This window comes from Eschrichtius robustus, chromosome 20, assembly GCF_028021215.1.
Source record: "Eschrichtius robustus isolate mEscRob2 chromosome 20, mEscRob2.pri, whole genome shotgun sequence".
Classification (NCBI taxonomy): domain Eukaryota; kingdom Metazoa; phylum Chordata; class Mammalia; order Artiodactyla; family Eschrichtiidae; genus Eschrichtius; species Eschrichtius robustus.
Genome location: NC_090843.1, coordinates 6703251 through 6980614, shown reverse-complemented (window position 1 = coordinate 6980614; position 277364 = coordinate 6703251). Strand labels below are relative to the sequence as shown.

Sequence of the window (277364 nt, the reverse complement as noted above, 5' to 3'; positions counted from 1 at the left end):
ACTGTGGGCAAGTCACTTTACCTCTCTGGGCCCCAGTTTTCTTCTTTGTAAAATCGTAGTTGGATTAGGTGAGTCCTTCCTAATCTTTCATGTGTCATGGAATACATTAAAAAATGTATATGTCACTTGAGGATAAAGCGAAGAGGAAGGTGGCAGCCTGGGTACTCCGCCCAGCCCCTCCCAGCCACCCAGGTACGAGTCTGTAACTAGTCTGTGACTCAGACTTGGCTCACCCACAGAAAAGCCTGAGACCTGAATATCTCCCGGGGCCCTTGCAGCTCCGACCCCAAGACCCCCTCCTGTGATCATCTTAGATGTGGCTGCTGGACACAAAGTGGTCACAGGGTGGGGCAGGGAGAACATCAGGTTTATTGGTTTCCAGCTCCAGGCGGCAGCACTGGCCAGGACACGGGGCTGGGGTAGGGGTGGAGCTAGAGTCTAGGACACTTCCAGATCTTGCCTGATCCTAGAAAGGGTGCAGGGAGAGGTCCTCCTCCCCCGCTTGCCCCACGCCCCAGGGATATGCATGTCCTGATTGTGATTTAAAAACTATCCTGGAAAAATAACTTTTGTGAAAATTCCACTCTGGGGCCGGCGGGGGAATGGGTAGTTACGTGGCATAGTGACTGCCAGCCTGGGGTTCATTCCCCGGGGGTCTCTGGGTGGGTGCACGAGCTGAGCCCCTCCTCCCCATGTCTCTAGCGGGGCTTCAGGACAGTATGTAGACCTCCAGCAGGCTGGAGACAGCATGCATGCGGTAGAAGATGCCGAAGGGCAGGCAGATGTTGACGATGGCTGCCCAGAGGGAGTAGCCATAGAAGTCCACCTCCACGGTGTTGCTGAAGTGAGGGCGGGCCCCGAAGGCAGGCATGATCCACAGCTGTGGGGACAAAGGGGTGTCAGGACCTGGCCCGGACTCGTGCCAGTGGGTCGTTCCGTGGGCTTTGCTGGGTGGGGTGGGGGCAGGATGGGGGTCCCAGCCCTCTGGTTTTGTGGACAGCGAGGGCTGGGTGTTGCTGAGTGGGGACCTCGAGCATCTTGGGCAGGGCCTGGCACTCACTAAGGCGCTCAATAAATGTGCCCAACTGAACTTGCCTACCCCCCAGCCTAGGGCTCCGCCCGTGATCATATCTCCCACCCTCAATATGGCCCACTTGTGGGACTGGGGAAGGGGAGGAGAAGTCTCAATAGATGCTGTGAGAATTTGGAATAAATGGCTAAATCAGTAGCTCTCTCCTGGAGAGATGTGTGCAGGGTGGTGATGGTAGAATCACACAGGCCCAGGGCAGGGGTTCCGGATCCTGCCAGAAGGCTCCCCCAGCCCGGCCCTCTATGAGGTCTGCTCTCCAGCTCTGGCCCCGCACCCCACCCCCTTCCCGGGTCTGGGAGGAGGTTGAAGCTGAAATCCTGCTTCATCCCTGGCTATGAGCTCAGATAGTTCACATATGGGGTGTGAGGCAAAGAATAAAGGCTTCTAGGCGAACGCCCCTCCCCCCACCGCAAATGTATCACATCCTTGGGCACAGCACAGCCCGAATCTGAGCCTGCTTCTGTCCTATAAAATGAAGGAGTTGGAGATGATGCCTTCAGAGTTGATGCAGGCTCAGACACCTGGAGCAAAAGCGGCCTCCCAGGTGACTCCCGGCCTGTAGGCTCGGCCTTGGGAGAAGGTGAGGGGGTGCCGAGGCTGGGGGCCGCACCAAAAGTGGCCCAAGACAGGAGGAGGATTTGAGCTTTATTGCTTCTACTGGTAGGTCAGAGATGGGTGACGACTCTTTTTTTTTTTTAAATAAGTTACCTGTAGGAGGGGCAATATTGGCAGTGGGGACTTCACCAAGGATGCACCTCAATTAGGGCGTGTATTTCATGTAGACCCCACGGGGGTGGAACCCCTCTGGAGATGTGTTCTATATTGGGATATGCCCACATTAAGGCTGTTTTCTATATTAGGGGTATTTTTCTACCAGAGGTTATAGCTAAAAGGACTGTCTTTACATTGAGCAAAACTTCACTGAGGTGTGCTCTCTCTCTGGGATGTACTCACAGGGCTCCATGTTTCTCTGTTAGAGATTTCCCTCCTGGGGATTATATCTACACTGGGGCCTTTCTCTATTAGGTTGGAGCTACACTAGGAGTATTTCTCTGTTGGGATGCACCTTCACAAAGAGTGTTCTCGTACAGGGTGTATATTTGTATTGGGTGAAGTCTGCTGCCATACAGAGGAGTTTCTCTTGGAAAGGGGCTTTGCTGAGTCGCCGGGGAGGGGGCGACTGTTGTGGATGCCTCCCTCCCGGCCAGCCCGCCACTGCACTCTGCTGACAGACCCCTCACGCTTATGCTGGTCTCTGCCACTTCCTGTCGCTGCTCCGATTATTCTAAGAAGCAGGCTGGTCACAAGGTCCCGGGAAGAGTCACACCTCCCACCCGGGAGCAAGGGCCCCCACTCAGCTCCGTCTCACCTCCTCCCAGCCTGCACGTCAGCATTCCCTAAGACCCCTCCAGCTCTGCCTAGATGCCAGAATGCCGGGATCTCATTCTCCCTGTGCTCCCTGAGATGCTGTTCGCCCCCGGGGCTGCACCTGACTCTCCCTGAACCTGCTCCTTTCCTAGAGAGCCAGACAATGCTCGAGTGGGTTGGGGGGCAAGACAGAGAGGGCCAAGTGAACAAACCTGAAAGAGCATCTTTCCTCGGCCTTCTCTTCCCCCCAGCCCACCCCCGTGTCTGCCCAGTTACTCACGATGATGTTGCAGAGCAGGAGAAACAGAGAAATGTCCTTCAAGCACCGGCATCTCCAGTGGCCCCTGGGGGCCGAGGTGACGCTCACTGCTCCCTGAGGTCCTGCTGGGCTGGGGCCAACCAGCCTGGGAGCGGGTGGGCAGGCAGGCAAGGTGTGGAGGGTGTCCGGGCTGGCAAAGGTGAGGCCGTGGCAGGGCTCCTTGGGGGGAGTACCATGAGGCTCAGCCCCAGGGGGAGTCCGGTGGAGGCTCTCAACGATGAAAATGTTCTGGAAGGTGTGCTGGGCGATCACGAGCAGAGCGTGGGCCAGGCTGAGCCCCTCCAGCAGCTCCCTGGGTGTGCCCGCCACTGCAGCCACGATAGAGTAGTAGGAGATGGCGTACTGGCCCAGGGCGGCACCCACCAGCAGAGCCACGTCCAGGCTGCGCGTGGGGTTCTTATGGTGGTCCATGGCCCGGCGGTCAAAACGGTAGATGACTGAGCCACTCAGGCTGACCAGGGTCATGAGCCCCAGACAGACGATGTTGAAGCTGTAGTAGATGACCAGGGCCTGCTGGGCGCGGCCCCTCTCCCCATTCACTTGGACCTCGTAGATGATGAAGACGGCCAGACCCACCACAAAGAGCATCAGGCCCAGGATCGGGCCGGCAAAAAAGGTCTCCCGGAAGAGGCTGAGCAGGGACGGGGTGTGGCTGTGGCCATGGGCAGAGGAGGTCAGCAGCCTGCCCACGTTCTTCCACATGACGTAGAGCATGGTGGAAGCAAAGAGGCTGTACTCGATGTTGAAGGGGTACAGGTAGAAGTAGCCCTGCTGGAAGATCTGGCAGACGGCCGTGTTGCAGGAGCAGACTTCTCCGACTGGGCTGCCCGCACGCTCCACTGTGGAGAGGGGGACGCGGAGCTGCACTGCCCTCCCACCTTCCTGGAGGCCCCCACCTGAAGAACCTCACCCCTAGACTGTGACCTTTGGAAGGGCAGGGCTGCTATCCGTCACCACCGTATTCCAAATGCCTACACAGGGCCTGGCACGTTCGTTCATGCCACAGATATTTATTGAGCACCTACTATGTGCCAGAAACTGTGGGACACACCAGTAAACCCTAGCCAGGGCTCGATTAAGAAAAATAAAATCTGAACTACGGAGCTGCCCGCTTCATCCTGTCCCATTCCTGCAGAAAAACACTCCCAACCCTTCCCCACCAGTAATGACCCCTGGCTGCCCAAGATAGGCAAGGCTCTGGTCCTAATAGAAGGTGGCCTGCTTGACAAACCTTAAAATTCAAGCTGCCTCTTAGCTCTCCCCAACATCTGCTTCAGCCAGAAAGCAGCTGCTGTGCCCAGATCTCAACCGTGACCTCCTGTCACTTCGGTTTGTACCGTACTGATAGGAATCTCATCCTGCATCCAGAGTGTGCTCTGCTCTGTAAGATTCCTCGGGCCTTGGCAGACAGCTCTTTTGATCCCCAGAACTATCTCAGCTGGTTTTGCAGAAGAAGGAACTGAGCCTCACTCAGAGAAAGTGGCTTGTGATAGCAGAGCTGACACAAATGACGTGACTCTCACGCCTGAGGCAGGTACCTCTCTGCATGTAGGGTCGTGCAGCCCTAGCACATAAGGTCGCCCACCTCCCTGGGCTGGGTTTAACCATCCTCAGGAACCCTCTGTATGTGAAGAATGGCCCTTTTCAGTCCTGCTGGGCTGGGATCTCCTGTAGGCCTGGATCCATGCTTTCCATTCCTGGACCCTCCCATACTGGGTGTGCGTGTGTATTCAGGCAAGGTCCAGGTGGACTTGGTCATCTAGTCTGATCCTGGCTGGTGGCAGGGGGGAGAGGGGGCTAGAGAAGTCCAGAGCACCAGGACCAGGGGGACTGTGGGCTCATTCTTCTTCAGCATAGCATATTGGTTCAAAGCAAAGATGGGTCTCAACCCTAGTTCTCCAATTTCCAGCTCTGTGACCTCAGGTAAGCTACTTAACCTCTCTATGCCTTAGTTTCTGCATCCATAACATGGGAATACTAATAGTACCCATCTCATAGGGAGGTTGCAAGGGTTAAGTAAGATGGTGCTTAAGACACTTGGCACAGTGCCTGACATATAGAGCTCAGTGAATTGTCACCGTCGTTATCGCGATTATTACTTCTACTTTCTCCTCCTTGTCAGGCACTCCCTTCTGATCCCACGCTTCCACCATTGAGCCACGCTGCCTCCCTTCCCCTCTTTCTACCTTGATCACTCTTGCCCTTTCTTCCTGGAGTATGAATCCCTTCTTTGGTGGGATGGAGACCTGGACAGTGGGACCAAGGCTGTACTGTCCAGGATGAAAAAATGCTCCCCTACGCTCTTCCTCCTGGGCCACCCACATCTAAACTTCTCCAGAGGCATAGCCTGGAGCAGGAGGAGGTCCCTGGCCTCCACCTTTGCCTCCGTGCCCTCTACAAGCCCACAAAGCACCCAGCCCGAGGCCTGGCTGCCACGGGACCAGCGTTAGTCCGAAGTGAGCACTCACCGTCCAGAACGCGGCGGGTATGGCTGGTGTTGCCGTGAGAGCTGCTGAGGGAATGGGCCTGGTGCACCGATTCGTCCACCACGGCCGCCATCCAGATGGCCAGGTTGGTGGTGAGTGTGAACATGAGACCACATCTGTTTGGGGAGGGAGAGCAAAGAGGCCAGTGAGAGTCTTTGGCTCATGTTGGGTCCCCAGCGTGGTGGAGAGCTGGGGATGCTCTCCTGGGAGATGGTGCTGAGAAGCGAGAAAGCAGGCAGACCCCTGTGTGAACAGGGAAGCTGAGTTTGGAAGGAACACTTAGCCTGGCTGAGACGCCTCCCAAAAGAGGGCTGGGGGTGTCATGGGGTTCAGCACGCCATCTCACCAAGCACATCCCCCATACCCCCAGCAGAGGGTGGTGGAAATCAGGCCGACAAAGCCAGGGGGCCTTGGCTGAAACCCCACCTGGGGGCAGAAAGAGGACCCATGCCCCAGGTTGGGAAGCGCTCATCTCATGCCAGGTGAGCCCAGCCCCTGGGCACGGACGTTGAGCCACGGACGTGGAGCAGGCACTCACCGAGTCAGGTCCAGGTGGGTGTGAACACAGTCTTTAGCGGAGACGCAGAGAAAGTAAGTCTGTGTTGAGAGAGAGTGGTGGGGTCATCTACTCTGCAGACGGGCTCAACCCGGAGCGCCCGGGTCCATGCCCAGCACTATGTTCTTACCACCTCAAGAGCCCTCCTGCTATGTGATCGAGTTTATTTCAGCTTTACAAAGTGAGACGTGAGCTTTTCTCTCTTTCTATTCTCTGGAGCAATTTGTACAAAATAGTTCTCTGTTCTTTAAAAGTTTGCAAAATGCCACCTGTAAACTCTCTGGGCTTGGTGTTTGTTTTCTGTTTCTTTGTAGGGTGGAGTTTTGACTGCCTAGTTATTTATTCCTGGGAGCGAGGCCAGCCTCAGAAGGAATCTAAGGGGCTTCTCAGCTCTCTCTGGCAGTACCCCTGCCTCACCCTCATCCTTTGTTGCCCTGCAAGTCCGCGCTCTCACCTGGCTGCCCACAAATCCTTGCTGTGGTGTTTATTGATGTTGGGGTGTCTGTATTTCCATTTTGCCTGAGTATTCTTTAAAGTCATAAAATGTAAAATTAAAACTATATAAATGCCAATGTCATAAATGTGTTAAATTGTGGAAACCTGGGCAGTAGGGGTGATGTTTCAAGAGAGGGAACCATACACGTGGTCATTCTGGGTTGGGGAGGGTTCGGGTCCCACGTAAGACCAGTCCTGCCTCAGCTCAATCAGAAGATCTTTCCAAGTGTTATTCATGCAACAAATACAAACGTGAACTTGTTTGAAAAATCCCATATACAGGATACCCTATTTCCTGAAAAAATACAGAATATAGGGAACATGGCTGGGGCCAAACTGGCCATGCCCACAGCAGGACGCTGAGCTGAGACTGATGCCCTCTATGGGCACCCAAGGAGGGCAGGTCAGGTTCCAGGAGACAGAGCAGCTGCCACAACTGACACCTCCTAGGTGTTAACTACTGGCACTGCTTAAGTTGAAATGAAATCGCAGGGCCCGTAAGTAGGCACTCACATTTGGATATTACTTCATTACCAAGTGCTTCCAGATTTATGGACTCATGTGATCTGCACTACAGTCCCATCCCCACCCTAATCGATTGCTCAGCGTAGACGTGGAGTGGAGCTCAGATCGCCTGACTCCAAGCCCCGTGTTGGCTCTTTTCCACCACACTCAGGGACACTCCTCCCACCCACCTGGACAATGACAAACACGGCCTGGGTCAGAGGGTACAGGATTTTGATGGCTGACTGGCACTCAAAGGAACTGGAGTAGTAGCCGGTCTTGAAGACATCCATGATGAGAGTGCAGATCCCAAACAGCACCAGCCCACCTGGGAATGAGGGGTGGAGGGTGGATCAGAGAGGCAGGAGAAAACGATTACAGATTTGAGGATGGATGGCCAAAGAGTTGGATGATTGGGTGGATGGATGGATGAATGGGGTAAGTGAGAAGATGGATGGAAGGACGGATGGAAGGATAGGTGGGTGATGAATGGGTGGATGGAAGGATGGATGGAAGGACAGGTGGATGGTGAATGGGTGGATGGAAGGATGAGTGTGTGATTGAGTGGGTGGATGGATGGATGTCCTATTGAGCCCCCATCCCTTTGGGGCTGCATAGATAAAGGGAAGGGCCCTAGAGAGGCTCTTTCAACTGCAGCTGTCATCTGTTTTCTGCTCTCCATCAGTCTCTCCCATGGCCATCCTCTTTCAATCTTTAGAAAGGGCAGAGAAGTTCCACTCCATCCCTCTCTTCATCCCTCTTCCAGGACTCTTTCCCTTCCTCTTCTCCCTCAGTCACAGCCCACCTCACTCTCAGACACATCTAGCCTTGGGGGGTGGGGACTTCTCACCGGTCTACCTCGAAGGGCACCCAGCAATTCCTGCGGGAGCCCCAGCCTCCAGCTCCCCGCCTGGGCCGCCCCACCTCCGCCCGCACCTCCCCTGGTACCTCGGAGCCAGATGGGGCCCGCGTGCGCGTCCCGGTGGGGGACGGCGTCGGCGTCGGTGTCGGGGCAGCGCACGGTGCGAAGGAGGTAGAAGAGGATCCAGAGCACAGCCAGCAGCATCATGGTGGTGAGCAGGGCGAACACGTCGGTGTCGTACACCGCCACCTTGCTGAAGGCGCCGCCGCTGATGAGCGTGCCGGCGAGAAGCAGCACGTTCGCGGCCAGCAGCGCGGACAGCAGGCGGCCGCCCTTCTTCCACACCTCGCGGCGGGCTGCCCGCGGTGCCGGCGGGCTCTCCTTGGGGCCCGTGCGCGGCTCCTCGGACATGGCAGAGGCGACTGGAGGAGGCTGGAGGGGTCACTGTCGGGGAGGAGCGGACAGGACCCCAGGTCAGCCTCCGGGGCTCTCCTTCCTCCATCTTATCCCTAGATTTGGGGACCCGAGGGGCGGGGGCTGCGGGTGGTGAAGGAAGCGCTGGGAAGGGGAAGAGAAAAGCCCACTGTGCCGGTCTCGCGCTCGACGGGAGGAAAAGAGAAGCGGCTGCAGCCCCGTCGGACCCCGTCCAAGGTTCCCACTCCCCAAATCCGTCGGCCGGCTAGCCAGGGGCACCCACCTGGCTGGGCCGGGAGCCCGCGCTGAGCTGGGGGTCAGGGGGCGGCGAGTGCGTCCTCTCTCTAACGCCGGGATGGACGGGCGCTTTATACCGGGGAGGGCAGGGTGATTTACAGCCGCGGGAGCTCAGCTCCATAAACCTCTCAGTCTCACTCACATGATCCATCTTTTTCCCGGGCTGAATTTAGGGAAGAGCGTGCGGAGGCAGACAAGGTGAGATTTATATTTACCCGTTAAGAGGCGCCCCCTCCCCGGCCGCCCTGTCACCTCGGCGCAGCCAGCCTCGGGCGCGGCCCGGCACTGCGGCACCCAGCGGGCACCCCGCCCCCGGCGCCCAGCGCGCCCTGGCGCCCCGCTCTCCTGACGCCCAGAGCCCTGAGAGCTGACGCTCAACAGACGCCCCCCCAAGGGCCCGCAGGCACCCCGACGCCCTCCCAGCCCCCGCGGCCCTGTACCTTTGTGCTCCTCTCTTGCTGCCCCAAGATCGGGACCCTAATGCCCCTTCCCCGACACCCTCACAGTGATCGAAGTTCCCTCTTCCGCTATCCCTTCCCCTGGTTCCTGCTGCGCTGGATGCTGCCGAGTCGGACTTGCGTACGAAGTTCTCGGCCAGTCTTCTAGCGCCTCCTGCTGGAGCGCGGCTGGCCCGCCTCGCGCGAGACTGTGGCAGCCGGGACAGCCGTGTCCCGATCGCTGACGGTCTGGCTGTCGGTCCGCATAACCCCCTTAGGCCCATTGTCCAAGGGGTCAGGACTGCCCTCAGACGTCCCTCCCCAGCCCTTGGCCCGTTCCCTTGACGCTTAGGGACATCGGGGGCCGCAGCGCCGCGGCTCTAGTGAAGACAGACCTCGGACTGTCCCCAGACTGGGCCTCACGGGGCGGGACGCCGGCGTGGGCACTTTTGGAGAGAGGCCGGGCCCGCTGTGCTCGGGAGCAGGGAGTTTAGGACCCAGGGGCAGCCCGGGGCGGCCCTCTGGGCAGCGGGAGATCCTCCCCCCACCTTCCCCGCCGGCTGAGCGGCTCAGATGTCCGAGTAGCCGCGGCTCTGGCGCTCCGCATCCTCTGTCTGCGGCGGCGGGGGCTGGCGGTCCCGGCCCCTGCCCGGCCCCCTCCCCCAACCCCATGCCTCAGCTCTAACCCCGCCGCCCTCCCCCGCGGGGGGCATTTCCCCGGGTCCCCTGCCCGCCCCGTCCAAGTCAGGCGCCATGAACGACCAGTACCACCGGGCGGCTCGGGACGGCTACCTGGAACTCCTCAAGGAGGCCACCAGGAAGGAGCTGAACGCCCCCGACGAGGATGGCATGACCCCCACCCTCTGGGCTGCTTACCACGGCAACCTGGAGTCACTGCGCCTCATCGTGAGTCGAGGGTGAGTACCCCCATGTCCCCGTCCAGGCCCCGCCGGGGAGGACTGAGAGTCTCAGGGCCGCTCTAGGCCCCTGAGACGCCACCCCCCAACTCCACGGCATCTCCCCCCCCCCCCCCCCCCCGCTGAGCCACCCTCTTCCCTAGGACAGACCCTAAGGTGGAACCTTGGAGATTGGCAGTCGTGGGAGGAGGAAACAAACTGAGGCCTGTGACATTTGTGACCTGGATGTGGGGCTAGGAGGAGAGGGACTGGGACATGGGGGTCCCTGATTGTGGGAGGGGCTTCAGAGTGAGGAGAAGGTGGGAGGGATCTCCTGGGTGGGTAGCACCAGGAAGCAAGAGTAAAGGGCATAGTGAGACTGGGAGAGAAAGAGCAGACGCCTCAGAGGGGCCGGAAGGGGGGCTGGGAAAGGAGAAGCTCTTCACTGCCCACCCCCAGCCTGTGGTCCAAGGGGTCCAGCCGGCACCCACACCTCCCCACACACTGGATTTCACACAGCTCTCTCCCTGCTCATTCCTGGGATTTGCGGGCACTGTCCACAGTACCAAACGTCACTCGGTTCAGCCACCCCATTAACTCCCTCTGTGCCCCTCCCCCACCACGGGCTCCATCACCCTCCCTTTGGAGTTGTCCGGGGGGAGGAGTGGGCATTGAATCCAGGTGCCAGGGAAGGGGTTCGGAAGTAGCAGCTGAGGAACGTGGCGTCCAGGGCCACTGACATGGGCTCCCTACGGCTGAATGACCCTGTGGACAGCTTGCCAGCCCCAGCGGTTTAATAAAGAGAAGTCAGGTTGACCTGGGGACCAGGGCGGCCTGGACAAGGAAAAGCGATGTATGAGATGCCCCAGGAGGGTTAACGTGAACATCTCAGGCCCTGGGAAATCATGGTGGAGGGAAAGGGGCCCAGCTGGTCTGGTGCCAGGAGCTGGCCTGTGGTTTGAGCATGGGGTAGGTGGGGAACCCCCCTTTGCCCTCCCTCCACAGCTGCTCCCCGGGCCCAGCAACAGGTGGAAGCAGCCCCTCAGATCAGGCAGCTGAACCGTGTTCCAAGACGCCGAGACTGGCCCCTGTCCACGCGAAGAGGGCACACAGTGATCTGCCATCCTGCTCCCCCCTTGGAGAGATTCGTGGGAGGAGGGGACTAGGGGGCCCCCCTTGGTGCACCAAACCCCCCAGCTCCTACAGAGGGTGAGGGTTGGAGCTTGATGGGGTGTGGGCCAGATGCCCAGTAGCTCCTTTCTCGAAGGACTTGAAGACCAGTAATGGAAGTGGGGAGGGGAATGCGGGGGTGGGGGGCTGGGGAGTGTGGGCAGGAGCTGTTTAGACAATGAAGTGATTCTTCCTTCAGCCCCGCCGGGTGGCCTCCTCATTAGTGTGGGGCAGAGGGCCTGAGCTAGGTCCCTGAGGGCGGGGCAAGCTTGGAGGAGCCAGGGCGAGGGTGCCCAAGGGGGGCACAGTCTGGCGCGGAGGGTGTTGGAGGGGGCTGCGTGGGTCCCTCGGACCTGCCCGAGCCAGCCGCCTCACAGGGCTCCCGAAGATGGGGCCGCCCCGGGAGGGGAGGGCAGCTGGGCCCAGGCTGCAGGCTGCCCTTCCCCTCCCCTCCAGTCCTGGCTGCCCCCATGCTCCCCTCCTGGCCCAGGCCAAGACCCGACACCGGCTCTCACACGCGGCCTTGCCAGGCCTGGCCCTGCTCCCCGCAGACGTGGCCGTGCCCGGCGACACGCGGGCGCGCACCCTCACACACCCCCCAGGGCTCAGGCCCAGCACACACAACCCTCTCGTCCTCTTTTTCGGTCACTCCTGCACAGGCAGCCACACTCGCCGCCGTACCCGCCTAGAGACCCAGACTCGGCCCTGGCCCACCACCTCTCTGGGCCAGCTCCCCGCCGGGCCCCATGAATAATTCACCCCTTTCTCTCTGGGCATTAAATATTTATCCCCTGAGATTCCCAGCCCGCAGTTCTCTTGCGGAAGGCCCCGCCCCGGCCCCGCCTTCTCTGTCGCCCCACCCACTGCGAGCCCGGAGCCATCTTTAACCCTGGGCTCGCTCGAGCTGCGTCCGGCGGCTCCGGGCTGCGTGTCTCGCGGAGTCGGAGGAGAGAGCCCAGGCCGTCGATCCCTCTGGTGTGCCCGTGCGGAAGCTCATCCAGGCTGGGCGCTCCCCGCCACCGGCAGCCGCTGCCGACTGCCTGCCTGAGCTTGCGGTGGCTCATCGCCCCTCCCCGCGTGTCCTCCCTGCAGGGGTGACCCGGACAAGTGTGACATCTGGGGCAACACGCCCCTGCACCTGGCAGCTTCCAATGGCCACCTGCACTGCCTCTCCTTCCTGGTGTCCTTCGGGGCCAACATCTGGTGCCTGGATAACGACCTCCACACGCCGCTGGACATGGCGGCCATGAAGGGCCACCTGGAGTGCGTGCGCTACCTGGACTCCATCGCGGCCAAGCAGAGCAGCCTCAGCCCCAAGCTGGTGGGCAAGCTGAAGGACAAGGCCTTCCGCGAGGCGGAGCGGCGCGTCCGCGAGTGCGCCAAGATGCAGCGCAAGCACCGCGAGCGCATGGAACGGCGCTACCGGCGCGAGCTGGCCGAGCGCTCGGACGCGCTCGGCTTCTCCAGCCTCACGTCCAGCACCCTGAGCCGCCGGCTGCAGCATCTGGCGCTCGGCAGCCACCTGCCCTACTCGCAGGCCACGCTGCACGGCACCGCCAAGGGCAAGACCAAGATCCAGAAGAAGCTGGAGCGGCGCAAGCAGGGCGGCGAAGGCTCCTTCAAGATCTCCGAGGACGGCCGCAAGAGCGTGCGCTCGCTCTCGGGCCTGCAGCTGGGCAGTGACGTGATGTTTGTGCGCCAGGGCACCTACGCCAACCCCAAGGAGGGGGGCCGCGCCCCGCTCCGGGACATGTTCCTCTCCGACGAGGACAGCGTCTCCCGTGCCACACTGGCGGCCGAGCCTGCGCGCTCGGAGGCCAGCACCGACTCAGGCCACGACTCCCTGTTCACCCGCCCGGGCCTGGGCACCATGGTGTTCCGCAGGAACTACCTGAGCAGCGGACTGCACGGCCTGGGCCGCGAGGACGCGGCCCTGGATGGCGCGGGCACGCCGCGGGGTCGGCTTCAGAGCTCCCCCAGCCTCGACGACGACAGCCTGGGCAGCGCCAACAGCCTGCAGGACCGCAGCTGCGGGGAGGAGCTGCCCTGGGACGAGCTGGACTTGGGCCTGGATGAGGACCTGGAGCCCGAGACGAGCCCGCTGGAGACGTTCCTGGCCTCCCTGCACATGGAGGACTTCACCTCCATCCTGCGGCAGGAGAAGATCGACCTCGAGGCGCTCATGCTGTGCTCGGACCTCGACCTCCGCAGCATCAGCGTCCCCCTGGGACCCCGCAAGAAGATCATGGGGGCCGTGCGGAGGCGGAGGCAGGCGCTGGAGCGCCCGCTGGCCCTGGAGGACACAGAGTTGTGAGTGCCCAGAGCCTCGGCGGGGATGGGAAGATAGGGCTTGTAAGGCCCTGGGGTGGGCGTGGATCTGTCTGCCTTTTCGGGTGGGGGATAATTAGGTCGCCGTCAGTTCCAAGAGGCCCCACGTATTTACCCCCAATTCGGAAAAAGAAGCTGCCAATTTACATTGCTGATGTCAAATGCACCTCGATTTTGAAGAAGTCAAAATGCAGGAAAATGGGTGTTTTTGTATGGATGAGACCCAGTAGTCAGAGTAATCACAGCCGGGACGTTTTGAGCCCTCCCATCTCCTGGGTACTGGAGTCGCCCTTGCACAAGTCCTCTCATGTGCAGGGGCTATATCATCCCCATTTTACAGGTGAGCAAGTGGAGGTTCAGAGGCCTAGAGTAGCTCACCCAAGGTCCTGCTGCTGCTCAGTGCAGAGCTGGGCCTGATCCCTGGTCTGTGTGGCTCTAGAGCCTAGGGAGGACAAGGCGACTCCCGTGGGATGGAGGGTGTGGCAGCCAGTCATCTCACCAAATGCCCAAGCCCTCAAGGCAGGTATTTTACCTACTGGTCCCTGAACCTTGTAACCAGAAACATGAGCAGATGCTCTCAACAGGGCCAACAGTGGCCTTGAGGGCAGAGTTGTCATGTTCAAAAAGCCATCATGGGGAGCCCAAGGCTGCTGTCAAACTGGCAATGCTGTTGGCCCATCCCTGCCCTGACTCTCCATCCTGGCATCCCACAAGCCCAGCAAACACCGCCGCCCCCTTTTGGTATCTATGGCCTTTACCCTGCATGGCTGGGCAGGGCTGGGTTTGGGAGGAAGTCTGGTTTAGAGTTTGGGGCCAGCGTCCCCATCCCTGATCATCAGTCTGCCTAGAGAGGGTAAGTGGTCAGAATATTTGGTCCCGGCTTAAAATGCTGTCTCCAAAGGCCCTTATCTGAGGTCCATTTCTGTCTCTCTCTCCACAGATAACAGGGGCTCCTATCCCCATACCAAAAAGAGTTGCAAGTTGCCACAACCCACGGTGGGACCGCGAGGTCCTCACAGTTGCCAGCCCTGCGGCTCCCCAGCCACTTCCCGGGAGCAAGGACCATGCGGGACATCTCCCTTGAAAGCCTGTCCCCACTCTGCCACAGAGGGTATGGCCTGGAGGCACTTGGAAGGCCAAGAGAGTGACTCAGAACATCAATACTGAGGGGTCCTGGGGCCCCTAAGCCACCTCTCTCTGAGTGGCTCTAAAGCACGCGTGCATTCGTGGAAGGCCAGCCCCAGTGCCAGGGCAGGGGCCCCTAGATGACCAGCCCATCAGAGCTGGATGGGAGCGTGTGGTGCGAGTGGGCATGGCTTGTCCTGGGGCCGTTGTCTGTCCCCACCCCTCCTCTAAGGGTCCTCCTGTGGTCTGCTCAGTCTGGAGACTCCCCTCCTACATTTTTGTGCAGGAAGAGTTTGGGCTGCCTCCCCTCCCCCTGTACACCCCAGAGGGGAGGTTCCCAGCTAGACTCTTCAGCCAAATGCCCCAGCTTTAGTCCCCACCCCGCCCCAAGCATGGCCGGGCCCCTTCTCCTTCTCCCACTGGCCATGCTGGGGAGGTGGAGTGCCAGGCTGGGCTGGGGTGGGGGTGACCGGTGCCCTTCCAGCCTACCCCGGGGTGGGGCCCAGCCTGACTCCGCCCTCCCCGCCCTGTCCTTCTCCACTCACTCTCTCCTTGGTTGTGCAGCCCGGTGCCCCCAACCCCGGGGACCCCAGAGGGTCAGGGCAATAGATCCAAGGTGCTAGAGCGACTGGCTACAGTATTATGGCCTCGAGGCTCGGCGGGCATCTCTGGGCTGGGGAAAGGCATCTGCCAACTGGCTCAGAGTCTCCCAGGCCCAAACCAGGCAGAGACTGGTTGTGGCTGGGTGTCCAGCCTCGTGTGGGCAAGTCCTGCCATGTGGACACGGGAGCCTGAGGATGTGGACAGTCTAAACTGCTGATTGTCCCCAGGTCCCCAGGGCTCTGGGCAAGGTCTGGAAGCAGCTGGGTGCCTGCCTGATTCTGTGTGGGTAGCGGGTAGGGGAGAGTTCTGCACGGGTCCCTGCTCTGTGATGCTGGTGAGACCAGGGGAAAGGCCAGCCTCAGAGGGTCCTCAGACCAAGGTCACGGATGTGGGAGGGTCACTCAGGAGCCCACACGGTGCGCACATATACACCGCATGCAGATGTGCCCTTCCTCCTCTGTCAACAATGGTGCCCCCGTCCCTGACCTTCAGCTTGGGAAGCCGCTCCTACCGGGAGCGTTGCCACAGCCCCCAGCTCCTAACTGGGCCCCCCTTGGCTGGTGCAGGGGAGAGAGAACCCCCCCAAAATGCCACAGGCCTCCCTCTGGTGTGTCTGTCTGAGCGTGGGTGCCCGGGCACACACCTGCTCAGAGCTGGGGGCGTGATGGAGGTGGTCCCTGTCCCCACACTGAAGGCTTGGTCGCCTGCCACTGCCACCCTGAGCCCACCGCAGTCCTTCCCGCCGTCCTCTGGGCCTGGGGCCACCCCCAAGTGCCGACTTGACTTTCCCGGAGCCCCAGGTGCTGCCTTTTCTCTCCTGTTCCCTGTCCGTATACGGCCTCAGCCCCCTCCCTGTTCTCTCAGTGCTGGGGTGGGGCGGGCTCCCCGATTCCCACCACTGTACAAAGTACCCCTCCCTCAGGCTCATTATAATTTTTGTAGAGAACGTTCTCCATCCTTGTCATGCCTGTGTCTTGTTTTAATCATTTGGGGTTGGGAGACGGGTAGGGTGAAGAAAGCAAGAGGGTGGAGGCGGGAGAGGGAGAGGGTCTTTTTGTGCCTATGAGGACTTGACCCTCTTCCTTGGAGGGGGTCCTGGGATAGATGGTAGGGCCCTCCCCCACCCCATGCATCTCTGCAGGGCCCTCCCTCATCCCCGAGTCTTCACCTTGCTCTCTCTCTGGACCCAGAATTTAGAGCTGAGGGAGAGGGAGGGTTCAGAAGAACTGGGACAGGAGACCCCCCAGCAGCTGAGTGAGGAGGATGGCCCAGGCCTGTCCGCTGCAGCTGCTGAGGGCAGGTCAACACTTCCTGCCTTCCCACCAGGTCTGCCTGAGCTTCTCCAGACATGGGCAGACGCTGTACACTAGGAGTCTGTCACCTATCACCAAGGTCCCATGAGCCCTGATCTCAAGGCCCCAGCCCACCCCTGGGAGGCCTCCAGTGGGGTCACCATTTCCCTCATCACCCCAGGCAGCTCATGTGGCAGCCCTATTTAGAGCCCTCCTTTCTCCCAGGGGTAAGGCTTCCCCTTAAGCTGCAGGACAATGGGCTCTGTTTTCTTAGTCAAGTCTGGAAAAGAGCCCTGGAGTCATTTTGTTTCATTCCCTAAGGCTGCTGGGCCAAGTGCTTCTGCCAAGGGCACTTCAAGACAGCCTCTTCCCTCCACCATCATCAGAAAGGTCCACAGGACGTTAGCGCAGCAAGATCGCCTAGCAACCATCTCGTGATTCTAGGCCACCTCCCTCCACTTTACGGATGGAAAACCTGAGCCCTATGGAGGGGAAAGTCCAGACCCAGAACACAGGCCTCCTGACTGCTGCCATGCTCTCCTCACCCCCAGGCTGCCAAGGGGGCCAATAAAGACGCGAGATTCTGCCCTCGGATGCTCCTCGTGGTTCCTCTGCCCTGCGACCCCTACTGGCCGTCCTGGTCACTGCGCCTACCTCACGAAAGACCAGCCTCCTGGCGCCGGTGGTCCAGGGAAGGACATGGGGGTGAGGACTCGCAAAGACAAGATAGAGGAGGTCGGAGCTTCAGCGTGGAGGCAGAGACTAACTGGAAGCAGTGGGGGCTGGAGCTTCCATGGGTCAGCGTAGCTGGAGGGTAGAAGACTGGGGTGCAGGAGCAGGTGTGGCTCCAGGAAGCCTGAGGGTACTTTAAACACAGTGAAGGGAAGAACTTTACTCGGTAGGGACTCAGCTTTCTCTACTCGTCCCCCTAAAAATTTAGATGGCGGTTAGGGAAATTCTAAAAAGGTAGAATAATCAATGATTCTTCGCTTTTGGGGATTAGAATCTGGTGCCAATATGGACACTTGCCCTGGGAAAATGCACGTTGAAATACGTATACACTCATATACAACTTTCCTCGTAATTCCAGACAGCTCCTGAAGTGCGGAGAGGTCCGGGGACCCCAGGTCAAGAAGCATTAGTTAGACTGCTGTGAAGTTACATCATAAATGAGATTACCGATTTGTTGGAGGTGGGAGTGGTGGAATGAATCAGAGGCAGGAAGGACCTCCGGGTATGTGGCACGGACTTCTCTCTCTCTCTTTTTTTTGGCTGCTCCGGGCAGCATGCGGGATCTTAGTTCCCCGGCCAGGGATCGAACTCCTGCCCCCTGCAGTGGAAGCGCGGAGTCTTAACCACTGGACTGCCAGGGAAGTCCCACAGACTTCTCATTTTACAGATGAAGTAACCGGGGCCGCATGGCAAGGGGCTGGCCAAAGATCACAGAGCAGTCAAGTGGGCAAAGTGACACTAGGTCTCGTGATGCTTCCCATGGTGCCAGCTGCCTCCTGTGCCCAAGTTAGACCAGTCCTGGGCAGCACCATACCCCTGTCCTCCCAGCATGTGCCTGTGTCACCTTCTCTGAGACAAGCCTGGGTTGTACGGGAGGTGGCCATACTCAGGAGACAGCCTGATCTGGGCAGCAAAACTGGCTCTGCCCCTTTTTAGTTGTGTTGCCTTGGGCAAGTTACCCAGCCTCTCGGAGTCTGTTTCCTCATCTGCAAAATAGCTATTACAATTTATTATAATATATCAATAAGTGTTAACCCCATAGGTCATTAGGAGGGTGAAATGGTGATGCGCGGAAAGCACTTAACATGCTGCCCGCTATTTACTGCACATCAGTTACTAATGATCACAGTTATTGGTGGTCTGAAACAGGCCCATGGGACACTCCTTGCATCTGTGGTCCCAGCCGCCCAGTAGGTGAGTCCTAGGCAGTTCCAGGGAGCAGTCCTGCTTTTCTGACCCCTGTATAAGAGTGAACCCCAGCCGCACCAATCACACTAGCTTCTGGAGACGGCTCTGCGGGCATCCTCGTCTGACCAGCAGGGGGCGTTGACAATCCAGCCAGCGGTTAAGAAGTAGCTAGCCCCCATCTAGTGGAAGGACCCAGCGAGAAGCCAGAGCTGCTCCTGAGGTGCCCAAGGAGCTGGGTATCTTTTATGGCGGGGGAGTCGCATACCCACTGGCCTGGGCCCACATCACGCTACTGTCTGAACTTCACCAAGGCAGGTGAGGGGCTTTAGCCTTCATAGGAGAAGATATTGAGTATCCGAAAGGTTTTCTGATGTGCCCAAGGTCCCAGTGAATTAAGAAAAGTTCAGGATCCCTGACCTTTGTCCCTTCTGCCACCCCTATGCCCAGAGGTAAGCTTTCAAGTTTTTACTATCAATTGTTGAGAGCTTGTAAGGTGTCAGGTGCTTATGTTAAGCACTTTATATACATTCACCCCTCACAATAAAATCACAACCCTATAAAACAAGGACCATATTATGATTATTATCCCCTTTTACAGGTGGGAAAACAGAGGGTCAGAGCAGTGATATGACTTGCCCAAAGTCACAGAGCTATTAGGTGGTGAACTAGGCCTCAAGGACAAATGTCCGTGATACTGAAACCTGCGGGCCTAAGCCTGCGGACCTGACCACGGTGCTGTAGGCCCCCATGCGCTTGTACTGTACCCTTTGGTGGGGGTTGTCCTTGATCTTGGGTCCCCTTGACCTGGGCATGCCTGGGCCTGAGCAGGTGCCAGACTCAGCCTGAGGTGGGGTGGGGACATGCTGGCAGCTTCAGCAGCCCAAGCACATGGTCTGAGACAGCGCTCACCTGCCCTGGGGGGAGCTGGGCTGAGAGAGGGCAGGTCGGGTCACGGGGCCACCAGACAGGATACTGGGGGACAGTTTGGGAGGGTAAAAGCTTTGTGTCTCAAGCATGCTGAGATGGGGGAGCAGGCCTGTAGAAGTACTTCCTCCCAAACAGAGAGTCTGCCTGCTTTCTTTTTGTCTTCTTGTCTCTTGGTCCCATTTCCCCCTGTGACGCTGGGACTCCTGGTGTCATCCTCTCTCCCCCTTTCTATTATCTCATATCTCCAGGCCTCAGTCTCTCTTGGTGTCTGTGACATAATCAGAAATAGATAACTGGTCTCTGCTCCTGGCTCCTGACACAGAGCTCCTAAATCCCTTGGAATTTCCTGGGATGACAGGAGCATCTTTTGTTCTAATGGGGTGACTCTGGGTGGGCTCTTTGACGGCTTCAGGATGGGGGCTGGTCACCAGAAAGACCAGGCCACGATTAGAAGCTTGAAACTTTCAGCGCCACCCCCCATCCTTTGTGGGGAGGGGAGAGGGGCTGGAGGTTGAGTTAATAATTGATCATGGTGAAACCTCCATAAAAATCCCTGAACGACAGGGTTCGGAGAGCTTCTGAGTTGGTGAACGCATCCACGTGCCGACTCCACGTGGAGTTGGGTACAGAGGCTCCTGAACTTGGGACCCTCCTGTACTCTATGTATCTCTTCATCTGGCTGTTCACGCATATAGCCTTTATAATAAACCAGTAAATGTAAGTAAAGTGCTTTTCTGAGCTCTGTGAGCTGTTCTAGAAAATTATCGAAGCTGAGGTGGTGGGTTGTGGGAACCCCCGAATTTGTAACCAAGCTGTCTCAAGCCGAGTCAGGCTGGCTCCCGCTGTGCCGTGTCTCATCACGATGGAGGGCATTTACTGAGCGGCTGCTGTATGTCAGCACTTGACATCTGTGATTTCGGTGAATCCTCATGACAGCCTCATTTAATAATGACAGGGGATTATTAAACCCATTTGACAGAGGAGAAAACCGAGACTCCAAGACACCAAGTCGTTGCTCAGGTCACATAGCCAGTTAGAGCACAAACAGGGCCTGACTCGTCTGTGTGACCCTGGACTGGCTACCTCTCATCACCCCATTTCCTCCAGGAAGGCTGAGGGCAGTGAGCCCTCCCTGGGTTTCTATCGCTGAATGACTAAGTCCTATGGGATTTGGAGCCCGAGGTGGGGAAACTTCTGGCAAGTCCATTCAGAGCCCCGAATGCTTGGTCTTTCGAGAAAGCTCTTGGGGCATGCAGCGTGGTGAGCCCTGGAAAGCTGCAAATCCCGCGGGCACTATTTCTGCCTTCATCTACTCTGACTTCTTTATTCCACAGGCCCGGGAAGGTCTGCATGGGCAAGTGTTCTGAGGGCTGCGGGACCCTCTCCCTGCTCTGGATGTACACACATCTGGGAGGTTGCCCCACTGGACCCTGAACGGTAACAGGTGGGCAGGGGAGGGGGCTTTCTCCGGGGCAACAGCAGCTACCAGTGGAGGCTGGCCCCTGACCTCACTGCCCCACGGGGGCTCTCTTTATCCCACAGAATCAAACTGCCCCTCACAGCACTGTCTCTTCAAGTCTCACCGCAGCCATCTGAGCAGGGCAAGGGCAGGAAGGCATTATTTACAAGCCCCATTTTCTAGATGTGGCAACTGAGGTTCAGGGGGGCAATGACCGGCTAGGAACTGCGTGAGCCAGGATGGCTAGTCTGGGCCATTCGCACTGCCGCACGCGGCCAGCTGCCTTCTCAGAACACGTATCTAGGGGCTTCCCTGGTGGCGCAGTGGTTGAGAATCTGCCTGCCAATGCAGGGCACACGGGTTCCAGCCCTGGTCTGGGAAGATCCCACATGCCGCGGAGCAACTGGGCCCGTGAGCCACAACTACTGAGCCTGCGCGTCTGGAGCCTGTGCTCCGCAACAAGAGAGGCCGCGACAGTGAGAGGCCCGTGCACCGCGATGAAGAGGGGCCCCCACTTGCCGCAACTAGAGAAAGCCCCCAAAAAAAGAACCCGTATCTAGCACTTTCTACATACCGGGCACAGCAAACCCATGAGAATGGTACCACTGCCCTGCCTCACGGGTAAGGAAACCGGGGCTCAGGCAGGTTAAGTCATTTCTCCCAGCCTCTGAGTGCAGAAGTGTCAGGGATGTGGGATTCACACCCCAAACCCTGGCTCTTTCCGTGGCGGCCCCAGCCTCCCCCATTCACTGTGCCGCCTCCCCCGGCGCTCACTCTGCACGAGGGCGGCTCAGGGGCTCCCCAGGTCAGAACAGGGGCTCAGCTGGCCGGGTCTGGGGAGGTGGGATGGGGGACAGGTGGCCCTCACTGCCTCTTCTTCCTCCGTTCCTGTTGTCTCCTCCTGCTCAGCCTCTCAGCTGTACCACGGATTGCTCTGTGCCTGTGTGTGTGTGTGTGTGTGTGTGTGTGTGTGTGTGTGTGTGTGATGTGGCGAGGACCCTGATGTGGACCCGTGCATGCATGGGGTGGGTGTAGTGGACCCAAAGCTTCCCCTGAAGCTTGTATGTATTTGTGAGCCTGAGTGTGCCTGTGTGTCTCTGTAGTTTTGCTCATTTATCTTTACTTCGGGGTTTCCAAGATTCCCAGAGGAGAGGTGTGTGCACGTGTGTGTGCATGTGAGTGTGTGAGCACACACTCACAGAGGCTCCATGACTTTGTCTAGAGTCTGTTTTAGACTCCTCCTCCCACCTATTATCTGCTTTTAGGGCCCCAGCTCCTTTAGACTGGAAGTTTGAAGCTCTGGCCGCCCGCCTCCCCGGCCCCATCCCTCACCTTGAACTGAGGGTTCCCACAAAGCTCCCTCCAGGCTCCCTCTCGGTGACAGGCTTGTTGGGGTCAGAGCCCCAGGGGAGGGGGTGGGCGGGAGGGGGAGAAGGGCCAGTGGTCCAGAAGGCAGGGAATGGGGTAGAGACAAATCTACCTTTTGGGGCAGTCAAGGTACCAAGGGGCCTGGTGGGCCCTTCCCCTGGGTTGCGGTTCCCAGATTGGGCTCACAGCTCTGATACTTGCTGGGAAGACCAATTTGTTATTCCAAGCCTCGATGTTTTTCGTCTGTAAGTGGGGATAATTATACCCCACATCATAGGCCAGTTGTGTGGATAAACTACATAGAGCACTTATCGGAGCCTTGACACCCAGTAGGTAGACGACCAGCCCGGGGACCTGGTGGAAGGGAATCTGGAGATGGGGGAGGGCTCAGTGGGCACCAGCCAGGCCTGGGCATCCCTGAGCTGGTGGCAGAGAGAACTGTCATGCTGGGTTGTCCCCCAAATGCCCCTTTTCATGCTCATCACACCTGCACAGTATTGCACAGCAGAAGTGGGAGGAGTCATCACACTCCTGAAGCCCAGCCCTCTACGTGCACACACACACACACACACACACACACAAAATGTGGGCAAGGAGGAGAATAGAGGGAGTGAGCATGTTCAAGCCCTTTTCTCACTGGAAATGGAAACCATTTATGAGTGTCATTACTGATACCAATATATGTTAGATTTAAACCATAACAATAGCTAACGTAACAATAATGTTATAATTACAATAGCCCAAGAAATGCCATTACCTTGGTGATAATGCATCTACCTTGAGCATTTGCCATGTTATTACCTACCAGGTAAAGTACATAGTATCACTTTCATCCACTCCGAATCACCCTCTCGGAAAATTGAGGCCCAGAGAAGCCAAGTGATTTACCTAAGGTCACACAGCAAGGACGGGAACCTGGGGGTGTCTGTGTCCAGAGCCCCCCCTCCAGACACTGTCCTCAGCTGCCTCCACACTATGCAAGAGTCTCGGCCCTTACTCCCCCCTCCAGCCCTGGCACTCACCCCACCAGGACCCCAGACCCCCTTCAGGCTGCTGCATACCCCAGAGTCACTCACACACACCGGACTGTGGTGTTGCCCTGATGCAGGGGGAGGGGCCAGATGACCCTTGGAAAACCTCATGAGGCGGCAGTCTGTGTGGCTGAGCTCCAGCCTTGGGTTTTCTATTACCTAAGTTGCTGAGGAAGCCTGGGCCTCAGTTCCTGTAAGGTGGGGACAGACGGATGGCCCCAGAGCCTCAGCAGCACCCCCGCCAGCTCAAGGTCGGGCCCTTTTCCCTCACCCCTCTCGCTCCCTGACCTGCCTCTGGGCCATCACCAACCTGGCTGTGTCCCAGCAGAATGGCGAGATAGAGGCCGCAGGTAACTACGGAAGCCTGGGGGAGGGTCCTTGAAGGTGAGGCTGTTGCTGAGATGCCCCGTCCATGTGGCCCGGCCCTGCTGGAGCCAGAAGCACTTGGGGGGCTAGTCCCACTCTCAGCTGACCAAGATCTGAGCCAGAGGCCAGGCCACTTCTCCCCTAGCTCACTCAGCCCCACCCCTGTGAATAATGCCACTTGCCCCACGGAGCTGGGCCTCCCTGGGCTTTGATGATTTGGGGGGTGGCATCCATGGGTGGAAGAAAAGAAAGGGTTAAAGACCCATTCACCTAGACTTAGAGCACAGAAATGGCTATATTGCTGGCAGGAGGTGCCTTTCTAATCCACCATGTGCCCCCCAGCCTCCCAGTCCTGACCCTCCAAGTCTCCAAATCCATCCCTGACTCTCAGGATCCCCCCCCACCCAGGCCTTGGGGCCAGGGCTGGTCTCCCTCCCACCCTACACCAACCACAACAATAATTAATGCCAATGAACCCCAGCAAATAGAGATCTGGATCGCAGAAGGGAGGACTCCTCACTGCCCCGGGGTGGGGAACTCTGGAGGTCCCAGCAAGGCCAAACCCAGCATCATCTAACACCACAGCCCCCATGCTGTTGATGCCTGGGTAGGTCCATGAGCACCCAGCCTCTTGGGGTCAGAGAGGAGGGCTCACTTGTCTCAGGCTTGGACTGGAATCTTCTCCACCATCTATTTTTTTTTTTTTTTTAAGATTTATTTATTTATTTAGGCTGCGCTGGGTCTTAGTTGTGGCATACGGGAATCTTGTTTTTTTTTTTTTTTTTTTTTAGTTGCAGCATGAGGACTTCTTAGTTGCGGCATGCATGTGGGATCTAGTTCCCCGACTAGGGATCGAACCTGGGCCCCCTGCATTGGGAGCATGGAGTCTTACCCACTGGACCACCAGGGAAGTCCCTACCATCCATTCTTTTTAAAAAACTTTTTTATCTCTTCCTTCCATTCTCTCGAGTCAGGTTTCCTAATCTTTCCACGCAACCATCTAATCATTTATTCAACAAATGTTTACTGAGCACCTCCTATGTGCCACTCACCATGTGAGGCCCCAGGGAAGCAGTGCCGTCCAAAGAACAGGAAGGACCTGTCTCTCCACCAAGCCCCATCCCCTTCTCCTTCAGGCAGCCTGTTTTGACTCACACGAGCCTGTCCATCAGCTAGTAAATATTGAGCTCTGGTACAAGACACTGTGCTGGGCCCGATGGGTGTGTGAGTATGTGTTGGGGGGCAGGCAGGTTAGAAGTTATAGAGGAGTTTCAGGGAAACATAAGGAAGATGCGTGCAGGGTTGGTGCCCTTGGGAAGCTCCCAGTGCAGTTGGCGATGGGACCAAGACTGGCTGTGTGGCTGTTAATACCACTTGCTCTTCCCGGGCACATAGGAAGGCTACAGTCCCAAGTCTATCTGTAGTTATACAGTAAATCCTTGTTGCCTATCTATTTTATGTATAGTAATTTGTATCTGTTAATCCCATAACACAGGGAACTATGTTCAGTATTTTGTAATAACCTATAATGGAAAATAATCTGAAATGTATATATGTATATATATATACATATATATATATATATATATATATATATAACTGAATCACTTTGTTGTACACCTGAAACTAACACAATATTGTAAGTCAACTAGTACTTCAAGCTTTTTTTTGATTTTTAATTTGCATTTTCCTGGAGACTAATGACATGGAGCACCTTTTCATGTGCTTATTGGCCATTCGTACATTTTCTTTGGTGAACTGTCTATTCAAGTCTTTCGGATGTTTGTTTTTCCCCCCATCTCCCAACCCACAGCCCCTCCCCCTGCCATCTACACCCAAAGTACCCTCTTGTTCTAACTTTGTTCTAAATTAAGTCTGCTTCCCCCCAAGGAGGCTACCAGTCAGCCCCAGTCCACGGGGGTTCTTTGCTCCTCTGAGCTCCTCTAATACTTGTCCGCCTCTGCGACACAGCATTTGCCTCCTTCCAGCACCACTTAGATGTCCAGAGGGCAGCCCAGGCCTGGAGAGGGGCTTCCTGGTACCAGGAAGTTCCCCAGTCTATAGAATAAAAGCAGAAGGATTCCGCCCTTATAGAATTACAATGTTGCATGTTACTATCGAATATCCTTTTAAAAATTGTAGGTATCGGGCTTCCCTGCTGGCGCAGTGGTTAAGAATCCGCCTGCCAATGCAGGGAACACGGGTTCTAGCCTTGGTCTGGGAAGATTCCACATGCCGCGGAGCAACTAAGCCCGTGTGCCACAACTACTGAGCCTGCACACTGCAACTACTGAAGCCCGTGCTCCTAGAGTCCGTGCTCCGCAACAAGAGAAGCCACCACAATGAGAAGCCCGCGCACCGCAATGAAGAGTAGCCCCCGCTCGCCACAACTAGAGAAAGCCCGCGCACAGCAACAAAGACCCAATGCCGCCAAAAATAAATAAATAAAATTAATTAATTAAAAAAAAATTGTAGGTATCCCCTCCCTGAAAATGCTAGTATGTTTGAGAAGGAAGAATCTCTGATACAAACAAAAGATGGTTGGATTTAGAGGAGACTTCCTGGATTTGAGTTCTAGTTTTGCCATTTAGTAACTGTGGGGTGACTGTGGGCAGATCTGGGCCCCCATCAATTACATGGGGATGATGTCATCCTCACAGGGTTGTGGGGAATACACCAAACCTAAGAAGTACCCGGAAGTCAGTGGTAAACTGTAAGGAGCCAGACGTGTGTGTGGTGAGAATTGGCCTATTAAATTGTTAGCCCTTTTGAATACCGACCTGGTAAAGAAATCTTGTCCTTTCATAAAAAATTGGAGGGATAAACTCATACGAAATCGTGAAGGAAAACGCCAAGGAAGACAGAGGAATCAAAGTCTTCAGTGTTCCTGACCCTCTTTCACAGACTTCTCCTCCATCTCTTCCCTCCCGCCACCTTCCCCCTCTTCCTCCCCCTCCCCTCCCCCTCTCCAAAGGTCTCCTGGGGCCAGCGCTGCTGCCCTCACCATCCCAGACCTCATTTTTAAAAGGACTTCAATATAAAACCAGGGGGAAAGTTAAACAAAAAAGAAAAAGGAGAAAGGACCCTCAGAAGCCGAGAAGGGTGTTTGTGGGAACACAGTGGCTTGTGCTCCTGGGGCCAAGGCCAGCCTCCAGCAGCGCTGGGTCAGGGCCTGGGCTGATGGGAAGGGCTAGGACGCGTGCTGCTCCCAAGTCTTGGGGGCTGTTTGCCTTGGCCTTCAGACCCGGGCACCGCCCCCCAGTGAGCGGCACTGCAGAGGGACCCCACCTGGAATGGTGAGCTCTGAACGTGTTTTCTCTGTAGCTATCCCTTCTCACCCCCGAAGCCACTGGGCTGGGGAGCCAACGCTCCACGGGTCACCGCTGCTAAAGCCGGATTTAAAGGGGTGCCCCCACTACCCCACTGGTCTGGGTAGAGCGAGGCCTCGAATTTTCTGTCCCACGAATTCAAAAATATTTTCGTGCACTGTTTAAGGTACTGAAGATACAGCTTGAGCAAAATCGGCACAGTGCGGCCTGTCGGCACCAGCGTCCAGTCTGTCGGTGGAGACAGGGAACAAATGTCCGTGTCTTGTGTGGGAGAGGCCGCTAAGTGCTACTGAGAAAAATACTTAAGCTATGGGATAAAAATGGTACCACAAACCCGAGCGGGGTGCGGGGTCCGGGAGAACGCGAGGGAGTTATTTGAGATAGGCAATCAGGGAAGGCCCTCGGGGGTCTCCCCTGGGGTCTCTGTGCCCCCGCCCCGCCCCCGCCGGGGCCCCTGGATCGTGAGCTGCTTCTGGCTCCGGCTGGCCTCCCCACCCCCGCGCATCTGCGCGCTCCTCCTGCGGCGATTCTGGTCCTGCCCGCCAGGAGGGTGGCCCCGGGCCGGGTCGCCGCCGCCGCGCGCGCGGCAGGAGGAGCCCGGGCGCCCGGCACGCGCCCAGACACCGGGGGGCGGGTGATTCCAGCCGCGCGCGTGACTCCGCCCCGGCCCGCCCCAGCTCGCGCTCTGCGTCTAGCCCGCCCGGCGCCGCAGACGCTCCGGGTCCTCCGAGTCCTCCGCGGGCGCCGAGCCCGGCGCGCGGAGCCCATGGAACCGGCGCGGGGCGCGCTCCGCGCGAGCGGCGGGGCCGAGGCGCTGCTGGGCGAGCTGGAGGTGCGGGTCCAGGACGTGGTGAGGGTGAGCTCGTGGTGGGAGCGCCACGGCGTGGACTGCGCCATCCTTGCGCTCAACCTCCTCGCCTTGCCAGCCGGTGAGGGACACGGGGCCAGGGCGATCAGGGGCCCGGCTGGGATGGGGGCGGTGGGAGGCGGGGGAGGGAGACGGAGAGGGCTGGGGGGCGGCGGGGTGGGGGTAGACGGCGCGTGCCCGCGACTCCAGGACAGAGGGTCAACCCCGAAAGTCTAGTTGGGGTGTCCTGCCTGTGTCCCCAGAGGAGCCCTGATGGCACAAAGGGCAGTGGAGGAGAAAGTTGAGTCGAGTCAAGGAGAGGCAGGGAGGGATGAGGTGGCCTGGGGAAGGAGAGGATGCTCTAAGGGGACACCAGGGATGGGGTGAGGGGAGCGAGAGGGAGGATGGGAGCGTTCCCTGGACTTCTCCTGGCCTGGACCCCCCCACCATGCCCTCCACAGCATCGCTCCTCTGGCTGGGGTGCAGAATCAAGACTCCCAGCGTCTCCTTGGTGAGTTGGTGGGGCTGTTTTGTCCCAAATCCGGTAGAGAGAGCCAACCCGTGCCCCTCAGGCGATCATGGGACCTGCCTCACCGCTGTCTGTGGCGGCGGTCCTCAGGACTGGGCCTGCTTTGGCCTGGGCTCCCAGGGGTGCGGGCTGGGTTGTTTGGGCCCAGATCTCCAAGAGCCAGAGAAAGGCCCTGCCCTTACCGCTCCCCCTACACTAACTCTCCCTTCTCCATGCAGGGTTCCTGTGCCTGCGCTCTGAGAATCTTCTGGTCTTTGCCCTGGGCATCGCCATCCTGGGTGTGTGCCACTACACGCTCACTGTCAAGGGCAGCCACCTTGCCACTCATGGTGCCCTCACCGAGTCCAAACGCTGGAGCAAGATCTGGGTGCTTTTCTTTGTGGAGGTGAGCCTGGGACTGGGTGGGAGCAGCTGCTGGTACTGTGTGTGAGAATCCAGGTGTGTGCAGCTGTGTGTGCCCTCGAGGGCCGGCGGCTGCAGCTGTGGTCTGTGGGCCCAAGTGTGCAGCCTTCACTACGGTGGGTGTGTGTCTGTGTGTGTGCACGTCCCCAGGCCCTTGAGAGGGTAGAGGGCTGCATGAGGAATGATGAGTATTTAACTGCGGCAGCCGATGTGGTCTGAGCACCCGTTTCTCCTGGGGGCACCGGCTCGCCTCTCTGCAGCCCTGGGCCAAGGGTGGTGGAGCTTCCTCCTCCCACCAGGACACCTGTGGTGGGCAGGTCCTGGCTACACCTTCGGGGCCTCCTGGTTTTGCAATCAGGGTTTAGGATGTGAACCACGGACCAAAGGGCAGGCAAGCAGGGGCCTGGTGTCACAGCACCCCAGCTCTGCCATCTCCCGACACCTGGCAATGGCCAAGCCATCCTAGAAGCCCCCTGCTTCCCCAGGGCTGTACCAGGAAGGCGCCTCCTCTCTCCTGACCCCTGGCCCCCCTGCTTCCACCCCCTCCCCATGCTGCCTCAGCCTATGGGCACGGTCAGGAAGGCAAAGGTTTCTGGCCACGTTGCCCTTCTCTCTGGACTGGTCTCAGGTCTCCCAGTTCTTCTGAGAGCCCCTTCCCTCCTTTCCAGGCAGCCTCTCCCGTGGCCACCCAGGTCCCTTATGAACTAATATGAAAGCTGGTACCAAAAACAGCCCTTTTTTGCCAGGAACTGGTTACCATGACCAATTAACTCAATTATTAACTTTTTTAAAGAGCTTTTATTTATTTATTGGCCGTGCCTCGTGGTATGCGGGATCTTAGTTCCCTGACTAGGGATCGAACCCGTGCCCCCTGCAGTGGAAGTGCGGAGTCTTAACCACTGCCAGGGAAGTCCCTCAGTTATTAACTTTTAATGAAGTTATATAACTTTATAAAAGTCTACGTAACTGTACATACACACACACACGATGTTTTATAAAATTATACTGCATCGGTTGGGTGAGAGGAAGCATTTCCTGCCCAGAACTCTCCATTGCCCTCATTTTCCCCAAACCCATCTCTCCCACCTGCACACATTTCTTTTTCTTTTCTTTTCTTTTTTTTTTTTTTTAGTATTTATTTATTTACTTGGCTGCAAGGTTACCTGCGGTGTGTGGGATCTAGTTCCCTGACCAGGGATCGAACCCAGGCCCCCTGCATTGGGAGCGTGGAGCCTTAGCCACTGAAACACCAGGGAAGTCCCTTGCACACATTTCTAAAGCGCCAAGGACATGGGGGAACCAATGGGTCCTCAAGGTCCATTTCAAGACACTCTCCTTCCCAGGGACCCCTGGGCACTGGTCCCAACCAGACTCTAAGGTGCAGGCCCAACCCTGGAGCCAGGGTCAGATGCCCCCTAGGTTTGTCATCACAGGCAGGGGAGGAACCGGGCATGTTAGGCAGTCACATGGGACACGAGAGGGAGGGTTGGTTAGCTCTCTGTGGATTTGACAAAGCCATACTGAGTCCCAGGGGCCTGGGGGCAGCTGAGAAGGAGGAGTCTTCCCAGGTTCCCCAGCTGGAGGGCTCCAGGCGAACAGAGCGCGTGGCCCACCCTGAAGGACCCAGGCAGCCTGGTGGTTGCACCTCCTCTTGTTCCCTGGGACCCAGGGCAGTGGCCTCATCTTTGCCTCTTTGTCCCTTGAGCTCCTGGCACAGGGCTGAACTCAAAATTTGTTGACCATGACCCTGCAGGTGATGGGGGGACAAGGTCCAGGGAAGAGCCAGCTGCTGGAGGGTCACAGCCTAGAGGTGGCTGAGCCCCCCCATAGTGGTGGTGGGGGGGCTTGGCTGCCACGCCCGTGTTGTGACAGAGGCTGCTATGCTGCAATCAGCTGCGGGCAGGTCACAGATTTCTCAGAAGGCCAACCTGAGTGGGAGGCCTCCACTCTTCCATGCCCCCATCAAGGCATGGCTCTGGGCACCCTCTGGGGAAGATCCAGCTCCCAGTGAGAAGGAGGGGTGGCTCCACCTCCTCAGCCCATGGCATGGGTGGGGCGAGTGGAGTCCTTGGTCTTGTCTGCCAGGCAGGGGACAGTGTCAGGGACACTTTGGACACAACGGCTGCCTTTGGACCAGCATCTAAGTGTTAGTTTCCTCACCTAATAAATGAGAATAATAACGTTACCTCCTGTGTGAAGCCAGCATGAGGATTAAACGAGACATCCTAGATCTTCATTTGGGGTTTGGGCCTGACTCTTCAATGTTTGCTTCGAAGTAACAAGTTTCTTTTTTTTTTTCCTCTGGAGGGAACACAGTCAACTGCAAGGAAAGGGTCAGTAATTTAAAAAAAAATTTTTATTTATTTATTTTGGCTGCGCGGGGTCTTAGTTGTGGCACTCGGGATCTTAGCTGAAGCATGCGGACTCTTAGTTGCGGCATGCAGGATCTAGTTCCCCAACCAGGGATCGAAGCCAGGCCCCCTGCATTGGGAGCGTCTTACCCAGAGGACCACCAGGCTAGTCCCAGGATTAGTGATTTTTGTTGTTATTTGTTTTGTTTTGTTTGTTAGCGGTTTATTTTTAACTGAAAGGTTGACCAACTTATGCAAAGCTCAGTGGAGCTGTGTGTGTGTGTGTGTGTGTGTGTGTGTGTGTGTTGACGGGGCTGTTTGTTGAGGCCCTGGACCACCACCTGTCCTTTGCATCACGCAAAGGACCAGCTCTCGACGTGCAGGATCTCAGTGGACGACCTGGGACCCTCGTGGATCCCTGGCTCTCCCCGTGTGCCACGTCCTGTTGTCTCTCTGTAATCCTCCTCTTGTTGGCTGCCTGTGCTCTTCCCAAACCGTGACCCTCAGGAGGCAGCATCACTACAGAAGAATCTAGTCCGCTAGTTGCAGCCTCAGGTGTCAGCTGAATGTCACTGGCTTTCCTGGGGCACCCAGCTTTTGCCTGGTTTGTCTGAAGGTCTGCTGTCAAGAGCTGGGGGTGAGACAGGTCACTCTGACCCATCAGATCTGAGGGGAGGAGCGGGCAGGATGGAGGGGGTGGTTGACATCCAGGTGGCCGTTGTTTCTCTGCAGAAGTATCCAAAATCATACGCCAGGGAGTTCACCCACACCAGGATGGACTTCCCTCTGAAGACCCATTTCCAGGCTACCCCAGAATGTTCCATTTCCCCTACCAGTGTACTTCTGACCCTCTACCTTGCCCACTGATTACCCTGGCCTGGGCTATGTCATAGGGACTACTAGTTATATTCTTGGGGACTGCCAGTCAAAGGCCACAGGAATGTGGGGGGCAGGCTGGGGCGGGCAGGCCCCCATGGTTTAAGTACTGAAGCTTGGGAAAGATTTTTTTTTAATTTATCTTATTGAAGTATAGTTGATTTACAATGTTGTGTTAATTTCTACTATACAGCAAAGTGATTCAGTTTTCCATATATATATATATATATATATGTATACACACACACATTCTTTTTCATATTCTTTTCCATTATGGTTTATCACAGGATATTGAATATAGTTCCCAGTGCTATACAGTAGGACCTTGTTGTTTATCCATGCTATGTATAATAGTTTGCATCTGTTAATCCCTAACTAACTCCCAATCTATCCTTCCCTCATTCCCCCCCACCCTTGGCAACCACAAGTCTGTTCTCTACGCCTGTGAGTCTGTTTCTGTTTCGTAGATAAGTTCATTTGTGTCACATTTTAGATTCCACATATAAGTGATATCGTATGGTATCTGTCTTTCTCGTTCTGACTTACTTCACTTAGTATGATAATCTCTAGGTCCATCCATGTGGCTGCAAATGGCATTATTTCATTCTTTTTTATGGCTGAGTAGTATTTCATAGTATATATATACCACATCTTCTTTATCCATTCACGTGTCACTGGGCATTTAGGTTGTTACCCTGTTTTGACTATTGTAAATAGTGCTGCAATGAACATTGGAGTGCATGTATCTTTTCGAATTATAGTTTTCTCCAGACACATGCCCAGGAATGGGATTGCAGGATCATATGACAACTCTATTTTTAGTTGGGAAAGATTAACTCCTGCAGTCAAGAGGGCTTTAGGGACTCCCTTGCAAGTCACTCACTATCAAGATGTTCCCCTGAGTAGGAGCGAACAGGCTGTACCAGTTACTAGGTTCCACTGTGTCTCAACTTCAAACCGTCCTTCTGAAGTCGGCTTTGTGCTACGGGGGTGGAGTCACAGATGGTCCACAGAGACACAGGCCAGCTCTGCCCAGGGGGAGCGGTGTCACGCAGGGAAATGCCGTCACCTTCGTTCCAGTCCCGTGTGGTGGTGGTGGAAACAGAGCCGAGAACCCCCAGCCTGGTCATGATGCTCGAATGCTCTCTTGCCACGAGGTCACGGTGGCCGTTATCCTCTGGGCCGCCTCTGATCTTCTTTCTGTTCGGCCCCTCCCGCCCCCGAGGGGTGGTAATCTGAGTTTGCACCGCTGTGATTTTTAAGTTTTTTAATTAAAAGGTTTAGCAGGCAAACTCAGATCTGTAGTACAAAATATACTTTAAAAAAAAAAAAAAACCTTTTTATTTTTGAAAAAATTATAGATTCATAGGACATTGCAAAAATAGATCAGAGAGGACAGAGGTCCAGTGGATCCTTCACCAGTTTTCCCCCAATAGTTACATTTATGTAAATGTCATTCAACAGCAAACCCAGGACGTTGACCTTGGTGTGTGTGTGTGTGCGTGTGTGTGTTTGTGCCATTTTATCACATGTGCAGATTTGCAAAATGTACTTTTAAGGGTTCTCGTGGTGATTCCAACTCCTGAGGGTCTCTAAAAGCCTGCCTCTGGGTGGGCTTGCCCACTGGCCCCCAGAGGCCGAGGACCCGGGAGCAGGATCAGGTGGTCGTCTGTGGGTGGCAGCACTTAGTCTGAGGAGTGTCCCTAGGGGGAGGGGCTTGGAGGGAAAAGGGTGGGGCTGCTCCCAGGGGCCCAGTGGCTGCCCAGTTGGGAGGGGAGTTTGGAGGGAGGCTGGGTTTGCTGCGGAGCTTTTGGGGGCTGAGACAGTGTTGGTCCCAAATGTCAATAGTGCCGAGAACCCCTGGTGAGAGTGTCCAGAGGAGACACTGACAGGACAGGGCTCCTGCTTCCAGGCCCAGAAGCGGGAAGGTGGCTGCAGGCTGAGCAGAGGTACAGATAAAGGCACGGATCTGGGAAGAGCATAGTGCATGAGGGACCCACAGAAACCTGGAGTCACTAGAATCTCATGGGGACTCTGGAGTAAAGGGGACAAGGAGGCCCATGGGCCAAGCAGAGGAGCTGGGAGTTTCTAGGGACGAGGCCTGAAAAGGGAAAGAATTTCATGAGAGCCGCTTGATAGGATCAGCCCGACCACATCCAGGCCGCTCCCAGCAGGACGAGGCACTCCAGGCTCCTCTGGCTTCCGCCCTCACCGCGGCCCCTCTGTTATCCAAAGGTGCTAACACATCACTGTTAGCGGGAGAGCCTGCATGGTACCCGAGGACTCGCGCTCAGGGACTTGTGTTCTCACTGAGTAGGGCTGCCAGAAGTAGCAAATAAAAATCCAGGATGCGGGACTTCCCTGGTGGCGCAGTGGTTAAGAATCTGCCTGCCAATGCAGGGGACCATGGGTTAGAGCCCTGGTCCGGGAAGATCCCACATGCCGTGGAGCAACTAAGCCCGTGTGCCACAACTACTGAGCCTGCACTCTAGAGCACGCAAGACACAACTACTGAGCCTGCGAGCCACAACTACTGAGCCCGCGTGCCACAACTACTGAAGCCTGCGCACCTAGAGCCCATGCCATGCAACAAAGAGAAGCCGCCACAATGAGAAGCCCGTGCACCTCAACAAAGAGTAGCCCCCGTTCGCCACAACTACAGAAAGCCCGTGCACAGCAATGAAGACCCAACACAGCCAAAAAAAAAAAAAATCCAGGATGCCCAGTGAACTTTGGTCTTCAGATAAACAAGAAATGAAGGCAGTGTTTGGGATATATGTCTATAAAAAATGATTGGTTCTTTATCTGAGATTCTGATTTATGTGGGTGCCCTATACTTTATCTGACAAACCAATTGCTGAGGCCTGTGGAGCCCCCCGCAAACTCTGAAGCCAGTGTGAAGGGGTTGCTCAGCCCGGGGGTCAGTGAGAGAGGGTCTGGAGGGAGGAATGGACGCTGGGCAGACTCCAGCCTGGAGTCCCTCCTGCCTGAGGGATGCGGCCGCTGCGACGACCCCCAGCCCCTCCTTCTCACCTGGTCCGTGCCTGTGGCCCTCTTCTCCTGCCCCGTCTCTGGAGCGGCCCCACCATGCCCCAGGCCTTGAGCTGGAAACTTGGCCCTTGTCTTGATGCCTCCTCCTCCCCCGACTCCTCACCCTTCCCCCAGATCCCACCCTCCATCCCTGCTCTTCCACTCCTCACCTCTCTCAGTGGCCACACCTACAGCCTCCGGCCCATCACCTGCCTCGTCCTGCCCCTCCCCTTCCAATCCAGTAAAGTGACCAATTCGAAACCCAACTTTGTGTCATAATCTTATAGTGAAACCCAACTTTGTGTCATAATCTTATAATGATGGTTTTTAATCCTGCAAAGTATTGTTTGTTTAAAAAAAAGAAGAGGAGAATATTAGGTAACCACCTTTGGCTGCTGGCAGGGGTCTGAGCATGCCTAAGTGAAAAAACAACTAAATGAATGAATGAGAGGTCTGGGGCCTCTGATTTTAGCTGAGAGGGGATGTCCAGAGGAATTATACTGACATCCGCCCCACACACACTCTGGCCACTTGCAGAGCCTGAGTGCGGCTAAGGGGTCTAGGCTCTTTAGTCTTCCTGAGGGTACAGAGGGTAGTGATGTCAAGAAGCTTCTGGAACTTTCTCTGGGTCTGGATGGGAGAGCCTCTTGGGTGAGACCTGTAAGTAATCCTGTACGGCAGGATCGTCTGTAGCACGTGGCTACATCCTCCCGCCCCCTGATGGGTGCAAGTGAGACACACCGCAGTCCACGTCCAATCTCTCCTTCTCCCAAACCCACCGCGTTCCTTCTGGTTCTGGAAAGAACATCTAGATGGGAGGGAGAATTCCAGTCATAGAAACAGCCTCAAATCTCTTCTTAGTTATATAAAAAGGCAAAGCGCACAGACTCTGGAAGCCTGTGCTGAGTCACAAATCGTGTGTTACGTCGGACCACACAGGTGGCTCATCCCCGCCCCCGCCCCCCATTCCCGCGTCTGGGCACGTGGCTGAGCACCTGGCCCTACCAGGCCCCTGAGGGTCAAGTTCTTACCAGGCTTAGTAGGGTTCAGGCCCCAGGTTGTTTCTGGCCTTGCTACTCAAAGTGTGGTCAGCGAGGAGATGTGGAGCTTGGGCCAGAAGGAAGAGCAGATCGCTGCATTCAGCTGATGTTTCTTCAAGAAAGAAGCAATGCAGACAAGATTGGCCCTCAGAGCAGAAGTACGAGGAAGGAGCAGTTAAAAACAGTCGCTTCGGGCTTCCCTGGTGGCACAGTGGTTAAGAATCCGCCTGCCAATGCAGGAGACACAGGTTCGAGCCCTGGCCCGGGAAGATCCCACATGCCGTGGAGCAACTAAGCCCGTGCGCCACAACTACTGAGTCTGTGCTCTAGAGCCCGCGAGCCACAACTACTGAAGCCCGCGTGCCTAGAGCCCATGCTGTGCAACAAGAGAAGCCACTACAATGAGAAGCCCACGCACTGCGAGGAAGAGTAGCCCCTGCTCGCCGCAACTAGAGAAAGCCTGCATGCAGCAACGAAGACCCAACACAGCCAAAAATAAATAAATAAATAAATTTATTAAAAAAAAAAAAAAAGTCGCTTCTTCTGGTTACAGAACCGTGAGATTCAAAACACACTTGCAGGCCTTGGACAGAGGCAGCCTGGCCTCTGAGGAGGTCCTGGCAGACCCCGGCGGAGGCCCCTTTGTTAAACCAACTGCCTGGCCCTCTTGAGCAGCAGGTCCTTCCAGACCAGCAGGCCTGGAAGAGACATCACTTTAATTGACAGGTTACCTGCCCACCTTCTGCAGCCTCCCCCAGGTTCTGTCCCTTTGCAAGGTTACGAAACCAGAGAGCAAACCCACCCCTCTGTGGGTTACATCATCTGAGAGCAAAGCACCTCTCCTGTTTTTGTGAACTCCACAGGCACACTGTCGCTGAATCAGCATTTACCTTCACATCCTCTGCCTTGAGAGGGGCCCATACAGTGTTGGTTTGACTATCTTCCCCTGTCTGTTGTGAAACGGCCGTTGTGACATCATATCCTACTTTTTGGCTTCATTTCGTTCCAAGGGAGAGAGTCTCTGCAGACAGTGGGAAGACAGTGTCGTTCCTTATCTGTCTTCTCGTGGTTTTGTCTCTGCTGCCCGGACTCCAAGCCTGGGTTCATGCTCTGTTGCAGTAAGTGACTCATCCCAGGGGTTTTATGCCTTATCTTGGATGGAACCAGGGTTCAAATCCCACTTCTGTCACCTACTTAGCTGAGTAAGCTGGGGTGGGCATGTGGCCTCTATCTCAGTTTCTGCTTCTGTCAGCTGTGAATAATAAGAGCACTGATGATAATAATAATAATAATAATAACCCTCCCCCACCCCGCCAGGCTTAAGATTAATGAGTTACATGTGTAATGTGCAGAACGCTGAACACTCAGCTGAGTGTGTTCTGCTGTCTGTATGGGGCTCACAGTGACTGGCACTGGGAAACCCTTCACGTCCTCCTGGAAACAGGCGGGCAGCATCTTCAATAAAATTAGCAACATCTTCTGGCTTGGATAAAATATTAGAAGAGGCTGATGGCTGCATGTTCATTTGCATATATTTGCATAAGAAACACCTTAGCGCCTCTTTTACATTCAGAATGACTGCTCTTGGAGTCAGAGCTGCTGCTGCTCACTGCCAGCTTCAGAGAATCCCACAGGGGGTCACGCCAGAGAAGAGTCACCCCCTAGGAAGAAGTGGACTCTTGGCCCCCACCAGGGAACCCTCATGGACTGTTCAGAAGATGGCCTTTCTTCGCCCCCAGACCACTCCTGCACCCCTCCCCCCACTGCTGTGGGCCCAGAATGCAAAGCAGTGTTATGAAGGTACAGATGTTTCAAAGATAAACACTCACAAAATAATTGGCAACACATGCCAGGAGCTTTACCTGCAGTGTGTCCAATCCTCAGGCTTGCAGGCTGCAATCACGGGGGGCTGTGCACGCCAACTGCTTTGCACGCCAAGTGGACGCAGTTGCTTTGACTGGCTGCCACTCTGTGGTCGTGGATCCCTGAGAGTTGATGGTCAAGGCTGATGAGCTGTGGGTGGAAGGCAGGAAGGCCCTGGAAATGCGTGGTCTGGGGAGGGAGGGTGTTTTCAAGGCTCCGAAGAGCCTGCTTTGCTCGCCTGTGCCTGATACGGACCCCAGCGCCCTTTCTGGCTCCCTCCTCTAGGTATGCACGTCCTTCACTGCAGAGCACGCCAAGTACGGACATGTCAAGATGCACCATGGCTACACCAATGTGCTGGGCCTGGGGGACTCGAGCACGTGGAGGCTGCCCTGCCTCAACCGCTACGTCTACATGTTCCTTGCTCCTCTCTTGATCCCCATCATAACCCCGCTGGTGGCTGTCGGTGAGTATGCCAGGCCTGGGCCCTGCAAAGATCTCGTTCCCCCTTTCCTTCCTTCCTCTCCTGGCTTCATGGAGGAAGTGAGAAGCCCTGAGTTAAGACCAGACAGAAACTTTCTGAGACAGCCAGGCAGGGTGGAAAGAACCTTGGTCCTGGGGCCAAGTCTGGCTCTGCCACTTACTGGCTGGTGACCACAGGCAGGTAACTTAACCTCTCTGAACCTCAGGTTCTTACCTGCTCGTCAAAGATGGTGTGAAACAATTCCACTTATTATATGAGGTATCTAAAGTAGTCAAACTCATTGAAGCAAAGAATAGAATGGTGGTACCAGGGGCTGAGAGGAGGGGAACATGGAAAGTCCCTGTTCAATGAGCATGAAGTTTCAGTTATGCAAAATGAATAAATTCTAGAGGTTTGCTATATAACACTGCGCCCATAGACAACAGTACTGTATCACACACTTTAAAACCTATGTGGATAAATCTCATGTTAAGTGTTCTTACCACAGTAAAATAAAATAAAAGTTTAAAAAACTCTGTGGCTACCTGAGAAGACTAGAAAGTTGCATGGGAAGGCATCAAATGCCTAAATAAATAAATGAATAACCTTTACTCTTTATATTTGATTTACAAACCTCATTTACCATCATCTTGTTGTCTATTTAATAACCACTGATCATGTTATAAACATTCACTTGTGTTGTTTATTAAATACTTTTTTTCTAAAAAAAAAAAAAAAGGATGGTGTGAAAGCATAATGAGGTCATAGATGTAAAAATGCTTTCTAAATGCCTCACACTCTATTGCATGTTATAATTTTTAGTATCATAGGAGCAATATCATATGGTGGAAAGAGCAGGGGCTAGGGGACAGCCAGACCTGGGCTCAAGTCCCAGGCCACCACTTACTATCATACTGACCTGGGTCACGTTGCTTAATGCTCTGTTTTTTCATCCATTAAATGGGTGAACCAAAAAAAAAAAAAAAAAAAAAAGGGAATTCCCTGAAGGCCCAGTGGTTAGGACTCAGTGCTTTCACTGCTGGGGCCTGAGTTTGATCCCTGGTCAGGGAACTAAGATCCTGCAAGCCGCGCGGCCAAACAAAAAAAAAGAAAATGGGCGAACCTACTTTTCAGGTCTGTGTATGGATGAACTGAACACCTCGGTCACCCTAGTTTGCACTATTGAGCCACCAGGGAGCCAACTCATGTTGGATCGGAAACTTGCCGACCCCTCCCTCTATTTCTCGCCCCTTCTGGCAGAACGGCTGAGAGAGGTGGAGCTCAGGACGGCCCTGCGGACGCTTGGCCTGATTTCCCTGGGCCTTTATTCTCACTACTGGCTGCTCCTGAATGTATCTGGCTTCCAGAGCCCCAGCTCAGCCCTGGCCTGCATGCTCATCACCAGATCCCTGCTGGCCCACCCTTACCTTCACGTCAACATCTTCCAGGTGAGGCCTCCCCCACCCTGAGTGCTGGGGGGCTACAGGGATCGCTCTCCAGGGTGCCAGGCTGGGCTCTAGGTTCTGGGAGGAGAGAGAGGCCACCTGAGGAAGCATCCCTCCACCTCCCCCGCCCACCCTCTCTCTTCCTTTCTCTCTGTGGGTCATCACAGAGTTTTGGTCCCAGGTAAGGAGCTTCTCTTCAACACTGGCTGCCATTCACACACAGATCAGAGATTTATTAAGAAGCTTCTATGTGTAGGTTACTTGATTAAGCTCTGTGGGGACACAAGTGAATAGGACCCCAGCGCCTACCTCCAGGGCTCTTACTGTGATAAGCCCAAGGGCCATCGCAGAGGTCCCGGCACACACGTGTCGAGGCAGGCAGATGGAGGAGCTGGAGACGAAGGTCTTCATGGGAGGCCAGCAGCTCAGCACTCAGTTCTGGGCCATGTCCAGGGATGGTCACCTCCCTGCTCCCGGGACCAGTGAAGACCCCGGGTTAGAGCATCCTGCATATGACCATCCCAGCACTTACCACACTGCCATTAATGACTGAATCCCATGACATAATCCCATAGTTGTGTCCCATCTGCTTGTCCCGCTAGAGCAGAAGCTCCCGTTCAACTTCTGCATCCTCTAGACCGAGGACAGTGCCTGGCAGAGCAGGCGTTTATACATCTTTTTTTTTAATAATACATTTATTTATTTATTTATTTTTGGCTGCATTGGGTCCTCGTTGTTGCACGTGGGCTTTCTCTAGTTGCGGTGAGCGGGGGCTACTCTTTGTTGTGGTGCGCGGGCTTCTCATTGTGGTGGCTTCTCTTGTTACGGAGCACGGGCTCTAGGCACGCGGGCTCAGTAATTGTGGCGCACGGGCTTAGTTGCTCCACGGCATGTGGGAGCTTCCCAGACCAGGGCTCGAACCCGTGTCCCCTGCATTGGCAGGCGGATTCTTAACCACTGCGCCCCCAGGGAAGCCCTATACATCCTTGTTGAATGAAAAAATACACAAGGATGTGCAAACTTGATCTTGAACCACGAGCAGGATTTTGACTGGTGAAAAAAAGCAGAGAAGGGTCTCTTTGGGATGCAGGCACAGGGACATGAGGGACAGCGGTGGGCAGTCGTGGGCTTAGAGGACCACGAGATCAGAGAGGCACCCAGGCCAAGCCCTTCACTGCACAGATAGGGAGAGGGACCCAGAGACGGGCGAGACTCAGTGAGGGGCACAGACAGGGTCGCATCGGAGCTGGGTGGAGAACCTCAGCTTCCTCACGCCTCTACTGGGTCCTGCTGGAGTGGGAGGTGAGGAAGGCAGAAGAACCCACGGGTCCCCGGGTGCTAGCTGAGGATGCCTGAGGTGGGGTGGGGAGGCACAGGGCTGCCCGGCCCAGCCCCAGGGCGTGACCCTTGTGTCTGTCACAGCACATCGGGCTGCCCATGTTCTCCCGGGACAAGAAGCCCCAACGGATTCACATGATGAGCCTGGGGGTGCTTAACCTGCCCCGGCTGCCCGTGCTGGACTGGGCGTTCGGCCACTCCCTCATCAGCTGCCACGTGGAGCACCACCTCTTCCCCAGGCTCTCCGACAACATGTGCCTGAAGGTAGATGAGGGTCGGGTTGCGGGGGGCTTGGATGAAGAAACTGTCTCAGGGTGGAGGGGGAGTCACCTTCGGGGTTCTCTAACCAACTGGCCTGGTCAGAGGTTCCCAGGAAGGTCAGTCCAGTGTACAGGCAGCAGTGTGGGTTTCTGATCAGAGACACCTGGTTTTCTTACTAGCCGTGTGGCTCTGGGCAAGTTAACTGAATGTCTCTGAGCCTCAGCTTCCTCATCTGTAAAATGGGACTAAGTAGTGCTTACGTTGACAGGCTTTGAGGATGAGATGAAGAAATGGATCTGAAATGTTGGGCCCACCGTAGGTGCTTGGTGAAAAGGAGCTGTGGTTTATCCCCCTGTGCAAAGGAGGACGGTCACAGATTCGGGAGCTCCAGAGAAGGGTGCTGGGGAGAAGCCCTCCCTTTCCCTTGCCTGCTGGAAATGGGAGGCGGGAACTCTCCAAGCCCCTCAGCTCCTCCGGAGCGTGACGGGACAGAGCAGACAGGAGCGGGGTGGGGCTGGGCAGAGGAAGGGTCCCAGTGGGGATGGGCCTGCCCACAGTCCCGGCTCAGCGGCCCCTCCTCCCGCCCACCTTCTGGCAGGTGAAGCCCGTGGTGTCCCAGTTCCTCCGTGAGAAGCAGCTGCCGTACAACGAGGACTCCTACCTGGCTCGCTTCCGGCTGTTTCTCCACCACTACGAGGAGCTCATGGTGCAGACCCCTCCCATCACAGAGCTGGTGGGGCTGCAGTGAGGGGCGGCTGGCACAGCCACCCCGCTCTCCCTTCCGGGCCCACCCCCGCCTCTCCTGCCTCTGCCGGCCATCCCTGGGGCTGGGAGGGCGCAGGCCCTTGCCCAGTGGGTGTGGCTCGGTTGCCTGGAGTGTGGAGGCGCGGGGTGGGCAGCGAGGCGGGGAGCTCATGCTGGGGGGCCTGGGGGGTCACCTGCCCTGCTTGCTTTCCCGGGTTTTGAGGAATATCTGGAGGAAAGGAATAAAGGTGGCTGGGCATTCTGGTCAATCTGGACCTCAGCCAACTTCATCTCAGGACTAAACAGCTGGATTCCTCCCCTGCTCGCTCTGAGCCTTGGTAGGGCTATAGGACCGGGGTAAGGAGGGGCCCTATGTAGGGGGCAGGCTAGGAGAGGACACCGAGAGAGAAGGGTCCGCTCCCTGGTGCCAGGGAGCCCCACACTTGGTTGGCCACTGCTTCTTCCTGTGCCCTTGAGGTTCTGGCCCCTAAGGAGCCCTCTCCCCAGGGACCACAGGGAGAGGTTACCTTTGGCAGACCTTCCTAATCTTTCAGCCCGGAAGCCTGTGCAAGACACTGGCTCAGCAGCTCCCAAGACCCACAGCATCTGTGAGATCAAAGTGTGTGTTTTGTGGGGAGGGCACTCCAGGCGAAATAAGGGGAGAAAGGGTATAAATCGCTTTGAGCGTGACCTTGGCTAGCTCTAGAAGTCTGCTTTGTTCCATGATGTTTACAAGGGGTGGAAGAATTCTCAATTGGGAGAGAGAGAAAATTACTGGGAGGGTCGCTGAGGCTGGAGAGCGGTTACGGGAACAGGGTCTGGAGGTCAGATGGCCTTAGAGCGGAGAGGAAGGAGGGGAAGGAGTGTGTGTGTGGGGGCTGCGGATACAAGAGCTGGGAGTCCAGGGCTAGGCCTGGCTGTGAAAGGATGGTCTGCAGCCTGGGAACGAGGTGGGAATATAAGAGAACTACCGGTGCCAGCCGCAGGAAGAGGTCCAGGTACTGGGGACACCACTGAGATTCAGCCCAAAGCGGGCAGCCTTGAGACAGGGCTGGGAGCTGCCCTGGCTGGAGGCTGGAATAGAGGGTGGGAGGAAGGGCCGGGCTGGAGGCTGATGGAGGAACAGAGGGGGAGGCCCAGCCTGTGACAGGAGGCCAGAGCAGTTAGTTTAAGCACGGTTTCTCACCTCAGCACTGTGACATTTTGGCCAGGTAGTGCTTTGTCGCTGGGGGCCTCTCCTGAAGCAGCGTCCCCAGCTTCTATCCACTAGGTTCCAGGAACCCAAGTTGTGACCATCAAAAATGTCTGCAGACACTGCCAAATGTCCCCTGGGGGGCAAAAATCATCTCTGGTCGAGGACATGCAAGTCTATTCTGAGCACACAATTGCCTTGTTTTTCAGTGAAGTCCTTGGACGAGGTGAAGGGGGTGGTGACCCTGAAGATGGGGAGGCTAAATGCCTGCAAATGGGATGGGCTGAGGGGTCAGAGGGCAGGTGAAGGCATTCTCTAAGCCGGGTCCTGTTAGGGAACCCATCTCTGGTGTGGCCTTAGGTGGCTCTGCTGGGGAGCTGCCACTGGCCCGTCCAGAGCCATTACCTTCTCCACCCTGCGCTCCTGTCCCGAAGCCCACACCCCCTGTCCGGCGCCCTCTCCTACAGCTACAGCTCTCACTACTTCTGAAACAGTCCCTCCTTTTGCTCCTTCTGGGCCTGGGGTGGTAGTGGCTTCCAGCTATTGCTAGCCCTGGAGGGGCTACACCACAACCTGCGTCCTGCTACACCTCTGCACAGAGTTCCTTCATTAAACTCTCTTCAGTCAGCCCCTCTGAGCACGCCATCTGTTTCCTGCTGGGAGGCTGACTGATAGAGCAGAGGTTTGGATCCAAGCAGCCCTCTTGGAACGAGGCAGGCTTGGCAGCCTCCCCCGCCTACTTTATATATATATATATATACTATAACATATCGCTGCTCTTTTGAAATGCATTAGCGACTCAGACATGGCCTTAAGGACTGGGAATGTGATTAATCAAACTGCTTATTCTCCACATGAAAAATGCAACATCAGAAAAGGCCCCATTGCACAGTCCCGGCTAATGATTAAAACCATCCTAGGGCTTCCCTGGTGGTGCAGTGGTTAAGAATCCACCTGCCAACGCAGGGGACACGGGTTCGAGCCCTGGTCTGGGAAGATCCCACATGCCGCGGAGCGACTAAGCCCGTGCGCCACAACTACTGAGCCTGTGCTCTAGAGCCCGCGAGCCACAACTACTGAAGCCCGTGCGCCTAGAGCCCGTGCTCCACAACAAGAGAAGCGACCGTAATGAGAAGCCCGTGCACCGCAACAAAGAGTAGCCCCAGCTCTCAGCAACTACAGAAAACCTGTGTGCAGCAGCAAAGACCCAATGCAGCCAAAAACTAAATAAGTGAATAAATAAATAAATTTTATAAAAAAAATAAAAATAAAACCATCCTAATACAGTCAGTGACTCATTGTTATTGATCTGGGCCTGAGTGGGGAATGGGCTGTACCTGGAGGCCCTGGTACCAGACCTGGCTGTACAATAAGCACCCAAGAACACTCCATCACTTTGAAGCTTGATTTTCTGTTACGCTGGGATTGTGCCTGGGATTGCGTGGGGCTGGAGAAATGAGGGGAGATGGCAGGAGTGAATGAAGCCCTTCTAGGGCTCTGCAGAGACCTAAGGTCTAATTAACAGAGGTGTATCGGAGGTGATAATGTTGACAATGATGATGATGATAGCTAACGTCAATTCAGAGCTTACAGCACATTTTTACCTATGCTATCTAACTCTCATCTTTACAAGAAATGGGTACTATTTTCCCGTCACGTTACATATTGTGAAGATAAGCCTTAAAGAGATTAAACTTATCAATGTCATATAGCTAGCAAGTGGAGGAAGAAAGATTCAAAGCTGGTGTGTCCAACTCCAGAATTGCTGCTCTTAACCACCAGACATACTACCTCTGCGTGGGGCGCCCTTTAGGGCTTTCTGGGGTGTCAGAGCCTGAATCTCCTTCTCTTCCTCCCGTCTTAATAAATGGGTCATCAAGACAAACTCTTTATGAACATCCATTATGTGCCAGGCACTGTGCAAAGCTCTGGGGATAAAAGAGTGAATGCGATTGGGCCCCAGTCTCCTGGAGCTTACCGTCTAGTGCGGGAATTGACAAACTTTTTCAGTAAAAGGCAAGATGGTAAATATTTTGGGCTTTGTGGATGATACGGTCTCTGTCACAACTACTCAACTGTGCCATCAAAGTGCAAAAGCGGCCAGAGACAATATGTAAAGAAATGAGCATCGCTGTGTTCTACAAAAAAACAAATTATTATTTTTTTGGCCATGCCGCGTGGCTTGCAGGATCTTAGTTCCCCAACCAAGGATCGAACCCGGGCCCCGGCAGTGAAAGCGCCGAGTCCTAACCACTGGACCACCAGGGAGGTCCCTAAAAGAATTTTTTTTAACTTTATGTAGTTTTGCCATGTCGCAGAATATTCTTCTCTACAGTTTTAGAAAAACTATTTAAGAATGTAATAGCCATGAACTTGTGCGTTATACAAAAACAGGTGGTGGGCAGGATTTGGGCTGCAAACAGTAGTTTGCCTACTCCTGGTCTAGTGGGATGAGCACAAAACACAATGACTTGTTAGAAATCAGAGCAGTATTTACCTCTGAGTACGAGGGAGGGAAAGTAACTAGAAGGGGCACAAGGCGCTCCTGGGGGTGCTGGCCATGTTCTACTTGATCTGAGTGGTGGTTACATGGTTATATTTCGTGGTGACTCATCAAATAGTACACTTATGGTTTGTGCACTTTTCTGTTCATTGTACTTTGTAAAGAAAAAAAATGTTGCCTGCCATTCCAGTTCTGCAAGAATCAAGCCATTAGCTACTGCAGTCACCCACTGACAATGATCCCTAAGGGGAATTCAGGATGGGGAAAAACAGGAAGCATTCTGTGCTTTGGATATACTGGCCCCTAGGTAGTTAATTTATATATCTAAGGAAAAATTTCAGTGACCCCATATTCTTGCATCTTACATGGAAAAGCACTAAAAGCATTAACTCGAGATGTCTGTTCTTTGTGATTAGCAATAATCTTTTTTTGCTTGACTACATGTTTTTCCCAGCAAAAAAAGTTCATATATATCCTGGCTCCTCCCTTACCTCTTTGGAGCAGTTTCTCAGAGTAATCTGAGAGGCTGTCTCCTGGGCTACAGTCCTCAGTAAGGTCCTGGAATAAAACTGAACTCACGATGTGCACATTGTGCATTTTTCTTTCAGTCGACAACTTCAATAAAAAAAATAATTTAAGAATGATACGGACTTCCCTGGTGGCGCAGTGGTTAAGAATCTGCCTGCCAATGAAGGGGACACGGGTTCGAGCCCTGGTCCAGGAAGATCCCACATGCCGCGGAGCAACTAAGCCCGTGCGCCACAACTACTGAGTCTGAGCTCTAGAGCCCGCGAGCCACAACTACTGAGCCCGCGAGCCACAACTACTGAAGCCCGCGTGCCTAGAGCCCGTGCGCCGCAACAAGAGAAGCCACTGCAATGGGAAGCCCGTGCACCGCAACGAATAGTAGGCCTCGCTCACCACAACTAGAGAAAGCCCGCGTGCAGCAACGAAGACCCAACCAGCCAAAAATAAATAAATAAATTAATAAAATTTTAAAAATTTATTAAAAAAAAAGAATGATAAAGCAGTGTAATAGGTAATGATGGGCTGGTTGCAGGGACAAAAAGGGCCCTAACCCAGCTTGGGAGAGGATGGGTCAGGAAAGGCTTCTCCAAGGATGTGCTTCACAAGAAGGCCCTTGGGGGAAGGGTGGGGGAGGCAGCATCAGGATCACTGGGTCAGATGTGACTACGGACCCGTCATTTAAAAATACATTTTGTATTACCATATGATCCAGCAATCCCACTACTGGGCATATATCCAGAGAAAACCATAATTCAAAAAGACACATGCACCCCAACGTTCACTGCAGCACTATTTACAATAGCCAGGTCACGGAAGCAACCTAAATGCCCATTGACAGACGAACGAATAAAGAAGACGTGGTACATATATACAATGGAATATTACTCAGCCATAAAAAGGAACGAAATTGCGTCATCTGTAGAGTCGTGGATGGACCTAGACACCGTCATACAGAGTGAAGTAGGTCAGAAAAAGAAAAACAAATATTGTATATTAACGCATGTATGTGGGATCTAGAAAAATGGTACAGATGAACCAGTTTGCAAGGCAGAAATAGAGACACAGATGTGGAGAACAAACGTATGGACACCAAGGTGGGGGAAGTCGGTGGGGGGGATGGTGGTGGTGGTGGGATGAATTGGGAGATTGGGATTGACATATATACACTGATATGTATAAAATATATAACTAATAAGAACCTGCTGTATAAAAAATAAATAAAATTTAAAAAACCCATCTTGTTCATTGTGGATTTTTTTGCCTTAATTTTGATCTTCTGAAACATTGCATTACAAGATAATTACTTTGATTACTGAGGTTTTTGGCGCTCCATTAAATTTTGCACTCCAGGCCATTGCCTCATTCGCCTCACCCTATTCCAGCCCGCTGGACAAGGGTGGGAGATCTGGCTCTGCCCTTGGTACAGAGGGCAAGACGCTCCTCTCTGTTCCCTTACCTATGTAAAGAGGAGGACGATTAAGCAACAAGATCTCCAAGGTTTAAAATTCTCCCTGGCCCGACGTGGACAGCATCTTATCGGGGTCAAACCTGTGTAACGTCCGGCGTCGGAGAACGGAATGGCCAAAGTCCTGCCTGCAGACCCTTTTTCCAGACTTCCGGACTCTGTGGTTATTACCCAATGGGCGGGGAGGCTCGCTTGAACCTGGCTTGTGATTGGCTGAGACGGAAACGACCCGGGGTACGCTATCAAATGGGAAAGGCGTTGCGTCATCAGCGAGCGACGACAGCTTCCGGGGGTGGGGTAAGTAAAGTAAGCTCCTTTCTAATTGGCTCCTTCTTTCAGGCGGGATTGAAACAGCAATGGGGATTTGCTCTCCTCCAACTCTAGGCTCCAGATAATTGGAGGGAGGGTAAAGATTACGGAGCAATTTATTGAGTCACGTACGGCCCGGAAGTCCTGGGGGGCGGGCCCTCAGCGGAAGCGGGTGGACCGGGGGGGGCGGGCTTTTCATTAGGGCGGCGGGATTCTTTCGGTTGTGGAGGTGGAGCCGCTGCGCTGTGCTTTCCTGGAGCGTGGGAGGCGGGATTTGGGGCGGGGCCGCGATTGTGGGTGGGGTCACAGGAAGGAGGAGGGCGGGGCCGGAGCCGGCGCGGGAGATCAGGGCAGTCAGCGGGGTCGGGTCCGCTGGCTAGTTGCTCTTTCCAGGCATGGCTCCGCGCTGTTGGCGCTGGTGGCCCTGGTTGGCATGGCCTCGGACCCGGCCGCCTCCTTCCGAGAGCACCCAGAGTAGGAGCAGGGCACCTCTAGGGCTGAATGGGAGCGCGGGGAGGCCTGCGAGCGCTAAGTATAGGAGTAGGAGCCGAGCTGGTTGCAGGGCTGGAGAGGGGAGAGAGAGGGGACCAGGGGCGAGACTGGAGGGGTCCACTCATGCAGATGAGATGGGGGTGGTGTACAGGGGCAGATGGCGGCCTGTGCGGTAATATGTGAGGCTCCTGGGGTGAGACAGGGATCAACAAAAGTGAGAAGGGGAGACCATGATGTCCACAGAAGTGAGAAGGAGTGAATGGGGGTGATAAGGAGGTCTGTGGGGCAAGAGGGAAGTCTGAGGCGAAACAGGGGCCTATATGGGCAATAGAGGGCTCTGTGGAGAGAGAGGTAAGAAGAGGTAAAATGGGGCCTTGTGGGCAGATCCACAGGGGCGATATGGGGTCTGTTGGAAGGATGTGGTATTCTAGCTGGGTGGGTTGGGAACCCGGTGAGAAAAATTAAGAAGTGCTGAGCAGGGAAGCTTCAGGGGTGATGGGGATTGTCGAGTAGGCCATCTTCAGCGGCGTGGTAAGTTCATGGGTGAGATGAGGGCTCTGGATGGAGACACAGCCTTTGGGAATTCAGATGAAGTAAGGGACCCTGCAAACGCCAAAGCTTTGAGGAAAAAGAGAAGGAGGGCACAGATGAGGGTGAAGCCTGGGAAACTCCGTTTTCTGTTGGACACTGAAGTTGGGGTTTGGGATGGGGAGGGAGTCTTGAACTGACCTTCCTCCCCGGTCCCCCCTGCCCTAGGCTTCCGCCAGCAGTTCTCCACACAGGAGCAGACCCCCCAGATCTGTGTGGTGGGCAGTGGCCCAGCTGGCTTTTACACCGCCCAACACCTGCTAAAGGTAAGCCGCTTCCTCCTGGTTCCTTTTCCCATGATTCACCTGCTGCTCCAATCCTAAGGGCAAGCTCCACTCCTTTGGGTTTTAAAAGCACTCCTGGGTCCCTGAAGGGGAAGGGGCTCCCAGCCCATCTAGACGGGACATTTCCTGCATGCTTTGTCACCTTGGGCTCCCCACTCTAGGTCCTCAGCTAGAAGAGAAGTGTGTTTGTCTCATGGGTGATGGTCAGTGGTCTGTGGCAGACGGTCGGCTATGCCTTCTTGGCCAAGTACTCCAGGGAGCTTATGCAGACCTGCATGATGACTTTGTCCTGCCCCTCATCTTCCCTTCTTTCTCCTCTGTCTCCACTCTGTCCTGAACATCCTGCATCTTGAGGCCACCCCCTCTTCTCAGGGATTTCTGTAACTTTAGGCACCTCACTGCACTCTCCTCGCCAATAGCTCCAGCCCTCCCCACGCCATGCTGGTCTTCCGGCCTGCTCTCCACCCTCCATTCCATGCCTTCCCCCCACCCCATGGCCGGGGTCTCAAGGTTTATAGTATTAGCCTTGGCGGGCAGCGCCCCAGGGTTGCTGGTTACCCTTGAAACTTCGGCAAACCTTGGTGGGAGGGAGGAGGGAGGGAGAATCATGGGTTGGCGTGAGTTGGTGGGGGTGGGGTGGGGGAGGGGTGCGGGAGACCTAGGCTGACTGAGACATAGGACAATGGCCTTGCCGTGGAGAGAGAGGAGAAAGGATGAATATATTAATTACATGCACAGACACACACACATATACAGATATTAATACTTAAAAAGTAGGGTGATCAACCTGCTCAGTTTGCCCAGGATGTAAGGCTTTCAGTGTTAAAACTGGGAGGGTCTTGGGAGGCCAGGACGCGTCGGTCACCCTGCCAAAAAGTGACCTAAGCACGGCTTCCAAGCAGCACAGGGGAAAGAGCTAATTACGATGAAGTGACCAGCATGAGCCCAGTTGGGTGGGGTCAGTCAGAAAGTGCTTCCTGGAGAAGTGAGTTGAAGGAGGCCTCAGGCTGTGGAGAGGGCATCCCGCATGGGCGCTGGCAGGGAGACCAGGGATCTCCCAGGGGCTGGGGAGATCCTGGAGGGCTCTGTGTAAGGGGCACTGTGCGAGCTGAGCCTGAAATTCGGAGAGGGAGGAGGGTAGGCCTTCCAGGCAGGATTCTCAATGTCCCCAGTGTGAACAAAGGCTCTGGCCTGCACATACTTTCCCTGGGGGAGGTGCTGGGGGATGGGCACCGAGGCCAGTTACAAGCTGGTCCTGGCCCACTGGGAGCTCCGAGCGACTGGCTGTGCTCCCGCGGCGGGAACACGCGCAGCACATTTGGGACAGTGCCACTTAGCCGAGTCAGGCACTGTCTGTACAGCATCTCATCGCATCCCCAAGACAAGTTGCGAAGCAGGTGGCATGACTTCTGCTTCACAGGTGAGAACTGAGCGAGGCTGCCCAAGGCCCCTCGTCTGAGCAGGGAAGGCCTGGGTTCTGAGCGGGGGCACTCCGATGGCAGAGCCCGCTCTTAAGCTCCGCGCTGGGCCATTCAGTAATCAACCACTGGACACTGACATGATCCAGGCACAGCTTGGCACTGGGAACATGGGTGTGAGCAGGACAGACGTGGTCCGCATGCTCAAGGACCTGACAGTCTACTGTGGGAGGTTGTGGAGTGGTGGGAAGAGGGTTTACGTGGTATTCTAGGGCTCTGATGTGGGGGGGGGGGCATTTACAGGAGGGGCACCTAACCCAGCCTGGAGGAGGTGACGTCCAGATTGCTGTCTCAAGGACAGAAGGAGCAGCCCGGTGGGGCAGGGGGATGGGTAAGAGGCCAGAGGGCCCCAGGCACAGAGAACCGTGTGACAAAGACCCAGAGGAAAGAGAATGCGGGTTTGGGGACCGTTGAGTTCAGGAAGGTGGGCGTGTGGAGTGAGGGTGGAGGGGTGAGAGCAGAGGCTGGAGGAGGTGGGTGGGCCCAGATCCTGGTGGCTGGGAAGCCAGTGACCAGCTTGGACTCAGGCAGTTTCTCTTGGTGCTGTCCACCCCCTTCCCTGCATCAGAGTCCCCTGGGGGACTTGTGAAAATACACATTTCTGGGCCTAGTTCCCACCTAATCAAACTGTGGCTGGGGCCCAGGAATCAACATTTGAAAACAAACCCCCGCCTGCTGCTATAGGTGGTTGGCTTCAGTGAAGGGTTTTAGGCAAGGGACTGAAAGCACCCTGTTTTTGATCTGGAGCTCTCTCTCTGCCTGCAGGGCAGACAGCAGAGCGAGAGGCAGGGCTGGTGGCCGAAAGAGCAGTGGGGAGGATGGGGGTCTGATTGGACAGGGTAGAGGGGAGTCAGGGAGGAGCCCCAGCTTCTGACCCCGGAGCAGAGAGGGAGAGGTTTGGGGGAGGGGAGGACTGACTTTCATCCCAATGGGTGTGAGGTGTCTGGGGTGCGCTGTTCAGGGGTCTCAGGCTTGGTGGGAGGTCTGGGCAGAAGAGAGAGAGTAGAATGTCATCAGTAAGTCCACGGGAGTTTGAGGTCACAGGAGGGAGCGGATGACAATTCCGCAGGGAATGTGTGCCGGGGCAAGGGAAGGGGGGGGTCTCAGATTGGAAGAACCTCAGAGAATATTCGTGTTAGAGGGGGGACAGAGGAAAAGGGGCCTGGAAAAGAACAGCCAGAGGGATTGGAGGGACCTGTGAGAGCTAGGGAGGAGGGGCATCCTGGAAGATGAGGCCAGTCCTGTGAGAGAACCAGTAAATAGGTCCAGTGGGTTGAGCCTTATGGAGGTGGCCTTGGAGACAGCCCTGTGAGCTGGAGGGAAGGCTCCACAGCTGGAAAGAAGGGAAGATAAGATGGAAAGGCGGATAGCGTCCGGTATTGACCTCCGGGCTCAGCAGTTTGAACTTTGTCCCACGGCAGGACAGCCAGGGAAGGTTTGTGAGCAAGGTGGTGAGATACAACTACCACAAAAACCACAGTGACGGTAATGACAGCTTTTGATTGAACACTCACAGCGGGTCACTCCCTGGGCTAAGGGTGTAAGCTTTGCTCATTTCATCCAGAACCCCACGCCAGAAGGAATGTTCTGTGCTCCAGTAAGGAACATTCCAGTGGCACAGAGTCAGATAGCAGTGGGGCTGGGTTGGCCCCGCGGGTCCAAAGCTGCAGCTCTTCAAGGGCACAGTGACGTCAGCGGGGCTTGAGGGGGATGGGGAGAGTCGGGAGGCACGGTGGGCACGTGGGGGGCCGGGGCTTGGGTGCAGGCAGTGGGATGTGGACAAAGGCGACGAGCCGAGCGTGAGGCTTTGTTGGGGTGAGGGCTGCTGGGGGGCGGGAGCTCGTTTGCCTCGAGTCCCACTGAATCGGGGGGGCGGAATCGCGCAAGAGGCTGATGGGGGCGCGAGGCAGGGTAGTGTCATCCACGGGAGCCCCAACTGCTTGACCCTGAACCTGCTTGTGGCCCAGAGTCTCACCATCCTGACCTCTGGGATGTTTCCCAGCAACCCTGAGAGGGGCGTGTCATCTGTCCCGGTTTACAGAGGAAGAGACTGAGACCCAGGTGGACGCTGGGACTTGCTGGGGCCATGCGGCTGTTTGGTGGCAGAGCTACACCACACTTGTCTGCCCGACCCCCAAACCTGAGCCTTCCCCACGGCCCCTCTGGGTGCCCTGGGGTGGGGGGCAGGCAATGTGGAACCGACATATGAGTGAGATTGTTTTTTCTAAGACTAGGAGTAGGGCCACTTCCATCCCCGTGTGCTCCCCTCATGCCCCAGCTGTGCCTCTAAGTCTCTGTCCTGCTGGTCTGCTTTCCAACAGGATGGTCTTGGAGGCTAGAGCTAAAGCAGGTATGAGTTTCCAAGGGTGGTTCTCAGGTCATCTGCGGGCTGGGCATTTCTAGAAGTGTCCGCGGGTTCTAGGCCAGGGCTGTGTGTCACGTCTGACCCAAGTAGACGAAGAAGTTCCCCTGATACAACTCCAGTGGAGGGAAAGCTGCCGTCTTCCTTGGTTGGCCAGAGTTCTCGCCATCTCAATGGGCTGGCAGTCCTTGAAGTCTGGCCTCGGCTACCCTGGCGCTGTGCTGCCCACTCCTCTAGCCCGGCTCTCTAGGCAGATGGGGAGTCGTGGGCCTTTCTCTCTCCTTGCAGAGGGTCGAGGCCACCTTGTTAGCCCACTGAGCTGGGCTCTCCTGCTTTGTCCTGGGAAGGGCAGGAGCCACAGGGGCCTCCCTCGGCCCCACCAGCCATTGCCTTCTCCCCCAGCACCACTCCCTCGCCCACGTGGACATTTACGAGAAGCAGCTGGTGCCCTTCGGCCTGGTGCGCTTTGGCGTGGCGCCCGACCACCCCGAGGTGAAGGTGGGTCTCTCTGGGCTCAGAGCAGGGCTTTGGAGACTTTGGTTGAGGTGAGGAGGGAAGGGAGGCTCCCTGACCGCATGGAATGACCCCAGGCCCTCTGGGGGGATGCCACCCCGGACACTGTGGGGTGAGGGTGGCACAGCCACGGGCCCTGGAGCTGCCCCACCCTCTAACCCCTCCCACTTCGGGCCCCGGCAGAATGTCATCAACACTTTTACCCGGACGGCCCACTCTGACCGCTGTGCCTTCCACGGCAACGTGGTGGTGGGCAGGGATGTGACCGTGCAGGAGCTGCGGGACGCCTACCACGCCGTGGTGCTGGTGAGCGCAGGCGGGGGTGGGGGGGTGGGGGGGGAGGGGGCAGGGCCGCAGCAGTGGTTGGTGGCAGCGGGTGGAAGGCCTAGGGGTGAGGGCCACGGCGGAGGCTATGGAGGAGGAGCCGGAAGGAGGCCGCTGGGAGCCTGGCGGGGGCTGCCTGGCCCCTTAGCTGCTGCTGAGGCCTCTGGGTCTTTCCTCAGAGCTACGGGGCAGAGGACCATCAGGCCCTGGAGATCCCCGGAGAGGAGCTGCCTGGCGTGTTCTCAGCCCGGGCCTTTGTGGGCTGGTACAATGGGCTTCCTGAGAACCGGGAGGTGAGTTTGGGGAGCACTCCCCCTGCCTCTTCCTCCCCACTCCTCACCGGGGCCAGGGGCAGCTCTTGGCTGCCACAGCTCGGGGAAGAGGGAGCCACAGGCCTGGGAAGCTCGCAGTGAGATGAGATGTGAAACATCAGGCTGACTGAGGGGGGAGGCCTCTGGGAAGAGGGGCCGCCGGGTCGGGGTGGAGGGACCTGAGCTGAAGCTCAGGGTGGGTGGACTTTCCGAGTGTAGGGGAGCCTGAGGGTGTGGCCGGGGACTGGGCATGAGGCTGAGATTAGCCTGACTGGGGCCAAGGTTAGGGGACCCCTATCCAGACCTCTGTCCTCCAGCTGGCGCCGGACCTGAGCTGTGACACGGCCGTGGTCCTGGGGCAGGGGAATGTGGCTCTGGATGTGGCCCGGATCCTGCTGACGCCACCTGAGCATCTGGAGGTGAGTGGGTAGGTCAAGGGCTGGAGGGGTGGAGGGGTGGAGGGGGGGTCACACCAAGGAGAGGGTGCCCCTGCCTGCAGGGTTTGGGCCTCGTCCCTCCACGCTGAGCCTCTGTCTCCCCTTGGTGCTGGGCAGAGGCCTTCTAAAAGGCAGCCTGTGAGCTTCGTCTCATACCATTTCCCCCTTCACTTTCTGCAGCTACATAGGCTTTTTGAAAAAAAGTTTTCCGTATACACCCACCATTCCTCTTGCTCAGAACCCTCTCAACTCACCTCCTGCCCGTTAACCTGTTTGCATCTTTTAGTTCTTGGTTCAGTTGTCCCTTCCTCCAGGAAGCCTCCATGGACCTGAATAGGTCCATTTCCCTGTAATACTCTCCTCCCGTAGACTTGGCTACTTCTGTTTCAAAGCATGTTGTCACCACTGCAATTTTATACTTTTTATTGAATATTCGATAAGTCTCTCTCTCCACCAGATCAGAAGCTCTGTGAAGGCCGGCACCACGTCTCTTTTGCTCACCGTTCACACCCCCCCGCCCCCCAACCCACGCCCTTTGCACAGTGCCTGGCACGTGGTAAACACTCAGTAAACACTTGTCGAATGAAGAGCGTGGGCCTGGTTTGCTACTAATTGGAGCCATTTGCAGAATTGGCAGCAGTGCTCCATCTGGCCACCAGGGGGGTGGGCAGTGGTACCATCTCAGGCTGCCAACCTTCTCACCGCCCAGCTAATGGAGAGGCCCCTTCTGCTGTCAGTGTCCAACGACTTTAAGGTCCTCCTTTTGTGCCAGAAAACGGATATCACGGAGGCTGCCCTGGGGGCACTGAGACAGAGTCAGGTGAAGACGGTGTGGATAGTGGGCCGACGTGGAGCCCTGCAAGTGGCCTTCACCATTAAGGTGCCGGGGCCTGAGGGAGAGGGGCCAGGGTCCCAAGTAGATGGTCTGCCCCTTGGGAGGTGTGGCAGGGCAGAGCTGCCTGGGGTGGAAGAGGGAGAGCCAGGCAGGCCCCCCTGGGGCCCAGTGCCTGCCTTCTGGCGGGAGCGGGTGGTGTCTCCCACCTGGGCTGGGTTCTGGGGTGGGCTCAAGAGTGGACAGCGCTCTGGGCCTGACTCCTCCCCCACTCCCCGCCCACACCTCCAAGGAGCTTCGGGAGATGATTCAGTTACCAGGAACTCGGCCCATTTTGGATCCTGCGGATTTCTTGGGCCTTCAGGACAGAATCAAGGGTGAGGGGCCCTGGCCTGGCCCCCCGGCTCACTAGGGAGGGGATGGTCTAGGTCAGAGAGGGCTCGGGGGAGGGCATTAGGGGAGAGGGCTGTAACCCGGACACCGCCCTGAGATGTTCTGTGTTGCTAACAGAGGTCCCTCGCCCGAGGAAGCGGCTGATGGAACTACTGCTCCGAGCAGCCACGGAGAAGCCAGGGGTGGCGGAGGCTGCCTGCTGGGCATCGGCCCCCCGCGCCTGGGGCCTCCGCTTTTTCCGAAGCCCGCAGCAGGTGCTGCCCTCGCCAGATGGGCGGCGAGCGGCAGGCATCCGCCTGGCAGTCACCAGACTGGAGGTGAGTCTTCTGTTACCCAAAGACACCCCCATTCTCAAATCTCCCCAGCCCCAGCCTGGTGTTTCCCACACTCTCCCCACAGGGTGTTGGTGAGGCCACCCGGGCAGTGCCCACTGGAGACGTGGAGGACCTCCCCTGTGGGCTGGTGCTGAGCAGCATTGGGTATAAGAGCCGCCCCATCGACCCCAGTGTGCCCTTTGACCCCAAACTCGGGGTCATCCCCAATATGGAGGGCCGGGTTGTGGATGTGCCAGGTGAGAGGGAGCAGTGGGGGACAGGGAGGCTGGTGTCTCCCGGGGCCATTCACATTCATTCATTCACCTGGTGACATGCATTGAGAACCTGCTCTGAGCCAGGCCCTGTCCCAAGACCCTGGCCCTGCCCCAGCCTCCTCCTGGCCCTGCCCCAGCCTCCTCCTGGCCCTGGAGGAAGCTCCCAGTCTAGCTGAGATGGCCACACATATGTCTGGTTATTAAGTCATTCAGTTTACTGAGGCCTGCTCTGGGCTAGGCCTAGTGCTGAGACTGGAGATGAAGGAGCAGCCCCTTGGCCTCAGCGAGCTTCCAGCCTGATTTAACATCCACACACCTGTCTAGTCATTAATTCATTCAGTCAGTGTTGACTGAGAGCCTGTTGAAACAAGGTGGGCAGGACCCAGCTCCTACAGGGAGCTCCTGGTCTACAGGGACACTGAGGTGTAAGGGGGGACGGCATGGTGAATACAGGTTGGGAAGCCTTGAGGGCAGTGGGCCAGCGGCCAGAGTGGGCCCGGCTGATGGATGCTGGGAGGCCGTGGGGTGTATGGAGGCGTGTGCACGTGTGTGTGTACTGAGGCCCAGGCTTGCCAGGGGTGTCCAGCCAACTCCCCATTGCTTGCCCCTTTGTTACCCCTCTCCAAGGCCTCTACTGCAGCGGCTGGGTGAAGCGGGGGCCCACAGGCGTCATCACCACTACCATGACTGACAGCTTCGTCACCGGCCAGATTCTGCTGCAGGACCTGAAAGCGGGGCTGCTGCCGTCTGGCCCCAGGCCTGGCTATGCGGCCGTCAAGGCCCTGCTCAGCAGCCGAGGTCTGGGCCCTGTGTGAGCTCCTGGGAGGCGGGGTGGGGGGGCTCCCTGGGCCTTTCACTGTCTGGAAGGGGGCTGCTCTGGGCTGGGGTAGAGGAGGAGGTGAAGGCAGTGACCCGTCTTCCCTGTGCCGCAGGGGTCTGGCCTGTGTCTTTCTCGGACTGGGAGAAGCTGGATGCTGAGGAGGTGTCCCGGGGCCAGGGTGTGGGGAAGCCCAGGGAGAAGCTGCTGGATCCTCGGGAGATGCTGCGGCTGCTGGGACGCTGAGCCCAGATCGCAGGCGGGCACGGAGGGGAGGAGTGCTGTGCGGGGGAGAGCGATCTGCACCACAGCTGCATCGCCTGGCCGTCCTGGCGTGGGGCCTTGGCTGCCCCTTTTCCAGGGGCCTCTGAGCACTTCCTCGTGCCGGAAGGTCGCTCTTGCCACTGTGGGTAACTCTCAGCAAGGAGATAACCTTAGTTAGGGATGGGTGCAGGTGCAGGCTGACCTTCCTCCCTCCTGCCTATCTCCTGCTGGACTGTGGAGGGTCACCAGGTCGGAAATATGCTGGAAATAAAACACCCGCAACCGAGGGACAGTGGTTGATGTGCGACTTCTTCTGGGGCCCGGGGTCACCTTCCAGCTGCAGCTCCCCTCCAGTCACCAGGTGGCGCTGCAGAGCCAGCTCCCTGCTCAGGGGCCTCTTGGGGGCTTGAGGGGTTTTGGCAGCCAGTCCTGGCACCCACCGTCTTTTTCTCAGCTTGGCCCTGCTGCTGCGGCCTGCCTGCCTGCCTTCTGCCCACACGGCAGGCACCCTGTGACCCCAGCCTGCCTGCCCTGCTGGCCCTACTGCTGGGTTCTCCTCCCTGGTTAGTCCCCAGTACAACCCAAACAAGAAAAGAGAACAAGAGGGAGCTGGGCAGCAGCTTGCCACATCTGCTCCCTGTGGCCCCTCTGTCTCGTGCGGGTCCCCCACTCTGTCCTTCCCGCCTTTGTTGGTTTCCAGCCAGATTGACAAGCCTTTAAAAAATAGTACCTCAGTGTCCGTAGCCTGTTCACCATCTTTTACACCAGGCCCCAAGATGCTGGCCTCACTTCATAGACTGGGGGATTCTCGGAATTAACCGGCCCAAGGTCACACACCCAGTGAGCTTCGGGCTCCAACCCAGGGTTCCGGGCAGCCTGTTTTCTCCGAGGTTGCACTTGGCCCCGAGTGTCCTGTCGGGTCTGGGGACACAGTCGTGGAGAGGGGAGAAGGGAGGCGAGGGCGGGCAACAAGAGTCCTAGAGCAGCTCGGGAGCGGGCGGCGGGGTGGGCCGGCCGAGGCGGGCCGGGGCGGGGCGGAGGCTGCGGGACCCGGTGGGGCGGGCCCGTGCGGGTGGCGGCGGCGGCAAGCGCCCCGCTACAGCCGGTGGGCGAGCCCTGGAAGCCTGGGAGCGGCGCGCAGCCCAGCCCGGGACGGAGCCGGGCGCCGAGCGGGCCACCAGAGGGGCGCGGGGGGCGGGCCCGGCCCAGCCCGCCAGGCCGCGCCACGGGCACCGGCTCCGCGGCGCCCTAGCAAAGGCGCCCGCCGGTCTAGGACAGCACACGCCAGCGCGCTGAGCCGAGGCGCGGGGACATGCAGCGCGCGGGAGGCGGCCGGCGCGGGCTCTGGGCGCGGGCGCAGCGCCCCTTCCCTCCGGTGAGTGGCGGGCGCCGAGCCGGGGGCGCCAACTTCGCCGCCAACTTGGGGCTGGGTTCAGGCGCCGCGCGGGCAAGGACGGCGGAGACAGATGGCGCGGCACCGGGGAGAGTCTGGTGGGCGCAGGGAACCCCAGGAAGGGGGCGCCGGGGGACCGGGACCCTCGGGGACCGGGCCTGGGGTTTGGACCCGGGCGGGCGGAGAGGAGGTGAGGAAGAGAGGCCGAGGTGACAGGCGCGCGGCGGGCGCGAGGGAAGGACGCGGGCGAGGCGCCCAAGACGTTCGTCTCCTGGGTCGCCGAGCCCTCCAGCTCTTTCGCCCGGCGCCGCGGCACCGCAGGGGAGGGTGCGGTGCGGGGACGTGGGAGTCTGGGCTGCGGGCCCCGAAACTGTTGCTGCTGGAAGCCGGGCGGGGGCTGGGGAGCGGGGCTGGGAGCTGGGGCCGCGGCTGGGTTCGGCCAGAGCGAAGGGGGCTGGAGAGGGCACGGAGCAGAGAGGACGAAAGGGGGCTGTCGGTGGCTCCAGGAGCCCGGCCCCCTGCTCCCGGAGGTCTGCTGAGCACCTACCGCGCGCAGCTGCCTTCACACCCCCGCCCCTTCACCGGCTGTAAGTCCCCCAGGTCCTCCCCTCCCAGCTCTTCCTTCGGTAGAGCGCTCCCTCCTCTGACCTCAGGAAATCAGCGTGGGCTTCACCGGGTGGTGGGCTCTTCCCAAATGCTGGCCCCGCGCCCGGCGGACCCAGGCTCCGAGGAGGGGAAAGGAAGGGTGGGCGAAGAGGACCTGGAAGAGCCGAGAGCCCGGGTGCGCTGGGCCCTGGCTGCCCCACCAGGGTGTTGCTCTGGTCCCCCGGGGCTTCGACCAGGATCCCCGACGGCGGGGAAGGGGAGCCACTGAGCCTCCTGCGGCAGAAGGCGGTTCGTGCCAGGCCTAGGTGGGCAGGGCCAGGGCCATAGGAAGGCAAAAGCACCCAGTGGCCAGAAAATCGCCAAGGGTGCGTCCCACGGCCCATCCCAAGGTCCTGCTGGGTGAGCGAAGGGGGAATTCCCGCGGGGCCCTGACGCTCACCCCACTTGTCCTTGTCCTGCTCACCCGTCGGAACTTCGGGCTCAGTCCCCAGCCCTCTGATAGTGGCACCGCCCTGGCTCCATCCGACCCGGGCTATGGAGAAACTGAGGAAAGGAACTTGGGCGGGGGCGAGGAGCTCGTCTGCTCAATCTCAGAGCCCGTCTAGTTTCTGGCTGCGCCAGTCCGTTTCCAACCTGCTCCTAAACCCCGTTAGGAATTCGAAGAGGAACGTGAAGGGGACTGCGTAGGTCGGGAACCGGACTCCTGGGTTCGCCCTAGGGCAGGGCTGCGCTGGTACCCGCCTACAGCCCCGCCTGCCAGGCGAACTCGGCGCCCCCCACCCGCGGGGCTTGGGGTGGCGACCCAGCTTGGGGCAGTGGGGATGGGGGCCTGGGAGCCGGGACCCCCGCAGAGGGTAGCAGCGAGGCGGGGGGCGCGGAGTGCGTGGTGCCCAGTTTGGCCGCCAGGAGGCGTGGCGCGGGTCCCCGCGCCCGGAGTTGCCGCCGCTGCTGCCGCCGCATCGCGAGTGTCCTTGAGCCGCGGGTGACGGTGGCTCTCGCCGCTCGCGCCCCCTCCTCCCGCGGGGGGAGCCCGATGCCACGTTCCCTATGAATTATTTATCGCTGGCCTAAAAATACCCCGAACTTCACAGCCCGAGTGTAAGAGATTCCCCCGGGGGTTCCGGGAGGAATCAGCTTGGGGGGGGGCGGGTTCGTCTTGGAGGAGGGACACGTCGGTGACCGCGCCAGTGGGGGCAAGGTGGAGGGGTGGTCTTCTCCCCTGGCGCCTGGGTTCAGGTCTTAGCTCGGCAAAATGGAGGGAGGGAAACCCGACGGCAAAGCCGAGGCCGCTCACTCGGAGGGCAGTGGATCCAGAGGAGCCGCGCAGCCGGGGTCCCTGGGCTCCCGGGAAACAGCGCGGCTGGTGGGTTAGGCCGACTCCTGGGACCGAGGCTCCCGGCCTAGAAGAGGGGGCGGCCATCAGATGTCTGGAGTGTGAGTGCGTGTGCACGTCCGCGTGCGGGAGCCTGCCTGGGATTGGGGGAGCAGGGGGAAGAGAAGAGCCCTAAGCTCGTGGAGGTGCTCAGGCCGTTCAAGGTGATGCTGAGTGTCCCGGAAGTGTCACCATTGCCACTCTCCGCCGGGCTTTTTGGGGGTCCGGGTGTTCATCAGATATTAACAGCACGTTTGTGAAAGGTGCGGACGGCAAGTGGGTGGGCAGAGGTCCTTAGGACAACAGGACAGCATGGGGCGGGGGCATCATGCAGTGGGCAAATTCCTGAAACAGGGGGCAAAATGACGGAGGGAGCCATCGCAGGGGCATAGCCAGGAGCTCCCCAACCCAGGAGGGGGGGGGGCTGGGGGTGGGGGAGAAGGGCAACTGGCTTAGAGCCAGACCCAGACCCTCTGTCTTCTCATCCGTGTTTCCAGAGCTGCCATGCACTAAGGCAGGTGCTCTGTGGGAGAGGGATTTAGGCGGGGCTCTGAAAATTCTGGAATTTGTCCTGTAGACAAGAGAGAGGCAGTGGGAAGAGGACATTGTAGCCTGAGGGAACAGCAGAGCAAAGGCCTGGGGGTGAGGACAGTGGGAGCTGTCTGGCCACCAGACTGGAGGGAGTGTGGGGTGCACGGAGGGGAGGACAGTTGGGGTGCCTGGGGCTCTGTCCATGGGACCCAGGTGTCTGGACTTCATTTGTGGGCACCAGGGAGCAGCTGTGCTCTTTGAGGAGGGGTGCAGTGGCCAGAGGACTGTTTCAGGCCAGTGGGGCAGGCGGGGGTGGGTGGATGGGAGGTGGAGAGGTGGGAGGCCAGGGGGAGGCAAGTGGGAGATTGGATCAGGCCAGGGCTCGGGGATGACCTCCTGCCTTGCGGGGGAGGCTGGATGCCACGTGGTGCTCAGACTCTGGAGCCTGAATCTCTTGGAATCTGCCCATTGCTATTTGAAGCTCAGAGACTGGCCTGATTGGGGCCCCTCCCTCCAGGAGCATTCCGCAGTCCCTCCTGGGGAGAGGCAAGACCTGCACCAACTTCCTCTCCTCCTCAACTCCAGTCCTGGAGGACACCTTCCCAGCAGGGAGAGTTTCTAGGGGCAGTTCCCCCTCGGAGTTGAGGGAGGACCTGGGTCCTTCATCTAGAGTCACGTGGTCCAAAAGAAACAAAATGAGAGCCACATGTAGGCACATTAGAAAAAGGAAAAAGAAAAGTGAAATGAATTCTAACACTGTATTGTTTAACTCAGTGTAGCTAAAATATTTCTTCAACATGTAATCCATATAAAAATATTAGTGAGAGATTTTCTTTTTGTAATACAAAGTCTTCACTCTCCAGCGTGCCTATTACACTTCACAGCATACCTCAGTTTGGACGAGCCACATTTAAGTGCCCAGTAGTCCTACGTGACTGGTGGCTGCTGTATTTGACGGCACGGTTCTAGAGCTCAGAGCTGGGAGGCGTAAGTGGGGGAAGCTTCGGGCTTCCCAGAGGATGGGGAACCTACAGAGGTGGGCAGAGATGAGCACAGAGAGGCCTTGCAAAGGCAGAAATGAACCCAACTGTGCTCTTTGCAGGTGTGATTTGAAATCCCTGATTGGAGGTAGTGGTGGGCACGGCACGCTTAGGTTCCCACCCTAGAATCACACACCTCCGGGCTGACGTTCTAAGTCAGTGTACTGGGAAACCATACACAGAGGGAGATTTCAAGGGCACAAAAATGAGCACTCCCCTGCCAAAAATCCTGTCTTCTCATTTTGAAATGAAACCAAGCCCAGCCTGGTCACCATTTGGCTCTCCCCTGTTCAGAAGTTTCACTGGGGATGTGATGGAGTTGGAGAGGGTGGCAAAGCTGTGGCCGATGGCCAGCTGGGAGGGAGAGCTGCATCCATGGGTACCATTCACCGGTGTGGCCGTTTGTCCAAAAGCAATGACGTTTGTTTCGCAGGGATACACGTCAGGCCCTTGGGGAAGGTTAAAAAAATCCCTCACACCAGCGACGGCCGAGGGTGGCAGGTCATGTGTGAGATACCTCGGGGTTTCAGGTGACCCCGAGCCCTGAACAAATCAGTGGTGACACACTCCTGCTGTGGAAGAGCTGCTACTAATTGAGGCCACGGAGGGTAGAGTAGGGATATCCAGTGCCCAGGAGGAGGGGGCTTTGTGCCAAGTAGGATTATGAAGGGCGGGGCCCTTGGGGATGTTAGATTCAGTTTAGGATGGAGAAGGTGTGTGTGTGTGTGCGTGCGTGTGTGTGTGTGTGTGTGTTACAAGAGCTGCCTTCCTTTACCTGGCTGTGGGGCTGTCACCTATAGGATAAGGATACTGATAACAGTGGTTAGCCCTCCCACTGCTGTGAAGTAGGTCCTGTGATTACTGCAGGCAAGAAATCATGGCTCAGAGAGGCTAAGCAACTTCCCCAAGATCACACAGTTAGTAAGTGGCAGAACTGGGACTTGAACTCAGGTCTCTCTGACTCATATCCATGCAGTTGGTACCAGGTTAGCATTTTTTTTTTTTAAATAAATTTATTTATTTATTTTTGGCTGCTTTGGGTTTTCCTTGCTGCACCCGGGCTTTCTCTAGTTGTGGCGAGCGGGGGCTACTCTTTGTTGTGGTGCGCGGGCTTCTTATTGCGGTGGCTTCTCTTGTTGTGGAGCACAGGTTCTAGGCGCACGGGCTTCAGTAGTTGTGGCACGCAGGCTCAGTAGTTGTGGCTCGCGGGCTCTAGAGCGCAGGCTCAGTAGTTGTGGCGCACGGGCTTAGTTGCTCCGCGGCATGTGGGATCTTCCCTGACCAGGGCTTGAACCTGTGTCCCCTGCATTGGCAGGTGTACTCCCAACCACTGCGCCACCAGAGAAGTCCCACCAGATTAGCATTTGCTGTGAACCTTCCTGGGTCAGAACCCAGATGGATGAGTTTCCAAAGGTCTGGCCTTTCTAGCCAAGCCTGATGTTCAACAGTAGAATGGAAGTAGTGAGCACCTATTCTGGTCACGTTCTTCCCAGGTCCTGCCCTCTGGGCTGCGCTTGGACGCTCAGCTAACCTCTCTGTCTCTTTCTCTTTGTCTGTCTGTGTCTGTCTGTCTCCCCCTCCCTCTGCCTCCCTTTGTGGAGGGAGGTTTCTCCCTCTTCTCTTTCATCCTCTGGGTGTGTGTCCCTCTGACTCTGGCCTTTGCCTCCTCTCTGTCATTCATCTTTTCTCTCCGTGCCTCTGTCCCCCTCCCTGTGCCTATCCTGGTCTCTCCGCAGGACCCTCCAGTGGACATGGGTGGGGCCCTGGGGCCGGCCCTGCTGCTCACCTCCCTCCTCGGTGCCTGGGCAGGGCTGGGCCCGGCACAGGGCGAGCAGGCTGTGACGGTGGCCGTGGTGTTTGGCAGCTCGGGGCCACCGCAGGCCCAGGCCCGTACCCGCCTCACCCCCCAGAGCTTCCTGGACCTGCCCCTGGAGATCCAGCCACTCACTGTGGGTGTCAACGACAGCAACCCCAGCAGTCTTCTCACCCAGATCTGCGGGCTCCTGGGCACTGCCCGGGTCCACGGCATCGTCTTTGAGGACAACGTGGACACCGAGGCCGTGGCCCAGATCCTCGACTTCATCTCCTTCCAGGCCCACGTGCCTATCCTCAGCATCAGTGGGGGCTCTGCTGTGGTCCTCACCCCCAAGGTGCCCATTCAAAGTCATGTCCCTACATCCCATGAGCCTGGAGCCAGGCTGGGGCTGGGGGAGAGGGGCTGAGTCTGGGCCAGGGAGACACTTAGGTCCTGGGAAACTGGGATTGGGTGGGCCCAGCAAGGGGGTGAGGGCTGAGGGAGGCATGGGTGAGGGAGGAGAAGGCTGTGGGAATGATGTTCCTATGTTCTAGAAGATAAACTTTCTGAGCTGCTTTCACATTTGTGTCTGGATGAGGGATGGGCAGGTACCAAACCCACCTCTGGTTCTGGGGCAGCCCTCGCCCACCTTCTCCCTGTTTTTCTGGCCTTCCGTGGTCAGGCTCCAGACTCAGAAGTGCAGGGCCAGGCTGGGTGTGGGATCTGATGTAGCTGGCCTGCAGGGGAGAGCATCCAAGGGCAGGTCACGCCCTTGCTGTCCTGTGGGGAGAAAGTTCTAAACACACATTCACCAGCAATCACAGCTGGGATCCTAGTCCTGAAGGAAAAACACAGGATGCCCCGAGGGAGTCCAGTGGGACCCCTTCTGGGTCTGGGGTTGGTCAGAGAAGGTCTCCTAAGAAATGACACCTAAGCCGAGACCTGGAGGATGAGGGGGGTTGACAAGGTATGCGTGTGGGGTGGACTGGGGGAGAGTGTCCCAGGCGGAGGGAGCAGGTGGTGTGAACATCCAGAGGTGAGAAGGAGCACAGAGTTTTTGAGGAACAGAGAGGAGCCTGGAGAGGGAGGTGAGGTCCCAACCACACGGGAAGACATTTGGGTTTTGCCCTAAGTAAGTGAGGAACTGAAGAAGGTGTTGAGGGGAGACTGATCTGATTTGCCTTTCTTTTATGATTATATTATTATTATGGGGAATTTCGAGCATACATAAAAGTAGAAGAGTATAATGACCCCATGTATCCCCTATCCAGCCCAGGCCAACCATGCCTCATCCTTACCCCCACCCACTTCTCCTCTTCTGTTTCATTGTGAAGCAAGGCCCAGACACAATATTTATTCCATCCATAAATACTTCAATACACATCTCTAGATGATAGGACTTTACAAAATAATAAAACCACCATACATCATCACATCTAAAAAATAATAAAAATTCCTTAACATCATAAAATATCCAGGCAGTGTTCAAATCTTCCGCATTGTCTCATAAATGTTTATTTTTATGTCTGTTGACTTGAATCAGGAGCCAAATTAGGTTCCCACGTGGCGATTGGTTGGTATGACTTAGGAGTCTTCCCTCTCAAGGCTCCTCCTCCATCTCTCTCTTTTTTCCTTGCAGATTTGTTTGTTGAAGGAACTGGGTTACTTGTCCTGTAGAGTCTTCTCGGAGTTGCTCTTTTAAAAGATTGGGACAGTCGCAGTGTGGTGAAATCTTGGAGGGGCTGCAGTGGCAGCAGGGAACCCACAGCTAGGAGAGGCTTGCGCTAGCCCAGGCTCGATCTTGCAGTGTCCTGGGCGTTTGTGGGGGCAGAGGCAGTAGAGAGGAAGAATATTCTCGTCCCCAGGGCTCCATAGAGGATGGTGCTTTCCCAGTTACCTGTGGGCCTGACATTAGCTCTCAGCACGGTGGTTCTCCACCCTCACAGTGCTTTAGAAAAATACAGACACCCAGTGTACCATTTCTAAGATTCCCATTCAGTTGGTCTGGACTAGCGGGCTCAAGAGTCACCTGAAGAGCTTGTTGAAATACAGATTCCCGGGCGCCATCCTCAGAGATTCTGATCCAGCAGGTGTGCACTGCGCCCGAGAATTTGCATTTCCTACAAGCTCCCAGCTGCCGCTGCCGCTGCTGGTTTGCGGTGCAGCCTTGGTCAGGCACGAATGTTTAAAAAAATCTCTCCAGGGCATTCTAATGGGCGGCAGGGCCTGGGAACCACGTGCGGGGCGGGCGGGCGGGAGGTTATCGCGAGACTAGGGCTCCGGGACACCCAGCACCTTCCGACGCAAGGGCGTGTGGGGGTTGGCGGAGGGAGTGGAAGTTGGGGCGGGGCGGGACTCGGCTCGCCCCACCCCCCGCTCAGGCCCCACCCCTCCCCCTAGGAGCCGGGCTCCGCCTTCCTGCAACTGGGCGTGTCGCTGGAACAGCAGCTGCAGGTGCTGTTCAAGGTGCTGGAGGAGTACGACTGGAGCGCGTTCGCCGTGATCACCAGCCTGCACCCGGGCCACGAGCTCTTCCTCGAGAGCGTGCGCGCCGTCGCCGACGCCAGCTACGTGGCCTGGCGGCTGCTGGACGTGCTCACGCTGGAGCTGGGCCCCGGCGGGACGCGCGCCCACACCCAGCGCCTGCTGCGCCAGCTCGACGCCCCGGTGCTGGTGGCCTACTGCTCGCGCGAGGAGGCCGAGGTGCTCTTCGCCGAGGCGGCCCAGGCCGGCCTGGTGGGGCCCAGGCACGTGTGGCTGGTGCCCAACCTGGCGCTGGGCAGCACCGACGCGCCCCCCGCCGCCTTCCCCGTGGGCCTCATCAGCGTCGTCACCGAGAGCTGGCGCCTCAGCCTGCGCCAGAAGGTCCGCGACGGCGTGGCCATCCTGGCCCTCGGCGCCCACGGCTACCGGCGCCAGCACGGCGCCCTGCCCGCCCCGGCTGGGGAGTGCCGCGGCCACCCTGGGCCTGTCAGCCCTGCCCGGAAGGCCTTCTACAGGTAGGTGGGCACCTGCCCAGGGCATAGGATGGCCACGAGTGGCCGTGAGTTTGGGCTCACTGGTCACACCTCCCACTAGGTGTGTGCCTGGGGCCAAGTGACCTCACCTCTCTGGGCCATTGTTTCTTCATCTGAGGAAAGAGCGGGGTGTGAGGGTGTGGTGAGGATCTCGGGGGTCAACACAGGGAAACAGAACAATAATTACACAAATGCTACCTGTTGGTGGCGGTGATGAGGCAGAAGGTGGGGGAGGGCACATCTGGTCCTGGTCAGGGCTAAGGGGACCCTGGCTTCTCCCCCCTCGCAGGCACCTACTGAATGTCACCTGGGAGGGCCGGGACTTCTCCTTCAGCCCTGGTGGGTACCTGGTCCAGCCCACCATGGTGGTGATCGCCCTCAACCGGCACCGCCTCTGGGAGATGGTGAGAAGGGGGTGAGCCCAGGGGCCCTCGGTATCCTTTCATTTTATCCCCCCCTCTTGTCCCACAGCTGACCAGAGAGTCCCTTCTGTCCCTCATCCTGCCCCTCATCCTTCAGGTCTCAGCTGAAACATTTCCATTGAGAAGCCTTCCAGGTCCCCCAGGGGGTCTGAGGCAGCCCTGCTCCGGGCTCCCACAACACCCTTCACTATAGAACTTATCAAGCACTCTTATTACACAGTCCTGCCCCTGGAGGAGTAACCCACAGCTGTGCTGGCTAGACGGACACGTAAACAAATAGAATTTGGGGAGGTCAGTGCTTAAGAAAAAATGTTTGCAAAGCATTAGGGGGATAGAGAGGAGGGGCAGAAATTAGTTCTGCCTTCAAAGGAGGAAACTGGGGAAGGCTTCACAGAAGTTGGGACATTTGGGCTGGGCATGGATGGTTGAGTAGGAGCCCATCGGGAAGGGATAGTAGCCTGGTATAGACTGAGGGGAAGGAGGGTTTAGAGTTTTGGGATCTTAGTTCCCCGACCAGGGATTGAACCAGGGCCCATGGCAGTGAAAGCGCCGAGTCTTAACCACTGGACGGCCAGGGAGTTCCCCTGGAGCATTTTTAAGTGATGCGTTTGGAGGTGTGGAGACTGGGGAAGAAGGGTAGGGTGATGGAGGTAAATTGGACCCGTGAAGGGCCTCGAGTGCTGGGCTAAGGACTTTATGTGAAGCTTGGGGGAATGAGTGCGGTGTGACAGGCTCAGGTCTGGGCTTTAGGAAGATGCCGTGAGCCAGCAGCAGTGTGGAGGCTGAACTGGGAAGTGCAGGGACCAGAAGCCGGCAGGCTGCAGGGAGCCCTCCCCTTGCCCAGCCCCTTGCCCCAACTCTCCTGTTCTCCAGATGCTCCCGCCCCAGGCCCTGCTTCGTCCTGCCCCAAGTGACCTTAGGTGTGGTGGGGGGATTCTTGGTCCTGGCAGGCCTCGCCCAGCGGCCCCACCTATAGCGTGGGCTTAGTGGGGCTGAAGGTCCCGGGCTGAGGCCGGTCACCCTCTGCAGGTGGGGCGCTGGGACCATGGTGTCCTCCACATGAAGTACCCGGTGTGGCCTCGCTACAGTGCCTCCCTGCAGCCCGTGGTGGACAGCCGGCACCTGACGGTGGCCACGCTGGAAGAGCGACCCTTTGTCATCGTGGAGAGCCCCGACCCTGGCACAGGCGGCTGCGTGCCCAACACTGTGCCCTGCCGCCGGCACGGCAACCACACCTTCAGGTCCGCGAGAACACCCGGGAGGCCCGGTGTGAGCCGTGTGCCACCGTGCGATGGCGGGCATTGTGTGTGTCTTATGCTTGGGTATAGGAGTGGGCGTCCACCCGCCAGGCTGGGAGGAGCCACTGGCTCTGACCCCTGCTGGTCTTTTGGTGGCAGCAGTGGTGACACGGCCCCCTACACCAAGCTTTGCTGTAAGGGCTTCTGCATCGACATCCTCAAGAAGCTGGCCAAGGTGGTCAAGTTCTCCTACGACCTGTACCTGGTGACCAACGGCAAGCATGGCAAGAGGGTGCGCGGCGTGTGGAACGGCATGATCGGGGAGGTAGGCCCGCCCCCAGGCCACCTGAGCCCGCCCACCTGCCCGCCTGCTGCCCTGGGCCCCATCCATCCGTCAGCCACCCCCCGATGTTCCTTAGGTGTTTCCTCCTGTTCTGGGGATCAGTCAGGGTGGGACCCAGGCCCAGCTCCTAAGGGTCTCCAAACTGGCAGGGGCACTGTGCTGGCACCAGTGATGACCCCTGGGGTCAGTACTGAAAGTGGAGCTCTGAGGACCCAAGTGGGAACAACTGACTCAGCTGGTGGGTGCTGGGTGCGGGGCTGGGAGGGGAGTGGGGGAGTGCTTCAGCCTGCGGGAGCCCCTCCTCTGATCCGGGCCTGACCCCCAGGTGTACTACAAGCGGGCAGACATGGCCATTGGCTCCCTCACCATCAATGAGGAGCGCTCCGAGATCGTGGACTTCTCTGTGCCCTTCGTGGAGACGGGCATCAGCGTGATGGTGGCTCGCAGCAACGGCACCGTCTCCCCCTCGGCCTTCCTGGGTGCGGCTCGGGGTGGGCAGGGATAGTGCAGAGGGGCCCACGAAGTGGACGTGTGGAGCATGGGTGGAGATGGGGAGCTTGGGGTGGACCCTCAGAGGGCAGCACTGCAGCCTTGGGTGCCTTGGAGGTTAGCCAGAGGCCTGAGCTATAATAGGTGAGTAGAACAGAGAGGGAAGAGGTGACGTCCAGGTTCAGTCTTGAGCCTGGGTGCTCGGTAAGGGTGGGGGATGGGGAGAGCGGGGTAAAAGGTGGCGCCATCGTGAGGGACAGGAAAACCAGGAAGGCAGGCTGCCTTCAGGAGGTGCCTGCTGGGCTGGGACATTGTTTTTGGTTTTTGGTTTCATTTTTTGGCCTTATGGCTTGTGGGACCTTAGTTCCCTGACCAGGGATTGAACCCGCACCCTCAGCAGTGAAAGCGCAGAGTCCTAACCACTGGACCACCAGGGAATTCCTGGGCTGGGACATTGGGACAAAGGGAGAAGATTCACGGGGAGTTGGAAGAGCCAACCCAGAGCGTGGGAAGCCGGGCTAGTGTCTGACTTGATTAGGAATTCAGCATTTCTTGGGCAACTCCCTTGTGCCAGGTCCCATGCTAGGTGCTGGGATCCGGCCATAGTCCTGGCCTTCCCAGAGCGCCCAGTCAGAAGTTCAGGTGGGACTTGCAGTGTGGGATGGTTCAAGGAGCCCTGAGGACAGGTGAGCCTCTCGACCAGGAACAGAAGAGGGAATCCCAGGTCTGCCTCTTCCCGCTGTGTGGCCTTGGGCAAGTCACTGAACCTCTCTGAGCAGGGTTCCTCAGCCACAGGGAAGGCAATAAACTCCACTTCGCAGAATGGGCATTGTATCAAAGGAGCAAATGCTTTGGGCAGTAATGACTTCTCACTCAGGGAGACTGAAATGATTTTGTCAGAAACCTCAGGTCGGTCTCCCCAGCCCCTCAGGCCTCAGTTTCTGTGTCAGTAGGATGAGGCGTAAGACTTGGCTTCAGAGCTCTGATTCCAAGCAGCTCACCCATGCTGGGCCTGGGGGTGGGGGTGGGGGGGTGGAGTTCCAGACCCAGCGGTGCTGGCGGCAAGGAGGGAGAGGAGGAAAGCAGAGGGAATTCCCTGAGCTTGCTCCTGTGGCTTTGAGGGGCCACCCTCAGGGGCTGAGGGGTGGAAGAGGTTGCAGGCAGAAGCAGGGGGATGGGAGGGGAAAGGGAAATAGCATGGGGTGCTGGCCCTCTTTTGTGAAAGGAAGTGGGGGGAAGAGGGAGAATGAGAGCCAGGGGAGATGCGGAATCAAAGGGAGGTTTCCTAGGGTGGGTGATGGGTGACGGGACCCTGGCCCAGGGCAGATGGAGGGGAGAGACCAGGAATGCTGGGGAGCCTGACCTCCCTGGGGGAGGGCGTCTCTCCTGGGGCTCCACTGCTCTGAGAGTCAGAGACCCCTCAGCTCAGTCCACGGGGCTGATGACCACACGGCCCCACCTGTCTGCACCCAGAACTCCTGAGCTGCTGGGGGGAGAGACCGCGCCAACGCCTCTCAGCCTCCTCCCTCTGTTCCCAGAGCCCTACAGCCCTGCCGTGTGGGTAATGATGTTTGTCATGTGCCTCACCGTGGTGGCCATCACCGTCTTCATGTTTGAGTACTTCAGCCCCGTCAGCTACAACCGGAGCCTCACCAGCGGCAAGAGTCAGCTCCCACCTGGGCCTGGGAGCAGGGGCAGGGCTGGAACTTCCAGGAGGGGTGGGTTCAGGGCCAGGGGGGCCTCTCAGAGAATGCCCTGTGGGGGAGGTCCCTGGCCTTCAGACAGTATGCAGGGGGCCAATCAGATACATGAGAGAGAGAGAGAAGCAAGGTGAGTTGACGTGCCCGGGGATGGGGATGGCCAGGGACGGGGTCTCCACCCGGGACGGAGCAGAGACAGGAGCCGTGGAGTCGGGTGGGCTGTGCCGGGCAAGAGAGGCACCAGTGTCCCCCCCTTTCACCCCCAGAGTCTGGGGGCCCGTCCTTCACCATCGGCAAGTCTGTGTGGCTGCTCTGGGCACTGGTCTTCAACAACTCGGTGCCCATCGAGAACCCCCGGGGCACCACCAGCAAGATCATGGTCCTGGTCTGGGCCTTCTTCGCCGTCATCTTCCTCGCCAGCTACACTGCCAACTTGGCCGCCTTCATGATCCAGGAGCAGTACATCGACACTGTGTCCGGCCTCAGTGACAAGAAGGTTCTGGAGCCCCAGAGGGTGCTGTTGGAGGGTGGGGGGGGATGCCGCAGCCAGGGGCAGGCCTTGGGTGGGACACAGGACAGTTGGAATCAGTGGAATTTGAAGTGGAGGCGGGAGCAGGAAGAAGCCGCGGAGCCTGGGGACGAGGGGGCTGGGGACGGGGACGGGGAGAGACGGCTCAGGTCCACGGACTAAGTGGCCTTGAGTAAGTCTCTCCCTGTCCCGGCCTCAGTTTCCCCATTTGTAAAACACAGGCGTGGGCCGGACAGTCTCTTAAGACCATGCTGCGCTCGCTATTCAAGTCCAGACCAGGGGGATGGGGTCGGGCCCGGGGGCGCCTGGAGGGTTGGTGGAGGGGTTATGAATGGCGGCTGTCCTCTGCGCGCAGTTCCAGCGGCCTCAGGATCAGTACCCGCCCTTCCGCTTCGGCACCGTGCCCAACGGCAGCACGGAGCGGAACATCCGCAGCAACTACCGCGACATGCACACCCACATGGTCAAGTTCAACCAGCGCTCAGTGGAGGACGCGCTTAGCAGCCTCAAGATGGGGTGGGTCCGCAGTCCTGCACCCACCCTCTGACTGTCTCTACCCACGTGTCTCCCCGAGAGACCCAAGGTGGGACGGTGAGACTGGGTTGCCATGTAGGACCCCCGGGGAGCGGGGGAGGAGGTCTTGGGGCAGAGTGAAGCTTGAGGACGCCCACCAGAGCCCAGAGACGCAGCTGTGGTATTGACCAAGGTTCAGCCTTGCCCTCAGGTGTTGGTTGTGACCTTCTTAGGATCTTTAGGGGCCTGGAGGGCAGAGAGGGTGTGTCCTCTGGGGGCAGAGTGTCCCCTGGCCTCTCTGAGGAGGAGGGTAGGTGGGGTTCCGAAGCTGTGGGAGGGGGCTTCTCTGCATCAGGACCCCAGAGAACTAGAGAAGGCTCTGCCCATCCATCCCTCCTGGGTGGTGGTCAGTGGGCTCACGTGGCCCAGACCCCTGTCGGGCCCCAGGTTTGGTGCCCTGAACCCCACTTGATCCCTGGCCTGAGGGCTTAGCCTGTCCCCAGGAAGCTGGATGCCTTCATCTATGACGCTGCTGTCCTCAACTACATGGCGGGCAAGGACGAGGGCTGCAAGCTGGTCACCATCGGCTCTGGCAAGGTCTTTGCCACCACCGGCTATGGCATCGCCATGCAGAAGGACTCCCACTGGAAGCGGGCCATAGACCTGGCGCTCCTGCAGTTCCTGGGGGACGGTGGGTGCAGCCGCTGATGGAGGCTGGGGCGGGTCCCAGGTGGGCCACAGAGCCCGTGGTCGGGACAGCTGCCCGATGGCTGGTCAACATCTCCATCGGTGTCCTCTGAGTGCCCAGGGCCCGCTGGCGCGGAGAGAGGTCTCTGGGGGTGAGAGGTGGGTGCAGTGGCTGGGTGGGGGGTATTAGGAGCAGCTGGATGGAGACGTGGGGAGGGATTGGTTTGCCGGGAGGGAGCAGGAAATAGCTGGGGAGTCCTTGCAGGGTGGGAAGACGGGCCACACAGTGGAGGTTGGGGGCATGTGAACTCCTTTACTTTTCCTCAAGACCCCTCCCCTCCATTGCCATCTTGAGATGACCTGGGGTAGTGCCAACAGCCTGCCTAATCCCAGAGCCAGAACCCAGGTTTGCCTTGGTACCCCGGGGGCTCACATGTGTGAGCGGTCCGGCTGGGCTGCCCCAACACCCAGAGACAGCTTTGAATTTAGAGTCCCAACCCTATTAGATAAATAACTGTCTGGTTTTCCATCAGTGCCACAGAATAATGCGAGTGATAACAATGAAAGTGCTTGCAGCCTCCTTGGGGGCCTAGGCCTTTTGTCTCTGTGTGCCCAGCTCCATGCCTGGCATGGAGGTGATCAATAAGTATTTGATGAATAAATGAATGATAAAATTTATGCAGTCAACAAGCCTTTGCTGGTCATGTGGAGTGTGGGCTTGTGGGAGGTGGGCATGCCAGAGGCTGGCATTCCCCCCCAAGCTCCCACTCTGCTCTCCTTCCTCCCTGTTCATGGACACCCCCTCCCCCCATCCTCCCCTCCCGGTCTGGATCCCTGTGTGGCCCTACAGGGGGGTGGTACCCTGGCCCCAGACCCCTCCTCACTCCAGGCTTGGGTGAGCACGGAAGAGTCCTTCCTGAGCCAGGTGTGCCTCGCCCCCACCAGGGGAGACCCAGAAGCTGGAGACGGTGTGGCTCTCGGGGATCTGCCAGAATGAGAAGAACGAGGTGATGAGCAGCAAGCTGGACATCGACAACATGGCCGGCGTCTTCTACATGCTGCTCGTGGCCATGGGGCTCGCCCTGCTGGTCTTCGCCTGGGAGCACCTGGTGTACCGGAAGCTGCGCCACTCGGTGCCCAGCGCGTCCCGGCTGGACTTCCTGCTGGCCTTCAGCAGGGTGGGTGCCCACTCCACCCTAGACAGGCCCCAGCTTTAGGGGCAGCAACCCAGCTAAGCCAGAGCTGGCCATGGCCCCATTTACAGATGTAAAAACTGAGGTCTGGAGAGGTGGCATGGCCTGCCAGCATCACACAGCAGGTGAGAAGCAGAGCCCTTTTCCAACAGGCAGGGCAGGACTTTGGAGCCAGGCTGACCGGGGTTCGAGTCCTCACTGCCATTTACAAGCTGTGTGACTTTAGGAGGAGTTAACCTCTTGGTGCCTCAGAGAGCTCCACTGTAAACTCTCCCAGCGGCACACAGTAGGCGCTTAACAAATGTTAGTTACTTCCTGGGGGTTAGAGACACCTGGGCTGATGCTTCCCACCTGGGCGTGGGGCGTGGGGCGTGGGGCGGTCCCGGAAGGGCGGGCGCCGCTCACGCCGTGTCGGTCTCCTGCTTTCCGCCCAGGGCATCTATAGCTGCTTCAGCGGGGTGCAGAGCCTGGCCAGCCCCGCGCGGCCGCCCAGCCCGGACCTCACCGCCGGCCCGGCCCAGGTCAGCGTGCTCAAGATGCTGCAGGCGGCGCGCGACATGGTGACCACGGCGGGCGTGAGCAGCTCCCTGGACCGTGCCACGCGCACCATCGAGAGCTGGGGCGGCGGCCGCCGTGAGCCCCCGCCGCCCGCCTGCTCCAGTCCGCGGCCGCCCACCCCCGGCCCGCCCCCCGAGCCGAGCCCCACGGGCTGCGGGCCGCCGGGCGGGGGCCGCACCGCGCTGGGGCGTAGGGCCCCGCAGCCCGCGGGCCGTCCCCCGACGCCCGGGTCCTCCCTACCCGACGTCTCCCGGGTGTCTGGCCGGCCGGCCTGGGAGGCGCGGTGGCCGTTGGTGGCCGGGCGCGGCGGGCGGCACCTCTCGGCCTCCGAGCGGCGCGCGCTCCCGGAGCGCCCTCTGTCGCCCGAGCGCTGTCACTACAGCTCCTTCCCTCGAGCCCACCGGTCAGGGTGCCCCTTCCTTCCCCTCTTCCCGGAGTCCCCCGAGCCCGAGGACCTGCCGCTGCTCGGGCCGGAGCAGCTGGCCCGGCGGGAGGCTCTCCTGCGCGCGGCCTGGGCCCGAGGTTCGCGCCCGCGCCACGCTTCCCTGCCCAGCTCGGTGACCGAGGCCTTCGCCTGGCCCAGCTCGGAGCCCTCCCGGTGTGCCCGCCCGGCCTGCGGGCGCTGGACGCAGGCGCAGTCGATGCGGCTGCCGTCCTACCGGGAGGCCTGCCAGGAGGGGGTGTGGGCAGGGTGCCCCCCCTGGCCGCACGGACAGCACGCCTGCCTCCACGCCCATGCCCACCTGCCGCTTTGCTGGGGGGCTGTCTGCCCTCACCTCCCACACTGTGCCAGCCACGGCCCCTGGCTTCCTGGGGCTTGGGGGCCTCCGGGGCACAGGGGCAGGACCCTGGGGCTGAGCACAGAATACAGGGACACTGGGGGGCTGGAAGAGGTCAGCAGGGTGGCCTGTGGGGTGCACGGCTTCCCCCGACCTTGCACCTGGAGGCGGATCTCCAGCTTGGAGTCGGAAGTGTGAGGTGTCAGCTATTCTGGTCCCTGCTCAGCTGGATTCTCCGCCTGGCACTGCCAGCATTAGGGGGTAGGTGGGCTCGGGCTTTTCTGGCTTCTGCCATGAAATCCTGGCCATGGGAACCCAGTGACAGATGTTGTCTTCCATGGTCAGCTCAGCGACCTCAGCAGCCTCAGGTCCTGGTGTGGGCTGGGCTTTTGCTATCTTCTTATGCAAATCACTTCCCACCTGGCCTGGAGTCACGGGGAGCAGTGAGGTCTCCCTGCCCTGCTGTGAGCCAATCCCTGGTCATGGCTTCTGGGGGCTTGGTGTGGGAGCATGGAGGCTGGAGCTCGGGGTTGGGGCAGGGCGGTCCTGCTCCTGGCTTCAGCTGGCTGGAGTTTCTTCTCCTCAGAGTGCTGGGACATTAAACAAACCTTTTACAACCCACTGGTCCTGGCTGCCTCATTCTGCATCCCTGGAGGGGGCACACCAGAGCTGGTAGGCAATAGGAGCATCATGGGAGTATCCCAGATGGGGTGTCTGCCTAGAGCAGGTGGGCAGCTCCCTTTGTGGAGTATCCGGGAGGTAAGGCTGAGAGAGGGCTCCAGGCAGCAGAAGCCACTTGGTATTCAGTGCCAGCTCCCGCCTGCCTTGGTGCCAAATGAGACAAATGTGCTCAGCACGGGGGCTCTGGTGGTGATGGATGGAGCTCATCCTTCAATTTCCTTGAAAAGAAGGGCTCATGCCAGGGGCTCTGGGGGTTCTGCCCTGCCAGGGCCCCCCATGGGAGCCTGACAATGTTATGGTGGAAACGGCGGAGGGAGGTCTGTTGTGGGGAACCTGCCGGGCTCTCCTGGGCCCTGGCCAGCTGTGTTCACCCCGTGGTGGCTGTGCAGGGCTCGGACTGCCTGCTGGCTCTGGAAACCTGGCATGGGTGGCTTCCGGGGTCAGGCACGGCTCAGCCTTGGGAGGGAAAGACCTCCAGGTCAGAGAATCTGTCCCACATCTCAGTTCTCTGTCCTCCCTCTGGGGCTCTCAGCCCCACCTCCTTCCTCTGTCACATGTCATTGGCTGTGAACCATCTAAAAAGATGGCTCTTGCTTACCATTTTCAATGCTTTCACTTCTGTGATTACATTTAGCCCCACAATGACTAAAGCAAGCCAGCACTCCTTCCATCCGTTCGGCAAACACGGTGAGCATAATTGGTGCCGTTAGAGCCTTTTCTAACTGTGAGCCTGTGAAGTCCAAGGCCTTGTTGTCCCCGGCAATTTGGGTGAAGCAGGGCAGAAACTTAACTCCATGTAGTAGGGAGGGGCCTGGGGAGGGCAGTGCTGGATGCCAGTACCACGTGCGGCCACGGCCCAGTGCCCTTACCCACACGGCTCCCTGCTGGCTCCCAGGAGGCTGGGTCCCCTCTCCAGTCTCCAAATAGTCCACTGCTGGGGCTGGAGCCATGAAAACTGGAAGTTTTTTTGTTTGGTTTTAGGGGTGAGAGCCACTGAAATGGTAGAGTGGCAGAAATTGCCAGTACCCCTCCGTTCCTGGCTGGAGGGCCTGACAACCGCAAGAATGGGTGCCCCCCCAGCCCATTATAGTCAATTTCACATTCTCTGCCCCATGGATTTTCACCGATCCAGGTCCAGGATCGGGGGGCTCAAAAACAGGTTGTGAGTGTGAGTCTAGGAGGGTGCTAGAGGCCAGTGCCGTGGAAGGGAGCTTGACCTCGGTTGCAGCCACTGGAGGTGAGAGGGTTAACCGCTGGCCACCAGCCCCTGCACCTGAGCTCCCTGGGTCAGGGTCTGAGCGCAGCGCTGGGTGGAAGGCTGCAGCAGGTGACGCCTGGAGGAGTTGCGAGGTCCAGGCTGCTCTCTGCTCGCTCTCCAAGATCATTGATAACCAAGAACTGGAAAGGTAATTAAGAGCCACGTGTGGAGCTGAGCCTGCTGCCGACTGGCTCTAAGGAGGGGCCAATCCTGCTCCTGGGGCCGGGCTCCTGGCCGCCTTGCTCCTTCTCTAAGAATGTATTCTGAGGAGAAGCGAGTCCCGTGGGGAGTGCGGGCAGGAAGGATGCCTCCTGCCCCCCTGCGGGAGGACCGAGGAAGGGTCCTGCACTATCAAGGGGAGGACAGAAAGCCTGCAGGGGAGGAGGGAGCCGGCTGTGTGGGAGAGAGAAGCCACAGATGTTCAGTCATCACACACAAGGGTGTGACGGTGTAGCACAGCCAGTGAACCCAGACACCAGACACCCAAATGCTGGGGTTTTTTTTTTTTTATTTTGGTGGGACACAGGGAGAGGCCTTTGGTCACATCTCAGCAGTAGAAATTCCTACTGTCTTCCCCCGTTCCCTCCTGCTGCTGCCATCGCTGTGTTTCTTCCTCTGTCTTTCCTGAGTGGCTCATGGTCCACACCACCTCTTTCCTGGGGCCCGTGTGTGGGGAGGGGGCCCGATGCCCTCACTTAGGATACTTGAGCTTCGGTCTTGGCTCCAGAGCTCCCCAGCCTGGCCTGAGTGTGGCTCTGTGACGGGGGAAGGCTGTCCTTCAGTTTCCTGGGGGAGTCGGGGGACCAGAGACCACGCCCTCCCCAAAGCCCTAAAGAATTCAAGTCCATTTCCCGCTTCTGAATGGCGGCAGGCGCTTGCTCACAAGAAGCCACTTGACTCATCAGGAGGCTATGAGACCGGTTAAGTGCCTGAGGACCCAAACCAGGGGTCTTCAACGAGTCTAGAGGTATGTGGTACACGTGCAGTATGGCTGGCAAGGGACAAGGGAGCTGGGCTCAGTACCTAAGAGCTTTATTGAACACTTCTGTGTCAGGTACTCAGGACTTCAGCCCCATACGGGTCAGTGATGCAGGTACTATCCTCCCCACGTTACAAAGGACAGGAGGAGAGAGCACGGGGTTTGCTGCCTGCAAGTGGCAGGTCCGACTCCTCAGTCTGCGCTCTTAATCCGCAAGTTATGCCACCAAGGTCCACGTGGAAAGTGCCCAGCACCGTGCCCGCACACACCAGGCACTAGTAGATGTCACTTCCCCCTTTCTCCAATCGACACCATGAGCCCCAGGCTCCGGGGAGAAGGGATCGTGAACCTCCCTCCTGCAGCTCTGGATCCTGGTTGTGGAAGAGCCAGGTGTCAGCCCTGATCAGGGACCCAGTCCCTAGACAGGCATGGCCTCAGCCTTCGCTGGCCCAGTGTCACACACACACCAGGCTCTTCCCCTGGGCTGGTTCCCCATGAGGTAGGGGCAGCCCCTGCCCTCCCCCCACTCTGACTTTAGCCTCTGCCCATTGCTGAGGCCGCTCCTGGCCCCCATTTGGCGGGAACAGGTGTGTGTCTGAGGGCCTGGCGAGGTGCCCGCTGCCCACCTCCCACCACTCGGCAGGGCCTCCCGGCCTGTCACCTGCCATCTGTCCCATCCATAAGCCCGCAGTCATCTCTCTGGCCTCAGGTGAGGGAACAGCCAGGAGCCGCTGGCGCGACGGCACGAGGCTCCAGTGCTTCGGCAGGGAACGAGACAGAGAAGGCTGCCTCCCACCTTGACCTGGCCTGCCCTCGGGGCCAGTCTGGGGCAGTGCGGGTGAATGGCGTCGGGTGGAGCCTGCTGAGTTTATGTTCTCCTCCACAGCGACACTTGTACCTGGGCCAGGTTGGGCTGGCATCCTCTTCTGGCTTCCCCACCACAGACCGCAGGGCCCATCGGTAGAACGGAGACCATGACCCAACTGGCCCACCTCCGCAAGCTGATGTAAAAACTCACAGGCGAATGTGCTGCATGGGCAAGGTGAACAAGCATCACCTGGGAACGTCTAGCTGTCAGGGTCCTCGTGCTCCCTCCCCCAGGCCATCAGCAGTAGAGAGGAAGCTGACCCCATATGACCTCTAGCACAACAGACAGCAGGCAAACACCAAGGAGCAAAGGAACCCAGTGACGTGGTCACCTCCGGCCAATTCCTTCCGGGACTGTGGTTGCCCAGCTCGGAGGTGGAGGGGAATGCAGCCATCCGGCTCCACTGCTGCGTGGCTCCAGACTGCCACATAAATCAAACTGGCTTTATCATGCTAGTAAATTTGTGTCCAGAATTTGGATTGGAGCCTGAGGCGGCGGGATGATTTAATTTGCCTTGTCCTTAAGCAAGAGGGAATGTAATTGGAGAAGGGTAAGTACAGATGTTTTAATTGAGTGTTCAGCAAACAGCCCGGCAGCTCCAGGCGGGGTCCGAGCCACGGGGGACAGGGCCTCGTGGAGGCCCCCGGCCCCGCCCACCCCGCCAGGCCTCCTGGGAAGCAGCCACGATGGCAAACGGGGAAGAGGCGTCCTTCTTTCACGAGGATGGAAAATAACAATACGCCGGATGAGCTGTGAGAACTGAAGATGTGCAGCAAAAGAGAGACAGCAGATCGCGGCCGATTAGGACACGGGACTCCCACAGGCCGGGGCTGCCAGGGGGCCATAGGGGAGGGCTGGGGCCGCCTGCGGACTCCCCATGTTCTTGCAAATCCCATGTCCCCCTGCCCTGAGACCACCGTGGGCCCCAGGAGACCTGGCGTCCTCGCTCTGTCCAAAGTTCGATGACGGTGAGATGCAGGGGGGAGGCTGCAAGGGGTTCCCTGGAGAGCTGAGCAAGGCACTGAAATCAACGGAGGGAGGGGGAAGGGCCGAGACCCCATCCCAGAGGCTGCTCCTGGTCGAGCTGCTCTGGGCTCCAGGACAAGTGGGATTAGGCCCAGGGCCGGGGCCACACGGGGGAGGGTCAGGAGGAGCCCCCAGGCCCTGAAGCAGGAGAAGGCACATTGAAAATGCAGAGTTCTTTAGGGTCACCTGTGTCTCGAGGAAGGCGGGCCCAGCAGGTGCATGCATGATTGTTGGGGGGGGAGGGGAGTACGTGGAGCTGGTGAGGTGCCCGGGAACCTGGCCCTCCTTCCATGGGAATGGTGGCCGGGGCCCCGTCTCACCCCACAGCGCCCGAGGGACACGGAGAGTGTGAACGCTGAGCACCCACAGCTCGGCTCCGGGGGGAGCCACCGTTAGTGATGGAGCGGGGGCAGGGCCGGGGCACCCCCACAGCTGCGCTTTATTCAGACTGAAATGTAAATGGTTAGGGTTTTGCTGGAGTCTGTGCATGGGTTTCTCAGGGTTTTTTCTGTAAGGTAAGAGCTTCTCCATGTGCTGGAGGGCAGGCCCGACCTCTCTCACAGGCTGGGGACCACGGGCTCCATGCCCGGGGCGCTCCCAGGCCACTGCGGTGACAGCTGGGGGTAGCTCCCCTCTGGTGGCCCTTGTATGCTGCACCCCCCCACCACCCCCAAGAAGCCCGAGGCTCCCTTTCAGGGGTCGCGTGCTCTGGGCTTTAAACCCCGTGCGTGGGCTGCTGTGCCCGTGCGGAAAGGCTGCTCCCACCCGCTGCTCCGGAGTCATCATGGGCTCCGGAGCCCAGGACAGGAGCTGGCGCCCACAGCAGGGCCCTCCCAGCTCTGGTCTGGGGACCCTGGTGCCAATTAGCACTTACGGTCCTTGTCGTCAGCTGGCCAGGCACTCCCCTAGGAGAGGCACTCGGCACCTCCAGGCCTGGTGGGAAGGTGAGCCCTGCCAGGCCCAGTGGAGAGGAGGGGTAGGGCCTGGGGTTGCCCTAATGGAGATTTCCCAGACAAGGATGCGGGAGGGACTGGGAGAGCAGGGTAAGGGGTGGGGGGACACGTGTCTGGTATAAATAGTGGCAGTGCCAGCACTGCGTCTCCACCCTTCCGGGGAAAGAGCCTGCCCTGGTGGTGGGGTGTGTGAAAGCAGAGGGCTCGATCCCAGTAACCAGTCCTAGAATCTGGGAGCAGCCGTGTGCCCCGGTTGTGGGACTCGGCTGGCTGGGGGCAGCCCCAGGCAGGAGGACCTGGAGGAGGGTGACCCCGGCGAGTGAGGCGAAGTGCAGACTGTGCGGAATCCTGGGTGGGGAGGAGCCCCCCAGCTGGAGGCGTGGAGGGTACCCTCCAAGAGCCCGGGCCTTGCCTGCCCCACGGAGACCTGGGAGGCAACTAGCTCTTGGCTCTGCCAGCGGGGAGGGTGGGTGGCCCACCCCTCTCGTCACCAGACTTGTCCTGACATCAGAGCTTAGTCTCGCTGAGGACGATGTTGGCGGTGACAAAGAAGAAGCAGGAGAAAGCCCAGAGCAGCACAAAGCCCACCCAGAAGGTGTGGCGGAAAGGGGACCCGTGCTTGTTGACGGTCCCGTAGCCGAAGGCCAGTTGGGTGTCCTTGCGGCAGAGGTACACCAGGAAGGCGGGGATGACGTACTGGATGCCCGTGCCTGCGTAGGCCCCCGTGATGCCCACCAGGGACTCCAGGTCGTGGGTGCAGAAGGCCACCAGCACAGGGGGCAGCAGGGTGATGGTGGGGAACACCACGCGGTCCACCACCCAGGGGTATGTGCCCCCCTCTCGGTGGAAAAGCGTCTTCCAGTTGTTGCGCAGGGTCACGGCGATGATGGGGAAGTTGGTGCTGATGGTGAAGACGGGGAAGAGGCCCAGGAAGAAGCGCACGGCCGCCAGGCCCACGACATCGCAGCGCGCAAAGTTGAGGGTGTACATGTCCAGGAGGCTGTCACCGCGGAAGCAGAAGATGGCGGTGAAGGAGAGGAGGCCGTAGAAGGCCAGGATCAGCACGTAGTCCAGGAAGACCAGGCGCGTGAGGTGGCGCTTGGAGGAGACGGGGGTGACGAGGGACGGCAGGGAGTGCTGGCACATGAAGGAGTAGACGCACACGCCGAACAGGTTCCGGACCCCGGAGAAGTCGGCCAGCGGTGGGTGCCCCTCCCCACGCCCATGCCCGATGCGGACCAGGGCCAGCACGATCATGATGGTGAAAGCTGGAAAACAGGAGGGGAGTCAGCCAGGGAAGGAGGGGCAGCCCTACCTGGGACAGCCTCTGGTCTGGGGGCACCTGCCGAGGGACCCGAGCCCCATGAGAAAGAACGATTAAATTCCTGTGGCCGTGAGGGCCACACTCTGGGGCAGGTCAGCAGTGGCTGCTGCTGCCGGGGACATGCCGTGCACGCCCCACGCCAGCAGGTGAGGGAAGGTGTCTGGGGGTGAGGGCTGGGCACGATGGGGGCTGCACGGGGGGTCAGCAGCGGAGCCACACGCTGTCTTCTCAGAGGAGTGCAGGCTCCTGGCCAGGCACTTCCCGGCTCCCTTACCGGCCCCAGGGGTCTGGGGGTTGGGGGGTTTCCTGCCAGCTTCCTGATTCTCCTTTGGCTTAAAGAACGTGTGTCTGAGGAGCAGGGGTGGAGGGGTAAGGGGCACAGAGCACTTGGGAGGAGGTGTCCTCCTGGGCCAGGCACCTGCTAGGGACAGCTAAGGGGCGACAGTGAAGAGTGCGGGCAGGCACTCAGGGGCCAACACCGGGAAGGAAGGTACCTGGGTCACTCGAGGGAAGAAATGGCACCAAAGCTCAAGGCTGGTGGGAGCTGAGTCCAAGGCTGGAGGCCAAGGGCATGTGGCTCTGTTCTCCTGGGCCTGGTGGCACAGGCAGGAGGCACAGAATGACAGGGAGTAACTCTGACCCGGGTTTGCTGCAGAAGCGGTAGGGGACCCATGATCTATCTGTTCAGAGCAAACAGAGCTCCAGGCTGGCTGCACCTCTTACAGCGGCCCTCCTGTGGGTCTCATACCCAGAGCCGGGCTTCCCAGCCGGTGCTCCCAGAAGACAGACATACTTCCAGATCGAGCAGTCTCTCTCTGAGTCTCTGGCTTCTTGCATCTGTTATCCAGATCTCCCAGAACCGCCACCCTTAGCCACTCGGCACACCCAGGGACCACCAGTGTCCCTGTCTCCAGTCTTGGAGCCCATAAACCGCTGCTGTCTCTGTTCAGACCAGACCTGACAGCCCCTCCAGCCCGGGCCCCCATCGCTCAGGTAGAGCCCATGATGACACCTGACACTTCTCAGGGAGTGACGCAGGCGAGCGTGAAGGAACAGTGGCTGAAGAGACTGCCTGCCAGCTGCGCAGCTCCTGCCAGCCGGCCCGTCGGAAGCTCAGGGCTCCTCCCGAGTGGGAGGCTGGGGGTCTCCCCACTGTCCCCTCGGGCCACGTCATACCCTCCCCGCTCCCTGGAAGGGAGAGGCCTTTCTTCCAGGATTCACGGGGAGCCAGACCAATGTTTTCCCACAATGACACTTGGAAGTGGGCTCAACGGAAATGTCATCTGTTACTTTTCATCAGAGCTGCCGACACTGCTGGGGACAGGATGGGGGGAGGGGAGCCAGGGAACAGGCCTGTGAAAATTGCCAGTAAAGACGATGATTTGTTTCTGATGCTCTCACCCGGCTCCGGCCCTGCCGCCCCTGATTCCCAGCGCCCCACGACTGAGCGGCATCCCAGATCCCGCCAGCTCTGGTCGGTCAACGGGCAAGCGGTGACCCAGTCCCTCCCTTGAGGTCTCAGTCCAGGAGCTGCCTCTGGCTGAACCCTCTCGGGGCTGGGACAGGACACCCCGTGAGGGCCTCCCTGTTTCCTCGGGGACACCCAGGACCCCGGCAGTCTGGCTCGTCACATTTCTCAGGGTGGGTGCGGGAGGGGTGTGCGGGCCAGAGATCTGTGTGGCAGAACCGCACCCAGGAAGCTGGGGCAGGATGTGAGGGGGGCCCCCAGGGGAGAGGGTGGACGGGGTGGAGGCGGAGTCTCCCATGTGCCAGGGAGTCTGTCCTGGGCCGGAAAGGGTTACGAAGCAGAGCTGAGCGGGTAGGGCGGCTACAGCTGGCCCCCGGGCCGCCTGCTGATTAGCTGTTCAGGAGGCTGCAGCTGACACTTGTGCCAGCAGAGGTGGGCCACCAGGGTCGGGGCAAAGGGGGCAGCTGCTGTAAGACAAGAGCTCAATCCTGTCGTGCCACTAGCGGAGTGTCCCCCGGTGACCCGGCGCTACTCCTGGCCCAGGCCGAGGCCAGCACGGACTGGCGAAGAGGCAAGTGGGGAAATCCTCTGTTGCTCGGCCGCGGGGCCCTGGGTCTGGTGGGCGTGGAGGAGGCAGGGAGGAGTTGGCTGTTGGGACGTGAGCTCATCACTGCTCCCTGCAGCTGGGATGCTGGCTGGTGCTTCTCTGCTCATCTTCCTCCTCAGCCCTACATCTCCAAGAGGCTGTAAGAAACGCAGGCAGAAACTGGCTCGCTGACTTCAAGGCGAGCTGTCTGGACAGCGCTGACCGGCGGCTCTGACCTTGAGGGGTCCTGGCACCAGGGCCGCTCGGCCCTGCCCTCTGGACCACACTCCTCTGCTCCTGGCCCTTCCCTCCCCTCATTGCCGGGGAAGCAGAGTTCAACAGCCATCTCCTAGATTGATCGTCCCGTCCCTGGGAGATAGCTGCTCCAAAAACTCATTAGGTCTGATAATAAATCAAGATGAAATGAGGATGACAGGTTGTGAGTGACAAACACGGCCAGGAAGTTCGGCGGAGAGCAGGGTTCTCAGTGCACACAGGATGCCCAGGGCTCGGGCGCGGCCACTGGCAGCTCGCGCCACCTGGTCGCGGCCGTGTGGGAGGCGGGGGTGGCCGCCTTTGGGAGAGGGGGGCAGGGCGCGGGCGGTCCTGCCGTCTGGGTGAGCAGGCCTCACAGTTCCCCGAGGGCAGGGCGGGCTGGGCTTCTCTCTGAGCCTCACGGGCTGTGCTCAGGGAGCCCACGTGATGGACAGGGTAGCAGTCCGCACCCACCTGCATCCACCCGCATCCCGCACAGGAGTCCTGCTCCAAGAGGTGAGGAGGTGCAGCGAGTTGCCGGGGAGGATGCTGTCGGGGGAGGAGGTGAGGGCCTGACACATGTCACCCGAGGAGTGGCTGACGGCCTCGGAAGAGGCAGCTGCCGGGTGACGAGGGGGATCAGGAGACTTCTTTTTTAATACCTGCGGTAAGAGCCCATGTAAAAACAACTGCGTGTTTTGTGTGGCTCAAGGGGCTCACCAGGACCATTCATTCATTCATTCGTTCATTCAGCAAAGATGTACTGAGGGCCCACTGTGCTGATACTATTCTGGGCATCTGGGGATGGTGCTCTGAGCCAGCAGTTATGGTCCTGGTCCTCTGGAGCCTAAGGTCCAGGGGGCCCACCGGGTGGAACTTACAGGACACAAATTACTACAAAAGGAAGAACTGGCTTAACAGCCACATGAGCTGCGGAGGGGCAGGTGGGTAGATGGGGAGATCCCTGTCTCGGGACGTCCAAGCCCAGGGAAGAAGACCATCTGGGGGTCACAGGGGAACCGGGCGCCAGAGCCGATGTGGAAGAACCTGTCGGCTGTCCCCCTCGCGGTGCAGGAGGGAAGGAGCAGCCTGGTGAGGGCGGCGACAGGGGGTCAGGGCCCCGGGATTTCACTGCTTCCGCCGCAGTGTTCTGCCCTCAGCATATTCATCCACCTGGAGCTGCTCTCCGCTCCCCCCACATGCGCTGCCTTGGGAGGGAGGGAGAGAGACAGGAGCGGGAGGCAAGTCCTAATCTCGGTACAAATCCTGAGCCCTGAGAGCACAGCTTAGAGGAGACATCTTTCCGCCTCCTTTTCTGAGGAGGTCAGGTTAAAAGTAAAATTTACACCAGGAATGGCCCTCCAGCACAGGCACGTCCGGGGTGACAGTATCAGGATGGTGGCAGGTCAGTGGGGTCACGTCAGTACTAGCTTTCTGTCCTGGGGACGTCAGCAGCCTCAAGTATGGAGGTCAAGGTAATACTTTATATCAAGATGCATTCTCACGACATTAACGAGTCATCCATGAGTTCCCTTGAGCGGGCAGAGGAGAAACGCCGCTGTCCGCGGAGGACTCCTGCTCCTCCCTTCTTCGTGAGCAAGAGTCAGATGAGGGGCCCCCGCTGGGAGCTGTCTTGCCTCACGGCTGTCTGTCTATCTGACCTCAGAGCCTCTCTCCTCTGCAGAGAGTTGGGCCGGTGAGCCGACATCCTCTGAACTCCTGCCAAAGGGTAAAGGTGGTCCAGACTTATAAGGGGATGAGAGTGAAAAAACAAACAACCCTGAATGTGGACTTCTCAGCCCCTCCTGGTTCCTCCCTTTGCTCTCCCGGACGCCCCTCCACCCTGGGGCCTTGGCTGCATAAAGAGGTGAACTGGCCCAGACCTCACAGGAGTCGGAGTTGACTCGTTCTTGGGGCCAAGTGGAGATGAGCAGGGGTCTGAGGTCTGGGTCCGGGGCTCTGGGAGTCCAACCAGTGGCCCCAGTATGCCTGTCTTGGGGCTGTGGGTCAAGGCGGAGGTCAGAGTGGTCAGAAGCCAGTTCCAGCCTTCGTGCACTGGAACCCACCCTTGGGTGGGTTGTGCTGGCGCTGGAGAGGGGAAGAGTTCCTTCCGGGGCTCTGCCTTGGCCTCTGGGCCGTGGTGGGGCTCTCCCAGGCACTTGGAGTGGCAGTGAGGCTGTGCAGAGGTCCGCCTTCCTTACAGGATTCTGGGGTCTGTGTGGGGCTGGCATGAGCCGGGCCACCTGCCTGAGCATCACCGGAGTTGGGGAGCTCGGGCCAAGACTCTCCCTGCCTGGAGGAGGGCAGGGCAGAGCTCTCCCAGGAGCCCCCTGCCCTCCCCCGTGCCCCATTAGGCTGTCACTCGGAAAGTGTGATGATGGGACAGAGGATCCCTCATGATGGTTTTACCATTCTGCTCCTTCCCCAAGACTGGCTTTGGAATTATGCATGGGCTACCTCTGGGCATGCTGAATGCTTCTGAGGGCCCTCCTAGCAGGTGGCAGTAAAACCCTCGAGCTCTGAAGGAGAAGCACATGCAGCTGTGCTGTCCACCACGGCAGCCATGAGCCACGTGAGGCTCCTGAGCGCGTGAATGTGGCCGGCCCAAAATGAGCCATGCCGAAGTCTAAAACACACAGTGGATTTCAAAGACTCAGTGTGAAAAAGGAATGTAAGCTAGCTCATTCATCATTTTCTCATATTGGTTCCATGTTGAAAAGGTATTTTTGGTATCTTAGGTTGGATAAGCATATTAAAATTAATTAAATGTTCAGATGTGACTACCACAAAATCGAAAATTCCCCAGTTGGCTTGCATTATATTTTGATGGGGCAACATGGGTTTACTGTGACCGTGTGCTCCGTGGCGGTGTGTGAGTGAAGCACCTGACCTGTTGGGAATCAGAAAGATCTCTGCCCCCTGCCCCCAACCTCAGCCCAGGTCTCCTCACTGTAACCCTCGGTCACCTGCCCTGATTTGCACGAGACACTTAAAACCTAGGCCTGAGGTGTGATACTGGGCCAGTCTTTAAAAAGCTAAAGGAAAAAGAGGCTATCAGTTCCCCGGGCTGTGCCCACCAGGGCGACCTGCCCTGCAGAGGGAAGGCACTGCTGGGTAGGGCTGGGGAGGTGGCCTGTGGTCCTGGGTCATCGGGTCAGAGGGACATTCTGGTGGAAGTTCGAGCTGGAACAGAGCTTCTCTGGAACGCAGGAGGGCTCTGCCCAGTGGCCCGTGCCCGGCCCTGACCCCTGCTGTGTCCTCTGCAGGCACTGGAAGGAACACAGCTGTCACGGAGGAGGGGGACACATGTCCACTAAGGCCAGATCCCTCATCCTTAATCCCTGAGGGCCCCGGAGCACACATATATTTGAAGCCGTGATTAAGAGCCAAGGGCGAAGCTGACGGACTCTTCCCAGTGGTGCCCCGGGGCCCGTGTCAGCAGCCCCGGGCCCTCCCCACAAGCCAGCCCTGCAGCGTGCCTCGCCCGGGTGGGCCTGCCTCCTGGGGAGCCGCCTAACCCCCTGAGCTCTGGACTGGCCCTGATGCTGCCCCCAGACACCCTGCTGTTCTCGGAGCCCTGTAAGTGGCTCTGCTCTGACACGTGCGAGGTGGAGGCCATCTGTCAAGGCGGCTGTCAGGAGGACGGTGCTCTCTTCTCCAAGAAGGGGATCAACATGCCAGGGCTGATGCTAATGAATGGCCGGGGGTGCCCATCCCAGCTCGGGCACTGGCACTCCAGGCTGGGAGCTGGGTCCAGGGGAGGATCCGGCACCAGCTTCCTTCTTCACCACCGCCCTGCCCTCAGAGGTGCTGGGGCACGCGTGTGTCTCTCCTTAGGCTGGGTCATCAGAGCTGGGCCGGGGCCTCCCGAGATTCAGGAGAGCTGGGAGGAACTGACGGTAACGTCAGCCTGAGCTGAGAACCACTGAAGACCAAGCAGTTGCTCGGCCCTAAAAGTGGGAGCAGGCGGCTGGGTAACCGTTCCTTAAAGAACAGGACCGACTGTGAACAGAGAGCCACTGGGCAGGCTCACAAGACCCACAGGCCAGGGGTGTGAGTGGCAGCTCACCTCGCGAAGCTCTAACCCCTTGGAAAGAGCAGGAGAGAGGGAGAGAGGTGGCCGCTGCCCTTCTTCTAAACAAGCTTAAGTTCTCAAGTTACGCTGGGTTCAACTCCTGAACTGTGTGATCCCGGGGCGGTCACTTAACTTCTCAGTGCCTCTGTTCCATCACCTTTAAAGAGGGGGATGCTGGGCTTCCCTGGTGGCGCAGTGGTTGAGAGTCTGCCTGCTAATGCAGGGGACACGGGTTCGAGCCCTGGTCTGGGAGGATCCCACATGCCGCGGAGCAACTGGGCCCGTGCGCCACAACTACTGAGCCTGCGCGTCTGGAGCCTGTGCTCCGCAACAAGAGAGGCCGCGATAGTGAGAGGCCCGCGCACCGCGATGAAGAGTGGCCCCCGCTTGCCACAACTAGAGAAAGCCCTCGCACAGAAACGAAGACCCAACACAGCCAAAACTAAATAAATAAACTAAAAAATAAATAAATAAAATAAAATAACAAATGTTCAAGTACAATTGGTGTCTAAAAAAAAAAGAGAGAATTCCCCCACCCTTGGTATCAAATCAAGTTCCTTTCTACCTCCCCTTGATACCTAACCAAAAAAAAAAAGAGGGAAGCTCATGGGTGCTGGGAGGATGGAATAAGATGGTACAATGAAGAACAGGGGCAGGGCCTGGCCCACAGCAGTTGCTCAAAAACGTGTCAGTTCCTTTTATTGTCGCAAAAACCTGATTTCCCATCCGGAAAGCCCAGGCAAGCAGGAAAACTTGTCAATACCGAGTTCTCCCCTAATTCTCCTTTTGCTCCAAGGAGGGTACTGGGGTCATCCTCGTGACCCCAGCCGGGTCGAGCCGCAGTCATGACCCTTCCCTGCTGAGCATCTCTGGCCCAAGGGCCAGCTGATCTTTGGGGCTCTGGGGGTCAGGAGGACCCTGGGCTGCTCATATCTGCTCTGTGAGTCAGAGACACCTCCCCTCCCTCCACTGAAGGCCACACAAGGCTAAGCTGTCCCCTCCACCTGTCATCTGGGGGGAGTCGGCACGTGCTCTCTGTAGGGGGCTGGGCGAGGCTGGAAAGGAATTCTGTTCGGGTTCTTTGGTGCTCGCGTTGGTTGGTCCATCCTTCCTGTGTCATCACCCTCCCACCTGAGCACAGGCTGTGGTCGGGGTGGGGCCTCCTTTCATGCTCCGAGAAGACAGGACACACTCTGTCTCTGGCTGGGAGGGGTTCCCTCTGGGGAGAAGGGGAAGCTCCCCGTGCAGATGCACTCGGCTCCAGAAGCATCTTGGCCCTGCGTCAGATTTCATGTCAGGTCGATGAGACATTCTGTGATTGCTGCCCTTGCAAAAAAGTCACCTGGGTTTCCACTGAAGGGAGGGAATTTAAAGCCAGTCAGACTACCTTCCCATGCAGGATCAGCCCCCGTGGTTTCTGGAGGATTCTAGCTCTGTAGTTGTCGTCGTCGTCATCATCATCATCACGGAGGCAGAAGAGAAGGATGTTTACATAATCAACTTACGGGACTGAGATTCTACTCCAGAAGGACTCAGGGCAAAGCCTCCCCGCCTCCAAGGGTGTCAGGAGGCGCAGGTCGTTGATAAAGGGCAGGTGTTTGAGTCTCTGAAGCAATCAAGTCTTAAGTACGAAATCAAGAGTTCTGGCCTTTTCATCCTTCAACTTTCCACACTCTCAAGGCATGGCAAGTGGCGCCGGGGACGGCAGGCTCTCAATTCTTCATTCTTAAGCTGTCAGAGCCAGCTCCATTTGTAATCGCTGGGAAAGTGCAGCCGAGGGGCCTCTGGCTGCTCGTGGACTAATCTCCTTCCCAGAGACTGGAAATATAAAACTTTCACACTGTCACCTTTCCTGAAGGCCGCTCAGTCCTTTCGTAACCCTTTCTTCTTGCCACTGTCCCCCGCTTCTGATTCGTATGTCGAAGCCCTAATCCTCAATGTGACTGTATTTGGGGACAGGGCCTCTAAAGAGGTATTACAGGTTAGATGAAGTCATAAGGGCGGACCCTAATCTGATGGGATACGTGCGCTTTTAAGAAGAGAAAGAGACACCAGAGTACGTGCTCTCTCTCTGCACGCACAGAGGAAAAGCCATGTGAGGACACGGTGAGAAGGTGGCCGTCTACAAGCCAGGGAGGGAGGCCTCACCAGAAACCAACCCTGACAGCACCTTGATCTTGGGCTTCTAGCCCCCAGCACTGAAAAAATAAATTTCTGCCGTTTAAGCCGCCCAGCCCGTGGTATTGTTACAGTAGCCTGAGCTAAGACAGCTGTTAAGCAGTGGCTGGATGCAGAGAGAAAACAGGAAGGCGAGGAAGAGGAGAGGCAGTACTGTGACAAGGGCGTTGGGTTGCCCTGGTCTGAATGTAAACCCCGGAGCTCCAGGGTTGCCCTGGGCCACACTAGCTCTGTAGACGGATATGGCTGCCTGACCTGGCTGCCTGCCTGGGGTTTACCCTGGCTTGTGTGCAGCCTGATTCTGAGCAGAGGCGAGCCTGTAACCATCAGCGTCTGTCAGACACCTCGCCCCGCCTGGGCCTCACTCTCTCTTCCCTTGCCAGAGTCCAGGCAGCTGGCCTGCTAACCTCCTGGTGGAACAGGAGTCCCTGCCTGATGGCCGGGTCAGCACATGTGTCAGCCACACGCAGAGTAGAGCTGCTGACAACAGAGGCCGCTCAGAGGGCGGGTGCGGCCGGGAGAGCCACGGCCTCTGCTTGGGGCCAAGCGGAGCTCTCAGGTCGTCCTGCCGCTAATGAAAGGGGTCATTTGGCGACACGTGGCTGGCCCTTCAGCAAACTTTAAGTGTCCACTCTACCCTAAAAGCCTTAAGACAGAACCCTTCAGTTCCTCTTCTTTCAACTGACCTTTGCATCTGCAGAGAGAACTTTTAGAAAACCAAGAATAAAATTAAGACTGAAATGAAATGTACATAAAAAGGGTTTCCTGGATTCCCTCCACTGGCTGTGTAACAAGGGAAAGCCGGACCCTTAATGGCCCAGGAGAGCCCTGGACAGTGGCCCAGAGAGAGGGTAGGCAGGGCAGCAGCAAAGGCTCAGGACAAAGGCTGGCTGGAAGGTCAGAGGGGGCCCATGTGCTACCTTCATTAGGGAGCGGGGGTCCTTCCTGGTCCCCCGAGAAGCAGCAGTTGAGAGTGAGGGGACAGCAGTGAGTGACCATGAAGGAATTCAAATGCTGAGCTGGCACGCTGAGCCAACAGGATGTGGGGAACAGATGGCTCAAACGCAGAAGACCCCAGGCTGCTGGTGGTGACAGGTCAGAGCAGTGCCACCAGGACACCCCCAGCTGAGATCAGTCACGGATCTGCGGGGGAGGAGGCCACGCGGCCACAGATAATTCTGGGGACAGGTAAAACCAGAGCCCTTATGTTCCCAGGTGATGGTCTCCTCCTGAGGACCTTCTGCCTCTCGGGCTAACACCACCGGTCCCACCTCTCCCTGCTGGCTCGGTCTGGAAGACAAATCTGGGGCACCAGCCAGGGGGAGGTGGGGCGAGCAGGGTCAAGAAAATTCACGAGGCAGGCTCAAGTTTATCCACCAACAGTCGGGGAGGACGGCGCCTGACCCACTTTGAGGGGAGCACAGAGATGGGAATAACGTGCGTGGTGCTCTGAATACACCATCAGAGGGAAGGCAGCCCTGTGGGTCCCTGACAACCCAGGCCGAGGAAGGCTGCCCTGAGCCAGAGCTGCCTTTATTAGAAAGAATTGTTTCTTTTAACAACGCCAGATGGGGAGCCCCGAGCCGAGCCAGCGGTTCGTGTCCCCGAGTGGGCGGCGTCTGCGGGGGCGGGGGCGGGGGGCTGGTAACGGGAGTGAAGCGGTAATGCTGCCGCAGCCCCTTCCAGCCTGAGAGCTCCCTGCGGGCGGCCCAGGGAGAACAGTCCACAGTGGTCCATTTCGCGGTTTAGGGCTCCAGGCTCTGGTGCCACAGCTGCTGGGCCTGTGGACACGAAGGACAGCACTGTCGTCGGCGTCTCCTAAGTGTCCCTGGTCGGCCTGCGGCTGACAGTGAGAGCCGGAAGCCAGGAGGAAGCCCAGCCTCCCTGTGAGGTGGGCCCGCGTCTCATTTCTCCTGGGCTCAGGCTTCCTTGAAGACGATGGGGGTGGAGGCTGGTGGGGGCAGGGAGGCTCCCCGCCCGGTGTTCCCCAGGTACACACGGCGCTGGGGTGGGGCGGAGGGGAGGCCATACGGAGGCAGCCGGTGATGCCCCAACGTCTCTCCAGGGACCATCCAGCGACACAGCTCTTTCTGGGGGTGGCTTGGGCCACGTCCCTGATCTCCGGGCCAGCCCCACGGGAGGCTCACCCTGAGGCCGCTCCCAGGACGCAGTGGCCGGAGACGCCAATGGCAGGGACGCGCACGGGGCTGACGTCTGGATGCCGGCCCGCTGCTGAGCGCTCTGCCAATGGCGCTTTCCACACAGTCCCGATTTATCTTCCGGCCTTCGCCACCGCCCGACAGGGAGCCTGGCCGTCAGTGCACACCGGCGACGGACGCCGGCCGGCCTGCGCACCCGGGCCGGAGCCGAGCATTCAGGAGCCAGTGGACGGCACGGGGGGCAGGTCAGGGAGTCTGCTGAGGCCTGAACAAGTTTCACCTGCCGGGATGGCAATCGATCGCTCTCGTCCACACAAATTCAGGGGCATTTGCAAACCTCCCAGACTCAGCAGCCTGGTCTCTCCAGAACTTATTTGATCAGCAAAAGACACGAATCGATGTTGGCGCGTGTCAGACATGCTCTGACATTTTCCCGACAAGCGGCTATTTGCAAAGGCCATCCAACCTTTAGATCCCGTCCTGGCAGCACCAGGGGCTTCTGGCAGAGGGCATGGTGAACACCCTGGAGGAACCAGCTTAAAGGCTTCTCCGCTTGTCTGGAGCTCCGCGGGCCCCTGCTCGGGGTGGGGTTCCTGCAAGTCTGCCCCAGCCTCATTTCAACAGATGGCAGAACAAATTCCTGATTACGCACAAGAACGTTTCCGGCTCAGCACGTTTATTTATGATTTTCCGGTCCCTTTGGTGCTCATTCTTCCCTTTTGTCTTCCTGGAACCCAAGCCAGCTTATTGCCACCCTGAGCTCCCCGCTCGGCTCTTTTGGACAGTCTGGGCCCTAATCTGGGTGGCGGGAAGAGGCAGGGTGCGTGGGAAGGAGGGAGGTCAGGGGGCACGGCCGCACAGCTGCCGTTCAGAAGCAAAATGAAGAGGGAGCTCATTGCAAACTGACAACTTGGCGCAAACCTGAGAGGACTAACGGGGCCTTGGTGCTCACTGCCTTTGGAGGAGTTCTAGAAAAATCACCTGGGGTCAGCTGGGGCCAGAGGAGACACCCCCCTGGGACGTCCCGTGGGCAGGGCGCGCTCCCTCCCACAGCGGGGCTGCCTGGGGGCTCCCCGGATTCCACAATCTTTGCTCCCTGCCCCCCCTCCTGCTGCCGCCCGCTGCCTGGGGTCAGGACCAGGGAAACTCCTTCCACCAGGTCTATGAAGGAAAACGCCGAGGTGTCTCCACCGCCCCAGGCTGGGAACTGAACCCCGGGTTCAACTACATGTTAGAGAGTTGACTTCACTGGCCGATTTGTCTTCCACTTGAGAGGTCTTTGTGTCAGAGACGGGTCTAATTTTCAAGCCCAGAGGCCTGAGTCCCTCACGGAGACAAAGGACTGGACTGTGCCGTCACCCACTGCAGCTGTCACGCACTGCAGCGCCTCCGGGAGAAGGTTCGCGGAGAGGCTGCTGCCGCCTGATTATCTCAAGGATCAGAGGGAGGAAAGAGGCAAGTAACTCGCAGAGACAGCCACGTCACCACCAAAACACGAGTGCGGACGACCTTCATGGGCTGGTCTCCACCGGGTGCCCTCTCTCAAGGCCACGGCCGCCTGGCTCTGTCGCACTGCAAGGGCTGCCACCGAGGGCCCAGGAAGTTGCAGGTGGGAGACCAGAGGAGTCCCCCTGCAGTCCCCTTGCTGCCCTGTGGGAGGGGGGCTCTGGCTGGGAGGAGAGGCAGGAGATGGGGTCACCGGGGGCCAGGGTGGCCTGTGCCATGGGAAAGAGCAGCTGAGTTTCTAAAGCAACTGAGCCGCAGGTGACACTCCGTGAGCCCGGTTCTGGAGGAGGAGGAAGAGAACTCCAACGGCAGAAGCAGGAGGGGCCGCTCGAGGGGCCTGAGGACCCTGTGGCCAGCTAGCAACGGGAGCTCAGTGCCACCTCTGCAGGTGGGAGCTGGGTCTGACCTGAGCCTGGGGGCACCCGGCGTCCTGTGCCCAGACAATCGCTCTCTATTTACCGTCAGCCTCCTCCTCTCCCTCTTACAACCTTCTCCCTTTTAACAAATGCATCGCTCACCAGACACGGAGAGGACCTCGTCATGCTAAACAGGCCCCAGGTGCTATGGAAGCCATTAACTGTCATTACCCAGGTGGCTCCCCCCGTGGGCTGACCAGGAATCCATCATGTCAGCTACAGCACGTCGTCCCCTCCACCTCCCGCACCCTGCTCTGTCCCCCCGACGACGGAGCCAGCGCTTAACGAGCCCCTTCCACTGCTGATGCGGCAGGTCAAGGACAGCCAACCCCAAGCCGGGCAGGGGCCAGACCTCCAGGACTTGCGGACCCGACTTCAGGGAGCGGAGGAGTTGGGGCAACAGAGTTGGGCCAGGGAAGCGAGGAGTTTTTCTCCAAATACAGCGTACCGAGAGAAAACTTTTCCTTCTGGAGGTCACCAGGGCTTTCAAATACTTCCTATAAGCGGACTTACAAGGAGAAGATTGGACGGCCAGTAATTCTGATCCCAGTTTTTGGGCACAACCCCTCCTGGTACCCACGGAGGCTCCCTTCCAGCTTCTTACCCTGGAGCTAGCGTGATCCTTACGTTCTAAGGAAGGAGTTTGCATTTTTTCCCCAGGTGGTCATGTTAGTTTAACCCCGGGCTTTGGAGCCTGTGAATGAAATTTGGGAAGAGCAGCCTATAGGGTCAGAGCAACTGGGTGGGGTCAACAAGGACTCCTGCCCCATCCAGGTGTGACGGGGTCATCCTGCTCCCTCGTCTCAGCCGGACGGTGAAGGGCAGCTCATCGAGCTACAGAGGCCCCAGAGCTCACACACCAGACGGCTCGGTCCTGCTCTCACTTCCTTGCTGGAAGGACCAAGAGTGGGAAGAAGCTACAGGCTGGCGAGTCTGGCTCAAGACGAGGCACTGGCAGACGTCCCCTCAGGGTGCAGCAGGGGCCTTCCCCCTTCGTGAGCTCCTGGGCTGGAGGCTGCCCGCCCCGTCCTCGAGCTGCAGCGCCTGCCTCTGCAGGGGAGGGGGCTGGGCTGGATGACCTGGCACCTTCCAAATGGAGATGCACCAGGACTCCTGGGACGCAGTGGCTCCTTACGCTGGGATCTTGGAATCCTGGAGTGAGGGGAGCCAGGGGCCTGAAGGTGCCAGACTTGCTGGAGACCATCTGGATCAGAAACTGTCCTGAGCTCGTCATGATCCAGCGCCGAGTGCCAGCACGGAATGAGGAGCAACGTGCACCCCGAGTCCTGATCAGGGCGGGCGCAGCAGCGACGGGAGCTGGGCCAGAGGGTCAGGAGGAAGGCCTCCCAACCTCGGGTTCCTTGGGAAGCTCCGTGCTGATGGGCAGTGGGGATCCTGGGGAGCGCCCCGCGGGGGTCCTGGAGGCTGCGCAGACCCCCCGCCAGGCCCGTCAGCCAGAACAGCAACAGCGTCTTTGTTTTTAGATCAAAACAGGCGGCAACTGATCCCAGAGCGCCTGCCGGTGGGGGGGGGGCAGCAGCGACTGCACACCCTCCGGTCACGGGTCCAGGTGGGTCAGCAGCCTGGCCCTTCCGGGTGGCGGCAGGACAGTGTCGGGGTGACCAAGCTCCTGGCCTCAGACCTGGTATGGGGGAGAAACCCCCAAGCTCCCCTGAGGATGGTGGCGCGCTTGCTCAGCAGGGCATCAGACAGTTGGAAGGTACCGCAGATGGGGTGTCTCTTCCCGCCCTGGTGGCCGGGGACGCAGAGGTGGCCGCCATGGCCCACGGGGTTCTATGGCTGTGCCTCACGGCGTGCCCGTGAGAACAAACAGCAGGCTTCTCCCCCGCCCTGAAGGGGGCTGAGCCCGACCCAGGCCCCCAGGAGCCCCGGAGCCCACCTGCGGGTTGCAGGGGGACCCAGCATGGTCGGAATCAGCAGTCCAGGGCTGAGCCCCGCCTCTGCCCACATTACGGGACCTTGAAGTGACTTCTCTTTTTTGGTACTAGATTTCCCCACCAGTAAAAAGGCACAGAGCACCTGCCGCCTCCTGGCCCGCGGGAGTCCACGGAAGCCCTTGCCACGTTGCAGCCCTGGCCGTGAGCTCATGTGGCCGTGGCCCATGTGGCTGAGGACAGGAGGAGGGGAGAAAGGGCAGACCCGAGGTGTTTCTCAGACTCACCGATCCATCTCATCAGCGACGTCAGGATCTGCAGGTACTTGGTCTTCTGGACGTCAAAGAAGGTGAAGGGTCCGAGGAGGAGAGTGAAGACAGCCTGGTGATGGAAACAAGAGTGAGAGGGCGCACAGGCTGGGTGCACACGGCACATTGTGCGTGTGGGGAGGGCACACCGTTCACGCAGCCCCCGGCCTCCCCAGGGCCGGTCCTAACCCAGGTGTGCACCTGGAACGGCAGAGGCTCCCTGGGGTCAGACAGCATCACCTGGCGAGTTCCCAGGGCCAGGGGTGCAATAGAAACTCAGAGCTGTGCTTCTCTGCTGTTCCTCACACTTACTGCCCTGAGGCTACTTTCTAGGCAAATCCGAGGTGACATCCTAGGGACATGGCCCCGCTTGCTTCTCTTCAGCAAGCACTGACTGAAGGGTTGAGGGCCCGGCACTGAGCTGGTGCAAGCACGAGTTAGGAAGGTGAGGCTCCGAAACAAACACCAGACACACCCTGGACCCGCTCGGTTTACTGGGAAGAAAGGACCAGGGGTGGGGTGGGGGACGCAGGGGCCCTGATGACATGGCACAGTGGGAAGGACACCACCCTGAAGGGTTCAGAGGAAAGGATCAATCAGGATGTCGTTCATCAGCAACGTCCTGGACTTCAAGAGAAGGGAAAGCCTGGAGAACCAGAGCCAGTGGCTCCCAGGGCAAACCCGTCAGAGAAACATCCTGGACCAGGAAGAGCAGGGCTACTCCAGGAAGCTGGGAGTGGACAGGGGTAGGGGTGGGAGCCCGGCCAGAGTGGGAGCTGCTGGCACTGGGCCCCTCACTACGCTTCCTCTCTGGAGAATAGGGGAAAGCTAGTATTTACTCAGGAGGAAAAAAGAGAATCCAAACCCGGCCTTAGGGAACTGGTCTGTGGGAAATCTGAACCTGCTCTGCAAAGGAAAACCGGGGTAAATGTGGCACTGTAGAGACTGGGGCTGGGAACCGAGGGAAGGTGAGGACCTCCATGCCAAATCGGCTGCTCCGAGAGCAGAGGAATTAGAAGCTGCTGGTTGGAGTTACGATGGTGGTACCATTTCCGATGTGCCACTCGGAAGCAGCGGAGGCATCAGACCTTATTAACATTTACTCTGTGCCATTTTATCACGGTACTGCTAATGACACTCGCCAGAGATGCGGCTGACTGCGCGAGGCCCGGAAGTGGGGAGTGGGGCCCACTCTGGGGAGTTGGGTCTGGCCCTGTGATGCGGGTGAACACCTCCCGGCTGCTCGGCCTGGCTCCCCCGAGGCGGGCTGAGCCCGTCTCTCCCCTCCCTGCCTGCAAGGAAAGCAGGATGTGGGAGAGGCTGTGACCTCTCATCCAAGTCCATTATCACCGCGAGAATGAATGACAGGAGAGACTAAAGCGCTGCTTAAGGAAAGGTTCTAATTAGCTGGGGTGGGCAAGGTCTCCTGGCAGGCGCCCGGGCTGGGAGACTTCCGGAAAGAGCTTTCTCCTGGGGGCTGACAACCAGCCCTGCTTCTGCTCTGGAAGGAGCTGCATCTTCATCGGGCGGGGACGACGGGGGAGGCAGAGGAGAGGGGCTCTCTGGGCAGCCCTCGCCAGTGCCCCTCTGGCCCGAGGACACAGAGAGGTACGGCATCAGCAGCCCTTGGCCGGGCAAGTCTGTATGCAGCACCAGCAGCAAGTCATTTAGGAAAATGACCACTTCAGGGAAACTTTCCACTGATGAACTTCTCTTTTGAAGGATGCGAGAGGGACACGTCATGTGGGAGAACACGTACAAAGCTGCTTGTCACAAACATTCCCAAACGGCCCTGGCCTGTTAGAAACTGGACTCTGGGGCACCCGGGCCAGAGGTTGGGGTGTTTCTCCTCTGACCTGCGACGCCCCCTGCTGAAAACACGGTGCTCCAGCTGCGGGTGCTGGACATCTTCTTGGCGGGTGGCTTATGCGGGAGGTCAGATCTGACCTTGGAAGCCTCAAGACTGGGTTTTAGAAGGTTCCATTGCTTAAAACCAGGGAGATCACAGAACCAGCCCCAGAGGCAGGCGGGGAATTCTGGGGCTGCTGGCTGCATGGGGCCTCCTCGCCAAGAGGGAATCCATCTTCAGCCTCCTCCTCGGCAGACGTTTATCAACATCCTATTATGCACGGGGCCCCGTTTTATGTGACCCTGTAGGATGGGACCCCGCTGAGAGCACCCCTCGTTTAAAGGGACTGAGCACACAGACACACTGCCCAGGGTAGAGTCGGAAGCGTATGCGAGGTGCCCACCGAGTGCCGGGGAGCGTGAGTCGAGCTGAGAACGAGGGTCCGCTGCCGCCGGGCTCTTTCAGGTCCAGCTCCGGGACAGCAGGTCTGTCCCCAGGGTGGGGACTGGCGGTGAAGGGCTCTTTTGGAAGATTCGGACGACAGGCTGTGACATCTGGGGCTGGACGGCGGCTGGGATGTGCTTTCTTTTTCTCTGCTCAGGAGCCCAGACTGAGCGCAGGGCTCGGGAAGGCGCAGGGCCGACAGCCCAACAGCAGCCCTCGCGCGGGGCAGAGCTCACGCAGCGCAGGGAGCCCAGACCGAGACGCGGCACAAGCTGGGGCTAGTTAAGGAACGGGTGTCCTCTGCAAATTAGTGCCTGCCAGACTCGGCATCCGGGGTGGCGAAGGACAGAGGATTCGGCGCGGCGGCATGTCTGGCCTCACCGTGGCGTGGATGCGAGGTCTGGGGGACGGAACGGCCCTGGCGGCCCGATGGTCCAGCGGGGCCACTGCTCATCTCTGAATGCCGACCAACCAAGCCTGGCACCTTCTGTTTTCCCTTTTCTTTTACAAAAAGATGAAATTAAAAGCCGAGAGACAGCCTGTCCTCCGGGGTCTTCTTTTCCAGCCTGTATGACATTATAAATCACCTGGCTCCCGAGCAATTTCCCAACGCCCACGTGCCATTGATCAGTCCAAGCTCGGTCTCTGTTCAAGGGCCCTGCGAGCCCGACTCATGACAGGAGGAAGGGACACCAACTGCCGTAGCCGAGTGTCCTTTTTTTTCTATAAATTTATTTATTTTATTTTATTTATTTATTTTTGGCTGCGTTGGGTCTTCGTTGCTGCATGCGGGCTTTCTCTAGTTGCAGCGAGCGGGGGCTACTCTTCGTTGCGGTGCGCGGGCTTCTCATCACCGTGGCTTCTCTTGTTGTGGAGCACGGGCTCTAGGTGCACGGGCTTCAGTAGTTGTGGCACATGGGCTCAGTAATTGTGGCTCGCGGGCTCTAGAGCACAGGCTCAGTAGTTGTGGTGCACGGGCTTAGTTGCTCCGTGGCATGTGGGATCTTCCCGGACAAGGGCTCAAACCCGTCCCCTGCATTGGTGGGTGGATTCTTACCCACTGCACCACCAGGGAAGTCCCGAATGTGTTTCTTTAAAAAAAAAAAAAAAAAAAAAAAAAAAGAACAATTTTTTGGTTTCTAATGAAACCTTCAAACTGGTCACTGGGAGCAAACTCTGAGACAGACCCGGGAGGGTGCAAACAGGGCCGCTCATGTGCCTCTCTCTTCTGGCTGCTGAGTTTAGATGTGCCCTGTGGCAACCCTGCTGGTCCTGACGGACAGCACGCAGCTCACGTCCTCAGGCACGGCCGGTGACGCTTGGCCACGGCTCTTACAGTGTCCCGGTGGCACTGTGAACTTGACACGGAGTCTAGAACTCAATGCTGCCTCTCCGCCCACATCCCCGGGCGGGTTAAGGGCACCACCTACCTCCAGCTGCTCCCACTCCAAACTTCCAACTACCCCTGACTCCTTCCTCACTCTCTGTGCTGATGTCCCATGACTGCTGTAACTTGGTAGCTTAAAACCACAGGAACGTGTTTTTTGTAGTCCTGGAGGGGACACAGGGAGCACGGAGCAAGGGCTCCTAACCCAGCCTGGGAGGGGCCGGGGAGCGGGGGGACACAGGGGTAACAATACATGAAGTAAGAGGAATCCGGTGGGCAGAGGGCTGGGGGCAGTTCAGGACTGGGGAGCTGTCGGGTCCCTTTGTCCCCGTCCTCTCCCTCCTGGGCCCGAGCCAGCTGGTGCCAGGGCCGCCTCCCCACAGTCAGCCCCAACCACACCTGCTCGTTTTCAACTCGCGAGGGCTCATCGTTTCAGAGGACAAAGTCCAGTGGCCCCATGATCTGGTGCCAGCTGCCTTTCTCAACCTCGTCTCTGGAGACACCACCCCGAGAGCCTACGGCCCAGCAGCCTTGGGCGGCGTGAGTCCCCGACGTGCCCGGCCCCCTCCGGCTGCTGGGCCTTTGCTCGGCAAGCTCGTCACGCCATTTCTGCGGGTCAGAGTCCCGCTCAGAAGTCTGCTCCTTCACCCTTGTCTCCCGAGTCCCCTCACTGGAGTGGGCAGGGTTTTCCTGCACGTCTGTGTCCCCCATGGGACTGAGCAGACCGGGCACATGCCTGGAGGGCGGGGTGGGCAGGGAGGAGCCCATTTCTCCAGCCTCTGCCAGAAATGAGACCCGGCGACAGGGGAATAAAGACAGTCCTAACCTAACTCCCAGCTCCCGGTCCACCAGAGGCAGGAGTCAGTGTCTGAGAGACGCGAGGAAGGCCAGGGGGGCTGCGCTCCGAGATGCCCGGGACTGGAGGTTCCCCGGACAGGACGGCGGCTTTGCTGAGACCCCGAAGTACAGACGCTCAGGCCCGCACGAGCCGGCTGGCCTCGGGGGACCCAAAGCTCGTCTCTAACTGGAGCCACCGCCTTCCTCTTGGGAAACAGCCGCAGCTACGGGACGGGAGAGAGGAACACACGCTGTGCTGCTTCAGAGAGCATCTTTCAATCAGGGTCCCTTGCTCAGAAGTGCGGAGGCTAAGCTGCGCCCACTGCCCTCGGAGAGGAGAGACCCCCAACGCAGCTCAATCTTGCTTCACACACAAAATGAGCCCGGGATTGGCCATGTTCTATGTCCTTTGCTCAATGGTGCAAAATGAGAAAGCGGGAGCGAGTCAGAATCAGGGCAAAGTAGTAAAGCAGCTTGCTGCCTGTCTCCACACCCCCAAATTTCTCTGCAAGTTTAGCTGGTCAGAGAACGAAAATGTTAATTTGGTGGGAATCCCAAATTAGACGCCAGGGGACCTGGGTGCCAAGTCTCTGGGCTCCGCCTTCTGCCTGTGGATCTGTCACGTCAGCCTCAGCCCTGTCCCCCCAGATGCCGCTCCTGTTAACCACCCATCACATCAAAGGGGTCCCGTGATGAGGTCGCTGCCCAGGGCCGCAGACCCCCCGAGCTTCACAAAGTGCTCACACATGCACGGTTTCACGTCACGCTCACTGCCATCTGTGAGGTCACCAGGCAGCTGACGACGTCTCATTTTACTGACAAGGGGGCGGAGGGACTGGAGAGGTTGGGTGCCAGGGTAAGAAAGCGGCAGAGGGGACTGGGCGTCTCCTGGCCGTCTCCCCCGCCCGCTGGGATCCACACACTGCGTCCTGTGTGAGGCTGCTTTCCCCTCTGACACCTCCTCTCCCCACATCAAGCTACTTCTCACCCTCATGCCTTTACCCTCGTGATTCCTCCTGCTGGCAAAGAATTCCTCTCTACCTTCCTTATTCCTAGCGGCTTTCAAGCCCTGCTCAAGTGCCAGTCTCCCCTGCAAGTTTCTCCAAATGTTTCATTCCTCCCTGGGGACTCCTGACTGAATCACTAAACGCACGGTCGGTACCACATCACTTAATTCTCGTAGGTTCTGTGTCGCTCCTCGTTCGTGGGTCGGTTGTGCCATCAGCAGAGGGTAAGCACCATGATGGCAAGCTCTGCATCTCTCGGCACATGTGAGACGCTCAGTAAGTAAACATTTACAGCATACACTGAATTTGGTGGAGGAAGTGCCTGATAGAGGAAGGTTTAATCCTGCAGGGTGGGAAGAGGCCACCCGAGTCTTGCTGACTCGCCTTGTACCCTCTATCACGGGCAGCATCTGAGCTGGCAGAGCAAGTGGCATGTAGGTATGCAGAAGTCACCCGCTCTGCCGGAAAGCAGTTCACTTTGTCAGGGAAAAAACTCCCTTCCCAAAACAGTTGTGAAATCAACATGCTTTGATTTAGGAAGAGTGCATGGAAATGGCATTGCTCCGAGCATGCAGCTGGTTCCAGGGGAGGGTGATATGCAGCCTTGATGAAGAGGAAAAGGCCTGTCTGAGATGAGCTCGGGTACTCGGCTGCCCGCCGTCAGTAGCACCTCCCAGGACCCCCACTAAGGAAGGGGCGATGTCTTAGAAGAAACCTAAAGTCAAGAACCTATAAGCCTTCAGAGGAGCGGCTCTTTCCACTCCTACTTCTGGGAGACAGTGGATTCACGGTTCCTAAATAGCCATACACCGGCCACCCACCAGTTCTTATAAAACAAAACGAAAGCCCCCAATCCTGTTTGCTGTCATCTTTCCTCCTGCTGGGAAGACACGGAGGGGGCCATAGCTTGCTTTTATTTATTTATTTATGGCGGTTGCTGCACGCAGGCTTTCTCTAGTCGCGGCGAGCGGGGGCTACTCTTCATTGTGGTACACGGGCTTCTCATTGTGGTGGCTTCTCTTGCTGCGGAGCACGGGCTCTAGACGTGCGGGCTTCAGTAGTTGTGGCATGCAGGCTTCAGTAGTTGTGGCTCACCGGCTCTAGAGTGCAGGCTCACTAGTCGTGGTGCACGGGCTTAGTTGCTCCGCGGCATGTGGGATCTTCCCAGACCAGGGCTAGAACCCGTGTCCCTTGCACTGGCAGGCGGATTCTTAACCACTGCGCCATCAGGGAAGCCCGGGACCATAGTTTTTAATTAGAACTTAAACTTGGATGAAATGCAACAGCACCCATAAGTCCATCTCACTCCCCTTGAAAAAGGGGTGGGGGGAGGAGAGAGAGGGCACGCTCTTCTTCGAGGAAAGGGAAGCAGGAGAGAATGATGTGCTAAAGTGATGGCCACCGTACAGGACCAGCGTCCTAAGAGCCTCTGGGCAACCCCATGGGACAAAGGGCGATACACCAATCACCGCCCCTAGCAAGTGACAGTGAGAAAACATCTTAGAAGATGTTTCCCTCCCAGGCCTGCCACCGACATTGGCGTGAGCGAAGGGATAGGATCCGGGGGGACAAAGGCCAGATGGTCAGGGAAGCCAGCAGTGGCCCTCAAAGCACCAAGGCAACGCTTCCGTGGTGTCCCATCGTTCCCGGGCCGAGAGGGGGCTTGGGACTGAAGGAGGTAACACCCTGCCCGGCTGGGTAACTGGCTGGACGGCCAGTCCTTGGAGTGCCTGCTTACCTACTTATTTCCCTCTAAAAATAAGCATCTTTTTGGTTTGTCTGTGGCTCCCATGGTGTAGTGAGATGGAGCTTCCCAGAGACAAGAATTCAGACATCAGCAGCTTTCTCTCACTTCAGCTGTCGGTTCCTGACTTTCAACATAACAGAGCGGCAGATCCACTTGGAGCATTCTTGTACTAGGGCTCTGGGAGGACTCCGACTTCTCTCGTGAACCTAGCGGGGGTGACGAAGCAAAAAGTCTTGGAAGGGCGAATGGCGCTATGCTGCCTGATCTACCTAAACACACAGGGACCCGTGGGGCTGACTACCCAGTACGCGGGGCCGCAGGGAACCAGTTCACTCAGAGGTGGCCACACGCCGAGGAGGGCACGGCTGAGCTCTGTGCACGGGCCCTGGAGGTTACTTCAAATGACAAAGGAAACGGACGCCCTGCTGACAGGGCTGTCCTTGTTGGGCGCTAAGGGTTAAGAGTTAATTGGGGTTAATGGAAACTCAGCACGAACCCGTCCCTAAATGGGAGCTGAACTTTCAACGCGTCCTTGAAGTGCACTGAAGAAATGTTCAAGGATTCTATTTTTATTTCTAAGTGGCTGTGAACGTTTTGGTTTGGGAGTTCGTGTTTTCCCAACTTGAATGACAATGTCTGGTGATCCAGCCATGAGAAGGAGGTGCGTTCTGAGGCAGTGAGGGACAGCGGAGGGACCAGAGGCTTCGGGGTCACACGCTCAGGGCGGGGGTCTGAATCCTAATGTTGTCCCAGCTAACAGCGAGACCCTGGAGCGCTCGTGAACTTCCCAGAGCACGTTACGTCTGCAGAGAAGGTACTCAATAAACATCAGCCCTGGCCGTGTGACCCCAACAAGGATCAGCACACCCTCACGTTATCACAGCCCACCTGCCCCCCCAACATCCCGGGAGGGGGAATTCGGAACAACTGAAGCCAAGTGACGACCTCCGGCCACAGAATGTTAGGTCAGTACTATTCCTATTGGACTTACAGCACCTCCACCCCAAGCGCTCCTCAGGGGGAGTTCAAGTTCTCCCCACCAAGCATGAAGGATCAGTCGTCATGCAGATGCAACGCATGACGTGAGGGAGCGAGAGCAGGGGGTGGGGCTGAAGCGGAGTCAGCAGCTTGTGCACTGGACCCGGTGAACCATCCATCGGCACAGCCTCTCTGCCAAAACCCTGAGACGAGAGGCATCGTGCCACCTAGAGGAGGTCACCTGAATCCTGCAGGAGGACCGGCACACTCACAGGAAGCTCTGAGAATGAGGTTTCAGAAATGACAACCTTCCCCGACAGGGCAGGGAGGGGCTGACCCCGAGACCGTGAGGAGCCCTGCTGTGGGAGGGGGCTCCTGCCAGGACAGACTGCTGGGCTCCAGACGACCAAGCCAGCCACGATGGGGGCGCTGCCAACCTCTTACTCACCGATCCCTCCAATATGCTTACCTGGTGGAGAAGGAGTGATGGAGACGGATGGAGGCTGGACGCCTCCCCAGCCCCCACAGCCACCTTGCAGCCGTGGCCCGTCTGACCGGCACCCTCCCCGGATGCGCCGCTTAGGGCGAGTCACCCCGTCTTAGTGTCCCTGGGTCCCTCCCCAGCTTCCCCAAACCTCACCTAGAAGGTACTTTGGAGATGCTTGCTGAATGGGTTGAAAGACTGAAAGATTCAGGTGATGCCTGAAGATGAAAGTGGAGGGCTAGGACTTCCCTGGTGGCGCAGTGGTTGGGAATCTGCCTGCCGGTGCGGGGGACAACACGGGTTCGATCCCTGGTCCGGGAAGATCCCACATGCCGCAGAGCAACTAGGTCCGTGAGCCACAACTACTGAGCCTGTGCTCTAGAGCCCGTGTGCCACAACTACTGAAGCCTGCGTGCCTAGAGCCTGTGCTCCTCAACAAGAGAAGCCACCGCAATGAGAAGCCCGCGCACCGCAACGAAGAGCAGCCCCCGCTCGCCGAAACTAGAGGAAGCCTGCGCGCAGCAACAAAGATTCAATGCAGCCAAAAATAAATACATTTAAAATAAATTTTAAAAGAAGAAAGAAAGAAAGAAAGTGGAGGGTTGACGCCCAGATATTCTAAAGCAGCGTGTGATTCTGGAACATAGACGTCAACTCTATAAACCCAGCTCTTATCTCATGACACCCTTCAGCAGAAAACAAAGTCCACTCCTGTCAAACAATTCAGCCGCATTCGGACTGAGTGAGCGCCGAGACTCGTAACATCTGTAGCGCTCATCAAAAGGTGAGCGCGTGCCTGCTGGCAGACACTAAGCCCAGGAGAGCAAGGCGCGGAGCCCCAGGCCGAGGCAATAAAGAGCCAGAAGTGAGATTCCCCAGAGAGTTCTTAAGTAGCCACTGAGCTACAGAACAGAGGCAAGAAACCAAACCCACACGGCAGGAACTCGACCGCCTGTCAGACCCGGGGATCGGGGGGCTGGCTGGGAGAAAAGACCTCTCCCCACGCACGATTCACCGAGAAGAGGATGAAACGCTGGGGCACCTTCCCGGCAGCAACACAGACTGGCCACGGTGGGGGTGCCTGAACAACCTCCGCTAAGGTACTGGTGAACACGGTCTTTGTCTCTGATACCGGGGAGCCTGGGAGAGTGATTTCGGGTAGGGACCACAGAACCCCGTGCACACGGGCAGCTCTGGCTGTCCAAGCCCGGAGCGCTGCCTCCTGCAGGGTGTGAGTTCCGTTGCTTTGTGGCTGGGGAGGGGGCGGCCTGGAAGACAACGGCGGAGGGCCCCCCGGACTGAGCCGACGCGGCAACTGCACAGGATGAGGGCTCCAGCTCTGAGAGGGGAGGGCTGGACACAGGACGGTCCAGGCCCCCAGCTCATCGCTCCCCAGCTCTCAAGGAGCCTGGGTGATGCGACCTCAGCCCTGTCAGCCCGGAGACAACCGTGCACGCAGAGGGCAGGTCTCGGGCTCGCTCTGTGACTCCCCAGACACGCTGACTAAAAGGCTGCCTGGACTGTTTGACAGTTGAAAACATCCCCAGATCTCTCCCTCAAAGTTGCCTGCTTCCCTTTCTTTCAAGGCAGCTGGAAACAGAACAGACCTAGGAAAGAACCCAAATAACTATAACTTACTTTTCCGAGCCCCCTTGTCTAAACAACCCCCCCGCCTTACTCAGATGAGATAGAAAATCCCTACTTAGGGACCTGAGGTTTGTATCCAGCTTTATGGTTTTCGCTCTGGGAGGCCAAAAAAAAAGAGCATGTCTCCTCCCTAACCCACAGATGGTGAAAAAGATAGGTTGGGAAATTCAGCCCAAACTTCTATTATCAAGCACCGCGATGTCCTACCAAGGAGCCTGGCTGCTTCATGCAGTTTTAGAGATGGTGGGAGGAGCGACCTGGGAGGGGGTGAAATGTCACAGCCTATGGGAGGCTCCTCCAGTGCAGGGTGGCCTGGCATGTGCTGTGCCCACTGCTGGAGGGAGCCCGGGTCTTTCCAGAACATACGCTGTGGCTCCCAGCCAGTGGTCTCCACCATCACATCACAATCCCCTCCCGGCCTTTGGAGTCAGGCGGCGTCCCATGCACCTGGTCCAGGTGTCATGCCCATATCATCTCCCACCTGGTCCAGGTGTCATGCCCACATCATCTCCAAGCCCCCAGTTCTGAGGGGGTGCTGTTGGCAGCGAGGGAGGGCTCTGCCCCCGACCAGGCCACTCTTACGCCCAGAGCCTTCTCCTACTTCTTGACACTCCCCAGGAGACTAAGCCACCTCTCAGAGAAGGAAGGCTCTGCGCGGGGGTGGGGAAGAAGGAGGCTCAGAGAACCAATGGGCAAGTGAACCAACATTACCGGGCACCTACTGAGTGCCCAGACACGACGGCATCTTCCATCTAAGATCGCTTTTTAATCCTGACACCCTACAAATTGGTTCTTGTCTCCATCTTAAAAAAACTGAGGTTGAGGGGGATTAATGAACTTGTCTAAGATCTCATAATAACCAAGACACAGCTGACATCAGAGCTCAGGTTGTCTGTATCCAAGGCCCAGTCCTCCTTTGGAGCACTTGACTGCCTCCCTTGATTACGTCCTAGAGAAAGAGTCTCTCCACCACCCCCTCCATGTCCCTTCCAGGCTGGCTCCCAGGGCCGGGCCAGGAGGGCTGGTCTGGTCTGATGGCATTAGCCTGGCACGGCTGCTGCCGCCCTTGCCCTCTTATTGGAGGACAAGCCTGGGTGCCTGTGTTGTCTCTTTCTCAGCTGAAAAGCCAGATGGTAACCAGTGGTGGGCAGGGTTCCAAGGATTTGATGCCAGAGCTGCAACCCTTGTGATTTGGGAAGAAAAGATAAATATTGTGGAAAACCCACACAGTCACTCACTCAATGATGATAAGCCATCAGGGTTTAAAAAGGACGGCCTGGCTCCTCACAAGTGTGAAGGAGACCGGGGCGGGGGGGGGGGGGTCCACCTCCCCCCCACATCCAGGTGAAAGACCAAGGGGCTTGATCTTGAACTAGGTGGGCTTTAAGGACATTATGACAAGGAGCTGGGGAGGGACAGGGGGTGTGTGAGGATGTGGGAAGTGGGGTGAAACAGGTGGAAGGCTGGGGGCCCTGCCTGGGGAAAAAGACTGGACTTTGGAGCTGGCGCCTGTTCTAATACTTCACTTCTCACACTCCAGGTGCCAAGAGGTGGCAGAGAGAGACGGGTGGTGAGCCATCCTCGACCTCCTGGCAACTGGACGGCTTTGGACTGCTCCCCGCTATCTGCAGCCGCCAAAGATAGGGGGCCCCTAAGCCCTCGCTGAGGGGCAGCTTCTGTCCCAGCACCAAGGAGCAGAGGACGGCCACGCCTCTGGGGAAGGAGGGGTCGGCTGGACGGGGAGGTTTTCTGGCGGGATCAGTGGCCGCCAGCTGTGGTGAGCCCTGGGCGTCAGCAGGCCCAAGGGCTGATGGAGGGTCTCGCACCCGTGCCCAGCCACAGAGCCAGTGGCGGCGGCCCGCCTGAAGGGTCTCGTCCACTCAGATGCTCATGGAGCAACCCCCCTGCGTGCAGCCCCATGCTGGCTCTGGACTGAAAGGTGGATAAGGCATGGCCCTAACCTCGAGGAGCTCACGGTGAGGCCAAGGACCTGAACACGGATAAGAGTCTGATTACCGCCACGTGCGGGTGAGGGGCGGGGGTCTCTGAGCTCAGTCTGGAATGAGTGAGTGCTTGTCGGGCTCTGAAGCGAGGGAAAGGCACGTGAAGGGCACAGAGCCGTGAAAGTACCCAGAGTCTGTGGGGGACAGTGGCCAATGAGGGTGGGCAGTGGTGAGAAAGTTCCAGGAGATTAGAGCAGACCACGTCCCGTGAAGGAGTTTAGAGCTGCCTTACAGAGAGGAGTTTCTAAAGGATTTTAAGTACAGAGATGGCAGTCAGATTTACCTAAACCCAGGCTGAAAGAATGAAATACCAGAAACAGAAAAGCCTCATGATCTTGGGGCAATCCTCATGCTGGGAGGAGGCAGCTCTCCGTGGACAAGCTGCCCAGGTGCCCGGGCTCCACGGCCCTCCTCGGAATCCCCCGGCTGGGAGTCCTCTCAGTTCTCATGGGAGGAGATCTGAAAGGGACTTGGCACGTTAGAACTGTAAGTGCTGGGGGCCGGAGGAGAGGAGGCACGGCTGGGACTCCTCGTCCAGCTGGGTGCAGAGACAGATGCATGAAAATGTTGACCTAGGCCCCGGCGGGGAGGCCGAGCAAGGAGGTGCACAAGCCCAGGGCAGGCTCCGAAGCAACCCTCCACGGCAAGAAGAAAACAGGTCTCACGGGGGAGGCAGGGCTCTTCTAATGGGCAGCAGAGTTTGAAAGCTCCAGAATATTGCGGCAACCTCTCTCCTCGGGCTCAGTGAACAGATGCACAGATGAGAACTTCTTGGGCACCGCAGGCTAGGTTTACCCCTTCCCACTTTTTAGCCACTGAAATCTGTCCGCAGAGAATCAAAACCAGCTCTGTGTCCCGGTCTATTTCTGCTGGCTGTCAAGCAAGGGGAGGGGATGGGTACCTGGCGTTCCTCCCCCCCGGGCCGGGTGAACTTACACGCTGCCTCACAGACACGAGGAAGCTGGAGCTATTGGCCACGTGATCCAGGGGCTGGGGAACAGCTGTCGGGGCCAGACTGGAGATCAACTGGGCCTTACAGGTCCTCAGAACAGGAGGACTTGAGAGGAACAGGTGGGCAGGTAACACTCTATCGTGGACTGTGTCATGAGTAACAGGGGGTGGGGAGCCTCTGGGCCATCAGCCCTGCCCCTCAGCTCCCTCGGAAAAAAGCACCCACACCCCCAACCACCGGATCCTGTCAAGACGAAGATGCTCAGATACCCCGGGTGCTGGGCGGGACGTGAGCCCCGTGGACCCTTAGGACCCGCAGGGCTGTCAGTGCCTCCAGTAACCAGCTGGCATCTGACTGCTTCTGCTGGCCCCGCCCCGGGGACACGAGGAGGCGGAGCCGTTGCCCTCTGTCACCTCGACTGCCTGATGCCTGCGTGATGCTCCAGGAGAGGTGCCAGATAATCACTGCTCATCTCTGCGCAGGGAGAGCGGGGCCAGGGCTGGAGCGGAGGGAGGGAAAGAAGTCAGGGGCCCGGGACGCGGGAGCCCTGCAGAGAGCACAGGCGGGCTGGCTCCACCCCTCCCCCGCTGACCCCCGACCTCGAAATAGATGGAAGGGAGCAGGATTCTTTGTGGGGTACCGAGTAACCCTGGAGGTGGGGAGGGAGGGGAGCCGGCAAGTCAAGGGGGCTGATGATTAACGAGCTCCGTCGAGTCGGGTGTAAGAAATCACGCTAATGATCCCCGGCTCCCTCCCTAGTGGATGGTCAGAGGCCGAGGCCTCTCTGTGGGGCTGGCACGCTGTGGGCTCCAAGAGAAAGGGACCGGGAGGGACCTGTTGGCCACAGGTAACAAAGCAGCCGCCGGCAAAGGGGTACTGCTGGAGGCCCTCTTCTCCTGGGGACACTCAGAGTCTGAAACCAGTCTGGTCAGAGCAGGAGCACAGCTGCTCCCTGTCTGCACTGACGTGCAAGAGGCATCAGCTTCAGGCTGTTACTCGTGACGCCGGGCTGGAGACCTGCGATGCCTGCCCCCCGTCTCTCCCCGGAGGAGGCTCGGCAGGGCCCTGACCGCTGCCTCTTCAGCTGCAGCCTGGGGAGCAGATCCAAGGGAGACCAGAGCAGGCCTCTCCCCGGGAGGCTGGGTGTCAGCAAGACCACTTATCGCTGCGAGAGGGCCTCGGCCAGCAGACTTTCTCAAAGGGGAGAGGACAGAGAATCACCCTCAGAACAGGTGGAAAATGCAGATTCCTGGGCCTTGCAGTCCTAGGTGCTGCTACATTAGGCCTGGGGTGCGACCCGGGGAATCTATATTTTTAATAAGTGCCAGTGGTCCTGGAACCAAGTTCTGAGACCCAGCTGAGGCTACTGTTCCTGACCGGGGTGGGGAGAGGGCTGGGCAGTGTTCCTGGAGGCCGGTGACCCATCCCCCGGGGGGAGCACAGACTCCTGAAACAGCAGTGAGCAGTTCTCCTGCCAGAACTGCTTGGGTGTCACAAACTGTGGGGGGCCTTCCAGCCCTGGTCAGCATCCAACCTGGCCCGGCAGCCTCTTCCCTCCTCCTGTCCAGGTTTCCAGAGAGCGTCGCAATCCGCGGCTAAAGGAAGTTCTTCCCGTAGCTCAACTCAACATGCCCGGCTGTGCTCTGTGACCCTTCCTTCTGGCTTCACACGGCATCTGCTCAGCAATGCCCTCTGCGGTACCTCCCTTTGCACACGAAGGCTTATTAAAATGTACCTTTGGCCTACTCTTGGCTAATCCATGAGACATCCCAAGCTCGTGCTAATTAATCGGATGTCATTATTGATATGCACCCTAATTGTTCAGCTCTGCCTAATCACGCCCGTGTCCCGGGCACCCTTCTGCTGGCTGAGAACCCTTCGGGGTTCTTTGGCTGCTGCTTTCTCCTCGGGGCCAGCCTGCAGGCTGGGGAACGTGCCCGTGGATACTTTTAGTCTCTGCACGGTTTGCTGGGCCTCCGGTTGGGACACCCGCCACACGGAGGAGCACGATTACTTTAGAATGAGTGCTTTATTTAATTAAACAATTACTGCCAGGGCCCTGGGACACTATTTAGAAAGACAGCAGATTCTGTTTATAACAGACACCCTGTAACAGACAGTAAGCATCGTTCAGGGGGTAGCACAGCCTCACAGAAGTCAGCAGGGCCGTCACGAGGACCACGGACTCAGCCATGGAACGAAAGCATCAGAGAGACCACGGAGCGAAGGAGGAACGTGGTTCAGCGTATACAGTTTTGATCCTCGTTAGCACAAGACATTTAAGAACATTCCATGTTACTCTTAAGACAACTGGAAGGCTGCTCTATTTCTTATACTTTTTGGGAAATGAAGCCAAAAAAAAAGAGTGGGGGAGAGTAAGGATCTGAAATTGACAACCGGGACATTTCCTTAAAGAATACAAAGTCATTTTTTTTAGCTCTTTGCCCAGAAATGGGAGGTTTGCAAGCAGAGGGGATGCAGAGTCTGGAGCTGGCCTCAGCTGTAGCGTTTTGGGAGTTTGCCTGGAACAGCTTCTGAGGGGACTGACTAAAAACACACAGACATGGACACACACACCTGGGTCAGTGGCCAGGACCAGCTCGGGGAGCTCATGAAGCAAGGAACAGCAGCTTTTCACCCCCGATCACGCTGCGCACAAATAAAGAAGCTTCCAGCTTAGGGCGTGCCCGGGATCAGTGTGAAGTGTGGGTAAAAATGGTCCTGAAAGAGCACAGTGCAGAAGGTCCCCAGCAGGGATGGACGCTCCCCACGGAGACTTATTTGGAAGTTTCCCAACCAGCTTGGCCTGTGCATGAGTGTGGGTCGTGGGTATATTCTTAACAAGCTCCGTGACGCTTTCCCGGCTTGGGGCCCTGTGTGTGTGCACGTGCGTGTGTGTGTGCACGTGCGTGTGTATCCGTCTGTCCGTGATGTCCACGCCAACCCCATGTCGCCCTCTTTCTCCGCGAAATGGGCTCTGGAGTCCTGCACTTTACACACAAACATGCGGATACGCTTTACCCAAGAGATGGGCCTCTAAAAGTTCTATTTATAAATGCTTAATTTCCACAGAATAACGTTTTAAGCGCACTAGGGAAAGTAAGTACTCAAGAGAAACCTACAGCGAGCCCTTCTGTAAAGTAACAAATTGTTTTGTAACAAATAATTACCCGCTGAGTTCGTTTTATACATTGGGATTTTCACATCATGGGGCTTCTTACAAGCCGAGCCTGCTGGCAGGGGTGGTCCGGTTCTGGTCCGGTTCTGGCGCACAGATAACTTTCCCCATCGCAGTGCCCTTCCCTGAGTGAACTGGGGAAGGGGGCAGGGAGAAAGGACGAGACACCAGACAAGCCAAACTGACAGTTTCCCGCGTGCCCAGGGTAAAAGTGGCTTGTGCCCTGGGCAAGTCCTACGTGTAAGGATGTACTCATTACTTTCCAGACGACGGAGACGGGGCTAGAGATCGGGGACATTCTAACAGGGTCAGAGAGACACTCAAGCTGCCACTGTGAGAAGGGGGTCTGGGCAGTTCACCTGGCTCAGGAGCTACAACCGAGTTCCCTTCATCCATTAGGACGGAAGAAAGGCCAGAGGACTCAAGCTCAGCCGGTGAGCAGCTTCCAGGGCTCGGGGAGGGGGTGGTGGGGACTGTCTTGTGATCCTGATGCCCGTCACCTGCTATCTTTACCGGGAGCTCGGAGCGGATGGCACAGGGGAGTCAGCGCCGTCCTCTAAGCTGGTGTGTCAGGCATCAGCCATCGCAGAGGCAGGACGCGGGGTGTGATGGATGGCGAGCTTAACGCTGGCGGACAGAACCCATGTCCCCGAGAGCCGCGTTAAAAATAAAAACAGTCCTCCCACTGAGCTGGAGGGAGCTCGGGCCAAACACCCCAAGGCACTGGGGGTCAGGGAGGAGGGGGTCACCGTGGTCCAGCGAGGCGCTACCCAGGTCTCCTCGGAAAGGTGAGGGCTGGTCCTGAGCAATGCTGGGCAGCAGCTGGGCTGGCACTGGGGACGGACCGGAGGCTGTGCCCAGACACCAGTAGCAGTGGGGGGGGCGGTGACGGGGGTGCCCCTGGGGTCCCTTGGCAGGAGCTGGAGAGACAAGCCATAGTGTCAGAGTGAGTGACAGCGTGATCTGAACTTCATTTAGAAAGGGCTGGGGGGGATGGAAATCACAACAAAACACAAGCAGCCATTCCCTGGATGAGCTATAGAGACCGCTTCCTAGGAAAGGAAGGAAGGAAGGGAGGAAGGAAGAAAAATGCAGGCCTGTCCCTGTATTGTTGATATCCTTGAAAAAGAAGAGAAGAGCTAATCCTTTAAAGTCAGTCATTTCAACCTGAGCGCCGGTCACTGTTTGAAGTTAGGGAATTTGCTCAGCATGAGCGCCTGTCTGCCGAGTGGGAACATGCAGTTTTAGGGTGTTGGGCAGAAATTCTTTCTTCCTTGAGACCCAGGATCGTGGGCTGAAAGCAGAGGTTCGGCACTTGGAGGGCTAGCACCCTGAGACACAAGGCCTCCCGGGGGGCCAGAGGAGCTGGCAGACGACCGCAGACCCCCACCAAGTCGGGGTGGGACGGGCCCGGGTCGGGAGAGCTACTCTGCTCGCCGCACCTGCAGGGGGTTGCCCAGCACCGGCATCTTCCCACCGGCGAGCGGCGAGGAAAGGGTGAGGCACAACAAAACTGACCTTCCGGGAGCCTCCAGAACCAAATGAGGAGCTGATATCGGGGTAGGAAGGGAGGAAAGGAAGGGAAAGAAGACGGGCTTCCCTGGTAGCCCAGGTAGGTCCCCAAACAGTCCCCATCCTATGAGGGAGGCGCCTTGATGTCCCAGACCCTGTAAGCAACCCCCTTCTTGCCCAGGTGGCCGGGAACCTCCTCTTGGCTTGTTCCGCTTTGGTGCTGGGCTAGGTCCCAACCCATAGGAGTCAGACAGGAGGGTGATGTCCCCAAAGAAGGGAAACTGCCACTGGTCCGTTTACTGTGCTTAGGGCCCTGCTCTCCATCTGCGGATGGAGCCAACCCATTAGACTCCTCCATGAAGATGGCCCATCCTGGGAGCATTGCGCTTGCCCTCCAGGACCACCCTTCCTGTCTCTCTATGGTCTCTGCTTCCTTCCGGGTTCCCCACGTTGTGCAAATCCAGGGGCAGCGCCCACACTGTCTCCTATTGGGGCTGTGCTCTAGGGGCACAGGCTGGTGCCCCTGGAGGCGTCCCCGAGAGTCCCCAGGTCCTGTGAAGTCACTGCTGCCGCTGAACCTTGTTGCTTCACACTAACTTTCCCTCCTCACTGGTCCTGAAGGCCTCTAGACCACCTCCTGCCCCAGAATCGGTAAGAATAAATATTCAAGCAATGGCAGCGGTGACCCACTTCTTAGCAGGTGCCACAGTTCCAGGGTACCGTGGTTGCTGTTGAAAGAACAGAGAGAGAGACCGTGACAGGGAAGGGAGACGTCCTTGGGCAGACGCTCTGAGTTCCAGCGCTACTCGAGCGAACGGAAGAAGCCCATCTCGCTACCTAGGAGTGAGGGGCGGCAGGAAGACAGCAGGTCAACCAGGCAGGTGGGCAGGATGCACCGACACAGGTCCCTGAGCAGATGCCATCCTGGGGCAGTGTCGCCCCAAGCTCTGCAAACGTCAGGCTCCCAGGGCTGACGAGCAGGCGCGACCTGCCCCCTCGCTTCTGGGTTCTCCTCTCCGCCTCAGCTCAGTGACCCTGGGGAAGTCACGGTCTCCAAGCCTCAGTTTTCTCTGCTGTGAAATGGGATGAGGCCACAGACCTTACTGTTTGGCTGGGAGGACCAAAGCGGAAACGAGAAAGTAATGGGTAACTTGCTACACTGACGCAAACCACACAGTAGGAAGGACCTGGCAGTGCTCGGCCTGGCGCCTCCACTTGGATACGTCACTCCGTCCTCCACCCCACAACACAAAGGATGTTTCTTCCCTTGAATGGTACCGTTCTAGAAAGAGACTGTTTGTTTGGTTTTAAAAAGGGGATCGTGTGGGACTTCCCTGGTGGTCCAGTGGTTAGGACTCTGTGCTCCCAATGCAGGGGGCCCGGGTTCGATCCCTGGTCGGGGAACTAGATCCCACATGCCAGCATCCCGCAACTAAGACCCGGAGAAGCCAAATAAGTAAATAAAAATAAAAAGGGAATCGTGTGCTGTTTTAAACGTTGCCAGTGGCAGAGGCCAGCGTTGCCGTGTAAGACTGAGACAAGATGGATTCAGAAAACAGCCTCCTGCCAGAGAAGGAGAGACCAGGACCCTGGGTAAAGGCCCAGAAGGACCCTTCACCGCTAACCTGAGCCTGAATCAGACTGACCTGCTCCTTTAGGAAGAGTTCAGCAGGCAGAACGCCCCCTGCAGCCCCCAACACATACCCTGTTTCTTCAAGGGGTGTCCGGAGGGAGAGGCCCCTCTCTCTGGCAGAGGGTGGCAGGTCACCTGCCAGGCACCTGCAGGCTGCACCTCTCTCCCAGCTCACCCAGACCCCGGAGGTGGATCTCACAGCTCCTGCGTTCAAGGCAGCATGGCAAGCCAGGGTGGCCTTGTCCTGTCTCAAATCAGCCCACGAGGGGCCCCCTGCCCAACGCTGCCAGTTTGCGGCCGGGTCTCCAGCCAGGATGAGCTCCGCTCTGCCATCTGCGGGCCCGGCTCTGCCCGGCCGGGGCCTGCTGGGCCGCCGGTGCCGCAGCGGCATCTGTCCACCTGTGAGCTGTGGAGGCCGCTCCCGCCGCCAGTGAGGAGGCTGCAGCACTCGGGGAGTCCCGCTGTCCCCCCAGGACTTCCCTCTGACACTCTCCAGGAGGCGGTACCGACGGGGCCCGGGGCGCAAATGAGGCCGGACGGCCCTGCAGGAATGAGGAAGGAGAACGAGAGCGCGGGGCAGCGCCCTTGACTCAAGGGGACAGCGACACACGTCCTGCTTCCCAGACGCTAGGGACAGTCCGATTCCTGGACGGAACTCATTTCCATATGACCCTGCCGTTCACCAGCAGCTCCTGACTCTTCCTCACCGTGTAGGAAAATGAAATGCTAAACTCTGACTTTGTTTCCTACTGAAGCCAGAGATGCTCTGCGGAGAGAATCCCAGGACGGTCCCCAGCCTGGAGGCAAGGCTGCGGGTTTGAAAGCGCTGGGGCATCAACACTGTCCCACTTGATCCTTCAAAGGAGCAGGAGGCGTGAGCGGTGGGGCTGGGAAGATCAGATCCTGATGTTAATTCTCATGGGCCCTCGTGACGGGGGGGGGGGGGGGGGGGGGGGCCCAGGTCACTGCTGGCTCCAGCTGTGGCGTCTTGCTGGGACGCCCTGGGGGCACGTGTGACTCACGGGACCACCCCCGCCTCACAGCGCCCTGCTCTGCGGCTACTCCAAGGAGGGGGAGGGAGAAACTGACTCATATCAGCTGCACGGGAATCACAGGATGTGGACGGAGGTCACAGCTACGGGAGGGGAGGAGGAATTTTCCACTCATTAAGGTCAAGGGCTTTGGGAGGCGACCGGTAGCTGGTGGTAGAGAAAGCTCCCTTCTGACAAGTAATCATGATGCTACACAGGCTGGCCTCTGGAGAGGGTTAATATCCCAAATATTCTCATTCTGTGTGTGCATCTCAGCAGCACTCCCGGAAAGACAGAAGAGACTGCTTCCAGAGGACTTTCTAAAAATTAAACCGTAAAGTTAAAGCCAGAAAATATTGTCCTGGAATAGAAAAGAAGTGGCTATTAGAGGTCCTTTTGAACATGCAGGCCAGACAGGTGTATCGTTTACCTGAGACAAAGAAGTGGCTGTGCCTGGGGTGGGAAGGGGGCTTTAAACCCGCCTGCCTCCGTGGCCAACGCTGCAGCAGCAAAACAGCTGGTAGAAAGAGGCGCGACGGGAATCTCTAGGCGGGATGGACAATCTTCCAAACATGAATGACTGGGGGGCGAGGGGAAAGAATGCCCCTCTTCCCCCATGATCTGAAGGGGCCAGTTGGTGGAACAAGGACGCAGGGATGAGCCCCACGGGCCGGACTTGGGAGGGGAAGATGCTGTTAGCACCTGTCACAGAGCGCCCACGACGGAGGAAGGAAACCCACGTCTGCCAACCCCCTCCTTCAGTCGCTAGGCCGCTTCCGACTCACTAAGAGGGGGTGGCCTGCAGAGGGACAGAGCCCCCCCGGTATTTAGGGTCAGGAGGCGCAGCTCTGCGGAAGCCACGGACCCCGGGAGCCACATGCAAAGTTGTAAAGTAACTTCTGAGACAACGCGAAGGTCCACCTGCCCCGAATTTCTCCAAACCAGGCAGAAGAGCACGTCTGAACCGAAAACCTTCTGAGCAAACTGAAGTCCCCGGCAGTGGGAGGGTGTCAACAACCTAGAGAGAACGGGCTCAGTTTCTGCTCAGCCCTGCCCCCTCCTATTTCGTGCAGCTTTTGTGGGCCTGGTGGCAATTAGCTTTATGAGTTATAAGCGCGATATCTGGGAGACGAAGGCAGTAATTAATGCCTGTCTGCTTTCCTGAAGGGTTCCTTCTGTTCGGTCAGACATTTATTGAGATCCGGGCAGGGAGGCTTCCATCATGTGGAAGGTTTATAGGAATGAGAGGAAGAACAATTTAATAAGGCAGTAACGATGCCGCTAAATAATTCATCGGGCCGATGGCGGCAGCAACGTTCCCAGCGCTCCCTGTCTCTTCTGACGATGGGCGGGGTAATGAGCCAGGCAGATCCTGCACAGCCTCCCGCAGCGCCCCCGGTAAAGACCTGCCTGAGGGGCTCCGCCGCTGACCCTCCCTCCTGGACCTGCTCCCGGGTCTGTGCTGAGCCCCTTGCACCCTTTCTTCAACCTCCTCCTTCTGCCTGACTGTGCCGGTTAGAGATCCAGATGGGTCCTTACAATTACCAACACTTTTGCTAATTGTATCAATCACGGTTTGTTGAAATGCTGAGAGGCTAACAGGCCTCCGCTCTCCCGGGTTCTCCTGGTGGCCCTGCTGAGTTCTCTGCCTGCCCCCAAGGCTGGGGAAGTGGGGAAGGGGCTGGGAAATTAACCTGCCACCGAAGTCCCATCAGACCTCGGCTGAGATACAGTTCTCCTAGAAGACACCCTCCTAGCCGTAGCTGACCACCCGACTGCTCCAGAAACGCATAGAGGAAAACAAATCTCTCCTGGGGCTGGGGCCCCAGGACTCTTGGGGTAGGTCGATAGGGTGGGACTGGGAAGGCGAAACCACCATTCGGCTGTCCTTGGGGTTAACAAATTCAGAGCCGAATAACACAGCTGGCGGGGCTGCGGGAACCTCTGCCAGGATAGGGATAATTAAGTCAAGAGGCTGACTCCCTGAGACTCCCTGAGAGGCCGGCTCTCTCACGTCCCGCGTCCCGCTCCACATCAGCTAAGTGGCCGCGTGTCAAGCTGTGTGTCACCTAATGCACCTAAATCTGTGTCAGGGCTGAGGAGGACCAGGAGGAAGCAGAGAGTATTAACAGACACCGCACAAGGGAAAGGGAACCATTTCTGAGTCGCGCCTGCAAAGCAGGCAGACAGACACCTGCCTCTGGTTTTGCGTCTTATTCCCGAGACCCGTCGGACGCGTTATTCAGCTCCAGTTCCCCCCTCCGCCCACCCCCACCCTGCCCCCAGCACAAAGCGCTCAAGACGGAGCCTGGACATTCATCTTCTTCCCTTGTCTGCGAGGAGCAGGGGAGACTGGGAGCGAGCTGGGCTGATCCCTCCTGATCTGGAGAGCTGTCTGTAACTGGGGTCGGCCGTGAGATGGCTCAGTCCCGCCTGCCTAGCCAGCAACCCCGGCACCCACTCACGCGCTCTTGGGCTGGCCGGGAGTAAGGTCAAAACAGGGGAAGTTTCCGGAAAGCCAGACCTGGCCCTCTTACAGGGCTTTGATAAGCATGCCCCTCAAACCCCGAGATGAGTTTATAAGAGTTCACGGCCCTGGAGCTGGCGCCAACCCCAATGCCAACTCCAAACCACATATGATGGAAGCCCAGTGGCCGGGACGCTCTGGGGCTGGCACTGTAGCCACATGATCCACTTTCTGCCCGGGACCAAAGCCCCAGTAATTAGCCAGGCTGTGGGGCTGTGTAGACTCTCCTCTCTGGGGAAAGTTCTAGCCGAGAGTGCAGGCGGCTCCCAGGCCCCTGGTCCCCCTGGTTCCCCTGGTCCCCCGGCCTGGCCGGCCACTCACCAGGTAGATGCGGTAGGCGTCCACGCGGTGCAGGGGCCCCCAGCACAGGTCCGTGTCGTTGTACTTGGCATCGGCCTCTACTCCGCAAGAGTCGTTGCCCAGGGCGCTGCTGATAGAGAACAATGGCTCAGTGTGGGCCTCCCTGCCTGGCCGGAAGCAGACAGAACCTGCCGTTACTAACCAGGGGCAACTGATTAGTAACACCCCTGCCCCCCAGCTGCAGCTTCAGGTCCCACGCTCTGACTCTCCACAAGCCACGTTTTTCTGTCTCTGGGGGCAGGCACCTTATTCCTGCTGCACTGGTCTCCCGGCGACTGGTGGGAATCCCGGTCACCTTCCCAGAGGGGCAGGGATGGGGTCAGTGGTGAGCAGTGTCTCCGAAGGCCAGGACGCACAGCTGGCTGTGATGCGTGCAGAAAAGGGCCTCAGACATGACGGACTCGCTTGGTGTTGGGCTTCTACCCTGAGAAAACACTGCCCCGACCGCCCAAGGAAGCCCCTCTGGCTGCAGCTGGTGTGGGGGGCAGGGGGGACACTCACCAGGTCACCTGCATGAGAGAGAAGGGCACGGCGGCAGCATAGATGGCCAGGTCCCCATACAGGTAGATGATGATGCAGAAATAGAACAGGTTGACCCCCACTGAAAGCAACAAAGCCATGGGTCAGGGAGCCACAGGGAGACGCCGGCCTGCTTTTTTGATGACTACAGCTCTACCTCATCCACGGCTTTCGTTCTCCAAGCGGAGTGGGAAAACAACCCCCAAGTCCTGTTTCTCATTCTGGCTGCCTACACTGAGATGCTGGCGGGAGACACATCTGCTCGTGACTGTCGCCCAGTGGGAGCTGAGTGGGACTGGATCAGGGAGGTTCTGCATCCAGGGCGAGTGTGGGGCGTGGACTGGCCAGGGAGGACCTGGAGGCGTCTTCGCACTCGGGACAGGCTGCCCGGAGGGGAGAAGGAGGGATGGCCTGAGTCAGGGGCCTGAACCCCCGGGCTCGCCTGGACCAGGGCCTCCTTCGCAGCCGCACACAGGGCTCTAAGACGAAAGACTGCGGGATTGAAAAGAAGAGAACAGGAAGCGGCCCAGCTCCGGAAGCTGAAATCAGGAGGATAAAAAGCCCTTGATTTCCAAAGACCAAGTGCCTCATTCTGAATGTGGCCCATCATCAAGCACCCAAGAGGAAGAAGGGTGGCCTGGTGCGCTGGGGAGGGAGAGAGCGGCAGGAGTGGGACGGCTCCATTCCCTCCTTACAAGAAGCGTCTGCAGGGGAGGATGCTGACTTCGGAAGGGCCGGGACGTGGAAGCTCCCTCTGCAGAGGCGAACCTTGGTCCCCTCTCCCTCCAGGAGGGGCCTGGACTAGGAGGCGGGAACTCAGGCTCTGGCTTCATCCCATCAGCCTCTTCTCCTGACCCTGGCAAGTCCGTGACCGTCTCTAATCCTGTGCAGTGAGAATTCAGCCAGTGCTAAATTCCATATGTGATTCCAGCTACAAAGATCAGGGGTAAAAGTGCTGAAAAAAGCATCCGGGCCCTACCACCTCAGGGTCGTGGCCCCAGACGGCCAGTCTCAAACTCCCATTCAGACTGACTGCTTGTTTTTGGTTTCACTGATCTTAAGCTGCTGGAGTCTCCGAGAACAGAAAGAAAAATGAAGTGACAGTTCCCTTCTAATCCAGGTGGCTCAGATGAGCCTCTGGGTCCCCGGGGGAAAGCCAGGGACATGTTCCTCCTGGGCTATTTGAGGTTGGCTCTGCTCCTAGGAGCCTAGGCAGAAAAGACTCAGAAGATACGGTTCTTGAAAGAACCCTGGATGTCCAAGCTCAGTGGCCCCTGGGGTAGCTGCCACTCACCCCCAGGCTCCGAGCCCAGCCCCCGCTCATCTTTCTGCTCTGAGCCCACGATCACGCAGGGAGGCACCGCCTCTCCCCACTCCCAGCCTTTTCTCCACCTGCCGTGGACTCATGTCCGCTGTTTATAAAACTGCCACTGGCCCCCCCCCTGATCAATAAATTTCATTACGAGACACAAAGTGGGAGGATCAATGAACTTCCTTGAGGGCAGCAATGACCAGGACTGGCATTTCTCATTACAAGGACTGAGTCTGGATCCCAAGGGAGCCTTGTGTGGAGTGTGGCAGCCCTCCCAAAGGCGAAGGTGACGGTCTATGAATTAGGATCGAGCCGAGCAGTGGTTTCAACTGGGGGTGATTTTGCCTCCCACCCCCTACTGAGGACATTTGGCAAAGTCTGAGGACATCTGTGATTGTCACGACTGGGTGGTGCTACCGACGACTAGTGGGTAGAAGCCAGGGATGTTACTCAACATCCTACAACACACAGGGCAGGCCCTGCTGTGAAGAAGGACCCAGCCACACAGCTATAGTGGCGAGCTTGAGAAACCCAGGAGCAGGTGGGAAGAGAGCATCCTTTAAGTCTGAGCTGCTCTTTTACGAACATGTTTATTTTCTATCAGATTTGGGTTAACTAGGAGTCTAGTCTGTGGGGCACACACACACACACACACACACACAAAGACAAAACAAAACCAGGGCTTCCCTGGTGGTGCAGGGGTTAAGAATCCGCCTGCCAATGCAGGGGACACGGGTTTGAGCCCTGGTCCGGGAAGATCCCACATGCCGCGGAGCAACTAAGCCCGTGCGCCATGACTACTGAGCCTGTGCTCCAGAGCCCGTGAGCCACAACTACTGAAGCCCATGTGCCTAGAGCCCATGCTCCGCAACAAGAGACGCCACCGCAATGAGAAGCCCGCGCACCACAACTAAGAGTAGCCCCCGCTCGCCGCAACTAGAGAAAGCCCGCACGCAGCAACAAAGACCCAATGCAGCCAAAAATAAATAAAATAAATAAATTAAAAAACAAAACAAAACCACAAGTTCCTAGAATTCTTAAAGAAATCAGGGCGGACTGTGAAACATGAAAATTAGGAAGGACGTTTAAGAGGTATATGTCCCCCCTCCAACGTGCATTTTATTTCAGAAGCTTGCATTCGGGAGGAGGCGGTGCAGCAGCCAGAAGGAAATGTTTGCCTCTCTGATCTGAGTCTAATGAGACGGGGAGAGAGAGAAATGGAACAAAGGAAAAGCACAGAAGTGGGCCAGACACAACCAATCTGTTTTTTTTTAATAAATATATTTATTTTTATTTATTTATTTTTGGCTGTGTTGGGTTTTTGTTGCTGCGCACGGGTTTTCTCTAGTTGCAGCGAGCGGGGGCTACTCTTCATTGTGGTGCATGGGCCTCTCATTGTGGTGGCTTCTCTTGTTGCGGAGCACGGGCTCTAGGCACACGGGCTTCAGTAGTTGTGGCACGTGGGCTCAGTAGTTGTGGCTCGCGGGCTCTAGAGCACAGGCTCAGTAGTTGTGGCACACGGGCTTAGTTGCTCCGTGGCATGTGGGATCTTCCCGGACCAGAGCTCAAACCCGTGTCCCCTGCATTGGCAGGCGGATTCTTAACCACTGCGCCACCAGGGAAGCCCCCAATCTGGTTTTGATAAATTCTGAGAACCCTCAGTGAGGCTGCTCTGGTGGGGAGGACGGAGGGAGGCAGACCCCGAGGCAACCTCAATCAGGATCTTCCGTCACATCACACCATGGTGATAAATGGACCGCCGGATGTCCTAAGAAGCCATTGAGAAGATTCTAGATTCTAGTTTCCACAATTCCCCTCGGCTCTAACTTAGTGCAGCCACATTCAAGACAGGAAAGAACCAAGGGAGATGCTCCCCTCTGCAAACAGGGGCTTTGATGAAGGGGCATAAAATCTCCCAAGGTAACAGCAAGGTCAAGGAGTTTTTGAGACGTGTCTGACTTTCTGTGAAGGATCGAACATTTTAAAAAACTAAACCCTAAATAGCTCATCTTCCAAAAGAACAAGATTTGGAACGGAGGTCTAAGCTATTGTTGCCGGAACCAACAAGGCAGCACCCGAGCTGGGTGCTATCCTTCCGATCCCACCAAGCCGCAGGTGGAGCACGCGGAGAGGTCACGATTAGATGCGCAGAGTCCAGTCCTGAGCGTGGGCTCCTAGCGCCCTCTGCTGGCCACCAGGAAGAGACACACACACACACACACACACACACACACACACACACACACACACACACACACACACACACACACACACACACACACACACACACACACACACACACACACACACACACACACACACACACACACACACACACACCCCCCCCCCCCCCCCCCCCCCCCCCCCACCGTCAGGACTAGATGCGCAGAGTCAAGACAGCAGTCCTGAGCGTAGGCTCGTAGCGCCTTCTGCTGGCCACCAGGAAGACACGCAGACACACACAGACACACCCACACCCCTCCTACTATCACAAGGTGGTTGCTCTGTCCTGTCCTAAACAGAACAGTCCAGAAGAAAAGAGAAGACAAGTCAGAAGTAATCAAGCAAGAGGCACAGAACCACCAGCCGCCTCCACTGGCTTCCTTCCTTGGAAAGCTGCTTGGGACTCTCAGCCTGTATGAGCTGTAGTCGCTAAGTAGCTGCTTCTTTATTCCTGATGCGCTGATGAACGGGGAGAAATCCAAGAAAACACCTTGAAGTGGTTCAGGCCTCTCAGCGAGGCGGTTTCGCAGGCTGAGGATCTGCTCCTCCCCCTCGCCTGCCCCGCCCCTAGTTGAGGCGGAACCCCCGCTCCGGTGGCCCCGGCCCCCAAGAAGGCACCACCTCTCCCCCTGCCCTTGCCCCACCTGGAGAACGCACTCCCACCTTTATTGAAGAACATGGAGGCCATCTGCCCCATCTCCACCCGGTCTGTGATCTCAAAAAGGTTCGGAGATCCGTGCCTCTCTGTGGAGCCAAGAAGAAAGAGGAAGCGTTTTTTTTTTTTTTTTTTCTCATGAGGAAAAGCTCTTAAAGGGGTGCTGAGTTCACTGAATTCTCCAGAATAATGACATCCCAAGGGGTTCAAACTCTTGAGAAAAGTTTTCCTAATGTTTCTTGCTTGAAACATTTTAAAATATCTAGAGGGACTTCCCTGGCGGTCCAGTGGTTAGGACTCCACACTTCCACTGCAGGGGGTGTGGGTTTGATCCCTGGTTGGGGAACTAAGATCCTGCAAGCCATGCGGCACGGCCATAAATAAATAGACTAAATTAAATACGTAAATAAATACATAAATAAGTAAATAAATAAAACGTCTATAGAAAGGGACCCCAGGGATGCTCACTGTGGGGTGAGAGGGAAGGCTGGGATGCTTCGCCCTGGCGCCACTGGAGTGTGTGCGTGTGGGTGTGTGGGTGAGTGTGTGTGAGTGTATGTGTGTTAGTGTCTGAGAGTGTGTGTGAGACTGTGTGTGCACGTGTGTGTGCGTGTGTGAGTGTGGGTGTGTGGGTGAGAGTGTGTGAGAGTGTATGTTAGTGAGAGTGTGTCTGTGAGAGAGTGTGAGACTGTGCACGTGTGTGTGTGTGTGCGTGGTGTGAATATATGCATGTGTATGAGAGTGTAAGTGTGTGTGCGTGTGCATGAGGGCGTGTGTGCGCATGTGTGAGCGTGTGGGTGTGTGGTTGAGTGTGTGTGAGAGTGTATGTGTGTTAGTGTGTCTGTGAGAGTGTGTGAGACTGTGTGTGCACGTGTGTGTGCGTGTGCGAGTGTGGTGTGAATATATGCATGTGTATGAGTGTAAGTGTGTGTGCGTGTGCATGAGGGCATGTGTGCGCGTGTGTGTGTGTGTGCGCACGAGTGTGGTGTGGCTATATGCATGTGTATGAGAGTGTAAGAGTGTGTGTGTGTGTGTGCATGAGGGCGTGTGCACGCGTGTGTGTGAGTGTGTGTGTGCGTTGGGATAGGAGGAAGGACAGAAGTCAGAGACCTGACGTTTCCCTGAGCTTCCAGGGGCCGAGGGGAAGGGACCTCCCCGAGCTGCAGACGCCAGTTAGCAGCGGAGCCAGCCGGGCCGGTGCTCTGCTCTACTGTTCCATGGTGCCTTCCTCGGATCAACCCTCAGGTGGTAAATGCCACAGGGTCTCTGCAGGCAGACCCCCGGGCCCTCTCCACGAGTAAGGGAAACCCTGCAGACCAGAGGGAAGCACGGGCCAGCCCAGAACCCCAAGACTTACGCACAGACAGGATGGGCCGTTTCTCCGCCCGCTCGTAGCTGTCCTGGATGAGGACGTCACTGTCAGAGGCCGTGGAGGAGTCGTCGTCCTCCTCCTCCTCCTAGGAGGGGGTGGGATGGGGAGGATGAGAACAAACAAGGAAAAAGAGGGGGTACACAACTCTACAGCAAGCCCCTGGGACAGCCAATGGAGAGCCTGTTTCCTTTGTAATTTCTTTCTAGAAGGTATCTGATTAGGAAGCTTTCAACACTTCCCTGCTGCCACATTAGAGGGTCAGACACACTGGGAGGGAGAAGCTGTGGCACAAAGGTTCAGAATGACTGAGCCAGCTCAAGGCCGGGGGTAGGAGGGACCAATCAGGGGATGTTAAAAGAGCAGAGACTGCGTTTGGTCTGTAAGCTGACGCGGCTGTGAGCTTCAGCTCCGGGCTGGGGTCCTGGAGCAGCGCCGCGGTCAGGAGCCCTCCAGGCGTCGGGAGGGAGGGGACTGGCCGCTGAGGGCCACCTCTGCGCACACGACTGCCTGGGCGCACTGCCCGGAGCCGAGAGCAGCACACACACCTGATGGGTTTCCATCCTCTTCCAGCGGAGCTGAGCGTTGGCTGCCGCCATGGCCTCCACCACAAAGGTAGTCGTCACAAAACTGCAAGGAAAGGCCACCTGTTAACTGCGAAAGGCAGGGAGGAGTTTGGAGAAGGTACAAAATAAAAGGAAAAGCCATTTAAGACCTGACCCGACCAATAAGCCCAAAGCATTCTGTCTCCTGAGGAAGGGATGACAACTTCTGAGATGGGTCTGACCTGATAAAAAAGCATGTGTGAATACGTGGTGCCTCTCGTGGTCTCCCTGACGTCTGTCTATATTTAGAATGTATTTCCAGTGCACTGCAGAGAAGGGTGTGAAATAGGCTGATGGGAAGGAGAGTGAGTGAGACTGGGGGAGAGGTGCTCCCTTGCCTGGGGGGCAAGGTGGTACTGCTCCCCAGAAGGGGCCTGTCGGGGGGCAGAGGTGGGAGAGATGGGAGGACGGACACCAGGTAATGCTCTAAGCTGGGAAGAGGAGGCTGGTCCACAAGGGGGCCCTCCCAGAGCTTCTGGGAAGGGCAGCAAGCAGCTCTCACCTCTCCTCGCTAGCCAAGCGGTAAACCCCCAGTTACACACACTAATGGACGGAGCACAGGTGTGGATAAAATTGAAAAGGGGGACTTCCCTGATGGCACAGTGGTTAAGAATCCGCCTGCCTGGGGACATGGGTTCGAGCCCTGGTCCGGGAAGATCCCACATGCCGTGGAGCAACTAAGCCCGTGCACCACAACTACTGAGCCTGTGCTCTAGAGCCCATGAGCCACAACTACTGAGCCCACGCGCCTAGAGCCCGTGCTCCACAAAAAGAGAAGCCACTGCAATGAGAAGCCCGCGCACCGCAACGAAGAGTAGCCCCCGCTCACCGCAACTAGAGAAAGCCCGCGTGCAGCAACGAAGACCCAATGCAGCCAAAAATAAAATTAATTAATTAAAAAAAAAAATTGAAAAGGACACTTGGCTCTGGAATCATTCCCTCCTTCTTTATGTGGGGGGGTACCTTTACTTTCCTAATAATTTGGTTAGTATTAAAATACCTGTTACTTCAATATTAGGTATTAAAATAAACTACAATATATTAATGCATAATGTATTTTTTAGAATGTTAATTAATTTATTTGGTTGCGCTGGGTCTTCGTTGCAGCAGGTGGGCTCCTTAGTTGCAGCTCGTGGGCTCCTTAGTTGTGGCAGGCGAACTCTTAGTTGCGGCATGCATGTGGGATCTAGTCCCCTGACCAGGGATCAAACCCGGGTTCCCTGCATTGTGAGTGCGGAGTCTTAACCACCGTGCCACCAGGGAAGTCCCAATAAACAACGTATTAATAAGTTAAAATATACCAATAAAGTAATATATTTAATAAATTAAAACTTATTAATAAATTAAAATATGTTCACATTTTAATTTCCTAATAATCTGGTCCGAATCAAAAGGGAAATTGGGAGGTGGCACCAGACGTTTGCTGAGAAGTCAGGCTAGAGTGAAAAATCGTCTTTACTTAAGGAAACGGGAGAGACACGGATGACAGCGGGAGGGCTCTCGTTAGCAGCCGGTCGTACAGGGGAGGGCCGCTTTCCTGCTGATAAAACCTGAGGAATGACTCCGTCCTTGCTGAAACGACCCAGGGTGGAACATGCACCTCCCTGTTTCTTGAAGCCACCCGGCAGGCTCTGCCGCCAGACTCGACCCCAAGCCCCTGCTTCGGGTGCTGTCACCTGCTGCAGGCTGGCTGCTTGGCCCAGCAGTCAGGTGGCTGGCGGGGGTGACGACACAGAGGCAAACCCACACCCACTCCATCTCGGTACGGGTGGGGCAGCCGTCTCTGAAACTCCCACTCCAGCCGCCACAGTACCTCCTAGAAAGGTTTCTCACTACCTTGCCTAAGTGACCGTTTTAAGGGCTTTAGATTTCCCCTTCTTTTGGGAAGTAAAACTAAAATCAATCTTAAGGCATAAAGAGGCTTCTCCAGGTTGCGCAAAGCCAGCTCACTGATCAGGTCTGAACACAGATGGGTTGAGCGGGGTTTGGGGCGTGGCGGCCCCTAGCTGGGGGCCCCCAATAATCACTTCCCGTTCAGGTGGCTGCCTGCGCTGAAGGTCCTTTGAAGGGGACTGCAGGGTCACAGAAGGACAAGGACTTCTGGGGCTCTCGGTTGCCAGGGCTCGCAGTACGTAATGAGCCAACAGTCCCTCAAGGCTGGCCACAAAACCTCCCAGAAGAAAACGTGGGAAGAAACTGAAAAACATGGGTGTTTTCCCATCCTGTGCAGCCTCCTCTAGGTCTCAACTCACTTCAGCTACTAAATTGTTTCATTCCTCCACTAGTGCCCCCTCCTTCGTCCTTCCAATCTGCTGCCCTCCATGGCCATGGACCACCTACTTCAAACCGTGGCCACCCCAGTCTCCTGAACCCCTCACCTAGCTATACGTTTCCCCTTATCACTCATCACCTAACGTACTCTACACCTGTTATCTTCACTACTAATTGTCCGTCTCCCTGGAGAAGGGAGGTAAGTCTGCGAGGGCAGGGATCTCTGCTCTGTTCACTGGAGCAGAACCCCAAGCACCGAAGAACAGGGCCCGCTGCCGCTTCTCTCAGGGATGGCACCCCTTGGGGGTGGTGCCAGGTGTTCCCTCCCCCTCTTTTTTGCAGCTTTCGGATTCCTACCAGCTTGAGGGGGCTGGCAACGCTGAGCCCTAAATCCCTTCCTAGCCTGGGGCACCTGCCTGTGAGATCCCCGAGGAGTCGTCCGTAGAAGCACCAGCTGGTGGATCCCAGGTGAATCCCACACACCTGCGCAAGGTGCGGGCGCCCCTGAAGGCTGAGGCAGGCGCTGGCCTCCTCTTTGCTGCCGAGGACAAAGCCAGGCGAGATTAACACCTAACTGCGTGCACCTGCGTGTTTATCGCTGACTCTGTGGAACTATCTTAGACAAATTCTAAATTCCAAACTGATTTCCCGTTATCTCCTGAAACATTTGCGAGATTCTCTTCTGTGGTTAGGTGGGACTTTCTCAGGGAACAAACGTCGATGGTAACATTAAGAAAGGGTACAACAGGGGAGGCAAAGCAGCTGGGTAAGAAACACATGAGCACCACGGTGAGACACCCCACAGCCTAGCTGGAGGTCTTCACTTCTCAGTGATTGGGGGAGGACAATCGCTCCATCAGAGCGAGCCCCTGAGACCTCTGGGCCTCCTCTCCTGGCTCCGGGCACCTGTGAGGACTCGCTCACCACAGACGTCTTCCCCCACACTGATGGAGAGAGCTCGGGCTTCCTGGGCAGACTCCCCCAGCTCTGGCCCCAGCCCCCCGGGGGTGGTCTCTTACCTCATGAAGCCCAGGAACACCAGCAGGACCAGGCTGACGAGCCACCCGGCCGTGGCAAAGGCCTTGGGCATGGTGAGCGCGCCAGTGCCCACGATGAGGTTAAACATATACACCAGTCCGACCTGGAAGCAAGAGAGGTGACGTTCGAGCCCAGAAATTAACGAGCCTCACCCCCGAACGGCTCCCAAGGGTGACCCTGGGCAACGGCAAAACCGTGGAGGCCAGGAGGCCAGGAGGCCAGGCCTTCGCCAGGCGAGCAGGTAAGCAGGGAGGGTTCCACCCAGGTTCCAGGGAGGCGGGATCTGCAGCCGGCTGCTGGGAGCCGAACGTGAACACCTGGAAGACTGAAGCCCCGCGTTCCACCAGTCTTTTCAAAATGTCTCTGGTGATGGGTTTGATTCTCCGCTTTGGCCGTCATCAGCCCCATCACCTCCTCCGTGCATATTATTCAGAGCTGTGTCTCAGATGATAGCTCTGTGCTCAACCGGACTGCAGGTTTCCTGAGGACAGGCCATCACGTCTGGGGTGCCCGGCACACGGATCAACCTGTAGTGCTGACCCCCCAAAAAACTCCCACTTTTCCAAGGCCACTGAGCACGTGACCCAATCCTCCTCTCCGCCCATTCTTGCCAATGCCCTTTGGGACGTCGACGTTCATGCTGCTTCCCTTTTCCTGCCCTCTTCCCCGTACTAACTTCAGGGATTAAAAAAAAAAAAAGATAATTCACGTGCCATAAAATTCACCCTTTTAAAGCACACAGCCTTTCAGTATATTCACAAGTTCTGCAACCAGCATCACCATCTAATTCCATTTCATTACCCCACAAAGAACCCCCCTACTCACCGGCAGCCCCTCCCCCTCTCCCCTGGCAACCAACCTCCCAGTGGAATTGCTGGGTCACTGACTTCAGGTTTTAAACTTAACTCACAGCAACTTGACTCTAGCTCAGCTAATTACAATTATTCCCTTCTCAGGCTCTCGATCATGAAATCCCTTTCTCTGACCAGAAGCCCCTGCCGCCTACAACCCTGTGCACTCCCACTGACCCGCCTCTGTCCTCATCATGATGTGCAGTCCCCCCAAACCCTCCCTACCCAGGCCACCACCTCCACGGTGGCCTCACTGACAATCAGCTGGTTGCTCAAAGCTCGCACTGCCCCGAGCTCCCCACACCTTCCCCGTTCTAACTTCTCTGGCTCCCAGCCTCAGAGACGACCCGGCACCCGCTTCCTCGACTCCCTAATAGGAAACTGCTAAAGGCTCCTGGAATTATTAAAAAATTCTAACCATGAGTCCCCTAACAGATGGTCTCTTCATCTGCGGTCCGGCAGCAACAGATTTTCTTTACTCCTCCCTGTGGACTTGCAAGTATTTCCCACGCACGCAAAGGCTCCAGACCTCAATCTCCAAGTCCCAGACCCACGGCTCCCATCTCTCCCAGAGGAAGGCTGCACCTCCAACGCTACGGAGGGGACGGAGACCATCTGACACGCGCTCCCCAAGCCGCGCTCCTTCCGAGCTCAAAAGCCGGTGTCGGCCTCCCCTCTGCCCCCCTCCCCATGTCTGGGGGAGCACGGGTGCTTCCTCTTCCCTGACAGGCTCAGCCCTGCACCTGAGCTGGGCTCGGCTCTTTCTGGAATCCTCTCCTCCTCCTAGCTCTCTTCCCCTCTGACTGCGAACACTCTCGACACCTTTAAAACGTTGCCCTCTCACTTTCCCTCAACCCGACTCCTTGAAGGAGCAACCTATATCCTCTGCCTTCATTTCCAGCTTCCTGTAGTTTGTGGTTTCCACCTCCAGAACTCTTTTGAAACTGCATTCTTAAAAATCACCAATGACCTCCTATTTGCCAAATTCAATGGCTTTCTTAGACTTAATCTTTCTTGCACTTCTGACGTTGGCGGTCTCTTCTTCTCTCTACGTTTCTCTTCCTCAGCAACATCATTCAACCCCAAGGCTTTAACCATCGTGGCGGACTGTATTTCTCTTAGTACAAGCCTTTCTGCAGACCTCAAATCCAACTGCCTGCTGGTCACCTCCACCTGGACACCCCAGCGTGGCCTCAGCTCCCCCCTCCATACCCCAGTGCTAGTGATTTTATTTCTGAAGAGTCTTTTGTGGGTGCCTCTGGCTCCTATTCCATTTACAACTCAAGTGAACCATTTCTGGCCTGGCCTATGACAGTAGGTTCCTAACTGGTCTCCCTGTACTGCACTAAACTGGCCAACTTACAGTCTGCTTTACCACTTGTTTCTGGTCTTTAGAAGACAAACACCAGAAACACCTATCCATCGCTCGTTTTCACCTCCCCTTTCTGAGAAATACACATTTTTCTGTATTTAAATTTTTTTCCAAGACAACCATGTGCTGCATTCTTAATCAGAAACACACAAATTAGGGCCCAATCTCAGACCAGCCTCAGTCAGATCTAAAAAACAAGACGAAACAGAGATAGGGAGCATCGGCTACCATTCTGGGGCCCTTGACAGGGAGGGACAGGATTCCGGGCAGGTGCTGACTGGCCATGTGAGTGCTGGACAAACGGGAGGGCGTCCTGTAGAGAGGAAACAGCTCTGCCCAGAGCCCATGTACACCAGACACAGGGCACCAAGCCCTTGTGCCTCCCACCCAGCCCCTCAACTCCCACCCACCATGAGGGGCCCATTCAAACGCCTGTCCCACCATAAAGCCCTTCCCAGTCTCCCAAACCCATCTTGTTCCCTCTCTCAAAGCAAAGAACACTTCTTACGCCCTAGTTTGGGTTTTTGATGTTGATGTGTTTATCTTTTCCCCACTATTAAATCTGAGGCTTGTTGTGGTCGCAACCTGCATCTCATTTCTCTCTGCATTTCTCAGGGTGCCTGGCACATGGCCTCAAGATGGGGGTCCTCAACGGCTCTGGCTCAGGTCCTCTCTGCCGTGAACCCTCTCTGCCTGAACCTTCGTCCCCTTTTAAACATCACGGTCTCACTCTGATCCCCCAGGCAGATCCCAGAAGGATTAAGACAAGTTTGAATTGTCTTCCTCTAGCTCCTGATTGGATCACAAAACCATGATGTGGTTCCCCTGCCAGGAGTCTTGGCCCAGGGTGATGTTATGAGAATAAACGTGAGGGTGACAGCTGGCCTTCTGAATTGACCTTTCACAAATGGGAACGTCTACAAACTAACTTTGACTTTTGCTGGGTTTAACTTCAATCACCGGCACTCTGAGGCGAGTACATCCAGGTGTGGGCTCGTTTGCTCACTTACTCAACAGCTACCGAGAGCCTTCCATGGTCCTGGCCCTGTGCTCAGAGCCCAGAGAATGACAGCGAGCAAGACGGACAGGAGGACACAGACAAGAAAACAAACGATGATTACCGCCTCGGAGAAGCGTTCTGAAGGAAAGAAGGGATTCCATGACAAAGAATAGTGGGTCAGCACTTCAAGTAGAGGATGGCCTCGTGGTGACATTCAAGCCGGGACCTGAAGGCCGAGCAGGAGCCACCCAGGCAAAGGGCCATGGAAGACACTGGCAGGTAGGAAGGCCTAAGGTGGGAGAGGGGGAGGGATGTCCCAGGAACTCTGAGGCCAGCGTGGCTGCAGGCAGACTCCCGGGCCCTGGTGCACGGGACAGGGAGTTCGACGTCACAGGCAGGGTTGTAAGCAGGACGCTAAGAGACCAGGCCCTGGTCAATGACCTAACGTCTGATCTCCCGGCAGCTTTGTCCGCTGCGTATCGCTTTTATAAGCTGTAACACTCTGAAGGGCAGAACCTTATTTCTTTATGGAAAACAGCCCTGGTGATGGGCTCGTGACAGAAGTTAAGAGAAAGCAAAGAGGCCTAAGAAAGTGATGGTTCTCAGCCAAAAGTTTTATGGGGATGGGACTTCCCTGGCGGTTCAGTGGTTAGGACTCTGTGCTTTCACTGCAGGGGGCATGGGTTCGATCCCTGGTCGGGGAACTAAGTTCCTGCAAGCCGCGAGGCGCGGCCAAAAAAAAAAAAAAAGTTTTATGGGAAAATTAAGTAGTACAAGAAGCATTTGTGAATTCAGGGATGCCTGAAGGTCTTGGGATGGAAAAGTCAAGGATCTATTGTCAAGCAGGGTTTCTCAGCCTGAGTGCTGCTGACATTCGGGGCCAGATCACTCTTTGCTGTGGGCCTGTTCTGTGGATTGTAGGATGTTTACCAGCATCCCTGGCCTGTACCCACTAGATTCCTGTACCCCTGACCTTGCCCTTGTGTTGTGACGGTTACAGCGTCTCCAGACATTGCCAAATGTCCCCTGGGAGGCAAGACTGCCACCAGCTGAGAACCACTGCTGATAAAGACGCAGTGAAATAAACACACTCCCAATGGAAACTTCAAATAAACCTCAGTGAAAAAGACCCTTTACGAACTTGACAAGGAAGTTAATTAGGGACCAACTATTGGCAGTTAGGAGCAGAAATGAGTGATCACATTTGTCTTGGGTTGTTGCTATTTTTTAGTTCTGAGGCAAGCACTCCAGGCCTGGTGGTGCTGCGGGGAATCCCGTAGGGAAACGTATGCCTTCTCCACCTTCCTGGCCAGAGTTAAACCCTCCTTGCTTTCAGTAACGGGGATCAGTAGGGACCACTCCCAAGGAGCAGAGCACGACGCAGGAAGCAAACCTGAGCTGAGCCGCAGGCCGGGTGGAAGGCAGCTGTGAAGCAGGAGGAAACGGGGTAGTGAATTGCTCTTCTGCTTGTTAGGTGACAGCTCTGTGGGGACAGCCTCCAGGGAGGCATGACCAAAAGCGGTGAAACAGAGCCCTGCTGTGGTCTCAATAAAGAAGGCTATGCAAACCGAGCTTCCTCCTGTTCTGGACTCTTCCTCCGTGGCTGAAGCGGAGAAGGCGCAGTGCCTGTCCCTTGGGGCGGCTGACCCGCTCCCCTGTGCTCGAGGGGGTCCAGTGCAGCGTTCCCGTGGCCTCACCCACAGGTGTGCATGAGGCAGGGGTCACGGGCATCTTTCAACAGCTTCCCCAACGACAGTTGTCAAAGGAAACAGAAGGTGGCAGAGATGCGGAAGCAACAACTAGGGTTTCAGGCCGGGAGACAAGCCCTCTTTCCTTCGAAAGCACCCGCGTCGATCTTCCACGAGACTGGCCGGTGGAAGGCAGCCTCAGAAGTTATCCTTATATAGGCAGTGACCCCCTTCTTCCTCTATTTTGATCACACGATCCCTTCAGTGCTGAGCCCCTCGTGGTCCCCATAAATGGGGAAACAGACACGCCTGTTCTGAGATCACTTATGGGGGGGATGCATGGGCCTAAACCATGCTCCTGCGTCCAGCACTACCCTTGAGAGGGTTTGTCATCTGAGTCCCCTGCGAGGCTCGTCTGCCCATTACACACAGTTTATGCAGAAGAATGCAGGCTAAGGCAAACATCCCTGACACCCAGGAGGGGCAAGAACTCACAACAGGGTACCGCAGAGGCAGGGAGAGGCTTGGTGCTGGGAATGACCGGGTTATGGGCTGATGCAATGCTCAGGGTCATGGTCTCCCAAGGCAGGCAGAGCAGCTTCCGCCCACATCGTGCTGAGCAGCAGCTGCGGTAAAGTCCATTCCGCAGCCTCTCTGGGCTCAGGGGGTGGTGCACCTCACACCCTTCTCCTGGTCTCACAGGGGATCGAGAACCATTCTCGCAGGATGGCAGAGTTAAGGAAACCTCAGGCAGAAGGTGTGTTCTCGGCTCAAACCGAGACCACTAATCCCGGTTAACGCCACCTCATCCTCAGCACCATCCACCTTCCCCCTGCCTCTCGCTTCACCAGCGGGACAAGAGAATACGAGCAGTTGTTTACGGCCAGTGCCCAGAGTCGGCCCTTGAACACATGCCTCAAACAAAACCGAACACATAGAAAACAGAGGAAAAAATTTAAAAAAAGCAGAACCCACTGAGGCTTTTAGGTCTCACTGCCCCATTTCCTGTGGGCACATGCTGACATGTGAAATGATTACTGAACAGCTGGAGGCACAAGAAAAGTGGGCACATCAAAGGTTTTCCTTCCCAACACTCAGCTACAGAAATAACTCATTTCCTCGCCTCTAAGCTTACAGATGTTGTAAGATGACGCAGGAACCGCGGTGACTTTCACAGACAGTGTGGACATGTCACTGCTGATACCAAGAGGAGGCTGTGAGCTGTTACGCAATTCCACTGATGAGAGGGGCGTGACCTGATTCATTCCAAGGCTCAGGAAAGACTTCCCCGGACTTCCCTGGTGGCGCAGTGGTTAAGAATCCGCCTGCCAATGCAGGGGACACGGGTTCGAGCCCTGATCCGGGAGGATCCCACATGCCGCGAGGCAACTAAGCCCGTGCGCCACAACTACTGAGCCTGCACTCTAGCGCCCGCGAGCCACAACTACTGAAGCCCACGCGCCTGGAGCCCGTGCACCGCAACGAGGAGTAGCCCCCACTCGCCGCAACTAGAGAAAGCCTGCGCACAGCAACGAAGACCTGTGCAGCCAAAAATAAATAAATTTATTAAAAAAAAAAAAAAAAAGAAAGACTTCCCTGATAAATTACTGAGGTGAAGGAGGCTCCCTTGGAGCCACACACAAATGGCACAGACCCAGCAGGAGGACCCTAGTGTGAGGGTTTTTGCCAGCTGTTCTCAGAGGTGCTTCCTCATGCATCACACCCCAGCTCTAGAGTCTATGAAGCTGGCAGAAACAGAGCATGGATCCCCAGGCAAGTGCAGAGCAGGGCAGCTGTTGAAGGTAGGTACTTTCTAGAAAGAGGACTCTTGCTACTTAAGGCAGTGCTGCCTTTCTCTGGGATACTTGGTAGCAACATGAATCAATCATTTGATTATTCCAATCCTCCAGCTACTCATCCAAGCAAGAGGATTCCGTGATGTAAACATGACCAATCTCATATTACACAAAGAAGATAAACCGAGTGTACATGTGAGGGGTGGGGGTAAAGCAGACCCAAGACAGTGAGAAATCAACCATTCTAGTTGTGCTAGTTACAGACTCCACCCAACGGCAACTGGAGGTCTCTGTATGCTTTCTCCACCTCTTACACCATCCAAGACTATAAAAGTTGTGCAACTTAAAATTCAGCTGAGAACCGAAGTGGTTTCAAACTGCTGAGGGGAGCAGAACCCAGAGTCAACAGCCGACAGCCTTCATCCATCTGAACTGGCCTCAGTTTGCAAGTGCTAGCAGCCCTGAGACAAAAATAACGAGCGAGCAAGTCCGTTTTCCTTTCTTGACCACTCTCTGATCAACATGTGAAGAGTGAACAAACCTGACTCTCATCATACATTCACCGTGGCTGCTGCTGAATGGGGTTCCCAGACGGCGGCTATGAAAGCCGCTGGACTCAACAAGTCCAGTCCACAGGAAGCAGTGTGCTTCTCCAGAAGCCAAGGGCACTGATGTGGGCAGAACAGCTCCAAAAGTAAAACTCACATAGGGAGAATAGAGCTCCCCGGTCTCCGTGATTTCACCCGCCATTTCCAAAAGACAGGAAGGGTCTGTCGGCTGTCAAGGTTCCTTCCGTGCCGGGGCGGCGGCGGCTGCGGCTCCCTAGGAAAAAGAACAGACTTCAGCTTTCTGATGGACCTAGACGCGGGCGGAGGGATGTCTACAGAGCCACCCCCTCCCTGCCCTTTAACCACAGACACTTATGGCCTTATCTGTCAAAAGAGAGCCCGGAGGGAAGGACCTCCCTGTATGATGACACCTGGGTGGTTTCTTCTAACTTTTTCCTGTCTGTGCAGGGCATGTATTCATTGCCGCTCAGACTCCAAGTGATTTAAGGGGCCTCAGACGCCACTAAGAGTCACCACCACAAGGGTCCCCTTTACACACTCTGGTTATCCCCCATTTAATGCCAGGAACAGCGAGCTCACTACCACACAGGGAAGCCAAGTAACTGTCTGCCTCCTCCGCCTAGAGCAAGGGGCTGGGGGCTTTCCTAGGTCGCCCCCCAACCCAACTCCTTGCCCCAGAGCCTCTCCTTTTTAACGGGGCCTCCACGTCTCCCAACCTGCCTTAGGGCTCTCCACCCTCCAGCCTCCCCCTCTTCCCAAGAGGCCCTCTCCGAGCCTCTCCCCCATTTCTTCCCCCCTCCTGGAGGAGCCCCGAGTCTGGCACCACCCCATTCCATCCCACCCTCCCGCTCCGACACCTACAGCGAAGCTTGCTCCCGCTGCCGCGGCCGCTGTCTCCGACCCGGGGTTGCTGCCGGCGCCAGCCGTCCCGCACCAGCGCCGGCAGCACGCATGCGCCCGCGCCGGGAGCCCACCTACTTTGTGCGCGCCTTGGGCGGGGCGCACGGCGCTGATTGGGCGCCTCGCGGAGGCGGGACCGGGATTGGGCCCCGGCGGCTGCCGTCTGCGTGGCGGAAGTGGGCGGGGTGCGCTCCCACGCGCATGCGGGAGGGGGGGCCGCCGGCCAGGTGGGAAAGCGGGGCTGGTTGGAAGGGGTGGATCGCACCTGCTGGGGACCCGTTCGTCGGCGAAGAGTGGGTGTGAACTTGGCCGTGCCGGGATCCCAGTGGTTGTGGGGGTTCGAGAAGAGTAGCCTGTAACTCCTCACAAAGAGGAGGGGATTGAGGCCTTAAGCCTGCCTCACCCAAGAGTGGCCAGGGAGGCCCCGATGGCTTGGGGGGCAGGAAGAGGGAGGGTCCGAGCCCAGTGGGGTGGTCGCTGGGAAAAGGGATTGGAAATAGGTTTAAGACAGGGCTGAGAAGTAACCGTGGGGCGGAGTCTCAGAACTGGGGCGAGTGATGGGAGTTCTGGTGATGAGTCTTGGTGCTTGAGTGTGGGGCATCGAGGTTCCGGGTGATGGGGCTGAAGGGACTGGCAGAAAAGGCAGCCCATATTTGGCCCCTTGAGATGCGAGCCCAGGATTGTTTAATCATCTTTCACCAGCCGGGTTCCCTTTCTTGCAAAGGGTTTAAAGTCCGTGTTCTCTGAAGTGTTTGGAAAGAAAGAAGGACAGAGGCTCTTCTGACAACTTAGCCCCGGGAGGCATTTAGGGAACTGAGAGCCGGGGCTCCCACCCTAAGTGGGAGGAAACGCAGGTGCTGAAATCTTTGCCCTCCTACCCGCAGGCTGCTACCATGAGGTTAAATCAGAACATCTTGCTGCTGGGAAAGAAGGTGGTGCTGGTACCCTACACCCCAGAGCATGTGCCTAGGTAACCATTCCCCTGACATGGGGTGCAAGCTAGCTCTCCAAGGTGCAGCGAGGAGGGTGAGCCTGTCTTAACCCAAATCTCAGAGGCTGTTTTTTCTGAGAAGGAGAAACATTGGTGTGAGAAGTAATTGCATACAGGAAAAAGTGAAAACTGAAACAGAGGGCTATGACCTCCCTGGAAGAAGTCATCCATCCCCCTGTTTCTCCCTTCCATCCCCTCAGCTTCCTTTTTGGCCTTTCAGCCAGGAATTCTTTTATGTAAACTATATGTGTGCAAGAAAAAAAAGATATTGTCTTCTATTTATAAATGAGTACCATTCCTCTGGTGCCAGTAAATAGGCTCAGTTCTTGGAAACTAAATGTTAGCTTGTCATAAAACTGAGCAGGTGGGTTGTTGTGAGGTCTACTGCTTGGAAAGGCCAGGACTGAGTCGCAGGGTGGGACTGTTGTGGGCCAGGTGACGAATGCCTGGTAGACAGGGATGCTGGTGCTGTAGGCGTGTATTCTCTACTTGTAGTTTTCCTTTTGGGGGTTCCTGGTGCCTGGCCTTTGTGGAGATCTGTCCAGCCTTCTTTGCTGAGTTTGGCTTGCCATATTTCCCCTTGGGAATTTGAGGAATGTTTAGCTTCAGACTGCTCCCCCGCACTGACCCCTGAGATAGGAGAGGAGGCTGGATGGATAGAACTGCCTCCTGCTGTTCTCTTTAGGACTAGCCTGCCTCTAGTTCTTGGGCCTGTGGCCTTCTGCCATAGGAGCCATTATAACCCTTTCTTGGGGTTCTTCTCTAGCCCTCTGTTAGCCCTGGGGCGTTCTCCTCTCAACCATCCATTTCTTCATCTCATAAAGTGTCAGACTTAGGCTTCTGAATTTGTCCTGCCTGCCAAAGGCCGACCCTCCGTCCCTGCAGGTACCACGAGTGGATGAAATCAGAGGAGCTGCGGCGTTTGACAGCCTCCGAGCCGCTGACCCTGGAGCAGGAGTATGTGATGCAACACAGCTGGCGGGAAGATGCGGACAGTGAGAAGCGGAGGCCCCGGGCTGTGCCGGTCATGGGAGGGCTGATTCCAGAGGCCTTCCCGGGTCCCCACCCTTTCCTGTTCCCAGCTGTAGCCCCGCTGGGGCCACAGAAAGTTTGCAAAAAACACTTCGTGAAAAGCTTGGGAGGTGCCTGAAGCCCTCAGGCTGTGATGCCCCCTGAAGCAAGTCCCTGTGGCTGACGCTTCTGTCCTCTTCTCCACTCACTGCACCAGGCGTGAAGGGATTTAGAGAAAGGAAAGCATTTGGGGCTCTGGCTGTAAATCGAGGCCCTGCCCTTTGTGCCCCTTGCTGCAAGCCCCGTGTGGTTCGTGCTTTCTGAGAATACAGTTGCTGTTTGCAGAAGGCCGTTGTTTCCTGCATGAGGCCGATTGAGGCTTTGTAGTCCGCTGAAGGAAGTGCTGGCTCCCTTTTTCTGCCAGACTCAGAGACAGTGGTAGTTCTTTGCAGTTCTCTGGCTCGGGTAGGAAGACTGGCCTCCCTGCACTCCTTTGGGGAGTGTAGGTGATAATCCCGTCGCCTCCTTCCTCAGAGTGTACCTTCATCGTGCTGGATGCAGAGAAGTGGCGGGCCCAGCCAAGCACCAGCGAAGAAAGCTGCATGGCGGGAGATGTGAACCTCTTCCTCACGGATCTAGGGGACCCCTCCTTGGGGGAGATTGAGGTCATGATTGCAGGTTTGTTCCACCTGGCCCTGCCCTCCATCCCTCTGGTCCTCAGATCCGCTGAACCTGAAGCCACCGAGGCTGTGTAGGGCACTCAGAGAGCTCCATGGGCAGCTCCGGCCTTGGTGAGCCTAGCACCTGGCTGGGCAGACTGTCACTTGGCACCCTGTTAGCCTTGTGGCTCACCCCTGGTAGTTCATTTTATTCCCTTCTCATGCTTAGGTGTGAACTTAACCTTTGGTTTTAGGGTCTTCAAACTGCAGTCTGCCCCATCCTTGGGGTGCACTGGGGACGCTCCAAAAATAAACGATCTTCCCTGGAGCATCTCCCCATGCCGTGGGAGGAGCCCCTCCAGTTTCTGTGTCCATCAGGGTCCTCAGCCTCTTTCTAAGGGGCCTTGGGACTGTCCTCGTGGGGCAGCACACTGAGCCGAAGGGGTCAGTTTTGGGGTCAGGTTGCTGGGTGCCTCTAAGCTGTGCGACCCCGGGTGAGTCATTTAACTTCTCTGGGCCTCTGTCTCCTCATCTGCAGAATGGTACCCATATTTGCGAACTTCCTAGGGTTGTGAGGATGACATGAGCCGGGCACGCACTGCCAGTGACTGTTGTCATTCCTCCTAGAGCCCAGCTGCAGGGGCCAGGGCTTGGGCACCGAGGCCGTCCTCATGATGATGTCTTATGGTAAGGAAGGCCGAGCAGGCCATGCTGGGGAGAAGTGGCCAGGCCCCAGGAGAAGGCGAGGGCGTGTTGGGAGGGAGCCTTCAGGCCTGAGGGTGGGAGCCGGTGACAGGCGTTTCCATCGCAGGCTGGGACAGGAGGGGCCGAGGGTGCCGGGGAGGTGGGGGAGAGCTTCGTCCTGCAGCTTACCCCTCTCTAATCTCTTCTGGGAGGAGTGACCAAGCTAGGTGTGACCAAGTTTGAGGCTAAAATTGGGCAAGGAAATGAACCGAGCATCCGGATGTTCCGAAAGCTTCACTTTGAGCAGGTGAGGATGGTGCCAGCGAGAGGGTGAGGCCTGGGTCTGGGCGGGCCAAGTGCTGCTAGGACTTGGGCCTGTAACTTAGCCGGCCCTGCTCTGTCTGGATCACGTAGGTGGCTGTGAGCAGTGTCTTCCAGGAGGTGACGCTCAGACTGACGATGAGTGAGCCGGAGCGGCAGTGGCTTCTCGAGCAGACCAGCCACGTGGAAGAGAAGCCCTACAGAGCTGGGGCGTCGGAGCCCCGCTGACAGCCGGCCTTGTGGACCAGCCACCCTGTGTGGATGGGGGTGTGAGACCAGAGCCCTGCAGCAGGCAAACAGAGGGGGCCTGTGGGGCAGAGTGCTCTGGCCTTGCTCCAGCCTGGGTCTCTCCTCTTGGGGCCCTTCAGACTCCGGGCTGGACTTGCCTTGGCCTCCCTCTGGCTGGCCTTGTGGCTGAGCCACTCCAGGGCCAGCCCCTCCTCCTGGCCAGACCCGGACTCAGACTCTTGGAGTCTGGAGCGGACGGCATGAATCCATGGGAAGAGGCAGGGTGGAGGTGCAGCTGGGGACGAGGGGGCGCCTGGTGAATGGGCAGGACCTCCCTTTCCCCTGGAGGGCCAGAGGGGCCGCCGAGGCTCTGGCCAGGAGTAAAGCGCACTGCACACAGCTTGCCCTGTTCTCTCATTGGGCCCGTGTGGAGCTGAGCTGCCAGGAGGGCCAGCCTGCGGCATCTGGTCCGCCATCGTAGGGACAGGGGAGGGGTAGCTCGGTCCTCTGTCATCCAGCAGAAGCAGGCGGGTGTGACCCCGGGAGGTCTGGAAATGATTGAGTTCGGCCCTGAAGGACAGACAGGTGGCTTGGAAAGTGGGCAAGTGTCCTTGCTCCTTTCTCTTTGGAGCCAGTTTCGAGGGTGGAGTAAGTTAGTTTTGCATGCAGCTCCATGTGGCTGGAGTACCCCCCCTGCTGATGAAGCTTTGGGCCTCCTGCTCAGTTGCAGGGTCTTCCGAAGGAAGCGGAGGCCACTGAGCGGCGTCCTCCTGAGGGCACCTGCGTCCTCGCTCTCCACGCCTCATCCCTCCGCCTCTGGGAGCAGCTGCACCTGGGAAGGCCACTGGGGGGTGCCAGAGGCACAGGTTCGGATGATTAAGCTGCTTGGCAACCGGGGCTTAACAGGCAGAGCCGGGCCAGGTCTCCCCACCTCAGAGCGAGGGGGGACACCCTTTGACTTCTAACCCCGTCTCATGCCCTGTCGTAATCTGGGGTGGCCATCAAGAAAAGTCAGGCATGTTTCAAAACACAACTGGAGAAGAGACTCTTGAGGGCACCTAGGACGTTTTCAAAGGGAGGAAATGGTCCCAGGCAAGTTGAGGCACTCGCCCAAGGCCCCAGAGCTTTTGATGGCAGAGCCAGAACTCCCAGCTCACAGGCCTCTTGATCCTGGCCTCTCACGCCAGACTACGCATGTGGAAAACTAGAATCTAAAACATGCCTGAAGCTAACACACAAACTTTGCTTGCTGGGGCCCCCAGCCCCTCTGAGCCACGTGTTCCTTCCACCTGTCCCCAGCTTAATCAGAGTCAAAAGTCCTTAGGACTTCCCCACCCAGCAGGTGAGGTAGCGAGGGGCCCCTCCTCAGGCCTGCTAACCTGCAGGGGGCCTCCATCAGGGGTCAGAGGGCGGGCTGGGGGCAGGCCAGGCCCAGCCTAACTGCTGCCAGTGGTGTTGTGATAAGGGTTTTGGAAGGTTTCTCTTAACAATGGTGGGATCCAAACCTTAACAGGTCAGATAGCGATGGCCAGATAGTGACCTGCCCTTCTCTCAACCCCAGGGGCTCCAGGGGTCCCCTCCCTGGTTCACTGTCTCCCTACTTGTTCACCTCAGTCCCAGGAACCTGGCTTCTGAGTGGCCTCCTGGTTGGGTAGAGAATAGCCTAGGGCCAGCTTCCCTTCCTTCTGAGCACCTGCCCAGGAACCTGGCCCTGGCAGGCCACCCTGGCAGATCTCCAGGATGTGGCCTCAGGGGCCAGAGGTATAAGGGACCTGGGTCTCTTATGGAGGAGCAGGGCATTTTGCTCTTGGAAAGTCCCCTCCATGCCACCTGCCACAAGCACGTCCCAGGCCTCGGTGGGCCAGGTTTGATTTCCCCCAGTCCCTCCAGTCAGGTCCACGGCCAGAGAAGATGAGAGTATCTGGGACCAGCTCAGGCCACTCCTGGGACTCCTGTACCTCGCTGGCTGTGGGTGGAAAGATTAAAGGCAAAAGCCTTCTCTTTCCAAGTCTGGCTCCATCGTGAATTCAGTTTCAACGCTCCTGGAATCCGAGGTGCCTTCTCGGCGCCCTCCGAGCACGTGGGTTTAGCTCCCACTTTCCCTGATGAACGTCCCTCTAGGGCAGCCCCAGTGAGCCAAACACATGGCGTGGGCGGGGGCACGGCGGGGCCACCCAGCAGCTACAGGCTCAAGGCCCTCAGGATAAAGCCACCCCACCTCCCGCTCACGGAACCCTGGACCATCCCCTCCCTCCAGCTGTTCCCTACCCTCTCCGCCAGAGGCCACGCCCACGCCGGGAACACCCATGGACAGAGCTCCAAAGGAAAACACAGAGGCCAAGGCGGTTTGGAGAAACCAGTTGAATTTCGTTAACAACTTTCCTTACAACTGTGCCTGGCTCAGGGCTGGGTGGCGGGTGGCCAAACCCTCCCCGTGTTGCCCAGGTCTCTGGGGGGTGGGAGCAGAAACAAAAAAGTTTTAGGCTAAGGCCGCTGCTATGTCCTGGATGCAACAACCTGGAAAATCATGTTAATCAAGGAAACGAAAGTCCCACTAAAGTGTGCGGTACCGCACTCTTTAAAAAAAAAAAAATCAAACAAAAATAAGATGCCCAAGCCACAGCTTAGGATGATGGCCCCCTGTCCACTCCGAGATGTTGCTATGATCTGAGTCCTTGATCAATCCTGGACCCAGTCATCACTGGGGGTCATGTGGGAAGGTGACCTCTCGCCCAGTCCCACGATCCTTGCTCGGTGGAGGTCCCGGTGATGTCCCAGGAGGGTGGCATCGGGACACCTGGTAGGCTGAAGCACCCAGTGGGGGACAGTCTGCTTTCTGATTGGGGCCAGGACAGAAAAACAGTCACCTTCCCTGAAGTAAGAACACAGTTCTCTAGAAAAGTCAGATTTGCCAAGAGAGGAGATGCTGGTGCTGATTGGTGTGCCGATTTGGGGGGAAGTGGGGAAGAGGGAAAAGGAGTCGGGCTGGGGTGTGTGTGGGGCTGGCCAGCCTTCCTGGTGGCTGGTGGGAGGGGCGCTCAGAGGTTGCTGAAGAGTTCGTTTTTCTTGCTCCAGTCCATCTGCGGGGCCCGCTTGCTGCTGCGCTTCTGGTGGGCCCTCTCTTTGGCCACGGCCAGGGAGATGTTGAAGTCCAGGATGGGGTCGGAGGAGGAGGAGGAGGAGGTAGGTGAGGGTGCCGTGCAGTCCTGTTTCTTGAGGCTGTCTTGGGAATTCAGCTGTAAAGAGGAGGGGGCGACAGAGAGCGGGAGTTAGTGCCTTGGCGAGGTGGCTCCCTTGGGGCAGTGTCCAGGGAAGCCAGGTCACAAGAACTGAACGTGGCTCAGCATGTGACCTCCACACAGGCTGGTGTGCCAGGAACAAGTGTGGCCTGGGAACGGACTTCCTGTCACCCAGTGCCACCCCCCGTCCGCCCAGCCGGCCAGCCTACCTCCTCACTGGTGTCACTGGAGGTGGACCTTGCCAGGGTTGGCCTGGGGCTCTCGGAGGCCGTCTCGGCCAGGGCTTCACGACTGTTCTCCTGGCACAGAGAGGAGGCGTGTGGGTGGGCAGGGCATGGGGTGGGCAGTCCTGGGCGAGGAAGGGCATTCCCAGGGAAGACAGGCGCCTTGGTCTGAGAAATTCCACTTAAGCCCTTGCTATCCACCCCAGAGCCCCACCGCCTGAGCCTGCCAGGGCCCCTCGAGGATTTACATTTTCACATTCTTCCAAGGATCAGAGGGTAGCCCGGTTCCACCACCCAGACAGGAGGAACCATCCATCGTGGGATTAGCTGAGTTACCCGCCCCAGTCCTCCCAATGCAGCCTTTGGGCCTGACTCGCCTTTTGGGACGGTGACCCAGGAGGGGCCTCCTGGAGTGTGGGGACACTGGGAGCATCTTTGCTTGGCGTGGGGAACGCCCGTGATGCTCCCTGAATCTCCTGCAGCCCATGTGACTGTTTACTTGGACTTGACCCCGGGATTCTTGAAATCTTAACCCCAAAGCAGCCATGAAGGGCTTTGAAGGAAGGAGGTGGATGAGAGTTCTAGACCCACAGGTAGAGTGACAGAAGGCTCAGGTGGTCCAGGGCCAGCCCCTTGCTGTGTCCCCCGGGGACAGGGAAGCCTTTGAGCAGACCCTGCAGAGAGCTCCCGTTCTGTGGTCCAACAGCGAGTCGGCCCATCCTAGAGCCAAGGCCTTGACCAGGGCTGTGGCTTGGTGTCAGCTCCTGCCTGGGTTCCTCTGTGGCCCCAGCTGGCACCGGGCCCCGCCATCTCTCCCCCAGCCTCCGCTGCCTTCTCTTCCCTTCTGCCCGGGCAGGAGAGGCTTTGTTCTTCCAACCCAGACTGGAAGTAGCAGGGGCCGGGAAGCGCGCGGCCAGACACTGCAGCTCTGTTCTTGGGGGGAAGAATGGCCTCCTCTGTGCGGTGGGGGAGCTAGAGGCGGAGCTTGTCACCCAGGATGGCGGACTGCAGACGGGCCCGGCCAGGCCCCTCTCCCTCCCCTCTGCCTTGGCCCCAGGCGGGGGCTGAGGGATAAATGGGCAGTTACATAGCTTGGGGCTCAGGAGGGAGCAGCCTGGAAACCCGTAGTTTCCACTTGAGCCAGATGCTGTCCACCTCCCACCTCCTCCTGCACCCCAGGACTGAGCGCCAGAGAAGCAATTAGGGGTCTGCCTTTACCTTCTGGATCTCTCCATTGGTGAAGGGCTCAGGCAAGGGACCTAGGCGAAGGAGAAAAGAGTGGAGGTGAGTCAGAGGCTCTGGGAAATGCCGATGGAGTGGGGCGTGGAAGGCAGTGGAAGTTGTGGGGTTTGGGCAGATAAGCAGATCTTGTTCCCCAAGGTCAGTGTTTAAAAGTCTCTTGACTGCCACCCGCTGTGAGTACCTTTGACATTTTGACAACCCAGCACCCACGTAGATTATGCATGCGTGTGACAAAAGTTTAACAAAACAACTTGCCCTTACTACATCGCAATGCTTTTTGATATTTTCTATTCAGTTTCATTAAAAAAAAAAAAGATGCTGGCCTCTGCCTACTCGATTAATCCCAAGAACCACTGATGAGTAAGGAGCTGTTTGAAAAAAAGCACTGTCCTAGAGGGGGCTGAAATTCCAGGCCGGCTGCCTACCAGCCACCCAGGAAGCTTGTTAGAAATACAGATTCCTGGGCTTTGGCATCAGAGTTTCTGTTTCAGTGGGTCTGGGACAGGCCAAGGAATCAATATCTTTCAAATGCTTCCTAGGTGACGGTGGCGTCACCAGAACTGGGACCACACCCTGGTTAGGATTAGTACCTGCATCAGCTGAAAGAAAAGAACCCCAACTCCTACTGGCCAGTGTGGGGATGGTGGGGGGGACGGGACCAGAGGGCTCAGGGCAGAGTCCTGGGTGTGCCCTCCCCCAGCCAATGGGAAACCTGGTGGTGGCAGAAGGGGTCAGAGGGAGAGAAACCGGGCCTGGGGTCACCCTCCCTTGGCTCACTCAGGGTAGACACCCCACCTGGCTGCAAGGGGGGCTGTTCCATCTCTGGGGACTGGTCAGCCTGGGTGGGTTTCTTCTGAACTCTTAGCTTAAGATCAGCGTGTATCTTTCTCTTCCCCTGGACCGGGGCCCCGGCACAAGGCAGGCATACCTGACTCTCACCCAGCCTTCCCACGGTGGCTGGGCAGGGGATTGCTGGGACACGGGGACACTCACTCCCACCCTGCTGCAAGCAGCCCCTCACCCATGAGCTGCAGGCTGTCTCACTGTGGTAGGGAGGCAGCCGCTGGGAGGGGGCATTCCTCTCCATGGGGAGAGTTACATCCAGCTGGGACGAGGGTCACCCGGGGAGGGTACCCACCCCCAGGTCTCCCTGTGCAGGTCCTCTGGCCAGAGGCTGCAGTCACTCAGGTTCCCAGGGCGTTCCCACCCAGCCAGAGGGGGACAGAGGAGGGAGGAATGTCTGAGGGTTGATGACTTGGGGGTGGGGGGCGGAGAAGGATGCTGGGGGAGGCCGGGGGAGGTATTTGAGCAGCTGAGGGGAATCCAGATTTCAGCTGATTTCAGTCTTCCCACACCATGTTGCCAAGAACAAGGCTGGGGGCTTCTCTTGGCTTCAGTTTCCCCCTTAGTGAGAAAGGGGATAATCTGAGTTACCTGGTTTCCATGAACTTGGGAGCCAAGGGTAAAGGGGTACCCACCTCCTATGCTCAGAGTCTGCTAGCCACTTCTAACTCACCCATCCCCGCTTCCAGGAACCCCCAGGACCCACTGGGCCCCTCCAGCTGGGGATCTAAGTTTGTGGCAGGACCTTTGTGTGGACCCATCTGCTACAAATATGACCCTCAGGGAGGCCCCACCCATCGCAAAGTCCAAAGATTTACCACCCAGCCCCCCACCCCTCCAGGAGCCGTCTTCCCAGGGAGAAAAGTCCAGACCAGGGAGAAGAGCGCTGCTCAACTCCTCCCTGCCCTGGTGCAGCAGCCCTGCCCCATTTGGCTTGGGCTAGGGCGGGGGAGGTGCCAGGCTTGGCAGGGTGATGCGGGGGATGGGGAGGGCAGGGGCCCAGGGACCCACTGCTCTCTAGAGCCAGCGAGCCTGGGTTTCCAAGACAACCTGAGAGAAGGGAAGGGGAGGTACTGGGCCCTGTCATTGGACTCTGATCTGACCAAGCTAAGGCTGGAAGCCTCTCCAGACTTAACCCTTTCCTTGCATCAGCACTGCCCTGAGAGCTTGCTGGGGGGAGAGGGGTGGGAGCCCAGGCCTCCCTCCAGCGCTGCAGCTTTGGCCTGGGAATCAGCAGCTCTCTTCCATCTCGCCATCCCTCGTGCCAGCTTCCCCCCCGTCATGTGCCATCCTCAGAAACCCACCGTCAGCGCCGGCGTCCTCTCCCTGACCCTCTCTCCCAACCTACACCGTCTGCCTCCCATCCCGTGGGACACAGTAGAGTCTAGAGCAGCGGCCCACATCCCTGACGTGGGGGCCTCGGGCCGCGCCGCCCAGCTCACCATACAGGTGCTCCTGAGACGGGATCACTTTGCATTTCCTGAAGAACTCGTCGGTCTCCTTGTCCACCACCAGCAGCTTGGTCTCGTCCCCGCCAGCCTTGATGGCGGATACCACGTCCCCGTGCTGCCTGCCCTCCACGCAGACCCCGTTCACCTGTGGGCGGGGGCAGGGGTTACTGGCACAGGCCTCAGTTCCGGGGTGGGCGGGGGCAGGTGGAAGCGGTACAAGGGGTCCTCTTTGTCCTCGGCCAGTTGGCAATTGGGGGACACTCAGCACCCCCCCTTGCCTGTGGAGTCCTGAACCAGGCCAAGTGACCCTCCCACTTGACGGTCAGATGGGGAGGCAGGACACGTGGGAAAAGCCAAAGAAAATACCCAGCCAAGACTGAACAAACACAGCTGTGAGATGGGACGGGAAAGATATGGGAGGCCTGGGTTGGGCCCCAGCTTTTCTAGGTACTTCCCTCCCTGGGCCTTGGTTTGCTCACATGTAAAATGAGAAGTCTTGGGAGAGCTGATCTTCCAGCTCTAAGGTTCTAAGACTGAGATTCTGGGACCGGCCCCAAGACACTTGGTTCACATTTCCTCTCCCAACGAGCGTAGCACAAGAGTGTAAGAGTGTGCCTGACAGCTCCACTTGGGAGAAGGATTTCATCCTCCCGCCCCCATCCTTGTGCCTGGCATGGAGGCCTCGGGCAGCGGGAAGTTCTGGCGGTGGCCCCAGACGTCTAGCTGGGTGGATGGGTGAATTGTGGACAGCTGAGTGTCTGCTCGGAGAAGAAGAGCCCAGGGGAGATCCAGGGAGGAAAGAAGTCAGTCCATCTCTCCATCCGTCCACCACCCATCTTTCCTTCCTTCCTTTTTTTTTTTTTAAATTTTATTTATTTATTTATTTATGTCTGTGTTGGGTCTTCGTTTCTGTGCGAGGGCTTTCTCTAGTTGCGGCAAGTGGGGGCCACTCTTCATCGCGGTGCGCGGGCCTCTAACTATCGCGGCCTCTCTTGTTGCGGAGCACAGGCTCCAGACGTGCAAGCTCAGTAATTGTGGCTCATGGGCCTAGTTGCTCCGCGGCATGTGGGATCTTCCCAGACCAGGGCTCGATCCGTGTCCCCTGCATTGGCAGGCAGACTCTCAAACACTGCGCCACCAGGGAAGCCCCTCCTTTTTTTTTTTTAAATCTTTTTTTTTTTTTTTTGCCACACCGCATGGCTTGTGGATCTCAGTTCCCCGACCAGGGATTGAACCCGGGCCCCAGGAGTGGAAGCGTGCAGTCCAAACCGCTGGACCGCCAGGGAAGTCCCCCATCTTTCCTTCCTTTTGTCCTTCCTTCCTTCCCTCCTGCCCACTCACCCACCATCCTCCCCCCTCCCCCATCCATCCATCGGTCTGGTATCTCTGGGCTGCCCGAGCCTCACAGGCTAATGAAGGAGCAATGATGTGACGCCTGCCGCAGGGGAGGCCTCCTGCCGTCAGGAAGGAAGAGCCTGGGAAGAGAGCAAGAAGCGTTACCTCCACGATGCGGTCCTGGGCCCGGAGCCCCGAGGCCTCAGCGGGCGAGTCTGGGTCCACTGCCCGGATGAACTGGCCTGGCTTGGACTTGTCGCTGTGCAAGTTGAAGCCGTAGCCGTTGGGGCCCTTCTTCATGGTGCAGAGCCGAGGCCGAAGCTCGTGCTGCGGGGAGAAAGGAGGGGCCACAGTCATTCCACGGCATCCCGGGTTCCGCCCTCCCTGCTCCGTGCCTGACCCCACCTCCCCACCAAGGAAGACTGGGGGAGGATGCAACCTTGCTGAGACCCTACGCAGCAACGAGGGAGAATGCTGGCCTGGGACTCAGAAGGCCTGAGACCCCGCACTGCAGCAACCCGGCCGGGTGACCCTGGGCAGGCCACCGTTCCCTCTCCTGGCAAACGAGGGGTGGGAACAGATTAGCTCAAGTCTCTCCCCTTTTGACATTCTAAGGGTAATCATGTTATTTTGATGGCTACCTCATCTCTCAGGCGGTAGCAACCCTGCCAGCCTGGCTGGTTACCTGGGACATTGACTGGGGACCCCCAGCCCTTTTGTACCCTATTGTCTGCAGCGGGGGAAGCCAGGGCAGCTGGTTACTCAAAGCTGGTCAGCATGTTTACAGTAAAGCCTTTCCTCGCCCACACGGACTCCTGTCTCGTCCCCACCAAGCAAAATGGCCCAGCCGAAAGGGAGCTGGGGGCCAGATGACCACAGACCGGAGGGAGGCACAGCCAGGGGTCCCCGGACAGGACAGGCACTTCCCGCCAGCAGAACCAAGGCTGAGGGCAAAGGCAGCAACAGAACCCCAAAGACCGTGTGGGTCCCCAAGGAGCCTGAATGGGGAGGGGAGCGGTGAGAAGCAGGGCTGGGCTGAAGGGAGCCCCGTGTGGCTGTGGCCATGGCCTTGAGAAGGGGACCCACGGAAAAGGCACAGGAAGATTGCTCTGAAACACTCAGACCCTCCGCTGAAAACAGTTTTCACCAGCCTAAGCAGCTTAGCTTAGAAGCTGCAGCCCTAGGGTACGTTTACATGATGGAGGGAATACAGTGTGAGGGGGCCAGAGGCCTGAGCCCATGACTGACTTGGGGTCCCTCTCCCCCTTTTCCCAGGCCTGCTAGCTCTGGGTTATCACCCGGCTGCCAGGCAAGGAGCAAAAGCTGAAGTCAGGGCCCTGGCCCAGGTTCCAGCTTCTCCTGCTTATGAGCTATGTGACCTGGGGCAAGTAATTTCCTTCTCAGAGCCTTGGGTTCCTTGTTTGTAGACCATTCTTAGTGCCAGGGTTGCTAGGAGGTCCAGGGGGTAATTAACATATGTGGGAACACCTGACCACGCTAAAATCCCTGTGCACGGGGAGCCTTTGCCATCGTTGTTAATATCAATACTAATGAATAGTCACAAGAAGCTGAGAAGTGAGATTCTGAGGGTGGGGTGCCGGGTAGCTCTGAGACCTCACTCCCCAGCTGGGAGAGGAGAAGGCAAGGGAGGGGCGGGGAGGGAGGGGAGGGCTTACAGGCCTCCTGCCCCAACTCGCTGGCCCCAGGAGGCAGCTGCCATCTGCAGTGAAGACTCAGTCCCCACCCCTCTGCTCTGGGAGGGGTAGGGAGGTGGCCGGCGGAGGGTGACTCTGCTTTCCTTTAGATGCCTGGGTGGGCCTTTGTGTGTTTCAGGATGTTGGTAGGGGGTGTGGAGAGGCCCCACAGGACAGGAAGGAGGGGTGAGGTGACAGTTAGGCCTGGGTTTACCCTAATCTGGGCTAGAGGCCCCGTGGGCTCTCACTTCACCCCAGACAACAGCTGAGACAGTTAAGTGAGCATAAAAAAAGTGGGGGGCGCCCACGGAGGCACCCTCTTTTCTCCAGTTCTCCTCATCCCCCTTCTGGTCCTCACTGCAGGCCCACTCCCCCGCTGATGCCCCCCTCCCGCTGCTTCCCCTGGGGTCGGGGGGAGCCCCTCCCGCAGCCTGCGGCCCCCGCCCCCCACCCCCCACCCCCCACCGGGATCTGGTTCCGGGGGTGAGGCTCTTTTCCCCTCAAGCTAATCCCTCCACGGAGCTGCCAGCCCAGCCCTCCCCCAGGCCCAGGGGAGCAGGAACAGGTCCGACCAGTTGCTACCACAGGGCAGGCTCAGCTTTCTGCCCCAGCCGGGCAGCGCTCTGCAGTCACCCTGAGAAAGCGGGGAGGGTGAATCAGGGGGAAGGCAGAGGGCAGCTCTGATGTCTCTGCTCCCCCCGCCGCCCCTCACTCCAGAGAGCCTTCCTCCCACCCTCGAGATAGGGTTAGGGGTAGGCTGAGGGTTAACCCTAACCCCTGTCCTCGAGATGGGGAAACTGAGACAGGAAGCCCACTGCCTGATGTCAGAGCTTCACGGTGGAGGAGCCAGGACGCCACCCCGGGCTCTGACTGGGGACCTGTGCTCCTGCCACCATCCCTGGAAGGACCCAAGCCCAGGCTGGGAGGAGGCCCATTTGGAGCTGAGGAGTTGCAAACACCGGTTGCAGCCTCTGCTGGGAGGGGCGAGGAGATGATGAAACCGCAGGCTTCCTTCCGAGGCTCAGGCTCGCGGCCTCTCGCGGGGCGACATGGCAGTGAGCAGGCCCGGCGGCTTCGGGTGTCCTCCTGGCTGGTGGGGCGGCACTGGCTGCCCCCGTGATGGGTCTCTGTGCCACGGGCTTCCCTGACTGATGCTCAGCACCTTTCACCCCGGGGACCCTTGCCTGGTGACCTGTCGTATGCACCTCACTCCCTTCTGCCGGTGCCAAGCCATGAGGATCTCAGGAAATGGTAGACCCACCTGCAGGGCCCAGGCCCCCGCCGCTCCCTTCCCCCTGCACTGGGACCTGTTCCGCTGCTTTCTGGGGGTGGCTGGGCCGGGGGACAAGGAAACCCCAGGCGTTTTCCGAAGCGCTCAGACAAGTATAGAGCCCCACCCAGCTCCCATCTTCCCCAGTCCCCAGAGGCTCCCTCCCTTCCCATGGGACTGGGGGGGGGGGGCTTCCCATTCTTCCCGCATTGCTCTCCACCCTTCCCCCAGCTGCCCCAGGAGGTGTCATTGCCAGCTGCTGAGTCAGCCCATCAAAGGAGCCCATCACAGCCTGGTGGAGGCTGGTGCTGTCAGGAGTCCTGGGGCAGCTCCACAAGGGTGTGTGGTCTCCAGGCCCAGTACTGAGAAGAGAAGATGGGGAGAGGGAGGGGTCAGGTGCTGGCCGGAGCTTGGCCACCATTGCTCTGGGCCCACACCCCCAGAGCTGGGGCAAGGCCTGGGTTCTGCCTCTGGGGCAAGGGGAATAAATGGAACATCTGGGACATCTTGGGGGTGGTATGTGGCTCCCAGGAGCTCAGGAGGGGACTTGTGCCATGGTGGCAGCTCCAGAGGGGAACATGGCGCCAGAGTGTTCAGAGATTCAGGTGGGTCTTCCACTGAGGATGACAGCTCGGAAGTAAAAATCAGGATCTGCGCAGCGGGGAGACGGGCAGAGAAGTGAGAGGAAAGACCATGAGGCGATGGTGGCCGACGGTCTGTGCAAATGGGCTGGGGTGGCTGGGGGCTGGATGAGTCTCTCACTTCCAGACAATGCCAGACCTGCCTTCCAGAAGAGACCCTGTCAGGAGAGCTGCCTCTAGACTCTTCCCATGGGGGCTTCTCCCACCGTCCGGGTCTCAGGCTGTCCCAAGCCTTGCACAGGCCTGTCCTGGCTGCTCACTCCGTTCCCGCCTCCTCACCCAGGGAGCCCAGCCCCACCCCAACTGGCCGCCCAGTCACCTCCAGCCACTCAGCCCAGGGAGCGGATGCTGGGCACGGAATTCAATAGGCACCACCAGCAGCCACCTGGAAAGCTGGGGAAAGTCGATACCCTAATCCTGGTGACCGTCTCTGGGGAGCAGGCCCAGGGCCGCTCCCTGCTCCTCCGGGGAGGGCGGCTGGGGGCCAACGCCCCACTGGGCCCAGCCCCTCCCTGGCCGGTGCCATGGTGACGGGCGCTATAGGAAACAGCCAGGCCGCTTCTCACAGGCCAGCCAGCTCTGGGCCCCAGAAGGGGCGGTTGGAGGGGCAGGAGGACCACCGGGGTGGCTAGGGGAACAACAGAGGTGACTTGTCACCTCCCCAGACTGCCCTTCCCCCCAGCCCAGCCCGCCCAGGGCTCTTGTTTATGCAAATAAGATAAGAATGATACCCTGCCGCCCCACGCAGGGGAATCAGCCCCAACAAGGGAGGAGGGGTGGCGAGGTGGCGAGATGGAGCCCTGGCTGCTCCGGCCGGGGAGGGGTGGGGTACGCCGGGTGCAAGGAGCCAGGGCTGCTCCGCGGGGCTCTGGAGACACAGGCCTGGGTGTGGTGCCAAGTCTTCAAGGAAACCAGGATGGAGCGAGCTGCCCCTGCCTGGGGGTGCCGTGTGACTGGGTGGCATGGGGGCGCTGTCCTCAGGGCAGGCTGGGAAGTGACCAGGAGCTCAGACTGCAGGCATCCTCTCCTCACCCAAAGGGAGGTACCAAGGGCTTGGCTGTCACTGACCCATGATCTCTGGCCCCGATGTGGCTTCATTTATTTCTCCCTAGAAGACACCCCAGCCCAAGGTCTGTGCACACTGAGGAATGCTGGACACCTCCCTCTGCAAAAAAGGAGCGACTCTAGGCCTTGATCTTGTGCTTGCTGTTTCTCAGCGGGAAGGCCCTTCTCCGGAGACCCGCAGGGTGGGATCCAGGAGGGAGCCAGATGATAAAGTGGGGGCTGCTTCTCTGACACACACCCCCCCCCCCCCACCGCCCCGCAGGGACCCTGAGCCAGGTTCTCCCTCTGGCTCTTTTCTCCCGGTGCTGGCCAAGAGACCCACCCGATGGAGAGTTTGGCTCAGTTCTCCCCAGGCCTGGGCAAGCCTGGGATGGAGCAGGCTGGTACCTGGGCTGCCGCTGCTGGCTCTCTACCATCATCCCCATGCCCGCCTGCCGCTGCTGGCTCTCTACCATCATCCCTCCTCACCCCTCACCCTCCTTCCAGAAGTTGCTGGATTTAACTCCTGTGGGCTGTCCCAAGAGGCTCTGTAAGGACCTTCTCGGAGCTTGTGAAATCGGGGCTCTATTGAAATAACAAAAAGCAGCTGCCGCCGTTTAGTGAGCACTTACTAAGTGCCAAGCACCCAAGCACCGCACCAGAGCTTTATAAGTGTATATTCTCGTTAGGACCCAATTGTAACCCTTTGGGAGGAGGGTATTATTGCCCTCACTTCACAGATGAGGAAACTCAGGTTCAAACAGGTGGCATAAACCGCTCAAGTACACACAGCTGATAGGAGAAGAGGGTCGGCTTTGAGCTCAGATCTAGAGCAGCACTGCCCCATAGAAACAGAATGCCAGTCACGTAGGTAACTTAAACGTTTCTAGTAGCCAAATTAAAACATAAAAAGAAACAAGAGAAATCAATTTTAATATCTTATTTAACACAACATATCCAAAATATTATCATTCTAACACGTAATCCACTTAAAAGTTATTAATGGGATATTTTACATCCTTTTTTCTGTACTAAGTTTTCAAAATCTGGTGTGCATTTTATTTTTCACTTACGGCACATCTCAATTTCAACCAGCACATTTCAAGCGCTAAGAGCCACATGTGGCCAGTGGCTGCCAAAAAGGCCCATACAGACCCTAGAGGGCTCACTCTCAACTATTAGGCTGTCCCCTACATCCCCATGGCCTTTGCTGTTTCAGCTGGGCATCACGACCTTATAACAAGCACAGGGAGAGGCCGGAGCCTTTGTCCCTGGAAAGTCAGAGCTCCGGCCTCAGTCCCCCCCGCCTTGAGCGGCACTAGAACCCAGGCCTCGGGGCATCCGCACTTGTCCTTTTCAGGGCGCAGGAAGCTAAACATGGTCTGGGGTCAGGGGACGTGGTGAACTGTCCTACCCTGAGGGGTGGAGGAGGAAGGCCAAGGCCAACAGTCAAGGTCAGCCTCTCAGGGGGAGTCCTTTGTGCTACAGGGGAGCCCCAGAGCCAGCAAGGACAGTTCTCAGGCCCTGGGGATGAGGGTAGAGACTTGGTCACCAGACTCCCGGCTGGGCCCATCATGTGAGAAGGGATGGGGCCTGGAGCCCGCCCCTTCTGGACCGAGGCCTTCCATCAGGGCTGACAACTTTTCCTGATGGTGTCCCCTGGGGAACAGAAGCACCTGGGAGCCCTGGATCCTTGCAGGGAGCTGGTTCCAGCAGCCTGAATTTATGCTGCTGTGATGGCCCTGGTGTGGCCCAGAATGTGATGGGCAGAGACACCCAGCTGGAGGGTCAGGCCCTTAAGCACAACCCAAGCCAGATGGACGTGCAGACACTGGAGTCAGAGTGAGCGGGGTTCGCAGACACAGCCCTGCTACAAGGCAAGGACTCCCTACTGAGAACCGCGGGGCCACCCCCTGCACTGATGGAGCCTCAGTCTCCACATACGGACAATGGGGCTAGTATCTACCCTGTAGGGTGGTCATGTGGATTAACTGAGATAAGGTCATGTTTAGTACACAGCACATTGCCAGACACATATAATAACTACCGTTTACTTATTATTTATCAACTTACAAAATGGAGAAAATAATACCCGATTTGCAGGGTTGTGGTGAGGGAAGAAAAAAAAAAAAAAAGATCAATGAAGTGTGTATCACCATCTTTAGGGCACAGGGCCGGGCAACTAGTAGGCTTAGAGTAGCTCCCATTACTGGGGTCTAGAGCTCTGGTTTCTCTCTGTAAGAGGCTCACAGCAGCCTCAAGACCTTGGCCAGGCCCCTTCTTCCCCTAATTCCTAAGCGTTCCCCCACCTCCTCAGGGATCCATGGGATGGGAAGCCTGGGGAGGAAGAGAAGGGCCCCCCCATTGAGACATGACGGGGTTCCTTGAGAAAAAAGCCCCTTTCTCTTTCCAAGAGAATCATCTCCAGGATTGAACAGGAACCAGAAGGTCAGAACCAGGGGCTATCCCAGGGGAGAAAGAAATCCCAAGTATGTGGCTTAAGAGGAGGAACCAGCACACAAGCCGTCACACCCTGTCCATTTCCAATCCAAACATCCTGCAGCTCAAGCCCTGCTCTGCCCTCGAAGACTCCAACTCGGTCCGTGTGAAATGGGAACATGGGAAAGAGGTTGGAGGCTGCCAGCTAATTGTGCCCATCCCTGACTTTGCCACCTGGGGTACCTCTGGGATCAAGGTCAGGTGTGGCGGGAACCCACCCCACGCTGGGCACTTACACACACCTTCCGCATCATCTCGTCAAATCTCTCCCACAACCCTGCAGGGTGGGGTCGGGGTCCCCATTTCACAGAGGTAGAAGCTGAGGCTCGTGGGGAACGCTGAACAATCAGGGTCCCAGAGCCAGAGGGCAACGGGGCTGGGATTCACAGACTTTTGGCTCTCTAGTTTTAAAATGGAAGCTGCTAGTAGGCAAGAAAAAGGAGCGAGTAAGCGCTATCTGGAATTCCGATCTCCGGGTGTGCTCTCGAGGCATGAACAGACCCAGGTGGGTTGGGCTGAGATGAATTAGGACAAAGGTCCCCCATGGCTGTTTCACACTCATTCATTCATGCAAAAATTATTTATTGAGCCCCTCCCTGCTCAGTGCTTGGGACAGTGCTGGGGATATAAACATAAATAAGCCACAGCTGTTGCCCTTCGGACTCAGCATGGGCTGGTGGAGGAGATATGAACAGATGATTCAGATATTACGTGTTCAGTGTGAGAAAAGGTGGAAGGACAGGGAACAGGAGGTGAGGGAAGAGTTCATGATGCCTGTGGGGTGGAGGAAAGGTTTCCTGGGAGGTGAGTGGTCTTGGGGAGCGTGCTTGGCGCGCAAGGGGACTGAGGGTTCCCACGTGCAAATATCAGGCGCGAAGGCTCAAAGCACATGGCATGCTGGGAGGGAATTCGGACCCTCGGTGTGGTTTGGTGGGCTGCTGGGGACAAGAGGGGCGGTGGCGAGAGAAGGCTGCCAGATTGTGATGGGCTGATTCTTCAGTGATGGCGACCCCAGATGGAGCACTTTTGGATGCTAGGCTTGGCCACGGCTGCACGTGCCCAATGGGAGAGGCAGATCCAGGGCTAGCTGCCCCCTGGGTGGGCGTGTAATCATCACTGTGAAATATGTATTAATTCAGATCCCAGCAACCAACGTTCACGGAGCACTTACTCAGTGGAGGCTCTGAGCTACTGGCTCAACAGGCATCCTCATGTAACCCCGCCAACCCCACGAGGCCACCGCTGCTGTCACCCCCACTTTACACAAGAGGAAATGGAAGCTTAGAGAAACTTGGCTCGAGGTGGCCCAGCGAGTACAGCTGAGCTGGCTCAGGCCTGCCCAGCCCCCGCTGTGGGACCCGGGCCGCCTGCCCCGCTCAAGGACTTAGGCCTCATCCTGTGACTGCGGGGGGGCCGTGAGCAGGGGTGCTGTTGCCCCTCCCTCCCCGTGGGTGGAGGTGGGCCGAGCTGGAAGCACCCCGCCACCTCCTCCGAGATCAGTACTACGGGCACCCCTTGCCCTCTGCCCTGTATCGTTCTCGACCCAGGCCGCTCTTCCCAGTGAGATGTCACCCGCCACCCACTCTGCATGACACTTTCCCACTAACACCTTTTTCACTTCTGAGAACTAACGGAGATGTCATTAACAGCCCCCACTTTGCAAACGAATTCAGATGCAAACTAATCAGTAACATTCAAACGCTGGGTATATCCCTTATATAGACGTCCCTTGTCTTTTCGGGGAACAATTAACTCTTATGATGTCTATTAACTTTTTTTTTTTCTTTTTTTGCAAGGACAGGGCAGGTCATCTGCAGGCCCACCGTACCAGATTTCATGGGAACCTCCTACCAGAAGGACTTAACGCTGCTCGGCGGCTATGCAGAGGCTAAGAGAGACCCCGCTCACAGCTGGGATTCAAATGCCTGGGCGTACAAGATGCTCAGTCCAGCACCCACTAGGGGCTCAAGTACTTTCCATTATTTGTAAAATTCTAGAGAAGGCAGGTGTCACTGGGAATCCAATGCCCTCATTTTATTGATGGGAGAACCAAGGCTCAGAGAAGTTCTGACTTGCTCGTTGACCTGAAACCCCAAGAGGCCTGGTGATGGTGTCCCCGGGACTGGCTGGAGGGTTCTATTCCCTTCCACTGGCCCAACAAAGCATACACACAAATGCAGGTGTCACACCACTACATGGGGCAACCCCATTCTGTGCTCGCCCAGGGGGCAGAAGCCAACCTCTGCGGCTTCTCAGATGGCCTGGCGGGGAGCACGTGTGCTAGGTCAAGCCTCCGTTCTGGCCTCTGCGCCCCCCAGCTCCCCGCAGGCTCTCCTGCACCCAGCAGCAAAACCAAAAGGGCACCGGGAGGAGCTGAACATGACTGCAACCTGGGGGGCCGGGTGAGGTGGCAGGTTACTTGTGCCAGTGCCAAAGTCCAAAAAAAAAAAAAAGGAATGGTAAATCGATGCCCTCGGCACAAAGTTCAAATTGGATTTCTCCCTGGGACCACACAGGTCATGGGTTCCAACTCCTCAGTGTCAAACCCCTGCCAGGGGTGCTCCGACCCCACCCCCACCCTTGCCAATGCCAGCTTGGCAGTGGCAGGAAGCAGGAGCCTGGTGGCCCTGGCGTTCGTGGCACCCAGCTCTGGCTGAACAGGGCTCCTGGTGACTTCACCTCCACCAAACCAGTTGGCCCGCTCCGGCTCCACCTTCTACCCTTAAATGCTGAACTGTGCCCTTTCTCTGTCAAGGGAGGCTCCTACTGGCACCACGGACACCCCTGCCAGCAGGTGGAGAGCTGGTGAAGCCAAACGGGCCCAGGGGAGGCCCTGGCCCTGCTCCCCACAACCTCACCCTGAGGCCTCCCCCTTCACTCTCCGGGAAACAGAAGGCTCAGTACAACTTCCCTTTTGCCTCCGCCCCTCCTACGGCCGATCCGAACTGGGGTCATGAGAGGAAACCCAAACGTGGGCAGAAAGCAACCAGCCTGCTTGCTGTCCAGGGACTGGAGTGAGACAGCTGATGCCAGGGCAAGGCCACCTGCCCGTGGTGACCTGCTGTCTGCTGCACAGCCCAGGAACGCTGCTGGACCACTCCGGCCGCCGTTCCTCCTCCTCCAAGGTCTTCCCTCCCGCTCCCAGATACCAGCCAGCGCTTACTCCTCACATTCCTGAGAATCATAAATACCCCTGGGTGGCAGAGCTGCCACCATCCCCCAGGCCAGACGCCTCTGCGCCTCGTCCCAGAGCCCCACCCCCATTCATCGCCTTGGGACGGTGGAGCTTCTTTCTTAGAAGTCACACCGGACTTCAGGAGGATGAAGTCCAGCCAGGCTGAAGTTAATGATACACACGCCAGCCAGCGGGCTGTGGGGAAGGGGGGAAGTGCCTGAGAACCCAGCGTGCGCCCCCCTCCCCTCCCCTCCCCTCCCAGCGCTGCAGCTCCACACAGACAGAGCGTAGTTATTCCTCTAGCTTTCTGAAGTCGGGGCCGCTCTAGCTTCACCCCAGCTTCATTTACCACCCCCAGGGGCCGTGGAGGAAGCTGGTCACTTGCACCAGGAGGGGCGGGATTGGGAGTCCCAAGGGACCGGAGCAGACACCACCAGCAGAGTCGAGGAAAAGGCGACTGGGCTCCCTGGAGCCGCCCGCCCTCACCCTCACTCCCAAAGGCGCTCAGGGTCCCAGCCCAGTCTGGCGAGAGGGAGTAGGGGTCGCGGGACGCAGCCTCAAGGCTGTAACTGCCAGTTCGCCCGGTCGGCGGGCGGAAGCAGTCTCCCCCGTGAGGATCCAGTTTCAGAAAGACAAGGCGGCAGCAGGGCCGGGCGTCCGGGGCGCCTGGGTCTCTTGACTATTCTCCCTCCCACCCGGTTCCAGCCTCGCCGTCCGGCCCGGGCCCGCACTTACCCGCTCCTGATGGCTCTTCTCGGCCTCGTGCGGCTCCGGCGCGGCGGCGGGCGGCTCATTTTCGCCGCCAGCCCCCTGCTCCTCGGCGGCGGCCGGCGGCTCGGCCGGCCCGGACCCTTCCTGGGGGCGCAGCATCTCCTCCCGGACCTGGACGCCCAACTTCTGCAGCCGCTCGTCGGTCTCGGGGTCGACCACCAGCAGGCGCACGGAGTTGAGTGCGGCACGGATGCGGCTCACCACCTGCTGGTGGGTCTCTTTCTCCACGTTCTCGCCATTCACCTCCACTAGCCGGTCTCCGGCCAGCAGTCCCGACTTCTCGGCCGGCGAGCCGGGCTCCACCAGCCGGATGAACTGGCCTACCTTGCCCTTTTCCCCGTGCAGGTGGAAGCCGTAGCCGTTCGGACCCTTCTCCAGGCAGCAGAGCCGGGGCAGAGGCGCCCCGGCCGCCGCGTCCGTGCTCATCTCGCCCTGCAACGGCTCAGCGGCGCGAAGCGGCGTCCGGTCGGGGTCCGGAGACGGGACGGCCCACTCCTTCTTCTCAACCTGCGGGCCGGGAGACGAGAGCGAGAGCGGCAGGGAAACCCCGCGCCGCCGGACTGGCCGAGCGAGCAGGTGTCCTGGGAGCGGCGGAGGCGAACTGCGAGGAGCCGAAGCAGAAGCTCACGGGCCAATCCCCGCCGTGCGCGGCGTCTGAGCGTTCCAGAGCCCGCCCAGGCTGCTTATTCCGGGGGGCGGGGCCGCGCGGAGGGTGTGGACCACCGCGGGGCCAATCAGACACCACGGAGAGGGGGCGCTCTGGCAGGGTGAACGACACCGGCCAATGGGAGCGCGCAAGGGTGAGTTTCTGCTCTCAGAGCGCGGCGCCCCGCGGCGGGAGAAGAAAGAGGGCTCAGGAAGTGGAAGTGTCTGTTACCAAGTGGCTGGAGTTGAGCCCCGGGGGCGGGGGCGAGTTCCTGGTACTGGGCAGAGCGGCCCGCAGGATCTGTTCCGATTTCCCTCCGCCTGCGTCGGGGATTGAGAGCCAACGCTCGGGTAAAGGACCCTAACATTTCAACAGCCTTCAGCCAAAGTGTGCAACTCCAGTTGGGGATGGGGCTTGGGCGACTGTTGCCAGGAAAATCAATCCCGCTCCGGTGCTGCGAGCGGTTTTAGGAATAAGAACGAGGTCCACCGCGGACCCAACAGAGTAGTTTGAATAACGAGATTTTCCCATTTGTGGGGCCACTTTGCTTTCTCCCAGGAACTGCTAATAGGGGTGCGGGCTCTGATCCTCGCTGGGACAGTGTGAGGGTCCAGCAGAGAGCCCAAGGCTTCACGGGGCTGCCCATCCAAGACAGGCCACCTAGGGGCAATGGCGTGAGAATTGGCGTCAGCCTTTGGCTAGGGAGGTGGGGTTGGGGAGCGGCAGATCAGAGTCAGGTAACCAATCTCTGGGTACAGCCCATAGGAAAAGGAGCCCTGGCTTTTTTCAATAGAGAAGGAAAAATGATTAGGACCGTAAGATAAACCTGCTTTCAGCTCCCACTTTCAGATGAGAGGCGGGTCACAGAGGCTGGGGGCAGTCTGTTAGGGGTGAGGTGACCAGTTGGGGACATTGAAGGATGAGGATCAAATGATTTTGGCAATCAGTGACAAGCAACAACAATCCTTTCAACGTGATCCGCCCCCGCACCCCCCCCCCCCACCCCCGCATCATGTGCACCTCAAAGAAGCAATGGACAGGGTGTACTTTCCAAAATACTGCCATTTACTTCTGAAAAACACAAATGCTAGAGGCCCAGAGCAGCCCATGTGATTGGATTGCCTGCGACCTGCCTTGGGCCCCAGAAGAACCCGGCAAGGTCAGGCTCCTCCCTGCTCTGCCTGGGAGAAGCCTGGAGACCTTCCTTATCGGCCTGAGTTGAAGCTGCTGACTCTGCTCTGGCAACAAGATTTCTGCCTTGAAAGCAAATGCAGCAGCCTCAGAAATGTACAGTGCATACCTTTCTCACCCATCTCCCCACCCCTGGTGAACAGAGCTGGAGTAAAGGTGCCTCTAGGTCATAATCTTCGCGTCTCCTGCCCTCTTCCCATTGTTGGGGTCAGGGCTTTGGGAGACATGTGACCTTGGCCCCATGTAAACTCCTTGCTGCCCGTCTCCCCACCCACATGACCTTGTTTTGCATACAATGCGTTGATTTTCCCAGAAATGGATAACCTCTCACTCCCTAACCAGGCTCAGTACAGAGGGAGATAAAGCAGTTTGGGCCCTAATGTCCGTCTGAGAAGAAAAGGATGTGGCTGATCAGGGAGGAGATGGCACCTGGGTTTAGGGGTTACACAATGGGGTGAGGTTTGCTCACTTCTACCTCCCACCTACTCCAGGAGTCAGGGCTTTCTTTTTATCTGGCTCTTTATCCAGTGGAAGCACTACAGCTGCTTGAAGAAGTAGCCCGTGGGCTGCATACCTGCCAAAGGATTGGGACAGAAGAATAACCTTTCCCTATCAGTAACTGTAGGTGTCTGGGGACACAGGCAGAAAGGTAGAAAGATAAGGCCAGGGATTCAGGGAGGAGGGGGTCCCCTGGGATCTGAGGTCCAGCGAATAGGAACCAGATGTTTCCAGGTGCCCTAATGTGCTTGTGGGCTGGGGGAAATGGGGTACACCTCCCAGAGAGGGGCTAGTAAGGCCAGAGGTAGCCAAACAGACAGACCTAATCTCTGTTACTCCTCTCCCCACCTCGCCCCAGGGAACTGGGTCCCTGCCCAATCTCCACATCTCTTATCTTCCCGAGGCTTTGGTCTAGCTCCCGGCACAAGGGCCCTGTCTTATTGGGGAAGATTGTTCTCTGGGGAGCCGGAGGAAATGAAGGGCTGGGTCTGCTCAGCCTCTTGCCAGCTGAAGGGTGGGAATGGGGTCACTACCTGCCTCATACCCCAGAAGTGCATCAGTGCCCCCTGGTGCTGAGCTGAAGCAATGTCACCCTCGTCGTGGTTAGGAGGGAGGCCCAGGCCCCTGAGTCCTAGCAGTAGAAGGCAAAAGGGGCGCCAGCTCCCTTCCTCCGCTTTCTGGTGCCCTTTTGATTAGATTAGGTATCATTAAAATGAAATATAAAGTATTTTACCCTCCTCCGGGGGTGCAGGGAAGCTACAGGAGCTAGAATAGGGGCAGGAGTACGGAGGGGCTGTGCACTGGGTCCCCCAACTCTCTCCTCGTTGGCTCAGCCACTTAGAATAAACCAGGTCTGAGGGAGAAGGCTGTGTCCTTGTGCGTCTCTGGAACGTCCTCGCAGCCCCTTGGGATTCACAAGAAAGAGCAGCAGCTGGGCCGCTTCTTCTGGGATTCCACATAGTCTCGGATCTGGAAGCTGGGTTCATCAGCCTGCCGGCCGGCTCTGTATTTCAGCTCCCTTGAAGAGGAAGAAGAAATGGGCTGGGCAGGCAGTGAGGAGCTGAGCCTTCTCCCACTCCCACGGCCCGGGGCCAGAGGGCCTCCAAATGCAGAATATAGTTAGGCCCGGGGACTGGGCCAAGGACCAGGCCCTACTGAATTCCCAGATGGTGCCACCCTGCCCTGCACGTTCCCTTCCCGGCCCAGCGCTCACTTGGCAATGGCCAGAAAGGCTAGCTCCACGTTCATGCCCGTCTTGGCGCTGGTCTCCATGAAGGGAACTCCGTACTCCTGCCAGGGTGACATTATCCTCCCTCAGTGGCCGGTCTCCGGCTGCCCCCACCCCTCCCCCCTCCCCCCAGGCAGTCACTTACCCTGGCCAGCATCTCTCCGTCCTCTGAACGGATCACCCTTTCACTGCTCACATCCGCCTGTCAAGCCCAGGTGGGTCACTCTGGGGAAGGAAGCCTTAGACCCCAGCTGGCCCCTCTCCTGCCCCGCTGGCCCAGCTTTCTGCCCTGGGAGCAGGCACTGCCCGCCCTCTGCTGGTAGCCTGCGGGACTGCGGGTGGTATGATCCACCTGGGGCCAGGGCTTCTGCCTTCTTCAAGTTCTTACCCAGCTCCCAGCAGGGGGAATCTCACCCCAACTCAGGCAGGTGGGTAACTCTGCTTGGCAAGGGGGTGGTGACCAGCCTCGAAGGGCTGACAGTATTTGAGGTGAACCCTTTCCACACTTAGCTCTTAGTCCGTGTATCTAGTGCCTAGGATCTAACAGGGGCTGAGCAGCTGGTCATCCCTGGATCTCTCAGGAAGCAGCTTGACCTCTCCCTGCAGGGGGCCGTTTCCAAAGCTTTAGGAGGGCAGATATGATGGGCTGAAGCCTCCAGATAGGTCTGACTCCTGAACTGGAGGCTGTAAAGAGTGCTTTGCTGGAAGGACGTCCGGCTAATACTCTTGTGGCAGTGGGAGGAGGGTGGGCTGACCCTGCCCTGGAGCCACTCACCTTGTTGCCTAGGAGCATGATCAACACACCTCTCTGGGCGTACTCGTGAATCTCAGTGAGCCAGGCCTGTGGGAGAGGGTGCGCTGAGCCCCAGCCACTCCCCTCCTCCCTCTTGCCTTTCCTTCTTCTGCCCTGTGGATTATCCTGGATTACTCACTGCCCCTGAACACCGATCATAATGCCCTGTGCGTTCTCTCATCTACATCTTTGTTTGGGCCTCTCTAGTCCTGAGTATCTCTAAACCCCTTGCAGCGTAGCTCTCAGTTCTGTGAAAGACAGAGGTGACAGAGGCTTTATCTCACAAATCAGCCGGTAGTCACCAGCAGTCTCCTCGGGTGCACTGTTGAGGATTCTAAGGCCCCATAAGGGCTCAGTGATCAAAACTACTGTGATTGATTAGTGATGTCTGCCATGAGCATGGGGTTGGAGGTGGCGGTAGGAGTGCCATGGAGTCCATCCAGTTTATAGGCAGTTTTATATCTGTATGTCTTGTTCCCCCAGTTTGCTTGTCAACCCCTTGAGGTCAGGGAGCATGTGAAATCTTCACCGTGCTGTGCACAGGGTCAGTGTCTGTATTTGTTGAATTACTGTCTCAACTAGTTAATAGTTTGCTTGTGAGGACAGAGCCACTCACTGCATCTGCCTGAGTCACCTTCTGGAAAGTTGGGGTGGATGTATGGGTAGACTTTTCTGCTTGGGCTCTCCCCTTGGTCTCTGTGGGTAATTGTCCAGGGTGGAGCTGGGCACTTTCTGAACATTTTGTCATGAAATGCTCCATGAATCACAGTCAGGGATAAGCAGGTGGCACACAGCCTGCTTGGCCTTTATGCCCACACGCCGATCAACTACCCAGGAGTAGTTTATTACTTCTGAGTCACAGCTCGGGTGTTTTTAACGAGGCAGCAGTATTCCATGCTCCACCCATTCTCACAAAGCAGGAAGCAGCCCTGGCCTGCACAGGCCCTGCCCTGCCTGCTCATGAGTGGTGGGTGGGGAGGACCTACCCGGATGTTGTCGAAGGAAGATTTGTTGGTGATGTCATACAGCAGGAGCAAGGCTGGAGGGGGAGAGAGAGGTCACACGGGGAACTTGCGGCAGAAGGGTGGGTGTTACAAGTGGGCTGGGGGGGCGGGTGGAGGTGGAGCACGTGAGGGACCTACCCTGGGCATCTCGGTAATAAGCGTGGGTGACACTGCGGAACCGCTCCTGCCCTGCGGTGTCCCAGATCTAGGAAGGGACGGACAAATGGTCAGAAGGGGGCAGGGACTGTACCGGGCAGAGGAAAGCCATGTTGTGGTACGAGAGATGGGTGGGGAGGTGAGATGTTTCCTTCTTTAGTTTCTCATGGGCTTGTGAACATCTGACGATGTCCCGATGTCCCGGATGGTGGTAGTTAATGAGTTCTCAAGCTCGTTCGGTGCTGTTGCCTCTTGCCCAGCCCAGGGATTAGAGGCGTCCAACCTCCTAGAGCAGATGAGGCCTGGGAAACTGGGGAGGATTTGGAGCGAGCCTAAGCTTGTCTGAAGGCACTCAGAGCTGCTGCCTTTGACAGAAGAGAGGGTGCCTGGGAACGGTTTTTCTGCAGACATCAAACAAACAAAAGCCGTTTCCTCTCCTGGCCCCACAGGAAGTTAGCCCAGGCTGAGCGCAGGGCCGCAGGCCTCCTGTGGTTGGGTGCAAAGCTTGGGCAGGCTCCCCCATCCTCTCGCCCACACCCCAGCCCTCCCAGCCGCTGGTCTCACCTGCAGCTTCACCCTCATACCATCCACGGTCACCACCTTGTTCTGAAAGAGAAAAGGGCAGAGGGAGAGGTGGGCGTGGAGGGCAGGGGAGTCTTGGTTTCTGCCTTCTGCTGAATCCTACAGAACAGCAAACATCCTGTCTGGTTGCCCCCCAGGGCCACGGGGGCCCGGTGAGCCCTGGAGACGTCTCCAGCCAGATCGCCCCATCAGGGCAGTGGGACTCTGTCCCCAGGTACCCCTACTTTGGAGTCCTCTCTTCTGGGGACTCCGTCCGCCCTTCTCACAACACGCCAAGGCAGGGAGAGCCTGAGAACCTGCCTGACCGCACCCCTCCTCTCGCCCCGGCCCGGGCTCAGCAAGGCGCACAGGCGGAGCCCAGCCTCCAAGCTCTTAGAGATGAGACGCCCACCAGCATCTCGGGGACCACAGAGGCTGGATCTGCAGGGCCGTCTTTCCCCTGGCTGTCCACTAGTTCGCCTCAGTGAAGCTTCCCCTCGCACTGGGCGGGAGGCACCTGGCCTTCGAGAGCACCCCTGCCAGGGTTAGACCCTCACTCTCCTGGCCCCTGTGCATGTGCAGTGCTCAGAGCCCTCGGCATCCGGGATGCCGATTTGTAAAGATGGGTTCATCGAGGTGAGAGGGAGGGATGCTGGCAAGCTGCTCTCTCCCCACAGGGCCAGCCCAGCTCCTCGACCCAGTGCGGTGCTGTGCTCCCCGGGACTCCAGAAAGACTGGCTGACCTCAGGTCTTGCCAGGGGGGCCCAGCTCGCCCTGTGGGATATATCTGCCCAGCTGGAGGCAGGATTTTAAGACTCAGTCTCTCATTTCTCATCCTGTAGGGAAGCCAGGAGCCTCCCCAAGCCCAGACTCCTCTAAGCTGGCCACGTCTGGGGTCCCTAGGGGAGCACCCTGTGCCCTAGGGTGAGCCACAGCAGTCCTGAGAAGCCAGCGCAGGTGAGGAGAGGACCGCCCCCGTGCCTGAGCCATAGCCCCTGGCTCGCTGCTGGGAGGAGGAGCCTGCAGCCACCTCACCCTGAAGTCTATGCCGACAGTGGCTATGAAGGTCCCGGACAGGAAGGCCCCATCTTTGAATTGGATCAGGAAACAGGTTTTGCCGACGCCTGAGTCTCCCAGAAGCATCACCTAGGAGATGGGGGCAGAGGCAGTTAATGGGGAGCTGGGGCGAGTTTCTGGGCTTCCAGGGAGAGCCAGGGAAGGGTGCCGACTGCCCCGAGGGCACCTGCTTCTGGAAAAGCCTGCTACTGCCTTCACCCTGCCTCTCCTCTCCACGCTCCCTGGCTTCGGCTGCCTCTCAGGCTCTCCCTCTGACCCTCCTGTCCTCATCTGGTTTCCTGGAAGCCTGAGTTGCCACCTTAGCACTAACAGGAACCCCAAACGTGCTCTGTGGCCCCAGAGAACAACCACATTCATGTGGTCTCGACTCTGGCCACATTTGCCGCCCGCTGCACCGTGCTAGGATCCCTTCCCTCTCTGTGTGTATTCCACGCATGTGTGCACACGTGGGCGGGGCTATGGTGCCAGAAAGAGAAGTGTTAATACCTCAGACAGGGATTCCCACCCAAGGGAGTGTATCAGAATCTGATGGGGGCACGGCTCCGTCATTGGCAAAGGCATATTCTAAACTTACTTTTGTTCGGGTGTTTTATTTTTGGTTACATTTATTTGGAAGTTCCTAATGACATTTTATGTTTATAAAAGCGTTGCATGAATTAGGGAAGGTTGAAATGTATACTGAAGCGGAGAGACATTTAGTCTGAAGTTCTTTCCGCAGAAACCTCCCACGTGGGACAAATGGCGGAAAATTGGCATCCCTGGGTCACTGTAGGTGGAGGAGCAGGAGGGAGTGGGGTGGGGGTGTATGTCTGTCCCTTTCCTGTCTGGCCAGTCTCAGCTCATCTTCTCTGGGGACCATGGGTGGGGGAGGGGACCCCTCTGTCCAGTCACTCCTCAATCTTGGAGAACAGGGGTCTAGACCTAATGCTGGAACTTTCCCAACAGGCCGAGTCGATACTTAATGGGCTGAGCAGGGACTAGGTTTGAGTTATTTTTGAGGCTCTGACCTTGACAATGGAGCCCAAGGGCTTTCCTGCTGTGGGCATGGGGTATGGGATTAGCTAACTTTGGTGGAGAGGTGGGGGGCTGAGCCAAAGGTGTATGAAGGCTGGGGTCCTGGCTTGTACATGGGTTACTGGGGGACTTCGGGAAGATTTCTTAACCTTTCTGTGGCAGTTTCCACAGTGGTTAGAAGGAAAGAGGGATAATTTCTTTGAGGCCTTTCTAGACTCTGTTAATGTCTAGGGTCAACAATGTTGGCATGAACCACCTGACTCCAGAAGAGTGGCCCGGGGTGGGTGCTGCCTGCCTGTGGCCCCATCCCCTCTAATCCTCCCCAAGGAGCTCCCACCAGGCTCTTCCCAGACCATCCTGGACTCAGTCTCCTAGGCAGGCCTCGGGCACGAAGGCTGGTGGGGGCCAGAGGCCAACTCTCCACAGATGCCGCTTGGCCCAGGGGACAGAGGGCAGGCTGGGGGCTAAGGAGCCCTCTGGAGCCTGCATTGCCCCCTGGCTCCTGGGTCGCAGTACCCGATGGGGAAGGAGGGAGAGAGGGAGGGAGGGCAAGCACCTGTGTACTTTACAGACGACGGCTGCCTTGAGCAAATGATGCCACCCACCCAGCCAGGCAAGTCCACCAAACAAACAGCTGCCCAGCTTTGCCACTTCCTAGGCAAACACCCAGCTGGCTTGTCAGGCAAGGAGGTCAGGCAGTTCCCAGCGGCCGGGGGCTGGCCCTCAGCAGCTCCCCCTCCCTTGAACACACTGGGGGCCGACTTCCTGCCTGGAGCCCACAGAGGACGCTTATCGCAACGGCTCTGGGTGGGTGACTTGCAGAGTAGCTTCCCCTGAAACAAGGGGGGTTGCAGGAGGAATCCAAGGCACAGAAAGAGGCAGGTCTCCTTCAAGGCCAGGTAGCATGAGATGGGCGGCCCCTTCGCTAATCTATCCCCAACCCTACAGAGGAAGAGTGGAGGCTCTGGGCTCTCTCAGCACCTCTTTCAGAGTTCCTGGTACCTGCCTGCTCCAAGGGCATGGAGGGAGGGCAGACAGACCAGTGTCCACCACCAGCCCCACCTGCTTCCGTTCAGGGCCACCCGCAGAGGGAACCAGCCCCAGACAGCTGACTTAAGCTCTCCCAGGTGGGAGACTTGTGCCTAACGCCCCAGATCTTTCTCAGGTTCTAACAATTCCCACGTGGGTCTGCATTCTGGCTAGCAATATCCTCCCAGAAGAAGGTGTGGGCAGTGATTGCAGGGGTGGAAAGGGAAGGGGTAGCACCTGGGGGCAGCTGGGGTCCTAAAGATCTTCAGTCCTAAGGCCTGGAAACTGGGAGAAGGGCATTAACTGCAAGTTCCCCCGCCGCCAGGGGGCGTCCTTTCTGAGTCGCCAGGCAGCCCTATTTCCCAGCGCTTCGGGTGCCTGTACCCTGGAGGGTTGTGCGCTCAAACCCTACCTAGAAGCGTGGGATTCCTGGGGCTCGTATTGGCCGGAGTGTGGCAGAAGAAAATGGGGTTGGGGTCCTCTGGGTGGGGAGGCACTCGCTCCTTCCGACCTTCCTCTCCCTTCTCCCACGGAGCCAGCCCAGATCCCTGGACGCTGGCATGGGCCCAGGGCTCTGTCTCGACCCTCCTTCCTTATTCTGGGAGACCCGGCTGCCTGGGGGGAAGGGATGAGTCCAACGCAGACGCAGCCAGAAAGGGTCTTGGGCGGGGAGGGCCGGGGTCTCAGGGCAAAGAGCGCGGGGAGGGGTGACCCCCAGAGCCGGCACCGAGTCCCCAGCGCTGGGTGCAGTGCCCACCCACCTTGCCCGTAAGATCGTAGCTCGGACTGCAGGGTGGGGAGCGCTCGGGGGCCTCGCCATTCCGGGTGGCAGCGGCGCCAGGCGTGCCCGTCATGTCCCTGGACCAGAGGTGAGCTGGGGCAGGCGGCGGGCGAGGGACGGCGCAGGAACCGCCTCGCCTTAGGCTCCACCCACCCCTTCTCCCCTCCACCGCCCCGGCCCGGACCCCGGCAGGCTCCTCCCCCCGTCCGCCACCTGAAAGACACTGGCGGGGAGCAGGCTGTCCCGCGGGGGCGCGCAGGACCGCAGGGTCAGCTCCCGAGGGCCAGGAGGGCCCCCCTGAGCCACGCTGGCCTGAGAGCGTGGGCCAGATCCAGCCCTAGGACCGGTCCCCAAGGTTGCCAGCTGCCGGGGTTCGGTTCCCACCTTCAGGGGAAGGTCTGGCCTCGCTGGGACCCGCGGACCCGCGCCCGGGTTACCACTGCGCAGCGTGGCCAAGAGGCGGCGCCCGGGCTCCATCCAGCAGGCGGGCAACAGGTGGCTCCGGGGCCGGGGGCCGGGGAGGCTGGAGACGCCCCTGGGCAGCGCGGCGCGGGGCTCACGAGGAGGCGTGCCTTCCGAGCGCAGCTCTCAGGCAGTTTCGCTTTTGCTAATACACCCCAGCTCGGCATCATCTGAATGTAATTATGTTTACCGAGCGATGGATATTCACCTTGCAGCACATTTGCACTTCGGGGCCCCGGGCCGGTGCTTGGACTTTGACACCTCCTATTTCCGCCTGACCTGTTGGGCTGCGCCCAGAATGTGCCCCCCCCCACCCCCCAAAGCCTTCCGAGGTGGGCTTCCCTGCACACCTCCCAATCCAGGCGCTCCTGAAGGCAGGGCTGGCCCCCGGCACCGAGTAGGCCTTAAATGTTTGGTATCAAAAGAATTCATGAAGTCCTGAATCTTTTTTTTTTTTGCCCCACCGTGCTGGCACGTGGGATCTTAGTTCCCCGACTAGGGATCGAACCTACGGCCCCAACAATGGAAGCGCAGAGTCTTAACCACTGGATCGCCAGGGAAGTCCCTGTGGTGAATCATTTTGAGCAGAGTCTCCAGGACATCCAAGGAACCCTGCAGCTCCTGGTGACAGAGGGTGAGAGTACGTCCGGGGTTGTCCATAGCGGAGTTCAGGGGCCCTGGACTGGGCTAACCATTCAATTACGCTGTCCCAACATCTTATATAAGTGAGGTCAGGTTCCGGCAGAACAGGGTGGGTGCGTTACAAAGGAACTGTGTGATGGGTGTGAGGAGAGGCAGGGGCCCTGCACCTCTTTACCTACATGTTGGGGGGAGGGGCAAGGGGCAGGCATGGCTTATGGGTGACCATAGGGCCCGAGGGGACTGTGTGTCCACCCGCCTCCTACCACGTGACTTTTGGCATCGGCTGGAGCTGTTTGCCGGAAGTGCTGTGCCATAACCTCATCTGCACACAGGGAGGGACTCAAACGGGGAGCCATACCTGGGCGAGGAGCAGCTCTACACAACCCTGCAGGCGTGCGTTCTTGCCTGCTGTTTGGGTGCCAGAGGCTCTGGCTGCACACAATGCCCCAGTGCATTCAATGTCCTGGGCTCCGGGCTCCTGAGGGCTCATCCAGGAACCCTGCAGGGGAGAGGGTTTCAGCGCAAGTGTGTAATGACCAAGGAGGAAGGAGAGAGGGGACCTGGCCTGGTCCTCCCTGGCCTTCCACTGCCGACCAGGCTGATACGGGTTGCATTATGGTCCCCCCGCTCCCCAAAGAGATGCTGAAGTCCTAAACCCCAGTAACTCAGAATGTGACCTTATTTGGAAGTAGGGTCATTGCGGATGTAATTATTTAAGATGAGGTCATGGAGAGTAGGGTGGGCCCTTAATCCAATACGACTGGTGTCCCTATACGAAGGGACACACAGGGAGAAAATGCCACGTGGAGACAGAGGCAGAGGTGGGAGTGTTGCAGCTACAAGCCAAGGAACGCCAAGGATTTCCGGGAGCCACCAGAAGCTGGAAGAGGCAAGGAAGGACCCTCCCATTGAGCCTTCAGTGGGAGTGTGGCCCTGCCGATGCCTTGATTTCTGGCCTCTGGCTGTGGTTTGTGTTGGCTCCACCAAGACCCTCTTTGTCCTGTGGCACACAGGTTTGGGATGGAGACGGTTGCCCATCAGTGTGAACGCCCCAGGAGTAGTGGAGAAATACAAACACTGTCTTGCTGTACGCTGCACCGGAGTCCGAGTGGGCCGGTGGCACTGGGGGAGGCCCGGCTGCCCTCTTCTGGGCCATGCCTGTGTGGCCCGCTGGGTCTGGGGCCTGGCTGGGTTGTATGCAGAGTGTTACACACTGTCCTGTGGGACGCTGCAGCGTCAGGCGGGGCGTTCAAGGGCAGCGGCCAGTGAGGCAGAAGCGAGAGGGGGTCAGGGGTGTTCAGAATTGGGGGTGCAGGAGAGGCAGGTTTTGCCCCAAAGGGAGGGAGCACAGCCCACTCAGGGACGGGGGGCTCTTTAGACGGGTGTCCTGGAGAGCACAACCCCTGGGAGGTCCAGGCCTCCCGACAGCCTCTTCAGTGTTGTGTACGCGCCGGGGCAGCCTGCATCTCCCCAGGCACTCACACCAGGCACACGTCACCCCACCCACACCTCACACCCCACACAGACACACACAGCTCACAGCACACCATAAATAGACACCTTACGTCATGCACGCAACTCACACACACACCTCAGATCTCACACGCGCCCAGCATCACAGAAACACGTACCCCTCACACCATGCACACCTCAGGTCAAGCCACGTACACCGTCTTGTATCAGCTACAATCACACGCCTCACACACGCCTCATGACACACTACAACCACACATGCCCTACATCATCCCACAAACACACGTCACATCATGAACACAGGCGCACCTCGTATGCTACCATAAACACACAATGCCTTACGTGGCCCCCCCGAAACACGCATCTTAAATGACCACCCCTCCCGAAGCACACACCTCACGTCCCCCCAGACACCTCTCACCACATCACAGTTACAGACGCGGGTCATCCCACACCACCAACACACACACCACTGCACAAACACACCCCCCCAACTGGCCCCCATGTCTCACGCCGTCCCCAGATGTACAAATCACCCTCCAAATAAAGCCCCTCTTTTTTTTTTTTTTTTTTTTCTCCAGCCGTGCCATGGGGCTTGCAGGATCTTAGTTCCCCTACCAGGGCTCGAACCCGTGCCCTCGGCAGTGAAAGCGAGGAGTCCTAACCACTGGACCACCAAGGAATTCCTGGAAAGCGCCTCTTAAATGACCCCAGCCCCTCTCATCACCTCCGAATCCAGAAGGCACGTACACCCCACGTTACCCCTAACAGATCTCCCTGCCCTCCGGTGCACAAGTCACCCCACACACCCACACCCCTTCCTGATACAGGAGGCGATGGTGCCTCGTGAAACCTCACGGTTGTTCAGAGGAGGGCCTTTGCGTGCAGCCGAGGAGATCGGGGGGCGAGCAGAGGGGGCTGGAAGAAACGCCCAGAGCTGGGGGGAAAGGTGCACAGCCCTGTGAGTGCAGGGTCAGGATGTGGAGGGGACACCAAGACAGAGGCTGGGGGGGCTGAGGCACGTGGAGCGTCTGCATCAGAGTCCGTGGTAGCTGACAACATGCGAATCCCGGTCCCCACGTGCGCGTGGGTGAGCTTGGGGCCTGCACTGCAGACAAAACGGAGGTGCTTATGTGCATTACATGAGTGTCTGAAAAACCACCAGGCTGAATTGTGCAAGACCTCAGCTGGCAGATGATGGGTTTTCACTTTACTGGAAGGCGGTAGTGAGACTGATGGTGCTTGGTGGTGGGGAGCAGGGGCAAGGCTTTTGGAAGATGAACTTTACAGCAGTGTTCAGGCAAGACTGGAGAGTTTGGGGGACACCGAGGCAAGAGATAGCCAGGAGGACCTGAACTGGCATGGGGGAGGGGCCAGCTGGAGCAACTACTGTGTGAGCCCGGTCGGTGTCAGCACCCCAGTAAACCCATCCGCGGGACTCGGCAGCCAGTCTGATGGAGGTGATGATGGAGTAGTTGGGGAAGATATTGGTTTGAGAGGCATCTACCCAGGACCTGGGCCGGTCCCACTTCCGGAAGCACTGGGCTCCAGAGGCTCTGAGAAGTGGCCTGAGGGCAGACCCCAGGTGGTCCCCTGACGTACCTCTGTCTCCTTTATTTATTTATTTATTTATTTTTTTCCTTTTTTTTCTTTTTTTCCTTTATTTTTTAGTATTATTATTATTTTTTTGGCCGCATGGCATGCGGGATCTTAGTTCCCCAACCAGGGATCGAACCAGTGACCCCTGCTGTCCTGCAGTGGAAGTGCAGAGTCCTAACCCCTGGACCACCAGGGATTTCCCCACCTCTGTCTCCTTTAAAGTGAAGATCAAGGACTCCTCCCCTCTCCTGCTGCCCAGGCTGCACTCAGCCTTATGAGCTAGGCCAGCAGGACCTCAGTTACCAGGAATTCAGCCACAACCAGGGCTGGCCACAGGGCACTTGCACGTGGCCAGCTGTCGGCAGTGTTTCAAATCTCTGTGCAAATGACAGACAGACAAATGAGTGTCCTGCAGCCCAGCTCTCTGGGGCTCCCCAGACCAATGATATTGGAAGGAGACCCCTATGCCCTCCAGCCCCTTTGTTAGACAATACAGGAGACTTCAACTGCTCCACAAAGATCGAGCTGCTCTGAGCAGAGGGTTGGAAAGAGACCTGTCTCTGGAAAGGAAAGGAATTGAGGGTCCTTAGTGCTAGATGAGGGGTGGGAAGGGGGCTTGCGGAGGAGACAGGCATTTTCTCAGCGAGAGCTGCAGACCTCTTTGTATATAACTGGGCAGTGTGTCTAGGCCCAGGGTCAGTCACTTGTCCTTGGTGTGGCTCCCATCATGGGCTGTTGTTCCTGCCCTCTACCACCAGTATGGGGGTTCCCCTAGGTTTGTGTCCCAGCTGAGGGGTAGACTATGTACCCGTTTTGCTCCCAGGTCATGTACTTGACCCAGGAGACCCCAGGTTCAGGCCTGAGTTGGGCCCTCAGGCCCTCACTCAGCATAAGCTGCCCACGGCTTTGTCCTGAGGTGCTGACCGGTGCCAGGCAAGCAGCCGAGGCTCCGGAAGGCTCTGGCCCAGGAGAGGGGAAGAGCCCGGCCTGTCCTGTTGACCACACACTTTCTTCCTTCTCACAGGCGAGTTGCCTCACGTTTCTTATCAGGCTGGTGGCAGAATTTCAGGTCCCACCCCTGTGCCTCTGTGGAGTGTGAATCAGAGCCCCCACCCCACTCTCTGCCTCCTGTCCTCTGACAGGCGGAAGGACGGGGGTGGAGTGAGTGAGAAGTGTGACTGTGGGGACACCACGTGCCCTGGGTGCTGAGGGCAGGTGACGTGGGCCCGCGGTGGAGGACGCCTGACACCGCCATCCTGGTTCATTTCATGGCAGCCCGGTTCCAAGTCTTGGGGGTTGCCAGGATGGCCACACTCTCCTGGAACTCAGCCCAGCCCCCCTGGGACTTGGCCCCACCCTCCGGGGGCTTGGCCCTGCCCTCCGGGACTCGGCCCCGCCCCCGGGACTCGGCCCCGCCCCCTGGGACTCGGCCCCGCCCCTCACGGCGCTTGGAGCCCAGCTGCTCCCTGTCCCGGGAGAGCCCTGGGCGCTGGTGTTTCAGGTTGGACTCCAGGTCCTGGCGCACACCCTGGCCAGCCTCTCATTTCTGCTCCCTTGTGGGCCCTTGCCTTCTGCACTGTGACCCAGTGGGCAGGCCCAAATTCTGGGGTCCCCTCTCTCTTCCCACCAGCGTGGCTCTGCTGTGTCCCAGCACCTCGCAGGCCTGGTGCTCTGTTTGGTCCCGGAGGCTGGCCTTTCAAATACCCATGCTGCCCAAGAAATGGCATTTGCTCTTCTGCATCTCTGGAGACTAGGATTCTGGAGACCCCAAAACAGGGTCGTGCTGCTCCTGCCACTGTCCAAGAGAGGGCCGAGACCCTTCCAAAGGCCTCCCCAGGGTTCAAGGTCTTCTGGCAGCAGCCGGCAGCCATGGTGAAAGTGGAGAGAAATGGGGATGTGAGCTAGAGCAAGGGCTTCGTGGCCCACGGAAGGGCTGGGAATAGAGAAAACTTGAGGATGCTTCCTTAATTTGAGCTGCTCCTCTGTGCTGTGTCCAGGGTGAGACAGAGGGCTAAAAAACTGAACTTTAACCCTTGACCTGCCAGCGCCCTAGGACCCTCATGACAATGCCAAGTTTGGATTGTGCTTAAACTTTTAAGCCATCCCTTGGCCTCTCCAGGCTCTTCTTGCCCTGTGTCTGTATCAGGATATTCCCTTGCTTACTAGTTGTCTTCAGCCACGAGGAGCCCGAGAAGAAGATGGAAGGGCAGCAGGAGGAGAGCACCATGGGAGGGGGGCCAATTTATTGCCCTGGTTGCTGCGTTCCACCACCGAGGGTGACAGCTCCTCCCAGCCCTCCACACAGCCCTCTTTGTCCCTGGTTCTGGTGACGGTGCCCTCCTCACTTTTTTTCAGGCTCGGGGTGGGATGGACACCTTGAAACTGCCCAAGGGCCCCTGGGCCATCCCTCCTGGTTTCCCCACCCATGGCCTGCATCTTGGTAAATAGCCTTTCTATTAAACCTCCTGAATGATCCAATGTGAACATCCACCCGTTTCCTGCCGGGACCCTGTCAGAGACCCAGCAGGGCCCCCGAGCCCAGAGGTACTTACTGTGAATCCGATGCCCAAGGTAGCTGAGAAGGATCCCGCGATGAACTTGCCCTGGTCGAACTGAACGAGCAGAGATGTCTTCCCCACGCCGCTGTCGCCCAGCAGGATGATCTGAAAGGGAGCAGCAGAGGGGGTTGAGGGCCTGCCGTGTAGATTAGGCTGCTGAGAGGTCCTGGTGGCTGCGGGAGTGGGTTCTCTAAATACACATATACGTGTGTGCACACACATCCCCCCCCCCCCCACACACACACATACACAGACACAGGCTAAACTCTGGATTTCCTATTGAAACCACTGAAGACAGCATGAAAGCACAGAGGAAATCTCGTTTTAACCCAAGTTAATTAGCATCTGAGGTGACCTTGAGAATGTGCCTCTCAGACTTCCAAACACAGGGGCATTCCTGACTGAGGCCCCCGTGGCTGCACTCTGCAATCCAATCCATCGCTGATGTGTTTGTGCTAAGGCCACGCTTCCCACGGGAACTTCCTGGCCAAAGGTGGAGCGTCGCAGGAACACTGAGGCAGATCTGTTCCTGGGAGACACAAGACTCCCCTAAAGGCCGACTTAGGCTCGAGGACTCTCTCTCGGTTTTACAGAACCTTCCAGAGACTTCAAAGCAGCCTCAGATGCTTCTACCCAACCTTGCTGCTCTCCCTCCTTCACCTGGGGTCAGACCTGCCCTCCCCCATGGCCTCACCGCTCTCCCTACCTCTCCTGGCTCCCACCCCATTTATCTTGTAGGTGTGTCCCCTAATAAAATCCTTGTGCATTTAATTCCCTTTTGGCATCTGCTTCTTGGAAGACCTGGATTAACACAATGGGTCTCCTGTATGGGAAAGTCTATAGAATAAAAAAAAATCAGGATGTCTGGATATAGATCTTGGGAAGAGTTTGCACTTGGCCTTGGAGAGGATAACATTTCAAAGGGAAGCAAAGTCTGGGAAAGAAGGGTCTGGCTACTTTTGAACTTGGAAGAAGTAAGTGGGGAGAATTAGCTGGAAGTTCAGGGGCTATATTTGAAAGAAAATCATAAGCAGCAGGGAAGAAATATACATGCACCCAGAGGCTGATACCCAGTGGGTGCTCAATGAATGAACGAATGAATGAATGAATGGGTAAATGCCTTAGTTTCAAAGTGGACAGTAGCCGCTTTCCAAAGGCAAGCATTCAAGGTCATTGGAAAGGCTTAGGAGATGCCAACGTTAGCTCAACTTGGAAAAACATAAAGACATAAAAAACCAAAAATGTAGAAGCATAAAGATTGACAGGGCCTCCTTAGGTCAGAGCCGTGGGTGCCAGCACTGTTTGCTCTGACTGTGGCGTTGATTCGATAGCAGGGCAAACGTGGGGTTATCCATGATGTTGCCTTTGGACCTCCTCTGACTACCGTCCCCCACCCACACTTGGCGAACCAAATTCCATTCAGCTTTTATTTTCCTCCCGGGTTAAAAGGCTCCATTTGTTTGTTGTGTGCAGCAGCTTTAATAATTCACGCCTCAAATCTAACTTCCTCAAGCTGGAAGAAGTGCTTCCTAGAGAGAATATTCCAGAATGTGAGAGGTCAATCTGTCCATCCGTGTCCACCTCATTCATTAACTAAAGGATATATCCTTTTCCTTTCCAGGGTGAAGAGTTCTCATCACTTTCTTCTCTCAGATGAAAACAGTTCCATCTTCTTCCTTTGCAGGAATGTGAACAGAGCTTGGATGTGAAGGCTGGGGTGTCCACATGCATCCTCCTGAGGACCTTTGGGGTGTGGAATGTGCAGGAGGGAGAAGGGCAGGGGAGTGTCTGTGGATGGCGGGCTGAGGACCGGGAGATGGCTGTCACTAGGCTGCCACGTTTCGGTGCAGAACTTCTGAGAATCCTACATTCAAATCCAGCTTCTGGGTCAGTAGGCCGGTATTTTTGTCAAGGTAGGAAGATCAGATGCACTTGATTGGATAGTTTTTTTAGCTTGATTTAGAACATTAAAATATTGAGACATATGGTTTATGGGCCACCTTTTGTATTCTAGCCCTGGTCTCCCAGATGTTACGGGTGGGTCTGCCTAATCTATTACCTTAGAGACACAATGGAGTTTCTCTCTCCACTCAACAGCTGCCAGGATTTTCCTGAAGTTTCTCCAGGGGGGCTCCAAACTTTACTGCTTGGAGAAGCCAGATGCCAACCTCAGGTCTAGATTTTCTACTCCACTTTCCCTCTTTTGGAGCATTTATGGAACTGTTAATTAATTGTGGTTGTGACAGCTTCGCCACCATTCAGACAAGTGTCTTTGTTCTCCCTTTTTTTTTTTAAATTTTATTGAAGTATAGTTGATTTACAATGTTGTGTTAATTTCTGCTGTAGAGCAAAGTGATTCAGTTATATATATATACATATTCTTTTTCATATTCTTTTCCATTATGGTTTATCATAGGATTTTTTTTAATTTTTGAATTTTATTTTATTTATGTTTTTATACAGCAGGTTCTTATTAGTTATCCATTTTACACATATTAGTGTATATATGTCAATCCCAATCTCTCAGTTCATCACACCACTACCCGCTCCCCACCACTTTCCCCCCTTGGTGTCCATACGTTTGTTCTCTACATCTGTGTCTCTATTTCTGCCCTGCAAACTGGTTCATCTGTACCATTTTTCTAGGTTCCACATATATGCGTTAATATACGATATTTGTTTTTCTCTTTCTGACTTACTTCACTCTGTATGACAGTCTCTAGATCCATCCACGTCTCTATGAAAGGAATTTCGTTCCTTTTTATGGCCGAGTAATATTCCATTGTATATATGTACCACATCTTCTTTATCCATTTGTCTGTCGATGGGCATTTAGGTTGCTTCCATGACCTGGCTATTGTAAATAGTGCTGCAATGAACATTGGGGTGCATGTGTCTTTTTGAATTATGGTTTTCTCTGGGTATATGCCCAGTAGTGGGATTGCTGGGTCATAAGGTAATTCTATTTTTAGTTTTTTAAGGAACCTCCATACTGTTCTCCATAGTGGCTGCATCAATTTACCTTCCCACCAACAGTACAAGAGGGTTCCCTTTTCTCCACACCCTCTCCAGCATTTGTTGTTTGTAGGTTTTCTGATGATGGCCATTCTAACTGGTGTGAGGTGATACCTCATTGTAGTTTTGATTTACATTTCTCTAATAATTAGTGATGTCAAGAAGCTTTTCATGTGCTTCTTGGCCATCTGTATGTCTTCTTGGGAGAAATTTCTATTTAGATCTTCTGCCCATTTTTTGATTGGGTTGTTTGTTTTTTAAATATTGAGCTGCATGAACTGTTTATATATTTTGGAGATTAATCCTTTGTCCGTTGATTCGTTTGCAAATATTTTCTCCCATTCTGAGGGTTGTCTTTTCGTTTTGTTTGTAGTTTCCTTTGCTTTGCAAAAGCTTTTAAGTTTCATTAGGTCCCATTTGTTTATTTTTGTTTTTATCTCCATTACTCTAGAAAGTGGATCAAAAAAGATCTTGCTGTGATTTATGTCAAACAGTGTTCTTCCTATGTTTTCCTCTAAGAGTTTTATATTGCCCAGTCTTACATTTAGGTCTCTAATCCATTTTGAGTTTATTTTTGTGTATGGTGTTAGGGAGTGTTCTAATTTCATTCTTTTACATGTAGCTGTCCAGTTTTCCCAGCATCACTTATTGAAGAGACTGTCTTTTCTCCATTGTATATCCTTGCCTCCTTCGTCATAGATTAGTTGACCATAGGTGCATGGGTTTATCTCTGCGCTTTCTATCCTGTTCCATTGATCTATATTTCTGTTTTTGTGCCAGTACCATATTGTCTTCATGACTGTAGCTTTGTAGTAGAGTCTGAAGTCAGGGAATCTGATTCCTCCAGCTCCGTTTTTTTCCCTCAAGCCTGCTTTGGCTATTCGGTGTCTTTTGTGTCTCCATACAAAATTAAGATGTTTTGTTCTAGTTCTGTAAAAAATGCCATTGGTAATCTGATAGGGATTGCATTGAATCTGTAGATTGCTTTGGTTAGTATAGTCATTTTCACAATATTGATTCTTCCAATCCAAGAACATGGTATATCTCTCCAACCGTTTGTGTCATCTTTGATATCTTTCATCAGTGTCTTATAGTTTTCTGAGTACAGGTCTTTTACCTCCTTAGGTAGGTTTATTCCTAGGCATTTTATTCTTTTTGTTGCAATGGTAAATGAGAGTGTTTCCTTAATTTCTCTTTCAGATTTTTCATCATTAGTGTATAGGAATGCAAGAGATTTCTGTGCATTAATTTTGTATCCTGCAACTTTACCAAATTCATTGATTAGCTCTAGTAATTTTCTGGTGGCATCTTTAGGATTCTCTATGTATAGTATCATGTCATCTGCAAACAGTGACAGTTTTACTTCTTCTTTTCCAGTTTGTATTCCTTGTATTTCTTTTTCTTCTCTGATTGCCGTGGCTAGGACTTCCAAAACTATGTTGAATTATAGTGGTGAGAGTGGACATCCTTGTCTTGTTCCTGATCTTAGAGGAAATGCTTTCAGTTTTTCACCATTGAGAATGATGTTTGCTGTGGGTTTGTCATATATGACCTTTATTATGTTGAGGTAGGGTCCCTCTATGCCCACTTTCTGGAGAGTTTTTATCATAAATGGATGTTGAATTTTGTCAAAAGTTTTTTCTGCATCTACTGAGATGATCACATGGTTTTTATTCTTCAGTTTGTTAATATGGTGTATCACATTGATTGATTTGCGTATATTGAAGAATCCTTGCGTCCCTGGGATAAATCCCACTTGATCATGGTGTATGATCCTTTTAATGTGTTGTTGGATTCTCTTTGCTAGTATTTTGTTGAGGATTTTTGCATCTATATTCATCAGTGACATTGGTCTGTAATTTTCTTTTTTTGTAGTATCTTTGTCTGGTTTTGGTATCCGGGTGATGGTGGCCTCATAGAATGAGTTTGGGAGTGTTCCTTCCTCTGCTATTTTTTGGAAGAGTTTGAGAAGGATGGGTGTTAGCTTTTCTCTAAATGTTTGATAGAATTCACCTGTGAAGCCATCTGGTCCTGAACTTTTGTTTGTTGGAAGATTTTTTTTAATATAAATTTATTTATTTATTTATTTATTTATTTATGGCTGCATTGGGTCTTCATTGCTGCGTGCGGACTTTTCTCTCTAGTTGCAGCTAGTGGGGACTACTCTTTGTTGTGGTGCACAGGCTTTTCATTGCTGTGGCTTCTCTTGTTGCAGAGCATGGGCTCTAGGCACCCGGGCTTCAGTAGTTGTGGTGCGCAGGCTTCAGTAGTTGTGGCTCATGGACTCTACAGCGCAGGCTCAATAGTTGTGGCTCTTGAGTCTAGGCACGGGCTTAGTTGCTCCGCGGCATGTGGGATCTTCCCGGACCAGGGCTCGAACCCATGTCACCTGCATTCGCAGGTGGATTCTTAACCACTGCGCCACCAGGGAAGCCCCTGTTGGAAGATTTTTAATCACAGTTTCAATTTCATTACTTGTGATTGGTCTGTTCATATTTTCTATTTCTTGCTGGTTCAGTCTCAGAAGGTTGTGCTTTTCTAAGAATTTGTCCATTTCTTCCAGGTTGTCCATTTTATTGGCATAGAGTTGCTTGTAGTAGTCTCTTATGATGCTTTGTATTTCTGCGGTGTCCGTTGTAACTTCCCCTTTTTCATTTCTAATTTTATTGATTTGAGTCCTCTCCCTCTTTTTCTTGATGAGTCTGGCTAAAGGTTTATCAATTTTGTTTATCTTCTCAAAGAACCAGCTTTTAGTTTTATCGATCTTTGCTATTGTTTTCTTTGTTGCTATTTCATTTATTTCTGCTCTGATCTTTATGATTTCTTTCCTTCTACTAACTTTGGGTTTTGTTTGTTCTTCTTCCTCTAGTTCCTTTAGGTGTAAGGTTAGATTGTTTATTTGAGATTTTTCTTGTTTCTTGAGGTAGGCTTGTATTGCTATAAACTTCCCTCTTAGAGAACTGCTTTTGCTGCATCCCATAGGTTTTGGATCGTCATGTTTTCATTGTAATTTGTCTCTAGGTATTTTTTGATTTCCTCTTTGATTTCTTCAGTGATCTCTTGGTTATTTAGTAATGTATTGTTTAGCCTCCATGTGTTTATGTTTGTGTTTTTTACGTTTTTTTCCATGTAATTAATTTCTAATCTCATAGCGTTGTGGTCGGAAAAGATGCTTGATATGATTTCAATTTTCTTAAATTTACCAAGGCTTGATTTGTGACCCAAGATGTGATCTGTCCTGGAGAATGTTCCATGTGCACTTGAGAAGAAAGTGTAATCTGCTGTTTTTGGATGGAATGTCCTATAAATATCAGTTAAATCTATCTGTTCTATTGTGTCATTTAAAGCTTGTATTTCCTTATTAATTTTCTGTCTGGATGGTATGTCTATTGGTGTAAGTGAGGTTTTAAAGTCCCTCACTATTATTGTGTTCCTGTCGATTTCCTCTTTTATAGCTGTTAGCAGTTGCCTTATGTATTGAGGTGCTCCTATGTTGGGTGCATATATATTTATAAATGTTATATCTTCTTCTTGGATTGATCCCTTGATCATTATGTAGTGTCCTTCTTTGTCTCTTGTAACATTCTTTATTTTAAAGTCTATTTTATCTGATATGAGTATTGCTACTCCAGCTTTCTTTTGATTTCCATTTTCATGGAATATCATTTTCCATCCCCTCACTTTCAGTCTGTATGTGTCCCTATGTCTGAAGTGGTCTCTTGTAGACAGCGTATATATGGGTCTTGTTTTTGTATCCATTCAGCGAGCCTGTGTCTTTTGGTTGGAGCATTTAATCCATTCATGTTTAAGGTAATTATCGATATGTATGTTCCTATGACCATTTTCTTAATTGTTATGGGTTTGTTTTTGTAGATCCTTTTCTTCTCTTGTGTTTCCCACTTAGAGAAGTTCCTTTAGCATTTATTGTAGAGATGGTTTGGTGGTGCTGAATTCTCTTAGCTTTTGCTTGTCTGTTAAGCTTTTGATTTCTCCGTCAAATCTGATTGAGATCTTTGCTGGGTAGAGTAATCTTGGTTGTAGGTTCTTCCCTTTCATCACTTTAAATATATCATGCCACTCCCGTCCGGCTTGTAGAGTTTCTGCTGAGAAATCAGCTGTTAACCTTATGGGAGCTCCCTTGTATGTTATTCGTCGTTTTTCCCTTGTTGCTTTCAATAACTTTTCTTTGTCTTTAGTTTTTGTCAACTTGATTACTATGTGTCTCAGCGTGTTTCTCCTTGGGTGTATCCTGCCTGGGACTCTCTGCGCTTCCTGGATTTGCGTGGCTATTTCCTTTCCCACGTTAGGGAAGGTTTCGACTATAATCTCTTCAAATATTTTCTCGGGTCTTTTTCACTCTCTTCTCCTTCTGGGACCCTTATAATACGAATGTTGTTGTGGTTAAGGTTGTCCCAGAGGTCTCTCAAGTTGTCTTCATTTCTTTTCATTCTTTTTTCTTTATTTTGTTCTGCAGCAGTGAATTCCACCATTCTGTCTTCCCAGTCACTTATCCGTTCTTCTGCCTCAGTTATTCTGCTATTGATTCCTTCTAGTGTATTTTTTTAAATTAATTAATTAATTTATTTATTTATTTATTTTTGGCTGTGTTGGGTCTTCGTTTCTGTGCGAGGGCTTTCTCCAGTTGCGGCAAGTGGGGGCCACTCTTCATCGCGGTGTGCGGGCCTCTTACTGTCGCGGCCTCTCCCGTTGCGGAGCACAGGCTCCAGACACGCAGGCTCAGTAGTTGTGGCTCACGGGCTTAGTTGCTCCGTGGCATGTGGGATCTTCCCAGACCAGGGCTCGAACCCGTGTGCCCTGCATTGGCAGGCAGATTCTTAACCACTGCGCCACCAGGGAAGCCCCCTTCTAGTGTATTTTTCATTTCAGTTATTGTTCATCTCTGTTTGTTTGTTCTTTAATTCTTCTAGGTGTTTGTTCTTTAATTCTTCTAGGTCTTTGTTAAACATTTCTTGCATCTTCTCGATCTTTGCCTCCATTCTTTTTCCGAGGTCCTGGATCATCTTCACTATCATTTTTCTGAATTCTTTTTCTGGAAGGTTGCCTATCTCCACTTCATTTAGTTGTTTTTCTGGGGTTTTATCTTGTTCCTTCATCTGGTACAAAGTCCTCTGCCTTTTCCTTTTGTCTGTCTTTCTGTGAATGTGGTTTTCCTTCCATAGGCTACAGAATTATAGTTCTTCTTGCTTCTGCTGTCTGCCCTCTGGTGGATGAGGTTATCTAAGAGGCTTGTGCAAGCTTCCTGATGGGAGGGACTGGTGGTGGGTAGAGCTGGGGGTTGCTCTGGTGGGCAGAGCTCAGTAAAACTTTAATCCGCTTGTCTGCTGATTGGTGGGGCTGGGTTCCCTCCCTGTTGGTTGTTTCGCCTGAGGTGACCCAGCACTGGAGCTTACCCAGCTCTTTGGCGGGGCTAATGGCGGACTCTGGGAGGGCTCACACCAAGGAGTACTTCCCAGAACTTCTGCTGCCAGTGTCCTTGTCCCCACATGAGCCACAGCCACCTGTGGGCTAGAGCCCACGAGCCACAACTACTGAGCCCTCGAGCCACAACTACTGAAGCCCACGTGCCTAGAGCCTGTGCTCCACAACAAGAGAAGCCACCACAATGAGAAGCCTGTGCACTGCAACGAAGAGTAGCCCCTGCTCACCGCAACTAGAGAAAGCTCACACGTAGCAATGAAGACCCAACATAGCCAAAAAAAAAAAAAATAGGCATTTGTAATTTTGCAGAGGATGCAAAGGTTTTCCTATAGTTTTTGTATCGACCCTTGCTAAAAGCCAGGGCCTAACATTAAATCACATTTCCATAGAGGCCTCTCAATGGGAGCTGGGCTAATGCTGTCTAAATACATTGCTTTCCTGTGACTTTGTGATTCAAGGGAACATTTAGAGACCAAGATGAATGGGGTGGTTACCATGGCTCTTACAGTGGCTCTGAGCGACCTTTTTTTTTTTTAACATTGGTGTGTTAGTTTCTGCTTTATAACAAAGTGAATCAGCTATACATATACATATATCCCCATATCTCCTCCCTCTTGCGTCTCCCTCCCACCCTCCCTATCCCACCCCAGAGACCTTTTTTAACAAGACAGGAAATTTAGATGCCATAAAGAAAAATATCAATAGATCTGATTATATAGAAAAAAATACTCTGGTCTACAGAAGATACCAGCAACAAAATCAAAAGACAGAGGGGGACATATATACACTACCAAATGTAGAATAGATAGCTAGTGGGAAGCAGCCACATAGCACAGGGAGATCAGCTCGGTGCTTTGTGACCACCTAGAGGGGTGGGATAGGGAGGGTGGGAGGGAGGGAGATGCAAGAGGGAAGAGATATGGGGATATGTGTATATGTATAACTGATTCACTTTGTTTAAAGCAGAAACTAACACACCATTGTAAAGCAATTATACTCCAATAAAGATGTTAAAAAAAAAGAAATAAAAATGCAGTTACAAACCAAAAAAAAAAAAAAAAAATGAAAAGACAGAGGGAAAATATTGGCAACACGTATGAGAGACAAAGGGTTAAAACAGCGAGTAATATAAAGAGCTCTCAAAGGAAAGTCTCAATAGAAAAATGAACAAAGGTTATGAATAGATATATTTTATGTGTGTGTATATATGGTTAGTTTTATGTGTCAACGTGGCCAGGCTATAATCCCGGTTATTCAATTAAACACTAACCTAGAGATTGCTGTGAAGGCATATTTTCGATGTGATTAACATCTACAATCAGTTGACTTGTAAGTCTTCAATAATCTGCATTTGCCTTATCCAGTTAATTGAAAGACTTTAAGAGCAAAGATGAGATTTCCCTGAGAAAGAAAAAATTATGCCTCAAGACTGTAGTATTGGCTCCTGCCTGAGAATTTCCAATCTGCTGGCCATCCCTACAGATTTTGGACTTGCCAACTCCCGTGGTTGTGTAAGCCAACTCCTTGAATGAAATCTCTCTTTATAGATATATTTCCTACTGGTTCTGTTTTTCTGGAGAACCCTGACTGATACAAAATAATATACAAAGGTTTGATAAAACTTTGATAATGGTCAATATTGGCTGAGACTTGGGGAAGCAGGTACTCACACATACATCGTTGATGGGAGTCTACATTGGGGCATTTTGGAGAGCAGTTGACAATAGCAGAGTTACAAAAGCAAATTCCTTTGACTCAGCAATTCTATGGCTTTGCTTGCAAAAGTACACCAAGATATGTGTACAAGGCTGCTCATTGTAGCATTTGTAGGAGCAAATAATTAAGCAGTTGGTACGGGTGAAATAAACTCTAGAACGTACATGCAATGCAATATTGGGAATGATAAAAGAATGAGGAAGATCTATATGTGCTGTTCGGGAAAAACTATATTATTAAGCAAAAGAAGAAGGGGCAGAGAGGTCTGCTTGTATGATGACCTATGTGTACTTCACTTAGGTGTATATGCTGGTTTTGCATAAGCTTTTTAAAATAATTAATTAATTTATTTATTTATTTATTTTGCCCACGCCTCACACAGCATGGGATCTTAGTTCCCTGACCAAGGATCGAACCCATGCCCCCCGTAGTGGAAGCACGGAGTCTTAACCACTGGACCACCAGGGAAGTCCCACACATTACTTTTGTAATCTGAAAAAGTCTGTGTCTGTGTTGGGGAAGCATGGTGAGCTAGGACAACTCTGGTAAAAGCCAAGAAGAATGCCAATGTTTAGCCTAACTGTTGCTTAAAAATACTTGATTTTATTTTTGCAAATAAATCTAGCTCACTAAAATGTGCTTTAAAAAGGATCAGGCTCTTTGGGCAAAGGGAGCCTGAATAGCAGCTATTCCGTTTCATCCATTTCAGCAGGTGTTACGCACCTTGGATACCCGAGGAGCAGGCAGCAGAGATGACAGACACTCTGTTCTGAAAATCAAAGAACCCTTTCATCTTCTGATCCTAGTGGGGGTAAACTCACTCTCTGGAGACCTATGTTTTTCTCAAAAAGAAGTTTTGCCTCTGCCTGAATTCCTGGACAAGAGCTTGGTTGAGACTCAGTTTCTCATTCCATAGACTGCAGACTAGAGGGACATTAGACCTGGAAAATGTTCAACGCCGGTGTTATCAGTCACTTGCTTTGTTAAATCAGTTTCCAGTTCACGATAACACATTCTTTCACTTTTGCGGAAGGTTTTTTTGTCTTTACTCAGACAAAACTATAATTCGAAAAGATACATGCACCCCTATGTTCATAGCAGCACTATTTACAATAGCCAAGACATGGTAACAACCTAAATGTCCATTGACACATGAATGGATAAAGAAGATGTGGTACACATACACAATGGAACATTACTCAGCCATTACAAAGAATGAAATAAAGCCATTTGCAGCAACATGGATGGACTTAGAGATTATCACGCTAAGCGAAGTAAGTCAGAAAAAGAAAAATACCATACGATAACACTTATATGTGGAATCTAAAACATGACACAAAGGAACATATCTACAAAACAGAAACAGACTCACAGACATAGAGAACAGACTTGTGGTTGCCAAGTGTGGGGGGAGGGAAAGATTGAGAGTTTGGGATTAGTAGATGCAAACTATTATATATAGGATGGACAAACAACAAGGTCCTACTGAATAGCAGAGGGAACTATATTCAGTCCTGTGATAAACCATAATGGAAAAGAATATGTATATGAATAACTGAATCACTTTGCTGTACAGCAGAAATTAACACAACACTGTAAATCAACTATATTTCAATAAAATTTTTAAAAAAAACAGCCTCGGAGTGGATACCCTGAGGACAAGCAGCTCAAGGATGCTCTGTCTTATTAACTCTTTGATGCTGAACTTCTTCTTCATTGTCAGCACTGAACAGAATCAAAGGGCAGCTGGCTTCTTTCTCAGCCTCTCCAGCAGGAGGCAGGATGGCATGCTTATACGAGCCAGACCTGGGGCTGAATCCTGGGTTTGCCAGTTATTAGCCATGTGACCTTGGGCAAGGTACTTGCTCTCTGAGCCTTGATTTCTTTACCTGAAAAATAGGAATAACATCACCTTTCCCCTAGATTTGTAGTGAGGGTTCAATATGGTAACTATGTGAAATATGGAACGTAGCACATAGTGGGTAGAAAAGATGGAGTGAGATTGGGTCCAAGGTGAACCGAAAGGGTTGGGGACAGCTGCTGAGAACAATTATGGTTTATGACGGGTTCCTAGGTGCTAGACAGAGTTTCTTAGCAGAGGTTACACGGCTAGGGGAAGAATGACAATGCAGTAAAAATGGTTCATTTGTTTATTCATTTTCCACCAATTACTTTATTGAGAATCTACTAAGTGTTAAATGTGGTTTTAGCCCCTGGGGATACAACCCTCACAGATCTAATCCAGAGTGGGAGAGACCCAACGAACCTGATGCTTTCAATACAGGAGCTCCTTCACCTGTGAACAAGTTAGGTTCTGAAGACTGTAGTTTGCAAGTCCAACGTGACGAAGAGGAATTTGTGGTCATAGTCTCTGGAGGCATTTCCACCAAAAAGAAATGTGAGCTGGTTCTACTCTCCAAAGCTTTAAAACCATCCTTTTTTTTTTTTTTTGGCCTTGCCACGCTTCTTTTTTTAAATTTTTTAAATTAATTTATTTATTTTTGGCTGTGTTGGGTCTTCGTTTCTGTGCGAAGGCTTTCTCTAGTTGCGGCAAGCGGGGCCACTCTTCATCGTGGTGCGTGGGCCTCTCACTATCGTGGGCTCTCTTGTTGCGGAGCACAGGCTCCAGACGCACAGGCTCAGTAGCTGTGGCGCACGGGCTTAGTTGCTCCGCAGCATGTGGGATCTTCCCAGACCAGGGCTCGAACCCGTGTCCCCTGCATTGGCAGGTGGATTCTTAACACTGCACCACCAGAGGAGTCCCAGCATCACTTTTGCTGCATTTTCTTGGGCAAAGTAGATCCTAAGTCTGGTACAGACTCAAGTGGAGGGGGGAGAGACTCTGCCTCTTTGTGAGAAGAACTAGGGGGTCGAAGGGTAGATATCCAGGGTGGGACCATCTATCACAGGCCTGAAGCTTATACAATGTTGGGGGCCCTTTTTAAGAAAAAAAGGATCCCCAAGTTATGAATACAAAATTTGATATAAGGGTCTGGTCAAGTGAGGGGTGCTGACACCATCGGATTCATGGCAAATTCACCTGTTCCTCACTTTCACAAAGAAGTGAGAATCTAGCCACCCCAGTGAGCAGAGCTGAGAAGGGGAGCACAGCAGAGCCACTGTCCTGCTGGTGGCAGAGCCCAGAGTGAGGCTTCTCCAGCCCAGGGGTGCCTGGATTCTGGACAAACATCTCCTCTGGTCCTGGTGAAGTCTGGCTGAACGCTGTTTGTTGTTGTTCCTCCATGGAGAGGCTTAGTTCCTTGGTTTTCTTCAGTTCCACCTGGTTTAGACTTTGGTTTTGTAATTCTCCAGTGGGTCTTGGAACAGACATCTCGTGGACCTTCTATTCCAGAGTGAGAGAGACTCAATGAAACTGGCCCTTTCAATACAGGAGCTCCTCCCCCTGAGAACAGATTGGGTTCTGAAAAGATTGCAGTTTGTAAGTCCAATATGACCTAGAGAAGCAGCTCGAGCAAGCTACTTGCTCCTTGTCACCAGGAGAACCCGATGATTGCATCAACACACACACAAAACACACACGCTACATATGTGCACACACAGCACTAGCACGCACAATGCATTACACACTTGCAACACAGCTCCCACACATGGGCCCACATACAAACAGGAACACACCACACATGTGCTCATACACGCACGCGCACGTGTGCACACATACACATATTCACGCACACACACACAGGTGCCTCGGGGCAGGGGAATCTCAGACGACCCGTCCAATTCCTTCCTTCGCAGATGGGGACATTGGAGGCCATTGAAGGTAACTGCTCATGCAGACGTCAATGGCCAAGCCAGGATGAGGGCCTCAAATGGGTCTTTTTTTTTTTTTTAAGATTTTTTTATGTGGACGATTTTTTTTTTTAATAAATTTATTTATTTTTGGCTGTGTTGGGTCTTCGTTGCTGCTCATGGGCTTTCTCTAGTTGTGGAGCGCGGGGGCTGCTCTTCGTTGCAGTATGCGGGCTTCTCATTGCAGTGGCTTCTCTTGTTGTGGAGCATGGGCTCTAGGCATGCGGGCTTCAGTAGTTGTGGCACGCGGGCTCTAGAGCGCAGGCTCAGTAGTTGTGACGCATGGGCTTAGTTGATCTGTGGCATGTGGGATCTTCCCGGACCAGGGATTGAACCCGTGTCCCCTGCATTGGCAGGCGGACTCTTAACCACTGCGCCACCAGGGAAGTCCCTCAAATGGGTCTTTGAGGACACACGGCCCCCAGAATAGCCTGACGCTCCCCTAGTGCCCAGAGGCATTTGTTTAGAGGAACAGACTTGCTATCACTTAGAGATGCTCAGAGAATTCTCTTTTCCTGATTCAAAGGAGAATTTCTGTTCTTGATGCAGGAGGGCCCAGGAGCAAAAGGTCAGGCCATAGGCAGAGTTTTGGGTAGCTCAGAGGCTGTTTACTCCTACTGCCTGCTCCCAAGAAAGGAAAGATTACCCCACATCCCTCAAAGCACCTGTCCCTTATTTTTCAGGGTGCTCCAAATTGCTTAACTCCTTGGTCATTTCCCCTAGAAGCCAAATGGTGTTCCTGTTTGCTGGGCCCCAATGTCTCTTGGCATAGCTGTTCAGTGCCACAGGCCGAGGATGGCTTTGCTGAGCAGCGGGGACCAAGGGCTGACCGAGCTCTCATCCTGTATCGTTGACCTTATTTTACGGTCTGGAGGTATGTAAAGTGAGAGGCCAACTCTGGCCACATCCTGGCTTATTAGCTGCTGCGTTTTTCTGTGCAGATAACCCTCCTGATGCCTACTCACTCCTGATGAACCTGTGAGGGCTTATATCTCTCCCTGGGATTCACTCGCTCCTCAAGATGTCACAAGGTATGTGTGACACACAGCAAAATTGGCTCCAGGAACAAAATATGAGAAAGGTCCAATCCTTTCCTAATTTCTGTGCTTAACCCCAGGTTTTGCTGGGATTCTGATGGGGGAGACGGGTGGGAGATGGGCACGAAATTATCAAAAAAGAAAGGGAGTCAGACAGGCGAAGCTGGTGCATCCTTTCTTCCCACTGCAACAGATAGTTATTACAAGGTGTGTGTCAGGGGGTGAGGAGCTAGGGGGTAATAGCCACGAACAATGAGCTGGTTTCTTCAGGAAGGTATAATTGACAAGTTTCTGGAGGATTCAGGCTGGAACCGATATCCATGGATTCTCACCTTGCAAGCTGGGGCACAGCAACAAGAGTTCCTGGTATGTTCTCAGGACAGAGGCCCCTCTTGCCCATTGGACCAATAGTTCCCTGCTCACTTGTCCCTACTCTGTTTTTTAGTTCTCTGACCAGGGATCGAACCCGTGCCCACTGTAGTGGAAGAAGTGCAGAGCCGTAACCACTGGACCCCCAGGGAATACCCGTGTCCCTACTCTTTGAGCCCCTTTCTTTTCGTAGGTAGCCTGGGTTTTGTTACCCCCTCACCCCCTCATTCCAATCTCTGGTCTAGATTGGAATCTAGAATCTCTTCTCTGACTTTGGCTCAAGCCCCCCGCGATACAGTGGAACTCCTGACCTTCCAGGCTCCCGAGAATTTGGCTACGCTTGAAATTCCACACTTAGGACATTGTGTGCATCAGCCTTAGCTCCCCACTACTTCTCCAGTGGGGCTGGTTTCCCCCATCCCAGTCTTCCCACCAACGGAGAAGGACTGAGTTAAGAGCTGCTCAGAACTGGTGGGTCTGCAAACTTCAAGGCCAAGAAGGAGCAAAGTTCTCCTTTTAGAGAACCCATCATGGCTCCGGACAGGGAGGTATTTCTCAAAAGCTTATTTGTGATCACTTCTGGCATTGCTAAGTGCCTTGAAATCTCACCCATTCCACCTCCTTCCTCTTTTGTCTCGTTCGCCAGTGGGAAGGGCCTGAAGGAGGAAGTACAAGAGTGAGAATAAGTGAAAGCAGAAGGGCTGGAAGATGAAGCAGACTGCAGTTCGTTCTCGCTGACTTGCTCCACCGAGGAGGACCCGTGCGAAGAGAAAATGCACCTGTTGCTGCTGTTCTTCCTCCTCCGCCGGCTTGCAGGTGAGCTGGGCCTGGGTCTGTTCTCGCGGGAAGAGCCTATGGGGCAGGAGGAGGTGGCTGGCAGAGGGAGGAGGGAGCCCAGCAAGGTGTCCTGTTGAGACACCAACCCCCTTTCTAAGCAGTTCCTCCCGGTCGTGAGCCTGTGTGTGTTTCATCCACTCAATCCCTCACCCAGGGTTGCGGTGCCCACAACGGCCAATGCAGAAATATGGACCATGGTCTTCATAATGAACCCAGAACCAGGCATAACTCCTGACCCCCCCAGGGGCTGGTCATTCAAAATGGACAGACTGATGGCCCCCACTGGTCACAGAAAAGCAGAGGCGCCCTAGTTGCTCAGGAGAGAGCTGGTGAATATTCGCTCCTGCACTGTCACCTTCCAGAAAGCTTTATGAGCAAGGGAAGGCTCTGGGGAAGGGGTGAGGGTGAAGGGGGCCCGGAAAGAAGGGAAGCGGGAGTTTGCCAGATGGAGAGGGAGAGGCAGTTCTAGGCTTTTGGGGAAGGAAATAGTAGAATGGAAAGGTCAAGAGGAGGTTAGCTTGGTAGAATGAAGAGGAAAAGGGGACAGGGTTGTGAGCAGAGACAGAGGGTTGAAGGCAACTTGAAGTTGATGGATACCATGTTTTTCTGGCCACGCCGTGTGGCATGTGGGATCTTAGTTCCCCGACCAGGGATTGAACCCACACCCCCCCTGCATTGGAAGTGTGGAGTCTTAACCACTGGACTGCTAGGGGAGTCCCATGGATACCATTTTGATTAAAAGTCAAGGGGATTTTCATGACTTTGAAATGTTGGGGGACCTCAGAGCTCAGTGTTTGGGCACCTTCTCTATCTAGAGTCATCCTTTTGTTGATCTCACCTCCTCTCTTGGCTTTAAATACCATCTCCATACAGATGATTCCCGTTTTTATATCCCTAGCCTGGACATCTCCCTGAACTCAAGAATCTTCTATCCAGCTGCCCATTCGACATCTTCACTCAGATGTTGACATTTCAAATGTGACCTGGCCACATCTTCTCTCCTCGAATTCCTTTCTCTCCCATCTTTGTGTTTGGCAACTCCATCTTTTCAGGTGCTCAAGCAGAACCCCGGGGGCATCCATCTCTTCTCTCATATCCCACAATGATTCTTTGAAAATGTAAGCCAGATCCTGTCTCTCCTCTGGCCAAAACCCTCCAATGACTTCCATGTTACTCAGAGTAAAAATCCAGCGTCCTTACAGAGGCTACAAGGTGACACTGTCTGGGTCCTGCACCATATCATCTCCTTGGTCTCCTCTTCTACTCTGCTCCCCTACTCCAGCCACACTGGCCTCTTACATGTTCTTTGAACATGCCAGGCACACTCCTGCCTCAGGGCCTTTGCACTTGCTGTTCAGTCTGCCCAGAGTGGTCTTCCTCAGATAGCCACAGGCTCGAGTCCTCACATCTTTCACGCCTTTGCTTCTCACTGAAGCCTTCATTGATAACCCTAATTAAAACAGCAATTCCCAGGACTTCCCTGGTGGTCCAGTGGTTAAGACTGTGCTTCCACTGCAGGGGGCACGGGTTCGATCCCTACGCATGCTGTGCGGTGAGGCCAAAGGAAATAAAAAAAGCAATTCCTGCATTATTTTTCTCCATGGTTTGTCCTCTCCCTTCCCCCACCTTGACAGAATGTAAGCTTCAGAAAGGCCAGGATTTTTGTGCCTACAACCATAGCAGGTGCAGATTAGACAAATAGTAAGTATTAGTTGAATGAATGAATACATCTAACGGACAGGGAACGATATGATTGCTGTAACACGCACCACCCCCCCGACCAAATCTTTCTCCTTCTAGTTTCATAGAATTAAATAACTGAGACTCATAACATTACCTGGAGAGGACATTGCTCATGGGATTGTAAAATGGTGCAGCCACTTTGGAAAACAATTTGACATTCTTGAAAATGTTAAACAGGTAGTTACCGCATGACCCAGCAATTCCACTCCTAGGTATATATCCCAGAGAATGGAAGACATATGTCCATGTAAAAAACTTGTATGCCTGGTGGCGCAGTGGTTAAGAATCCGCCTGCCAATGCAGGGGACATGGGTTCGAGCCCTGGTCTGGGAAGATCCCACATGTCACAGAGCAACTAAGCCCATGTGCCACAACTACTGAGCCTGAGCTCTAGAGCCCGCGAGCCACAACTACTGCAGCCAGCGCACCTAGAGCCCATGCTCCGCAACAAGAGAAGCCACCGCAATGAGAAGCCCGCGCACCACAACAAAGATTAGCCCCCGCTTGCCGCAACTAGAGAAAGCCTGCGTGCAGCAACGAAGACCCAACGCAGCCAATAAATAAATAAATAAATAAATTTATTTAAAAAAAACAAACAAAAAACTGGTATGCAAATGTTCAGGGCAGCATAGTTCATAATAGCTAAAAAGTGGAAACAATCTAAATGCACATCAACTGATGGATGGATAAATGAAACGTGGTATACTCATACCATGGTATACTACTAGTCATAAAAAGGAATGAGGTACTGACACTTGCTGCAACCTGGATTAAGCTCAGTGAAAGACTCCAGACACAAAAGGCTGTACTTTGTATGATTCCATTCATATGAAAAGTCTAGAATATGTAAATTCATAGAGACAGAAAGTAGATTAGCGGGTGCCAGGGCCTGGGGGATGGAGTAAGCGGAAGGGACTCCTAATGAGTATGGGGTTTCTTTTTTGAGATGGTGACAGTGTTGCAGAATTAGTGCTGATGTTTGCACAGCTTTGTGAATATCTTACGAAACCACTGAGCTGTACACTTTAAAAGGGTGAATTACATGGTATGTGAATGAATTATATCTCAATAAGAAAATAATTAAGGAGCAGAGAGAAGAACTAGGAGCAGTCGTGTTCTCCTGAGAAGAGTTTCTGTGGTTGCATTTGGATCTGAGTCTCCAGAGGGCATGACAACGGGACATCCCTTTGTGACCCGTGACTCTTTTACGTGGTCTGATTGGACCATTCGTTCCATCTGGCACAGAAATGAAAATGATGCTTCCAAGCCCTGACACAGGCTGTGAACAGAGCTGAGCTGGATGCCCTGACTCAGGGGGTGGGGGCTGTGCTTTCGATAGGGTGGGCTTAGAAGAAGCCCTCTGAAGCGGAGCCGCCTGAGCTGAGACCTGGAAGACGAGAAGAAGCAGGCACTTCAGATCAGGGACATCTTTTCAGGCACAGGGAACAGCAAGGCTCTGACGTGGAAACGAGCTTGGCCGCGGTACGTTTGAGGAACAGAAAGGCCTTGTGGCTTCCTTACACACTTCACAACAGCCTGGTGGGGCCGATTGGGAGGATACTATTATCTCTTTGGGGAGAAGGTCTCTGGGGAGGAGAGAGATGTGTGGCTCTCCTCCTCCCGGCGGCTGTGGGTGCCTTGTGGATGCTCAGCCTTGAGTTTCGGTGTAGAAACAGAGAAGATAGATTTTGGGTGAGGAGTCAGGGGACAAATTGACAAGCAAGGCAGGGAATGCACATAAAGGATTGCTTTTTTTCTCTGCCATCTGGGAACAGGGGAACTTGATGGTGAGCAGATGTGAGAGTAGCGTGTGTGTGCGCGCACGTGTGTATATGGTTTAGGAGTGATTGAGGCAGAGCGGGGATATCTGTCTGCAGTGGAACAGGCTAGGCTGTGCACTAACAGGAAGCCAGGCTTCAGTGGGAACCTCTGTGCCCCCTGTACCAGCCTTTCCCATAGAACTTCCGATTGCAAGTAACACATTTAACCAGCACTACTTCCCTCTTTGCAAGAGTTCATTGTTTTAAAAGTACACAAGAAAACCCCCCAGAACGTTCCCACCGGGCTTCATAGCATTCATGTTCTGTGAGAAAAGAGAGTTTTAATGACCCTATTTTTTTCAGAGAAAAATTAGCTGTCTTGTCCAACTTAAGCCTCACCGTAAGTGGTGGCAGAGGTGGACAAGACCCCAGACGTGCTGACCCAGAGTGGAAATTAGCTTATGTCCCCCGTTGAGCCGGAGGCGGGGTCCAGTCCCAACTGTCACTCACTGACAGTGAGCCCCTCACCTCCCCCTGGGGCTCAGCTTCCACCTGATCTAGGATTATTCCTGATCATCTAGGCTGTGAGTAACCATGCCCGGGGAAGATGCTGCTTCTTGGAGCTCCAGGCTGCCTCTGTGCCAGGAGGGTTCCAACAGCAGAGCCAGTGCTCTGCTGAGGTTGATGGGGAGTGGACACCTGGAAGAGGGGTCCGAGAAGTGAGTGGGACAGATGGTCCAAGGGTCAGATCTGATACTAAATGACAACTAAAGGTGGAATGGCCATCCACGTTAGAATCCTAGGGTTGCTGGGACAAATGACCACAAACTTAGTGGCTTAGAACGGCACAAATTTATAATGTTACAGTCTAGAGATCAGAAGCCTAAAATGAGTCAACAGGGCAGCGTTCCTTCTGGTGGCTCTAGGAGGAGAATTTGATTCCTCGACTTCCAGAGGCTGCCTGCCACACCTTGTGGCATGCGGAACTTCCCCGACCACCGGGGGTCAAACCTGTGGCCCCTGCAGTGGAAGCGCAGAGTCTTAACCACTGGACCGCCAGGGAAGTCCAGAGGCTGCCTGCTTTCCTTGGCGTGTGGTCCCACATCACTTCAGCCCCCGCTCCATTGTCATCACTCCTTCCCTGACTCAGACCCTCCCGCCTCCCTCGCTTAAGGACCTGTCTGATTATATTGGGCCACCGGGATAACCCAGGATAATCTCTCCATCTCAAGATCCCTAATTTAACGACATCTGCAAAGTCCCTTTTTGCCATGTAAGGGTGAACATATTCACAGATTCTGGGGGTTAGGACACAGACATCTGTAGGGGCCATTGCTCTGCCTACCACACTATTAAACAGCCCTGTCTAGGCATTTGTTTTTCCTATGATTTTGAAAGTAGTAAATGCTCATTGTTGACACTTGGGAAAGTACAGGAAAAAAATGAAGAATTAGGAAAAATAAAAAAACCTTATGTCTGTCTTAATGCCCGAGGTGACCAGTTGTTAGGATTTTGGTTTATTTATGTTTAATCTTTGTTTTCTATGCATATTTAAAAAGTTCATTGGTATTATACCGCATACGATTTTTTTAAACCCTTATTTTCACTTCATATGAGAATTTTCCACATAATTAAAAATATTTCTAAGCATAATTAGCAGTGTTTGCATTATATTTCATTATATACTTATTTCCCTAATTGATGGAAGTTAACTTTGTTTCCTTTATTTTTGCTAATTATGTGATGAATCTTTGTGCACACCGTTTTTGTTAGCCTCTCTGATTATTTCCTGAGAACCAAATCCTAGATGTAGCATTACTGGAGCAAAGGGCATGACTATGTTTGATGCATACGACTGCCATATGGCTTTCTGTATGGCGGAACCAGCTACATTCCTTCCAGCATATTCTCACAGTGCCTGGACCACCTGGCCCCCGTCAGCAAAAAGTGAGTCATCAAAACTTGATTGGTTTGTTATGTGAAAAATGGTGTTGTCTTCCACATTTCTTATTTGCTAGATTATTTAAGTGAAACATTTGAATTTTATTAGCCGTTGAATTTCCTCTTTGTGACTTGCCTCTTATCTCTCATCAGTTTTCCAAATGGGGTATTAATGTTTTTCTTCTATACACTCTTAATCGAGAGAAACTCTACTAATCCTCTTCTATGTTATTTGTTCTAAATATTTCTCTCAGTCTGTTCTTTGCTTTTTCAGTCTTTTTTTATTGGTATGTCCAATGCTATATTTGCATGCGGTCAAATTCACTGCTAACTCTTTCTTGTTTCCTGTTGTCCATTGATTTCAAGTTTCGAAAGATCTCCCTGTCATCCAGGAATTTTATAGAGATTCACTTCTGTTTTCTTTCAGTTTAAAAAATGCTTTGCTATTTTATGCTGACCTCCTTAATCTCTCTATATTTACCTAAATGGAGCACACTGAGAGGTGACAGGATAGGGTAATGCCTTAACCCTTCCCTTCTCTGTTTATCGTTTTAGTCTTCTATGGTATATGTGAAATTGTTAAATAGACTAGGTCTGTTTTTAGGGTATTGGCTGTGTCCTATTGATATGTGTATCTAGTCTTGTTAGATTCACAAACTGGTTTCTTTATTATGGCCTGGTACTATTTTATTTTTTTTAATTTATTTTAAAAATATTTATTTATTTATTTTTGGCTGCGTTGGGTCTTTGTTGCTGCACGTGGGCTTTTCTCTAGTTGCGGAGAGCAGGGGCTACTCTTTGTTGCGGTGTGCCGGCTTCTTATTGTGGTGGCTTCTCTTGCTGTGGAGCACGGGCTCTAGGCTCTAGAGCTTCAGTAGTTGTGGCATGCGGGCTCAGTAGTCGTGGGTCGTGGGCTCTAGAGCGCAGGCTCAGTAGTTGTGGTGCATGGGCTTAGTTGCTCCGTGGCATGTGGGATCTTCCTGGACCAGGGATCGAACCCTTGTCCCCTGCATTGGAAGGTGGATTCTTAACCACTGCGCCACCAGGGAAGCCCCTGGCCTGGTACTATTTTGATATCTGGCAGGCAAGTCCCTCCTTACTGCTCATCTTTAATATGTTAAAAATTCTTATCTCTTCATTTATTCAAATAATCTCTAGCATATATTAAATATAATATTTATTACATAGCCATACATATCCATATATATACACACACATGTGTATAGATGGAGATTATCTGAAAAAAATGTACATGCTCTAAAAATGTTCTGGAGGTTTTGAGTTAAATCTATAAATGTATTTGGGAAGGAGGAAAATCTTTACAATATACAGCATTTTCATTCGTGATCATAACAGAGCTCTTCTTTTATATTTATTTATTTATTTTTTAAAATGACACTTTTAATTAATTAATTTATTTATTTATTTGTGGCTGTGTTGGGTCTTCGTTTCTGTGCGAGGGCCCTCTCTAGTTGCGGCAAGCGGGGGCCACTCTTCATCGCAGTGCGCAGGCCTCTCACTATCACGGCCTCTCTTGTTGCGGAGCACAGGCTCCAGACGCGCAGGCTCAGTAGTTGTGGCTCACGGGCCTAGTTACTCCGCGGCATGTGGGATCTTCCCAGACCAGGGCTCGAACCCGTGTCCCCTGCATTATCAGGCAGATTCTCAATCACTGCGCCACCAGGGAAGCCCTTCTTTTATATTTAAACCTTTATGTCTGTCAAGAAAGTTTCATTGTGTTCGTGTATGGTTTTTTTCCCTATAAGTCCTGGTTGTTTCTGTTAAAGTTATTCCTTGGTATTTAATACACCTTTATTACTATTGTAAATGAGGACTTTTCCATTTTATTTTCCAACTACTTGTTACTGGTTTATAGGAAAGCCATTGATTTTAATATATTTATTGTGTCTTTAGCCACTCTGTTGAATTCCATTATAAATGAAAATCCTTTTAAACTTAAGATTTAAAAATTTTCTCTAACTGTTATTATTTCCCCCCAATAATTATATATTTTATATTTTTCCATGTCTCACTACGTTGGTCAGAATTTCAGAAAACAGCACATGTACAGAAAAGTGGATACAGGATCAATGTCCAGGTTAACACATTATTATAAAGTATATGCCAATGTCTCACATTAATTGTGGTATTTGCTGAGGTTTTTAATAGATAATCTTTATCAGATAAAGCAAGTTCTACTCTTAATTTGCTAAGAATGTTTAGAAAACCATGAATGGGTGTTGACCTCGCGGCATGTGGGATCTTAGTGTAAAGTGGGAAAAACAAATGTTGTGAACTGATGAATGGATATACAAAATGTGGCAGATCCATGGAATAGTCATCAGCCATAAAAAGGAATGAAATACTGACACATGTTATAACATGCATGAATCTTAAAAAGGTTCCCTGGATTCAGCTTGCTGGTTTTTCATTTCAGACTTTTGCACTTAAGTACATGAGTGATATTTGCTTATAATATTTCTTTCTTGCACTGCCATTGTCAGGGTTTGGCATCAAGATTATGCCAGTCTCATTAAATGGATTTGGGATTGCATCCTCCTTTCCTTTGTTTCAGAATTTTTTTTGTGTAGACATTAAAGTAGGTAGACATTAGGTAGACATTATTTCTTCCTTCAATGTTTAGTAAATAGATATCTCCATTGAAGCTGTATAAGTCTCGAGTTTTCTTTTGGAGAGGTTTTTAATAATGGATTTAATTTATTTAAATAGTTGTAAGATTATTCAGATTTCTATATCTTTTTGTGTTGTTTTAGCATATTGTATTATTTTTGCTAGGCATCTGTTTATTCCAAAAAATTTCAAATTTATTGCCATAATCTTATCTAGATATCCTTTTATTATCCTATCCTATTATTGCCTTATCCTCGTTAGCTTTTTTTTTTTTTTTTTGGCTGCGTTGGGTCTTCGTTGCTGCGCGCGGGCTTTCTCTAGTTGTGCGAGCGGGGGCTACTCTTCATTGCGGTGCGCGGGCTTCTCATTGCGGTGGCTTCTCTTGTTGCAGAGCACGGGCTCTAGGCGCGCGGGCTCAGTAGTTGCGGCGCATGCTCCGCGGCACGTGGGATCTTCCCGGACCAGGGATCGATCCCGTGTCCCCTGCATTGGCAGGCGGATTCTTAACCACTGTGCCACGAGGGAAGTCCTTATTATCCTTTTAATGTGTGCAGGATATGTACTGATGTCCCCATTTTCATTCCTGATATTCATTATTTAGACCTCTCTCTTTCTGTAATGAATATCTAATTAGGGTTATTTATTTATTTATTTTTAACCAACTCTAGGCTTTGTTGATTTCCTTATTATATGATTTTTTCCACTTCATTAATTTGTATTAACTTCATTATTTCCTTTCTTCTACTTTCTTCTTTCCTCCTACTCCTCCTTCTGTTTTTTGTTTAACTTCTGAAATATATGTTTATTAAATTCAAGTCCTTTTTACTTTTCTAATAGATACATTTAACGCTATAAAATGTCCTTAAGCATAACTCCAGATGCATCGCATAAGAGTCTTTTAAATTAAGGTATAATTTACATATAGTGAAATGTATAGATCTTAAGTGTATAATTCTATGAGTTTTGACAAATTCGTGTAACTTGTATCGCCTATCAAGATACAGAACATTTCCTTCACCTGGAGTTCCTTAGTGTCCCTCCCAATCTTTCCCCCACCCATGAATCACTGTTGTAATTTCTATCACCAAAGGTTATTTTGCGTAATGTAGAACTTGGCATAAACGGGATCATGAAGTTTATTCTCTTTTGATCTTTCACTCAGTGTGTTTTTGAGATTCATCCACGTTGTTTTGTGTATCACTAATTCACTCCTTCTTATTATTCTGTACTATGCTGTTACTATGAATATGCTACTATTTGTTTATCTGTTCCCCTGTTGAACATTTCAGTTTCTTTCTCTTCCTTTCTTTCTTTCTTCCTTCCTTCTTTCCTTCCTTCCTTCCTTCCTTCCTTCCTTCCTTCCTTCCTTTCTCTTTCTTCCTTTCTTTCTCTCTTTCTTTCTTTGATTTACAATGTTGTGTTAATTACTGCTATACAGCAGAGTGACTCAGTTATACATATATATACATTCTTTTAAAATATATTCTTTTCCATTATGGTTTATCATGGGATATTGAATATAGTTCTCTGTGCTATACAGTAGGACCTTGTTGTTTATCCATTCTCTATATAAAAGCTTACATCTGCTAATCCCAACCTCCCACTCCATTGAGTTACTTCTAATATGTCGTTATTATAAATAAAGCTGTGATAAAAATTCTTTTTTGTGGACATTTGTTTGTTTTTTTTTTTTAAACTTTGGGTTTATTTATTTATTTTATTTATGGCTGTGTTGGGTCTTCGTTTCTGTGCGAGGGCTTTCTCCAGTTGCGGCAAGTGGGGGCCACTCCTCATCGCGGTGTGTGGGCCTCTCACCATCGTGGCCTCTCCCGTTGCGGAGCACAAGCTCCAGACACGCAGGCTCAGTAGTTGTGGCTCACGGGCCCAGCCGCTCCGCGGCATGTGGGATCCTCCCAGACCAGGGCCCGAACCCGTGTCCCCTGCATTGGCAGGCAGACTCTCAACCACTGCGCCACCAGGGAAGCCCCTGGACATTTGTTTTTAACTTCTCTTAGATAAATATCTAGAAGTGAAATTGCTAGGTCATAGGATAGATTCATGCTTCGTTTTATAAGAAAAGCACTTTTAGAGTGTTCCAAAGTGATGTATAAAGTGGAAACAACCCAAATGTCATGAACTGATGAATGGATATACAAAATGTGGCAGATCCACACCATGGAATAATGTTCAGCCAGAAAAAGGAATGAAATATTGACACATGTTATAACATGGATGAATCTTAAAAAGATTATGCTAAGTAAAAGAAGTCAGACAAAAAAGATCATATATTGTATGCTTCCATTTATATGAAATGTCCAGAAAGGCAAGTCCATAGAGACAGAAAGAAGAATGAAATGTCCAGAAAGGCAAGTCCATAGAGACAGAAAGATTAGTGGTCACCAGAGGCTTCAGGGAAGAGGGAGGTGAGGAGTCGCTACTAATGGGTACAGGGCTTCTTTCTGAGGTGATGAAAACATTCTGGAATTGGATAGAGTTGATGGTTGTACAACTTTGTGAATATCCTAAAACCCACCGAAGTATACATTTTCAAAGCGTAAAATTTATGATATGTGAATTATATCTTAACTTTAAAAGTGGACAAAAGTAAATACTTAGTCTTCAACACGCTTTATTTAATTTTAGAAAGGAAGAAAATTATCACAGTTTTAAACTTAGCAAATTAGAAAAAGATACGTGGTAATCTCAAGGAAATAAAATTATATCTATGAGAAATTAATAATTTAAAACTAAAAACAGTAACATTTACCAACTAAATCTCAAAATGGTTTAACGCAGGAAAAAAGAAAGAGGAAGGGGGGAGGAAAAACATGAAAGAGGAAATCTTGTGGCACATGTAATCAATAAAATAAAACAGCACATGTCATCAAAATGTGTCATTATAATAGGTTTGAAAAATTTAATTATTAAAAGATACTTTATATTTGCAGAACTTTATGCTAATACACTGTAAAATAGATAACTTTTGGGGAAAAACAAAAGAACAGAATTTATTAAAGAACAATAAAAAAGCTTAAATAGGTCAATATTCATGGAGAAAAAAATTTAAGTAATCAAAGAATTTGCCCCAATGAAGAATTTGCCAGATAGTTTTGTAGCCAATTTTTTAAGATCCTAAAGAAACCAAAATTCCTTTGCTCTATTTATGTTCTTATCTCAGAGCACAAAAAAATGGAGATCTGCCAGATCAATTGTGTGAAAGTAGCATATCTCTACTACCAACCCTGACAAAGACACACAAGGAAAATGACAGAAAGAACCTGCCTTATGAGTATGGATCTGAGTTGAGCCCGGACAGCAGGCTCTGCCGGCAGACGGGTTTGGGTGGCCCAGGCAGGATTGCTGTTGTTTCTAAATAAGGCAGAGTTTTAAAATTGAGAGGTTCCACCCCAAACCCAGATTTTGGACTACTCCAGAAAAATGAAAAGATCTGAAATTACACTGCCTGCTTCTTGCATGAGGACAGTGGGCTGAGTGGGAGGGGCCACGCCTCTGCAGGGGGCGTTTGCTCTCCAGATTGCCCTGATCCTCACTACCTCCCAGGGTCTGACACTGATGCCATTCTTCATCATGCTTGAAGTGTTGTTTTTCTTATAATAAAGATACATTTCTCTGTATCTTGAATCTTTCAAAGGTGAGAAAATGAAAGAAAGAGCAAGAACATATATATCTGAAAATGCTGCTTTACTCTATGATACCTGCCTTACTGCAAAGCTATAGTATTCAAGACAGTATGGATTGGCAAAAGGACAGACAAATGGATCAATGGAACAGAACGGAAAATCCATAAAGAACTCACATATTTGCTTTTTGACAAAGGAACCGAAGCAATTCAATGGGAAGAAATGGGATCTGGGCGTTACAGATTCCACAGCATGGGGAAAACATCACTGTTTTGGTCAATTTCAAAGGTGTTCCTTCCAGGGTGGTTTACAGTAGAACCGCTCGAAACAATTAGAACCATTAGGAAGTTTCTCCAGGGCTAGGTGATGGGGGTGTTTCAGCTGAACCTCCTGAGGTCATCAGTACAAAGTCATCTTCTGTGGAAATGGGTCCTCTGGTCTTTCCTCCCCACCAGACCAGCATAACACAGAGAAGGTTGCAAAAGGACATTGCTGGAAATAGAAAGACTTACTGACCACAGAGAAGGGGAGAGGGGTGAACTACAGGAAGCTATTATTGCTCTGTGTCCATGTTTTTGTTTCTTTGAGATCTGTAGTTGTGCTTTTATGGGATTTTCCTGGTGGCTTTGACCTGATAGAATTTTGAAGAACAAAAGGTCTTTACGTGTAAGGTATATTCCTTTCTTGACTGCTATTTAACTCATGAGGACCTTGGGTTTATTGGAACTATTCACGATGCAGGAGGCTGTGGCCCTGCCCTCAGGATGGGAGGTGACAGGTACATGGATTCGTGTTTTCCAGAATCTGCCATCACTGGCCCAAAAGCAATGAGGAGCCTAGAGGGGGGCTCGTTGACTGTGCAGTGTCGATACAGCCCTGGGTTGGAGACCCACGTGAAGTGGTGGTGCCGAGGAGCTGATTGGCACAGCTGCAAGTTCGTTGTTAAAACCACTGGAGCAGAGAAGGAGGTGAAGAAGGACCGCGCGTCCATCAGGGACAATTGGAAAAACCGCACCATCACTGTGACCATGGAGAAGCTCAGGCTAAACGATGCAGACACTTACTGGTGTGGGATTGAGAGATTTGGAACTGACGATGGGGTCCAAGTTAAAGTGACCATTGACCCAGGTAAGAGTATGTGTATGTGTAGATGTGTCTCTTCAGGGCCTGCTCTGTCCTGGTCCCTGGGGTCCCTCTTTAGTGACCTGTGACTCAGAGTGAACTGTCACAGAGGGTGGGGGAGTCCTGAGGTCTCATGGAACCCACACAGACCACTTGGGATTGGGAGGGGCAGGGCTTCCCTTAGAGGCTCTCGTGGCTCCCAGGGCCTCCTCCAGGATGGGATCAAGCCTTTCTCGACACATTATTTTTCCCTCTGCACAGTCAGTGCCCGAGTCTATTGCCCATGGAGGTCAAGGTGAAGGTCTCACCCGGAGACCCTAATTTCTGCTAATGTTTTCCTGGGACCCCTGTTGCCCAGGTGTTCCTGCTCTTTCTGGAATTTGGGGCTGGGTCTTCAGAGCTGCTGCTCCCACCCCCTGGTCCATATCCCATCTCAGGGGGAAGGACCCAGCACAGTGGGGCTGCTGTGGTTAATTCCTGGGGTCTGGAAAGGCCTCCACAGTCAAAGGGCTGCATTCCCAGGTGCCTGAAATCCCATCATGAGCCATTTACACATTTGGGATTAACGATGTTCTCTTCCTAAGTCCTTTTAGAATGCAAACACTCTGGGCTTGTCGGCTCAGGGGTCTCAGTGCCTTGGTTTGACCAAGTTTATCTGTCGGGCTCTGCTTCTGCTGACCCTCGGACGGGTGACACCAGCTCATTGGGCACCTGTGACAACGGGGGTGGGCGCACAGTCAACGGAGCCTCCACCACACTGGGAACGAGTGAGGCTTGTTATACTTGCAAAGCACAGCATCATTTCATTCAATCCTGACAACATTCCTGAGATGTAACCATCCCCATTGTGAAAGCTTTACAACTTGCCCCAAGTAAAGGCTCTTCCTGAACCTTATGATTTTGCTCAGGGCTGGTCCTGATCTTTGAAGTCACAGATTTGGGGTATGTCAGCCAGCTGATAGCCCCCATTCTGCTCCTGTCCTTGTGGATAAATAGGATGAGAGGCACTGGCCACTGGCCGAGGCCCTGTCATAAGCAGCCGGAGTGTTTGAATTTCAGCTGAACTCCAGCCGCCCTTGTCCTGAGGCAAGCCTGGCCCCCTCTAACCTTCCAAGTTCTGCTTGACGTCCTCTCTGGACCTGTGCCAGCTCCACCTGCCTCTGAGGCTCTGAGTCTCCTAGCGGCCAGGGAGATATGAGCAGTCCAGGCGACAGGCCCTCTCCCTTGGCCCTGCTCCAGACTCCTCAGGCAGCCCATGGTCCCCACCACCACCCCCATACCCACCCCCGGCTCAGAGCCACGTTTAAGGCTGCGGGTGGGTGGGCAGGCAGAGCAGTGTGTAACCTGGTCCGTACGCCAAGCACCAACTGCAGTGCCGGCCACCACTCCTGCCACCTCTGCTATCAACACGTTCACAGCGCCAGTCAGCTTGGAAGAGACCAGTGGCTCCCCGGCTGTGACCAGCCCTGGCTCCAACAGCGGGTAAGCCAGCTCTGATGCTGTGGCCCACTTGGCCCAAACTCTACCAAAGGGGGGACTTTTGTAGTTCCAGGTCCCAGCCAGAGCTTGTCTCCGGACCCTCAAGCTCGAGGATGCTGGGGCCTCCTCTCACTTGCTCTCACAGCTCAGGAGGCCAGAAATGAAATCAAGGTGTCGGCAGGGTTGGCTCCTTCTTTGGGCTCAAAAGTAGACTCTGTCCCAGGCCTCTCTCCTAGTTTCTGGTGGTTGCCAGTAAGCCAAGCACTCCTTGGCTTATGGCAGTATCACTCCAATCTCAGCCTCTGTCATCACATGGCCTTTTCCCTCTGTGTCTGTGTGCCCGCATTTCCCTTTTATAAGGACGCCAGTCATTGGCTTCAGGCCCGTCCTAATCCAGTACGACCTCGTCTTAACTTGACAACCTCTGCAAAGATCTTATTTCCCAATGGGTCACCTTCTCCAGTTCTGAATGAATATGAATTACTGGATGAGGGATACTGCTCAGCCTGTACAGGGGGCAAGCTTAGAAGCAGGGAGACCTTATCAGAGCCTTTGCCATACAATTTCTGTTTTGCTTCTAGACCCACTGAAACACCTTGTGGAACCCTCCTCTCTTTTTTTTTTTTTTTTAAACCATCTTTGAGGGCACCTGGGAGTAGGGGTTCCCAGACTGGAAACCTCAGGCCTGTAGGTCAAAAGGTTTCAAGGCGAGTGGCTGTCCCTGCTCCCAGGTGGGTGGGATGAGGCCAAAGACAGGAGGGGAGCCTGGGTTCATGGGGAATCCTCTGTCGTTTCCAGCGGTGTCTTCCTGAAGGTCACCATCCTCTTGCCCCTCATCTCTGCTGTGTTGCTTCTTCTCTTGATGGTGGCCTCACTTGTGGTTTGGAGAATGGTGAAACAACAGAAGAAAGGTGAGGGGACCTGGCTGACACTGGGCTGGGGCTGGGCTGCGTGGAAGTGTGTGGGATTGATGGCCAGAATGGCCATCCAGGAACCATCAGCCCAAGGGAATACCTGCACAGTCTGGAAGGGGTGCCGTCCCAAAGGCCGCAGCAGCTGGCAGTTTGAGGGGCTGGAGCTTGGAGGTGAACCCAGTAGGTCTTGGACTCAGTTCTGCCTTGATCATCCCTCTATGCTCTTCTTTTTTTTTTTTTTTTAATTTATTTATTTTTATTTATTTTTATGGCTGTGTTGGGTCTTCGTTTCTGTGTGAGGGCTTTCTCTAGTTGCGGCAAGCGGGGGCCACTCTTCATTGCAGTGCGCAGGCCTCTCACTATCGCGGCCTCTCTTGTTGCGGAGCACAGGCTCCAGACGCGCAGGCTCAGTAATTGTGGCTCACGGGCCCAGCTGCTCCGCGGCATGTGGGATCTTCCCAGACCAGGGCTTAAACCCATGTCCCCTGCATTGGCAGGCAGATTCTCAACCACTGCGCCACCAGGGAAGCCCCCCTCTATGGTCTTCTTGCCTCTCTGCTCCGCCTCCCTATCTGTTTCTTGGTTTGGCTCCTGGTGGCAGAGATGGCAATGGCCTTAGGCAGGCAGCCTTCCTAGGGTACCCAGACACTTTAGTAGAATCCCTGTGGCTGTCAAGGAGGTACTGAATAGACATGGGGGCATCGAGAAACATACACACACATGCACACGCACGCATGCACACGCACGGATGTATACACACATGCACGAACACATGTTCATGCATGCACACACAACATAGCCCGCACACGAATGCACACATGTGCATGTGCACACTCATACACAGTTCTCTGTGTTTTCTCAAGAATGTTGGTGGCCACTCCTATTTTTGCCCTTCCTCCCTTCAGTCCTTTCTCAGGCTACCCTACTTGTTCTGTGTATATTTGCCCTTTAGGGAAGGGCCTCGGCTCACGAGTCTGCACTTGTCAATCACGAGGTCTGGCCTCGGCCAAACACTTTTCCTGTCTGGCTCCACTTCCACATTCTCACATTAATTGCCCCTCCTCCCTTTCTCAGAACCCACTGGGATCTGGGCGCTCACGGGACCGTCTTTAACACTGCTCCCTCCCTGCAGCCTGGGGAATCTTGTAGTTTGGAAAGATGGGAGCCTGACTCCTGTTCATCATACTTTCCCCCCAATGTATTGTCCGTGACCTAAGTTAAAAATACTTTCTGTCCCCCTCAGTATCTAAAAACCATAGGGAAAATCTTCTTGTTTCTTTGTCGTCTCCGAAGCTGGGGGCGTGACAGTGGCAGGGGGAGGGCAGGGAGAGAAAGAAACAGGAAGCAGAGGGCACCTGAGAGTAGGTCCAGGCAGTGATGGCCCAGCTCGAGTACGCCACTCAGAGGGCAGCTTCGAGCAATCCCGTCGCGTGGACAACTTGTACTGATGGAGCCCCTCTTGTGTCTGGTACAGTCCGTGCCCAGAAGGCGTGGGAGGAACAGGCTTAGCCATCTAGCAGCCCGCATCCCACCTGAAGACCAACCAGAATTCAGTGGGACAAGGGTGATGAGACAGACATAAATCAAATGCCCTGGGAGCCAGGGAGGGAGGGATTTGACAGCCTGGATAGCTGGAGAAGGTAGGTGTGACTTTGAGTTGACCCCTGCAGGTGGAGAAATGGTGGCGTCACAGGCAGAATCCCAGCAGAAGTTTTAGGTTGAGCCTAATCCCAGGGGAGCTGATAATTGGCAGGGCCACCTGAGCAGCTGATCGCACAGTTCTGTGATGTGGGGAATAGATGGGCTGAGGTCTCCTTAGTTCTCATCTGAGGGATCAGAATTAGAACCAGGTCTCTTCTCTCTGAGCCCGAAGCCTAATTCACCTCTTTTCTTTCCCAGACCTGAGGGCGCCTGTGAGCCTCTGGATGGGCTTTCTAACTCTGATTGTTTTTGTCTTTTAGCTGCTGGGATATCCCCAGAGCAGGTAAGAGAGTCCCCGAGGTCAGAGCAGAGACACCAGACGCCTTTCCCTCACTTCCTTATTTTCCATATCCCAGGAGCACCAAGGTCCAAATGCATCAGACGAGCCCTGTGCCCAAGTGTCCACATGCTCATGGCCCAGCTGCAAGGGCCGGGGAAGGGGCCCGGTCGTATGCTGGAATCAGCCAGAAGGGAGGAGGGCTTGGGAGGGGGAGGTGTGGGAGACTAAGAGGAGATGGGGGTTGCAGAGGGAGCTGGGAGAGGGGGTCCCAGGGGAGCAGAGAGCCACGCGTCCCTCTGTGGAAGAAGAACCTGTGTTTCCTCTCCTAGGTGCTTCAGCCCCTGGAGGGCATCAGCTATGCAAACCTGAGCCTGCAGCAGACTGAAAACTCTGGGTCCTCCCGGAAGAAGGCTTCCAGGAGGTCCTCTTCCTCCGCCCAGGCCAACGCAGGGGAAGTGCAGTATGTCACCATGGTATGTGCTTGGTGGGGCTGCTGTGGGGCTCAGACCGGACCCGCTGTTTCCCCTCCTTTGAGGACCGGCTTTCTCCCCACCACGTGGGAGGCTGGGTGCTGGGCAAAGATGCAGCCATTGAAAGACTTGCTGGCAGAGCTCTGCGTGCTTTTGGCATTTGAAGTGCCTCCACACCAGGTCTTAGCATTGGGAGACTCAGATCCTGGTCAGACACGGTCCTCATGCTGGGCAGGGGAGACTCAGACAGGCTGAGGGACCTGGAATTCCGTGCAAAATGTGCTGCCCTGGCATGGAATTGAGGGAGAGTGTCTTCTGCCGTGGCCGGAGCTAAAGGTGCCTGGCAGAGTGGAGGGAGGAGGAGCTGGGGGGCCAGGGAGAAGACTCCAGAAGCCCTGGAGGGTCTGTCTCTCCAGGTTCCTCCAAGGTCACCTCCATCCATTGGCACAGCCTCCTGCCAGCCTCTCTAACCCCGAGGACGTCTTCATTGCAGGCTCCCTCTCCCAGGGAGGACATTGCCTATGCAGCTCTGTCTTTGGAAACCTCAGATCAAGAGCCAACCTATAGCAACATGGGGTACCTCATCACCCACATTCCCAGCAGGAGCCACGAGGAGCTCACGGAATACAGCACCATCAGGAAGCCTTAGCCTGTGCTCCAGGGGCGCCTCTCAGACCCACTCAAGGCCTCTGAGTACATTCCTGCTTCATCTGCTTTCTGCCTGCCCCTCAGTCCCCTCATGGGACCAGCCAGTTACTGAGGCCTCTGCCTGATGCAGCCAGCATCATGGCCAGCTATGGTTTGGGCTCGGGGCCTATTCTCAGGGAGCTTCTGGGAGTTAGACAGGGGTCTTTCCACATCCCTTTCTCTCCCACACAGCTTGGGAGGGGGCTAGGGATATACTCTGGAGCTGCTGAGGGAGCAATCACAATGATAATGATAATAATAGTAATTCACGTTTATTTATTGCTTATCACGAGTGGTGGACTGAATAATGGTCCTAAAAGTTATTGGCAGCTGAACCCTCAGAACCTGTGAATGTTACCTTCTGTGGCATAAGGGACTGTGCAGATGTAACAGAGCTGAGGATTTGTGGATGGGGAGATTATTCTGGATTATCCAGCTGGGCCCTGAATATAAGCTCAAGGGTTCTTATAGGAGGGAGGCAAGAAGGTCACAGAGGAGAAGACAGTGTGATGGTGGGAGCAGAGGTCGGAGTGATGCAGCCAGGATCCACAGAACGCCGCAGCCTCTAGCAGCTGAAAAGGCAGAAACGGACCCTCCCCAGAGCCCCCAGAAGGAACCAGCCCGGCTGACATCTTGACTTTAGCGCAGTGAAACTGATTTCATACTTCTGGCCTCCAGAATTGTAGGAGAATAAATTTGTATTGTGTTAATGAAGCCATTACATTTGTGGTAATTTGTTACAGCAGTAATAGGAAAAATTATACTAGGTAACAGGTACTCTTCCCTAAATGCTTTACCTACAGTAACTAATTTAATCCTCACCACAACCCTAAGAGGACACCTTTATTATTGTCCCCATTTTACAGAGGAGGAATCTGGGTACAGAGAGGTTCAGTGACTTACCACATTTTACTGCTAGCAAGTGGATAAATTAGAATTTGAACTTGGGCATTTTGGCTCCAGAGTCTGGAGTCTGGGCCACCACCCTGGACTGTGTGTAAGGAGGATAATGTGTGTGTGTGTGTGTGTACACGGCTACTCACACAGGGACAGTCATCGAGTATATAGAGACGCTGGACTTGCTGTCTTTATTCTAGGGTCCTGGCAGCTCTCCCTCTGGAATCCTGAATCTCGTCCCAGCTTGCCATCTCCATGGTTACCAAACTAGTCCAGTCCCCGGCCTGGAGTCCCTCTTGTTCTCTGCTCCTGAGTCCATTCTCCTCCCAGCAGCCAGAGGGATCTTTTTAAAGCACAGACCTGATCACTCCCTGCTTGTAACCTTCTAGTGGCTTCTTCCACAGCCCAGGAGGCCCCCAGGATCCATGGGTCCCTCCCTGCCCCTAAGACCCTCTCTCTGGCTACTCTCCCTCTCACTTGCCCTGCTCTGCCCACACTGGACTTTCTTCCATCCTTCTAACAAGATAACACGTGGTCCCTTCTCAGGGCATTGGCACTTGCTATTCCTTCTTTCTGGAATGGTCTTCCAATGGATATGTGAGTAGTTAGGTTTGCCAAAGAGAGAGAAAGGCAGGGAGAGAGGGAGGGAGGGAGAGAGGGAGAAGAGGAGAAAAGGGAATTCCCTGGTGGTCCAGTGGTTAGGACTCAGCACTTTCACTGCCGGGTGCCTGTGTTCAATCCCTGGTCGGGGAACTAAGATCCCACAAGTCACGTGGTGTGGCCAAAAAAAAAAAAAAAAAAGCTTATTTTCATTATCACAACTCAGCTCAAATGTTCCTCCCAGGGTGGCCTTCCCAGACCCCCCTAACAGCAGTGGCCCCTGCTACACCTCTGATTCCTCTCTGTCACATTGCCCTAAGTAAAAGTAGTACTTACTTTTGAGCTAACTTTATGAGCTAACTTGTTTATTGGCACATGGGTTTACTGATTCCCCCCTCTCCACCAGGCTGTAGGCTGCCCAAACGTGGGGAATTTGTCTTACTCACTGCTGTATCCTCCGTGCCTACTTTAATGTCAGGTACAGGGTGGGTTCTTGAATATCTATATGTTGGCCGAATGAATAAGTAACGTGATGGTTCAGACTTGGGAACTCAGGGTGAGCTATCAGGGGCAGGAACACCCGTGTCCATCATTTGAGGAAGGGACCCCTGGGTCACCTGGGCAACCAGAGGAATTTCAGGATCCACTTCCCAGCAGCATGGAGTGGAGAGACTTTTTTCTCCCCTCCCGAAATGAGAGAGGTGAGGAGCCATGATTCCCCTTGACTGGAGGACAAAGGTCTATTCCTTTGCTTGGGTTTCTTTTTTTTGGGGCTGGAGGGAAGTGTCAGGGAAGGGAGTCATGACTTGGGAAGAAAGGACCAGCTCTGCCTGGGGGTCACAGGCAAGTGCCCCAGCAGGTACTGGGGCCATAGGGATGTTTAGTGGGCCATTATCAGTGTGTCCTGGGGCTTCCCCAACTTCTCACAGCTCTGGACATCCCAAGTGGTCTGGCGGAGGTGGCCTTGGTGGATGCATCTCATCTCAGCGTGGGCTGCTCCTTGTTCCTGCTCCCACTCCCTGAAAGATGATTCCCTAGAATCTCAAGAGCTTTATCAGCCTGGGGGAGTTTACGGAGCCCAAGCAAGCTTAAGTATTCTTGGGCTGGTCACTTGAGCTGAGTGGGTCAGAGTAAGAGTGTTTTTGACCCAGGCTGTTTTAAGATTTACAGAGTAAGAAGTGCCTGTAGAGAGACCTTTAAATGAAAAAGTGCAAAGCAGAACAAAATGAGAGTGAATTGAGCTCTATGAATAAGTCATAACAGAAAGTCACTTTCTGAATGGCGTCCCTGTGCCATTTTAACTGTTGTGCGTCAAGTGCCTTTATTGCTGAGTTTTTAAGCAGCCCGGACAAAATAGAATCGCTCAGTACAAGCTTCTGTTGGATTGTAAGGAACTCATCTTCTCTGGAATCTACCACAGATACTAGTAAAGATTTACTGTCATGAAACTTGTGACATATCTAGGAACACAGACTAGTATTCAGCTCAGTTTGATTTGACTGGAGGAGTCTGGTTGCTTCTTCTTCCTCTTCTTTTTTTTTTTATTGGAGTATAATTGCTCCAAAATGTTGTGTTAGTTTCTGCTGTACAATGAAGTGAATCGGCTATATGTATACCTATATCCCCTCCCTCTTGGACTTCCCTCCCGCCAGCCCCCCCATCCTGACTTTGTCTGGATGGTGGATATGGGCTGGATGTGGAAGGTCCTGGCCGCCTGGCTGAGCCGAGGAAAGGTAAATCAGCTTAGAAGACAGATTCACTCTGATTCACACTTTTAATTGCCTCATTCAAGCTTTAAAAAAGGTGTTTACCAGATATATCGCTGGATATAATGTTTTTATCCCATATTCCAGCCATCTGGATGGGTGGTTGTCTGAAAAGAGACCTTTTCATGTCCTTAGAGATGGAGTTGACTAGCCCATGATATTTGTGAAATTTGTCCAGTCCATTCTATAGCTGGACGGAGCAGATTTCTGACTGGTGGTCCTCACAGGAGGCATTTAGGTTCTTTAGGTTTTGGGTCATGACTACAGGACTCTGCCCTGAATGCAGCAAGATTTGTTCAGCCCTGAGAGCACTGGGGAAGTAGTCAGGGTGGGGGAAGGGAGGCAAACATGTGCAAGAGGTTTGAAGGGAAATTGTTTCATAAAGTTTATAGACTGGCATCTAGGTGTTGTCTCAACCGTATCCGGCTGCTCCGTAAAGACTTTGCTAAGGCAGACTTTGGGTTGTGGATTAGCACCTTTATTGCAAGAGAGAGAAAGTTCAGATAAGGTTCTGCTGATCTGAGTGAGGGTGGCATTACTTCTGGCATTTACCAGAAGACAGATCCCTTTTTAAAAAATTGAAGTGTAGTTGATTTCTGCTGTACAACAAAGTGATTCAGTTATACATATTTTATATATATATATATATATATATATATACACACACATATATATATATCTTCTTTTTTAATATTCTTTTCCATTATGGTTTATCACAGGATATTGAATATAGTTCCCTGTGCTAGACAGTAGGACCTTGTGGTTTACCCATTCTATATATAATAGTTTGCATCTGCTAACCCCAAACTCCCAATCCTTCCCTCTCCCACCCTCCCTCTCCCTTGGCAAACAAGTCTGTTCTCTATGGACAGAGCCCTTTTGAGAGTCAGTTGTGGGAGAAAAATATACTGCACTGGCAATCTTCAAAATACATGGCCTTTAGCAGGAAGGGCCAGGAAGGGCCAGGCAGCTAACATCAGTTGATTTCATGTATCAACAATTTTTTAGATCAGGAGGGACTGATATAGTAGTCAGCCTTTTATTTTATCAAGTAGGTGCATTCTTACCCAATGTGGTTGGAATTGTTATTGGTCAGTTCATTGGAAAAGTTGGTTAAATCAAGGAATCACACAAAAGATATATTCTTTCTCTAAATGCTTTCTTTGGCTCAAAATATCTAAATGTGTTGTCATTTGCTAGTATTTGGATGTAGCTCTAAGCCTCTTTTTCGCTGATGGGTCTGCTGAAAGAGGGACTCATTGCCTTTTCTGCACAAATCACACACACTGTCTCGTCCTGGAGTTTCTAGTTCCAGTTTCCCTAACGTTGGAGCAAGACATTCTAGATACTTACGAAGCAACCTGATTGCAAAACCTCTTTTCATTTTTATGTTTTCACTGTGACTATTTTACAGTCCTCTCCCTCATTCCTAATTTGATGTTTTTTTAAAAAATGGCATGCTTTGAGTTTTTCTAAAGCATTCAATTTAGTTTTTGTAGAAATAACTGTTCTCTTTTTGTTTACATTTCCTGTCATTGGTCAATATCCGTTCTGTTTACACTCTTAATTGGTTAGTTTATGGATGAATTCATTAAATTGCATAATTATAATTAACATGTTTGACCGACCTAAACAAGTTTGGGCCTGAATGAAGTTGACTCTTGTTAAACACGTACCTCAACGGGTGAGAGCAGAAGCGAGGGAATCTTCAAGAGAATCTGCCCATTGCCACAAGCATAAAGATAGTGTGCTTCACCAAGAGATTGAAGGGTGTTGGTTGATCTAATAAGTTGGTTAAGAAAGGGATTGGGGGCTTCCCTGGTGGCGCAGTGGTTGAGAATCTGCCTGCCAATGCAGGGGACACGGGTTCGAGCCCTGGTCTGGGAAGATCCCACATGCCGCGGAGCAACTAGGCCCGTGAGCCACAACTACTGAGCCTGCGCGTCTGGAGCTTGTGCTCCACAACAAGAGAGGCCGCGACAGTGAGAGGCCCGCGCACCGCGATGAAGAGTGGCCTCTGCTCGCCGCAACTAGAGGAAACCCTCGCACAGAAACGAAGACCCAGCGCAGCCAAAAATAATTAATTAATTAATTAATTTTTTAAAAAAAGCAATTGTATTTAAAAAAAAAAAGAAAGGGATTGGTTAAGACAGTTTCTACTAAACCGTCTGTTATGACCATAGTTTCATAAAAGAAAGGACATTTAAGCACCCCAAGTCAGAATAATAGGCAGTGTTTCCCAAGAAGGACAGTTGGCGACTTTATGCCAATATGGATTTCTGCTGTGTGTGTATATAATCTCCTACAAATTTATTGATACTTTGTCAAGGGCTGGTGCTCACATATGGACTAAGGATTGGCAGCTACTGAGCTTGTCTACATTGTTCTCTAGACATGGATTCTCTCCTCTAGGTCCAGCTAGTGTGGTCTAGTGTCCCCCTAAAGCCTTCTAGTAATCTTATTCATTGGAACTCTAAGGTTTTCACTCATGAGGGCCCTGTGACCCGACATCAGTTGGGAAAAAGGCCCCTTTAATCACTCAGATTCCCCCGCCCAGCATAAGCTCTCCCCCAAATAATCCACTGTGATCGCAAACTCACACGGTCTTGTCCTGAAGGGGTGCGGTTCTAGCATCAAGGAAGGGTGACTCACCCACTGGTTTTGCTGAGGAAACTCTGAGGAGTGGTTCAGAATTAAGGAAGGGGTAAGACTCTGTTTCTAAGGGTCAGAAATAGAGAAGAGACATTCTGAATGCTTGTGTGGTAGAAAATCCACTCTTAGCAGAAAGGAGGGATGTCTACTCTATGTTCCAGAATAAAAATTCCATCCTGGGGAGTTTCTGAAGCCTCCCACATCCTCCCTATCACCCTTTCCATCTTCAGTGCCACAAACCCAGATATCCCCAATCCTGTTTTTTATTAGTTTACTAATTGTTTCATTTTAAGTTATAAAATATTTGGTGCGTACTACATGTTTATATAGGATGCAGATACGTTATAAAGGGTAGGGAAGCAAACACCTCCTGCTCACAACCTTAATGAAGAAATGGAACAGTACCAAATCCACTGAAGCAACCCACTCATTGTTTGTCTTTGTTTTCTTCCAAGGAAGAATGTGCTTGCCTAAGGTGGCTCTAAGGGCCCTTCTCAACACTTGGCCCATTCTCCTTGCCTTCATGTTAATTACCAAAGCCATCAGATAAGCTGGTCTACATTATGCAGCATTCATACCAAGGTAACAAATCTATGCAACTCTTCCTGTATTAATACGACTTTTCTCCCCCAGTAAACCTACAAGCCAATGCTTAATTGTGCCTATGTGCTCTTTAAACATCTGGTGATGGGTTTGTCACTGGGGGAGCAAACACATTGAGTTTCCTTCTGGCATCCCCATGCAGAACGCTCCCCTCTATCAAGGATGGTGAGGGTTTCTGTGACAAGGAAGCACCAGGTCACAACCCTTGGTCTCAACCACACTGCCCGGTGCCAGCCCTCTGGTCATTGGAAGGAGCTGCAAAGTTCAGACGATGTACTCATTTCAAAAGTTCACACAGCCTTTGCAGGATTTGTAATAAGCCACAAAAGCAGAAGGACTAAACGCCAGAGACCCTTGTCCTCCCACTGAAACACCCTGATGTCTGTTGGATGGCAAATGAAAGAAGAACCAGCAGAGAAGTATTTTACCTAAAAATATCTGAGACATGAGAACAGATGTGAAAGTGGAGGTAAAATGAAGGAGATTCTTCCCTGGAGCTGTCTTGGTGTCAGTAAATCTTGCCTTTCTTTCCTGGGGTTGTTATCTTGCAGTTGGTTTTTAAATTTTTTTTTAATTTTTAAATTTTTATTGAAGTATAGTTGATTTACAGTGCTGTGTTAATTTCAGGTGTGATTCAGTTATATATATATATATATATATATATATATATATATATATATATATATATATATACATATATTCTTTTTCAGACTCTTTTCCATTATAGGTTATTACAAGATACTGAATACAGTTCACTGTGCTATACAGTAGGTCCTTGTTTATCTATTGCAGTTGTTGGGTTTTTTTTAATATATATTTTTTTGGCCGTGCTGTGTGGCATGTGGGGTCTTAGTTTCTTGACCAGGGAACGAACCTGTGCCCCCCACAGTGGAAACTCGGAGTCTTAACCACTGGACCGGCCAGGGAAGTCCCAGCAGTGGGGTTTTTTGTTTGTTTGTTTGTTTGTTTTAATTTAATTTAATTTATTTTTTATACAGCAGGTTCTTATTAGTTATCTATTTTATACATATTTGTGTATACGTGTCAAACCCAGTTTCCCAAGTCATCCCACCCCCCACGGCCCCGCCACTTCCCCCCTTGGTGTCCACATGTTTGTTCTCTACGTCTGTGTCTCTATTTCTTCCCTGCAAACCGGTTCATCTGTACCATTTTTCTAGGTTCCACATATATGCATTAATATACGATATTTGTTTTTCTCTTTCTGACTTACTTCACTCTGTATGACAGTCACAGTGGGGTTTTGATGGAGGCAAATTCCCAGGGGATAATGTTGCTCCTGAGCCCCAATTAACAGGGGCTCACTGCACCAGGCCTACTTTCCAATGATGTCTGGGCAGCTCTGGAGGCAGAGTCTTGAATCTGCTTCGTGTCCCCCATTGGCATCGACTGCGCTTCGGTGTCTGTCCAGGGCTAGGCTGAGATTGTTGCCAGGGCCACACTAGAATTTTGGGAGGTCAGCAACAGAAGGGGCTTGAGGCAGCTTCCAGTGCAAGCTTTTGTTTCCTGTGGACCCCGGCAGTCCAAGGTGGGACATGCCAGCATGACAATGGGGAGGAGCTTAGGGCCTGAGGTCAGACGCCCCGGGTTGGGGTTCTTTCTTTCTTTCTTTTTCTTTCTTCCTTCCTTCCTTCCTTCCTTCCTTCCTTCCTTCCTTCCTTCCTTCCTTCCTTCCTTCCTTCCTTCCTTTCTTTCTTTCTTTCTTTCTTTCTTTCTTTCTTTCTTTTCTCTCTCTCTCTCGCTCCCTTCCTTCTTTCCTTCCTTCCTTTCCTTCCTTCCTTCCTTCCTCCTTCCTTTCCTTCCTTCCTTCCTTCTTCCTTCCTTCCTTCCTTTCCTTCCTTCCTTCCTTCCTTCCTTCCTTCCTTCCTTCCTTCCTTTTTCTTTCTTTCTTTTTTTGTGGCCCCACCGCATGGCATGTGGGATCTTTGTTCCCCAACCAGGGATTGAACCTGTGCTACCCACAGTGGAAGCGTGGAGTCTTAACCACTGGACCGCCAGGGAAGTCCCGGGGTTCTGTCTTTTTCTTGTTTATTTGCTGGGTGGCCTTGGACAATCATAGATGTGTCTCGGGGTCTTTTCAGTCCTCTGCAAGATGGAGTTTAACCAAAGTGCCACAGACCCTCTAGCTTGTGATCTCAAGGTAACCTTCTGGTTCCCAGTGTGTAATAGCATAGGCCCCGCTGATGTCTTTCCAGCTGACCTCAGCTCTCTCCGAGAGGTCCCTCAGGAGCTACTGCCACACACCCAGTAGAAGCTCCTTTAAGGTTTTTTTAAAGGCAAAATGTTAACATTTAGTTAATATGGATGGTGGGTACATGGGCATTTCTTTTTTGTTATGCTAGTCTCTGTATCTTTTGTTAAGCTTCAAAATTTCAGAATTAACAATGAATTTTCATGTATCCATACAATGGAATACCATGTAGTCATTAAAAAAATGTGGATGACAAAATGCCTGTTCTATATATATATATACACACACACACAGATACATACATATATACACACACATATATATATCACATATGTACATACACACATATATACATATATACACACATACATATATATATACACACACATATACATATACATAGATATATTCAGAGTGCAATTCCATTTTTATTTAAGGTAGGTGTTTTGAAGCAGTGGCATCACAAGTAACTTTTTTCTTTGCTTTGCTTTTCTCAAATTTGTAATTAAACATGTATTAATAATAATGGCTCCCATTATTAACTAATAGCCACCAATAAAAGCTGACTGTTCACTCAACACCATGCTCAAATCACAAACACAAGTCTCGTTTACTTCTCCCCCAGCCTATGTGGCAGTCACTTACCCCCAGGGGCCTGCCCAAGGCTGAGGTCTCGTTTATCCACCCTTGGATGTTCTGATCTGCCTTCCATGCCATGCTTCCTGCTGCCCACGGCCCTTGCAGACTGCTCTTCTGCTGGGCCATTCTTTGCCAGTGACCACCACTGCTGACACAGTGATGGCCCTGGGGAGGAATACAACTCATTCCTCAGCCATTCTGCCCAGAGCATAAGATAGCCCTTCTCTGGCTCCTCACAGCTCATTTGAAACCAGGCGTGGGGTGAGGCCAAAAGAAAGGAGATACACCCCAAAGAATAGCTCAGAACTACTGCAGAGACCTGCGCTCAGACCTTCCAGGGGTTCCTATTTGACAGCAGGAATGGTTATATAATTTGTGGGTCTCAGCACAAAATAAAAATATGGGGTTCCTTGTACAAAAATTAATACTCTCAAGATGGTGACAGCAGAGTATTAAAACAATCACGGAGCCCTTCCAAATGTAGGGCCCAGGTTGCACGCTCATGACACTTGCCTTGTTTGGCAGGCTTCTGTCTCACTTCTCATCTGCCTTCCTGAGTCCAATCCAGGCATCTTCACACAACCTGATTCTGATCCCAAAATGAGGAGGAAGAACTTTCCTTCATTCCAGCCTGAGCTTCACCTCCTGCATCCTCACCCCGTCCCCCCTTCCCCCACCCCAATCAGCCTCCTCCCTGGGTAATTGAAAATTGAAAGTTGGGTCATCTTCCTCCATAGGAAAATCTACTCCCACCTGCAGGGTGAGGTCTGGCTTCACAGCCCCAGTAAACCAATCCCCTTATAGGGTGACGTCAGTTCATTTCCTGAGTCTGGTTACTAAGAAACTAAGTTGGATTAGTCAGTCTGAAGTGACACCATGAGTGGGACACAACTAGCCCAATTTAGATGGGAGAGTGACAAGTTCAGTTCATTTCTTTTTCAATCACTTCTCACTAAAACATTTAAAAGACACTGGGACCCAACCTCCTCTGGGATTACCATAGGGACATCCGTCATTGCATGACGAGCCCACAGCTTGCATCACCCCCATTTTCCTTGGAAATTGCTCTCTTCCACTCTCCATTGATAAGGAATGGGCAGGACCGACTCCACCTTCGGGGTGGACATGTGACCCATCTCAGCCCAATGAGCATTAGATCTAGGACTTTAGTTGAAACAGGGAGCTGTGAGGATGTGACCCTGGAGCTGCTGGCAACCATGTGACCCCAGGAGGAGGTTGTAATTAAAGTCGAACCAGAGGGAAGAATGTTGAGGGACAGAGAGAGTGAGGCTGCTGGTGCCATCGTTTGAGTCCCCAGATCCAACCGAACCGGATGTCAGCAGTATCCCCCGGCTCGCCAGTGAATTCTCTTTTTGGCTTAAGATGGTTTGAGTTGGTTTTGTCACTGGCAATCAAAAGGGTCCTGACCACAGGGCTCCCCTTTCACAGGCAGTAATAATGTCTGTGCTGCTTACACTCTGTGCTGTGAAAATCACATGTGACAACTTATGTGCAACTGCTCTGCAGGCTGCAAAGGGCTTTTGAATGGAATGACCAGGGAAGGTCAGTCAGCTGATGCAGAGCCAGGACAGCACCCCGAGCCCAGTTCTCTTTCATTGCTAAGGAGCTGCCTCCTGCTCTAAGAAAATCAGTGAAAAGGGCAAGTGGTGGATGGAGCCAGGTGGCAGACAGGGCAGGGAGTGGGCAGGATAGTTGGTGGACAGGACAGGGGAGAACAGAGCAGGGTGTAGATGAGAAGAAAGTGGACAGAACAAGCGGTGGTCAGGGACTACCCTGTGTGGCCTTCTCATGCGTTTGTGGTGTCTCTGATGTCTGGGGCAGACCTGGCTTTTCAGGCATAGGCAGGGCAGAGTGAAGGTCTTGGAGGGCATGACCCCAGAGCTCACCTGGCCCCTCACTTCTGCCTTTCCAAAACCTCTCTTCATGCATCAACTTGTCATCCCAAGGGGTCAGGGCCCTGGCCTTTTTTTTTTTTGCCACTTGTGTCACTTTCATCCAACACAGTACTGTAAGTTGCAGCCAGAACAATCAGACAACTATTACAGAACAATCAGACAAGAAAAATAAATAAAATAATCCAAATCAAAAAAGGGCCCTGGGGGCTTCCCTGGTGGCTCAGTGGTTAAGAATCCGCCTGCCAATGCAGGGGACGTGGGTTCGAGCCCTGGTCCGGGAAGATCCCACATGCCACGGAGCAACTAAGCCAGTGCGCCACAACTACTGAGCCTGCGCTCTAGAGCCTGCGCTCTAGGGCCTGCGAGCCACAACTACTGAAGCCAGCGCGCCTAGAGGCCATGCTCCGAAACAAGAGAAGCCACCGCAGTAAGCCCCCACACACCGCGACGAAGACCGCGACTAGAGAAAGCCTGCGTGCAGCAACAGAGACCCAATGCAGCCAAAAATAAATAAATAAATAAATAAATTTATTTAAAAAAAAAAAAAAAGGGCTCTGGCATTTTTGAGTTTGGATGTTTTTTTGGCTCAGATCTTCAGAGACGCTGAGGGAGGGGTACCAGCTTTGTTTCTCTGAATCTGACTCTGCCATGCTTGGGCCATGGATCTTTGCTCTGGGCACTTCGCAGAACAAGCCCCTTCCTTTTTTGCACGTGGACTTGAAGGGATCCCTGTCTTGGGTGCCCAGAGCCATTCTGGCCTTCAGAGGTGGGGCCCTTTCCTGGAGCTGTGGAGTTTACAGCCTTTCGGATCAGTGACTAAATCAGGATCCAGAACTTGGCAGCCTGAGAGAGCTGCAGGCATTTGACCTGGTCCCCTGCTTCCCACCATGTGAGACGAGAGGTCTCTGACCTTTGAGAAGTCTTCTTGGGCACTGATGTCCATGGGTCAACATGGGCTACAGTCAGATATGGCCTGAGTCCTCTGTGCCAGCCGGCTAAGCCACCCAGCCTGCCAGACTCAGCTCCTTGGAGTGGGGAATGGGTCTTGTGCCTGGACCCTCAGGGACACATGGCACTCGGCAGACATTTGCTGATTCTCAAGATTCTCAACCAGAAATATCCAGTTTCAAGGGGGGCATGTGGAATGGGGCAGTGGTGGGATATAAGGAAATGACTGCAATCACCTTTTTTCTCTTTCATGGTCTCTCCCATGAAACCCATATCCCTAAGGCCCTGACATGAGTGAGATGGAGGCAGAGTGGTGGGATGACAGCTGGGGGAAGCATCCCTCCCCCACCTTCCTCTCTCCCCATCACCAGGTCAAGTCCAGGGCATTCTCAAACTCAAAGGCAAGTGGTCCCTAAAGGAGTGTTGGAAACTGGATATCTGGGGAGAATAGAATGCCTACCTGCCCTAAGTCACAGTTAAACACAGTCAAGGGAGGCAGAGGTCAGTGTGGAGAGGACCCAAGGGTAGGAGGGGCAGAGGGGGTTGTGGATTGAGGCTGTCCTTGCAGTGTAGCCAGCCGTCAAACCATAGCAGCCTGATATCTTTAAACATCTGAGTTCTCCAAGTCTCTTTTTTTTTTTTCTTTCTGAATTTCATGCTTAGCAAACCATCCCCTGATTATAATGTGGCTTGGCATCTAGGACAATACCTCAGTTTTGTGAGTTTGATTAACACAAGCCTGCCTGGAGAGATGGTTCCGCTCTTTTTTGTTTTATTTTGCATTTTTTGGCTTTTATTTTTAATGCTTTTTTGAGATGAATCCACCCTTGACTGAGTGAACAAAACTCATCTCTGATCCTGCAGAGCTGGGGACACCCTAAAGTGATGACAATCTGTGAGCCCCTTGGAGAAACCCTTTGCCCTCTCCTGACTCTACCTCTTTGCATTTCCAGCTTGCTGGGGTTTGAATCTGGGCTCTGCCACTTATTAGCTGGGTGACCTTAGGTAAGTTTCTTAATGTCTATGTGCCTCAGTCTACTCATCTGTAAAATGAGATTAAAATAGGGTTGTTGGGACTTCCCTGGTGGCGCAGTGGTTAAGAGCCCATCTGCCAATGCAGGGGACACAGGTTCGATCCCTGGACCGGGAAGATCCCACATGCCACAGAGCAAATAAGCTCGAGCGCCACAACTACTGAAGCCTGCGTGCCTAGAGCCCGTGCTCTGCAACAAGAGAAGCCACCGTGATGAGAAGCCCATGCACTACAACGAAGAGTAGCCCCCGCTGACTGCAACTAGAGAAAGCCCACGTGCAGCAACGAAGACCCAACGCAGCCAAAAATAAATAAATAAATAAATACATTACTAAAAAAAAAAAAAAAAAAATAGGGTTGTTGTAGGACTGAAGGATATAAAATGCTTAGCACCGTACCTGGCACATACGTGCTATGTAAGGCTCTGCTGTTATTGTTTGAATTCCCATAATGCCTACCTGCTGTGAACCTCGAGCAAGTAACTATTTTTTTTTTTCCATCTGGCTTCCATTTCCTTATTTATAACATGGAATTAATAATAACATCTACTGGAAAAAGCATGGGGTAAGAGTACAGTGTCATAGCATTTATTACAGTTTTTTTGTAAAACCTATAAACTATAATGCTTTATAGCATTATAGTTTTTTGTAAACTATAATGCTCCACAAATGAACCATTTGTCTTTATTTTTATCATTTATTATTAACAATTGTTAGTCTTACTGGGCCCCTCTAGACTATAGTGCAGATGATTTTAATACTTAGTTCATAGCCTAATGAAACCTGAGAAGGGGACCAGAGAAGAGGGCAGAACCTGGGTGAAGAGAAGGTTTGGCGCTGCCCCCCCAGAGCGAGGAGGTGCCTGAGGGGCTGGAGGGGGTCTCTGCCTCTTCTGTGCTCTCTACCGGCGGCTTCGTTCCCTCTCAGAGGTTAAGTGGCTGCTCCCTGTGAAGTTGGGAGGGGCTGGAAGAAGTAGTTGACTGTCCCCTGGGGGTATTGCTCTGATAGAGGGCAGAGCCGCTTTTTAAAAAGCAGAGCTGCCAGCAGTGATGTGGACGCAAAACTCAAACGGCGGAGGGAGGAGGAAGAGGGAAGATTCTTGCTTTGCCTTTAAAAGACTCGTAACAACAAAAGAAGAGACAAAGAATAAGAACGCCTCATCCCTGGCCCTGCCTATACCTTGTGAGAGGAGGGGTGTGTGTGTGTCTGTGTGTCTGTGTGTGTATGTGTGTGTGTGTGTATGTCTGTGTGTGTGTATGTCTGTGTGTGTGTATGCCTGTGTGTGTGTGTATGTCTGTGTATGTGTATGTTTGTGTGTGTGTCTGTGTGTGTGTGTATGTCTGTGTATGTGTGTGTGCATGTCTGTGTGTGTGTCTGTGTGTGTGTATGTCTGTCTGTGTGTGTGTATGTCTGTGTGTGTGTGTATGTCTCTGTGTGTGTGTGTATGTCTGTGTGTGTATGTCTGTGTGTGTGTGTATGTCTGTGTGTGTGTGTATGTCTGTGTGTGTGTGTGTGTGTCTGTGTGTGTGTGTGTGTGTGCTGTTGGCAGCAGGGGGCAGAGGACTAGAAAGCCAAAGGAAATATGAGCTTAAACACAGCTTGGTTCAAGACACCTGAAAGCATACCTATGGCATTTACATAAGCACAAATTATTAAAAATACACCCTTATGTTGATGGGTAAAAACTGTCTGCTAATAAGCAGAAATGCAAATAAGAAGGGAGGGAGCAGACTTTGGCATCAAGGTCAGGGAAATAAGAATCATTTGCTGGGGGAATTTTGAGTTCTGCTTGTTTCAACAGTTATATTATTTTCACTGCACTGCTTAGAACCTTGCTAACTTCGGGAGCAGCGTGAGGTCGGGGAGGCTTTGATGGGTGCAATCAGGGGTTAAGATTTCCAGATCTGTTGTCTGCTGCTGTCTTGGAGTTCTCTCATTTGTCCCCAGAAAACCTCCTCTGCTTGGCAGATGGGAGGATGGTCCAGGGCTGTTCCATCTGGGGAGGTACATTGCCTGAGCTCTCTGCTAGGTAGCAAAGGAGCTGTGATCTCCATTCTCACTTGGAATCTCCAAGGATTGTTTTGTCTTGCCTGAGAGAGGGGGATAGAAACGAGGAGCATGCTGGGATAAACTCAGAGCCACTTCAAATGCCCAGCTCCACAATTCTCTAGCCTGGTGCTCACCTCTGGCTGTTCACTTCCAGCAAAGCTGGATTTCCTGTCCTGAAGATGAAGGAAGGCATAGCCCTTTCCCAGAACACCTCACAAGGGAAACATTAGCATAGCAACACTAGTGAGTTTCAGAAGTTTCTTCACAAAGGGTCCCAGGAACTCTAAATTAGAGGGAATAGTGCTTGGAGAGGGAAGCCTGAGAGATTGGAAAATGCCTTTGAGACGATGGACAGAGTCACGGTCATTTCCTGCTAAGGTTATGCAGGAGAACCAGCCAGCATCACTCCCCGTGCTAGCTGGCTGGCTGGGATCTGGGCGGGACTGACGAATTAGCCAAAGGAGTCCCAGATGGTCAGAGATGGTTAATGATGTAACATACACATTTGTTTATCCAAAAGTCTCCAGAGTGGGCAAGAGAGGAAAACAAGCAAATGGAAATATTCTACAGGGAGTGGAGCAGCTAACCTTTCTTGGCTTTCTTGTTTGTTCCTGAGCTGAAGATAGAAATCTGGCAAGAAGTGGATCTAGTCTTCTCACACTTTCCTTTTATATATATATTTTCTTTTGCTTCTTCCTTCTCCATCTCCTCCTCCCCTCCTCCTCTTCTTCTTCTTTTCTCTCTCTTTTTCTTTTTTTAGAAAATAAACCACTTTATTGAGGTATTATGGTATTGAGGTATGATGAACTCACTTTGAGACTAAAATCTCTTCACCTACAGGGCATGGATTTTCTGTGGAATCGGATTCTTTGACCACAAATTTGTGTTTCATTAACATTGTTTTTTAAAAAATATTTATTTAATTATTTGGCTGCGCCGGGTCTTAGTTGCGGCACGTAGGATCTTCTATCTTCCTTGCAGCATGAGGGATCTTTTAGTTGCGGCATGCGAACTCTTAGTTGCAGCATGTGGGATCTAGTTCCCTGACCAGGGATCGAACCCAGGCCCCCTGCATTGGGAGCGCGGAGTCTTAACCACTGTGCCACCAGGGAAGTCCCTCATTAATGTTGTTTAATGGAAGAAAAGTGCTCTTGAGGGATAAAGAATGGTAGAGGGAGACAGAATAGCTGGTATGGCCTTTTCACTGGTTGAGTTGTCTTTCTCTGGTAAAATTTTCTGGCAAGGAAGAACAATACCACTGAACCCAGACCCTTCTCTAGGATCAGTGGGTGACAGCCTTGTGGGAGGGAGGCTGGCTGGTGTATGGAACTCTGCCTTTTTTAGATATTAACTCTCAAGCAGAGGCCATGAGAGAGAGGCCTCAAATTGAGGTCAGAAGTGACCATTTCTTTCTGGGTTATCTCACTATATCTTCCCGTACCTTTATCAGGGCCCATCTGAGACTCTATACAGTATTATAGCAATTTGTGTGCCTGTTTTACAGGCCATGAGCTTATTGAAAGTGGGAATTTTTTGGTGTGTGTGTGTGTGTGTGTGTGTGTGTGTTCTAACGCTCAGCATAGTTTCTTACCCTTTGAAAATGCTCAATACATGTTTGCTGAATGACTAGATGAGGCACGTGGGCTATTGAAAGAGGTAGACATACAAGATGAGCCGCAGAAGTGGGATGTGAAAGACAAGCACAAGAGAGGTGGGAGAGGAGTGGAGGTGACCTGCTTACCTTTCCCACTCACCTAGAAGAGGTGTTGGAGCAGAGTTAGAGGACAAGGGAATCCTTGCAGGACAGAGAACTTTCATCCTTATCTCTCTAATGATTCCATTTTTTTTCCAGTGAGGCCCAAGCCCTGGATGAATGGATGGACCGTCCATGCCTTTATGCCCTCTGGTTGCTGGTTTTTCTGAGATTCGATAGAAGAGACTGACTTTAACTTAGTAATTTATTTGCTCCTCTTGGAACAAGATTGGCATGTGGGTGTTCATCACAGCACTGGTGAGGATGAGTTAGGAAGTGAGTTCTATTTTTTTTTGCGGGGGTGGGGGCCTGCACCACGTGGCCTGCGGGATCTTAGTTCCCTGACCAGGGATCGCACCTGTGCCCCCTGCAGCGAAAGCGCCAAGTCTTAACCACTGGACCGCCAGGGAAGTCCAGGAAGTGAGGTATTGAACTCACTTTGTCCTGGTTCACTAGCATCTGGGGCAAAAGCTGCCTCCATTCTGTACTTCATTTGCTCAGAATTCACAGTCAGGAGCTGACACAGCAAGAACCCACCACGGAGTGTTTCTGAGCCCCTAACTCACATCATTGCCTTTGATGGCTCATGAGACTGTACTGGCAGCAAAAGAGGGCCGGGAGTTCTCTAAGGGAAAGAGCAGCAAGGTTGTTCACATGTTTTAAATTATTTAGTTGCATCAAATATTCAGATTTGTGAGAACATCAGCAACTCTATTTAAAAACTCCAAGCACGTCATGGATGAACTCAGTGTTTCCAGGCAGTTCCCAGCTTCCAGCCCACACTCAAAGAATATTCTAAGAGTTACTCAGGCTCATTTGGGTCAGCCTTCACCTCTCGGGATGAGCTAAAGTGCAAGTGCCATCCAAGGTTGATGATACTTGGTGTATGTTTTTCAGATAAGTGAATTTTAATGAGAGGTCTCATTGCACCCCATACCTCACCTCCCAGAGGAAAGAGCTATTCAGCTTAGGAAATCAGGGTTGCAAGGTTCACACAGTCATGATTTTTGTGTAGGTGGGTGTGTGAGCTTAATCCCTTGGGATTGTGCCTGTGAAATATGTGTGTGTTTCTGCATATGAAGTTGCTGCTCTTCTCACGAAGCTTCATTATTTTAGGTGAGACCCAATGTGACACCTATTGACGTTGTTCTGGAGCTCAAGATGTGTGTCCTAATAACAACCATTTATTGAATGTTTCCTATACACCCAAGAAAGAAAGAAAGAAAGAAAGAAAGACAGAAAGAAATTACTTTATGTTATCTAACATTTTCACTCAAAAAACCCCAATAAGCCAGGTATTATTATTCCTATTTTATAGATAAGAAAAAGGCTCACAGATGTCATTCAAAGTCACATCAAGGTCTGATTCCAAGCCTGGGGTTTCTTTCCATCATACAGCAATATCTCTTTTCTGGCAGGTTTCTAAGACTATCCTACATAAAATCTGGTAGCCCTGTCAAAACATTAAATAACACTTCCCCCTCTATAAAGGTGACCTCTGGGGAGGAGAATAGGAAGTGTGTGTGGAAGGGGGTATGTGGGGTGTGGTTTCTGGGAAGCTGGTAAGGGTCTACCTTTATTTTGATAGTGGTTGCACAGAGCTGCTCTCTTTGTGATAACCTATCAGGTTATACCCCATCAGGGTATACACATATGATTTGGGCTTTTCTTGTGTTTGTTATACTTCAATAAAATGTTTATTTGAAAAATCCTTCCTAGCAACTAATGTTGGAGGGGAGCCCTGCCTCCCATGGTTAATATGTTCCAATTAATCAACAGGATTCCCTGGACTCTATTACACAGCAAATTTAAAAATAATACAAATATGTCCAGAACTTCTGCTGCCAGTGTCCTTGTCCTCACGGTGAGCCACGGCCACCCCCCGCCTCTGTAGGAGACCCTCCAACGCTAGCAGGTTTACTCGATATATATGAAAGGAAGGAGAAGGACGTGCCTGCCATTTTATGGATTAAGAAGAACGCCTGGAGTTATGCCAGGGAAAATCATCATTTCTTACTCTATCAACTGGAGATCTTTTATAGTTTTGGGATAATTAGTAAGATTATTGATCTATCATTAATTCAAATCTGAGTTTCAATTAATTTAATCAGACTATCAGATGGAAATCTAGGTAACTTAAGGCTTTGATTCAGTGGGAAGATAAAAGAAAGAAGGAAAACAAGGAATAAGGCATCAGACTCTGTGTGGACCAATATTATATGCTGGCTGTATCACACTGCCATTTTAATTTTAAGACTTTTTAAAATTTGGATATACACAAATAATGTGATGTAATTAGCTTTATCAAGTGAAATGTATACAGTAAACATTACAATGTATACATGACCCATGAGGAATGTTTGATCTTAAGACTAATGTCCCCTCCAGGGGCTTCCCTGGTGGCACAGTGGTTGAGAATCTGCCTGCCAATGCAGGGGACACGGGTTCGAGCCCTGGTCCGGGAAGATCCCACATGCCGCGGAGCATCTGGGCCCGTGTGCCACAACTACTGAGCCTGTGCTCTAGAGCCCGCGAGCCACAACTACTGAAGCCTGTGCGCCACAACTACTGAAGCCCGCACGCCTAGAGCCCGTGCTCCGCGACAAGAGAAGCCACCACAATGAGAAGCCCGCGCACTGAAACAAAGAGTAGCCCCCGCTTGCCACAACTAGAGAAAGCCCGCGCGCAGCAACGAAGACCAAAAATAAATAAACAAAATAAATTAATAAAAAAATACAAATATGTCGATACCTTGCCCCTTTACAAAAAGGTTTCTAAGCGTATCACAATAAAAAGTCATGTACAAAAATAAAATAATATTAGGAGGAGGCGACCAGTATTATAGGAAAAGGAAAATTGCTACACACATATGTTACTCTGTTGAGCATCACAGAAGGTTTAAGACCAGCTTCTGCTCTCAAGATGCTTACAACCAAGCTGAAGGGACTGAGTATTTACTAGTGGTAAGTAGACGCCTGTCTTCAAATATACTGGAACTCGTAGGAAAAGGCTCTCTTGCAATTTGGTAATCAATAAACCCAAAGGAAGTGAAAGTTCTCATGGGCTACATCCTGCATTTCATGCGTGGGTAATTGAGGTGGGAAAGACCACACTTGATCAATAATTTTAAATCTTTGACCACCAAATCTTAAAGCTTTTAAAGTGAATATTTATATCTTTATAAGATGGTTTAAACTTGGAGAGACCCATGTATCTAGTCACCAGGATGCTTTTGTAATTGATTTGTAATTATGTTCCCTTTTGTTTGCAGGCATTTTCTACTGAGGCTAGATTCACCACCTCAAAGAACACACATCTTATTCTAGTTTACTTCAAACTGTAGTGGTTTTTAAACTTCCTGACTGGGGAAGTTACACACTTTTCTCCTTCTCTATACCCTAGGGGCTTAGGGACCTGGAGGGAGAAGTCACTGGGCTATTCAAATCTATAGACCACTTCCCTTAGTAGTTGGTTTTCTGCAATTTGTGTCAGAAATAGCCAGTGTGGCACACGGCTGTGTTTCTGAAATTTTAACGTGCATATTTATTTTCTAGGGATCGTGTTAAAACACAGATTCAGATTCAGCAGGTCTGGGGTGGAGCTTGAGATTTCACCTTTCTAACAAGCTCTGAGGTAATGCCAACGCTGCTGGTCTATGGACCAAACTTGTAGAGAGAAAGGAACGTTAGGCTTTGAATCATAATTCCTGGCCTTGTTTTCTTGGACAAGTCACTTTGCCTCTCCGGATTTGAGTTTCCTCAAATGTCAACTGTATAACAGGGGACAAAAGTGGATGCAATTACTTCAAAGCTTACATTCATGGAATTTTCAGAGCGATACTTCGATTTTAAAAAATCTCCACTTATAGGACCATGTACAGCCTTTCAGGGGACTAATAGATAAACCAGTATTAGCAAAGTAGGAAATATAAGGGCTGAATGAGGAGGGCAGAGAAAGGGATGAGGTGCAATAACGACTTCTTATGGCAAATATAAGGTTCTGATGCTTCAGAGTGATGGCTGTTGGATCAATAAGTGTTGCCTAGAGAGGCTGCTACTTTTTCCCAACAATCACTTCAAGAGGATATTTTTGATCATTTACATTACTGATAATTTAGTTATAATCTAGTTATGTTATTGATAACTTAGTTGTATAAAAAACTTGAATGAGGGAAGCAAGGGATGAGTGTGAACAATGAAATAAGCAAACACTTTCAGGAGGCTATGAGTTAGTCATGGCTGGAGGGCAGCTTTCTGGAGGCACAAGGGAGTCTGGTTTGAAAACAACAGTTTATTTCTGCTGCAGATCATTTCTATGTTTAACTTCAGCCAAGTTGGCCAGGAATTCAGATATTTGACCACAGCTACCAGACTTACTGGGTCCGGAGCTTGTGAGGTAAGGGTGGGAGGACAAATGTAGCCTCCCACAAGGGTTACGGAGGGCAAAGTTGCTCGAGGTTCACAGGGTTTAGAGGCAGGAAGAGTGAGTGAGAAAGGGACACAGGTGATTTAAATGCAGGAACCAAGCTCCTGACTATCTGAACCTCTGGGGGCGGCCCCTCCCCCGCGTTCAAGCATCAGTTTTGAGCAGCAAACAGGATCACGCAGAAAGCGTTCTCCAGGCTCACAGATACAGGCTAGTTTCTCTTTAAGTTCCAAAACCAAGCGAGGGGAACGGAGAGAACTGGTGACGGCGCCCTCTCCCAGGATTGAGATGGGGGCGGGGGACTAGAGATCCTTACCTTATGCAGGACGTGCTCATGGAAGCCAGGGCCAGCTCCCCCCTGGTAGGAGTCGAGCCTCTGCAGATCCATGCCTGGCTTGGACCCCGCTGCTCCGCACTCTCCCAGCGCTCTGCGTCAGTGCTCCCAGGAACTCTGTCCGGGCTCTGCGGGGTGCAGCCGGCTCGGGTCTAAGCCCCGCGGACCGGGCCGCATCCGGTTCAGCACCGGACAGCTCCCGCAGCCGCTGCGGCGCGGTACCCTGAGAGCAGGCGGCGGCTGCTGGCCTCCGCAACCGCGGCGTTTCAGCACCAGGAACAGCGATACAGTCCCTGCGCGCCTGGGACCAGAGTTCTGTCCTAGTCCCCTGTCTCGTGACTCCAGGATGCTGGGAGGGACGCCAGATTTCAATCTGGCCGGTGGCCCGTGCGTATCTCATTCAGCTACCGGATTCCGGAGCCTCAGCGACCCAGCTGCGTTCTCCGGGTACTGCGGTCCCGGGAGCTCACCGTTCCTGATTCTTAGTGACCGAGCATGCCCGTCACACCTCGCCGCTCAACTCTCCTCCCGCGGTTGCAGAGGCAAAGCCCTGCGGCGCTGGATCCGCTTCTCTTTTGGTCTCTGGACAGTTCCCTCCAGTATGTATGAGGTCGACAGGTGATGGCCCGGAGGGGTCCCTGACGTTTCTGAAATAGTTTTCAAAATCTTGCTTAACTGCATTTTCCTAGAGGGAGGGTCCAGAGCTTAAATTACACTCTCTAGGATGCATATGTCCCCCCCAGAGTTAAGAACAATTGTCCTGGGAAAGGCAGAAGGGTTGTTTGGTTAAGAGCACAGGCTCCAGAGTTCAAATCATGGCTCTGAAAGTTATAAGTTGTGTAACCTTGGGCAAGTTACTTAACCTCCCCTAAGTGTCCACAAAATGGAAATAATAATAGTACCTACACCATGGTGTTGTTCTGAGGATTTAATGAGTTTATTTACGTAAAGAACCTAGTACGGTGCCTGACGTATATTAGGAACTCAAAAAATGTTAGCCATTGTGCTCTCTGGGCAAGGGGTTGGGAGCTCTGTCTACCTCCCCTAAACACCAGGAGAGTCCTGCTGCTGGGACCACCAAGTTGCAGAGTTGTATTACCACCGGGAAAGGTGAGCATGAAGATGACCACCATGGGAACTGGAAGCTGAGACTGTGGTCTCAGAGGTTTTCCTAATATGATGACCTTGACATTCAGCAGGCAGCTACCTCATTAGACACAAGTCCTATCACCACCGGCCTCTAGAGTCAATATTAATATGGAGGGAAAGGGCCAGGCCTAAGTTTAAAAGGGTGCATTTAACTTCTGGGCTTCAATTCCTTTTCTGGCTGGGTAGCTTTAACCAAATCACTTAAGTTCTCTGGGATTGCTAACATTTTCTCATCTGTAAAATAGGTAGAGCTATGTGTGCCTACCTCATTGGGTTTTTGTGAGGAGTAAATGAGACAATTATGTGAACATCTTTCTTTCTTTTTAAACTGTAAAACAAGTTTCACTTACCAGGTGTTAGTATTACTGGAATCTCTATACTATAGATACTCAACAAGTATTAATTAAATGAACAAAGCCAGGGAAAATGTGTTTGTATGTATGAGAGTCTCAGTAGTCCTATGGTTGGGGTTCTTAACCTGAGGTGAATAGATGGACTTTAGGTGAACTGTGAAACATTGTTTGATGGAACGTGTTATGAAAAGTTTTGCTTATGTGGATTTTTATGGAGAGAAGTCTCATAGATTTCATTATGTTTTCAAAGTTGTCTATTCAAAAAAAAATTTAAGGGTCAACAGCTTAAAAGAAACTCTCATCATAACTTTTCCCTGAGCTTCCTCACCATCCATGACTACTGTAGTTAAGAAAGTTCCAGAAGCCAACAGCTGCTTTGCCCTGAACTTTACATTCCTGGGGAGGGTCACCACTTCTTGGGGTCTGGTTCTGAGTGCTGAAGGTTCATAAACATGATTTCATCTGTTTGCTCAAGGCTTATGAAGAGTGCATAATGGAGGATCTGAACTGATCTGGAGTTGATGATGGAAGACTTCCCTGAGAAATGATGTTTAAGCTGAGATCTAGAGGAAGAGTGGGCATCGGTCAGGTGAAGGAAGTGGTGGTGTGTCTCTAGGCACATTGATCAGCATGGGAAAAAACTTCACGGTGGTCAGGAGCTGAAAACAAAAGCCTGTCTGGCTGGAGTCCAGAAAGGGAGTGGAGAAAAATGATGGGAGACAAGTCTAGAGAGGTAAGGACCAGATCTGTAGACCAGGTTTTGGACTTTATTCTAAGCAATTCAAACCATGGAAGGACTTTAAATGGGGGAGTGACATGGCCAGATTTGAGTTTTAAAGATACTACTCTGGCTATTGTGTAGAGAATGGATTAAGAGTCAAGAATAAATGTGCTCATCTTTTTATATTGATTTTAAAATCTCTTTATATATTAAGGACATTGATCTTTTATGTCATAAATATTTCATTATTTTCTGTGGATTGTTTTCTAATGGTTAACTTTGTTTATGCTTTTATTGTACCATATTAAAGTTTTTAATCTTTAAGTTTGGATTAAGCATAAGTAGGTGTTAGCCAGGCAGAGGATATCAGAAAGTGTATAGTTGAGCAAACAATATAAGTAAAGAAAAATAGATATTCTTTAGGGACTGTGTCCATTAAAATGTGATAGGATGATAAATTGATTTTCTTTATTCTAGGGCTATTTATGTTCAAATAACTAATACTATTAATTTATAATTTCAAACTTTATGATTTCTTTTAAAGTTGTTAAAGTGTGTTTTATGATCTATCTTGCTGAACATTCCAGGTGATCTTGAGAAGAATATGTATTTTGTTGTTGGATGGAGTATTCTATAAATATCAATCAGGTCGGACTTGAGGACACAGGGAGGGGGAAGGGTAAGCTGGGACGAAGTGAGAAAGTGGCATGGACTAATATATACTACCAAATGTAAAATAGATAGCTAGTGGGAAGCAGCCGCATAGCACAGGGAGATCAGCTTGGTGCTTTGTGACCACCTAGAGGGGCGGGATAGGGAGGGTGGGAGGGAGATGCAAGAGGGAGGAGATATGGGGATATACGTATATGTATAGCTGATTCACTTTGTCATAAAGCAGAAACTAACACACCATTTTAAAGCAATTATACTCCAATAAAGATGTTTAAAAAAATATATCAATCAGATCAAGTTGATTGATAGTGCTTTTCAAGTCAACTATATCCTTACTGATTTTCTGCATGCCAGATCTATCAGTTACTGACAGAAGGTTTTGAAACCTCCTACTATAATTGTGGGTTTGTCTTTTTCTCCTTTCAGTTCTATCAGTTTCGGCCTCGAGTATTTTGACACTCTGTTTTTAGGTGCATACACGTTTCTTGGAGAACTGACTCCTTTATCGTTTTGAAGTGCCTTCCTTTATTACTGACAGTTTTCTTTGTTCTGAAATCTTCTTTGTTTGAAATTAATATAGCTACTCCAGCTTTCTTTTGATCAGTGCTAACGTGGTATAACTTTCTCCATCCCTTTACTTTTTTTCTTTTTTTAATTAATTAATTAATTAAATTTATTTATTTTTGGCTGCAGTGGGTCTTCGTTGCTGCGCGCAGGTTGTGGCAAGCGGGGGCCACTCTTTGCTGCGGTGCGTGGGCCTCTCACTGCGGTGGCTTCTCTCGTTGCGGAGCATGGGCTCTAGGCACGCAGGCTTCCGTAGTTGTGGCTCACAGGTTCTAGAGCACAGCAGGCCCCGTAGCTGTGGTGCACGGACCTCGCTGCTCCACACCTTGTGGGAACTTCCCGGACCAGGGCTCGAACCCATGCCCCCTGCATTGGCAGGCGGATTCCCAACCACTGCGCCACCAGGGAAGCCCTCCATCCCTTTACTTTTAACCTGTTGGAATCTTTATATTTAAAGTGTGTTTCTTGTAGACAACATATACTTCAGTCTTTTTTTTTTTAATCCACTCTGACGATCTCTCTTTTAATTGGTGTATTAAGCCATTCACATTTAAAGTGATTGTTGATGTATTTGGGTTAATATCAACTGTGTTTGTAACTATTTTCTATTCATTGCCAGATGCTTCCTGTTTCTGCATTCTCTGGTTTTAAATGAGCGGTTTTACATGATTCTTTTTATCTCCTCTTTCAGCATATCAATAAAAAATTCTTCTTAAAACTTTTTAAGTGGTTGTCTTAGAGTTAACAGTACTGTGTGTGTGTGTGTATATATATATATATATATATATATATATATATATATATACACACACATATATATATTTAAAATATATATTTATTTATTTGGCTACGCTGGGCCTTAGTCGTGGCACATGGGATCTTTGTTGCCGAGTGTGGGATCTTTAGTTGTGGCAGGCGGGATCTTTTTAGTTGCAGCATGCTGGCTCTTAGTTGCAGCATGCGAGACCTAGTTCCCTGACCAGGGATCGAACCCAGGCCCCCTGCAATGGGAGCGTGGAGTCTTAACCACTGGACTGCAAAGGAAGTCCCATCAGTACTGTATATATTTTTAACTAAATTAAATCCACCTTCAAATGATACTATTCCTGCTTCAGTTGTAGTGTAGGAACCTTAAAAACAGTGTTCCCAATTCTTCCCTCCCATCCTTTGTGACATTGCTGTCATTCATTTCACTTATCCATGTGCAATAATCATTAAATACATTGTTATTATTGTTACTTTAAATAATTATATTTTAGATCAACTAAGAATAAGAAGAATAAGATTTTATTTTACCATCATTTATTCCTCCTCTGACACCCTCCCTTGCTTTATGTAGATGCAAGTTTCTGATGCATATCATTGTGCTTTGCCTGAAAAATATCTTTTACCATTTCTTGCAAGGAAAGTCAGCTGACAATGAATTCCCTTTGGTTGTCGGTCTAAGAAAGTTCTTTATTTCTTCTTCATTTTTGAAGGATAATTTTGTTGAATATAGAATTCTAGGTTGGTGAGTTTCCCCCAACTAATTTAAATATTTTATGCTACATTCTTGCTTGCATACTTTTTGATGAGAAGTTTACTATAATTTTTACTCCTGTTCCTCTATAGGAAAGCTACTTTTTCCTCCTTTGGCTTCTTTCAAGATTTTGTTTTTGGTTTTCTTCAGTTTGAATATGATATGGTTAGATATAGTTTGTTTGTTTTGTCTTGTTTTTGTTTTTTGGCCTTTATTGTGCTTGGGTGTTGTTTTTTTTTTTTGCTGCACCATGCAGCTTTTGGGACCCTAGTTCCCCAACCAGGGATCGAACCCTCACCCTCAGCAGTGAAAGCGTGAAGTCCTAACCACTGGACAGCCAGGGAATTCCCTGTACTTGGTCTTTTAGGTTTGGTTTCTGTCATTCATTTTGGAAAATTCTCAGCCATTATTACTTCAACTATTATTACTTCAAATATTTCTTCTGATACTTTCTCCCTTTTTCTTCTAGCATTCAATTCACATGCATATTACATCTTTAAAGATTATTCTACAATTCTTGGATTTTCTGTTCTGTTTTTCTTTTCATTTTGTTTGGGAATTTTCTATTAACCTGTCTTCAAGCTAACTGATAATTTTCTTAGCCAGGTGTAATCTACTGATGAGCCCATTAGGGTCATTCTTCGCTTCCATTACAGTGGGGTGTTTTTTTTTTTTTCCTGACTTATTTCTCTTTTTTTCCATTACAGTGCTTTTGATTTCTTTCTACTTACATTACCTGTCTTGGCATGTTGCCTACTTTTCCCATGATATCCTTGAACATATTAATCACAGTTATTTTAATTCCATGTCTGATAATTCCATGATCTATGTCATATCTGAGTCTGGTCCTGATGTTTACTTTGTCTCTTTAGACTGTGTTTTTCCTTGCCTTTTAGTGTGCCTTGTAATTTTTTGTTGAAAGCCAGACAAGTTGTATCAGGTAATAGGAATTGAGGTGAACAGGTCTTCAGTGTGTGGGTTTATGCTACTCTGACTAGGAGTTAGGACTTGTTCAATGTTTGTTGTAGCTATGGGCGCCAGAGACTTTAGAATGCTCTAAGGTCCTTGTTTTTGTCTCCTCTCTTGACATTGGGCTTCCCTAAGTACTTCTACATCAGAGAGTCTGTGTCTTGCAGCTCTTTCAGCTGTAATCCGCCATTACTATATTGGAGCCCTGTTGGTGCAGGAAAGGGGGATGTTCCATCATCTTCCGGTTAAATCTCTTTTAATGGGTCTTTTAGTGGGTCTGTGTCCCTGGCTTGTGACTTCACCAATGTTCTTCTTGTGCAGATTTTTACCTGCCTTAAGTGACACAGGAAGGCTAGAGGGGGCTCAAGTGAGAGGAATGCCCTCCCCTCATGGCTTTGGGACAAGGCTCAGGTACAGTCTTCTCTCTGCAGAAGAGGCCTTTGTTACAGCAAAGGCTTTGGGCATATTTCACAAGGATTACAGTTTCCTTCCCCTTGCAAGAGCCATGAGGATATTTTTAAATCTTTCCTGTGAGAACCTGGTGGGTTTCCTGGAGGTCAAGTCCGTGAAAGTGTGGGACCCTCCTAAGACTGTGGCTCCCAGGAGTTTCACTCTCACATGAGTCCATGTTCAGCCTCCAGCAGTTCCTCAAAATTACTGTTGCAGGAAGGGGGACCCCTTCCAGGGCCCGAGAGTGGGCTCTTGTCTAACACTCGGAAATGAATTGTCCGAGGAGACACACGTGCTGACAAAGCAAGAGACTTTATTGGGAAGGGGTGCCTGGGCAGAGAGCAGGAGGGTAAAGGAACCCAGGAGAACTGCTCTGCCACGTGGCTCGCAGTCTCGGGTTTTATGGTAATGGGGTTAGTTTCCGGGTTGTCTCTGGCCAATCACTCTGACTCAGGGTCCTTCCTGGTGGTGCGCTCATCGCTCAGCTGAGATGGATTCCAGCGAGGAGGATTCTGGGAGGTTGGTAGGACTGGTATCTCCTCTCTCCTTTTGACCTTTCCCGAATTCTTCCGGTTGGTGGTGGCTTGTTAGTTCTGAGTTCCTTACCAGGACCTCCCGTTGCAAGATAACTCACGCAGATGGTTACTGTGGTGCCTGACCAGGATGGGCAGTTTCAGTCAGTGGTTCCCCTAACATTACCATTTAAGAGTTCCTATCAGTTCATGGCTCCAGTGCCTTTTGCTCCAGGGAAGCTGATCTCGGCCGTGACTTTCTGGATTCATCTGTCTCTCCAGATTTCAGGGTAGCAGTTTTCCCTGCAGACTCAGGTCTCTGATGGGTCCAAGAAAAGCAGTTGATTTTTAGTTTGTCCTGCTTTTTCCTGTAAGGATGGGAGTGATGACTTCCAACTCTTACCTATCAGAGTTAAAACGAGTCCTTCATTTAGAATTAGAGTATCATCTTTCCTGGGAAAAATACCAAAAAACAAAACAAAATAAATACAAAAATCAACCAGCCAAACAAACAAACAAACAAACAGAAGTTTGATTTCCAATCTCTTTTTCTGGGCTTCATGCCTTCTGGACCTTTTTGTAACATTTTAAATCAACATAATGATTTTCAAAGACACCTTATTCTCACAGTAATTACATTTTGGATTGGTATGTTTTTAATATTTGGAGCTGCTCAAGTGTCATTGGAAAGTACATTTGTTACTTGAAAACTGGGTTTGCCTCTTGAGCGGGTGTCTAAGAAAAGACACAACCAAGCCAAAGTGTGGGAGAAGGAAGGATTTATTACTTGCAGCAACTAAGGAGAACACTGGGGATCTTTCCCAAAGCAGTGTTTCTCCGAACAGCAAAATTGGGAAAATTTTAAGCTAAGGGTGCATGCATGTTCATGAAGCGGCTTGAGCAGAGGAGAATTCAGCATAGAATTGGGTTGACAGAGTCCAGGCTCTAGTTGATTGAGGTCATGATGGTCGGCAAATGTCAGCATCATCATTCCTTAAGTTCCTGTTAGTCTGGTGGTTGATTGCTTAAGGGGGTTTGGATCTTGCAAAACAGCTCAAGAACGTCCTTTAGGCTAATCTTTACTTTCAAAACAGAACTGGGAGTCTTTGTAACTGATATATTGCCTCCGATATGGTTAAGTTATCTCTCTGGGCTGGTAATAGCTGTTTGTTCTTACATTCTTTATTCCTCTTAAAATCATTAACTACTGAGACCTATTCTGCAAGGGTGAGCATTGTGGTCAGGCTTAGGTCACAGAATGACTTAGGCCTAAAATGCCTTTTTTATGTCAAGAAAGCTATGTCTGGTTCTCTGCCTCTGGGGATCCCCAACCCTATCTGCCTACACATTAGCAGACCTATCTCAGGATAGTGATTCATTTTATGGAGATTTTTAAAGTGACATTTTCTTACAATGCAATGAAATAAAATCCATATTTTATGGCAAGATAAGAAAAATTCAGACCTAACATATTTCTCTGCCTGTTTGGGTCTCCTCCCTTCCTTTTAGTATGTATCATGCATCTGCATTACCCAGACCTCCTTAGACAATAACATTCCTTCTTAATCTTGTAAGTGGTCACGATGACCCACTACTCGCTTTGTACAGATCTGGATTGTGTAAACTATCAATACTTCATTTGATGTATAACCCTTTGTCTCAGAAACACATATAACAGTCCTCAGAGCTTTCTGAAAGACTGTCTCCCAGGTTATAATCCTTAGATTGTCTTGAATAAAATTATCTGTTCCTTTCTTAGATCAACTAAGTCCGTGTGCAGCAACGAAGACCCAATGCAGCCAAAAAAAAAATTTAAAAATAAAAAAAAAATTTTTTTTTTGATTCAGTTTTTTGTCGACAATTGTCTCCATGTGCTGAGGAGGTAATTTATTTGCACATGGACTCTCTGAAGCCATGTTTCCTTGAAGAGGCAGAGAGGAAATTACACTGCAAATCCAGCTTTGTTGCCAACTGCTTATTCCCCGTTCTGGGGTCTGCCTCTTGGTCCAGCTCCCTCTGTTGGGAAATGGAGTTAGAATTCTACTAGGGCATGGGGTTCTCAGAGTCTCTTCTTTCAGCCCTTGATTTCAGGGTTGGTGACTATTTGAATTTTCTGTGCTCAGTTTCCCTTCCTTATCTCTGCACAACTCCAGTGATCAGTGGTGTTGGGTTATGTGGGTTCAGTTGCCTTTGCTTTTGTGGTTTGCAATCCACATTTTTATATTAATGGCAGGTTATGTCCACCCTGAGAAATTTATCTCTATCAGCATCTCGCTGTTAGATGGGATTCTTATGAGCACTCATTTACATTTTAATAGGAAGCTTTCGGTTCTTTGTCTGGGAAAGACAATCACTTTTGGTGGATTCCCTTTCCATATCTGTCATGACTGAACTAACGACATTAAAGAATTTTATCTTTTTCACTTCATTTTGAAAGTTTTAAACAAAGCAACAGGGACTTCCAGTGGTTAAGACACCGTGCTTCCAATGCAGGGAGCGCGGGTTCGAACACTGGTCAGGGAACTAAGATCCCACATGCCATGTGGCGTGGCCAAAAAACAAAAAAACAAAGCAATAAATGCCTATAGCCAAAACCAGAATGGTATATTAAAGAAAAAAAAATAGAAAGGAAAATAAAATGGTGAGAAAGGGCTCTTCTCTCCACTACCAATCTCTCTTCTCCTTTAAGGCAAACCCTTTTTAGCTCTTTCTCGTTTTTAGTTCCTACGATGTCGATTTTATGTTTGTCAACTACAGACACTTGCTGTTGACTTGTACCCCTATATTTCCCCTGCTCATCCTTCTTGATATAGTTATGCCACTGTCTTCCTTTCTTTCACTAGTTAACTCTGCCATTTCGTGTAACAGACTGAAACCTCCATTTCTTGCTTCATTAATCGTAGATTGTATCTTTTTAGTCCCCAAGATGTAAGATGAATAATTAGCACCCCCATCCTTCCTTTCACTTCTCTTCCCCTTACATTTCCCAACCTCTATCAGATATACTTTAAAAAATAGCGTTTTAGAATTATTTTATGCTTATAGAAGAGTTACACAAATAGTATAGAAAGTTCTTATATACTCCGTACCCAGTTTCCCCTACTATTAACCTTTGCACATTTGTCACAGTTTTGAACCAATATTGATGTATTATCATTAACTAAAGTCCATACCTTGTTTGTATGTCCTTATTTTTTAACCTAATGTCTTCATTCTGTTCCAGGCCCCAATCCATGGTATCACATTGTACTGAATTGTTATGTTTCCTTAGACTTCCTCAGACTATGAAAATTGCTCAGACTTGCTTTATTTTTGATGACCTTGACAGTTTTGAGGAGTATTGGTCAGGTATTTTGTAAAATGTTTTCAATTTGGATTTGTCTGAAGTTTTTCTCATGATTAGTGTGGGATTATGTCATTATCAATTTATCATATCAAGATAATGTGGTATCAGTATGACTTATTGATGGTTTAAACCTGGATCAACTGACTGAGGTTGTGTTTGTCAGGTTTACCCACTGACATTTATCTCCTCTTTAAAATCCTTTTTTTTTTTTTTTTGGAATACTTCATTCTTTTCTGGAACTAAGATTCCTAGGATTCCAGGGTCCTAGCTCTAGGGTTATCTTGTACATTTCTTTTTCCCTCTTTTTTTATTGAAGTATAGTTGATTTACAATGTTGTATTAGTTCCAGGTGTACAGCAAAGTGATTATATATATAAAAGCAGATTCTTTTCCATACACGTTATCGCAAGATATTGAATATAGTCCCCTGTGCTATACAGTAGGACGTTGTTGTTTATCTATTTTATATACAGTAGTGTGTATCTGTTAATTAGGGTTATCTTATACATTTCTACCCGAGACTTAGAATCAGTCATTTCTCTAAGAACCCCTGGTTCCTTTTGTTGGAGAAAGTATTAGGAACAAGATCTGGGTGCTTGATATGTTCGTTGCTACTGAGATATTGTCAGGGGTACTTTTTAAAAAATAATTAATTAATTTATGGCTGCGTTGGGTCTTCGTTGCTGCGTGCGGGTTTTCTCTTACTGTGGCGAGCAGGGACTTCTCTTTGTTGCGGTGCGTGGGCTCCTCATTGCGGTGGCTTCTCTTGTTGCGGAGCATGGGCTCTAGGCCCGTGGGCTTCCGTAGTTGTGGCACACGGGCTCAGTAGTTGTGGCTTGCGGGCTCTAGAGCTCAGGCTCAGTAGTTGTGGCGCACGGGCTTAGTTGCTCCGTGGCATGTGGGATCTTGCTGGACCAGGGCTTGAACCTGTGTCCCCTGCACTGGCAGGTGGGTTCTTAACCCCTGCGCCACCAGGGAAGTCCCTGTCAGGTGTACTTTTGCTTTTAAAGTTTCTCAACTGATAGAAAGAATGTATTTTATGTAATCATAGTAATATAATATGTAACTATACTATAATCTTTTGTGACTCTTTATAGACTTATTCTAAAATTTGAATCCTTTTCCAAACGCTGGTATTTAAACTACTATAGGTAGGCAAATACAGTTTACTCGCAGAAGCAGATAGTACATTACGATTATGTTTTCATTTCATTTTCAAAGGCTTATATCAGCAAGCTCAAAAAAGATTATTCTTATAATACCCCCATTGCTCAAAATCATGCATTGTTTTAATATGTATGTGGGGTTTTTTTTTGTATATTTGTTGTCTTTTCTCTGATGTTTATGATTGCCTTTCTTTTTGCTTGTTGGAAGAGGCGATACATTCCTTTTTTTTATTATATCTCCCAGATTTTCCATCTTTTTTGCTTTTCTTTTTCTGCGGTATTCATTCCATTCCTTTTATGAATCTCAGTGACTTCCCGGTCTGATATGGACTGGTTTCTTTGTATTTAGATAATGACTTTCTTATATTTATTTCCTTTTCCTTGAGTGTTTAATTGCTTTTAAAAATTGAATTCTGGGCCTTCATCACATGCTCAAGGCTCGTTTTCCAAGTTCACTTCTATGCTCTCTCATAACCTCTCTGCTCTAGGACTTTATTTTCCTGCTGCAATCTGAGCTGGCTGCTTTCTGGGCCTGCTGCATAGCTGTCACTTGGGTGTTTTCTTTCAGTTTTATTCCCATGTGGATTCTGTATTCCCTGTGATTCATACCTTCCTCCTCTTTCTTTGTTTACCCCCTCATGAACTTGGCTTACTTTTCTTGGTTTACTTCTCATGAATAAGTATTTGAGGAAGTTACTTGAGAATGTACTCAAATAACTTCTTAAGAAAGGGGACATGGGAGGTGAAATTCCTGAGTCTTGATATATCTGAAAATGTGTTTGTTTTCCTCTTACTCAATTTCAGCTGAATTTGGAATTCCAGGTTGAAGACTATTTCCCGCAAGTTTGAAGACATTACTGCAATGTCCTCAGGTACACTAACCGGAGTTAGCGTTGCTAATTGGAAGTGTTGCCAGCAGAAAGTCTGTTGCCAGACTAATTCCTCAGCTTTGGAAATGAGCTGTTTTATTATTTGTTTTTCTTTGGCAGCTTTTAGGATCTTGTCTTGATCCACGGTTTTCTGAAATTTCACATTAATTTATCTAATTGTATACCTTTTTTTTTTTTTTTAATATTTATTTATTTGGTTACACCGGGTCTTGGTTGCGGCACGCGGGCTCCTGAGTTGCGGCAGGAGAGCTCCTTAGTTGTGACATGTGAACTCCCAGTTGCTCGATACACATGGGATCATACTCCTAGGCAAGGGATCAAACCCGGAACCCCTGCATGGGGAGCACCGGGTCTCACAAACTAGATTAGCAGGAAAGTCCATTGCTAGATCTATTTTTATCACAGAAATATCAGCCTTGTTTATTCCCACAAGGCCTCAAAACATTGAGGCAACAGTCATGCTTTTCCCTCCCTATATGAATCTTTAGTAAAAAGCAAAAGACTCATTCGATTATGGAGAGAAGCACGAGTGTAGATTGTATACCTTTTTATATCTACTGTGCTAGGTGCTCTGTAGACCCTTTCAGTTTGAAGATGTGTGTCTCCTTTTTCTTTGGGTAATTCTCTTGATTTAACCTTTTTCTCCCTTTAACTATTGATATCCAGAATCAACTCCATGATGATTTAATGCTGCAAAAAGTTGTGAAAGGAGGAGATGGGATGGCCTTTCTAGCATTAAAGATGCAGCAACATCTCTCCCCTAGTGAAGGGCCTGGCTCAGTTCCCGTGATCAAGCTCTGGGCTCTTGGCGTGAGTGAGAAATACATTATAGGAAGGAGCAGCCTGTATATGTAGCCACCTGTCCTTTCCCCCAAATCCACCCCCTCCCCCAACAAGCTTGGATGAGGATGGAGGTTATGAGTCATATTGACCTAGGAGGAACAATGGTGCCGTCTCCTTCCTTGGGGCTTTGGAGAAGATCATTCATTCATTCATTCATTCTTAGCCGGGCACTGTGCTAAGTGCTGGGGATAAACAGATAAAAGAGCCTCTCGGTTTCTGCCTCTGAAGAGCTGACAGTCTACTAGGTGTGCCTAACAGATACAGAAAGAGCATACCATGTGATAACGGCCATGATGGGATGTCAGGGAGACAGTGTAGCACTGAAGTCAGCAGTCTGAATCCCAGCTCTGCCATTTGTTATCTGGACGACTCTATTATTTCACTTTGCTAATCTTCACTTTCCTCTTTCATGGGGTTGTCGTGAGGATTAAATGAAATAAGGCATGGGAAATGCTCATCTCAGTACCTGGTAAATATTGAGAATAATAATATTGAGAATAACACGTGCTGCTAGTCTGGAGAAGATGGTGATCATCTCTCTGCCTGGAGATGAGGAGGAGGGTGGGAGTCAGGGAGGGTTTCATCCAGGAAGGGATCTCCAAGCACTGACACCTCCTTCCTGAGAAAGACCCCCAGGGACTTCCCTGGCAGTCCGGTGGTTAAGACTTCACCTTCCAATGCAGGGGGTGCGGGTTTGATCCCTGGTCGGGGAACTAGATCCCACATGCCTCGCGGCCAAAAAACCAAAAAACATAAATCAGAAGCAATATTGTAACAAACTCAATAAAGGCTAAAAATGGTCCATATCAAAAAAAAAAAAATCTTAAAAAAAAAAAAAAAAAAAGGCCCCCAGATGGTATCTTCCCTTGTCCCAGAACTCCAAGGAGTCACATTTTTGACCATTGACAAGAGCCTCCAATGAGGGAAATTCACTCTAAGGCCACTGGGGTAACTTAACCATGGTACCAGATTTCTGCTGCCTTGGCTTCTTTATTGGGTGCTTTCTGGGAGATGCAAGGATGAATAATGAATGAACCTGCATTATGATCACCATCTGCCAGACTCTTTTGCAGGTATTTTCTAATTTAATCTAACCCAATAATCCTCTGGAGGAGGCTACTCTTCTTCTGGTTTTATGGATGGTGGAAGTGAGCTCAGTTCAGGGACATTAAATTAATCACCGAGATCATGCAGATAGCAGACAGAACTGAGATTTGGTCCTTGCGGTGTGGCCGCAGGCTGATATGCATTTCACATCCTGCAACTGCCTCATTCGCATAGAATCATCAATCAAGAATTGTGGGGACTTCCCTGGTGGCGCAGTGGTTACGAATCCACCTGCCAATGCAGGGGGCACGGGTTCGAGCCCTGGTCTGGGAAGATCCCACATGCTGCGGAGCAACTAAGCCCATGCGCCACAACTACTGAGCCTGCGCTCTAGAGCCCGCGAGCCACAACTACTGAGCCCACGTGCCACAACTACTGAAGCCCGCGCACCTAGAGCCCGTGCTCCACAACAAGAGAAGCCACCGCAGTGAGAAGCCTGCGCACCGCAATGAAGAGTAGCCCCAGAAAAAAAAAAAAAGAGTAGCCCCCGTTCTCCACAACTAGAGAAACACTGCACGCAGCAACGAAGACCCAGCACAGCCAAAAATAAATAAATAAATGAAATAAACTTATAAAAAGAAAAAAAAGAATTGTGGCTCAGGAAGGGACCTTAGAGATTCACTCAGTGCTTTAAGATCCGTCACTGGGAACACTCTCTGACATACACTACTTTTTCTAAGTTCCAACCTTTCCTGCCACTCAGTCAGGGTCGGGGGAGGAAAAGCTAAGGGGGTCTGCCTCTCTAGAGGCACAGAAGTGCTGGTGGTCTTGCCGCATCTGCTCCAGCACCCCCATTCCTGGCACACACAGGGGATTGCCACAAAGTTCTGAGCAATGTCCCAGTGCCTTTCTGACCTGGAATCTGGGCAAGTGTGGTGACCCCCAGGGGCTGGGACCCACAAGCCGGTGGTCCTTCTACTGGCCATCAGTCCTGGGGTGCTGTCCTGTCTCGTGCACAGGCCAGCTGCACAGCCCACTGGGCCCTGGAGCGTCCAGGCAGGCTCCCTACTGAGCCCAAAGTCCTTCGTAACTTACTGTCTCCTCCTTGTGGACATTTGTCCCCAGCGGGCTCACAGAAGCTGGCAGCTGTGCTGTCGGAGGACTGTAAGGTCAGAAGCCCCGGGGGAGATCGGGGGAGATGGGCTGCGTTTGCCCAGTAGTCAGGCAAGACGATGAAGGGAGCGAAGTTTACCTGCGCTTCACTCGGCTACCCTCTCTGCTCCCTCTTTTCCTGCTTGTGTAACTTAGGCCCCTTTGCACATAAGAAATATACTTTTAGGAAGTGAAGGTACCTGTCATTTACATCTTAATATGCTTTTCAGTGCACATATCACCTTTTGGGAAGGGATTTGTTCTTTAGGCTTCAGCCTTGGCTGTGAGAATTAAAAGATTTTATCCATAGTTAGCAGCAGGTGTGTGTTGCACATCTCTGCGTAGGAGGCATCATATTTTTTTGAGGGTCTTTCTTTGCTGAAATCACACACCACCTGGCCATGATCCTATGCCAGCAGGCCCTCTTATGCAGCCTGCCACCTGCTTGCAGGGATCAGCAGATTCAGTTTCAGGTATTTTTCAGAAGAGGCAGAAGGTACTCTGGGCTCCTATGTGTTCCCTCTCCTTTGTGATTTTCTCCTCAAGGCACACAACTGAACGTCAAAACTGGGAAGAGGAGAATTCAATCCCTCCTTCCAAGAGCTGATAATGCAAGGATCTTAAGCTATTTATTCATCTATTAACCTAATTTTTCTTTCAGTTGAACTTCAGGGTGCACAGAATTGGGATAATCAAAATAATTGAATTCTAGCACATTCATCATTCATCCATGAATGATTCCCTCCCTCCCTCCCTCCCTCCCTTTCTTCCTTTCTTCCTCCCTCCCTCCCTTCCTTCCTTCCTTCCTTCTTTCATTGTAATGCAATAAGAACCTGTAAACCCAAACCAAAAACTAGGACCTTGACAATGACCTATATTTAATCATATTCCCTCTACCCATCCTACCCATACTTTTGTCTCCTGCATCTGAGGTTATGATCATCCCAATCCCTGTGTCCATCACTTCCTTCTTTCCTTTTTAAATATAGTTTTGTTGCATCTATATGCATTTCTCAAAATACATTTATTTTAGTTTTTTTTGATTTAAGATTATATTGCTAAGATTCTTCTATATTTTTGCTTTTTGCTGTCGTTTGTTGTTTTGACTGCTGTGTATGTTTGGTTGACTGGATAGACCACATTTTTTTAAATCTGTTCTCCTACTGAAGGACACTTGGGCTGTTCCTGGTTTTTATCTGTTGTGTGCAACGCTGCTGTAAACTGTCTCATAAATGTCTCTTGTACATGTGCAAGCGTTTCTCTTTATTTCTCCATCTGAGAAGTGTTTATTCAAACCCACCGCATGTACTGCCCTGGTCATCGTGGAGAGTGTGGCATTCCTCACCTCAAACCTTGTTGGGGGGATGGAGCTGCAGGGCGCTCTGCTGGAAAGGGCTGTGACATATTGAGACAAACCTGGGATTTTGGATCAGACAGACTTGATCCAAGGTCCACCTGGGTCACTTACTAGGTATGTGACATGGAGCATTTCTTGACCGCTTTGGGTTTCAGTGTTCCCGTTTTTAAAATGAGGAGCAATAATATTGCCTCACAGGGTTGTGAGGAATAAATGGGATAAGCACTGCCTAGCACATAGTAGGTACTCTCTATATACTTATTCTTTCATTCTTCATTTATATCAACCCCCAGGTGCTATCATTATTCCTATACAATATCATATATACTGTACATCTACTATAATACTCTGTTGTTATACCTAGTATCAGAATAACAGAAATAAAGCACGCAATTCTCAATTTAGAGGAATTTATGATATATCTGAGGATTAAAAATAACATGCAAGAAACAGTGAGACATCAAAGCATAGCTGGAGATGCAGAGCTGCCTGAGAGTAAGTACGCCCCCTTGAGGTAACACGTCAGAGTTCACACTGCGCTAGCCCACTCCACTTACCTGCTTATGACCTCAGGAACCTCACTTTGCTTTTGGAGTCTCTGTTTCCCTGTGGGGCTTAGGAATTATCCTGAGCTCTGAGGCTTTTGTGTGATTAAATGAGATAATCCATAAATCCCTGTGCCAGGGCCTGGCTCACAGTAGGTGCTGCTATTAACCTGGGGTGTAGTGTGAGCTCCTTACACAGACCGAGTGTCCACTGGGTGGGGACTCTGCAGAGGAGATTCAAATCCTGGATTTGGAGGGAGGCAGTCTACTAATAGTTCTCAATACAGACTTCAGATGACTTCCCTTGGAACTGGGGGGACGGTTGGGTGCCCTTATCAAAAATACAGATTTCCCCAAACTGTCTGAATCAGGATCTCTTGGGGGGTAAGGCTGGGGAATTTGCATTATTATAAAGTTCTATGACGACTCTAATGTGAAGACAAGTTTAGGAACTACGGGATGGGGTTGGGTGGAGAGGAATTAAAGGAGAAGAAAGGAAGAGAGGAAAGGGAAAAGGAGAGTCAGGGGTAACCTTCAAGTTAATGGTTCAACGTGGAGTATTTTTGATTCAGAGAGAATATTTCTTTACACCTGATATTTTAGAAATGGGAACAGACAGGAGGTCTTATTTCATCTACCTGCTCGAAAAACCAGGCATAGACGGGGACAAAAATACTGCACTCAACAGGGAGCTTGTGACAAAGGACAGGGACTTGTGACAGTCAGGTGAGTATCAGCAACCTGACACTTCCCAGCCTTATTTGAAGTGAGGTCACCAGGCAATGGCTGTGGCTGAACTAGAGGGGGAACCTATTTCCAAGACAAGCTCTGAGGATGGGACTTTGGTCTCATGTTCTTCCCACCTCCAGGAGGCCAATGCAGGTGTCAGAGCTATTTTGTCCTGTCCTATCAGCTACGGCATCATGGTCTGCCGGGTGATCATTGGCTGTGAGACACACTAAATAAAGTCAGCCTGGAATAATCTCCCAGAGTCTGGTACTGTCTATGTCTGTTATATATCAAGTCATTACATGACCTCATTGGCAGCCCTGCAGTTTTCCCATAGCACAGGCATGGAAAAGGGGAGATCCAGACTCCAGGGACGGGTCATGGGGACAAGGGGCAGCCAACTGGATGTTGCAGTTGTCTGGAATTGCTGCTTGATCCAAGCAATGACTGTGCCTAAAAACGATTCAAATAGAGCTTTGTTTCCTTCGGTGAGCTGGGAGAGAGTCTTGGTGGGAACGGAGGTAGATGGTGGTAGACATAGAAGCAGAGAGCTTTTCTTTGTGGAAGGCCCTAAGAAAGGGGCTGGCTGAGGGGGGCTGGCTTCAGTGACTCTGTCATCTCCTTCTGGATAATTTACATCTTTATATTGCATCCACCAGTGGGGAGGTAGTAGAAAGAATGGGTGAGAATATGAGTTTTGGGTCAGATCTGTGCAATTTATGATAATAAGTATTAGCTATTATTATTGGAAATAGTTTATTATATTGCACAGCATAAGCATTTAATGTGGTGGCTGATTTCATAATGGGAAGTTGCCTGCAAAGGGTTTAGTGTCAAGGGGTATCGATTCCATAAGCCCACGTGGTTCAGGCGGAGGGGACTGTCCCCTCACCTCTGCCACTTCATCTCCCACTGCTTTTCCACCCTTCCTTTCTAAGTTCCTCAAGAACTACACTCATGGTCTGCATTGCCTCATCGACAACTGGCTTCCACTCCTACACCTCCACTCACTGGCATTTGGATAAATCACAAATGACCCATATGCTGCTAGATCCCAAGGCCATTCTTTGCATATTTTATTGGACTCCAAGCTGTTGGTTTCTCTGTCCTCCTTCAAACCCTAGTCTGCATGGCTCCTGTGACCCTGGGCTGTCCCGGTCCCCCACCTACCTGCTTTGTCACTCACTTCCTTCCCTTCCTTTTGTCACTCATTCCCTCTTTCCCTCTTCCTTTCCTTCCTCTTTCCCTTCCTTCTTTCCACTCTTTACATTTCATTTTCCTGCTGGGTTCTGTCCTCCCTTTCTTCTTTTCTTTCTGTACACTCACTGGGTGATCTCAGCCACTGTCGTGATTCAAGTCTCACTGCTCTTGGCCCCAGATATCCCCCATGGCTATAATGGAGGAAGCATGGCATCACTTATTTATTTATTTATTTGTGGCATCACTTTTTTTTTTTTTAACATCTTTATTGGAGTATAGTTGCTTTACAATGGTGTGTTAGTTTCTGCTTTATAACAAAGTGAATCAGTTATACATATGTTCCCATATCTCTTCCCTCTTGCATCTCCTTCCCTCCCACCCTCCCTATCCCCCCGCAAGGTGGTCACAAAGCACTGAGCTGATCTCCCTGTGCTATGCGGCTGCTTCCCACTAGCTATCTATTTTACGCTTGGTAGTGTATATATGTCCATGTGTGGCATCACTTTTAAAGGACCCTGCCCACCTGGCCACAGTGGAACAGTCCAGGATGTGCACCTGATGAAAGCCAGGCCAATCTCAGTTCTTCCCAGGATTTCTTATTTTCTTTTAACTGAGACTCAGTAAGGGAGTAAGACTGTCTCTGGGAGTAAAGCCCATAAGATGGTAAACTTGGGAGAGGTCAGTGGCTGTATTTTCCTTCTCTTGGAGGAAGCCAGCTGTGTGCAGGGAGCTGGGCTACAAAGGGTATAGAGCCTTTTGTCTGCGTGTCCTACTTTCCCCATTAAAATGTTAACTCCTTCAAAGCAATGCCCATGCCAGCTTCTTCACTGCCTACCTCAAAGCCCCCAACACTGTGCCTTATTCTCTGGACAAATTATGATTACACAAAGATGCAGTGACAAGGCACAGGCAATGAGCACTCTTGGTCTGTGCTGAGAATCCACCCTGGACCCAGAACTTGGCTTGGGCTGAAGAGAAGGCTTCTCAGGCACTTTTGCTTATCATGAAAGCACTGGCTTTTGTTTCCCCTCTTATCTCCAGAGATGCTTTCAGCCTCGTGAGAGGCAATCAACAATCAACATTTACTCACCAGATACTGCCTTGTGCCAGACATGACAGGATGCACTTTATCAACCTCTTAATTTAGTTTATGTTTCAGGTGGAAGCCAGACAAGAAAGATTTCCCCCATCCACCAATTCCCGCTTCTGCTTCTTTTTGGAAAAACAACTCTCAGTTCAAAAGTAAGAGTATTTGGGGATCATTTTCTTGGCATCTCAGAGGTGGAAGGATGCTAAGAGATTAGCTGGTCCAAGGAAAGTGGTCATGATGACAAAAGGGGACAATTTGTATAATAGGATTTCAGTTTCAGAAAAATAGTATATCCAGGATAAATGGGGAAGTATTATTACCAGAGCATTAGCAGTAAGGTAATGGGATTGTGGTGATTTTTATTTTCTCAGTATTCTGGATCTTGTGAAATTTCTATAGTGAACATATATTACATTTAAAGGAGGAAACAAAAATTAAAAATTTTAAAAATTAAAAAAAACTAAAGAAAATTTCTTAAGCTGGATGGGGGGCATACAGGTGTGCATTTTATTATTATTCTTTATCATGTACTTCTAGGTTATATATACTCTTTGTATGAAATATTTAATACTCTTTTTGTAGGTTGCAGAAAATTTCATCTGGAAGCTGCCTTAATCGAAGCAGGGGGCTCCGTGGAGGCTGGCTCTATCAGCCCTTCCCTCTAAGGCCTAGAGATGACCCCTGAGGGGGGCCAGGACCTCAGGTGGGAGCTGTGAGGTCTGGCTCCCTCACTGGGTCTGGTTTCCTCCTTCTGCAGGTGGGAACCCTCAGACCCGGGGGAATGGCAGAAATGGGTCTAGACTCCACCCTTCTAACTTCCTGCTGGCTTTCCCCTCATATACTGCCTCTCTTCATTCAAGTTTCCTTCTAGTCTTTTCCCCTCTTAATGCCCTAAGCCTAAGTGATACTTTCCTCTTAACCTGATTTTCCATATTCACTCATTTTTCAGGATTTGTTCTTGAAGACTGACTTTTTATTTTGGCAGATGGTGGGAAAGGAGGTGAGAAGGAGGTGATGGAAAGGGTGTGGGGAGAGGGTTTGGGGGCCGCCCCTGGGTTCGGCCTGCTTGCTTGGTTGCCTGGCAGCCATGTGGGTGGTTCTTAGGTGGCGTGTGGTTAAGAGAGGTTTCCTGGTGTTGCTGGGTCAGATGGGAGCGGAGGGCCCCAGGAGGCGCTAAAACTGCAAACAGATTCCATCCAGACTCCATGTCCCTAAGGGGCCTGGAACCCTGACAGGTTCAGCGAGGGCGACTCTTCACCTGGCTGAACAGTAAGGAGAAATCGTTTCCGATTCTCAGGGGTCAGAGTCACGGAGGCAGAGTTATTACAGGATCTGGCTCCGGAACAGCTCAGACCGGGAGCGGTGAACACCTGGCACACGTGCCCGCCCTCTGCCTTCCCTTCACTGATCACTAACCAGTGACAGCCTGCTGACCTAGTGAGTCCGGGCTCAGCCTTCAACTCCTGTCAACTCACTGTTCCAGGCACACTTCCAGGGGACTGGAGGGGACCTAAGTTGATTTCCTATCCTGGAAATGCAATCACCCACCAGACGTTAGGTTTCAGCCTCTAGAGGTCCTCCGCTTCAGAAGAGACTCTGGAGCTCCCCTCCTCCCCCTCCTCCCCCTGCCCCTCCTCCAGTCCTCACTCCCCCTCCTTCCCCCTCCCTCTTTCTCCCCCTCCTGCTCTCCCTCCAACTCCCCCTCCCTTTCCCCTCCCCCTTCCTCCTCCCCCTGCTCCTCCTCCTGGGCGCCCCCCGCCTCCTCCTCTAAAGTCCGCTAGGGGGCGCGCTCTCCCGTGCCCCCTCTCCTGGGTGCGGGGTGAATCAGAACTCGAATGCACCGTCCACGCGGCAGAGCTTCTGCGGGCTGGGTCACGGAGTATTGCTTCCCCTGCCGTCAGTCATCCTGGAGTTTCGGTTCTCGAAAATGCAGTTGAATCAAGAAAAATGAGAGCCATTACTTCGTCTCCTGACTTCCAGGATTCTGGCCTAACCCGGGACACACACCAGGCTCGGACATGTGGCTTTGGCTCCCGGCGTCCGCAGCCCTGGATTTACGGGGAGAGTAAGGAGTCTGTCCCAGGGCTCTTTTAGCCAGTTTCCCCCACAGACGGCAGTTTGGAGCTGGTGGGCCAGGCTTTCTGGGCCCCTCTGTGGGCTTCCGAGAGGGAACGGTGGTCTCCAACATCCTGGGGACGCGCGGGCTCTGCGTCTGGACGCCAGGGCCCGTGTGGCCGACCCTCTGGAGGCTGACGCTTGGCTGGCGGAAGGAGGTCATGAGAGAGACTCGGAGAATGGGGGATGGGGGACGGGGCGGGGGTGGAACTGTCTGGCATTTGAAAGGGTTTTCAGTGGGATCAGAGATTTCAACCTGGAGAGATTTAGAAAGGCGTTTCAGATGGTGGTGGACCTCCCAGGAAGACCCAGGAATGTGAGATGGTGACATATCTGGGCTAAGAAGTGGACTTACCAGGACAGAGTCATATGGGCTTGGGTGGGTAAAGAGAGAGGCCGGGGGAGTTGGGAGACTGGGAGGTGGTGGAAGGTTCCAGGAACAGGCTTCTGCTGGTGAAAGGGTCAGTGGGAGGGAGACTGGGACAGACCCGGGAAGACGGCCACGTCCTGTCACAAGGGACTGGACCACCCGCATCTGCCTCTTACCAGCTGTGAGTTCCTGGGCAGGTCATAAAGCTCTCTGTGCCTCAGTTTCCAGATCTGAAAAATGGGGATAGTACCTACTTTATTTGACTGGCATGGGGGATTATATGAGTTAATACATTTAAAAGATTTTAAGTTGTCGTTGGCACAAAGTAAACACAGCAGTTGTTAGCAATTTTATGTCTCCAGCCATGACTGGTGGACCCCGGGCCTGAACCCAAGTGGCACATGTCACGCCACCCTGATATGGTGTTCTTTGATATCATGACTGGGTACAGAGCAGACACAGGATGACTGCTTCTAGCAGAGCCCTGAGAGAAAAAAGAAGGCTGGACTTAGCAAATCGTGGAATTGTGTATATGTTTGTGTGTGTGTGTGTGTGCTTTTTTCTTTGTTTTGGTATTTGTTCATTCATTCATTCACCAAAATTGTATAGAGCATCTGTTATGGGCACTGGGTGTTGGAGATGCCGTGGTGAGCAAAGAAACCCCATTCCTGCCTCTTTGAGGCTCACAGCCCAGTAGGGGGAATCAGACATTAATCAAATGTGTACAAATAAATGTCCAGTTACAACTGCCATAGATGAAGGAGGTGCTCTGGGAACTTACAAGTAGGAGCATTGGTGTATCTGGGGTCCAGTGACTTCTCGCCCCCTCCGTGGCCCACCCCGCTCCACCATCACCTCACACCTGGAATGCTACAATTGCCTCTTCATGGTCTCCCCTCTTCCACCCCTGCCTCTACCATTTGTTTTTCCTCACAGCAACCAGTGTGATCCTTACAAAGGCAGATCATGTCATTCGCCAGTGACTCCCTACATCATTCAGAGAAAAACCCACACTCCCCACGAAGGCCTACAGGTCCTTAAATGACGACTCTCCATTTGCTGTCTGATCTCATCTCCTTCCACTCCTGCCCTCACTACCTCCCTTTCAGCCTCTTTGCTCCTGCCTCAGGACCTTTGCACTTGCTGTGCTCACTGCCTTGGATCCTTTACCCCCAGCTCTTAGCACGACTCCTTCACTTCTTTCAGGTCTCTGCTAAAATATCACCTTATCGGGCTTCCCTGGTGGCGCGGCGGTTGAGAATCTGCCTGCCGATGCAGGGGGCACGGGTTCGAGCCCCGGTCTGGGAGGATCCCGCATGCCGCGGAGCAGCTGGGCCCGTGAGCCACAACTACTGAGCCTGCGCGTCTGGAGCCTGTGCTCCGCAACAGGAGAGGCCGCGACGGTGAGAGGCCCGCGCACCGCGATGAAGAGTGGCCCCCGCTTGCTGCAGCTAGAGGAAGCCCTCGCACAGAAACGAACACCCAACACAGCCAAAAAAATAAATAAATAATAATTAAAAGGTGCTAATAATCTAAAAAAAAAAATATCACCTTATCATAGAGACCTTCCTGATGTATAACCACACTTGTGTCCCCTTGGCACCCTTGGCTCTCTTTTTCTTCAGGGCACATGTGACCACCTGGCATATTTTATGTTTGCCTCCCCTCCCCCTCCCACCAGGAGAATGTAAGCTTCTTGAGAATGGGAACTTGATTTGTTTTGTTCATTGATCCCAGCGCCTAGCACAGTGCCTGGCATGTAATGCATGTTCAATAAATATTTGTTGAATGAATGAATGACTGTTTAAGATCTGAAGGAAGAGTATGGGTTAACCAAGCAAAGGGAAGAAAGGAACATCTTAGGATGTTCCAGGAAGCAGCACATGAAAAGTTCCAGTAGCCAAGGGGATGTGCATTGTATGAGGAATTGAAACCCTGTGGTTGTCACTTGGGGAAGGAAGAGGAGGTTGCTGTGGACCAAGGCCTGGGGAGTTGGCAGGGTCCAAACTGAGGTCTGGTGGAGGAGTTTGGCCTTTATCCTAAAAGCCTTGGGAGGCTGTTGAATATTTTACAGAGTAGTGACAAGGTCGGATTTGTTTTTCAAAAAGCGTATTCTGGCTGCAGGGTGGTGAATAACCAAGAGTGGACGTGGGCAGACCAGCTTGGAGGCTATTGAGAGTTGATATGATGGTAGCTTGTGCCAAATTGGCAGGGATGGAGATAGAGAGATGGACAAACTTGAGAGCCTTTAGGAGGCAGCATTGAATGGAATACAAGCAGGACAGGATGTAGGGGTGAAGACACAGATGGGTCAGGGATGACAACTAGGAAACGGTGGAAGAGGGTGAGGCTCCCTTTTCAGAGGGGCATAATCACGAGTTTAGTTTTGGACTTGTTGAGTTGGATGCATCTTTGAGACAGTCCAAGGGGAGAGATCAAGGACATGACTGGTATAGAGGTCTCAGGTTGGAAGGAAGTTAGGAATACAGATTGTGAGATATCCAGGGATCTGCTCATAATTGAGGTCCTGGGGGGGTCCCTGGGGGTTCTTATGTTGAAGTCTGTAATCCATATTGAGTTAATTTTTTGTGAATTATGTAAGATAGGGATCCAGTTTTATTTATCTGCATGTGGTTTTCCAGTTTTCCCAAAATCATTTGTTGAAGAGACTATCCTTTCCCCATTGAGTGCTCTTGGCTCCCTTGTCAAATATTAGTTGACTCTATATGCAGGGATTTATTTTGGGGCTCTCTATTTTGTTATGTTGGTCTTTGTGTCTGTTTTTATGCCAGTACCATACCGCTTTAATTACTATACCTTTGTATATAATAGTATTGAAATCAGGAAGTGTGAAGCCTCTGGCTTTGTTCTTCTCATGATTGCTTTGGCTATTCAAAGTCTTTTTTACAAATTTTAGGATTTTTTTTGATTTCTTCAAAAAATGCTATGGAATTCTAATAGGGATTGTAGTGAATCAATAGATGGCGCTAGGTAGTATGGGCATTTTAACAATATTAATTCTTCTGATCCATGAACATGGGATATTGCTCTATTCGTATCTTTTTCAGTTTCTCTCATCAAAGTGTTGTAGTTTTCATTGTACAGATTTTTTACTTATTTGGTAAAATTTATTTCTAAATATTTTTTGGGGGGCAATTTTGAATGAGATTGTTTTCTTTATTTCTCTTTCAGATATTTCATTGTTATTGTATAGAAACAAACTTTTCTGTATGTTAATTTTATATCCTGCAACTTTACTGAATTTGTTGATTAGTTCCAATAGTTTTTTGGTTGAGTCTTTAGGATTTTCTATATGTAAGATCATATCTTCTGCAAGTAGTGACAATTTTACTTCTTCCTTTCCTATTTGAATCCTTTTTGTTTATTTATCTTGCCTGATTGCTCTAGCTAGGTTTTCTAGTAAGTACTATGTTGAATAAGAATGGTGAGAGTGAGCGTCCTTGTCTTGTTCCTGATCATAGAGGAAAAGCTTTCATCACTGAGTATAATGTTAGTTATAGGTTTGTTGTATATTATCTTTATTATGTTAAGGTATGTTTCTTCTATACCCAATTTGTTGAGGGTCTTTTTTTTTTTTTAATATGAAAAGATGTTGTGTTTTTTCAAGTGCTTTTTCTGCGCCTATTGAGATAATTATAAGATTTTGATCTTTCATTCTGTTAATGAGTGGTGTATCACATTTATTGATTTGTGTATGTTGAACTATCCTTGCGTCCCAGGGATAAATCCCATTTGATCATGGTGTATGATCCTTTTAATGTGCTATTGACTTTGATTTGCTAATATTTTATTGAGAATCTGTGCATCCTTAAAGCTGAAGTGAGTGTCTTGTAGGCAGCCTATAGTTGGGTCTTGTTTTCAGCCACCGTTTGCCTTTTGATTGGAGAATTCAATCCATTTACGTTTAGAGTAATTATTGATATGTAAGGACTTACTAATACCATCTTGTTAATTGCCTTCTGGCTTTTTTGTGCTTCCATTGTTCTATTTTCCTCTCTTTTTGCCTATCTTTGTGAATTGATGATTTTCCATGGTGGTATCCTCGACTTCCCTTCTCTTTATCTTTTCGGAATCTACTATAGTTTTTTGCTTTGTGGTTACCATGAGGCTTTCATAAAACACCTTATAGAGAAGACAGTCCATTTTAAGCTGATAGGAACTTAACTTCAATCTCATACAAAAGCTCTGCCCTTTTACTCGCCTCGTTTATATCTTTGATGTCACACTTTACCTGTTTTTATATTGTGTATTTGTTAACAAATTATAGTAGCTATAGTTATTTTTAATCCTCTTTTCCTTTAACATTTATATAACTATAGTTATATAACATTTATATAACAGTTATATAACTGTTTATAACTAAATATAACTATTTATATAACTATGGTTAAGTGGTTAGCATGCCATCATATTACAGATTTAGAGTTTTCTAAATCTGACTGTATATTTACCTTTACTAGTATACTTTCATATGTTTTCATGTTACTAATTAGAATCTTTTCATTTCAGCTTGAAGAACTCCTCTCGGCATTTCTCGTAAGGCAGATCTAGTGGTGATGGACTGCCTCAGGGTTTCTTTGAAGGAATGTCTTTATTTCTCCTTTATTTCTGAAGGCTAACTGCCAGATAGAATATTCTTGGCTGGCATTATTTTTCTTTAAATTTATTTATTTAGTTTGGGCTGCGTTGGGTCTTCGTTGCTGCGCGCAGGCTTTTCTCTAGTTGTAGCCAGCAGGGGCTACTCTTCATTGCGGTGGCTTCTCTTGTTGCGGAGCACGGGCTCTAGGCACGTGGGCTTCAGTAGTTGTGGCTCTTGGGCTCTAGAGCGCAGGCTCGGTAGTTGTGGCGCACGGGCTTAGTCGCTCTGCGGCATGTGGGATTTTCCCGGACCAGGGCTCAAACCCGTGTCCCCTGCATTGGCAGGCGGATTCTTAACCACTGCCCCATCAGGGAAGTCCCAGCTGGCAATATTTTTCTTTCAACACTTTGAATATGTCATTCCACTCTCTCCTGGCCTGTAGAGTTTCTGCTGAGAAATCCACTGATAGCCTAATGGAGCTTCCTTTGTAAGTTATAGTCTTTTTTACTCTTGCACTGTAAGATGTGCACACAGGCTTCTTGGTGGCGGCGGCAGCAGCCTTAGTGTCTCACGCCCGTCTCTGGTGTCCGCGCTGATAGCCACGGCTCGTGCCGTCTCTGGAGCTCGTTTAGGCGGTGCTCTTAATTCCCCCTCTTCGTGCACCCCGAAACAATGGTCTCTTGCCTCTTAGGCAGTTCCAGACATTTTCCCAGACTCCCTCCCGGCTAGCTGTGGTGCACTAGCCCCCTTCAGGCTGTGTTCACGCCGCCAACCCCAGTCCTCTCCCTGGGGTCTGACCTCCGAAGCCCGAGCCTCAGCTCCCAGCCCCCGCCCGCCCCGGCGGGGGAGCAGACAAGCCTCTTGGGCTGGTGAGCGCTGGTCGGCACCGATCCTCCGTGCGGGAATCTCTCCGCTTTGCCCTCCGCACCCCTGTGGCTGCGCTCTCCTCCGCGGCTCCGAAGCTCCCCCCTCCGCCACCCGCAGTCTCCACCCGCGAAGGGCCTTCCTAGTGTGTGGAAACTTTTCCTCCTTCACAGCTCCCTCCCACTGGTGCAGGTCCTGTCCTTATTCTTTTGTCTCTGTTGTTTCTTTTTTCTTTTGCCCTACCCAGGTACGTGGGGAGTTTCTTGCCTTTTGGGAGGTCTGAGGTCTTCTGCCAGCGTTCAGTGGGTGTTCTGTAGGAGCTGTTCCACATGTAGATGTATTTCTGATGTATTTGTGGGGAGGAAGGTGATCTCCACGTCTTACTCCTCTGTCATCTTGAAGGTCCCCCAGATCCCTTTTTCTCCACTGAATTGTAAATTCCAGTTCCAAACTTCCTGGGAGAAGTGATTTTGTAAGATAAAAGCAAGTAAAGGTTAGGTATAAACAGAGCAGCACCCATGTATACCCTCCGGTGTCTTGTAAGGTTTTCATTAAACCTAATGGAAATGATTCAAGCAGCAGTTCAAAAATGAGTAAACTGATATGACTATTATCTCTTCTCTCAAACCATCTGTGCTCCAGGACAACACTCGCCTGCATAGTATTTTCAGTCTAATCATTTGCTTAGAGGCACTCAGAGCAATGGAAATAACTTAAATCAGACCTCCATTAAAAAATTGTTTAAATTTACTGAACTAAACACAAACCCATTCACAGAAACTCTGACCATATATAGAGCCAATAGACATTCAGTGTGACTGTTCATCATGAGTTTGAAATGCAACTGGAAGCATGTGGAACACTTGATCCAACAACTTCGAACAACATGTGTTTTAAAGCACACAGAGAACATTTGCAAAAACTGACTGTTAAAGAGACATGCCATAAAATAGGTCACTGAAGTTTTCCAAAGATTGAAATCATTGAGTATGTTCTCTGAATGTAATTCAACTAAGTTAGAAATTAATAACAAAAACAGAACTGAAACATTTCTACATGCTCAGAAAATGTCTAAACAACAAACTATTGAAGAAAAACATCACGATAAAAATTTTTAAAGATTTTTACTGAATGAAAAAAAGACTGTAAGTCAAAACTTTGGGGTTATACCTTTAAAAGTAAAGTAGTTGGGACTTCCCTGGTGGTGCCGTTGTTAAGAATTAGCCTGCTAATGCAGGAGACACGCGTTCCATCCCTGGTCCGGGAAGATCCCACATGCCAAGGAGCAACTAAGCCTGTGCACCACAACTACTGAGCCTGCACTCTAGAGCCTGTGAGCCACAACTACCAAAGCCCACACGATCTAGAGCTTGTGCTCTGCAACAAGAGAAGTCACCGCAATGAGAAGCCCACATACCACAGCAAAGAGTAGCCCACGCTTGCTGCCACTAGAGAAAGCCTGCACGCAGCAACGAAGACCCAACACAGCCAAAAATAAATAAAAATAAAAATAATAAAAAAATAAAAGTAAAATAGTCTTATTCAAGCCTACAAAATTGTATTGTATATTTTTGAGTGTTTTCATGTTACCAATTAGCATCTTTTCATTTCTCCTTGAAGAATTCCTTTTCAGCATTTCTTATAAGACAGGTCTAGAGGTGATGCACTGCCTCAGCTTTTCTTTGTCTGGGAATGTCTTTATTTATCATCATTTCTGAAGGGTAATTTGCCAGATAGAATATTCTTGGCTGGCAATATTTTTTCTTTCAACACTTTGAATATGTCATTTCACTCTCTCCTGGCCAGTAGAGATTCTGCTGAGAAATCCACCGATAGCCTAATAGGGATTCCTTCGTAGGTTACAATCTTTTTCACTCTTGCTGGTCTTAGAATTCTCTCTTTGTCTTTGATTTTTGTCAGTTTCATTATATTGTGTCTTGAAAATGATCATTTTGCATTAATGGGATGATCTGTTAGCTTCATGAACTTGGATGTACAAAATTCTCACCAGGTCTGGGAAATTCTCAGCTATTGTTTCTTTAAATAAACTTTCTGCTCCGTCCTCCCTCTCTCCTTCTGGAACTCCGGTGACTCTGATATTGGTTCTTTTGGTGGAGTCCCATAGATCACACAGGTTTTCTCTGCTCTTTTTCATTTTGTTCCCCCTTAGTTCTCTTCTGCCTGGGATATTTCAAAGTTCCTACCCTCCAGTTCATTGATTCTATCTTCTGTTTGGTCTATTCTGTAGTTGATACTCTCTATTGCAACTTAAAATTTAATTCATTGACTTCTTCAGCTTCAGAATTTGTTCTTTTTCATGATTTCTATTTATTTACTAAATTTCTCATTTTGTTTGTGTATTGTCTTCCTTACTTCATTGAATTGTCTTTCTGTGTTCTCTTGCAGCTCATTGATTTCCTCAAAAGAGGTATTTAAAATTCTTTATCCGTTAAATTGCAAAATTCCATTTTTGTGTTTGGTTACTGGAGGATCCTTGTTTTCTTTGGTGATGTCACATTTCCTTGATTTCTCATGTTCCTTGAAGTTTTGCATTGTTGTTTTCACATTGAAGTAGCATCACCTCCTCTAATCTTTACTAGCTGCCTTTAGGTTGGAGATATTTTTCTTTGGCCCTGCTTATATCTGGAACATTTTCCCGACCTTGTATGGATATACCCACTCCACGTTTCTTGCTCCCTCTTGAGGCAAATCTCTCAAGCTTGAACAGGCATACCTCAGAGTTATTGCAGGTTCAATAAAGCAAATATTATGTTTATACTCTACTATAGTCTATTAAGTGTGCAACTGCTCTATGTCTAAAAAAAACAACATACATACCTTAATTACAAAATGCTTTATTGCTAAAAAATGCTAACCATCATCTGAGCCTTCAGCGAACTTTAAAGTTTTTGTTAGTGGACGGTCTTGCCTTGTTGTTGATGGCTGCTGACTGATTAAGGTGGTGGTTGCTGAAGGTGAGTGTCTGTGGCAATATCTTAAAATAAGACAACAATGAAGTTTGCCATATCGATTGACACTTCCTTTCATGAACAATTTCTCTGTAGCATTCAGTGCCATTTGATAGCATTTTATATACTGTATATATGTATATACATCTTATAAATGTGGATTATACATATATATATTCTAAAATACTCTGCTGGCTTTGATTTTGATTGAGTTAAGTCATAAATTTATTTGGGAGAAAGGAGAATGCATACATGTATATATAATCTAGAGATTTGAATAAATGAAGAGAAAATTTCTAATATCTTAAAGATGAGCAATGAGGAAGGATTACCTGCCAGATAGTAGAGCAGTACCAGGTCATAATAAAGAAACCAGCTTGTAAATCTAACAAGACTAGATAAACATATCAATAGAACACAGTCAATAGCCTAAAAACAGACCTAGTCTACCCAAGAAATTCACATACGGCATAGAAAACTAAAAAGATAAGCAGGGAAGGGAAGGGTTAGGGCATAACCCTATGGTGTCACCCCTCAGTGTGCTCCATTTAAGTAAATTCAGGGAGATTAGGATATCAAATAATTTTTTAAACAGAAAATGGAAGTGAATCTCTATAAAATTCCTGGATGACAGGGAGCACTTTCGAAACTTGAAATTAACGGTCGACATGCCACAAGAAAGAGTCAGTAGTGAATTCGACTGCATGCAAATATAACACTTGGACGTACCAATAAACAAAGACTGAAAGGACAAAGAACAGAATGAGAGAAATATTTAGAACAAATAACATAGAAAAGGATTAATAGCATTTCTCTTGATTAAGAGTGTATAGAAGAAAAAACATTAAGACCCCATTTGGAAAATTGATGAAAGAGGCAAGTCACGAAGAGGAAATTCAGTGGATGATAAAATACAAATGTTTAACTTAAATAACTTAGCAAATAAATGTGGAAGACAGTGCCATTTTTCACATATCAAACCAACCGAGTTTTGATGACTCATGTGTTACTGATGGGGACAAGGGGGTCCAGGCACTGTGAGAAGCTGCTGGAAGGAATGTAACAGGCTCAACCATACAGAAAACAGTAAGGCAGTTGTATGTATCAGACATAGTTATGCCGAGACTTCCCTGGTGGTCCAGTGGTTAAGAATCCGCCTTCCAACGCAGGGTACTCAAGTTTGATCCCTGGTCGGGGAACTAAGATCCCACATACCGCGTGGCAAATAAGCCCATGCGCCACAACTAGAGGGAAGCCCGCAAGCTACAACAAAGAGCCCACATGCCCCAACTAAGACCTGACACAGCCAAAAATAATAAAATAAAATAAATAAATAAGATTTAAAAAAAAAGAAAAGGGACTTCCCTGGTGGCGCAGTGGATAGGAATCCGCCTGCCAATGCAGGGGACATGGGTTTGAGCCCTGGTCTGGGAAGATCCCACATGCTGCGGAGCATCTAAGCCCGTGCACCACAGGTACTGAGCCTGCACTCTAGAGCTCACAAGCCACAACTACTGAGCCCGCGAGCCATAACTACTGAAGCCCATGTGCCACAACTACTGAAGTCTGTGCACCTAGAGCCCATGCTCCACAACAAGAGAAGCCACCGCAATGAGAAGCCTGCACACCGCAAGGAAGAGTAGCCCCAGTTCGCCACAACTAGAGAAAGGCCACACGCAAAAACGAAGACCCAAAGCAGCCAAAAATAAATAAATAAATAAATTTTAAAAATACATTAAAATAAAACTCAGTGTTGGGGGCTGGGGAGGGAGGAAGTTTAGAAAGACACGTGGAATGTTTGCCAGGCCCAAAGGACCAATGTCATGACCTGACTTCACTTTATTTTATTTATTTATTTTTTTCTGGCTGTGCTGAGCAGCTTGTAAGGATATTAGTTCCCTGACCAGGGATCAGACCTGGGCCTCCTGCAGTGGAAGCATGGAATCCTAACCACTGGACCACCAGGGAATTCCCGACTTCACTTTAATAAGCCAAACAAACCCTCTAAACCAGAGGTTCTCAACCAGGGACAAGACAACAAGGGGCCATCTGTCAGTGTCTGAGACGATTTTGGTTGTCACGACAGGTGTGTCTTTGGGCTGGAGGCTGCTGCTGGCATCTACCAGGTAGACGCCAGGGATTCTGCTACACATCCTACAATGTACAGTAAGTCCCCGACATACGAACGAGTTCCGTTCCGAGAGCACGTTCTTAAGTCCACTTTGTTCGTAAGTCCAACAAATTTAGCCTAGGTACCCAACTAACGCAATCGGCTATATAGGACTGTACTGTAATAGGTTTATAATACTTCTCACACAAATAATACAAACACAAAAAATAAAGCATTTTTCATCTTACAGTACAGTACCTTGAAAAGTACAGTAGTCCAGTACAACAGCGGGCATCCAGGGGCTGGCATCGAGTGAACAGGCAAGAAGACTTACCGACTGGAGGAGGGAGAGGAGGTGGGAGATGGTAGAGCTGAAGGATTGTCGGCAACAGGAGATGGAGGGCAAGCTGCAATTTTACTCACGCCTGACGTTGACGGCACAGGTTCTGGTTTCTTGCTGGATTCGATTCTACCTACCCTCTTGATCTCACTTCAGCATCATCCCTGCGTGTCCTCACTGAATCGCTGTCCTGAGCCTGAAGTTCAGCAGCAAGGAGAAGAGCCCCCTGAGGGAGGTCAGGAAGAGTCACCCACACTGTGAGCAGACAGTCAGGGGAGGGAAGGAAACTCACATCATAGGTCAGTAATAACGTTTTGTAACACACGTACGCGCCACATCCTAACAGCTCAAACCCCACTTTTACCCATCCATGCCACCTGTCCTTCCCAACACTTCACAGGTGAAGGAGTTCAGCTCAAAGAATAGACTCAGGGAATGTTACTCAGCCCTAAATAAAGAATGAAATGATGCCATTAGCAGCAACATGGATGGACCCAGACATTATCATACTAAGTGATGTAAGTCAGACAGATTAAGACAAATATATCACTTACATGTGGAGTCTCTAAAAATAATACAAATGAACTTATTTACAAAACAGAAACAGACTCACAGACATAGAAAACAAACTTATGGTTGCCAAAGGGGAAAGGTGGGGGAGGGATAAATGAGGAGTTTGGGATTAACAGATATACACCACTATATATAAAATAGCTAAATAACAAGATCCTACTGTATAGCACAGGGAACTATATTCAGTGTCCTGTAATAAAAGGAAAAAAATCTGAAAAATGAATATATATGTGTGTATAAAAAAACTGAATCACTTTGCTGTACACCAGAAACTAACACAACATTGTAAATCAACTATATTTCAATTAAAAAAAAAAAAAAGGATAGACTCAGGTCTACTTAGAGGTCTATTTAGAGCCTGGTCCGGAATCCAGGCTCTGTGCAAACAGTGCAGACTCGGGTGCATCCCTTCACTTCCTTGGGCCTCAGTTTTTACATCTGTGAAATGGATGATGCATGACCTGTTCCACCCCTGCCAGCCCCTTCTTCCCATGATTCTGAGCCACGACAGGATGCCCATTTCCTGGTACCTGGTCAAGGCCTCTCTAATCACTGACCAGGCTGTACTGCTCTGCCGGCAGAGAATTTGAAATTGGAGGACTTGCTACCTCAGATATCTGTGGGTAGAGAGTGGCTCCTTCTGAAGTCAACCCCCTAAAGCTGTGTCCCCAGCAAGAAAGATGCTTCAGTGACAAGGGTGGGGGCAGGTGTTTGTCCCTAAGCCAGAGTCCCAGGAAGGAAGGAAGTCCTACTATTTGCACACCTTCCTGGCCAGTTTCCACCAGGAGCTCCTGACGTAGACTTTGGACTGTTCCCTCGGGCACGTGGACTTGGGTTGTGCTCCCTGCGTGCGTGGGTCTGAGGCTTGCATTCTCCAGGCTGTTCCAGAGCACCGAGCATCTCTGCTTGTGTGGGCAGAGTCCACACACTGGGTGGATGGGATCCCGTGGGCTGAGCAGTGAGGGTCACTCGAACCACGTGGAAGGCTTCTGGGCAACAAGGGTGTCGGGGCAGCCTGGGACTCCAGCTGAAATGTGCCTCAGGCTGGAAGTGATGCGAGGCTGTGTGTCCCTCAGGGACTTCATGGGGATGCACATTCACAGTGACCGCAACAATTACCCACACTTACTAACATGGCTTAGCACTTTGTGGCACCTGACCTGGGGTCCAGGTGAAAGTGGCGGTTTCCCGGGTTCTGGGGTTAGAAGACTCTCGCTTCCTCCTTCTCGAGGATTTTGGACCACGGTCTGGATCCCTGGCCTCTCCCTCCAGAGTCTTTTCCCTCCATTCCCACTGCTGGCTGCATCACTGTAGGTGAGAGAGGCTTCCTATTAGAAGCCTTACACCTTTTCAAGAGGAAAGTCACAAAGTCCAGGGGCATCCCCTCCGCTACCCCAGCTGATCCTGAGCCTCGTCTAGGGCTTTGTCCAAACCCCTCCCGCCCCAGAGGCTCCCGTCTCCCCAGAGGAACAAAGTCTGCTAAAGTTGCAGATCCAAGTAAATAGCTCCCACCTGCACAGGTGGGATGTAGGTGATTTGACAGGTGCGCGGGAGAGTTGCTGGGGTCTGGGATTTCTCCGGGGCCCCCCTGACAGCACCCAGCAGAAGCAGCTGCCTCCCCGTGAGGACATACCCTCGGGGCCCCACTCCTGTGTGTGACCTCACCCTTAAAGACCCTTCACATCCAATTAGAGCAGCAGGAATGCAAATAGCTCAGACCTGGGACCCATCCCAGGCGGTGGGACCCTTCATGACTTGCTATCACTTGTAAAACAAAGAGCAGTGGTCAAAAAATCAAGGCAGGAAGGAAAGGCTGTGGACTTCTGAGCCAAACAGGAGAGGTTTCAAATACTGGGTAAGTCGCTTGACTTACTCCCTAAGATTCCAACGGAGCACAGCAGAGCCTTGTACAACGCATGGGAAAGGAAAGATTTTTCAATAAATGGCATTGACATAACTGGGTGAATCTTAGAAAAAACGAAGTTCTGGGGCTTCCCTGGTGGTGCAGTGGTTGAGAATCTGCCTGCTAATGCAGGGGACACAGGTTCGAGCCCTGGTCTGGGAAGATCCCACATGCCGCGGAGCAACTAGGCCCGTGAGCCACAACTACTGAGCCTGCGCGTCTGGAGCCTGTGCTCTGCAATGAGAGAGGCCGTGATAGTGAGAGGCCCGCGCACCGCGATGAAGAGTGGCCCCCACTTCCCGCAACTAGAGAAAGCCCTCGCGCAGAAACGAAGACCCAACACAGCGAAAAATAAATAATAAATAAATAATAAATTAAAAAAAAAAACCAAAAAACGAAGTTCTATCCGTATGTCACTCTCTAAGCCAAAATAATTTACAGATGGATGAAAGATTTAAATACAAAATGAAACTAGGGAATTCCCTGGTGGTCCAGTGGTTAGGACTCCGCGCTCTCACTGCCGAGGGCCTGGGTTCAATCCCTGTTCGGGGAACTAAGATCCCACAAGCCACGAGGTGTGGCCAAAAAAATAAAATAATAAAATAAAATGAAACTAAAACTTTTAGAATAATGGGTGAATCTATTAGAATCTTGAAATGGGAAAGATCTAAGGACCTGGACCCCGTGAGCCATAAAGCAAAAGATGGAGGAATCTGACCTCATAAAAACATAAAGCTGCACTGGGTGAAAATACCCCAAACAAATTCAGAATGAAATGGCAAACTGGGGAGGAAACGTTGCAGGCATTTGACAAGGAGCTTTCATTTACAAAGCGCTCATGTAGGAACTCAATAAGAAAATGGTGAACAACTCAATGGCCAAGTGGTCAAATGGGTAGTCCACAGGAAAAGAACTTAAAATGGTAAATAAACGTGAAAATGGGTTCAACCTCACTCACGAAGGGATGCAAATTGATACTATTTTCTCCAATCACACTGAAAATAAAATAGAGGTCTGAAAATATCCAAGATTGGCAAGAGTGAAGGGAAATGGGCTCTTGGGTATTCTTGACAAGAAAGTAAGAGAGCAAGGCCTTTTTGAAGGGAAACTTGTCAATATCTATCAATCCCTTCCACCGAGGGGACTTTTTCTGACAGCTACAGTCACAGATATACACCCTGACACATGTACATAAACGTGGTTCGTGATGGCTAAGGATGGATGTATGGATTTTTGATCCTCTCTCTCTCTCTCACACACACAAACACACACACACACACATCTTCCAAGGTGTCCCTAAGATGCTGAGTGGCCGGCTCTGGTCTTAGTGAAGATGACGCTGTGTCAGCTTCATTTGTGACATGAATGGAAAGAGCCCCCAAAGCCCCAGAGCTCTTTCTCTGACATTTGTAGAGAATTTTATGCAGACCTTTCTCCTGACCCCATATCCTTTTGATCAGCAGACAGCCCATGAGTTTGATCATCTGACAAGTTTAGGACATGTCTGACCCTCTCACCGACCGGTCCCACACTGTGAGGACAGCGCCGCCTCTGCGGAAGTGAAGAGCAGCTTGGCCAATCGATGTTCTGCAGGTGACTTTTTTATTGAAGTATAGTGGATGTACAATATTATAGAAGTTACAGGTGTACAATATAGTGATTCACAAGTTTTAAAGGTTAAACTCCATTTACAGCTATTATAAAATAGTGGCTATATTCCCTGTGCTGTACTATATATCCTTGTAGCTTATTTATTTTACACATAGTAGTTTGGACCTCTTAATCCCCTGCCCCTTTCTTGCCCCTCCCCCCTTCCCCATTCCCCACTGGTAACCACTACTGTGTTCTCTGTATCTGTGAGTCTCACTGATGACTTTCACCTTGAATTCAGTGCATTGAGTGTTAGGTGATCAGAGACCCTTGTCAATCCAAGGTTTTGTTTTTTTTTTAATTTTTCATTTAATAAATTTTTTTTAAACTTTGGGTATGTTTGTTTGTTTGTTTGTTTATTTATTTATTTATTTATTTATGGCTGTGTTGGGTCTTCGTTTCTGTGCGAGGGCTTTCTCCAGTTGCGGCAAGCGGGGGCCACTCTTCATCGCGGTGCGCGGGCCTCTCACTATCACGGCCTCTCTTGTGGCAGAGCACAGGCTCCAGACGCGCAGGCTCAGTAGTTGTGGCTCACGGGTCTAGTTGCTCCGCGGCATGTGGGATCCTCCCGGACCAGGGCTCGAACCCGTGTCCCCTTCATTGGCAGGCAGATTCTCAACCACTGCGCCACCAGGGAAGCCCCCCCTGCTCCTTCTTTATAACCTGTCATCTCTCCTCTTCACTTGCCTTCCAGATTCATCCACCTGAGCACACTAACTCATCGATGCCAACGTGGAGCTTTACTTATTGAACTGTTACATGTCTGGCTGGTACAGCCACCATCCTTACAGTTTGTTTTCGTTATGTGACTATTAAATACACGTTATTACAGCTTGCATTAGGCAGCTGAGGCTGACTGGGTCATTTCATCACTGAAATCAACCAACACGTGCTGTTGAGTTTTACTTGTAGAGGGCAACTAGGTATCCTCCCTCATAACTATTAAAATAAAGGTCGTGGTGCCTTATAGACTTCTTAACAATTACCGATAAAGAGAGAGGGAGGGAGGGAGGAAAGAAGGAAGGAGAGAAGGTGGGAGGAAGGGAGGGAGGGAGGGAGGAGGGAAGGAAGAGAGAAAGAAGGAAAGAAAGGAAGGAAGGAAGGAGGGCGGAGGGAGGGAGGAAGGTAATTCACATATACGGAGAATATTTTTTGATTCAAGGCCTCTATTCGGTGCATCCACGTGACTCTCAGCAATCCTGAAAGCACTGTCACGCCCTTTTTACGCTTTTCCCCCAGACACATGGGAACCGAGTGTTTGCCCTTGGCCTGGGTTTTAGGATGCGTTGTGGGTTCATTTGCCCCAGGTGGCCCAGATTTGCAGCCCATAAGGAAAGGGGAAGAGTCTTGAGGGTCAAATTCAAAAGATCTGGGAAGAGTGTTACATCAAAGAATTGGCAACAAATAACTTGCAGACACCAAGAATCCAGGTCAAGGGCACCTGGAAGGAGTCTCAGAGGCAACAAACAGCATGGACGGCAGGGGGCGCAGAGTGGAAAGGGCCTTTTAAGAAGAGCTTGCTTCTGAGTCCGGCTAGGTAGAAAACACGGAGGGGCCACTAGTGGTCGCTGGATGAGAAAACAGAGACTCAGTGGCCTCAGATGACAGCCCCAGACCCTGGAGCTGGTAAGGGCAGACGTGAGATTTAAGACCTGCTCTGTCTGACCCCAAATCCATTACATCAGTCACAGGTGGTATGACTGCCCTTCCCGTTGACAAGCTGAAGTCAGGCTGGGAAAATCCAGGAATTGGAAAAAGGCAATTGGGCACCAAACAAGTGAAGTCAAGGTTGAGGAGGAATTTTTCTTTCAGCACAATGACATCCAAGGGGTGGGAATTGCAAAGGGGGAATTGAAAAGCTGAGCAGGAGTTTTCCCGTCTTTCCCCGTTTCAGGCCCTTCCCCCTCTCAGCTGCATTGACCCGGGAAACACAGAATTCCTTCTGCATTGACAGACCAGCTGGAGCAACTGAGATGGGCTCGGGATCCAGGATGTGTGATTCCAGACATGGCCACAAGGCGGAGACACATGGCTGTCAATCCCTATGTCTTGTTCCAAGGCTGAGCCTTATTGAGGGTTTACGCAACAGTACATTTGCTGGGGAGTAAGGTTTAAAAACAAACATAGTTTTGTAGTCATTTTCTTAACCCTGAGTAAGGCAGCCCTGGGTCGTTTTTCTAAAGGACTCGGGCTAATTTAGAAATACCTTCCAATTCCTTAGACCAGTTGTGAATACGTGATTAACCTACATTATTTAATACTGCAAATATTTATCATGCTGGCGCCCTGTGCAAACACAGTGCTGTATTTTGAGAGGGAATCTGGACTGTAAAACAAAGGCAAGACACAACTGGGGGAGGGACTTCCCTGGTGGTCCTGGTGGTCGCACTCCCAATGCAGGGGGCCTGGGTTCCATCCCTGGTTGGGGAACTAGATCCCACATGCTACAACGAAGAGCCTGCGTGCTGCAACTAAGACCCGGCGCAGCCAATTAAAAAAAAAAAGACACAACTCAGGGAGGACTTTATCAGACACCACTGGAAGACATACCAGGAGGGCATCTAAGTGTAGCAGGCTTAGTCCAATAGAGATAGTATAAGCAATCTATTCATAGATGATTCAGAAAAAAATTATGTTTAGATATAAACAGAATAACAAAACAAATGTGGCAAAATGTTTTTTAAAAAAAGGTGAATCTGGATAAAGGATATATGAGAGTGCTTTTTACTGTTTTCAGAATTTTTCTGTAAATTTGAAATTGTTTTAAAATAATAAAAGGTTTTGGTTTTTAAGCACTAAGATCCCAGGAGTCCTGGACACAAGATTCAGATTTTCTGTTACCCATCTGAGTGGCATTTGTTGTTTCAGGTAACCTCTCTGGCCTGTGTCTCTTCTTCTGTAAAACAAAGAATCCAATTTGTTTTCACTGCTGTAGAGTGTTCCACTGTATGAATAAACCTCAGCTCACACATTCCCCTAGAAAGAAAGAAGGAAGGAAGAAAGAAAGGAAGGAAGGAAAGAAGGAAGAAAGAAAGAAAGATGGAGGGAGGGAGGAAGGAAGGAAAGAAGGAAAGAAGCAAGTGAAATTAATTTTAGTAATATATTTTATTTACAATATATCCAAAATATTATCATTTCAATATGTAATCATTGTGTTCAATTATTGATGAGATAGTCTAAATCCTCTTATTTTCATCATCTTCTCGGACTCACAGCCCACCTTAATTGAGAACTAGCACATTTCAAGAGCTATTACCCACCTGTGGCCCATGGCTGCCTCAGTTTGAACAGCAGAACTGCTGGTTCTCTGGGCAACTCCAAGCTGGGGTCCAACCCCAGCCCCCATCCAGGCCACTCTTTTCTGGTCTGAGGCTGGAAAGCTTTCTCTCGCTCCTCACTTGTCCCTCAGATCTATGGTCAGTGCACATTTCTTCCTCTTCCAACAAAGCCTTGACAGTTTTGGAACTACAAAGGCAAGCAACCTTTATCCTCTGCTTTCTGCGGTGCCCTGGCTTCCCTGAGCCATGAGGGCAGTAAACCCAGCGTACTGAATGGATTAGAAGGAACTACAAAACTGAATCAAAACTATTTTCCTACAGCAAAGTAGTTTTTTCCTTTAATTTTGTTTTCTGTGTTGTGGGGTGCAGGGGGTGGGGAGAGCAGCGGACAGCTCCCTAGTAGAAAAAGGATTTCCCCCAAAACTCCTCCAATTCCACCAGGAGGCGATAATTCAGGGTCAACAGGTTCCTCT

At 53.1% G+C, this 277364-nt stretch overlaps 10 protein-coding genes and 1 non-coding gene across 25 annotated transcripts; 6 read left to right on the top strand and 5 right to left on the bottom strand.

Annotated features, from left to right (window-relative positions):
- Positions 1-88: 88 nt before the first annotated feature.
- Positions 89-30669, bottom strand: OTOP2 (otopetrin 2). 5 transcript variants are annotated; one of them, XM_068529528.1, is made up of 8 exons: positions 30607-30669; positions 8378-8554; positions 7767-8124; positions 7010-7146; positions 5802-5860; positions 5246-5379; positions 2739-3616; positions 89-880 (listed from the first exon to the last, which is right to left on the bottom strand). In XM_068529528.1, the coding sequence occupies exons 3-8, from the start codon at positions 8089-8091 to the stop codon at positions 710-712; spliced, it is 1704 nt and encodes a 567-aa protein (XP_068385629.1). In that variant the 5' UTR covers positions 8092-8124; positions 8378-8554; positions 30607-30669; the 3' UTR covers positions 89-709. The 5 variants fall into 5 exon arrangements, with proteins under 5 accessions (XP_068385629.1, XP_068385627.1, XP_068385630.1 ...); XM_068529526.1 differs by lacking the exon at positions 30607-30669 and adding an exon at positions 12171-12573; XM_068529529.1 differs by lacking the exon at positions 30607-30669 and adding an exon at positions 9705-9793.
- On the top strand, positions 9398-14293 carry USH1G (USH1 protein network component sans). 2 transcript variants are annotated; one of them, XM_068529530.1, is made up of 3 exons: positions 9398-9745; positions 11987-13204; positions 14163-14293. In XM_068529530.1, the coding sequence occupies exons 1-3, from the start codon at positions 9582-9584 to the stop codon at positions 14164-14166; spliced, it is 1386 nt and encodes a 461-aa protein (XP_068385631.1). In that variant the 5' UTR covers positions 9398-9581; the 3' UTR covers positions 14167-14293. The 2 variants fall into 2 exon arrangements, with proteins under 2 accessions (XP_068385631.1, XP_068385632.1); XM_068529531.1 differs by lacking the exon at positions 14163-14293 and having other exon boundaries at positions 11987-13208.
- FADS6 (fatty acid desaturase 6) lies at positions 27401-42155 on the top strand. Its single transcript, XM_068529532.1, has 6 exons — positions 27401-27571; positions 28237-28403; positions 37866-38046; positions 39304-39491; positions 40911-41090; positions 41686-42155. The coding sequence occupies exons 1-6, from the start codon at positions 27409-27411 to the stop codon at positions 41833-41835; spliced, it is 1029 nt and encodes a 342-aa protein (XP_068385633.1). The 5' UTR covers positions 27401-27408; the 3' UTR covers positions 41836-42155.
- Positions 42156-48151: 5996 nt separating this feature from the next.
- FDXR (ferredoxin reductase) lies at positions 48152-57798 on the top strand. Of its 4 annotated transcripts, XM_068531231.1 has the most exons (13): positions 48152-48302; positions 48894-49012; positions 49103-49174; positions 53435-53530; positions 53729-53851; positions 54049-54162; positions 54498-54599; positions 55390-55497; positions 55742-55826; positions 55960-56159; positions 56242-56413; positions 57059-57229; positions 57364-57798. In XM_068531231.1, the coding sequence occupies exons 1-13, from the start codon at positions 48224-48226 to the stop codon at positions 57492-57494; spliced, it is 1572 nt and encodes a 523-aa protein (XP_068387332.1). In that variant the 5' UTR covers positions 48152-48223; the 3' UTR covers positions 57495-57798. The 4 variants fall into 4 exon arrangements, with proteins under 4 accessions (XP_068387332.1, XP_068387330.1, XP_068387329.1 ...); XM_068531229.1 differs by lacking the exon at positions 48894-49012 and having other exon boundaries at positions 49077-49174; XM_068531228.1 differs by lacking the exon at positions 48894-49012 and having other exon boundaries at positions 49077-49174; positions 54483-54599.
- Positions 57799-64190: 6392 nt separating this feature from the next.
- Positions 64191-75915, top strand: GRIN2C (glutamate ionotropic receptor NMDA type subunit 2C). The gene is made up of 12 exons (XM_068530435.1): positions 64191-64604; positions 66650-67248; positions 67556-67670; positions 68718-68929; positions 69086-69251; positions 69595-69748; positions 71297-71422; positions 71725-71954; positions 72343-72503; positions 73004-73191; positions 74133-74365; positions 74815-75915. Exons 1-12 carry the CDS (start codon positions 64206-64208, stop codon positions 75913-75915), a joined length of 3684 nt encoding a protein of 1227 aa, XP_068386536.1. The 5' UTR covers positions 64191-64205.
- A 4067-nt stretch (positions 75916-79982) lies between these two features.
- Positions 79983-139445, bottom strand: TMEM104 (transmembrane protein 104). 3 transcript variants are annotated; one of them, XM_068530940.1, is made up of 10 exons: positions 139358-139445; positions 138633-138749; positions 131202-131323; positions 127855-127936; positions 127295-127394; positions 125946-126026; positions 121730-121829; positions 121190-121298; positions 97632-97725; positions 79983-82750 (listed from the first exon to the last, which is right to left on the bottom strand). In XM_068530940.1, exons 2-10 carry the CDS (start codon positions 138675-138677, stop codon positions 81990-81992), a joined length of 1494 nt encoding a protein of 497 aa, XP_068387041.1. In that variant the 5' UTR covers positions 138678-138749; positions 139358-139445; the 3' UTR covers positions 79983-81989. The 3 variants fall into 3 exon arrangements, with proteins under 3 accessions (XP_068387041.1, XP_068387042.1, XP_068387043.1); XM_068530941.1 differs by having other exon boundaries at positions 121190-121295; XM_068530942.1 differs by lacking the exons at positions 138633-138749; positions 139358-139445 and having other exon boundaries at positions 127855-127960; positions 131202-131280.
- A 166-nt stretch (positions 139446-139611) lies between these two features.
- On the top strand, positions 139612-143688 carry NAT9 (N-acetyltransferase 9). Of its 2 annotated transcripts, XM_068530550.1 has the most exons (7): positions 139612-139689; positions 140281-140366; positions 141273-141382; positions 141933-142076; positions 142685-142744; positions 142954-143048; positions 143156-143688. In XM_068530550.1, the coding sequence occupies exons 2-7, from the start codon at positions 140290-140292 to the stop codon at positions 143288-143290; spliced, it is 621 nt and encodes a 206-aa protein (XP_068386651.1). In that variant the 5' UTR covers positions 139612-139689; positions 140281-140289; the 3' UTR covers positions 143291-143688. The 2 variants fall into 2 exon arrangements, with proteins under 2 accessions (XP_068386651.1, XP_068386652.1); XM_068530551.1 differs by lacking the exon at positions 140281-140366 and having other exon boundaries at positions 139627-139689.
- A 2395-nt stretch (positions 143689-146083) lies between these two features.
- NHERF1 (NHERF family PDZ scaffold protein 1) lies at positions 146084-163360 on the bottom strand. Its single transcript, XM_068531133.1, has 6 exons — positions 162683-163360; positions 151790-151951; positions 150281-150434; positions 147972-148012; positions 146739-146828; positions 146084-146526 (listed from the first exon to the last, which is right to left on the bottom strand). Exons 1-6 carry the CDS (start codon positions 163142-163144, stop codon positions 146329-146331), a joined length of 1107 nt encoding a protein of 368 aa, XP_068387234.1. The 5' UTR covers positions 163145-163360; the 3' UTR covers positions 146084-146328.
- Positions 163361-164492: 1132 nt separating this feature from the next.
- On the bottom strand, positions 164493-235899 carry RAB37 (RAB37, member RAS oncogene family). 4 transcript variants are annotated; one of them, XM_068530330.1, is made up of 9 exons: positions 235828-235899; positions 179425-179535; positions 168799-168840; positions 168217-168283; positions 168061-168113; positions 167057-167122; positions 166427-166483; positions 166267-166343; positions 164493-166071 (listed from the first exon to the last, which is right to left on the bottom strand). In XM_068530330.1, the coding sequence occupies exons 1-9, from the start codon at positions 235897-235899 to the stop codon at positions 165966-165968; spliced, it is 651 nt and encodes a 216-aa protein (XP_068386431.1). In that variant the 3' UTR covers positions 164493-165965. The 4 variants fall into 4 exon arrangements, with proteins under 4 accessions (XP_068386431.1, XP_068386432.1, XP_068386430.1 ...); XM_068530331.1 differs by lacking the exons at positions 179425-179535; positions 235828-235899 and adding exons at positions 169831-169941; positions 173367-173378; XM_068530329.1 differs by lacking the exons at positions 179425-179535; positions 235828-235899 and adding exons at positions 169831-169941; positions 172677-172769.
- On the top strand, positions 208152-214005 carry LOC137754939 (CMRF35-like molecule 1). Its single transcript, XM_068530890.1, has 6 exons — positions 208152-208497; positions 209910-209973; positions 210769-210881; positions 212846-212868; positions 213195-213338; positions 213829-214005. Exons 1-6 carry the CDS (start codon positions 208152-208154, stop codon positions 213982-213984), a joined length of 846 nt encoding a protein of 281 aa, XP_068386991.1. The 3' UTR covers positions 213985-214005.
- Positions 235900-248568: 12669 nt separating the features above from the next.
- LOC137755702 (U5 spliceosomal RNA) lies at positions 248569-248687 on the bottom strand. The gene has a single exon (XR_011072087.1). It is a non-coding gene; the product is annotated as a U5 spliceosomal RNA (small nuclear RNA).
- Between the last annotated feature and the right edge of the window lie 28677 nt (positions 248688-277364).

Coding starts and splice junctions, on each gene's coding strand:
- OTOP2 (XM_068529528.1), bottom strand. CDS start 8,091: ATGTCCGAGGAGCCGCGCACGGGCCCCAAGGAGAGCCCGCCGGCACCG. Junction 7,147..7,766: donor GGGCCCCATCTGGCTCCGAG/GTACCAGGGGAG, acceptor CCTCATTCCCAG/GTGGGCTGGTGCTGTTTGGG. Junction 3,617..5,245: donor TACCCGCCGCGTTCTGGACG/GTGAGTGCTCAC, acceptor CCCTCTCCACAG/TGGAGCGTGCGGGCAGCCCA.
- USH1G (XM_068529530.1), top strand. CDS start 9,582: ATGAACGACCAGTACCACCGGGCGGCTCGGGACGGCTACCTGGAACTC. Junction 9,746..11,986: donor CGCCTCATCGTGAGTCGAGG/GTGAGTACCCCC, acceptor TCCTCCCTGCAG/GGGTGACCCGGACAAGTGTG.
- FADS6 (XM_068529532.1), top strand. CDS start 27,409: ATGGAACCGGCGCGGGGCGCGCTCCGCGCGAGCGGCGGGGCCGAGGCG. Junction 28,404..37,865: donor GGGTGCTTTTCTTTGTGGAG/GTGAGCCTGGGA, acceptor TCCCTCCTCTAG/GTATGCACGTCCTTCACTGC. Junction 38,047..39,303: donor AACCCCGCTGGTGGCTGTCG/GTGAGTATGCCA, acceptor CCCTTCTGGCAG/AACGGCTGAGAGAGGTGGAG.
- FDXR (XM_068531231.1), top strand. CDS start 48,224: ATGGCTCCGCGCTGTTGGCGCTGGTGGCCCTGGTTGGCATGGCCTCGG. Junction 48,303..48,893: donor TCCTTCCGAGAGCACCCAGA/GTAGGAGCAGGG, acceptor ATGGAGACACAG/CCTTTGGGAATTCAGATGAA. Junction 53,852..54,048: donor CCTACCACGCCGTGGTGCTG/GTGAGCGCAGGC, acceptor GTCTTTCCTCAG/AGCTACGGGGCAGAGGACCA.
- GRIN2C (XM_068530435.1), top strand. CDS start 64,206: ATGGGTGGGGCCCTGGGGCCGGCCCTGCTGCTCACCTCCCTCCTCGGT. Junction 64,605..66,649: donor CTGTGGTCCTCACCCCCAAG/GTGCCCATTCAA, acceptor CCCTCCCCCTAG/GAGCCGGGCTCCGCCTTCCT. Junction 67,249..67,555: donor GCCCGGAAGGCCTTCTACAG/GTAGGTGGGCAC, acceptor CCCCCCTCGCAG/GCACCTACTGAATGTCACCT.
- TMEM104 (XM_068530940.1), bottom strand. CDS start 138,677: ATGGCGGGTGAAATCACGGAGACCGGGGAGCTCTATTCTCCCTAT. Junction 121,299..121,729: donor TCTCTCATGCAGGTGACCTG/GTGAGTGTCCCC, acceptor GTTCTCTATCAG/CAGCGCCCTGGGCAACGACT. Junction 97,726..121,189: donor ACGCCTACCGCATCTACCTG/GTGAGTGGCCGG, acceptor TTCCATCACCAG/GCTGTCTTCACTCTCCTCCT.
- NAT9 (XM_068530550.1), top strand. CDS start 140,290: ATGAGGTTAAATCAGAACATCTTGCTGCTGGGAAAGAAGGTGGTGCTG. Junction 140,367..141,272: donor ACCCCAGAGCATGTGCCTAG/GTAACCATTCCC, acceptor CCGTCCCTGCAG/GTACCACGAGTGGATGAAAT. Junction 141,383..141,932: donor CTGGCGGGAAGATGCGGACA/GTGAGAAGCGGA, acceptor CTCCTTCCTCAG/AGTGTACCTTCATCGTGCTG.
- NHERF1 (XM_068531133.1), bottom strand. CDS start 163,144: ATGAGCACGGACGCGGCGGCCGGGGCGCCTCTGCCCCGGCTCTGCTGC. Junction 146,829..147,971: donor CCAATGGAGAGATCCAGAAG/GTAAAGGCAGAC, acceptor TCTCTGTGCCAG/GAGAACAGTCGTGAAGCCCT. Junction 146,527..146,738: donor CCAGTGACACCAGTGAGGAG/GTAGGCTGGCCG, acceptor TCCTCTTTACAG/CTGAATTCCCAAGACAGCCT.
- RAB37 (XM_068530329.1), bottom strand. CDS start 172,769: ATGACGGGCACGCCTGGCGCCGCTGCCACCCGGAATGGCGAGGCCCCC. Junction 166,344..166,426: donor ACGGAGAGATGCTGGCCAGG/GTAAGTGACTGC, acceptor TCACCCTGGCAG/GAGTACGGAGTTCCCTTCAT. Junction 166,072..166,266: donor GCCTTTCTGGCCATTGCCAA/GTGAGCGCTGGG, acceptor TTCCTCTTCAAG/GGAGCTGAAATACAGAGCCG.
- LOC137754939 (XM_068530890.1), top strand. CDS start 208,152: ATGGATTCGTGTTTTCCAGAATCTGCCATCACTGGCCCAAAAGCAATG. Junction 210,882..212,845: donor GGTGAAACAACAGAAGAAAG/GTGAGGGGACCT, acceptor TTTGTCTTTTAG/CTGCTGGGATATCCCCAGAG. Junction 213,339..213,828: donor AAGTGCAGTATGTCACCATG/GTATGTGCTTGG, acceptor TCTTCATTGCAG/GCTCCCTCTCCCAGGGAGGA.